The 233,910-nt window shown below is 46.3% G+C and overlaps 1 protein-coding gene across 1 annotated transcript; it reads right to left on the bottom strand.

Moving 5' to 3' along the window:
- Positions 1-35,790: 35,790 nt before the first annotated feature.
- On the bottom strand, positions 35,791-229,772 carry GALNT14 (polypeptide N-acetylgalactosaminyltransferase 14). Its single transcript, XM_054023906.1, has 15 exons — positions 229,528-229,772; positions 144,707-144,876; positions 102,278-102,376; positions 84,233-84,300; positions 81,168-81,233; positions 78,441-78,562; positions 70,805-70,892; positions 68,355-68,439; positions 66,243-66,346; positions 56,421-56,547; positions 53,738-53,830; positions 50,148-50,231; positions 48,891-49,035; positions 37,222-37,341; positions 35,791-36,530 (listed from the first exon to the last, which is right to left on the bottom strand). The coding sequence occupies exons 1-15, from the start codon at positions 229,651-229,653 to the stop codon at positions 36,372-36,374; spliced, it is 1,656 nt and encodes a 551-aa protein (XP_053879881.1). The 5' UTR covers positions 229,654-229,772; the 3' UTR covers positions 35,791-36,371.
- Positions 229,773-233,910: the final 4,138 nt, after the last annotated feature.

Here is a 233,910-nt window from a genome sequence, read left to right as displayed (position 1 = left end):
ATAGATAAGATTAGATAAATAATCAAGCCCTAAAAACAAGTGACTCGCCTTCAGGTGAAAAAAAATCCAGTGCACTCTCCAGAGGAGGTGCATACTGGCTTCTGCAGCTGAATCCCCAGCTCTCAGTAGAATAAACATTCTGCCTTTCGAACTAGTGCATCATTCCGGAGACGTTCTATAGGGACTGGAGGAAATAAATAAATAAATATACAGACACTCAAGAAAGGTGGGTTCAAATGCAGGTCTTTGCCTTGAGCCCTTTTCTAGGTGTAATTACCACCCCTTATTCAAGGTAACACGTTTAATCACCATGGCAAGTGCTTGTTACCAGTGATGAGTGATGTGTTCAGGAGTTGCTCGGGATGGTCAGCATTGGGGTTTGACATGGGAAAAAGTCACCCCAATATTCAGATCCTTATTTCCAAACTTATCCAAACTACCTGAAGTGCTTGGGTGTGGAAATCCCTTTGGGACAGGCTTCCTCTTGATTCTGGGTGGGTTGGAATCCCAGAAGCACAGAGGAAAGAGAAAATGAAGAACAGAGGGCATAGCGGGTGGAGCTAGGGGGTGCTGGGGTGCTGTAGCACCCCCTGGCTTAAAGTGGCTTCCATCATATGCAGGGTTTACAGTTTGGTTCAATGGCTCTCAGAATCCGCACTATACACATTGTTACAACACCCCTGACAGAGGGGGGAAAAAAAACATTAAGCAAATATTTCAGCCTCTTCCTCAACATTCAGTTCAGGTCTGGGTCATATAGGGGATCACTGTTCCTCTAAAAATGTTGCTCCTTCATAACTACTTCTTACCTTGTGAACATTTGGGGGGGGGGGGGGGGCAGGGGACACATTTCTGCATCAGAGTCCTGCTCTCTGATTTTGGTGGGAAGCGCATCTCTGTAACTGAGAGCAGAATTTACCCCTGAGTGCAAAACAGGTGCAGTTTTCCTTTAAGAGCAGTTTTGCACTCATCCCACATAAATAAAAGCTGATTGCATCAAAAACAGGAAGGAAAGTTCCTTTCATTTCAGGCAAGGAGCTCTGAGGTGATAAACACCACTGCTGCCAGCTCATCTGACAAGCACGCGTGGTCTGTTAATCACCTGCTCTCTGGGGAAACGGCAGGTATATTTCCCTCTAGGTATTGTGATTCATTGTCTGGAACCAATATCTCTGCTTAAATGGTGGATTAACAATGATTTAAGAAATATTCATTGCAAAGTTGATTAGAAAGCACCATCAGCCGCCTGGCAGGGGATTTCGGTTATTGCAGCATGACACCGTTCTGTGACTGTCAGCTTTTCTGTGGAGGGCTGTATTGATGTGTCCATTTAAGCCACAGTGGCTTAAAAGTACTCAAACCCAGGAAGCAGACAGACTTATTTGTGTTAATGAGTGAGTGGACTATTTGCTCTGTTAAGTGGTTGTGATATTTACAAGAAATCCATGAGATGAATAGACTAATGGCTGAAAAATACAGGACCATGAATCAGGAGACCTGTGTTCTGTTCTGCTATTGACATCCTGTGTGACCTTGGTCAAGTCACTTAAACCTCTCTGTGCTTCAGTTTCTCCTTTTGCAAAATGGAGAATACTTATCTACTTCAGAGGGGGTGTTGTGTGAATTAATTAATTAATTAATTGACTGCAAAGTGCTTTGGGATCTTGGGAGTGCAAAACACAGTAATTTCTGTGCTGTCAACTATTGTCTCTGGGTTATAAAAAAACCCAAGGATCAACAACTACTCAACCCTCATTCAGCTATAACTCCTATTGACATCAGTGGGCCAAAAGTGAGAGGTGATGGGAACCCGCAGCTCCCAATGAAGTTAATAGGTGCTCAGCACCTCAGGATTTGGCCAGATAGAAATTTTTAGTGAGCATGGACTAAGCAAAGTTGGAGTAAAGACCTCAGGATCTGGTCTAGCAGTTAGGGCAGGGAGCTAAGAGTTCTGGGTTTGAGTCCCAGCTTTGCCATTGAATCACTGTGCAATTGTGGATATGTCCCTTAACCTCGATGTGGTCTTAGATTGCCCATGTAAAATACCTGCATCAGAGGGGTGTCATGAGAATTAATTCAATAACCTTCATAAAGCACCTTGAACTCCTCAGATGGAAGGCAGTAGACATGCTCAGTGTGTTATTCTACAAGATAACAGTAATGAACTATCCTGCTTCAGGGTATACAGTCATTATTGCAAAGGCCTGATAGGACTACTCCCCTGACGTACCCCCCTCCCTCCACACACACACACTCTGCACCCCACCACACATTTGGCTTGACGTTTTGGTTGGCTGTTTTGGGGGCTGCACAAGGAAGAAGAGGATGGATTTGATGGGCCAGTAGCCTAAATCCAGTATGACAAGTTCTGTGCTTTTATCTGGAAATGCCATTTCTGCCCATTTACGATGAACGCCGCAGTAGTGCCATTTCTTTGGAGAGAAGGGTTTTTTCTTTCAGATTGTGCACGAGTGATGTTAGCCATCTCCTCTATCTGAAAAGTGAGATTCCAGGATGCAGTCTCATCTGCAGAGGAACAGAAAAGCATTATATAGGATTAGAGCCAGTTAAAAGTCTTCGGTCAGAACTTTTTTGATGGACAAGACCTTCTCGACCAACAGGAACATTTTCTGGAAAAATGTACATGACTAGAAAATGGTCACTTTTTTTTAGGCAAAAGTGTTTAAAATGAAAAATTGACTATTGTGGGGGGAAGTTTGTTTCATTCACACGGGTGGAAAAGAAATCCCTTACATTTCTTCCCTCCCCCCACTGGAAAAAAGTAAGAGAGAGTTGTGATGGGGGAAGAACCCACTTACTTTTTTAAAGACTCCCCCCCCCACATCACTGGAAAAAGGGAAGGACAATAAAAAGAAAGAGAAAGTTCAGGGGAAAATATTTCTTCGGACTCTTGTACCCTTCTCTCTCCTTTCTTTTTTTATTCTAGTGTGGACAAAAAATTAAAAGTGAGCAGTTATGCCCCCTCCTTTTCCTTTCTCTTCCCTGGTCCCTTTGTTCTTTTATTTATGGATGTCCTTTCCTCTTTTATTGCTTTTACCCCTACCTTAAGGGGTTATGCAGGGGGAGGGATAGCTCAGTGGTTTGAGTATTAACCCCCTAAACCCAGGATCGTGAGTTCAATCCTTGAAGGGGCCATTTAGGGATCTAAGGCAAAAAAATTGGTCCTGCTAGTGAAGAAAGACTGGACTTGCTGACCTTTCAAGGTTCCTTCCAGCTCTATGAGATAGGTGTATATCTCCATATATTATATTATGTCTATGTAGTGTTGTCTGGTCCTGCCGCTCTGATGAGTTGCAAAATTGCATAATTCTGCTGGAGAACCCTTGAAACATGCAGTATTTGGAAACTTATGTAAGCTGTAAGTCATTGACCTTTATGTACTTTTCATTGTTTAGGGTTGTTTTTTTTTTTTTTTTAATCTAAACCAAACATTTCCTTACAATTAATTTCTAAAGAAATCCAGGACTTTGAGAAAGCATCTGGATTTAAATTATGCCAAATCTGAAATGCTAGCTATAAATTTGCCAGACTGAACAGTCATTCTTCCAGAAAACATTTGGGTACAAATGGGAAACAAATTCTATAAGATAGCTGGGAATTTAAATCTCAAACAACCTAGAAGAGCTCTATGATTTAAATGTCAAGCCGCTACTTCAGCAAATGAACAAAGATCTGGAGTGCTGAGGGAAGTATGCAACTTCTTAATTGGGAAGAATAGCCGCAGTCAAAATGAATAGTCTGCCTAGGATATCGTTCTTGTTTCATAACCCTTCTGCGATGAACCCAGCTGAAACACCAGCAGGAACAGAGAGGATACTGTTAGAATGTACATGGAATGAGAAAAGACCAAAAGAGAGAACAGATACTTTGTACAGAGCCATTAAACAAGGTGGACGAGCTATTCCAAATACTCTATGGTACTAAAGTACCAGCTCAAAGCAGTGGACTGAGGGCACTCTAACCCAGCCAAACAGTGGGCCTTTATTGAACAAGAAAATTGTGACCGTGTAAACATTGCTAGGCTACCATGGATTAATAATAACTCATGTCTGCCAGAAATTTACCCACATCCTTTAGCAAAGGCTACTCTATGGGCAGGGCCGGCTCCAGGCACCAGCCCAGCAAGCAGGTGCTTGGGGCAGCCAAGGGGAAGGGGCAGCACGTAGGGCTGTCTGGCGGCAATTGGGCGGTGGGTCCCTCTCAGAGGGAAGCACGTGCCACCGAATTCCCGCCGAAGAAGAAAGTGGCGCGGTGGAGCTGCTGCCGGACACCGCTGATCGCAATTGCAATCACAGCTTTTTTTTTTTTTCCCCCTTTCCGCCGCTTGGGGCGGCAAAAACCCTGGAGCCGGTCCTGTCTATCGGTTTGGGACAGAACTACAGATAAGATCGGTTCTTTTTCCCTCATCAATGACACCAATTGCAAATAATCCAGATCTTAACTAAAATTACAAACCAGATTGCTTCAAAGATTGGGAGAGCCGTGGCATACACACGGTTGGCCAGATACTCAGTAAAGAAATTTTTCTAACTTATTTGGAGATCAAAACTGACTTTAACTGGTCCACTCTCCCTAGGTACCTGTACTTTCAAATCAGGCTTTATGTTTCTCAACTTTCTAGAAAACCTGTTTTATACAGACAGATAACTTTAATAGAAGTGATGGAATCTGGTCAACTATGGGGAAAAAAATTTCACTATAAATAATTTATAACATTCTTTGCAGGCGACTCTCCTAACCAAAAAGAAAAGAAAAGAAAATGCCATATATGTCCTGCTGGGAAAAGGACCTGGATAGGCAAATTATACCCAAAGGAATGGGATTTGATCTGGAAAAGAAGACCAGCAGTCTTGGCCTATAGAATAATCAAAGAAAATTTCTTTAAAATACTGTTTCCCACTCATGCCAGTCAGGTTAAAAACTATTTGTAAATTGAATGGGGATAAATGTTGGAGAAATTGTGGTGAAAGAGGAAATTTTATGCATATATGGTAGACATGTCTAGTCATTAGAGAGCATTGGGATACAATCTGTAACCAAATATCGGAAATTGTTGGGTATTTATTACCAAATGATCCTTTGGTAATCCTGCTGGGGCTTCCTAGAGGAAGTGGCTTTACAATAGAAAATGAAGAATTAATCTCTCATCCTCATCGTCTAGTAGAGACTCAGTTATTGGTAGCCTCTCATTAGAAAAAAAAAATAGCCCAACCACAGAGGATTGGTTCCAAAAAGTATGGGAGGTTATGGAACTATTAACACATCAATTATACATGCCCAGAAAAATAAACAGAGGACAGATAGATGCTTAGATCATAAAATCTTAGAATATTAGGGTTGGAAGAGACCTCAGGAGGTCATCTAGTCCAACCCCCTGCTCAAAGCAGGACCAACACCAACTAAATCATCCCAGCCAAGGCTTTGTCAAGCTGGGCCTTAAAAATCTCTAAGGATGGAGATTCCACCACTTCCCTAGGTAACCCATTCCAGTGCTTCACCACCCTCGTAGTGAAATAGTGTTTCCTAATATCCAACCTAGACCTCCCCCACTGCAACTTGAGACCATTGCTCCTTGTTCTGTCATCTGCCATCATTGAGACCAGCCTAGATCCATCCTCTTTGGAACCCCCCCTTCAGGTAATTGAGGACTGCTACCAAATCCCCCCTCACTCTTCTCTTCTGCAGACTAAATAACCCCAGTTCCCTGAGCCTCTCCTCATAAGTCATGTGCCCCAGCCACCTAATCATTTTTGTTGCTCTCTGCTGGACTCTCTCCAATTTGTCCACATCCCTTCTGTAGTGGGGGGACCAAAATTGGACGCAGGGCCGGCTCCAGCTTTTTTGCCGCCCCAAGCGACAAAGTCGGGAGGGGGGAGGGGGAGATAACACCATGATCGGCGGCAGCTCTACCGTGCCGCTTCATTCTTCGGCGGCAATTTGGCGATGGGTCCTTCGCTCCGAGAGGGACCGAGGGACCCGCCGCCAAATTGCCGCCGAAGACCCGGATGTGCCCTTTCCATTGGCCGCCCCAAGCACCTGCTTCCTTTGTTGGTGCCTGGAGCCAGCCCTGACTGAACACAATACTCGAGGTGTGGCCTCACCAGTGCCAAATAGAGGGGAACTATCACTTCTCTCAATCTGCTGGCAATGCTCCTACTAATACAGCCCAATATGCCGTTAGCCTTCTTGGCAATGAGGGCACACTGCTGACTCATATCCAGCTTCTCGTCCACGGTAATCCCCAGGTCCTTTTCTGCAGAACTGCTGCTTAGCCAGTCGGTCCCCAGCCTGTAGCGGTGCACGGGATTCTTCCTTCCTAAGTGCAGGACTCTGATATTTGATAGATATTTGGTTACCTTTTATTCAATACTCAAAGTACAGTCACCAGCAAAAAAACCAGCACACCCATCCAAATGTTTTGAATATTGACATTTGATAGACATGCCTGGTCTTCACTCAATGTAATAAAATCTCTAGAAACAATACTATCAGTGCGGTAATGATGCTCACCCTGTTATACGGTATCACCCTGTTAAATAGAAAAATCTGATGACCCTCTTCCTGTGTAATGTCTCTTTAAACAAAAACTAACCGTTGTAATGATTGTTTTGTTTCTGGTATTTACATGGCAAGGATTTGTAAACATGTTAAAACATTGTAAATAAATAGCTTTAAAAAAGTCAATTAAAAACTAGTCACAAAAAAGTGAGAGTGGCATTTTTTAAATGAAAAATTGCGGGGGGGGTTGGATAAAATGAAACATTTAATGTAAACACCCCTTTTTTGTTTGATAATTTTATGAAATATCCGTTTCCCCCCACAAACCGTCTCTATGTAGGACGGCCCAGTGGTTTGTCTTGGCCAATATACTTCCTCTAGCAATGGCCTGTTCATCATGCTTTGGAGGAGAAACATCATCATGCGGGGAACCAACAAATTCTGTATGTTTAAGCATCCTCATTCCACCCCCAGAGCTCATGTTCTGAGGTATTATGACTGTTATTCCTTGTGATATATTTCTGACTACATCTAAGTTTCTCATTTCCACTTTGTTTTATATCGATGTAAATCCACTTACATTATCAGAGTTGCACCTGATTTACATGGCTGTAAGTGAGAGGAAAATCAGGGCCAGTAATTTCCCAGGACGGTGAGCACAACCACATGCTGTGTAAAGAAAAAGAAGGAAAAACACACAACAAAACCATCCCTCTGCTTTTACGTTTGCCACCAGTCACTTTCATTGAGTGTCCCATTGCTCTAGTATTATGGGGCTGAATGAGAGAGAACTAACAATCAATTTTACTAACCTATTTGTTATTTTGTATACCTGTCTCATGTTACCAGTTCCTCTACTTGTTATTTATAGGCAAGAAACGATCTTCTTTGCTCTGCTTATAATCTTATATTTATATGAAAGCATCTTTCATTCTAAAACACAATCTTTTATTGACTGTATAAACTGGGGGGGAAATTATGAGGCCCTTAATCAGTGTTCACTCGTCATGAAGGAGTTTGCCTGAGTAAAAACAGATGAAGGACTTCAGCATTTGGCCTTAAGCACATGAGTCACTTTGCTGAGCAATTAGATGCAGCTACTTTTCACGTGAAATATGGCAACCATTTAACAGTACATAATGAAGGTGCACATCAGTTTTTGAGTAGGATCCAATTGCAACAATAGGGGGAATTTGTCATGAAAATGTAACTCTTTGCAGATATATCATGCCATCGGTGGATATTTATTCTTAGAAACTGGACTCTGAACTTCACTGGTCAGTTCTTACAAACCAAACAGCCTGGTCTGGCCTGAGTTGGAATTTGGTCACACACCAAGGTTAGCACTGGGTGGGAATTTGGTTTAGTGATAATTTTTTGATTTTGCTTTCTTCCAGAGTGAGGGGAACCCATTCAAACTCGTGGAGTTTCCCACAACACTGAAAATCTGGTTCCCACCCAGCTCTAGTTCACAATGAAACTTTCCATGAAAAGTGAGGGCCCTAAAGTATCCATTTCTGCAGAATTTCAGCTTTTGTTTCAAAAAACAAGTCCCAAGTCTTCCTGTTTGCAAAACCAACCATTCAAATATGAGCTGGCATGGTGCATCTTCCAGATGCTGCAGATAGGTCACTCCAGGGACTCCATTGTTACTCCCAGCTTTGAGTGAATAATTCAATTAGAAACAAATTCAAAATAGGCTTAATGTTTGCTTTTCATTAGCATCCATGATGGTAAAGCTCCAGGCTTGGAAGGCAATTTTTGGGACTGTGGGGCATCCACAGTCAGGGGTGGGTCCAATGTGGCTCTAAGGCTATGCACTTCCTCAGCTGCTGGAGGGCAGCTGGCCTGAAATAAGAGCGAGCTGTGGTGGGATGCAGCACCGTTCCAATGTCTGAATGGGCTTAGGCCCAGTGTCCTCTGCCGGCAGGGTGGTGCTAGGAGCTGTTCAGGAGACAGAGTGGTGATGTTGTGGATTGTAAGTGATCTAAGTTTTTACCAGATCTTTGACTCCTGCTTTGCACGTCACTGGAGTCCATGAGTTTCCTAGGCAGAGCTCTATGGTTGGGTTCTGTTTCCAGGTTGAACATAGAGAGAGAGAAAGAGAGGGAGCCTGTCCCTCAAGGAAGTGGAGACTGGACCATAATAAGGGCATGATAGTGACATCCTCAATGTATCCTCAAACCCTGAAGATTAGATACAGCTTACAACTATCTAACCTGGTAAGACTCGTGGGTCCTGAGGTTACCATGGTGGAAGTGAGGCTATGAGTCAGCCTGGGGTGGGTTGATCTACATGGCTGCTGGAGTCACTACAATAGCATTCTTGACACCAGCTCTGTTTAGTCTGGTGAAAGGCCCCGTGCAGAACTGGAGCTGCTCAGTAATAGTTTATGCCTGCTGGGTGTGGAATGGGGACGTTTACTCTATGAATATATTGGGCCGTAAGGACAAAAGCTGGAAAGGAAAGAATGGCTTTAGATAAGCCACACCTGAGAAAACACTAGTTGGCTCTGAGGACTCTGGTCCAATCTCCCACTGAGTCTGCAGGGCTGGTTTTGTCCAGAAGGGCCAAAGCCCCAGAACCCAGAAGAACAAAAGGATTATAGCAATTTAATGCAAGGGAGGTTGTGTTTGGGCGAATCTCACTGAGACAGAGGCATACTGGGGCACCTGAAGGAGTTAGGTTACTAGAGGGAATGGTAGGGCTTTAGTTTAAGATAGACCTGCATGTAGCTGTAGTTTTTAAAAATCTTGTTTTCTCTAAATGCTTTGATCCTCCCATGAAAGCAAACAATGCTTTGGTTTTAAGGAGGATATCTGGCCACTCTAGATAGCACCAGTCACATACTCCCAAAGGGAAGAACCACACATGTCCAAACCACCGGACAGGCTGGGTAAGCACAGCTGATGCACAGGGTATTGTAAGCCCAGGGTCTGGTCTGACAGTGGAAGCATTGCAGGATTCTGTCTCAAGATAAGTAAAAGGCACAAGGCCTGCCATGTGAGGGGGTGCACTCAGAGAGGAGATAGAAATGCAGCTAGCCTAGTAACAGTGACAGCCCTTACTGTGGGGATCCCCAGGTTGGAGTTCTGCTGCATTAACAAGGATTATACTTGTTCAAACTGCTTTGATGGGATGACTTTCAGCCCAAGTTCCACTGTCATTTACCATTACAGGTTTTACTACTGTGGAAAACGGTCACAATTTGCTCAGCACTAATGTTCTCTGCCTGTCTCTGAAAAAGGCAACTGGGCAATTGCCTTGCCAGCTACAATTAGAGAGACAAGTACCTATGACAACTGGATAAACTTTGTTTAAGTGGGACAAACTGAGTTCTCCCAAACCACTCTCAGACACACTGCGCAGAGCCCAAACTTCAGTAGCATAAAAATTAACAATAATACAACACAAAGTTCAACTGCTATTAGAATTCCTCCTCCAGAAGTGCTCAGCTCACACTCTCCATCCTCTCTCTCTGGACAGCCACTCAGCTTCCTCATATCCAAGTGGGTTAATGAGCCACTTGCCTCAGTGAGTCTGAAGACCCTGCTTTACCCTTTCTCAGCAGCATTAATGCCTGCCAACAAGACGGGGCACATCGGGCAAACAGTGCCAGCCTGTTACAGTCATCTTCTACTGTACAGATGGAATTTGTACCTAGAGGCCTTTGAGGGTACGTTTTTGTTCAGGCTTGCTCACCTGAGATGAGGAAAATAAACATACTGCATTGACAGCAGCAAAAGAATGGCCAAATTCTTCTCATGGTTACGTTTGGGCAACACCACTAACATTAATGGAGGTACATGCATCAGTATACCCAAGAAAATAATTTGATCCAAGATCTTTAATCATTAGATGTTGGAGGCGGATGGAGAAGGGAAGACTTTGTCATGGAGGAAAAACCTGAAGGAAGCCCCCAGAAGTGGATTTGACTAGCATATGTAATCTAGCCCCTCACATAATCTAGCTATTTGTGGTGCCAATGGCTGCAGTCAAGAAGGGGTTTGAAGCAATCAGTATCCAAATAGCCATGTGATTGACTTGGGATGAGGTGTCAAAATCAACAGCAGTTCAGGGAAGGAAAGAGAAATGTTGTACACAATGCAGTAAAGTGACTAGAACCGTAGCGCTACGGTCACCCAGCGGATACAGCTGGCTGGGCAGGGTGGCTGCAATCTGCCAGACTAGAACAAGGGAAAAGTTAAATCCTTCACAAGCAAATATGGAGTGAGGTTGTGTCCAGGCAACTTGTTGGTTAATACAAATGTTTATACATCCTTCAGAACTTCCTGAATTCTCACCTTGCCCATTTCACCTCTGCATCCAAATGTCTCCATCGTCCCCTGTTCACCACTCTCTACAGCACCTTTTTACTCATTTGTGGGGCATCATGCGACAGGCTCAATTAAAGGATTTCCCTCCTTCCTGTGTTTTTATGGCCAGCACGTTACCTGTCTTGTGGAGGCCTAAAATCAGGAAGATCCAAAGGACAGGAACTAATCTTCGGTATTCTAAACTAAGGCCCTTTCTGTGCTGGGATTTCAGCCATTGGTGCAGCACCACTGCAGCACCACTGCAAACCCCTGGGCTACGTCTACACTACAGACCAGTGCCAGCAGTGCGCAAGATCCCTGTCGCTACACACCGCAGTGAAAAAACAGGCTGGGTCCACACTCCGGCGTGCAGCTACACGTGTCAGTGAAAGGCTCTGGCGGAGGGGAGGAAACAGGGAAAGGCTTCGGCAGCAGGGAGGCAGCAGAGCAGATGGTGCGGCATGGCTTGGGTGAGTAGAGAGCGCCTGGGGCATGTACTCGCGTACATAGCCACACCCTTCAGGTGTGTCATTACTTGCCTAAACCATGCTTCACTGGCTACGCTGCTATATCCATGCGGGGGGGCCGGGGAGGCTGTGTGGAATGTACGCGTGTGGTGTAGATGTACCTTTAGCACAGACAGTCTTTACTCCACTGAAGTGCAGGTTACTCTGGACCCCACTACCCCAGTAGCTGAAACCCCCGGTGTACACAAGGCCTGAAACTGTAAATTCCGGGAACCAAAGCTCAATGGGACCAGCTGTCAATTGTGTGAAACCCTAATGACACGGGTAAATAAATCAACCCATGCCCATGCTGGGCCAATGAAAAGAAGCAGTATGTGTATTGGCTTTGATTTTCCAGCCTATTGTTGCATGTTCATGTATAACTAGTCTGGTTGCAATTCCAGTTCCTCACTCTCATTATTGTTGAGGGGGGAGGGGAGGGATTGTTCTTTGTTTTTCATATGTAACAGGGTTTCTCAGGTTACACACAGGAGCAATTTCAGTTCAATTCAAATGCTGGATTCTTTTCCTCTTAAAACAATATGGTAGATTTTGATAATACAGTATTGCTCTCTATGTACTATCAGTACTTAGATACTAGAATGACTGGTACTGGGTCTGCGTTAAATAGTTAAGTAGAGAGATAAACCAAATAACTTGGGTTCCATGCACGTAGAAAGAGCAGGATCTCAAATGCAGAGATCAGCATGTTGTCCCTAGTCAACATTTCTGACCCTCTTCACAGCCATTTCAACTAATTCTGTTTTTTCCTGGTAACTTGTACTTACAATGGATTAAGGAAACTCATCATCCTTTAAACCAAGCTGTTGATACATTCTTCTTTATCAGTGTAACTGCAGTACATACATTATATCACTGATTTCTCTACTGGAGAAAAAAAACTCTATAAACCTTTATTCTTTCATGATCAAGCATGCAGCACTGACTGTGACACTGCATGTAGCACTTACAAATAGAGAGGGCTGGAAAATGGTTTTCCTATCTGCAAGAATTTGAGATTTCAAAACAATTTTCCCATCCTGAATTGGGACAAAAAGTCAAATATTTGAACACAAGAACGGCCATACTGGGTCAGACCAAAGGTCCATCTAGCCCAGTATCCTGTCTTCTGACAGTGGCCAATGCCAGGTGCCTCAGAGGGAATGAACAGAACAGATAATCATCAAGTGATCCATCCCCTGTCGCCCATTCCCAGCTTCTGGAAAACAATTTTGCTAAATAAATTCTCCCCCAATTTTTTTTTAATTGGATCAATTCAAACATTTCTCTCTCTCTCTCTTTTTTTTTTTTTTTTACTATAAGTTAAGTTAAATTTCTAAATGAAAAGTTGTATCAAATAAAAAAATGAACCTTTTGTTTTAAAACTGGCAAATGGGACATTTTGACAATTGTGAAACCTTTTCAATTTTTTTTTTTCAAAAAACCAGGAAATTTGTCAAAACCAAGTCAACATTACCCATAAGAGCCACAGTAGTGTGAATTCATTGCTTCATTTACTATATGACTATACAGTAATATTTAAACGGTATGATGGGACATAGATCTCATTTTTATCCCCTTAGCAAAATGACTGACCGTGTATTGATTTTATCAACTACAATTGGTTAATAACATAGTAAAAGCATCCTGATTGGTTGATAAATAAATCACATGGTGTTTTAATATCATGTGCTGCAAAGAGCTGCAGGAGTCAGATTGAAGAGCCACTTGCAGCTCCCAAGCCTCAACCTGGGTCTCACTGGACTAGATGATCACCGCGGTCTCTTCTGTCACGATAATCTATTAATCTAAGGACATGGAGAGAGTGTGGGAAGTGACAAGGTGCAGCAAGAGAGACACAATAGGCAATAGTCACCGAAGGGTTAGAAAAGGTTGTCCTATATCTGGGTGAGTGGAATTTGGAAGGTGCCATGTTGGGAGGTAGGTGGAGATCTCGGTCAGATAACGCGGCAGATAACTTGACAGTGCCTTGGCACTGCCTTAGTCTTTCATGTTTGCAGCACTGACATTTTTAGTGGGGAAAATGAGACTTGGAGCCAAAAAGTTGACATCCGTGGCTTGAAAAATTTATCAGAACACCCTAAGAGGCTTTGTTTACTGCAAGAGGCAAAATTCTGCGTGTGCGCATGAGAGAGAAAGAGACACTCTCCCTCTCTCCGTTGAAGTGAAGACTAAGCAATTACTCTCCTACACCTGAATTTCAATTACTGTCTTCGTTACAGTGGACTAAACCAAACCCCCATAGCCATTAACTGAAGAATCAAACTGTAATGAGTTTGACCCGATGTGTATTCCTGTGAGTGACAGGAATGGTATTGAGGAGGAAATAACGCAGTGTGTGATGAATCAGATTCCAGGAACAAAGAATTGCCTTCCTCCTTTCTGATAGAGCTTTCTGCTCCCTTTAACCTACTAGCAAGGCAGTGGAGCTGTTCCTATTAACTATGAGCTGTGGAGAACATCGCAACTTAACCCACGAAAGGCAACAGGGCTGTGGTTTTATACTGAACAGCTGGGCTGTCACTCTGCTGCAAGGAGAGCGAGTGAGTGAGAGGGAGCACCAATATTGTCATAGATAGAAACTGAAAATGGTTAAATCTAAGTTCCTGCATCTGTAATTTCTTTGGGACAGTGTTGCTGATTTATTATTTGTGTACTGCACCTAGCTCAATAAGATCTTGATCCCCAACCAGGGCCTCTAGGAGCTACTTTAATATAAGTAGTAGAAGACAATTACTTCATGTCAAAATGATATGTGACTAAAAACATTTCAATTGTGTTTTAACAACTGCGTATAGAAAAAGCACAGGGTGGTCGCAGAGCTGTTAATCTTTGTTTTTTACTAACCAAACCGGCTTAATAAATCTCTGGGAGTTTGGTTCATGAGCATAGTAGTTATATGCTGTTAAAAAAAAAAGCCACAAGTGATCATCATTTAAAACAACACAAACAAACAAACCAGGTTTCGTCGGGTTTCCTTTTCTTTTGTTTTATTAAACATCTAGCTGATGAAACTGCCAGATTAGCAGCACTGGCGTCCTCTTTGCATCCACAGAACAGGGACACTACGTGCAGTTACGCATGGAAGTATGATTAAGGGAGAGTAGGCAGTTCATTCTCTATGGCCCGTTCACTTCTTAATTGCTGGGCTAAAAGTGCCAACAAAGATGACCTTTTGGTGTTTCTGTGATGAAGCTGGATCCTACCCACTCATTTGACACATCAGACTGCAATCAAATGTTAATGACTTTCTGACTCTACATGGCCTGGGCAAGATTCAAGCCAACACCGAGAGACTGGTGAATACAAGCTAAATGTTTCTCATGAATACTGATTTGAACTTTTGATGAATTTACTTGGACCATGTTTGTGTCCCTTTTGGGTTTGCGTCCCACAAAACTCCAGCAAGTGAATTTCCTGCAAGGAACACTCACACAATGAGAGAAATTTAAACAAATACTGGAAAATATTTAGCTGGAAAATTAATTTTGAGCTTATAACTGCAAAAATTTGAGGCAGAAACAGGACAGAGTTATGTTTGTCCAGTCAAAGAACAGAAACATACCATTCCGAACAGCTCATAGATTACTGAATACTCCTCCTGAACTTTCTTAGGTCCTATCCAAAGGCCACTGAAGCCAATGGAAAGACTGTCTTTGACATTAATGGGTTTTGGATTAAATCCTTTGGATGCAAGCTCTTTGTGGCAAGAATCTTGTCTCCCAATGTATTTATGTGGCACTTAGCGCAATGGGGGCCTGGTCCTGAGTGGGTGCTACTGCAATTCAAATAAGCATTAATGAGCTGTGGAGAAAGTCATTTTCTGAATTATCAAACAATAGATAAAAGGCAAGAATTTAGATGAGACAAATTTCATGAACAGAAATTGGTGAAATGTGTCCGAGAAGTTATTTGTCGCGAATTATTCACTCCGAAAGGTGAAAGAGTTTGCATTCAATGACCAGTCCCCAATCCATTTAGTCATGACACCCAGTGCCTTTGTCCTAGAGAACAAAGCTTAAAGAGTAACTGTTCTAAAGTAGCCCCCTTCCTTGTTGAATGGGAACAGGAAGAAACCAGCACCTCCCATCTGTCTGCCACTGCCAGAAGCGCTCTGTACGTGGAGCAATGATAAGGGATGCATATCCTGGGGTAATTTGTGAAAGCTGAAAATCATGGTGTTCCAAATCCACAGAACTCCATGGTAGATGCTCCTCCTACTCCAGCCTTCTCTGGGCAGTGGACCAGTTTTGTCAATGCAGTCTTGTATCATTAAAAATGATCTTTTACATTTACACTGCATCTTTCATCACAAAGGACCCCAAACTCTAATACATAAAAGAGTCAGACATATCCAACCACAAAACCTCGCATTAATGTGTTGGGTGGGGGGGGAGGGAGATAAGGGAGGCAGAGACAGGTTGACACCAGTCAGGTCAGGCAGAGAACTATGCTCAGCAAGTTGCACAATAATGGAGAAGTTTGGGAAAGGGTCTTAAGGAGCTTTTTGTCAGCTGGCCCTAGTGTCTTCTCTCAACAGGCCTGATGCAAGGGTCACATTAATACACGCGTGATCCTGCTGTTCATGTCTGACCATGGTCTTTACGCTGTATTTGTCAGTTCTGATGCTAATTCACCACAAGGCAGGTAGCTGTCCTGGTGTTCCTTTGTGTCTGATAGCCACCACCCTCCACTCCTCCAATCTCAGCTGTGCTCTCAGACTGTCTGGCAGCACCAGCTCCCCTCTATCACGAGCCGGTGAAGAGAAACCTCCTCCCCCACCAATGCAACCCACTTTTCAAGACAGAGCCATCTCTCACTTTTGCCACCCTCCTCACATGCTCCATCCTAGGCCTGTTCCTCCTTTCCCTTGGCCCTGTGTTTTGTACCCATGTAAAGCCATTCGCCAAAGCTTATGTCTAAACTTGTTGAAAAGTAAATATGTGCAAATGTTCAACAGCCTTAAACTTTCCCTTTGATCCAATTCGAGCCATCACTTAACCTGCCTGCTGTTATCACTTGTGCTCTCCCTGATGCACTGTGCGTCAGGTTTCTGAACCAGAGCACAAGCGAGTCAATGCCATGCTGCATTCGGCACATTTTGAAAGTAATGGAAACTGACCTGTGGCGCCCAGAAGGGGATTGTAGCTTCATTTTCATGTTGATACTAACTTACTGCACACTGAGTCTCACCAGCACAAATTCAAACCTTAGGCTTTAGCCTCAGTTCTGCCATGTTTTACACCGCTCTATTAACCCCTCACAGGAATGAGCCAGATAAAACCCCCCGAAGGCCCCTGGAACTGATCTGGTTATTCCCTATTCTCCATGAGCCAACGGAAGTTATGCCCATGTGAGATAGGTCAGAATTGGGCCTGTGGTTTCACTGAGTATTGTGTAAGCACCAAATTCTACCCTAGAATGCACCCATGGAGCTCTCATTGTCACTTCATGCTATGATAGGGAAGCCAAAGAAATCTAAGTTATCAAGAGATGACAGGGCCTGGGGTCGTCCCAAGACTTCACTTCACTCACAATCTGCAAGCCAACACTGAGGACAGCTCCACAAGGGGCACAAACTATGCTGGAGCCTGAAACAGCACTGTGACAGTATTTAATGGTGTTAGGTCGATACTAATTCTCTCATATTTTTCAGTGGATTCACTTTGGTTGTGTTCAGGCTGCCTTTGTGTTAGCTTTCCATGAACCTGCTTGCAAATGAGTTTCCTGGAAGGGATGTCTGCAGACACAGTGAACTGTAAGCAAACATTGCAGAATATTCAGAGAGCCAATTCTGAATATGTAATAGTGATTATCACAGCATAAAGCTGAGATGAGGAGTATTAAGACTTGGCAGGATGGCTCAGGCCAGTGGTCCTGTCTGAGACAGTCAGTAGCAGATGCTTAAAATTTTTTTTAAAAGTGCAAGGAACTCCACAATGGACATTTCGCAATAACCATCCCATAGAGGATTGTTTCTTCCTAACCCCAGGTTGTTGGCTTATACCCTGAACCATGCGGGTTTTAATGCCTTGTAATTATTTTAATATTACAAAATATTTAAAGACTTGCACTCATCAGGAAACACATCACGTGCCCTAATTCATTCAGCCAAGCTAATCAACACAGCTGAAATTTTGCATATTGAATAGTTGCACTGAGCTGCTCACAAACTAAAGAAATATCTATAGACCAAGAATTACTAGTTGATAGTATTCAGCAAATAATTCCAAATAATTTGAGAAAATCTCAATCTGTTCACAGGTAGGTCACCAATAACAACAAGAGGTGAAATTGTTCTTGGTCAAGTCTTTATCCATCTTTATTATATACGGATCCAATCATCTTGTTTCATTGACAGAATGACTTCATGAAACAAGACCCATTTCTTCGCAATATCTGAGGATACTAGCCGTCAGCAGATGGAGAATTCTCAGCTACCTTTCCATTTCAGCCATCGTCCTGGTTTGCCCCTAGATTCTCCACATCAGAGGGAGGTGATGGTTATTGTATTATGACTTTCTGACTACCACAAATACAGCTCAGTCCAACTCAGGGCTTTCTGCTCCAAACCCAGTCCCCTACGGAGACTTCATTAGCTGTAGCAATGCTAGGGTTTATAGGCTGTCAGCAAGACAGTCTCTAGGAGGAGTGTCGTATCTGGCTGCAGATTCTAACTTATTCATGCATTTTTTTTTTTTAAACAAAAGCGTAACACCAAGCTAGGCATGTTTTCTTTCCTGTAGGAGTGAGTCATTCCGCTCCTACTCAGTGGCTGGTTGATCTTTCAGAAGAATCAAATATACAGCAATAACAAAATCTCAGCCAATTTGCTGGGATTTTGAAATGAGGTTAAAAGAAGAGATTCAAAGCTATTGTTCTAAACTGACACATACCCAATAAAAGGTTAATCATCAGGCACTGTGACACAGGATTTCAGCTCTTCCAACTGCACTAATTGCGTACTAACAACAGGTTGTGCTTTAGTCAAACACAAGTTATTGGGCTCGGTGCAGTTGAAAGTTAAGCGTGCGTGACATACAGGAGGCATGGGATATACTACATGATCTAATGGTCCTGTCTGGCCGTCAACTCTACCAAATTATAAAATCCCCTGGCTGCAAAGGATTCCATGGTCAGCAGTGTGATGGAACTCAGGACCTTCTGCTCCAAGAGCCTGATCCAATGTCCATTGACGTCAAAGGTGAAGTAGGCCTCAAAAGCAATAGGCCACTCTCTTAATTAGCAATAGCAATATTAGGACTTGCAGACTCTGTAGGATAGCTGCTTGAGGGAGATGGTCACACAGGCTGGCCCAGACCTGACATGCTGCCCAATAGACTGCAAGTCTGCAAATACAGTGTGTCATGACCTGCCCCTTTGTAGACACACACCATGTTAAATATCAGTGTCTCTGGGTTGCTAGTACAGCCCTTTTACCCCTCTAAACTTCCTCTCAGGACGCTCCCCTGGAGTATCAGGTGATCCTGGCTGCTTTTCTTAATTTCTTTTTGAGGGCCGTGCAGATTTCTTCAAAACCCATCTATTGACTATGCCACTGACTTGTGGGTTTGAAAAACCACAAAGTGAACATAACAACGGCATTCAGTAACCTTCTACTTCTTACACCCAGAGGGAAAACTTAATCTTAACAAGGACTCTGGGCTTCTCTTCCCCATCACAATCTAGGTCCTTGACCTGCTCTGTGATCCCGCCCCCTGTCTCCTCAGGAGCCGAACAATGACCCTTCATGTTCAACCCACACACACATACTACAAGTTCCTGTTGAGCAGTCTGAGTGGAGCTTCCATCCAGGAGTACAAGACTCTGTGCACCGCACGGCCCCTGTTCTTTTTGGTCTTTGTCCCACACCATACAAGTTCATGGAACAGGTATCCTACAACACCTCCTATCGCACACTTCCAAATTAACATAGTCCCTGCTCCACAGCACATTTCTAAAAAACAATTTGAAAAAAACAACTCAAGGGAGAGCAATGAAACTTCAGAAGCCTGCCTCGATTTTTCAGCTCCCTTCATAGAGCGTGGCCATTCCACAGGCTATCGAATGGCCAATCACAGCTGCAAGAGAGTTAATTTTGGGCTAAATGGTGGTTCTGGTTCTTTCACTCTCAGCAACTCACCTCTTACTCCCCAAGTAGTCCCATTAACCTCATTGTGAGTAAGGGTGTCACAGGTGGCTTTTTATGCTAGCTCACAGAACGCTCAGTGCAGACATGACTCACTGGCCTAACCGCGTAGGTAAGAAAATGCTTCTGGACCTGCACTATGGGCTCTCTTCCTTTACGGTTCTTCTCTGCTGTCTGGTGGCCTGATTGCAGGGTATTGAACATTATTGGTGCTGGGAAACTGCAGTTGAGGAAACACTGGTTTCCTCCAGCATGGTCCTTCTAAGGCCCTTCATTTTCAGGAGTTGCCAACTTTCTCCAAAAAATGCCCAGGCTTTGACAAAGCCAGCATTCGGGATGACCGATTTTCACCCACATTTTGGTGGTTTTGGAACCCTGGAATTTTCAGATGGGGACATGCTGTGGGGCTGGGGAGAGGAGGGGAGTGGAAGGCTGTACCCTGTGTGCACGGGCAGCCCACCCTCCCCCCGCCCACTGCACCTGTGAGCAGTGGGCATCTCTCTTCCCCCTGCCCGCTGAATCTCTTGAGCACTGGCCACCCCTCTCTCCCCCGCCCGCTGAGCACCGGGTACTCACTGCCCTTTGGTTTTGTTTTTTACTGATTTTTACCAATTTTTAAAAGTTGTGAATAAATCCCTGTAAACTCCTAGGAAGCATTTAAAAATATTGAAATTGAAAGTAAAGGGCCTTGCCACTTCCTATGTTCTTCTGCCACTCACTCTCCCCTGCCAAGCCCTATCTTCCCCTTCCATGTTCTCTTCTGAATCCTGGGCTCCCCTCGGTGTTAAGGGAACTTGAGCCTCTGACAGGTGGATCAGCTCAGGAAGTCCTTTTCCCTGAGGCAGGGATATTCTCTCCTCCGTTTATCCTCGCTCACATTTTTAGCCAACACTTCAGAGAAACCCTCCTGCCAGCTGTAAAGAGAAGACAGCACTTCCAGGGCCCAGTCAGAAGGAGTCACTCAAGAGTAATGGAAGGTAGGGAGCCCAGTGCTTCCATCTCTCCACAGCACCTAGAAATCCTTTGTAGCAGGCTGTCAGACCCTAGGGATCTGGGCTATAATTGGAAACTTATCTGTGAATGTCAATTACTATGCATCATGTCATATTGGAATGAGGGACAGCAGTGTCTTGTTGTATAATGTGAGTTAAGTGCAGGTGTGACAGTGTGTGCTGCCATGTGCGTGTTTGTATACTTGTGTGTGAGCATGCGTGTGTGTGAGAGAGAGAGCACGCATGTACGTGTGCATGAAGTGAAGATATACTGCAATCTCTGAACTCCTTATTATGCTTCAGACCAAACCTGACAGCTCTGCCTCCCAAGCTCTGCCACTCCAAATCCCCTTACTGGTTTCCATGCAGACCTAATTAAAATGAGGAGAACCTGACACTCACCCGCAGGGGACTGGTCCATTCCAGCAGAAATGTTTGACACCCGATATGAATTACAGTCACCCACACTCTGATCAGCTGGGCTCTGTTTTACTGGCTCTTTGTTTTGTGCACTGCTTCCCTGTTCTAGCGGAGCTCTGCTGGCCTCCTCGGCAAATAACTCATGCTGTAGTCACTGCATGTCACAGACAGTGTTTTCACTGGGGTTCGGTGTAATTGCCTGCATTTATCACTTTAATAGCCTAATGAAGGTGAGATGTAATTAGAAAGGGTGTCAACTGGAGTATAGAGTTTGTTTTACAATTATCTATTCAGTGGGTATCCACTGGCACAGAACAGTGCCTTTTAAAAAGCTAGTAATACCTGGCATAAATGTTCATCATTGGATGACTTAAATGACCCCAACCCATGTTTCGTAATTGCTGGCTTTCTTCCTAACCACTTCAAAGCAAACATGCAAAGAATGAGCCTCTCCCAAGGCAGCTTTACAGTACTGTACTCTAAACGTGGTTCAGACCCATGCATTTGAGCCTTGCTAGTGCCACCTTATCATCACTCCCACTGGCACAGCGATCAGCAGTGATGTTGTCTGAATGACTTTTTGTCTGTGTAAGCAAGCTTAAATGAGTGGAACAAAAGCAATAACAGCTCCCAGTGGAGTGATTGCTAACATAAGGAAATCTCCAGATCTACATGTACAGCCTCATCAGTTGCAAAAAGCTTGAGGTTGAAATTTAGAAGAGATTTGGGTGGATGAATTTTTAAGATTTTAAATCATTTTTAGCACCCAGGGTGAAATCAGCTCTAGACAGTCTGCTGGATAGCTGACTGTTATTGAAGAGATAATGTCAGTGGAATAAAGAACATTGCCACTGGATAATGATCTCCTGCTGCTAGTAAATGCCAAGGTTTGTTGCCTGATGGATGTTGTGCAGGATTGTTGACACTGCTGTTATTGGATAGGTGTATGCTGATTGGGCTATAGGAGAGAGACTCAGACTGAGTGTTTTAGCCAATTGGAAACCAGCTGATCCATAAAAACACACTTCAAATTATTCCGTTGAAGGAAATAAATTGGTTTCAGACTGTTGTTTTAAGTTATGAAGTCTCTGGGAGCCCTCCAGCTTTCTAGAAAGTGGATTACTTCAACACACCAAGTTCGTTCTTCTGCAGAATGGAAGTGCTGCATCCTTAGATAAATCTGGGACAAAAAGTTTTCACTGGGGGTATTCTAGTAGCAGGCTGGTGGGGTGACATTATCGAACATGGAGTTTAATTCATTGCAAAAGACTAACTAGAATGAAATGCAGAGCTTGAAAATTTCAACTCACAGAATCAATACAGGAAGAGTTGAGGCCTGAAGCCATAACATCAGGGCTAAGTTCAGCCTCACTGTAGGAAGGTGCAAGTCAATGGAGTTGTGAATGCTTGTGCCAGGGCTAAATTTGGCCCCTCACGCTGCAATCCCATCCGCTCTCCCAAAATAAAGGTCAGATACTGCAGTCAAATCTGCATGGACCCACTCAGATGGACCTGGTAGCAGGTTCAGAGGTGGGTTAGTAGAAGGTAGACTCCCAAAGAACACCTAGATGGCACAAGAATGTTGGTAACGACTCAATACGTGTCACTCTTTTCTCTGAGCCACTACTCAGCCAGAGTCTCAGCACATCACAATGGTTCTCAAACTTTTTTTTCCACGGTCTACTTGAAAATTCCTGAGGGTCTCAGCGGACCACTTAATGATCTTTCCAAATGTTGTTTGTACCGTTAGCTAACTAAAAGCACTATATAAAAAAAAACCTTAATAATAATTAATTTTTTTTGTTCTACAAATAAAAGCACACAACTCATATTTTAATATCAGTAGTCTTATCTTTCTAATGCGATAAATGTGCCCTCTCTCCTCTGCTGCGGCAGCCCCCGGGCAGGGGCTGGGAAGGAGGTGGGGGGATGTCTCTCCCTCTCTCCTGCACTGCAGCAGCTCCCTAGCTGAGGCTGCGAAGGAGGGGTGGGGGTCTCTCTCCTGCCACTGCAGCCACAGAGCTGAGGCTGGGAAGGAGGGGGATCCTCTCTCTCTCCAGCCACAGCAGACACAGAGCTGAGGCTGGGAAGGAGGCCATCTCTCCCCGATAGCCGCAGCCCTTGAGCTGGGGAAAGTCACCTCTTTCGCTGACCGTCGCAGCCCTGCACATCCCAAATTCCCCCACCCCCTCTTCTCACCCCACTGCCCCCTCCCACCTATCCCTATTCCTCCCAAGGCCACCACCTCACCTTACATGGGCGTCGTCTCCAGTGTCCAGGCACCTAATTAATGGAGCCACGCCTGCACTGCACCATTAATTAGGTGGGTGGCCCTTCATTCTCTCATGTGCAGCCGCCCAGGGGTGCACCTTAGAGAGAACTATCCGCGAACCACCTGAATGGAGCTTAGCTGAACAGTCCACAGTTTAAGACCCTCTGGGCTAGAACACCAATCCACGTTCCTGGTCATTAAAGGTCTTGTTCCTATGAGTAGATGTGCCACGCCTGCTGTCTCTGACAAGTTCTGACTTAAGTACACCATATTCAGCCTACCTATTGTACTCCTCCCCCCAGCTATTCTTCACTTCCTGTCCTCAGTGGCTGTTATGATTATATGGTAGTTCATGGGTGGAAGCAATGGTCTCTGTGTTACATTTAGGCCGCTCTTTGGAATCCTGGAGGATGAAAGACTCTATATGCTCCAAACATAAGCTCTGGGGACTCAATTCTCCACCTCCCTGCATCTTGCATAGCCTTTTACATCTGTGCAAAGGAGGAGTGAAATATGACCAGCTCAGATGGTAGCATTTCACACCCACTTCACATGCACTATGAACAGATGTGAAAAGCTACACAAAACGGAGAATCAAGCCCAGCATTTTATCTCATTGTTAATTGAACTCTGCTCCCTTGAGAAGGTCTTTCATTATATGGGTACACTACAATAGACAATGTGATGTGCCGCTTGTTCATGTTACAGGTATGCATTTCTGTCTGGGGAATGGGAAAACATTGCCTCTGCTGGGCAGGGAGCTGGTGACATGAGTGATCATGTTTATTTGAACCGAAAGGCCACGTAATGACGGTGATGGTTTGAGAGAAAGCAATGTGAATAGTAATTGCAGCAATTAAACTGTAATGATATAATTAATGTAAAGATTATGCATGGCTCAACTCCAAGATATCAAAGTGCGAGAGGTGTTTATCATGACTCGATGAAAATTATTCCTCTTGAGATCATATCAGTTCTGCTTTTACCACTTGATCATGGATAACAGTTTGCAGGAATTCTGAGAATAGTAACCAGCGGTCATTGGTGATAACAACCAGGCTGCTGGGGACAGGGAGGAAACACAGCAGGATTGTGAACAGGAATGGACAAACTGGCCAGTGAAAATGAGAAGTCTGGGTACCATAAAATACCTTCCTTATCCACTCCCAAACCCCACACGACCGGTCGTACTACCACATACCAACCAAATCCAGCCTCTGCTCCTTCCTGAAATCCATTTCAGGGTCTCAGTCAATCTGGCAACCCAACACGCAGAATTTATGAGGGGAAACTGAGGCCCAGAGCAGTGAACTGAAATGCTCGAGCTTACACAGCAAGACTGGTGAAGAGATGAGGCTAAAGGCCAGAGCACCTGACTCCCACTCTGTGTTTTAATCACAATGCAAGCCGCCTTCTCCTCCCCCAAAGCTGCTAGGTGAGAAAAATGCATTGAAAAATGACCTGATCTCAGGATATTGCTGTTAAAGTGACATGGAACAGAATTCTCCATGTTTTGGAGAGCTACATATTTTTCAATGGCCAGCGAAGAAGGGCCCCTATTAAATCCTGTTCATTGTGTTTCCACTGTGTCTGCCCTGGCCCTGAGCCCCTCTCTAATGTGGCTTCTAAGTTCTCAAAAGCCAGCTTGTCATATTTCAAAAAATCTCCCAGCAGCTCAGTAGTGAAGACAGGTAAAAATTACGATAAGGTGTCGTAGATCACACAAAGAGACTTGTCAGTGTCAAAAGCCAGCTCTGACCGCCCAGTTCAATACAGTGCTCATGGATCCAACCAATCACGTCAATCAGGCATCCTAACTTGGGAAGCTGTGCACATTGTACACAGCAAAAGACTGTCTTTTTATTCACCAATTTGAACCTATGATGATGGGGGGAAACTCAAAGGGCTCAGAGCTTTGATTACGATAAGCATCCGGAAATTGGCAGCTTTTATGAACCATACAAACTGTTGGATCTGCAATACCCATTTCTCTCCCCCACAAGTCAGGCCTGAAATGCTATTAGAGCAGCTGTTCTCCTTGGGTTATGGTATTTCTGCTTCCAGACAGGGCGTCTTAATGCAGAGATGGGTGAAAACAAAATGACTGTTGCGTTCTTCCCTGGAGGCCAGGGCCGGCTCCAGGCAGCAGCCTACCAAGCATGTGCTTGGGGCGGCACCTGGAGGGGGGAGCGCTCCGGCCAGCCGGGGAGAGCGGGGCCGCCCTCCCACTGAGTTCCTAAACTCACTCGGCGCCTAAGTTTTCAGGGTATAAGTTCCCTCAATGCCTCTGTTTCTGTCTCTGAGCATGTGCATTGCTGCCGCCTTCTAGGCATATGGGTGCCTATCTGCCGCTTAAGCCCCAGAATGATGCACCTGTTCACCTGCCTAATCGCATGCGGGGCCCAGTCTGGTGGGCATGCTCAGAGGTTACTTACCGGATCAGGTCCCATTCAAAAAGCACTGTGGCAGCGCTTGCCTTATAGGCTAAGATTTTGTTATGGCTATTTTTAGTAAAAGTCACAGACAAGTCACAGGCAATAGAGAAAAATTCACAAAAGCCCGTGACCTGTCCCTGACTTTTCCCATTTTGTCATGGATATTTTTAGTAAGCCACTGGGCAGCTGCAGGGGCCAACTAGGAGCTCCAGGGGCCTCCACCACCCATGGGGGCTCAGAGCTCCAGGATCCCCCTCCACCCACGGCTCAAAGCTGCGGGGTCCCCCTGCCGCCCCTGGCTGCGGGACCCTGCAGTTCCCAGCCCTGTGAGCCAAAGTCACATAGCCTTACTTATAGCTTCTAGCCCAGCAGTTACAGTACTTGCATAGGATGTGGGAGACCCAAGTTCAATTTCCCGCTCTCTGCCTTTTTACAAAGCATGGCCCACATGCACGGTCTCTGTTGTACCCAGAATCCTTTGTTCTTTTTCTCATGGAGTCACTCTGGGAATTAGCTCAGTGGTTTATGGGTCACTCATGGGACCAAAATTAATACCTCTGCTGTATAGTTTTGTTCCTGAATAGCATAATTTTCAGTTTGATTTGCCTCTAGCCAAACACAGAAAGCCCAGAGGTCCTGTAAAATGGACCCTATATTTGCCTTCATGCAAGCAAGCAATACATTGGCCATTCAGCTTTAAAAATGCACCTTGTTCAGCATCTAAGGAAGAATAATGGTTTTCTATTTAGACTGTGTAGTGTACTGCTTAATAATAAATACATTCCTGACATTTTTCAATGATAGTCTGCTTCTAATAAACCCCGTGCTGATCCATGCATTGGCTAGAGTGGGTAATTCATCTTCCTGGGCTGCTAAAACTTTAGCTGAGATTATAAAGACAACATGAATCAGACGTGGCGGTCTCTAAAATAAGCTATTCCCCCTGCTGGTTTGCTCATTTTCACACCATAACAAAATATTGGCCAGTTTACCCTTGTTTTTTTGGCTCCCATTACTAATTTATCCCATTATTAGTCACTCATAAAGGAGGCAGTTTCAAGGCCTATCAATGAGGGACCTGTGGGATTTTTTCTTTTTGTTAAAAAAAACCCTCCCCCCTTCCCCCACTCCCAAATCTACCTATCAAGCTGTATCACATCCATGTTATTTAATAAAGAGCCTGTAGCCAAGCTCTGACTCCGCTGGAATGAATTGAGTGCTCTAATTTTTCCCTTGATTTGCTACGGAGTGCAGGGAAAAATCATATTATCGTCAAATCTAATTATGGCTCGAGTGGCTCCTGCGGAGTTGGCTTTACGAAGTGGCTCATAAAAGTCTTGCTTGTCATCATATCCAGGAATATCCTTTGGTCTCGTGAACTAACCAGAGTCTGAGTCATAGTCAGAGTGTACGGCCAGAACGGACCACCAGCCCAGCCAGCCTGTATATCACAGGTCACCAATACCACCCATCCCCCCCCACACTAAACCCAAAGTATCACAGCCCACATGAGACTAGACTCATACATGCCACAGGGAGAGGCTAGGATGGACCAAGGTGCACTGGTGCTCAAGACCCCTGCAGTGGAAGTCATTTCAAATTAGGTGATAAAAAGCCATTGGGTGGGCTGCAGGGTGTGTGAATCTAGTGTGCCCTGCAGCCTGTGACTGAAACATACAACTTCATTACCTGAACTGGATAGAGCAAAAATCTAGGCCTGATGCAGGGCTCCGTGGAACTCCCATTGATTTCAGTAGGGCATTAGATCAGGCCCCGGTGACTTATTTCTTCACCATTTTTTCCCTGGGTAGCACGTTACCAAGGGGGACTGGATAGTTCACGTGCTTGGTAACGGACTAGGATGCCTTTCACTGGCTCAAACAGGCTCCAGGCAGCAATGAGTGTGTAACCAAGTTATTTCCATCTGCGCTTAATCCACCCATTTCTAAGTGGATGGTTGTATAAAAATACATAGAAGTGCCACAAACATTGGTACCTTTGCTGACAGGCTCTGCAGAGAGGTCAGAGGTTGAATGGGTGCTGGAGACAGAACAAGCATAGGGGTGGTTCTTCCAGGTCATGTTTGAGGCATTATTAGCAGGGCACTGTGGGAAAGCTGGCTCGGCGGCTGATCAGTAGAGGAATTCTGTTCCTTGGGCAGTGGCTGTGAACAAATAAATGGATTTATATACCGGGGCTACCTTGAAAAACCATGGGCCAAATCCAAAGTCCTTACTCAGGCAAAACTCCCATTTGCCTGCCTAACATTCACAGTACACTCAAAAGCCGCTCACTGGGAGTAATTCTTTGTATGCCCCTGTGCTTTTACAGTTAATGAGTAGAGACTAGGCCTCAGTATGGAGGTTATGAACATAATAGCAATCTCACACACGACTGGGAGTCTGAAGACTCGGCTTTTAATCCCAGTTTTGCCTCAGACTGACTATGCAAGTTATGTAGGGCCCGTCTTTTAGCTCCCAGCCTGGATAGCTGTAGCTATCTACACCCTTCAGAACTGTACCAGCTATTATTTGCCAGTGCAGAAAGACATCAGGCTAAGGACCCTCTTTTCATCCAGTTGCTCCTAGCTAGGGTCCCTTGAACCACCATAAATGTTTCTTTCCCCTCCTGGGCACTAGACCTTTCAGATAGCTGTTGACAGAAACTATTATTTATTAAACATTTATGTGGGTTAGTAAATTTCAATTGAACTCTACAAACAGATATAAAACCACACATTCCTTGCCCTCAAAGACCTTACAGACAAACAAGACAAGATACAGGACAACAGGGCAGAAGAAGGAATCAGGAGAGGCCAGGTGGAGTTGCGATGGACTCAAGGGAGGAAGGCCTACTTGAAGATGAAGAAGGGATTGCTGGAGGAGGGGGTGTTCGCTTGGTGGATGAGGAGCGGGATCATTCTATGTATAGGAGATAGCTTTGTACCTTCTATCCTACTGAGAGGGAAAAGAAGAAAGCTGGAGGAGTGAGATAAGAGAATGGGAAGCGAGAGGTGAGAACAGAGATAGATGGGGCCAGGTTGTGCAGAGACTTGCGTGGACGAAGAGATTAAATCAGATATGTTAAAATCTAGGAGGCCAATGGAGGGATTCAAAAGGGGTGGGAGGAGGAAGAGAGGAAGATGGCTTTAGCAGCAGCCTTTTGGACAGACTGGAGGAGGGAAAAGGCAAAGGCAGATAGGAGATGATTGGAGTAGGAGAAAAGCAGGGTGTGCACATGCCCCTTCTTAGTTGCTGCTTATGGGAGTCTTTCTCAAATGATTTCTAGCAGTCTAGACCAAGCTTTTGGGACCCAGCCTCTGACCATGACAAGAGGTTACAGAGTTGCACTTGTCTCAATGGATTGCTATGGTTAAACCTCCACATCCTCTGGGTTGTGACACCAGACATCGGGAGTCTTTGTAACCAGATCAGGAAATATGACACACAAGTTCTGAATCAGAGCAAATAGACGCATCTCATTTCAGAGTTGGCTCACGGATGGGTAGAGATCAGATCGGCTGTAAGAAATTCCCTTTATTGTGCAACTTGTTATTCACGCTAAGGTGAAAACAGTCTCAAAGGTGATCCCGTGCACTCCGAGGGATATCTTCTTATAGCTAATGTACTTTATACAAACCAAATTGGTTTTTGCTTCAAACGTCTCTCCGCAAAGGAAAAATCAATTTCAGGTTACAATGGCTGTGATCTTTCAAGCTAAGGATCCATTGCAAATGTGCTAAGCGGTGGGGATGAGGCGTTGTGTAGCCTGAATGTGTAAAGGGCATGTCCATGCATGAGCTGTGCTCAGATCAAGGTTCGGGTTTTAACCCCCACAACGCTGGGGGTTAAAATACATAATTGAAAATACTGGAAACTGACCTCTGAACAGGCTTGGATCATTTCTGCAAAGCTGAGATGAGGAGCTGCATTACCGAGCTTCCTCTGCAGAGAGACACAAAGACACACTTGGGGGGCTTTCATTGTTCAAATCACGGTCTCATTGGCCACAGTCTGTTTGCAGCATGCTCAGTAATGCATGATTAAAGTGTGATGCAAACATACTGTACCTTTAAGAATGGAGGCATTGCAATGCAGACCAAAACCCCAAATCAAGTAGAATTGGAGTTTCGTTACAAACCTGGAACTTGGGCCAAGTTCATTTTGACCGTGGGAGGACTGAAACAGGACTGAATTTTGGCTTCAGGTGGAAGTGATTTCAATCCATAGCTACAGGGACAGATTGCAGCTTACCCTACCTAGGGGACTGAGGCAACATTTCTGTTGGTGTTAGGGTTTCAGAAAGCTATTAACTTGGGACCAGACCTGACCCAACACTGTCCTCCCTTTAAATACATGTTTCATATGACATTGTGTGCTTTTTGTTGTGCACAGCTAGATTCAGCAGAGATATATTTACATGAATTTTTCACATTAATCTACTACATGGCTGTGTATGTGTATTATATACAGGGGGAGACATCAGTTAACATGGCGACATATACAAAGAACAGGTGTGTGTTTGGTGGAGAGGAGGTTTGAAAGGGGGTTGAACAAACATATACGTGAATGTGGACCATATCTTTTGTCAATCACAAAACACTAATTTGGATTTCCTTAATTGGGCTAGCTGTTATTTAGCACCAAAGATGTAAAGAAGCTAGAGAGAAAAAGCAGCAGTCTTACCGGCAAACATCCCAGCAGCTCAAGCAGACCTCCGGCTTCAACCTAATCCAGATTTTCATTAGACTCAGTTAGAGAGCATGTGCAAACCATCAGCTGTGACAGTGTTTTACTCTGAAATGGTTCCTAGGCACTTCTAGCCAATAACACAGCAGACACTTGGAAATTCTAACTCCATTAAAGTTGGCCCCTTGGGCTTCACTTTAATCCAGTGATACTCAGGCCTCAGTGCTTCAGGAGCCAAATTAGTGACCGACATTACCCCAAACAGCCACAGTGGTGTCAATTCATTGTTTCATTTACTATTTAGATATGTATAATTCTCACAGCAAAATGACTGACCAAGTATTCTACAATTGGCTATTAACATAGTAAAAGCATCCTAATTGATTAATAATTAAATCACACAATGTTTTAATATCATGTGCTGAAAAGAGCCTATCACGGAGTGTGGGGGAGTCAGGGCTCTGCACTCCCCACTTCCTGAGATTCACCATGACTCTCAGCCAGCCAGTAAAACAGAAGGTTTATTAGGCGACAGGAACACAGTCCAAAAGAGAACTTGTAGGTACCGACAACAGGACCCCCTCAGTCAGGTCCATCGTGGGGGGCAGGGAGCTTAGACCCCAGCAATGGGGCACTCCCTCCATTTCCCCAGCCAGCTCCAAACTGAAACTCCCCAGCCTTTCCCTGGTCTTTGTCTCTTTCCCGGGCCAGGAGGTCACCTGATCCCTTTGTTCTTCAACACCTTCAGTTGGCACCAGGGTGTCGGCCATTCTCTGTGCAGACACCATCACACTGGCCCTCTCGAGCTCTGCAACAATCACACCCCCTTATACCACCACCCTAGATACTTAAGAAATGCATAGGGGAAACTGAGGCACCCACACAGTATTCAGTGAAAACATGAACATTCCCACTTCGTCACAGAGCCACTTGTGGCTCCCAAGCCTCTGTCAGAGTAATACTGGTTTAACCTACCTGCACATGTACCAGTATTATTTAACCCAACAGCTGATGGACTAAACATTGTGTAAAACTCTATGTAGATAACATTGAAACCAGAGCTGAGAATGTAATTAAGAATAATTTATCCATGTGAATTGACCCTTACCTTTAGCAGTTCATGATTCTCTTGAATTTGTTATTAGAATTGTTTTCTTTATAATGTCTATGAATAATTCTTGGTCTGTAGTTTGATGTCTGAATAGCCAATGTCCAAAATATGAATGGGGCAGGTTAAATTTGATAGGACACATGAGTCCTATTGTAACTAGGGTTAGTTCTAGGGGAAGGCAATGAGGGCAGCTGCGCTGGGTGGCAACTTCAGCCACCCAGCTGAAGTTGGCTTTTTTTTTTGTGTGTGTGTGCAAAACACCTAGGGTGGCTCCTCATTGTAACCCCTGTGGCCAGTGGTTTATCTGTCTGATCCATAAAGGATGCGAGTCTGTTACAGCAATAGAACCTGGTTCCTTAGCTCAAGCTATAGAGATTAGCATCCTTTAGCTCTGAAGGTTGCTCATATAGTGTGCTGGACAAGGGGGTGGCTGCCAACATATGGTATAATAAATAATAACACTTAGCATTTAGCTAGCACTCTACCTGTTCAAAGCACTTTACAATCATTAATACAGTAAGTCTCGCAAAACCTGTGTGAGATAGGTATATATTATTCTTATTTTACAGATGGGGGAACTTAGGCAGCACTGAAACCACTACTGCAATTAATAGAAGAAGCAGGATTAGAACTCAGTACATTGACACTTAGGCACTTTCCTCGGGACCGCATTCCCACTCCATGTTAAGTCTTTTCCATGACTGGATAATTATAAATCTTCAAATCAGAGTTCCTGTGTAGCCCTTTCATTTCTGAGTTATAAATTCACTTTCCATTTATTTTCCCCGACAACTGGGTAAAATTTGGTGTTTCAGCCACTGCTCTTGGCCTTAAACTCAATTGCTATGCTACTGACAGAAGGTGAAGGCAAAATAGGGTGACCAGCTAGCAAATGTACATCAGGACAGGGGTGGGGGGTAATAGGTGCCTATATAAGAAAAAGCCCCCAAAATAAGGACTGTCCCTATAAAATGGGGACATCTGGTCACCGTAAGGCAAAATGGCCTGAAATCAGGGGAACCAAATTATGATTTTGGGGAGGTGAGGAGTGTTTGTTTCCCCGCTTCACAACATCTTTCAGATTAGCTCTCATTAGGACATCAATCTATTTTATAATTATATTGTTAACATAACTTGTTCACCCAGGGTAGCTCATTTTAAAAGCAGCAGAAGGCTTTGTCCTTCTTTGAGTTTCCCGCTTTGGATCCAATTTTCCAGATGGCTTCCACTCAGGCACAAGGACAAGTGACTTACCCAAAGGTCACAAGCCCAGCCAGGATTAGAACCTTATCTTCTCTTCCTCGATCAGTGTAAAAAGCTGCCAAATAGCATTGCTGCTGAGAGCACAGAGGTATAAATATTAGAGCCTATTTAGACACCTTGTCAAAGGGCTCCCAGCTCCCGGTTTATGGCAGGTGGAATCATAATAAATATGAAGGGGAAAAAACAAACATAAAAAAAGCAAGTTAATCAGTAGCCAGAATATTTTAATAAGGTAATTAAACCTGTGGGGCTGAGTTGGATTTCACCAACACTTGCTTTTCTACTGCCACCCAAAGCAAGGCTTTTCATGAGAGAGAACATTCGCAAAGTGCTGGAGAGTGGCATGACTGCTCATACTGAGTTTCATGGGAGTCGTGCTGACATTGCTCTAAATATGCTGCTGATCAGAGGGCTGATCTCGCGCTCTGGGCCACGAAACAGGCTTCAGATAAAGGGCTGCATGGTGGATGTGGGGGATGGACTCATCCCTCCAGGCTGCTCTGTGGTAGCTTCTGCAGCCTCAGGACTTCAATATACTTTGCAGCTGCTGTGCCTACAGTAGGTGGGTGGAGGGCTGGCTGATGCATTGTTGCAATTCCACACCTACATCCAGCTTCTCTGTGCCAAGTCTCCTCACTGGTGCCTGATGGAGCACTTGTGTGGCACATAGGGTGACCAGACAGCAAATGTGAAAAATCGGGACAGGGGGTGGGGGATAATAGGAGCCTGTATAAGAAAAAGACCCAAAAATCGGGACTGTCCCTATAAAATCGGGACATCTGGTCACCCTAGTGGCACAGCTCCACAGTCACAGGGGATGCAGACCCTATCTTTATGCTCTCTGTCACCTGCCCCCCGCCATCTCACAGCAATTGCACTGCAATTAGAGCCTTCTACAGACCTGATTTGGCCCAGAGGGTTAGGCCCCTGGAATAGTATTCAGATCCACCTCACCATATCAGGGAAGTGAAGTGAATTTGAACCAAAAGCTTCTTCGAACGTACATCTACACACCTATACATAAATGCAAATGCACCTACACTTCACATCTATACACAAATGCAGATGCACACACACATATGTACCTACACATAAATGGACACACCTACACTAACACACACATATACACATACACAAATGCATGTGTACACACGTGCAGTGAGGTAGCGCTTTGATTTTCTGCTAAGGTGAAAAACAGGGTTTGTTGTCCAAAACACTGGTTTTGGCCATCAGCAACATGGATGTTTTGAACCCACGGTGGAAAATGATTTGTTAGCTGCACAATAGTTTCTTCACCCAGTTCTGGGCGGGAGCAAACCTGCTAAAGCAGAGAACTCCAGATTTAGAACCCAGAGCCAAGCTGTAAATCGATTGCCCGGAGAACGCTGGAGAGCAGCAGCAGTTCTTACCAAAAAAGGCAAAGGCAGCATTTTGTCTGCTTATTTTGCAGGGAGCAGAAACGATGCAGCATCCAGGTATCACAGTGCAAACACGACACAGGTGGGTTCAAGGTAAAACCCAAGCATTTGAGGGCTGCTTCGCCTCTTGGCCCCTCTCATCACTATTAGACGGTGAATTATTACAGCCTACCTGTCATTTGCAGCGGGAAAAGCAGTTACGATAGTCACTGGCTCAATTAAATAAGGTAACCAGCAAGGTCATTGACAGCTTTGTGAACTGGGTTTTCTTTTTTCCCCAGTTCTATTTTTAATTGTTTCGTTTCCCATCGGAAAGCTAAGCAATGAAAATGGTGCAATGCACTGCTGCGAAATGACGGCTTCCTTGAACCCTTTCACAATTCAAGTCCTTGAGGTTCACCCCATGATGGCATATTTGATTAGTAACCTAGTCTGCAGCAGATGGAAAAGCATATATACCCTGGGACCATGTGTAAATAACAAGAGCTATGCTGGTGCTGCGCTTGATGCTCAGGTGATTTACATGCATGACTCCCTCCATGCCGGGATGGGAGAAGCTAGTGCAGAGAAATCCTATCCCTAGTACTATATCCAAGAAGACGGGCTGGGCAAACTGGATAATGGGGTGCTTCACCTCCAGGTCACAGGTTTGAAGCCGGCACAGAGGATGGGACTTTTGTAGGAGCTTACATGATTCAGGAGCACAAATCTCATTGACTTTCAAGTCACTTAGACCTTTTTGAAAATCCCACCCAGCGTTTGTTCTCAGAAGACATCTGTGCGGGGCCCTATGTGGAATGACTTGGTGAGTCCTATGCTGTTGGAAAGTCCTACTCCCCCATCCCCTTTTACTATGCTGGGACCTAACCTGAAGACTGGCTCAGAAAGGACTGTTTCCCCTCAACTTCACATCCTGGGGTCTCCACTTCCCTCTCCCAATGAATCCCCTCACCCCACACAACCATTATGTTGGCATTTTACCTCTGGCCAATGCCTGCTTCCTGGAACCTAAACATGTCACCTCTACCATACCCGTGAGCACTAATGGCCACAGGGGAGAGAGAACCCTCAGGGATCTCCTGAGCTGTGGCTTCCTGCTCAGTGATGCAGCTGGGGGAATCCCAAATCCTTCCTTCAACACTCTCATTCTGGGAGGCAGCAACAGCATTGGGGTGGTTTTCCTCTCTCCTGCTCTCTACAAAAGCCCTCTGCGTGACTCCCACCTGCATCTGTACCATGCAGAAAGAAGCCCCATCCCCTCAGGCCCCAGGGTCTTATGCTAGCACCAGCTTTTGTATTAAGCAGATTGGAAAACGCAAATATGGCACAATTACCTTCGAATAGCAAAATATTACTTGGGTGATGTAGTGTGGACATTTGAGTTACGCCAGATGTGAAACACGAGACATGTATTGAGGTTAATGGGGAATACTCAATGATCTTGGCTTGCCCGGGCCATTCAGACAGGAGAAGTAACAGTGTTATTGCTCCCCTCATGTTGTCAGAAAGATTTGTAGATTTAGTGCGCTCAGATATTTGGCCCCCACAGCGTGGTTTGCTGGGTTCCATGCCTGGAGAGCAGTGCAATCCCCCTACCTCGTCATCTTAATTCTGGTGTCACGCATCAGATGACAGCATGGGCTCTCTGTACACCATGTGTACAGACTATATACAAACAGGAACGTGCAATATAGCTTCATTCTAGCTGCCTGCAGAAGTCAAGCTCATTCACATTCATGAAAAGTGCAAAGATTACTTGGCATTTTCCGCTCGTCTCCCAGGCAATCATTTTTGTCTCCCTTTAGCATCTCCTTCCCCCACCCACCAGCATCCCTGCCACCCATGCGGCCAACTAGACACGTGTCTCATTATGTCCAGGTCTCCACTTTCTCTCCAAGGCTCTTCCACCAAAGTTTCCATCTTTGCAGTAAAACAATAAATACTGTACACATCGTATTTCAGTAGGGCTGTCCTCAGGCCTCAGCTAGGACTCAGTGTTATTGAAAGACATTTAGGGATTGGTTGTGTGTACTCATTGACTCTATCACCCCAACTGGCCACTAACTGCAGGTCACAGCTGACATCCCTTCTTCAACCTGGAGCTCCCCCGCCTAACCCTTTTTTACTCCTGCTCCCACCTCACAATGAACAAGGGCGCCCAATGGTTTTGCTGTTGAGTTCCCAACAGCCTTTGCTGTGTGCCATGGCTGCTTCCGATGAAGCTCTCGTGGCTGGTTTTGCTCGATGACTGCCATAGGCGGTCAGGACATCACCATGTCCCAGCGCTGACTCATGGCCGTGCTCTCACAAGGGTTGATGACGAGCTCTCTGGTGCTCTCGTTGGTGTCCCCCATCATTTCAGTGTCCAGGCAGAAGCGCGAGGCCATGTGCTCAATATGAGAACCAACTTTACCCCATCGCTGTGCAGGAAGACATGGGAAGAGGGATATGAGTGAGGGCTCAGGGGTTGGCGCTAGCAGTATCAACAGCTGTATAACAATAATCACCCTTTAGATATACTGCTGGCTCAACCCAAGCTGCAGCAAATACCAGGAGATGGCAGAAGATATTTAAACAACGAAATCATTCGATTCTGCTTGCCCTGGTCCTAGGAGACGCTAAGCACCCACAGCTCCTACTGAAGTCACTGAGGACACTTCACAATCCTTGTCAGCAGTATTCATGTTAGGTGGTAGCTTCTTCCTAGCCTCCAGGCTTCAAAAAATAATACATCAACAAAGGTTTTCTCCTCTAGGTCAGTGGTTCAAACGCCACCCAGGACATTAACTCCTGAAACATGGTAGCATCTGATGGCTGGCAGGCAGCCTGTGTGCAGTGAGCTGCTGGTTTCAGTTGGGTTTCTAATGGGCTATGTCCTCATGGCCAGCGGCACTAAGAGCCATGCTCACTGACACACTCAACTGAGAGGCCAAGGATTGAACGGGCCATAGAGACTCCACTGCTGCTAGCGCAGTATCTCCAGGACCCAGAACGCACTGGTGGGATGATGTGGGGGAACCTTATACTGCCATCGCCAGTGCTCTACCTGCTCTGGGGATAAACAGGACTCCAGGGCTGTCAAAGACAGCAACAGATCAATCAAAGACTCACCTGTTTGCCATCACTTTCTTTGCAGGGTGACAGCAGCACTTGGGAGCCCGGGAAGAGGGTGTGCACTGACAAGCAGAGCTGCTGCTGGCGGACCTGATGGTTGTATGTGTACGTCCATTCCTGGAAGGAGAGAGAGGAGAAACCAGGACAAAATCAAACTCATTTTTTAGCATCCTTTCACCCTGAAAGGTGGAAACGAAACAGTCTCAAGACCTAGGGAGAGCTGCTGGGAAAAGGCCCTGTGAGGGGAGGGGCTCAAAGAGAATGAGGGGTGAGGGCAATAGCGGTAGAAAAGATGATCCCTTCTCTCCAGTAGAGGAAGAGAGACAGAAATGGTGCCCTTTCCTTTAAGTGGGATAGGATGCTTCCCCTATGGTGTGGCTGGGGTGAGGAGGAGGACATGAGGTGTAGCAGATTTTGCTAGTCACCTGGGTCTGATCCAGCTCCCATACAGTTCAATGGCCAAATTCCCCCTGATGCCAATGGTGCAGAAGGGAGCCCCAAAGGTTTAAAGCGGTCACACACATTATTAACTAATTATGGTGCGCTGCCACCATGTCATTCATGCTGATCAGTATCATCTTATCATTTCCCTGTGGTTCTCCCACCCCCTCTGCTTGTTGTAGACAACTGTGGTCTTTCATTTTCTACTTACGTTGTAAGTTATTTGGCGCAGGGACTGTCTCTTTGTTATGTTTGTACAGCGCCTGTTTCATGACCGCCAAATAGATAGTAATAGGAGCGTGAGATGCCTGGGTCGGGTGGTGCTCCCCCTCCCATTCAGGAGGAATTCCTGTTGGCTTCAATGGGACTTACTGCTATCCCTAGAGGGGAGGGTCGAGTGTGCTAGTAGTTATTGGCCCATTAATGCCCTCGCTGTTTTTGTGGCAAGCTTTCTCCCAGGAACGTTTCCCTCTCTGGGCAGGGTTCCTTTTATTCAGGTCTCATCCATTGCTTGCCTCTATGTATATGTTAACCAGGTGTACAAGACAGGAGAGGTGGGAGGGAGGCAACAAGACAGGAGAGGTGTGAGGGAGCTGATGCTGACTTAGAGAGAAGCAGGGAGGAGCCGCGGCTGTTTACAGATCACCCAGTATATGAGAAGCGCTAGACTGAAGTGGGTCAGTGGAGAAGCCTCCAGTGCTGGGAGCAGTGACTTCCAGGCTGGTATTGGAAGATGGAAAGGCTGCTTCATGAAGCCCTGCAACGCTTTGTTAATGCAAAGGGAATTAATGGAGAATGAATGCCCAGATTTTCAGAGGTGCTCAGCACCTGCAGCTCCCATTGACTTTGATTTGTAAAGGTTTCAGGCCGCATTAGTTTGCATTATTATAGAGAGAGAACACCTTCTTCCCTCAATATTGCAACACAATATGGTCAGCCGTTCTAACCCCTTTGATATGAAGATAGACAGCAACAGGTTTTTAGCTCCTGGGCATATAAATTCTGTTTGATCTCGGCATTTAGCCACCTAAAAAGAAAAACGTGCATGGTACAAAAGGCCCAAGCTTACAAAGACTTTACACTTTGCCTTACATTTTTGTGCTTCTTAGGACCAGTGTCCACCATCTTCTAACAGAAATCAAAGCTGGCTGCTTAAACAGGCTGCCCGCAGGCTTGTCGGAGAGAATTGCCCAGAATTTCAGCACAAGCAAGAAGCATGCATTTTGGAGACATATACTGCGCCCAAAGGGCCTTTTGGCAGCTCTTTTTTCTTTGTCAGACTTCACCTCATCCTACAGCTATTGAATTCCAAACATTCTACCGTACGTGCTGTCAGCTGCTGTGCAAGCTACCAGCCTGGGAAATTGTGTGCCAAATTAGTCCTGCATCTGTCAAGAATCAAGCCCCCGGGGCCAAATCCAACACCTGTTCTTGGCGTCTGTACCTCCCATAAACTGCTCTGAAAATTGACGTCACCCTCTTAACCAATTCTTCTTTGAAATGAAGGTGGGCCCAAGCCCAAACCATGGCTCTGAACATGCCTAACTTTGGGGGAAGTTAACTTTGCCCCTCCAAGTCATTGCTCTGGGCCCCCACTGATTCACAGAGTATTACCTTACTACACCAATAGCCCCATTGGCTTCAACTGGACTACTAGAAAAATGTACTATTCCAGTGAGTCTCAGCTTTCTCCACACCAGGAGCTCCTTTCTATACTGCAACCCCACCTCCTTACACACCTCCCCTCTAAACGGGACTAGCCTCCCATTTAGCAATATGGAACGGGTGACCCCCGTGATGAGACGCTCATCCACTACTCTTTGTAAAGCCATAGACATGAGCCCTTTATAAACAGGTTTATACAGCAGCAACACAATAGGGAATCCTCAACCGGTTTGAAACTGTGATGGGGGAAGGAGAGGGGCAATAAGAACAAGTTTCAAAGTCATCATGATCCAAGCCCCCTTTTTTAAGGATTGGATTGGTAATGAGAGAACATAAGAATGCTCATACTGGGTCAGACCAATGGTCCATCTAGCCCAATATCCTGTCTTCCAACAGTGGCTGGAGCCAGCTGCTTCAGAGGGAATGAACAGAACAGGGCAACTATTGCGTGATCCATCCCCTATTATCCAGTCCCAGCTCCTGGCAGTCAGATGTTTAGAGACACCCATAGCATGGGGTTGCATCCCTGATAGGGTGACCAGACAGCAAATGTGAAAAATTGGGACGGGGGTGGTGGGTAATAGGAGCCTATATAAGAAAAAGACCCAAAAATTGGGACTGTCCCTATAAAATCGGGACATCTGGTCACCCTAATTCCTGATCATCTTGGCTAACAGCCATTGATGGACTTATCCTCAATGAACTTATCTAATTCTTTTTTTGATCCCGGTTATTCTTTTGGCCTTCACAACATCCTCTGGGAATGAGTCCCACAGGTTGACTGTGTACTGCATGCAGAAGTACTTCCTTATGTTTGTTTTAAACCTGTTCCTATTAATTTCAGTAGGTGACCCCTGGTTCTTGAGTTATAGGAAAGCATAAATAACACTTCCTTATTCATTTTCTCCACACCATTCATGATTTTATAGACCTCTATCATATCCCCCCCTAGTAGTCTCTTTTCCAAGATCAACAGTCCCGGGTTTTTTAATCTCTCCTCATATGGAAGCTGTTCCATACCCCTAGTCATTTTGTTGCCCTTTTCCAATCCGAATGTATCTTTTTTGAGATGGGGTTACCAGAACTGCATGCAGTATTCAAGGTGTGGGCATATTATGGATTTATATATTTTCATTATAATATTTTGTCTTATCTATCCTTTTCCTAATGGTTCCTAACATCCTATTAGGTTTTTTCACCACTACTGCACTTTGAGCAGATGATTTCAGAAAACTATCCACAGTGGCTCTAAAAACTCTTTCTGAAGTGGCAACAGCTAATTTAGCTCCCATCATTTTGTATGTATAGTTGGGATTATGTTTTCCAATGTGCATTACTTTGCATTTATCAACATTGAATTTCATCTGCCATTTTATTGCCTAGTTACCCAGTACAGTGAAATACCTTTGTAACTCTTTGCAGTCAGCTTTGGATTTAACTATCTTGAATAATTTTGTATCATTTGCAAATGTTGCCAGCTCACTGTTTTCTCCTTTTTCCCCTCCAGATCATTTATGAATATGTTGAATAGCAGTGGTTCCAGTACAGATCCTTGGGGGATCCCACTATCTACCTCTCTCCACTGTGAAAACTGACCGTTTATTCCTATCCTTTGTTTTCTATCTTTAACCAGGTACTGAACCATGAGAGGACCCTCCTTCTTATCCCATGGCTGCTTATTTTGCTTAAAAGTCTTTGGGGAGGGACCTTGTCAAAGGCTTTCTGAAACTCCAAGTCCACTGTATCCAGTGGAACACCCTTCTCCACGTGTTTGTGGACCCCCTCAAAGAATTCTAATAGATTGGTGAGGCATGGTTTTTCTTTACAAACGCCATGTTGACTCTTCCCCAACATACGGTGTTCATCTATGTGTCTGATAATTCTGTTCTTTACTGTAGTTTCAACCAGTTTGCATGGTACTGAAGAGAGGCTTACCCGGACGTAATTGGCGGGATTGCCTCTGGAGCTATTTTTAAAAATCGGCATTGCATTAGCTATGCTTCAGTCATCGGGTATAGAGGCTGATTTGAGCTCACAGAAGGGCGTAAATGTTCAGAAGCCCCTCTGAACTATCTGAATATCAGGTGGGAAATCTCAAGACAACTCCATGGGCCTGACTTTTTAGACCTGATGATCTCCCACAGCCTGAGCTGAAGTCAACTAAAAAAAAAAAAAAAAAATCAGACTCTTTGAGAACCGCTTCTCTCGTGGCATTATGGCACTTTCACTTTCAGCCCTAGTGCTGAAAAGGTGCAAGAAAAGGAAAAATACTGGAAAAAATAAAGTGAACTGAACACTTTTGAACTTGCAATATGCTTTGCTTTGAAATATGGGTGTGGACAAAGGCCTATGTGGGTTCTTATTTTATCCCATCCTGTCCAACCCTTGTTTGGATCATTTCAGGTAAGTATACCTACTTCTTCTTCACAATAGACCATTTTATCTTTCCCTCAGGTTCTTAATGGATCAGGTAAAGGTAGGTACACAGTAGGGCTGAGTACAAGCTTCAACTCTCATATGACCTAGGGCTGGAGGTGCGCAGAGCATTCTGGGATAGCTCTGAACAGGGGAGTCCCCATAGAATGTACCAGATGTAAAGGCAGCAGATTGTCCAGAAGAGGCCACTCTGCAGGCTGAGGGCCTACCACGGATGGGATGTGATAGTAGACATGAGCTGATGCAGAGACTACAGTTACAGCTTTTCAAAGACAAGCCAGCCTCTTGTTACAAGATGGTGGAATTGTGTTTGTTAGTGGGGGGGAGAGGGGGCTGGATAGAGCAGAGAGGGTCACAAGCTGGTCACAATAAATGGTGATGCACCCCATGTGCTAAATGCTTTCCTCCGAAATCCCAGCTATACTAACTCCAGCTGAGATGTGGGACTGTTTTTCAAAGCTTTAACATCATTCAAGGAGGCATCTGTCACTGCTACTCAGCGTCGTTATGAATTAACAACATGATTTTAAATCGTCACCTTCGGCTTAGTGTAGGCTGGCTGACATATAAAAAGAACGCCTCTCAGCCAATCAGAGAGCAGCCAGCTGGAAGCCCTAGATAATGCGGGAAGCCTAGAGAGGGTCTACCATTGAGATACAAGAGCGCAGCTGTGCCCTGAGGCTGGAGAAGGAACAAGGTAAGGAAGGGTTAAAGCAAATCATTCGTGGAGAAGCCTGAGATGATCTCAGTTTATTATCTTATTAATATGAATAATTAATAACTCAATGTAACATTATAATTAGCATTCTATAGGCCCATCCATCCAAGGCTCTCCACATGCCTCACTGCTATTAGTCGATCAGCTTTTCTCATGCCCCAGTGAGGTAGGTATTATAATCTCCATCTTACAAAGAGGGAAGCTGAGGTACAGAGAGGTGACATGTCTCAACTAATATCACTTAGGGCACCAACACTGGAGCAGGGGTGAGAACTCCCAGGGTCGGCTGACTTCCAGTCACCTACTCTAACTATTACATTACACTGTCTCCCAGTACAGCGAGCAGCTTGGTTTTTAATTTGTTTTAAAAAGTTCACATGGCCAGAGCAGGGGCAGTGCAATAGTATACTTAATAAATTGCCCAGGGAGGTTGTGGAATCTCCATCACTGGAGACTTTTAAGAGCAGGTTAGACAAATACCTGTCAGGGACGGTCTAGATAATATTTAGTCCTGCCATGAGTGCAGGGGACTGGACTAGATGACGTCTCAAGGTCCCTTCCAGTTCTATGATTCTATGAATCCTTTGTGTGCTACCCTCTACCAAGTCCATCTAAGGCCACAATTTTAAAGTACTAGCCTTTATTTGCAGTCCCCCGGGAAGGCTGATATTAAATGCCAAGAGCCTCACAGGGGCCACTTTAGAAGATGTGTTGAACATGCCAATGCAGTCAAGTGAGGTGAAAGGAGAGCTGCTCTCAACACTTCCATTAGCTCTCCAGTCCCTATTTTGCCACATAAGCCACAGCATGTGTTTTCAATAAGTAGATGTTGCCTTAATTCTCCACATCTATTGGCCCCAATTCTGGACTAGGCTGCTGCCTCTCTGCTGTGACTGATCCACCATCAAGTCACAGCTAAGTTGGCCTAACAGTGAATATACCAGGTGTAGGGCCCTTCCCTGGGAAGTGTGTGACTCAGTGGCCCTGCACTACCCCTGTCGCAGTATCCAGTGTAGGGGAATGCCAGGGAAGCAGCAAGAGTGGGAGATGGCATGCTGGGAAAGGGAGGCGCTATGAGCAGAGTGCTCTGCTCTCAGCTATTCATTCAAAATTGCAATAAGTTAGAGCACCCCTTTGGGCAAACACTGAGGTCTTAAAGTCATCTTTGCTCCCCCCACTTGCACCCTGAGAGGCACAGCTCAGAGTTGGGACCACTGCATTTAGCAGGATTACAGTAGGATCCTGGGGACCTGGATTCAGTGGTCCAAGAAGGTCCTAAGTCCTAAGTACGAGGGAGTCTCTTCACTACCGGCCGGTCTATCCAGGAGGGGTCAATGGGGAAGATCAAAAATTCTAATCAGGTGAGGTTGGATTGAGCAAGGAGGCAGAGTTCATTGGGGCGCGGGCAAGGAAGATCAAGGAGCTCATTCAGGAGGGACAGAGAGAGGAAGAGTCTGAGAGGCAGAGCAAAGATTTAGGAGGAAAACTCTGTGAGGGGGGATGGTTCTGATGTTTTTCAGACCCTGAAAGTTTTGGTGGATCCACAGTTTTTGTAGTACTAGTCCTCCCCTCAGATGGCTAGCAGTGAACCACGAACTTTGGGACAAAGCTGCCACGTCAGGTCACCATTCTGTAGTTCCCTCGCATTTGGACGCAATGACGCAGCATCACACTGTTCTGTCGGAGAATGGCAGCTTCCCTCTCCTAACGCACAGTCATCTTGCTGCTGCCGATGACGTGCTCAAGTGTATCGAGGCCTAAGAGGCTTCTGATTTTTGTTCTCAAGCATGTCAGGCTGCCGGGAACTGCTAATGATTAATGGGTTTATTAAATGAATCCCAGAGTCAGAAATCTATTCCAAAAAGGTTCCTGCACAGCCTAATATCAACTGATGCTCCATTACAACAGAAAACAAATGCACAAGCCAACCAGTGACATCTTCATTAGATGATCCAGGGCAAAATTATGATCAATTATTTACTCCCTAATGCATTTTACTGGTGAAGAGCTAAATCAATCAATTCCTTTAATAAATGAGACACAAGATGGAAAAATACCAAGCTTCTGGCCGGGAGCACTGTAGAGACAGCACACTCAGCCCTGGGAAATCAGCATCTAGTCCTACTCCACAGAACTCCCTCCACACAGCTGAATTAAGGTCTGGCATCCTTGGACTCAGCAGGGAGTGATGCTACACCTTCCTCACCAGAGGGGAGAACGCCACAATGCAGGGTGGGAGGGATGGGACCCAAGAGGGAGGCGGCCTGGACTCTCCTGGCTCTGCCACTGATTCACTGTGACAAATCAACACATGGTTATCATCATTTTCAAAGGGGCTTAATTATCACGTGACAAATTTGTCCGTGCCTCAGTTTCTCCACCTCTAAAATAGGCATTATACTACACTACATCAGAAGGGTGTTGTGTGAATTAAGGTTAGATCCTCAAAGGTGTAACTCTGCCTAGCTCCTAGATCCACTGAAGTCAATGGAGCTTCATCAGTTTATACCACCTGAGGATCTGGCTTTTAATTCATTAATGTTTGCAAAGGCCTTTGAGAGCATAGTATGGAAGGAGCCATGGAAGTGCAAATTAGTAACCAATATACTACTACTAAGGCTTGGTCTACACTAAACCCCCAAATCGAACTAAGGTACGCAACTTCAGCTACGTGAATAACGTAGCTGAAGTCGACATACCTTAGTTCGAACTTACCCCCGTCCAGACCCGGCAGGCAGGCTCCCCCGTCGACTCCGCGTACTCCTCGCGGCGAGCAGGATTACCGGAGTCGACGGGGAGCACTTCTGAGTTCGATTTATCGCGTCCAGACTAGACGTGATAAATCGAACCCAGAAGTTCGATTGCCTGCCGCCGAACCAGCGCGGTAAGTATAGACAAGCCCTAATACTCATGGGGAAAGGTCTTGGACAGACAGGAGCCTTGCAATGGATTTGGTGCACATTGAGAAACACACCCTTGTTTTGGGTAAACCCATTTTCCAAATAATCAAGCTTTGATTAAACAAGATTGGATTCAACTATGATAGGATATAATTGACAGGAACCGCACTGTTTTCTACAGCCATCAATGCACATAAGCAGGATTTTGAATTACTGCCTAGTCTATATTTTGCGATCTGTTAATGGCAGTCCCAACGGCAATGCACACAGTTAGGCTTTACCTACACTAGCACTTTTGTCGGTCAGGGGCGTGAAAAACACACCCCTGACTGACACAAGTTTCTCCTACAAAAGTGCTGGTGTGGACAGCACTATGTTGGCAGGAGATGTTCTCTTGCCGACATAGCTAACGCTGCTCATTGGGGTGGTTTAATTATGCTGGCAGGAGAGCTCTCCCCTGCTGGCAAAGAGTGGCTACATGGGAGATCTTATAGCAACACAGTTGTAACAGTACAGACAGTGCCACTGTCAGGATCCGTAGTGTACAGATAGCCTTAAGGGACAGAATACGGTAATTTCCAACTTTTTGTGATATCTAAACTATGAAGGAACACTGTCAACTTCACAAAGCATATTTTTGTGTCTACCTACTTTAGTTACAAATAATACCTAAGATCACTGCAACTGCCAGAGATTGGAAATCATTTTTTTTTCTATTTTTGTCTGTTTGCTTTGTGCATTTGTTACTATTTTGTGTATCATCCGTTTCACTGTTTTCTGCAGAGTTAGTCCTAGAGCTAGACAAAAAAATGGAATTTTCATCCCACAGGAAAATTTGACATTTTGAAACTATTTGGCACCTTGAATCAGAGCGGGAAGTCAAAATGTCAAAAAATGTTGTGGAACAAAAAATTCTGAAAAGTATCTAATCGGAAATGTTAAAACAAAAATGTTTCCTTTTGATCAAAAATGTTAATTTGATATGATGAAATCGTCATTTTTCATTCAAAATATCATGACATTGCAAATGGTGTTTCATTTTGAAATGTTGGCTTAAAGCAACATTTTTCATTCTGATTTTCCCAACTGGAAAAATTTGAAAATGGCATCAAAATGCATTGAAAATTCCAGGTTTGACTAGACCGCATTTTCTGAGAGAATTTTTTCAGCCAGCTCTGGTTAAGCCTTTCCCTGCTGTTTGTGTGGAACTTCTACACAGCAGCAAACAAAAGAAAAATATTTTTAAAACCAGGATAATGTGACTGTTATACTATAAAAATTGTGACAGAAATTCTGGGGTAACACCTGGAATCCAACTTGCCATTGTCTATTTAACGGTACAGAAAAGTAGGCTTTTTGCATGTATTAGAGATGTAGAATGGTAGGTAAAATGCATATACAATGGCAGGCCTCGTTTGCACATGCAAATTAGGTAATTCTGCAGCAATATAGCCACTGTTGGTCACTTATGTGACTAATTACCCACTGTGCATGTGTAACCCCCACACACTTAGGCTATGTCTACACTACAAGCTAGAGGTGTGGTTCCCCTGCACATGTACACATACTCGCACCAGCTACCATAAATCGCAGTGTAGACATGGTAGCATGGGTACTGGCAGGTTAACTGTGCCTCCACTGCTGCTACCTGTGCTACTGTAGTTACACTTCTACTTAAGCTTGCCTGATGAGAGTTAGCATGAGTATGTGTACACAAGCAGGGGAATCCCACCATGCGGGCTGGTGCGTTGATGCAACAGTGCCTCCTTTGGCCACGTAGAGTGTTGCACCAGAGTTCACTCAGTCTGGCTGGAATATGTGGTTTTCTCTTTATCCTTGGTGGGGTTAGCTGGTCCTGGTATCCAAGGGGTCTGGATTCTCCCTCAGCTCTTAAGTCTCTCAGGGGCTAGTAGGGGAACCCAGGACTGCCCACTCCATGAGGTTGCAGCTCAGCACCGTTAAGCCAAACAGGAAGAATTGGGCCTCTACAACTCTTCCTGCTGCACCCTGAGCTCCTTCCTACCTTCCCATAGGCTTTTCAGCCTGTTGGTCCAGTTGTCCTTTCTCAGGATGTGGACTCTGCAAGGCTCCTCACCAGCTTGCTGGCAGGAGTTTCCTTCTCCAGTCTGCTCACTCCTCTGGCAGCAGCCCTGCCCCAATGCCTCCCAGTTCTTTTATTCCACAGCTGCTGTGAAGCAGCCAATCAGCCTGGGCCAGCAGTACTTAACCCCTTGGCTGCAGGGCCAGCATGGGGTATATACTCCCTATGACACACCCCTAGCTCACAGTGTAGACAGAGCTGCAATTATTGCATTTGTGTGCACAAATAAGTGTACAGCTGCATACTATCTATTTGTACAGCTCCCATAGGGTTGGAAGGGACCTCAGGAGGTCATCTACTCCAACCCCCTGCTCACAGCAGGACCAATCCCCAGGCAGATTTTTGCCCCAGATCCCTAAATGGCCCCCTCAAGGATTGAACTCTCAACGCTGGGTTTAGCAGGCCAATGCTCAAACCACCGAGCTATCCCTCCCCCTCCAGTCACTGGAGTATCTGAGCACCTCATAGACCTTAATGAACTTGTTTTCATAGCACCTCTGTGGAGTAGGGAAGTGTATTATCCCTGTTTAACAGAGGGGGAACTCAGCCTTGAAGAGATTAAATGACTTGCCTAAGGTCACACAGGAAGACAGTGGCACAGATGGGATTTAAACCCAGATCTTCTGAGTCCAAAGACCTCAGCAGAAGATCACCCTTTCTGTTCAAATGTATCTGAGAATCTGGAGCAGAGAACACATGCTGACTGATGTTGCATATTTCTTCTCTCAGTGAGAATTTGAAAAATAAATGAGGTCACGCTCATTAAGCTCTTGCTAGTTTAATGGGCAATTTAATATTGAATGAATGCAGACTATGAAGTTATAAATACCATCGCAATTCAGTACATTTTGAAATAGAAAGAGGAGTAAATAGGTCGGAAAGATGAGGGGAAATTATAGTTCTCATTTTCTTCCTCTGATCTCTGCATTTGAATTGCATGTGAAAAGCAGGGTGAGCTGAGCTGCCAATGAAGAGTGCTCAGTGCAGCTCAGGAAAGGCGGGTTAGGGCAAAGGTGGTCTTAGGTCATCTTTGCATTCACTTAAGTCTGGGGCTGTCTGGTTGCAGGGCTAGTCGCCTGGTGGCTGCGGCAATTGACAGGGACTGCCAATGGCCCCAAGTGATTTTGATTGATTGATTGATTGGCAACTGGGGATGATCAGGAGTCCCTCGTCACACCTCCACCCTCTTTTCCCAACCACTGGGAAGGGAAGTGGTACTCAGTGCCACTCAGAGATTGCCCTGCAGGGGGCAATCTTCCAGCAGCCGACTATGCGGGCAAATCTGCCCCCATAAACTGGAGGCTCAGGGCCCCTGACGGATCAGCTTTAAGATCCCAGGTGAACTCTGATGTGTAGCTCAGCTTTCCTTTCATCTGTATTAGAGGGGCAGGCCTAAAACAGTTACCTGTGCCACTGCTGCCACACCTTTGCTGCTGATGCAGGGATTTAAGCTGAGGACGGGGAACTCCTGATCCTCAGACTTCTGGGACTCCAGACACCTCTGTCTCTGCCGGATCATTCCAGACTGATACAGTGATTCCTCAGGAATCCTGGGAAAATAACCCAAGATGATGTTACAGTACCTGCTGTAGACATGCCTGGCATTCAGAGAAAGGTGAGGCTGTTCACCTAGTTGGATGGATTCGTTTCTGAAACGAAGAACTGCAAGGCCCATCACAGTGATGAGTCACTATGCGTATTACAGAGGACGGATATTTCCATTGCAGAACAGGTATCTCAGAATGGACTGAGCATTCCTATGTGGCATCACTACAGGAGATAGACTGAGAGCATGGCATACGGCAAATACAGCAGACAGAAATAAATTGGGTGCCTGTTAAAGGTCTGTCTTTGACTCACAAGTGTGAGAGAACCTCAAAGTCAGCTGCCCACTAGTCTCTCTCTCAGTGCAATGCCTCTTTGTATGAAGAAAGCTCTATCCAGTAAGAGCTCATCTACACGGGATGTGCTACAGCAGCACAGCTGCACCGCTTTAGCACTTCAGTGTAGACATTACCTAGGCTGATGGGTGGGGTTCTCTCATTGGCTTAGGTAATCCACCTCCCCGAGAGGTGGTAGCTAGGTCAACAGAAGAATTCTTCCATCAACCTAGTGCGTTCTACACCAGGGATTAGGTCGGTTTATCTACGTCACTCCGGGACGTAGAGTTTTCACATCCTTGAGCAACGTAGCTGGATCGACTGAACGTTTTAGTATAGATCAAGCCTAACTCTCAGTCTTTTTCCCTCTCCGACTCCACATTCAATCACTCCCAGCCGGTCCCTGTATGCATCTCCAGAATCCTTTGCACCATTTCCCAAGATGGCTGATGGTAGCCACTGAGGGAATTGCTGCAATGGCTTCTGGGGCACTTCTGGTGCCTGTGGGGGAGCCAGTTGAAAGTAGCTAAGAAAACAACTTTAGCAGAAAACCTGAGACACAGTGAGATGAGCTCTGGCTCAGCAGACCTCAGGCATCTGCTGTTGCCTACAGGCAGAGAACAACTTCCTGAAAAAAGGTTCTCAATGATGATTTCTGAGTTCTCCCCTCTCCCACAGAACATGAAAGCACTGGTGAAAATGGAGATCCGTGACGTATCGGTCACATACCAATCACCTGGTGATGAATCTTTATGAAGAAGAATATAATAACTGGCCAATACCTAAGTTCTGGATAAACATTTTCCAGGTACCACTTGAAGGTCTGGCATTTCAAGCTCTTCCTCAGTTCCAGTCTGCTCTGGATGCTGTGGGGGAAAAACATGACGTAGTTATAATAATTGCAGTGAACACATAGATGTTACATACGGAGGCAAATCTGAGTCACGAAGATCAGATCCAAGTCACAAGGGAGGAAGAAAAGGTTTGTATATGTACCAAGCCAATAACATGCAGGACTGGGAGTCAAGAGACCTGGCTTCTATTCCTGACTCTGCCACTAATATGCCGTATAAATAAATATATGGAGATATACCTGTCTAATAGAACTGGAAGGGACCCTGAAAAGTCATTAAGTCCAGCCCCCTGCCTTCACTAGCAAGACCAAGTACTGATTTATTGCCCCAGGATTGAACTCACAACCCTAGGTTTAGCAAGCCAATGCTCAAACCACTGAGCTATCCCTCCCCCAAATCATTTCACTTCTCTATACCTTGGTTTCCCTGTCTGTAATATGGAACTAATGATACTTCTCCACCTTTGTACAGTGCTTTGAGATTGAAGGACGAACAGGCTGCTATAAGAAGAAAATATTTAATATATGCTATTTAATGTACTAAATTAATATAGGAATTTTGAAATGAAATGAATATATATTTTATGCTAACAAAATAATAATAAAAAAATGTCCTAATTCAGCAAAACACTTCAATATGTGCTTAAATCCCTTTGAAGTCAGAAGGATTTAAGCACATGCTTAAGCACCTATTGAAGTCTGGGAGGCAGGTGGGCTCAAGCCTGAATGCTCCTCCCCCAGCCTAAAGGGAGGAGCTACTGAACCCGGGATTCAAATGAAGACAGGGACAATTCCCCCCCCCGCTCTAGTACTTTGCTGAATCAAAGCCAAATTTACCAGCTGGGGGAGCATATTGTACAGAATGGCTGTTTCCTGGTTCCAGCCCACTACCTGGGCAGGCCATGCTCCCTTTTAACCATCAAGCTGAGCAAGGGTCAAGCTAGCACATGTGGGCTGTTAGTAACTATGAAGCAGTAGGAAGCATCCCACATAGTTTGCTTTCCCCTTCCCAGAACCCTCTGTCCTCTCTGCAGTCCAGTTTGCCTAGTGTGACAGATCGTTTCCTTCCCTCCGTGCTGGTAGCAGAGAAGAGGATATGGCTGACTGTAAACAAGTCAGGCTGCACGGTATTTTAATAATCTAGATTCCCTGAAAATTGAAAAGCAGGAGAGAATTTGCTCCAGCAATTCACCTTTGGACTGAGACCCTGCATGCTCATTCTCAGCTTGAAAGGAGAATCTCTGGGAAAGCAAGGAGCATGTGAAACTAGGGGATTAGAATGCAAGGCTGGCTGTTATCTGAACTCAAGAGTTTGCTGCTTGTGAATACAGACCTTTTTTTAATAAGGAGGATTTCTGAGTAGCCACGATTATAAGGGAAAGAATCACAAGTGTCCTGGTGGAGTATAAAGCAGTAATTCAGCTTCCATAAATCCACATCTGCCAAGACGGGGTCCAGAACATGCTGATTATTTTTCTTGCCTGCTGGTTTCACTTCTAAACTATAATGTTAAAGCCCATCTCTAGGACTAGAGGTACTTGAAGTCAAGAGCAGGAATCTGGCTCGGGGGGTGGGGGGAGGAATTCCCCAGCCAGAATTCAGTCCTCTCCTTGGCATCACCTAACAGCTTCTAAATAGGGCTGTCAAGCGATTAAAAAAAATGAATCGCGCACTGTTAAATAATAATAGAATACCATTTATTTAAATATTTTTGGATGTTTTCTACATTTTCAAATATATTGATTACAATTACAACACAGAATACAAAGTGTACAGTGCTCAATTTATATTAATTTTTGATTACAAATATTTGGACTGTAAAAAACAAAAGAAATAGTATTTTTCAATTCACCTAATACAAGTACTGTAGTGCAGTCTCTGTATCGTGAAAGTTGAACTTACAAATGTAGAATTATGTACAAAATACCTGCATTCAAAAACAAAACAATGTAAAACTTTAGAGCCTACAAGTCCAATCAGTCCTACTTCTTGTTCAGCCAATTGCTCAAATAAGTTTGTTTACATTTGCAGGAGATAATGCTGCCCTCTTCTTGTTTACAACGTCACCTGAAAGTGAGAACAGGCATTTGCATGGCACTGTCGTAACCGGTGTCACAAGATATTTATGTGCCAGATGCGCAAAAGATTCATATGTCCCTTCATGCTTCAACCACCATTCCAGAGGACATGCTCCCATGGTGATGACAGGTTTTGCTTGATAATGAACCAAAGCAGTGAGAACTGATGCATGTTCATTTTCATTATCTGAGTCAGATGCCAACTGCAGAAGGCTGATTTTCTTTTTGGTGGTTCGGGTTCTGTAGTTTCCACATCAGAGTGTTGCTCTTTTAAGACTTTTGAAAACACGCTCCACACCCCGTCCCAATCAGATTTTGGATGGCACTTCAGATTCTTAAACCTTGATTCCAGTGCTGTAGCTATCTTTAGAAATCTCACATTGGTACCTTCTTTACATTTTGTCAAATCTGCAGTGAAAATGTTCCTAAAACGAACATGTGCTGGGTCATCATCTGAGACCGCTATAACATGAAATATATGGCAGAATGCGGGTAAAGCAGAATAAGAGACATACAATTTTCCCCAAGGAGTTCAGTCACTACGTAATTAACACATTCTTTTTTAAACAAGCATCATCAATATGGAATCACGCCCTCTGGAATGGTGGCCGAAGCATGAAGAGGCATATGAATGTTTAGCATATCTGGCACGTAAATACCTTGCAATACTGGCTACAAAAGTGCCATGCGAATGCCTGTTCTCACTTTCAGGTGACATTGTAAATAAGAAGTGGGCAGCATTATCTCCTGTAAATATAAACAAATTTGTTTCTCTGAGTGATTGGCTGAATAAGAAGCAAGACTGAGGGGACTTGTAGGCTCTAAAATTTTACATTGTTTTGTTTTTGAGTGCAGTATTGTAACAAAAAAAAATCTACATTTGTAAATTGCACTTTCACGATAAAGAGATTGTATTACAGTACTTGTATGAGGTTAACTGAAAAATACTATATCTTTTGTTTATCATTTTACAGTGCAAATATTTGTAATAAAAATAATATAAAGTGAGTACTGTACATTTTGTATTCTGTGTTGTAATTGTAGTCAATATATTTTAAAATGTAGAAAAACATCCAAAAATATTTAATACATTTAGATTGGTATTCTACTGATTAACAGTGTGATTAAAACTGAAATTAATCACGATTAATTTTTTAATTGCGATTATTTTTTATTTTAGCTAATTGCGTGAGTTAACTGCAATTAATTAACAGCCCTTCTAAACAAACTGGTTATATGCTGGGGAGCTGGGACTGTATCACCTTACATGTAGCATCTACCTATTATTAGCACTTAATTATCTGTTACCACAGAAACTATATGGCAACATCTCCACAGCTGCATACAATGCCCCTGTATCATCATCTTGAACTTTTAATTGCATCAGGCTCACTTCCCAGACCTCTTTGCGCTTCAACTAGCCACCAGAATCACCACTTACTCTCCGTAAGGTCTCCCTTGTGCTGCAGGCCGGGCAGCGTAGTAGTATTGTTTGAACTCATCCATCCACACTTCGGCTGTGCGCTTGGTATTTCTAGAGGAGCAACAAAGGGCTGAGGTGAAAACCTATGAAGCATATAAAGGGACTTCCAACATTCTATCAAGGGAGCCGGAAAAAAAAAAAACCTGCGGCGTGGCCAGAGGTGGCAAAGCAGGGAAAAAAAACCTGCAGGGCGGCCGGAGCAAAGGATGCAGGGGGACTCCCTGCGCTGCAGACGTGCCCTGGCTTAAGGGGGAGGGAGAGAGAGCGGGGGAGAGAGAGAAGGGGGACGGCCAGGGCTTCAGCGGGGAGCTCGCCATGCGGCCCCAACTGCCGCGTCGTCTGCCGGGAGGGATCCGCGCCGCTCCGGTCGGCGGGCAGGGAAGGACGCGGACTGCCCTGCCGGGCTTGCTACAGACCTTGCACCGGCAGGGGCAGACAGAGCGCGCAGCCCGCTTCCAGCAGGGCGCTCCCCTCCTCCTTGCCACCGCTCCCTACAGGGCGGCCGGATCGGCGAAAAAAAAACAAAAAACAAAAAAAACGGCTGTGCCGCCCTAGGATTGGGTGGAATGCCGCCCCGTAGAATCTGCCGCCCCAAGCACGAGCTTGCTTAGCTGGTGCCTGGAGCCGGCCCTGTTCCCTGTTTCTGTAATTGCTATACACAATCTAGGCGACAGCTTAGAAGGGGAGTTCCTCATCTTGGCTGGTGTAATAAGATCACTGGATGCTTTGCATCTGTTGTGCCTGGAAGCACAGCTAGTTCTCTTCACAGTAACATCCCAGACAGGCCTGCTTGGGGCTTGGTCTCACAGCCGGTGGGAGTCTCTAAAAGGCTGTATACAATTCGGCTGTTTTGGTTCTCAGGGTTGCCAGGCATGTCTACAGCAGGTACTGTAACATCATCTTGGGTTATTTTCCCAGAATTCCCCCTATGGTCAAGGGCATTCTGATCTGAGAGTTTGGTTTGGCCTATAATAGAAATGGGGGACAATGGCAAACCTGCAATCTGGATTTGGAGCCAACACTTCCCAAAGTTCAAGGGTGTCTGTACATGAGCTATCAGGTTGGGCTCCTCTCTTCTTGCATTCATTAAAGCTTCTCTTCTTTATTACAAACATTAGAGCCAGAACCTGTTTAAGTTCACCCTGTTCATCCCCAACAGGGACCAGTGCAGGTTTGTTCCCTATAGCACCTTATCAAATACTTTACCTATTCCAGGTTTAAATGACTCCAGTGATGGGGTTTTTGCCACTTCCTGTCCTTTAGTTTAAGGTCCAGACTTCTTGTAATTATTGAAGGCAAGGCCATTCCATCCATGATCAGCCTCAAAACTTGTCTCCTTTCTCCTTTATATTTACTAAACCTCTGTGTACACCGTTCCTTCACTGCTCCCTTCTTGAAGCTAGGTGATGTATTCATTTCTGGGCACCTATTTGTGAAGGCCCTTTCCTCACCCACTTTGCTTCATGCCAGAAAATCATACCTAACATGCTATAACTGAGATTGGAAATGAAAACATAACTGATTTGTAAGTCTCACCCTCTTCCAATGCCATTAGTCCACGATAAGCCTAAGTCAGATGTATAGTGGACACGTAAGAGGTGACCATGCCGCAGGCAACTGGGTATTCACATTTGTTGTTAGTTATTCTTATAACACAAAAAAGGGACTCACAAACACACAGCTTATCTGGGAAACTAACTGTTGATAAACACAACTCTTCTCATCTGTGGACAATGCTTTCCTTATTAACATATCAATGGACAGTCCTCAGCTTCGAAACTTGAAAGGGGAAAAAGCCCTTTTGACTCCATTGGCTCTTCTGCACTTTCTCCTTGGCTAACTATTTCCAACACCTTCCCAGACGGTGAATGGTGCCTTCATAGGGTAATAACTTGGCCATCTTGACTGTGCAATGGACTGCTTAGTTTTGCCCACATCAGCGTGTGTTTGAAAGGTTTACAAGAACTGGGGTCTATTGGCCTCTAATCAGGCATCCCAAGTCCTGATCTGTCACCCAGCATCCTATATCTTAAGCAGCCAACCACAGTGGAGCCAGTCACTTCCAGCTGTCAGAATTCCAAGCATTCCTGAGGGTCTGCTCTGGAGGCAGCCTCAACTGGGGAGAGGGAAGGGGGTCACACTGTTTGCACCATATCTCAATCTGACACACTGCTCTGACTTGGTCTCCATTATCGCGATGTTCTTGTATGCATTTGGCCCAGATTTTCTGGTCTGGAGGAGCTATCCTCAGCCCCAGGCCAGGATCAGTGGGGACAAGATAGCATTACAACACTTCTATGTTCCCCTGATTTCAGAACTGCTAGGTGCCAGCCTGGTGGCATCTGGGAATCAGCTAGGGGAAGAGGCATTTCCCACCACACCCCTGGTGCTAGGGGACAGGAAAGGTGGCACAGGAACTACTACCACTATGGTGAAGGAATCCCCTGCTCTGGGGAAATCTTGAGGGGCCCAAATGCACTAGGTTTATGTCAACAGTCTCCCAGCCCAAAACAGAAATGTTGACACGTCTAATCTTTCCCCCTTCATCCATTACTAATGTGGGCTGAGCTCTCCCAGTAACACCCAATTCCTTTTCACATCATTCAGCAGTACATGAAGAAGGCCAGAGCGCAATACCTACTTTATATAGGTGTTGGCGTTTCCCTCTGGAAAGACATAGGGGTGTTTCTTCCGGAACACGTGTCCAACCCGGCTGCAGGGGATAATTTCCAGGCTCCCTCCACACATCCACACACGGAAGGAGATTTCTGCAAGAGAATCAGCTTCAACCTTTTATTTCCTGACTCCCAGAGCAGGGTGGATCCTGGTTTTCTCTCTCACTTCACCCTCTGCCACATCAAATGCAGGTAAATCCATTATTGGAGGGGCTTTCCTAGGCTCAGCGTTCTTAAAAGTGCATTTCAAAGCTACTTACTCTCTGTTTGAAGTTAGCCCACTTGAAACCAGCCTATAGCACAGCGGGAAGAGCTAGACTGTAAGACATGCAGCACAGCTTACATCACAGAAGCATCTTGCTGTTTGTTCCTCTTGTAATTACTTCAGCACTGCATAATTCAGAGCCACATCCCTCCACGGGGGCTCACCAAGAAAGGGTATGAAGTCAGTTTGTTAATTATTGTAACATGCCTTTAGAAGGCCCACATTTTTATGAATCAGGGCCTGATCCTGAACTGAGCTGATCATGAAAGGTCCTGAGCACCCTTCAGCTCCCACTGGACTCAACTGGAGCTGAGGGTGTTTGATGCATCCCAGGAAGTGCTCAGCATCTTGTATGATGGGGCCCTTGGTGCCTGTGCTGCATGCACACGTACAACAAGGTGACTCAAACACACATTTGCCCGCGCAACTCCATGCAGGATCAGCCTGGAAAACAGAGCTACTGGTGTCAGGAAATTTAGTCCAAATTGCCCACAGCCAGTTTCTGAATGTCTGGGTGGGCCTTTTTGGAAGCATTTATACGGCCAGTGGATCAGTGATTCAATACTGGAGTAACTGGGTGAAATTCTATGGCTGTGTTATGCAGGAGATGAGACTAGATGATCTTATGATCCCTTCTGACCTTAAAATCTATAAATCTGACACCTCATTGCCAGATCATCACCTTTAGACAGAATAGGGATTCGCACACCCCTTGGGAAACAGCAAGAAAATAAGAAGAAACCAGTTTCACAGTTTCTTGTATCCTGGGTGATGATGGTGATTTTTGAAATTGTAGTGCAATATTAAGCACTCATCAAGCTTTACAAACATTGACTCGCTCCTCCCCTGGAAGACAGGAAAGTACTGTTTTCCCTGTTTTACTGCTGAATGACAGAAATGGGGCATGAAAGACGCCCATTAGATCATCCAGTCCATTGCCCTGTCTATGCAGGATTGTTCCTTACACTCCATTTTGCAGTGTTAGCACAATGGTGCTGCTCAGTGGCTACTTCAATACAAATAACAACCAATAACAACGGGGCAGATTTTTAAGGCACAGGTGGTGATTACGTGCCTAACTCCCATTGAGTCAGTGGGAGTTCGGCCCCTATCTGCCATCTGTACCTTTGAAATGTCCCCCAACTGGCCTAGTTTAAGAAGTCCTAAGAGATGGCTCTTCCACCTCTTCACTTAGAGATTATTCCTCAGCTTAATCCATCTCACTGTCAGGAGGTCTGACCTGACATTCAGCTTTCTTAATTCCACCCCATTACTCTCAGTTACACCTCATGCATCACTCTAATGGTTCTTCGCTCTCCCTGTGAACACCCTGCAAGTATATGTGGAGGGTTATGTCCCCACCTTTGTCACAGGGTGATCAAGCTCTCAAAACAATCTTTGGCTCTTAACATTTTCCCTGATAATTTCTGCTGCTCTCCTCAGAATGCTCAGTTCGTTAATAGCAGTTCGTTGGCGAAGCACTGGAATGGGTTACCTAGAGAGGTGGTGGAATCTCCTTCCTTAGAGGTTTTTAAGGTCAGGCTTGACAAAGCCTTGGCTGGGATGATTTAGTTGGGGATTGGTCCTGCTTTGAGCTGGGGGTTGGACTAGATGACCTCCTGAGGTCCCTTCCAACCCTGATATTCTATGATTCTTTGATCTGATGGGGGAAACTGAGGCACAGAGGTTAGGTGACTTCTCCAAGGCCACATAGAAAGTCAGTGACAGAGCCAGCACCAGATCTCGAGATGTCCCTGGGTCTCAGACCATCAGACAAGGCTTTCCCTCTTTCTCTCCATTTGAGGGTTGAGCTCCCTAATAGGGAGGGACTCCTCCTGTATGCCCTCTCACTTGGCATTGGGATGGTTACTGTACAATTTTTGTTCTAATTCATGGAAATGTATCAATCACTCAACTTTTGTAAAAGGTATTTTTTAATATATAAAACTCAAATTTGGCAGGCAAAATTGAGTGAGTATCCCTTTAAGTACGGTGATAATATTATCAGGTAGGGCAAAACAGCCAGTCATGATCATAGCACTCATGTGACAGCAATGAGCCGCATATGAACTGCTTTGGGGGTTGTCCAGACACAGCTGTTCCCAGCCCTCACCACACACCGCAGCTTCTCTCTGGGAAAACACAGGAGAAACTAAACTAGCTGCAAAGCCGTCTTGACTTTGGGATGCTTGACATCTGGATCCAAATTTCATGGCTTGAGCCCATCTCTAACGACAAGGCCCCAGCAGGCGGTGCTGCCATAGGTTGGAAGAGGAAGCACAGCAGGCGGAACAGATGCGAGTGCCTCCTTTCAGAGGTCCCATCCCTGCTGCCACTCCCCACACCCTTTCCCTTTTGCTGTGGCATTTATTGAGGAGAAAGTGCCAGTGAGGAGCGGAGCCTCACAACTCGCCCAAGGCGGGTATTAATGGGCCAATAAAATGTGCCCTTGTGCCATGTCTTAGTGCTATATTGGGAGCCACCTTCATCGGAAGAGAAAGGAAATTAGATCAGTGAGGGGTTTGGAGGCTCTAAGCTGTTACATTCAGCTCTCTTCACACTCGAGTGCTGTTCTTCATCTACCTCTGTGTCGCGTGCTGAGTATCGCTGCAATCGAAAGGGGGCACTGATGAATGCAGTTAGCCCAAGCAGCTGCACCATTCATCCCTCTTCCCTCCCCTTTCTGTTCAGCCCGCCACGGACTATGGTTCTCTGAAGGGTTTAGCGAGAAGGGGGCTGTATATTTCAACTCCCTGCTTGCTTGTGTCTTCAGGCACAATGAAGAGGAAGGACAATGTCATTTCAAAGCACGAAAGCATAGTACTCATGCTGCAGGAGACGCTCTGTAAGCAAAGAATCAACTTCCAAACATCTAGGAGCCTTGCAGATACCGGGCCTAATCCCAGCAGGGGCAATTCAAAGCCTTCATTTCTTCCCAGCTTACTGGGTATGGAAATAATACTTGGCGTTATCTATATCTCCTTCCCTCCAAGGATCTGAGAGTGCTACTGTAATAAGTAATGCTCACAACCCGCCCAAGGGAGGTGGTTTTATGCTCATTTAACAGATGGGGAAACTGAGGCACTGCAAGGTTAAAGCATGTATCCAAGTCACACAGAGCCAGGAATAGAAGCCAGATGCCCTGGTACCTAGATCTGTCCCTAAACCTAAAAAACATTTCTGGAGTTTAAAGCCAATCCCTGGTATATTGTTATTTTTGCCTCTGTTACTACTAAAATCCATCCATGTTCTGTTAAACACGTTTCAGGAAGCTGGTGTGTAACAGAAAGTGTCAGACTCTAAAGTATCTCCAGCTCAGCCACGCAGGGCTCTGTCCTGACAGGGGAACACTCTTCTGTTTGTACCACGACTCCCTCCTATTTTTCCTGTCACCGTTTGCCACCCTCTTGACGCAGCTACAACTCTGCACACCTGAGTTACATGGCACATGGAACCAAGGCCTGACAAGGGGAACTGCAATGTCTGCAGAGTGGGAAAGACGGCAGACAAAAGGAGATAGCAAAGCAGAGGGTGGACTGGGTGGTGGAAGGGATTGCTAATGGGCTACCAAGCCGTTCTTTGCTAGGTCTCCAGCCTGAATCCATTCAGGGTTGGTACTCAATGGACGTTACCACTATCCAAAGGATGTTCAGTGGTCTACATGAAATAAGTCTCACTGTAATACTACCAGTTAAGTGTCCACATCCCATTTAGCATCTCTGCTGGCACTCTCGGCACAGAAAGTGAATGGCCAGGGGGACTAACCACCCCTGCCACAGTCCTAGCCATGGTCCCTGCAGGTCAGGTTTGAGGTATGCTGGAGTGGGATGAAGCAACTTCAATCTGCAGGCTGACGCTCGGCAGCTTGGCACCAGCTGCGGTACATTCACTGACAAAGAGCTCAAGATGAAGTTTCAAACCAGTTTGGGCATTGACAACATCCCCAAAGCCCTCCCTCTAATCTGAATGCAGATTCCAACTTGCTTTTGTTTTCGATAGAGTCTGGCAGTCCCCTCTGGCTGGCAATCGCACTGCCATAAAGCAGTGGAGCTCAGTTGTTAATGTTGGGGGGAAAAAAACAAAAACAAAAAAACCCCCGCTGCAGTGCTACATCGGATTCCCAGTGGCCTATCTAATTAGGAAGAAGAGTAAATCACCAAAGGGCTGAAATGTATTTCACTGCAAATATAATGAAAGGAACAATCAGTCATTCCAGTCCTGCAGAATGCACCACAAGATCCTGATTTCCCAGTCACTTACCCTGAAGCCAATGGAGTTGCTCTGGCGCAAGTGAGAGCAAAATCCGGCCCCATGAGTGCTTGGCACAGGGGAGATTCTGCTCTGTCACAGCTGGAAGGTGAGCAGCTCTGTGACTAGGACACTGAGGGGCATGTTCTGACCTCCCTCAGTGGGACTGTGCCAAGGTGAGAGCAGGAGCTAACATCACGTAGCTTGAGGCACAAGTACACTGCTTTGCTGTCACTATGTTAACTGCTTTGGTCCATTTTGTGTCATATTGCTTTCCTTTTTACACACAAGCTGTCGTCCTGCTTCTCAGCTACCTTGTGTCGGAGTGCTCCCAGCTCGCTGAACGAGCAGTCATTGCCTGTTACGAAGGGTCAGTTACATCACCGTTGCCGCAGGGAGAAGCCAACTTTCCCTCTCTGGGCCAGGGAGACTCACTGTGGTCCAGGTGGCGTTTCCACCCTGCCTGCCCTCAGGAACTCTGCTGGTGGAGGATACCAAAGAGATGATTATTGCTGCTATTACACCAGTGCCCAGAAGCTGCAACCAAGATCAAGGCCCCTGTGTGCTAGGACCTGTATATACACACAGTCAGAGACATTCTCTGCCTCAAAGAGCTTACAGGAGGCCCAGCGAGATGAAGTGGCTTGTAATCCAAGGTCACGCTGCGGGTTGTGGTAGAATTGGGAACCAAACCCAGGTCTCCTGCCAGTCCAGGGCCTTCCAAAAAGAGTGTCTCCTCCAGCCTCAATAATCATAATCCAGGCTTGGCCAATGTCACTCGTTTTTGCACTTCATAGGACCCCTATAACTCTTGACTAGCTTATTCTAGCAATGGGATGGGCAAGCCCCATGGCTAGCAAAACTTGGGTCTATTACAGTTTGAACCTTGGTTAAATGCTGCCTGGGACTCCATGACCATGGCTGCCCTCTGATACTGGGAAGGTAAGAACACTACATGATCAGGGCCAGCCTCAAAGGGAACTTCGTTAATAATGAAAACAGCCAGCGACATAACATAGGTTAGAATAATGTATAAGGGGTATAAACCCTCATGCGTCAGGGTGTAAGCCAACTGCTAACTGATGGGTTAGAAAGAAACTTCTCCTATGGGCAGGCTATTCTATAACTGTCCATTTTGGTCCCTTCCTGGAATGAGGATACCGGACTAGATGGACCACATGTCTGATCCAGCATGGCACGTCCTACATTTATGCTTAGTTTTCTTTGCAAAGCCATGTTTTAGACGATTAATCCAAGAGGGAGAAAAAGGCTCACTGCGGCTTTTTGTGATGAATTTCTTCAGACAGCAGTGCAAACAAGAGCAGATGCTGCAGGTCAGACCACTGGCAAGAAATTCTCTCTCACGCACAAACTTTACATGGTGAGAAAGAAATAAAATACTTTAGAGAAATAGTGTATGGAAGACAACAATAGCACTAGACAATGGATGGGATTATTGTAAAACACGAGCATCTGTTCCTACGGATCCCTGACAACGTTGCTACATCTGCTAAGACAGGATTTTTTTTCGTTGCTAGCCACAGTCCCCAGAGGTGCTGAAGTATTAAAACCAGCTTAAGATCTGTCTCCCTTTCATCAAGTGCCTCATTCTTCTTTCACGACTGCAAGCCTACCCGATCCGATCTGCAGCATCGTTACAGCTGCAAACAGAAACAAGCCCAGCCTGATCTATCTGTCTGACATGGTGAACAGGGACAGTATATCACCTATTTAACCTCTCCATCGAGGCTCAGAGCTAGGAGCTCCCAAACGGACAGGTGTGAACACAGAGGGCAGAGGTGGATTTAGATGACTAGAAGCACAGGGCCCCAAATCCACTTGCCATCGAACTATATAGGGGAGGTGTGCTCAACCTTTTCCATGTTGGGACCTCTCTTCCATCTAGCCAAGGTCTAGCTGGGAACCTCTCTCCGATTTAGCAGTATAGGCATGGTAGGGTTGTCACAGCCTTCTGATGATTATTTTTTCATAGATTCATAGATTCCAAGGCCAGAAGGGACCACTGTGATCATCTAGTCTGACCTCCTGTATGACACGGGCCATAGAACTTCCCTGAAATAATTCCTAGAGCAGAGCTTTTAGACAAACATCCCATCTTGATTCAAAAGCTGGCAGTGATGGAGAATCCACCATGATGTTCAGTAAATTGTTCCATTGATTAGTTTAAAAGAGTACCTCTTATTTCCAGTTTGAATTGGTCTAGCTTCAACTTCCAGCCATTGGCTGACATTTTACATTTCTCTGCTAGACTGAGGAGCCCATTATTAAACATTTGTGCCCCATGTAGACACTGATAGCCTGTAATAAAGCAACCCCTTACCTTTTCTTTCTTAAAGTAAATAGATTGAGATTCTTGACTCTATCACTATATAGCATGTTTTCTAATCCTTTAATCATTCTTGTGGCTCTTCTTTGAACCCTCTCCAATTTATTAACATCCTTTTTGAATCGTGGACACAGAACTGGACACAGTATTCCTGCAGCGGTCACACCAATGCCAAATACAGAGGTAAAATAACCTCTCTGCTCCTACTCAAGATTCCCATTTATGCATCCCAGGATCGCTGTTTTGGGCACGGCATCGCACTGGGAGCTCATGTTCAGCTGAATCTCCACCATGACCCCTTAATCTTTTTCAGAGGCATTGCTTCCCAGGATAGAGTCCCCCATCCTGCAAGTATGGCCTAAAATCTTTGTTCCTAGATATACAGATTTACATTTAGCTCTATTAGAAACACACATTGTTTGCTTGCACCCAGTTTCCCAAGTGATCCAGATCACTATGAATCAATGACCTGTCCTCTTTGATTTTACCACTATCTCAAAGTTTGCCAATGACACAAAAATTATCAGTCATGATTTAATGTCTTTTTCCAGATCATTAATAAAAATGTTAAATAGTGCTAGGCCAAGAACTGATCCTTGTGGGACCTCACTAGAATAATGATTCCCCATTTACAATTATATTTTGAGACCTATCAGTTAGCCAGTTTTTAATCCATTTAATGTGTGCCATGTTAATTTTTTACTGTTCTAGATTTTTAAATCAAAATGTTGTGCAGTATCAAGTCAGTTACATCAACACTATTACCACTTTTATCAACAAAACTTGTAATCTCATTAAAAAAAAGATACCGATTTAGTTTGACAGGATCCATTTTCCATAAACCCACATTGATTTGAATTAATTATATTACCCTCCTTTAATTCTTTTAATTCTATTAATTAAGTCCTGTATCAGTTGCTTTATTATCTTGCCTGGGATGACTAACAGGCTTATAATTACCCAGGTCATCCCATTTACTCTTTTTAAAAATTGGCACAATGTTAGCTTTCTTTCAGTCTTCTAAAACTTTCACATTGCTCCAAGAGTTCTTGAAAATCAACATTAACAATCCAGCAAGCTTCTCAGCTAGCTCTTTTAAAACTCTTGAATAGAAATTAACTGGACTGATGATTTGCAAATGTCTAATTTTAGTAGCTGCTGTTAACATTCTCCAGAGACACTAATGGAATGGAAAGTGTGTGATCATCACTATATGATGAAACTATATCATCTGTTTTGCCTCAAATACAGAGCAGAAATAGTTATTGAATGATTCTGCCTTTTCTACATTATTATTGATAATTCTATCATTTCCATCTATTAGCAGACCAATACCATTGCCAGGATTCTTTTTGTTCTTAATATATTTAAAAATATCTCCTTATTGTCCTTAACTCCACTGGCCATATATGCCTCCTTGTACCCCTTGGCTTCCCTTATCAATTTTCTACAATGCTGAACTTCTGATTTGTATTCATTACTATCAACTTCCCCTTTCTTCAATTTGTTATATATTATTATTTTATTTTTGTACAGATGCCTTCACTTCCCCTCTAAACCAGTTTGGTCTTTTAACCAGTAAAACCTTCTTCCTTGATTGTGGCTTTTGGGGCCTCTGGGGGGGGGGGGATCATGTTCTTAAATGATTCCAAATTATCATTCACATTTTTCTGATAAATTCTTCATCCCAGCTGATTTGGCTCATAATTGTTTTCAGCTTTGTGAAACTGGCCTCATTAAAGCACTCTATATATATTACTGATCTGCACTTTATGCTGCTTGCACATTATAAATGTTATCAAGTCATGATCACTTGTACCTAAGCTGTTTGCAACACCCCTCACCCCCCCTTCGAGAATGCCTGAGCTACTATTTCAGGCACGCTGCAAATTCAGGCAGGTATTGATGCGTTCATTCACATTTTCAAGATTATGTCACATGCATCCGACGAAGTGGGCATGCACCCACGAAAGCTTATGCTCCGATACATCTTTTAGTCTTAAAGGTGCCACAGGACCCTCTGTTGCTTTTTACAGATCCAGACTAACACGACTACCTCTCTGTTACTTAAGATTATGTCTGAACGTAAGAGCTAGAAACGTAGTTGGATGTTTTATAGAAAAAAGTAAGAATGGGAGATTACTAGCAGTTCCCCAGTAACATGTTCACAATCACCAGATTGAGAATCTTTGGTTTAGCGTATTTAGCAACATTGTATCTATCACCATGGAGGAGATGGACTACTATAGACCAATAATGGCAGCCCTTTCAGTGTTGGAACACTTTGAGACATTGAAAGGCTCCCATACTTGCCCAGGATACAGATGAAAATAACTAGGGAAACCATTCAGAACATTTGGAGTGAACCCAGCATTAGTCAGACACTACTTGAGAGCATGGGTGGCACGTGGGAAACACCCCCCCGTCCCCATTCAGGGAAGCTAGCCCCAGGCCCTACCCCTTCCACTCGAGGTCCCGCCTCTACCTTGCCCCTTCTGCCCTCTTCCCCCACCAGAATCCCCCACCACAGCCAGGGGAGCCCCACCCCAACTCTGGAGCGCCGGCCCGCCCCAGCCCCACATGGCCCCAGCCCTGGAACACCAGCCGGCCCCAGCCCAGCCAGCCGGTCCGAGCACCTGCCCCAGATGCCCCAAGTCCTAGGCCACCAGCCAGCTTGCCCTAGCCCCAGCCCATTTCGGGGGAGAGGCTGAGCAAGGGCGGGAAGAGGAGCTGCCTGGTCTGGGGCCATGGAGGAAGACTGGGATGCAGAAGGGGCCTCAGGGTGGAGCATGGGTGGGCCATGCCTGGCTGTTTCGGGAGGCTTAGCCTCCCCTGGCCCATGATACCCGCCGGCCATACTTGAGAGGAAGAGCCAGCCCCATCTCTTGGGAGGATGAAGATCCACATGTCCCTGCAACAGAGACTCACCAAAGTTCTCCCCACCCCAGATATCCATGGCAGTGTCGTACTTCCCCAGGTGGTTGAACCAGGCTTTGTCGATCACAAAGAGCCCCCCTGCAATGATCGGAGTCCTGCAGAGATACAAAGGGAAGAGGGGACAAGCTCTTACTCAAACATTGGAGCAGAACCCGAGATGCACAATAAGCCACCTCCTTTCTCTCCCTATTCTGCTCTCAGATGGATATATCTGTGAATCTTCCTATTACCTCGAAACAAGGACACACGTCTCAACATGGCAGAGCCATTTAACTCGTTGGCTTGGTATTTTTCTGTCAATCATAAACTGCCTGGCACTTAAAATCAGGCTAATGCACCCATTAGCTCAACTCCTACAAGCCCAGAGTTCACAGCCTTAATTGTAGGCTTCAGAACCAAAAATGCACTTAGCACTTGGAGATTATTTACATGACATGACCTAAACGGCCTTTGTGACATATCTTATTAGGAGCACCATTGCAACAGGGAGAGGAAACCTCTGCCTATTCAACAGGGGATTTTTAAAAGCCATCCCTGTGAGTTTGATCCAGGGTTTCTCAAACTGGGGGTCCCAACCCAAAAGGGGGTCACAAGACTATTGTAGAGGAGGTTGCAAGAGCAGCGGCTGCTGGCTGGGTGCCCAGATATGAAGGCACCACCACTATCACCAGCGCAGAAGTAAGGGTGGCGTGGTGGGGGGGGCAGTTTGTCCCTTTTTGGGGTGGGGGTCATCACAGCTTGAAATATTTTCAAAGGGGGTCCCAGCAAAAAAAGTTTGAGAACCCCTGGTTTGATTTTTATTTCAAAACAGGGCTACTTTTTGCCTTCCAGATTAGCTGAGGGTATCAAAAAGAAGTCATGTGGAGGGGTTGGAGAGAAAGAGGAGAATCATTTTAGGAGTACCACCCATTTGATGGGGCAGGCCCCATTTCTACGAGCCTGTGCCAAGTCCTGCAAACATGTACTATTAAGATGCATTGGATTTGTCTCAGGTCTCATGGTCTTGCTGCACCGCGAGGGGGCTCCAATTGTTTTTGCAAGGCAGGACAATCACAGAAATGAGATGGGGCATGGGGAGATGAACATGAGCTCGTTACAAGAACCAAGGTAAGAAGTAACAAGATTTGGTTCCCCATGGTGTGTGTCCTCTGCATCATTTCTGGACCTCTGAGCTTTCACTACCACATTCCTTATTCCAAGCTGCACATCACAACAACAATACTTCTGTTCAAGGACCGGACAAAATACCAGCCAACACCATACCTCAGCCAGCAACAAAGGGTGATAATGAGTAAGGTGAGGCACTCCCTCCAGCCCAAGGGATGAGGACAGATTTTTTCTCTTCCTGGTTTGATTAACTCTCCTGAGATTCATCACTCACTTCCTATTACATTCAGACTTGCTGTCCACCCCTTAGGCAGCTTAGAGGGGCAAGGCTGGTTGGGAAGGCGTGATCTGGATCACCTGCTTTCATCAAGGGTTTCACCCTTTTTCAAGGATTCCTCTTGTTTTTGGGTAAAATATGGAGTTGTGAAAAGTAAAGTAAGAGTCTTGGTTGAGGGGAGAAGGCTGGATGAACTAGGAGCCTTCGCCTATTTTTACTTAGCCTTTTGGGGAGGAGGGAAACATGTGGAGCCCTTAAGCCCTACCTTATTACAATAATAATAATAATAATAATAGTGACCCTGTGTTGTAAAACCCAAAGTAAACTGGAACTCAGGACAGATCCATCACACTCAGGACTGTTATGGGACGGGTGGGAGTACCTATCCATCTCCTCCATGGTGGCCATATGTGTTAAACCAGGTCCCTAATTAGGTACTTAGATTTCCTTCTGGACCAGCTAAATAGAACCATGTGCTGTATCTACAGAATTGGGCAATATCTCCAGTCAGGGTCATATTCACAGCTGGTGAAGTCAATGGAAAGACTCCCGTAGACTTCAATGGTCTTTGAATCTACTCCTTAATGTGCAAATTTTCCTGCAAGTGAAAAGGGCAAAATCAGACAAGGCGCTGGATGGTGCCTAGCTGGCACCAACTTCCACAGGAGAAAGCCCTCCATTCACCCCAGTTTTCCCCCCTTCGCTGCCGTGCTACTTACTTAATGGGTTCTGTGGGGTCAATTCGTTTGGCTTTCTGCTCTGGGGAAAGCTGTTCCCATTTGAAATGTAGACTCCAATCAAACCCTACAAACAAAGTAGAGAAGGACCATGGTGAACTTGAAGATGGACACAAACTAGGAGACCACCAAACCCATCCCATAATCAGCACAGAATTGTTTCTGATTCTCCAGTTTCAAATGACTCAAACAATGGGGCTGCAGCCAGTTCTCTTAGGAGACGATTCCAGTGTCTAACACATTTAAATATTACAAACAATAAACTACATTAAAGGAAAGTTACATTGCAATATCCAGCACTCAAAAGTCAGGAAGTGCCAGAAGAAAGGTGGCCTATACAGCCTTAATTCAGCACCCTTATGCATATGCATTAGGATACAGTCTTTAACTACATGAGCACACACTATTGTCTTCACAGGAGCCCTGCCTCATTCAGTGAACAGAATGGACAGGGCTCAGTTGATGATCAGCAATTTAATATTTCATTTTACCACCATCGTTCAACATGTGGGCCCATGGCCTTATTTATTTATTATGAATTTCCTCATGGGCTTTTGTATGGTGCTCATTACTGTAATACTGGAGGGGTTCACAAGCATTAGCAAATTTACCTTCACGTCCCCCTATAGGATGATGGGGTGATACTATTAGGGAGGAGAGATAGCTCAGTGGTTTGAGCATTGGCCTGCTAAACCCAGGGTTGTGAGTTCAATCCTTGAGGAGGGTCATTTAGGGATCTGGGGCAAAAATGTGTCTGGGGATTAGCCCTGCTTTGAGCAGGGGGTTGGACTAGATGACCTTCCAACCCTGGTATTCTATGTTCTATCCTCATTTTACAGATGAGAAATGGAGGCACTAAGGTCCAAAGTGTACATTAACTCTGGGGGGCCAGTTGGAGAGACGTAGGGCCTGATTTTTCAGAGTACTCAGCATTACACCGCATTTTGAATGTTCAAAGCACAGATCTTATCAATTTCAGTTGAAGTTGTGAGTGCTCAACACATCTGCAAATCAAGACAGGCCCCAAAAATTGAGGAACACCCAAGTAGTGACCATCTCTGAGAAGTCTACTTTAAGTGTCTGGTGCAGCATCACACAGGAACTCTGTGGCGGGCATAGAACCCAATTCTTCTAGCAGCATTCAACTGCCTAAACCCCAAGACTCTCCCCTCCCTTTCTGCAGTCCCCTGCCTCATTCACTACCCACCTTTCAACTCTGCAACAAATGAAACAGAGGCTCTCAAACTACAGCCTCCTTCACTGCACAACCCTGGTTCATTCTCTACGCACGTAGGAAATGTTGCATGTTCTGGGGCTTCTAGACGGGAGGTGCAGAGCAGAAAGGGTCCCAGAGACAGGAAACTCAGAGAACCAGCAAGTTTGCAGTGAGGTCCAAACTAGAGGCTGCCTCATCTGCTGAGCCCCCATCTTGAGAAGAGGGATCAAAGATTGTAGCAAAGAGGCAATGAGCCAAGCCTGTCTGAACTTGAAGAATGGCTTTGGTTCTGTTTATAGAACTGTATAAATTGCCACACCAGAATACATTCATGGTTCATCTAGCCCAGTTACCCCTTTCTGCAGAGGCTATAGAGACTGGACTTCAGTACGGGCCACCTCTCCTCCCACACAAACCTGTTAATCTGTCATTAGTCTCATCATAGCTTCCATTTGTCTCTGTTAAAACCACCAGACAACAAAGCCTGGTAGATAGAGAGTCCCTGCACAGAGCACTAGCTGGCACTTTCTAGAGAAATCCAAGGACATGAATAAAAAACTCCAGGGGCGCATGCAGTGCAAAAACAAGGAGAGGAGCCACTCTCTCTCTCTCTCTCTCAGAGTAATCAGAGAACAGCATTCTCCAAGGAAGGACGAGTCATTTTGCCATTTAGCAGAGGGAAGTCATATTTCAGTGCCTGATTCTTCACTGTGTCACTTTGGTTTTACACTGACATATATCTGGCGTGACTCAGTGGGAAAATCAGGCAACCAGAAATGTGCAAAGCTCAGAAGGGAACTTCAGCTAACAAACCAAATTATAGCTGTGGAGATATGCATAGCAATACTATCCCTCTATATCCCTCCCCTTCAATGACACCTGGTTTTCTCTGCTACTAGGGGTTAGTTTAGATGGAATACTTCCCCAGCATGGCCACAGCACCCTAGTAAGGAACTTCATTCCCTCAAGTCAGTGGTACGAAGACCAATCTAGCCTTGCAAACCGATAGAGGGGGAAACGGTATTTTTAGCATGCCTTGCACAAACCAGCTGTGTATACAGAGCGTTATAAATAATCCTTACAGTAGGGAGCTCCGACTCAGTGCCTCCTTCACACTGAGTCACTCCTTCTCCACTTCCCTCCGCCAGTGTCTGCTGAGCATAGTGCCTGACAGATCAGCATCACCCAACAGAGAGTGAGCACAACACACACTCACCTCCTCTCAGGTCCGAGGAAGCGGCCACGTAGGCAAAAGTGTCCAAGTTGATGATGTCGATAACTGGACTGACCACGCGGGTTGGATCCTGAGAACAAGGAACAAAACAACCCATGACTTTTGACCTGGTGTAACTTCTCCTCAGAAGCCACCTCAGGAGCAGGGTGGTGGGAAATCCTGTATTATGGGCAAAGATATGAGGAAGCTGGTTTGCCACTGAGGTCTGGAGTCCTCTACTGATCCATAGGACAGACAAGTCAAGGGGAGGGCCAAATTCTTAGCTGTGTTCACTGGCTGGAACTCCTGATGTCAATCCAGTTTCTGGTGGACTGGTGTCCATATCACAAGAGCAAAACTCACCCTTGTTGGCTGTCTTTTCAGAAAGGCTAAGGGTTGAATGGAAGCATCCGCTCATCCCTGGAGGACAAGGTTGAGGGTACACTGCCAGCGTGGTGTGGGGGGAAGCTTATACTTCCCCTATTATGAACAGAGGACTTAGTCTCCAATGCGTCAAGCCAGCATCTTTCACTAGCTCTAAATTCCCTCACAAAGAAACCCGGACTGCATAGGCTGTGGGTGGGTTTTATACCGAACTTGGCTCAAGAATCTCTAGCTGAGTACAAAACTCCATCTTTCTTTTAGAAATTCATCAATTAATTTCCCCCACCTTTCCTCCTTTCAATTATTTTTATTGAATTTCAAAAGTTAAGCCACAAGCAAGCAGTTTAAAGAATAGACAAAACAAAGCCAGCCAGTTAAAACATACAGAAAAACACTACATATCATAAATCCGCAAAATTACCATTCAGCACTGCTTTTGTCAAAGGAGGGGTAGGGTTAAAAAAAGAATGAAATGATGTTTAATATTTGGTACTAGCGATTTAATTAACATCTTGTTATAGGAAAAGAGATTATACAAACAGTTAGGGACAAAAATATCTACAGGAGGATGAGATTTTGACAGCTTTGACTGGTCTCTTATCTTCCTTTTTCTTTTCAAAAATCCCAAACTCCAATTATAGCTCAAACTTCAAGCTTTTCCCCTCACCAGATCAAATCGCTCTTCACAGCCATGCAGACAAATGCGTCTTAGCACATGCAGGCTTGCTCTCTCACTCTGGGAAAAGATTTTGTTTTAGAAATCAGTCCTAACAAATAGGAGCTATGTTCTGGAGCAGTCACAGGACAAAGGAGCTGAGCACTGAAAGTCATGCTGCTCGGCCATATTGGGGACTCAGGCTTTATACATCGGAATGATAATTCTTGGCATTGCTATGACATTGTCTATCCGAAAATCTCAAAGCACTTGTATGGACATTGATGAATTAAGGATTATAACACCTATGTCAGGTCAGTAAATATTGTTATTCCCATATGGTAGATGGAAAAACTGAGGCACAAGAGATTAAAGACCGACAGACACTCTGTACCTCAAGGTAGCACTCTGGAACCCCCATATTCACCACTGCCATATAATCACGATATATTTTGTAATATACTTTTGAAAGTCTTGATTTGTTGCACATTAATATCCTGTTAGATTGTACATGCTATCATTGTATGTGAAGTTATGAAGTACTGCTAAATATGCTACTGAAATATGCTGTGAGGTTGGGAGATGCCCACAGCCAGCCTTTCAGTTGCAACAAAGGAGGGGCCAGACAGCATTAATGGCCCATCAAGAAGAATCAACTATCCCAGAGACTTCTCAGAGAAGGCACATATGCAGTGGAGCTGCCTGACCCCACCTCACAGCTAGGATCTTTCTAGCAACTGGAAGAAGGTATAAAGAGAGGCAGTGGCACTTGGCTTCTTCCCCTCCCCATCTCAACACCTGGAAAATCATCTGGAAAGAAAAAACTTGGAACTAAGAAGATTGGTCTCAGGCTGTAAGGGGGTCCAGTCTGTGTACTGAGGAACTATAAGCTAACTGTACCGTCTGTTAACATGGGACTGTTTGATTCAAATTGTCCATTGTCTGTTTAAGTTAGAATTAGACTGAGAATTTATTGTTGTTTCTTAAATAACCAATTTTGATCTCTATGCCTGCTACTTATAATAACTTAAACTCTCTCTTTCTGTAGTTAATAAATCTGTTTTATATTTTACCTTAAACCGTGTGTTTTGGTTGAAGTGCTTAGGAAATCTCAGCTCATGTTAACAGGGGCTGTTGCACGTGCATTACCCTTTTGTCGGAGTGGCAAACTAGGTAATGAATTTACATTGGCTAGGCTTCTGATCAGGGCAAGACGGTACGGTTCTGGGGCATAGGGCTGGAGCTGAAGGGAATCGTCTGGAGCTTCTCTATTGATAGTTCATGAGAGGCTGGGAGATCATTCATGTAACTCAGTTGGGCATGTCCCTGCCTGTGGATGGCTGTGTAAGTGCAGTGCCTATCAGAGGCTTGTACCTTGGCATCAGCACCACAGTGTGAGAGGCAGCCCAGGTTGGTGGGACAGAGAGCTTAGCGGTCCCACAGTCCAGGTTGCACCTTGGAGACCCCGTCACAAAGTCCCAGTCCTGCTCCTGATTAAGTCAATGGCAAAACTCTCAATCACTACAATGGGAGCAAGACTGATCCCTAAGTGGCTTGACCAAAGCCAGTGCACAGAGCTCTGACACCCAGACTGTGTATGAACCCCAAGATCACCCTTCCCCTCAAACAGCACACCTTTTTGCTGGAAGCTTTTCTACCTCCTCTTTTCCCAGCATGATGAACTTTTGAAACTGATTGAAAAATCCTTAATACAAGAATCCAACCAATACAGAACAGAAAGCCAAATAAGTGACCCCAGAGGTTAGTGCTCTGCACTAGGAATGGTCGGGAATTTTTTTTCCCTTCCCATGAATATTTTTTTTGAAGCATTCAACATTTTTCCTATCACAAATGAGGACGAAAAGTCAAAATCTGACAAATACAACCCCAAAAATGTTTTTTTCATTTGGGGTCAGTGGAAACATTTTGTCATATTTCATTTTGATTTCACCTTTTTCTTTTTGTTTAACCTTTTTTTTTTTTCAGTCTCTGTAGCTTACATTTCTAAACAAAATTTTTTTTTCAAACCAGAAACCTGGATGTTTTAATTTTGAAAATGTCAAAATGAAACATTTCGATGATTTTGAAACCTTTGGTCTGAACATTTTTCAAGTCAGGAGAGTCGCTGAACCTGCCCCTGTTTCACAAACCATTTTGGTTTTGATGAATTGGAGTTTTCAACCAAGAAAAAAAAAAAGTTAATGGAAAATGTCCCAACCAGCTCTACTCTGCACTATGAAATGAGAGATCTCTGTCCATTTCTCAGCTCTGATTTCTGGACAGCTGAACCAGCAAGAGGCTGAGGAGAGGGTGTCTCAAGGTTGCTTTCTAGTGACCCTTCTGGTTGACCCAAAGAATGGCACTGATGAGCTCACTGCAGGAAGGTGTCCACGAGACAGGGCAAAAGGATTTAAACCCAGGATGGAGAGGAAATCAGAGGATACTGTGTATGAAACTTATGTTGAGGAGGAATGATTATGTCTGGTCATTATGTTAACATTTTACCATGAGCAACTTGCTCATGAACACATTTAGAAAGCCATAATTCATGTCCAGATTGGATTCTCCTCATCCTCATTACAAAGCAAAGATTCTTACAAGAAAATCCCCATGAACATTCTCTGTGTTTCTCAGCAGAGAGAAATACTGCAGGGATTTTAGCTTTCAGTGACATACTTAGAATCTCTGTGCCCGAGTGGCCACATCTATACAGTAGGGATAATGATCTTACCCAGCGTGCACAAAGGGCTTTGAAATCCTGAAAAGAAAGGCACTTCTTAAAAGCATAGCTACTATTTGATTTATAGTCAACTTTTACTTTAGTCAGTTTCACCTTCTGGCTCTCACATGGCTAGCACAATGCTGCACTGTTGGGGTTGCAAAAATTTCAAGAGCATGTTTACCTCTAAACCTCCATATTCTAAACCACCTCCCCACCCCATATTCTCAAATTCTTAATTAGAATTTTCAAAAATTCATGAACGCATTTCTACTGATCTTGTTGTCACACAAACTAAATTATATCTGCAAGTCAATCATGCATTGTCCCTTTAGAATGTTCTTAAAAGTCAAATAAAATATTTCAATGGAAAAGGTTTCAGAGTAGCAGCCGTGTTAGTCTGTATCCGCAAAAAGAAGAACAGGAGTACTTGTGGCACCTTAGAGACTAACAAATTTATTAGAGCATAAGCTTTCGTGGACTACAGCCCACTATGCATCCGAAGAAGTGGGCTGTAGTCCACGAAAGCTTATGCTCTAATAAATTTGTTAGTCTCTAAGGTGCCACAAGTACTCCTGTTCTTCTTTTTTCAATGGAAAAGGAAACTTATTCCAGCTATTTGGGGCTACAACTACCAATGTTGACCTCTCATTAGTTTGAATGGTTAGCAAGAAGGCGGTGGACATCCTTCTCCCTTTGAGGTGGATTCATGCAAAGTTATAGCTTAACATCCCACCTTAGAGCTCTCTCCACAGCCTGGGAGAACATGCAAAACTGTCAGGGGCTTCAGATGGAAGCGGAACGTCGCCATCCGCTGGTTCATTATAGTGGCATTAGCAAAAGCCAATTTTCAGGTGAGCTGATTACGATTGATTCTTACTGTAAAAATGCCTTAGGCTTGATAATTACATTTTAAGAAAAGTAATTCAGTTGAAATAAATGGGTAATGGTTTTAGATATAGCTCTATAAGTAAAAACGAGAGACCGTGTGCTTACACATTTGTAGTCGTAAACACAGTCTTGTAACATGTGCATGCACTCTCTCTCTGACACACACACACACACACACACACACACACACAGCTCCTTTTATTTTGACATTTGCCGAACACCCAGAAACCTGCCTGAACAGCTGCTCTGCCCAGTGAAAAATGGGAAGTGACATGCAGAGTGGAATGGTGCTGGGAGCGAAGTCAGATTCATTTTGGGCCAGTCATTCTTAATTTGCTCGAGACTTACATTTTATTACCACAAAGACCATTCCTGCCAGTAACAAAGCAAGAAAAGACTTTTTATATAACATTACTTACCACTGTAAAAGAACATGGCAGGGAATTGGCCGATTGTCTTTCCAGCACCTGCCTGAAGGTGGCAGCAGTAACATTTCATACAGTTCCGTGATCAGTATCTTAACCCCAGTGTACAGGATGGAGGCAATGAGCCAGGTAACTAGGACACTAATGGACGGGGGTCACGGACCCCTTGGACCTTTAAAACATTTCTATCAAAGGGTCACATTTTTAAAAAGAAAAAAATATATTTTCAAAAAATACCCTCCAATCCTGGCCTGTAGTACTGCCCACCCCTCCACCCCCATCACCCCTCGGTATTCCAGAACTAGGTCCCCACCCAGCTCTGAGGTGCACCTCAATCCTCACTGAAGCACCACCTACAGTTCCATTTCTGCACACCCCAGACACCTTTCCTCTAATGCATCTCCATCCTGACCCACAGCAGTGCCTGCTGATCCAGCCCTGGGCTCCCCACACATAGCTCGGTCAATGCCCTTCACTCCTGACCTGCCATAACACCTGCTATTCCAATCTCAGAGACCACTGAGTGCATCGACCACGCCTATGTGGTGGCTTCGCAAGCTGGGGGAAATGCCCACTAGGAAGTAGGATGAACCCACCATGCTGTCTTTGTCCTAAAGTAGGATTTAAATCCAGGTCACTACAAGTGCGGACCTGTCAGTGGATTAAGCCACTGAGCCTTCTTCTAGCTCTTTAAAGTCCTACTTGACAGTGATCTCACTTGTCCCAAAATGTCAGCAACACCCTTCAACAAAGTCCCTGTCAACTTCTAGGGAGTGACTGAATCCAGGTCCTCTGCAGCATGACCAGCAGAGAGTGCTAACCACAGAGCCAGCTTCTACTTCAAGCCATGCACATATTTAAAATAGAATTACAAATCAGAAGTTAGCAGAGGTGATGTTTGGCTTTAATGCTACATTCAAACCATGCTCCTGCTGCTCGGTTGTAATGAAACTCCTCTGGCATTGCTGCCTCTGCCATCCACATTCATCCATCACATCGACTCTGAGCATGAGCTACGGTCCCTAGCGCTGCAAGGGAAATGCAGTCCTGACTGCCACCCTGCTCTCTTTCACTCTGCCAGAACACGTCAACGGGAAAAATGCTTTGCTTTTGAGTTAAAATGCAGGGAGGAGTTGGCTGGAGAAGGAAAACGTGGAGGGGGAGGAGTGTTAAAAGGCCATATCCAGGGTGAAAAACAATCAGTGAAATAAACATTAGTAGAAGACCCTGTAATGGGGCAGGTCAGAGGGGAGTCTTTATAATATGTAAGTGTCATTGTGATTACATCAGTATTTATTAGATGTATTTTAGTGCCACCTTCAGTCAGAGTTCGGGGCCCCATTGGGGTAGGCATTGCACAAACACAGTAAAAAGGCCTGACCCTGACAGCTCACAGGTTAGGAAATTAACCTGGACCTGTGCCCCCACCACGTCACCGAAGCTTCACATAGAACAACATAAGTTTGTGACAAGGGGCAAGGTAGGTTTGTGAGAAGATGCTGCAGGGTGATGAGCGAGACAAGGGGCAGGATTATGGCAAAACAAGCCCATTTTTACATAATATTGTGACCTTACACAAGGCATTTCACCCCTATATGCGCCAGTTCCCCAAAGATATGTTCATATATTTCATAATAAAATATACAAAGAACTGTTTTAATCATGAACAACAGTATTTACCAGGAGACACACATAATAGTAACAATAATGATCTTTCTAATGATCCATAAACACTCATCTTCCAAGCACAGTTAACCACCCAACTAATTAAAATCTGCATGCGATGGCCCTGTGAGGTGCATACGTATAATTATCCCCATTTTACAGAGGGGGAAATTCGGGCACCGTGAGGTCCAAGGTCACAGGAGTCAGTGGCAGATGTTCTCAGATGCTACACCGAACCCACAAGATCACGCCACCTTTTATTTGTGGCGGGCAGGGCGAGGAGAAAGGTGTTTCTAGTAGAAGGAGAACATCATTGTCTGCTGTGAAATCAGCAGAATTTAAACCTATTAAATCCATTTATTAAAGTTTAATTAGCATGAAATTAAATTCAACCCTTATTCAAACAGACCTAAATTATCAGTATTGGGCATTTTTTACATGAGCCTAATTGAAAAGTCCCTTGGAGCAATGCCCACCTATTCCCCTTTCACCACTCAGCATTTGCTTCTCAGCAATTGCAACCGGGACCCAGGGGTTCAGCTAACTTGATTTGCACACACACACACTGGCCAGTTCCTTGCCTCCTGTCTCTGCAACATACCCATCATCTGGTGGGACTGACTCACTATTGCACAGCCAGGGTAATCCTTCCGACTACAGTAGCAGTACATCAGGAATGAACTAGGCCAACTGGGATCACCAACGGAGCAGGAGAGAGAGAGAAAACTCTAGTGCATGCTAAAGAAAGGCTAGAGAGAGAAAACCTTGGCAGGTACCCCACTGAGGGTCAGCCCTGAACGTTCCGACACATGTCCACCACTGGCCATAAGAGAAGCTATTGGTGGATTTTGCCAAGACTTGTGCTAACTGAGTGGTGACCTGGTTTTCTGAGACACTTACCTCTTTGATCCTCTGCAGGAGAGGCAGCAGCCAATCTTTATTCACCTCACAGTGACTGTCTAGGAAGGTCAGGACTCCTGCCTGTGCCATGTCTGCCCCTCGGATTCGGGACCGGATCAAACCTGTTCAGATACACGCAAGCTCAGGTGCAGCACAGATTGCATGCATCTCTGTGCAGGGGCTTAGTGGACTCCCCAGAAGCACATTCTACACCCACAAAATCCTTGAGCCCCGACCCATCCTCCATCCCACATGTGCATACCTGGGGTTTGGTGTGAGCAAGCCACCTCCATTTTCCAAGGTCATTAAAATAAATAAAGGGGCCATTTAGATTACTGATTTATGGCATTTACACCAATTCTTAATTCATGCAATTATTTCTGCTGCCACTTTCCTGGGGAAAAAACAAGACTTAAAATGCTTCAGTAACCCCCATAGATACAATAATCTAATGTGAATTTAATTCAGCTTGGAATGTGTCTGTAACAGCAGTGACAAAGGAGAGGGGAATTTGAACAAATATTTTATCACACCACCACCAACAACCCCCATCCATCCTCCGCCACACACCAGAGTGAGTGAGTCTCCTTAGTAAGTCTGTGGTTTCGGTCTGTACGTTCACTGGATCCACCAGCGACGTTCCCACTGTCCATGGAAGCCGGGTGTAGGGATGGAGGACTGTCCATAACTGTAGTGCCAATCCATGAATAGGTCTCTCTCTCTAATCCCTAAAACTCATCTTGACTTCCTGCTGCTGGGTCCATCTCCTGCCCCGCTGATATCTTGCCCTCTGTGGCATCGAAGATCATCGGCTCAGGATGCTCAGCAGAAACATCTCTTTTATCAAGGAGGGGGACATCTCAAGTGCTGGTCCCAAGGAGCAACAAGCCTGCTGTGTCCATTATAATGCACTTACCCACACCTGGCTGTTGGCAGATGTAGGAGGTGGATATTTGTGTATGTGAGGAAGAGACAGAGGTAAATGCAGTGGGTATATCTAGCTGTGATACTACAGTTCATGGGGAGCTACTCAGACACACAGATTTAGGGCTGGATTGTTTGGTTAATTTTTGATCTCTAAAGATGAACACGAAGCCCTCCTTCCACCAGTTACATCTCTCCACTGTCTCTGTGTATGTGCTATCTACCATCTGTACTACAGTCAAATGGCTCCTCCCCGCTCATTCCTCCAGTACACTGCCCATTTGCCAATTAGCAGCAGCATTAACTAAATGGATGGACCCTCCACAAACGGAAGGACCTGCACCTAGACCAAGGATAGCTGAGAGCACTAAATGGGGACACAAGAATGGAGGAGGTGCTGGAATAGCACCGTCGGTGGTAGTAGTGGTGGGATGAAAGCAGTCAACAAGGAACTGAGGGACGCTGGGAAATAGAAGATCACAAACGCAAGAAGCAGCATTGCAGGGACAGGCAGAAGGAACCCATTGATAATGGGTACAAGAACCTAGAGGAAAGGGACTGAGACATACCCCAAGAATGGAGTCAGAGCAAGAGCGAGAGACAGACAGAAGGCCAAACCCTGGAACCTGGGGCAACCTGAGTGACTATGAGGTTTACTGGGGATATCCTTGTGGACTGGAGAATGGAGGATCCCCTCTGACTGCACTCTACAACTTCTATGGCAGCTCCAGGCTCTGTCATCTAGCTAGGGGCCTACCATCTCCACCACACCCTTGCCCCAACTGCCTACAGGCAGCGTGCAAAGAGCCTCGATGGAGTATAACTCTGTGGTGTACAAGTGGATGTGACCCGTCTGGGCTGGGTTCCCAAATGATGACTCCCTACAAACCTGCATCTGTAGCAGAACCCATTTCCACTGGGTCAGGGCATTCTGATGCCATGGAGGAGCATGTCTGTATGTGGAGTGCATGTGGTGGGGTGTCACAGTTTGGCTGGGAGAAAGACAGACAGAAATCCAGAGAGAGGGCCAGATTGTGACTCACTTACACCAGTGTCAATGCAGAGAACCTCTCTGACATCAAAGGTGCCACTCAAGCTTCACCCCCAGTTTAACATAGCAAATCCAGCCAAGCAGGAGAATACTCAGATAAACCCCCTCTACTCCCCATCCTCCCTATCTCCCCACTCCACAAAATCCCTATAGCTCATGCCTTTGGCTTGCCACTAAAAACATTTAGATTTTTTTTTAATACTGTAAAGCAGCATTAGAAAATATCCATTTAGATTCTGGGGCTGGGTGGCAAAGTGTATCTGGAGGTTGCCAGCAATAGCCCCCCAGGACATACGTTCATCTTCCTTACAGATCTTCTTAATCTTTAAAATATAATTAATTTACATTTTTTTTTAAATTCCCATGGAGGCAGCAGGAGCTGATCTCGTCTGTTTCATTAGAACAAACAGCTTTAAAAAGAAGTCCCCGGGCTTTGTTTTGTCTGTTCTAATTTTCTGGCTAATAAGCTGCAGCTGAGCCTCATTGGATATCTTAATAGGTCCAATCTCTTTGAGTGAGGGGGGAATCCATTTTGATTCCTGGCCCTTCTGAACATCTCTTTTTATTCGTGCTCTCGCTCCTCGGAGCCAAGAGTCACTGATATTTGCAGAAGTCCGGCAGACCTCCCTGTGACCACATCACCCCAACACAGTCACTCCTGCTAACTCAACTGGGCATCCATCTCTCTTCCCACCTCTAGGAACTTCCCTCTCTCTCACCACCCACCTGTGTCCTCACCAACAGGATCTTACCTTCTCGTTGCCTGTTGCGCAAGCATTTCACCTTGGGTAACTTGCCCAGTAAACGACAGTCGTCAGCTTTGGAAACACAAACAGAGGCACACGACACATCAGTGTTGAGGCTATAACTTTCACCAGACGTGGGCCTCACAGGGTAATTAAGAGGGCAGGAAGGATTATTTTTTTCCATGGGTGGCACCTCGGATAGAAACTGGGCTTGATGTTGATCGCACACCTGTGTAAATCATGAGTGACTCTGCTGAAGTAAATGGAACAGCTACCTAGTTGGTGTAAATCAGTCCATTTATTTCAATGGAGTTACATGGATTTACAAGGGCTGAGGATATGGTCCAATAGAATTACAATGTAAAATCGGTGGGCGAGGAGAATCAGGGCTTAGGTTGGATTCTGACCTCATTTATGCTAGTGTAAATCTAGATAACCAGCCACATGAGTAAACCTGAAGAAGAGCTTTGTGTAACTCAAACGCTTGTCTCTTTCACCAACAGAAATTAGTCTGATAAAAGAGATTACCTCACCCCCATGGTCTCTGTTCCCTCATAAGGCAAGAAAACCATTGGGTGGCCTAAAGGGCATGGCCAAGGTGAAAGGAAGGGATGAATGGAGCACTACTGCACTCTGGCAATCTCAGCTGTAGAATGGCTCCTTGGGGGCTGTTGCAGCTGGGTACAATGTAGAGCAGTCCTGAGGTTGCTCTAAGTTAGGCAGGCACCAAAGTGACCTCTGATACCTAAAGGACTAAGGTGAGTGCAAAGGTGACTGACAGCCACCTTTGCTCCCTCTCCCCATCCTGTCCCATGTGGAGCTCTGATGCAGATGAAGATCTAGCCCAACAACTTTCTGCTTTTAGGAAGGTAAGTGCCTTATATTTTTTAGCCAAATAGCTGTCATTTGTTTATTCTATCCCTCAAACATCACACCTATTCTCATCTCTTCCAGCAGACTCAAAAGCTCCAGGCCTGGTTCGTATCTCAGTCACAAAAGTTTCACATCAGTGTAACTCCACTGATTTCAGGGTAGTTGCTCTTGATATAGAATCTGACAAAGCCCAGGCTGGGATGATTTAGGTGGGGATTGGTCCTGCTTTGAGCAGGGGGTTGGACTAGATGACCTCCTGAGGTCCCTTCCAATCCTGATATGCTACGATTCTATGATCCAAAACTCACTGAATTCAACAGGAGTCTTTCCAGTGACTTCAGTGGGCTTTGGATCAGGCTCTTATGCCAGCGTGAGATCAGAATCGGACCCTTTGTGCTTAATATGCACTGCAACCAGCCCTATTTATAGCCTTTGAGTGTTGGCAGGTAGAGAGTAAATTGCTTGGAAAATGGGTATAAGTGTATTTTACATCCTCCTTTTAGTTGCTTTTCTGCTACACCTTGCAGCCCCTTGGTGTGCAAGTTAAAGTGATGCAATGAGCATTCATTGTATCAATTAAACCTGTTCTCTTATTCACTTCACTCTACAGCCCTGATTCTCCACTCAGTCACACCAGTGTAACATCACTGGGCCTGATCCTCAGCTGGGGTCAACCGGCGTAATTCTACTGAAGTCAATGGAGCTTTGCCTATTTACACCAGCTGAGATCTGGCCCACATCCTTCAACAGAGTGACACTGTGTAAAATGGGTGTAATGGAGGGAGAATCAGGTCCCATGTGTAATTTACAGCATCATTTTATGACACAGCTGTAGCTGGCTCACTATGCTACAAATGGTCACTAAACGGATCTGAATCCCTCTCCCTTACACCAGTGAAAATCAGGAGTTACTCCTTTGAAGTGAGATTCTCCTCTCAGGAACAATGGTGCAAATCCAGAATAGCTCCACTTAACTCAAAAGGTGTTCTGGACTTACAGCAGTGTAACTGAGAATTAGATCTACCACAGTAGACCACCACCAGTGTAAAATTGGTGTGGGATTAGAATCAGGCCTGCTGTGAACAGAAATGATTATTTGGTTTCAATTAAAACAGATCCTCTCTTTTGGAGTTTGAAATTCTCATGCAGCATTTGCAACCCCACCCTTTGTAGAAAGGGAAGTGTGAACTGTGGTTCAAAATTAAAAAAAAAAAAAAAAAAATTCCCTTCCTAACACCTTAGATTATTAAAACTGGTAGACTCTCACACAGCTGTATTGATTTTGTATCATACAAGCTACTTACATACTTTTTGCGCATGGAAAATGAAAACAGACATCAGTTTTACTTCTGATTTTAGACAGTGACTTTCAGAGTCTCATGCACCAGTATCATGTGGCAACATATGGGCTGCAAACTGAAGCTGGATGGGAATTTTTCAATGAAAGGTTTTTGGGTTGGAAAATGCTGATTCTTCAAAACCGAAACGTTTCAGGGGGAAAAGGTCACTTATGATGAATTTCCTGTTCCAAAATTTTTGGGGGGGAAAAATTTTTTTTTTTTTTTTTTGAAATTGTCCACACATCCTGCTTGGAATTGTTTTTTGAAATCTCAAAAATTTTCACAGGCTGGAAAAATGGATTTCCCATCCTGTTCTACTGCAAACTCTGCATGGCAATGTTTATTTGTTTAAATGAAAAAAACTATTTCCATTAGAGCTTTTTTAAGACAAAGACAACTTGCGGACGTGGCTCTACTGGCCATTGGGTTTTCTGAGAGCTTCCCAGTACACAGCCTAAATTTTAGCCAGATTTTCAACCAATGCCCTATAGTGAATGGAAACCAGAAAGTGAAACTGACTATAAACAGAAAATGAAGCTGACCAGCCTCGTTGTACTGTCTATCCTGAGTTAAAGCATAAAAATTAAACAGACAGCATAAGCAGGCAAATGAGATATATAAAGTTCCTCCAGCTTAAAGAATCTGTCTCTAGCTCCATGCCCAGCCCCACACCCTCGAATCCCAAACTCATTGCAAAGGGGGCTATATGTGAAAGGTAATACAGCTCCCATGTACTGCCATCACCCAACATAGGGCTGTGTACTCCCCATCCCTTCGCTTATTCTGTCATCCCAACCCAGCACAGCCCCCTTGTGTGCAGTCTGTCTCCTGGTGGTTAAGATATGGAGAGTCACTTACGATCATCGCTGAAGTCATCCACTAATATGATTTCATGGACCAGGTGCACAGGGGTGCGGTTTAAAACACTGAGGAATGAAAAGAGAAAGTCCATGATAGTACCTGAGCAGCTAAACAAGTTACGAGATGGGGAAAGGTGAGAGCTGACCTTTGACAAGAACCAAAAGAAAAAAAAAGGTCAGATTTCCAGTACAGAGGTAGACAATGGATGTCCCTGTGAAGCAATGTATAGGTAATCAGTCCCCAAGCATCAGATACCTGAAGTCACACCTAATTATTCTAAAGAGAACAGAGTTCCTATTCCCCTCTCTGGCCCAGCCCTGAAAAGCCTAGAAACGATTTGCCATTAACCTCAACGGGAAGGGGGGAAATGTATGTTTAACAACGTGCATATTGCAAGCTAAGTTTCACACGGGGTTGTACAACCCTCTTAAAATCCCTTCCCCTTCCCTGGAACTAATGTTGGATTACTGGCAAGGGGACCAACACAAAGCAAAATTACCTATCAAAAACCCATCTTTTCAAACCTCACAGACATGGGAGGAAAAGTCCTGTTTTCACTGTGAGCTGATTGTGATTCAAAGGCTGCAGAGAGGATAACAGCGGTTTTGTATCCTGCCTGTTTAATAAAAGAAAGAAGCTGGAGGTGATAGTTTAAACTCCCCTCCAGGAGTATAGTTATTGTGAAATGGGGATGAAAGCTACAATCTATTCTTAATTATACCATCTACATGTTCTGTCATTGGCAGGGCCTAATTCTCTCCTCGCTTATAGTAGTATAAATCAGTGAAGTCAATGGAATTATACTAATGTAAAACCTGCCTATAGGAAAGGAGTCAGGCTTGACTTTTTGAAGGGACATTCAACTGATGGATTGATTGTTCGTATACAACAGGTGTAAGTCGATTATTTTTTGTCAAGGTTCAAATTTCTTGGTCAAGGTATAGTTAAAGTCCAGACTCTAGAGAAAATAATAACAAAAAACCCAATCATAATATGTAAATAAAAAGATTTTGGGGTCCATTGGATATTGTAGGTAGGTTACAGTCTTAATACACAGGCTTTCCCTTTAAGCCTGGGACCAGTCTCCTCAGTTCAAGTCTTTGTCTTTCCAGCATTCTTGTTGCTTCCCGTGTAGGTGGGGGAGGAGAAAGGTAAAAGCACAATGCCACTGTCCCTTATTTGATACTCTTAGTCCACGTCCCTGGAAAGACACTAGCCCAGGCATGCCTGGAGTGCCTTGCTGAGTCACAGGGTTGAGCAACCCCGACTGTGTGATGCTTCTCTTACAGAATTGTAAATCCCTTTTTTTACAACTCCCCAGTGGATTAATGGTCGTTCAATGCCCTCTTGGGTATGGATCGCCTCCTTTGTTGTCAGTGGAGAACTAGCAATGGAAAATTCCCAAACTTATAACATATTTCAGTAACAACCATATAGCAAAATTCCATAACTTCATACACACTAATGATATGTATATTTTGACAGAACAACGGGTTTCAGCAGTTCATGTTTCCTATGATATCTTATATGGCACGCTTTGTATGAAATATATTATAATTACACGACAGGGTGAATATGGGTTCCAGAGTGCTGCTTTGAGGTACAGAGTGCCGCAGTAGGCTTGGCAGAATTTACTTTTTTAATTTTGAGAGGATAAAATGGATGTTTATTTGTAAGCATCTTTTTAGATTGTTATTGGTTTAAATGTTCAGTTATGCAAAATTATGGATTTTAAGCATCTTTTATTTTTATCCATTTAAATTTTCACAGTTGTGGGAAATTATTGGGGGGCTTAGACAATAATTATTTAACAACAATAGATATTGAGATTCAAAAAGTTCAGGCTTTAGAACCGTTAAAACACAAATTGTCAACATCACATATCAACATGTGCAAAGTAAATATCCTTAAATCAAAGTGTAATAAGTTGTCAAGCAGTGTTTTCTTCCTTTGCCTATTTGTAGATTTCAATTATCGATGGAAATATTTTTCTGTCAGTCTGTTTGTGTGTGGAGAAATTGACAATGAGATAAAAATCAGGCCCACTGTATTCATTACAATCTCCCTCTCACACACCACTCCTTTATTTCACACTCCCTATCATTTCTTTACTCTCTGTCCCTTTCTGCTCGGCTCCCATCTTGTCTGTTCACTACACTTTGCCTCTCTTTCTCTGAACCCTTTGCCGAGGTCTCTCCTACCTGATAAGCAATAAAGCATTTTTATTAAAAACAAACAAACAAAACTGTTCAAGCTGAATGTTCAAACCCACAGTGTTCAAGTGGGTTCAGAATAAGTTCACCCCCTCCTAGGTGGCACAACATTGTATGAGGAAGTGATGCCTTACCCCACCTTGTCCTTTACGGAGGGTCTGATACTGCAGGGTGCTGAGTACCCTCAAATCTCATTGAAATCAATGGGAGCTGGGGGTACTCAACCCTGCACAGGATCAGGCCTTTGAATTGCACACAGTGAGCTAAATTCTGCAATCACTGACACTAATGCCACTGAAAGCACCATGGGTATAAAATCAGAGCAACTCCATTGGTTTCAAAGGAGCTAGCCTGGATTTACACCAGTGAATGTGAGAGCAGAGCTGGTCTCAAGCCTTGTAGGGCCAGGTCTTTGCCTGGTGTAAATCAGTGTCGCTGCACTGACTTCAGTGGAAGGACGCCCGTTTGCACAAGCTAAGGACTGAGCCTGGAAATGTGATATTTGAGTGACACTAAAGCCTTGATCCCAGCCCTGGTGCACAGTAAGGTTATCAGGGAAATATTCCCACCCACTCTGTTGCACTAGCTCCTCCAGTGATAGCAAAGGTGGGAGCTGCACTAATGCGGACAAGGCCCCCAGGGCTGCTGGCCTTTTTAACACCCGGGGGTTAGACAACACAGAGTTCCAAACGCCCGCCGCCAACACAGCCACAGAGCATTAGCAAAAGTGTCTGGCCACCCCTCCTCCCTCCAGAGTCTGCATGCAGCCATTTCCATGTGCTGTTCCTGCCTGTCGAGTATCCTTTTTAACAATTATTATTATTAATAGGTTTGTCATAAAAATACTAAAAAAGCCCAAACGCAGGAGCTGAGTTCAGCAAATGACTGCAGCTGAGCGTCAGTACAGAGAGACAGGAGAGCAATAGCACACTCGGTGGAATAGTTAACGGGCGCTGATCGCCTGGAAACCAGACTTCGGGGACCCAGCAGGAAAAGAAGAATTGTAAAAGAGTCAGCAAAATAAAGAAATAGATAACTGAGCATGGGGGGGGGGGGAAGAGGGGGAATAGTGCAGCATAAGGCTGCCTAACCTGGTAGGAGGGAAACATTAGTGGGGCTAGTTCTGCTTTTACTTATACCAGCAAAACGTGGGAGTCACTTGACTGGAGTCAACGGAGTGGGTTGTATTCTCAGATCTGCCCCTTACTACCACTCCACCTGGGAACTGGCTGCAAGCCACCAGCAGAGAATTCCCCACCATCGCTAGAGGGAGGATGGCCCAGTGGTTAGAGCTCTAGCCGGAGACCTGGGTTCAAGTCCCTTCTTTGCCACAGACTCCTGGTGTGATCTTGCGCAAATCATTTGACCTCTCCGTGCCTCAGATCCCCCTCCGTTAAAATGGGGACACAGCGTTGCCCTATCTCACGGGGGTGTTGTGAGGATCAATACATTAAAGACTGTGAAGTGCTCAGATACTACAGTAACTAGTAGTAGCCTTAAGCTGGGTGTGCTCTTCCTTCTATGAGTAGGGAGCATGTTGTGGGCAGCAGGGGCTAGGGAGGGGTGGAGAGCAACACCAGTCTGGCTAGCCTCCATTGGAGTAGGGTCCATTAAGGATCCTGCATCAGTGCTAAAAATTAAAAGCAGCCTGGAAGCTGCTCTAACTGTTGGCTGCAGCTGGTCCTCAGTGTTAGGGAGACAGAACAGGGGAGAATCAGGCCCAATGGAGTTACACTGAAGTAAAACTGAAGGACACCAGAAGAAAGTTAGGTCTGAATCCCTGCTCACTGACACCAGTTTCCTCCCAGCGTAACTCTGTGGACGTCAAAGGAATTATCTTTATCCTGAGGGAAGCGGGAGCAGATTCCAAGGTACCAAACCGAGGGGAAATAAAGAGAGACTACGGGCCAGATTGTGTCCTGCTCTGGTGCTGGGGGCGGAAAGAGACACAGGCAAGAAGCACCCCCACCTCAGGCTGGCCTATGCAAGAGCACACTGCAGTAGCATCTAACGTGAGAAGGGACAGCTTAGCCCTCAGTCCATCTGTGAAACAAATGACTCAGAAAGGGGAGAGGAGAGGTGGGGCCATGAGCCCATCCCATCCCCTCCACACCAGCCATGGAGAAAGGCCAGCACCTTGGAGAACATAATCAGTCTATGCCATGTTAATGTGTGATGATGACCAATGTCACCTCTGTCCCCAACCTACACCTCCATGTGCACCAATCAGCCCTGGAACAGAAGAGATTGTGGCACAGTTCCCCCAAGTACTGCCTCCTACACCAGCTAACCCTAAGACAATGACAAGCAGCAAGCAAAGCAAAGCAAATTGATTATTACACTGAACATACGTAGCATAACCAAAAGCCATGGGATGCTCTCGGGACTGGGAATGTTTTTATGCCCAGTTGTTTTGGGAGGAGATTGTACCAGACCATGGAACTCTACAGGATTATTACATTACGCACACCATACAGGTATGGGCACCACAGATGGAAACAGTAACGTTAGAGGGAATTTTTCAACAAAACTTTTTTTTTTTTTTTTTCTGGAAAATACCAATTGGTCAAAGCCAAAGCTTGTCACTGGAAAAGGTCAGTTTAGACAAATTTCCCCAACTTCGAAAAAAAAAAGCAACCAAGAAATTTTGAAATTTTCAGAAGGTCCCCTTGACATTTTTGAAATGAAAAAAACAGTTTTTCAACTTTTTATTTAAAAATTAAGCTAATTTTAATTTAAGAAAAAAAGTTAAAGAAAAAAAGGTCAAAATCAAAACAAAATGTTTCAAAATTATCGAAACAAAAAACATTTTGATTGGCCTGAACTGAATTTTTTTTTTCTTCACGTTTTCACAAACATTTTTGAGACTTCGACATTTTGCCCTGATTTGGAATGGGAAATTTCTTCCAAATCTCCAAAAATTTCCACAGGCAAGGACATCCTTTCTCCCATCCCCCCAGCTTTAGTTTGGCCACCCTGAACGCAATCTGAAGAACCATGAGTGTCAGGCTTCCAAAAAAGGCACCTGACCCTTAGGCCTGCATTAAAATGATCAGGATTTCACCACCCGTTTAGCAGTGATTTGCTCTGTGTATTTCCTGAATGGGTGGGTGGTGGCAGTTGCACCGAGTCATGCATGAACATGTTACATGCCCCGAATGGCACTGCTTGCTACACTCAGAGCAGATCACATTAAACTATGAAGATTTTATGTATATATTTTCAGCCATCATTGAAATGCGGCAGCTGTTCTTCAACAGCATCACTATGCATCTGTTCAGGACAGTGCATGAAGAACACATTATCCCACTGAAAGCACCTGGGGAACTTTAGAGAAGCACTATGCAGGCTGGCCAGAACGAGTCTACTCTTGCCAAACATGCCCTAATATCACCTTATTTTTACCTCTTTATGAAAGACAGCACTTTCCAGCAGCACAGCATCCCCCTTGCACCCATCCACAGCACTATAACTCACAGAACCGGGCACCCCCACTGAATTACCCACATCAGTTCCTACAACACCTGGCCCTATCCTTGGAAGTTTCCCATCCAAGTCCCAAAACTGCTTAGCTAAAGACCTACATCATAGCCAAGGTGCTACAGGCCTGATTCTCCATTTGCCTGCACAAGTGTAAATCAGGAGAAATTCCTGAAAGTCAGCAGAGCTACACTGGTCTAAACCCACTGTGCGGGATGAATCAGAATCATATGCCTGCAGGCCCTAAACGTTACCGCATTGGAGTTCTTGGCTGCACTGCTAAAAACCTGCCCAGTAACAACCATCTGCCACTGGTATAAAGAGTTGTGCAACAAAGGCTGAATGTAATAGAAGAATAAGTTACTTCCCCAAGAGGCTGAGAGAAAATGCATTCACTTCCCAGCAAGGCCAAATTCACTATTCCTGACAGACATTTGCAACCCGAGTTGTATTAATCGGACAATAAGTTACCGAGACCACTGAAAACACAGCAGATTATACACTGCCCCAGTGTGACAATTTGCAAGAACGACTGGAAACAGAAACACTGAACACTTTAGCTTTTCGGTGTTACAGGGATTTCATCAGATACTCTATAAGGCACTCTTAAAAATTGAAAGCCAGCTTTTCTATTATTCAGACTTTCACTCAGCTTGCTTTCTTTTTTTGGTTCTTTTTCCTTTTGCTTTTTACACGTAAAAGCACTTGGTGATTTGCCTCTCTTTGAAGTACTACTTCTTTATAGAGACTTTTCTTTCTGAAATCAAATACAGGCAAATATATTGCAATGAAAAAAATCAAGACAAATCAAAATATTTTGGGTCAAATCCCAAGGTCTTTACTCATTCCTACAACACAAAAACACCCATTGCTATCAAAGGGAACGATCTCAGGATTTAGCCTAGTGAATTTCCCTAAAGTCAGTTATCGAATAAGGGCTAAATTATTTTCTGTTACTTTGAATTGACACTAATGTAGCTTCCTTGACTTCATTGGGTTTAATCAAGATTATGCTGGTGTAACCAAGCAGAATTTGACCCTAACTTTTCATCGTAGGAGAAGGTTCCATCTTTCTTTGTCACTTGCATTTTCTCGGGATTCTCTTCATTATGCCCAGGACAGTAGTAAGTGTTTGTAGAATCAGGTCTGAAATGCCACCTGTAAATAATTATCAGTGCAAAATTAACACTGATGCAGGCAAAATGTGGATGCAGACAAGAGAGGCCAGTATTTGCAGACCTGAGATTATGTCTTTTGCTGGTGTGTACTTTTGTCACCCCTTAATACTTGCTGGTTTATAAAAATGACTCCGGACCTTGATTTGTCTGTATTTAAGAACCCTTAATTCTCTCCATGGCAACATAATGGGGCCTGTGGGAAAAAAACCCAACAACATCATAAAGTGCCAGAGAGGCTGGAGGTGATGGTTATTGAAATCAGACAGAGCAAGAGAGAAGAGACAATGCCTGTTAAAACAAACTGCTCCAACAATCCAAACTGACTAATTATGTAGGAGATGGAGAGAGACATTACACCAAGAATAACCATAATGAGCTTTGATTACACTGCAGCTTCCGCATTTTATTCTTTCAAATACCCACTAGCTCTTTGTAATTCAAGAGTTCTCTTATGTTAACATCAAAAGGTAAAAGCGCATGCACAACTGTATATTTACTCACTGTGAGAGACAATTAGCAAATTGATAAAAATGGCTAGGGTTTTGGTAGGGGGGAGGGAAAAGAGAGAGAAAAAAATAGTCAGCACGAAGTGCTAATTATACAGTTTCAGAGTAATACCTGGCTTGTTTTTGCTCTTTTAATCAGAGTCATTTGAGCTATGACACAGCCTCTATACCAGACCTACATACTGCCTGGGGATTGGATGCATGGCTTCACCACTCAGTTGTCTCAGCAACTGTAGTCTACACACCAGATTACATGGAGAGGGGAGGTTGCAGGGCATTAACTGCCCAGACAGGGCCTGCTTCTACTTATGGGTATTGAAAAATGACATGATAGTCTACCCACTAATTAATTACCTAAATATTTGATCTGGGATGTGCAGTGCCCATATCAAGATCTTTGCCCAATGGTGTTTTTCGGGTTGTCAATAAGAGGTAAATAATTAAGCCTCCTGATTCCAACTCTGAAGATTCAGATTGCAGATGTAAAGAATAAATAATGACCACACAGCGGAGTAAAACTGCACATCTCCCAACACGAGGAGCCTATGTTTGGAAAGCATTCTCGACAGCATACCGCATTGGAGGTTAAAGGCTAAAGTGGGGCAGTTGTGAAATCATTGAAAATCTGGCTCTGGAAATGAAAAAAAAGAGAGCAAGATGGGACCTAAGCATTTAAATAAAGGAGAAGGAGCTGTGCTATGCAATGAGAAGAGACAGAGTCTAAGCCAGATGTTAGAAGTAGGAGGGATTAGATCCTCGGAAAAAGGTAAGATCCCACATACCACGATTGGGACCTATGTTACAGCATCATTAAAACTCTGATCAGACTGACACTATACATGGGACTGAGCCCTGTCCTGATTTGGTTACATACTTGGATGTTAACAGAGTTATAGAGTTAAGGGCCAAACTATCAGCTGGTGTAAGCGTATCTCCATTGAAGTTATTGGAACTGCATCAGTTTACACCACTTGTTTAAGATCATTTGGCTCACTCTTGGTCCAGCATGGTTAGGTGTCTCTCATTCAGATCCTTCCACAGAAGTATGAGGTGCTGGTTTCCCTTGTCATCTTAGGTGCCCCTCTCCTAATAGCCCAGTAAACCTCTTAAAAGCATCTCTCTTACAGTTCGTTGACCCTGCTTAAAGAAGCAGCAAGTCTTCCCAAGGGTGCAGTCTCCATCCTCGGTTGATAGATGAGTCATTACCTCTTCCCCTTGTTGGCTTGATGACTTTGTTTACCTTTTATGTAAATGCCTCTGCCTGATGTCCAGGTTGGTTAGACAAACACACACATGATCCTTTCTGACCCAGACATGTTGATTCCTCAATCACCTTGTGAGCTTTGATGGTTTTGTTTACCTCATGTGTAAATTGCAATTCCATAGTCACTGGTCACCCTGCTTCATTTGTATTCGAAACCTGGGGAGACCTCTTTTCTACTTTTTCAAATACAGACTTTAAAACACAATAGCAGAAGACATCTGTAATTCCACAGGCAGTCTTGTCACATATGTTCCACAATCATATAATTGACCAGTACGTTATTAGTTTTAAAATGATACCTCACAAGGCATATTTTGTACAACTATCATTGCAGTAGTGTGTAGGGCGTGAATAGCGGGGTGCTTAGGGTCACAGCCTCCCAGAACTGCTGGCTGGGACAGTGTCCATCAGCAGCTCCCCCAATGCAGACCTGTGTGTTAAAGGCATTACATGAATGGAATAACATTTTCAGCAATGTTAGTTTGGACAAATTAAGACTACCCAAAGGAATAGCAACCCTCGTGCTTCAAGACTTAAGCTGTGGAGGTCAGGAAGAAAATTTCCCTAGTGATAAAATGCCGCATAAAAGACACTGCGATGGTTACAGGCAGTGCTGAAATTTGTCCTGCAACATGACAAGACTGAGACTGAGGGGGAGTCCTCAGCAATGGGTGGACAGCCCATCCATTGGCTGGAGAATGCAGCCCAGCTAATGCCATGCTCTGGGGAGGTTAGAACAGGACAGAGCAGGGAGGTGGATGCAGAGATAATACCCCAGCATGCCCCTCCTTTCCTTCCTCACTTCAGGCTCTGGCGTAGCCTGCTGCATCCCTGCCTCTTTTCTTTCTGCCCAGTTTGGCATCTGCCTTGCCTGCAGCTCTGAGGACAGTAACTCCCCAGCGAGCTTGGGCGCTTTGCCTACCGTATCATACATTGCAGCAATTCCTTACCTGGCAGGCTGCCAGTCACTGGCACTTCACAATTCCTGTCCTACTGAGTTCTTACAAGAGTTTGGCTGATTCTAAAACTTCCCAGACTGCCCCAGCTATCTTTGGGATGAGACATAAAACAGAGGTCCTGATCACCTGGGTTCATTAAAGATGACATGTGACCCATTTTACAGGCATAGGCCCATCAACCCTGCTGTTCCGGTCAGATTCCAGTCTGGGGAATTCCACCGTGTCTCCCTAAAATCCCCCTCATTGTTTCAGGTGGATGCAGGATTTATCTTCAATTTTTTGTCTGGCAAGGTGCTGAGCAACCATTGACTTTTATGGGCTTGATCCTGAGAAGCATCCAACAAGCACAGAATGTTCCACCCCAGAGTTGGCTGCACTTCAGTAGGAGATGCAGGAGATATTCCCACATGCACTTGCAAAGCACCTTGGGGTCCTTCTGGATAGACAGGGTTACATGATGGTAAGATGTTACCAGTAATCACTGTTAAGAGCCTTTACGGTCAATCCAGGCCTTGTCGAGTCCAGTTCCTTCACTTCAGCATTGCTCTTTACCCTCCAATAACTGCTGTGCCACTATGGATGTCCTTCAGCTCTCCCTAGGGAGGAGCAGGGCAGCAGGGACAGGAAAATGACATGGAATTTTCTTTTTTAATTCAAGTTTGTAGGAGGCAGAGGGAGAGATCAGAAAGAAAAGATTATGGGAAAGGAAATAAAGGATGGCAAGTAGGGCAGACAGCTGAAAAGGGATTCCAATTTCTTTTCCACTCTCTGTTTTCAGGTATTTATATGGCCCCATCACCATAGTTTGTGAATGTCTCACAATCTTTAATGTATTTATCCTCCTCACACCTGCCCTGTGGGGTAGGGCAGTGCTATGTTACACCTGGGGAACTGAGACGCAAAGAGATTAAGTGACTTGCCCAAGGTCACATAGAAAATATGTGGCAGAGCCAGGAATTTAACCCAGGTCTCCTCATGCCCAGTGAAATATACCCTTAATGACAATGCCATCTTTCTTCCCATCTGCCCCTTTCTTCTCCCTTCCCATCCTCCTCCTTTTTTTGTTTTTGTTTTTTTGCTTTGGCCCTAAGAACCTACCTAGTCCCTGAGATGTTCACATATAGTAACGCTGATAAAATAATTCCCAGATTCATGGATTCAATGATTTTTTCCTTTTTTCCCTGCTGTTGGCAAATGGTGTGGGAACAGACCATGAGTTTCTTGAACCAAGTAATTATTCAACATAATCTTCTAATTTTTGTCAGTGACTAATTCTCGGGATGCAGATCGTTCACAAATGGTGCACTGCAGATGTTCAAAGTGTGACATCCACACGGAGTGTCACACTGAGTAGTGACGGAAGTCACACAACACTCATGCCACTGAAGACTGAGCAGGATGTGCAGATTTTACAATCCAATTCAAAGTTTGCTCACAGTGAATATTAAGTATTCAAGCTAAAACCCCACTTTAGATGAGGATTCAAACTAGTAGGATCTCAGATGTCTATGGAAAAGGCCACAAACAGGGTCAAATTGACCTTTACTTTTGAGTTCAAAAGATTATTAATGGTAAATTTCTCCCACTGTTTGCTCATCTTCAGTACATACATGCAACATGCTCCAATTGGTTGATGTGTCCAATTAGGACACTACAGCCTATCCCCACTCCTGTGAATTTTACAAGACTCAATTTGTCTTTCCTATTCTTGTTCCTCGTGTTTATGATGATGATGCCCATTGATTTGTTATGAAGACTCTTGGGAGTGGTCATTATCTTATTTCACTGCCAGGCAGCCAAACTCAGGGCCAAAGCAACACCACTCTGACCCCTAGCCAGGCACAAAATATTATTAATTATTATTTATATTACTATAGCACCTTGGAACCATAGTTCAAGACCAGGATTCCATTGTGCTAGGCACTGTACGGTGCTCAGGACTAACTTTGCAGGGAAGAAGAAATCCATGGTAGAGAGAAGATAAACAGTGAAACAAAGAGGCAGTGTTACCTAGTGATTAGAGTTCTCTCCCTGACTGCCATTCATTCTCTCTGTGACCTGAGACAAGTCAAACAACCTCTTTCTGCCCCACTTTATCCCCATTTATAAAAGGAGGATGGATAGTGCGTACTAATTTCACAGTGTTAGTGAGAGGCTTAATTCAAAAAGATAGTGGATGGAGCACTCAACTGGGACTCAAGACATCTGAGTTCTCTATTCCAGGCTCTACCACTGACCTGCTGGATGACCTGGGGCAAGTCAGGTCACCACTCTGTGCCTCAGTTTCCCCATCAGACAAATGGGGATAATGATACTTGCCAGCCTTTGCACTTTGAGATGTGCTGATGAAAAGTCCTATACAAGAGCTAGGTATGACTATTAGTGTTGTTGCACATAAAGTGCTTTGAGATCCTTCAATGGAAGCTGCTACAGAAGCATGAAGTAGTATTAAGACAGATTTCACGGTGACTGTCACATGAAAAAATGATCCAAGATGTTACCGATGTCATAGAACAGAGATTTGTAAGATTTAATTAAGCCAAGCATTTGCTGAGTGAGAAAAAACAGATCAGAAGGCTGGATAAATTAGCCTACAAAGGCTTAAGAGGAGACAAGATCTGAACAGGGTCCAAAGGCAGGCAGGAAATGGAGGTGTGTGCATGTTTGGAGCTGAACCAAGGTAGGGCAGGAATTGAGTCAGCAATCCTCTTTCCTAACAACAGCTGGAGCCCCCAGGGGCTGGTCTACGGCTGGGCAGCCTGTTCGGGATTGAATCCAGACTGAGTCTGCTGAACCCAACCTCAGCATCACAAGCCACATGAACAGACAGCACTGGCTCCAGGAGCCAATCCCAAGGGATAGCCAGTCAGCGCAGGATAGCTCTGGGAACCCACCCCAAGGAAGTGGGAGGTGGGGGAGTTTGGGGTTGGGTTTGCTTTACCTTTAATTTGCTTTATCTGTCCACATTTATCCAGCCCTGGTTTTGATCCAGTACAAATAGTAAAACTGACCATTCCAGGCCATTGCACTGTGGCTGGAAAGGAAATACCCACAGGTCCATGGTGACATTTCGAGGTTATTTTGTGGCAAGTAGGTGCTGTAATTAGAAGCAATCCTGGAGGTGCACATCACCAGATAAAACATGTGAGCCAGATTGGATAGAGAGATGTGGGAGGGGAGGAGGAGCTACAAGGACAGAAGCCGTGAGTGAAATCACAATGGTTCAAGAGTAGAATCAAAGTAATCTAATCAAACAAAACATCTCCATGAAGGAGAAAAAAAAAAAAAAAAGGATGGCTGAAAGGGCTGTTAATGACATGGAAATCAGGGACAATCCCATGGGAAATATATAACAGAGGAACAAGGAATAAGAGGGAAATCTACTTATTTTGCATTTCTAATCCAACCATAATTATAATAAACCAACTGTACCTGTCTACATGTGTATATACCCATCACCACAGTAGCTAGGCACAAGGAGTATATTGAGGAGTATATTGTGATCCTAACACTTTCACATGTCCTCATCACTCCTAGAGGTTGTCTCCCAGGAGTAACACTTCTGCATCATTCTGCTACTCCATTACTGGGGAAAGCCACTCCGAAGTGAGGAGCTCATCAACTGACCTTAGAAGTGGTAAGAGATTGGTTCATCTTGACCTTAGGAACCATGGAATTGCACAGTGCCTCCCCCTGGAGACTTCCTGTCATGCATGATAGTGGCAGGGAGGTGGTCTCGGAGAATTAAGCCTTGCCCATTGTTGGCTTTAAAGATGAAGGACTGGATCTTGGATCAGTCCAAACTCAGGTCAGAAACGTTGTGATAAATGAACCTACAAATTTACTCTAATTGTGAGCTCAGCTGTAAAAAATATGTGAGATGTCACAGTACCCTATAATGACAAATGTTGATGGGGAAAGGTACAAAAAAGAGACAGACTAAATTAGTCTAAACAAAAGGGCCTACTGATAGGGTTCAAGGAATATGTTAAAATCATGCTTGGTAAAAACAGAACATGTGGAATCAGGAATTTATGAACCAAAATTGGTGTCAGATAGTAGGCCTAAGTGGTGGACAAAATAATGAGGGGATGGGGCATTCCATCTATCAATCCCTTTGTGAGTCCTTAAAGAAATACTTTGGAGGAAAAATAAGGAAAGAACAAACAGAAGCTACTGAAGTGAGCATCACCATCATAGCTGCCACCCCCACTGTCTTCTGGGACTCCAGACCTTCTTCATCCTGATCCTGAGGAATGACCTGACCAGAGTGGGCTAGAGAGTGAGGGACCCAGATGACATCAGCACCCCTACCAACTCCAGTGGAATCCCAACTACCTGACATGAAACGGGACTGGACATTAACAGTGCCAGCCCTTCTCAACTAATTTCTCCTCTTTTCTCCCCAAGGACAGTTATTACCATCTTTGATACGCTCTAAGAAGCTATCAAACATGGGATATTTTCCCCTCCACAACTCTCCAGCTAAAGGGAAAGGTAACAGAAAATCATGTTAAAATTAACATTTTTCCTTCTTTTCTTTATCTATTTTGGTATCTGTAAAAGGGTAAAATGATTTTAATGGGACGTTCGCCATACTGTAAGGGACCTAGGCATAGGCAGTCTGACCTAGCAGTCACAGCTGGGCTGCTGTCACCAAGCCCAGGGCAGTCACGAGGCAGTAGTCAGTGTGGAGGGATCAGAGTAATTGCTAGAGCCAGGATTAGTAGGCAAAAGCCAGGATCAGAGTCAGGCCAGGTCAGAGACTGGAGATCAGCAAGCAAGGTGAGGTCTAGAGCTCCGCAAACCAGAAGTCTGCATGGCTGCTCAGACAACTTTCCTGGGGCTCCCTCCTGGGTTAAATAGTGAGCCTGGGCCCATCAGGTCACAGGCTGCTGTTGCTATGGTCCCTTTGAGCCGTTCTTCCTAACACACTTCATCTCCCCAGTGCTCCTTGCATATGGTTCTCTGAGGCCTCCTGGTGGGGATGTGGGAACATCAGCTGTGCCAGACTCTGCAGACCCAGCGTTCCAGTCCAGCAGCTCCTTACTGGTACTAAGGAGGCTGAGACCTCTGTATACCAAGCCCTGAGCCTTGTTTAACACTGTTTAATGTTGGACAGTAACTGGGTTATGCTAACACCTGTATTCCATCTAAATGAACACAACAGGAGTCAGTACAGAGTGAAGAGAGATGGTGCTGTGTGTCTATTAGATCCACCCAGACGAAGGGAGGTGGTGACACAGTATGAGGTGAGATGTGAAGGAGCTGGGATGGGGAGTGATGCCATAAAGGAAAGCAGGAATTCAGTTGCAGAACGGTCAAACTCGCTCCTAATATGCACGTGTCTTCCCGAGAAAGGGTTCTGCTCTCAGACAGATGAAGCCATCAGGGGCTCAAAGGGGTGAAGGAGATGTCTAGTAAGCAAAGACGAATCTGGCCCCCGGTCAGCAACCTATGTCTGATGGCAAAGGGCTCTTTAACATCCATGGCTCTCACCAGTGCAGGCCTGGGGCCAGGTCCTTAGCTGGTGTAAATCAATCTAGCTGTCTAGACGTTAGTGGAACTCTGCTGAGTTACAGCAGCTGGGGATGTGGCCTGAGTTGGAGTGGCCGCAAAGAAACATTTGCAGGTGTGTGTCATACTCTGTGGAAATTTGTCCATGTCACCAAGCCAGTACAATTAGTCACGTTTGGCAGACTCGGCTCCTGAGAGGCCCAGGACCGTGATAGCAGGAGGGGCTGCAGGCCACAATGACCAAGGCACAGGCCTGTCAGAAAGAAGTTTACGCAGCATCGGCCTGAAGTGCAGGCTCTATTGCCCATCAAAGGATGAACTGGAGTTGCATACGTGCATCGACTATTGCCTGGCTCCAGGCAGTGATATCAATCAATTCCCTGCCATTGCAAGGGTCTGAGGCATTGGTGCATTTCGATCCCTCCTGTTCTCTGCCTGGGGCACATAATAGTTTAGTCTCCTGAGGATTGTAATACTTTGGTCTAATTCCAGTTATTGGCTTGGGATGGGGGTGGCTGGATGGGATTGACCTCCTGTAATATATATATATACAGGAGGTCAAACTAGAAGCTTTGGTGGTCCCTTCTGGACTTAAACTTGATGAGTCTATCCCCTTCCCTTACTTACATGAGTGTGAAATCCACCTGTCAAATGTTTATTATAGAAACAGGACTGAATGCATCTGACCATTCCTATGGGATAAGCCACTGGAGAAAGTGCACAGATCTAACCCTCAGGACAGAAGGTGTGGATAGGTTACAAGAAATCTTTCCATTCTACAGCAAAGAGCTATGTAGATTCAAGACCCACACTGGAATTCAAAGCTGCTTTTAGAAAACCTGCAGTGAAAATGAAGCATATACTATATCCCCCTACAGTAAACCACAGCCAAGAACAAACCAACAAATGGAAAAATGGCCATGTGCCCAGACCTCTCTACAGCTCATTTAGAAGAGCTCAGAAACTGTCCTTGAAAATGCAGCCTCTTTGTGAGCCATCAGAGCTTCTCAGTTAACTCTCCTTGCTGGCATCCCATGTGGCCTTCAGGTGTCACTGGAGAAGCTCAAAAATGATACTAAAGCAGACCTCTGCAAAGCCACAGATATCCCTTGCTGACTATGGCAAAACACAGCTCAGCGTTGATAGTCAAACTAGTTAAAGGGGAGACTACAACGGGTCGTACTGAAAGGTGAACTGTCAGGCTGGAGGGAGGTTACTAGTGGAGTTCCTCATGGATCGGTTTTGGGACCAATCTTATTTAATCTTTTTATTACTGACCTTGGTACAAAAAGTGGGAATGTGCTAATAAAGTTTGTGGATAACACAAAGCTGGGAGGTATTGCTAATACAGAGAAGGACTGGGATATCATACAGGAAGATCTGGATGACCTTGTAAACTGGAGTAATAGTAATAGGATGAAATTTAATAGTGAAAAGTGCAAGGTCATGCATTTAGGGATTAATAAGAATTTTGGTTATAAATTGGGGACACATCAGTTGGAAGTAACAGAGGAGGAGAAGGACCTTGGAGTATTGATTGATCACAGGATGACTATGAGCCACCAATGTGATATGGTCATTAAAAAAGCTAATGCAGTCTTGGAATGCATCAGGCGAGGTATTTCCAGTAGAGATAAGGAGGTGTTAGTAGGGTTATACAAGGCACTGGTGAGACCTCATCTGGAATACTGTGTGCAGTTCTGGTCTCCCATGTTTAAGAAAGATGAATTCAAACTGAAACAGATACAGAGAAGGGCTACTAGGATGATCCGAGGAATGGAAAACCTGTCTTATGAAAGGAGACTCAAAGAGCTTGGCTTGTTTAGCTTAACCAAAAGAAGGCTGAGGGGAGATATGATTGCTCTCCATAAATATATCAGAGGGATAAATATCAGGGAGGGAGAGGAATTATTTAAGCTTAGAACCAATGTGGACTCAAGAACAAATGGATATAAACTGGACATTAGGAAGTTTAGACTTGAAATTAGACAAAGGTTTCTAACCATCAGAGGAGTGAAGTTCTGGAACAGCCTTCCAAGGGGAGCAGTGGGGGCAAAAGACATATCTGGCTTCAAGATTAAGCTTGATAAGTTTATGGAGGGGCTGGTATGATGGGATAGCCTAATTTTGGCAATTAATTGATCTTTGATTATTATCAGGTAAATATGCTCAATGGCCTGTGATAGGATGTTAGATGGGGTGGGATCTGAGTTATTACAGAGAATTCTTTCCTGGGTGCTGGCTGGTGAGTCTTGCCCACATGCTCAGGGTTTAACTGATCACCATATTTGGGGTCGGGAAGGAATTTTCCTCCAGGGCAGATTGGCAGAGGCCCTGGAGGTTTTTCGCCTTCCTCTGCAGTGTGGGGCATGGGTCACTTGCTGGAGGATTCTCTGCACCTTGAGGTCTTCAAACCATGATTTGAGGACTTCAATAACTCAGGCATAGGTTAGGGTTTGTTACAGGAGTGGGTGGGTGAGATTATGTGGCCTGCGTTGTGCAGGAGGTCAGACTAGATGATCATAATGGTCCTTTCTGACCTTTAAGTCTATGAGTCTATTAATATAAAAACTGCCATCCCAAGATCCATCTAGATTGGGGACCTGTTCCCGATAGTGACCATTGTCAGACACTGCAAAGGAAGCCACTCCATAATGCACCTCCTTGTGCAAAACTACTTACCAGGAGTCAGATCTCATGCTATCCTTAGCTACGGATCATCTTAGGACCTGGGTTAGTAGCCTTTGTAATTTTACCCTGGTAAGTGTAGCTGAAAATGCTATTATTCATGCAAACGTCTAACCTTTTTTGAAATGTGAAGGAGTATCTGTCATACTGTGAGGAAAGTGGCACACATGTTTTTGGAGCAGGAGCAAAAAAAAACCATGCTGCACACGCATATTCCTTTGCATGAGTCGGTCTTACCTTCTGATAGTTCTTAACAGGGTGGACCTGGCTTCATTATGGAAGGTGATGATGATACTTGTTGATGGCAGATCTGGACGATAGTGCAAAGTTGTACATCTGAGAAGTTAGAAAAGATACAGGTATCACTATAGTTCTGGAATGTAAAATGGCAGCTTATTTAATAGACACAAACATTAAAGGCACAGTGTAAAGGTAGATGTTCTCCTGACACTACTAAAATAGTGGTTTTCTGAACTATTCATTTCTGTTTGACCCAGAATCTATAACATTCTACTCTGTGGGATAAGTTGCCTGGGAATTCTACCATCCCCCTTTCATTCAGCTTTGTTTCTGGGTGTGGGTAACCCTACTGTGACTAGCAATGGACATCCCCAAAGAGGTTCAGCTTATATAGACACAGTGTTTGAGGAACCCAAACAGACTTTTGATGTGCATTCCTGGCACAGATATTGTTACATCACAACACAAACAGTATTATGCAGTGGGTCCAGCCCAGAAGAGTTCCCAACAGCCTGACTAGACCTATCCTTCTCCTGCACTTTGGGGATTGGGACCCAGGGCACAGGATTCTTCCCCCCTGTAGCTGGTCCCTTCCAGAAGGCTTGGGATGAGCTCCCAGATCTTGGGGCTCTTTTGACTGAGAAGTGATCACACCACACTGAAAACATCTGCTCATCCAGCCCTGAATGATGTATGAATAAATCCATAAAGAATATTTCTCAGATGCAGCTACAGTACAAGGGTCAGACTTTCTGCTTCTCTAGCACCCTTCATCTAGGGATCTAAAAGCACTTTATATACATTAATTATTAACCTCAGAAGACTGTACAGCTGGAATTATTCCTCCTACTTTACAGAAGAGTCAATTGAGACACAGAGAGGTTATGTGAAATGCCCAAAGCTACACATTGAGGTAGTGGCAGAGCCACAATTAGAACCTAGGTATCCTGGCCCCCAGTCCTTTGCTCTAACCACTAGACAATACTGAATAAGGCTCCACAGAATTTACAAAGGCCCCCCGGGGTATGACAGGAAGCTCACCCTGAGACAGATATAGCCTTAAAGCCTTTTTATTAAAATCAGTGAAATAATAATTAAATGGTAAAATAATCAGAGTTACAATTGCATGACTGCTATTCAAAAGATACATATGGTAATATAGGATTATATGCTACAAAGCTTTGGTTAATATACTCACACCCTTCCTTGATAACACAGGAACAGCCTTGCGGTTCAGGTTTCTCAATTCTTGAGTGAGGGATGCAGTGCTCACTGATTAGAAGAAACTAATGCTAAGAGCTATCAAAACTAACTTACGGTTTACTTGACTAACAAACTTAAAATCAAAAACTAATCAACAAACTAAGAATAAAAGCTTAGGGAAACCGAGCTTAGCCTAGTTCCCTTGAAATTTAGAAAGTTTAAGAAGAACAAGTACAGCCTAGTAATAGTCATAGCCATAGTAGGTAGATAGAATAGAAGAGGAAGAGGAAGAGGAAGAGGAAGAGGAATAGAGATAGCGTAGAAAAAGAATACTCTAGCGAGGTGGGTCACCTCTTTTATAGGGCACAAGTGCCAGAAATCCTTCCCCCTATGCTCAAATTTCATTCCTCAACCACAAAATGTTAGGGTACACTTACCCCATAGGATAGTATGTTTGTGCATGTTGATGACATGTACCTATGCTCATATATTATTTCTATTCTTTAGTCATTTCAGTTCTTTCCTTGTGGTGTACCTGTTAAGTCTGTGGGTACAAATTGTGGGCACCATGCCATTCTTCCATTGTCTATTAGCCTAGATAAATGGTCTTAGATATATGAGTGGGTGCTTATCTATTTAGTAACAAGTCTCAATATATAGGTCAACTTTGCTTTCTGGGTAAAAGGTCTTAATATAGATATGCTAATTTAGCTTAACATACAGGTTTTTGGCCTATAGGTCTCTTGCATCACAGCCAAACTTATTTTTAATATAAATCTGTAAACCTATTACAATAAACCAAATACTTAAACTATAAGAATATATATATATATATACACACACACACACACACACACACACACACACAGTAACTCCCCACTTAATGTCCTCTCGCTTAACTTTTTTTTGATCTTATGTCCCTGCTCAATTAGAGAACATGCTCCATTTAAAGGTGTGCAATGCTTCTCTATAACGTCGTTTGGCTGCCTACTTTGTCCACCGCTGGCCAACCCCCATCAGCTCCCCTACGCCCTACCCCCCCCACAGCACCTCCCACCTGCCAGCAGACCCTATGGATCAGCGCCTTCCCCCTCCTGCCCACGGCAATCAGCTGACTTGCCGCGCGCAGGAGGCAGGAGAGGAAAGGGGGAGCCTGCACGCCGAGTCCTCGCTCCTCCCCCCTGAACACTGCAAGCCAGCTGATTGCCGCGGGCAGAAGGCAGGGGAGGGAAGGGGGAGGAGCAAGGACGCGGCGTGCAGCATAAAGGGAGGGCAGAAGAGGAGGCGGGTTAAGGGTGGGGGTTTGGGGGAAGGGGTGGAGTGGGCAGGTCGAGGGTTGAACCCCCCGCCCCTGGTGCTTGCAGAGTAGGGGAAGCTGCCACTGCTGCTGCACAACCTGCTTCTCCTAGCCTACAGCACCTTCAGCCTCCTTGCCTGCCTCATTGTCTCCAGTGCCGGGCTGTGCCTGTGTGGGGTAAGGTGGGGGCACCTCCCAACTAGAGTACTGTACTGTATGGCAAAAAAAAAATTTCCCTGGAACCTAACCCCCCACTTTACATTCATTCTTATGGGGAAATTGGAGTTGCTTAACATCGCTTCATTTAAAGTCACATTTTTCAGGAACATAACTACGTTAAGTGAGGAGTTACTGTATATATATATGCAAGCAAGCAGGTTAGTCCTATAGGCTACATGGTTCAGTTTCTAACACGAGTGAGCCAAACCTACAAACAAGTGCACAGTATATAGCGTTTCACAGAACCAAACAGAGTTAAGGAAATTGGGATTTCAGTGATAACTGGGGAGAAAACTGTGGTCAATTGAAACTTTAGGTCCCCAAACTGTGGGGCATGCCCCCCTAGAGGGGCACAGAGGAATGTTTGGGGGAGGAATAAATGGGGGGGGGGGCCAAGCCTGCACAGAGGGCGGGGAGGGAGCACCACCCAGCCCCACCCTGCCCCCAGCTCTGCTCCGGCTCTGCCCCCAGACACAGCCCTGACTCCTGGCCCCGCGCCTGGCCCCGTCCCCAGCCTTGGTGCAGCTTCACTCCCAGCTCCACCCCCAGCCTCAGCCCCCTTACTCCTGTCTGTGTCCCCCCACCCATCTCCACTGGGGGGGTGAAGACAGGAGCAAGGAGGCACACAACCCTGAAAAGTTTGGGGACCACAGGTCTAGTAGCTATAACACTGCTCTGAAAATTAGGAGACCTGAGTTCTGTTCCTACATCTGTCCAGGGCCGTGGGCAAATCCCTTCACCACCCTTTATCTTGTCTACTTAGTTTGTAAGCATTCTGAGGCAGGGACTGCCTCTTTCTTGTTAATTTTTTTAATGCACAATGGGACCTCGATTTCATACACCCTGGGGCTCTGATGTGTCCATAATGTAACCAAAAATTCAGGCCACCTCATTGTTCCCATACATGAGTATCCCTTTGTTCTCGGCCTTTTGCGCTAGAAATAACCTAGTGCAGAAGTGGCACGTGAAGTTCTACGTCAGCCTAGAGCAGTGATTGGATGAATGGAGAACAATCTCCCAATGTTCATGGTGTGTAGAGGCCGAGCCCTCTCCAGCCCCCTGCACCGCACTGTGCTCACTCCTCTGATGTTTCACGCAGCCTGCATTGTAGTTAAATCCCCAAGACTTTGCCTTGCAGCACCATCAACGGGTTTCTCTGCGGAGCCTGAAAACTAATTGGTCTCTTACAACAAAAACAATTTTTAAAAGGCTCCTTTGACATATCTCATTGGCTTTTCTGCCACAGAAACTCCAGGACCTGATGCTGATCTGACTTACGGCAGCTTGGCACCATTGCCTTCCATGGAGTCATTCCCCATTGGCACCAGCACGAATGAGATCAAAGGCAGGTCCTCAGTGAAGATGCTGATGCACACACAAGCTTCTGGCATGAGGTCATCTGTGAGATTTTTATTCCGTGGGCCATTTTAGCAGCTTTGTGAGCATCATGTGGAATTCTCATTTCGTCTCGGTAGGCTTGCAGCATCACACTGATCTTTTTTTAATCCGAGTCCGCCCTTTCTGTCAATATTTACTCCAGCAGGATAGACGGAATCACTGATAGAGTATAAATCAAACAGAATAAACTATGTGGGGGTGGGGTTTAAAGCAGCAGAAAAAGGGAGATCTCAGAAGATATCTCTCTTCTTTTCCTTTACGGGTCTGAACTCCCACGCAGTTTTGTCTGTTGACTTTCTTGTCCTGTAAGTGCACAGACCAGCAGGATGATAAGTGAGAGTTAGAGAATAGACTAGAGAAGGGTCAAATCTACAAAGCAGAGATCCTAGTTGAACTTGCCTAATGTCTAGGGGCAAGTCCAACCCTGCAGTTTTTGTTCAGGCCTATCCCTAGGAAACACGCTGACTTCCTGGGGCAATGAATTCCATAGGTTCTAGATTGATTGTTTCTAAATTCACTGTTCTTTAATAACACAATGTGGCCACTGGGACAGGATAGAAAGGAGAGACTGTTTTCACTCCAGTCTTTAGACTATGGAGTCCAGGATCCAGAATCACAGCCCCCCTACTGGTCTCCTTCCCAAACTAAAACATCTGAGATCTTGGAATCATTGTGATCCTCAGCTGGGTTCAATGATTTCAATAGAGCAATACTGATTTACACCAGCTGAGTATCCAGCTCCGTAAATCCAGATAAACCTCTAACATCTTTGCTGCTCTTTTGGAGTCCTCAGATGAGTGTAGCCTTTACTGTAACCTTAAAGTGAAACAGCTGAACTGGAATGCAGTAGGATAGCCAATGTCCAACATCATGTCATCTATATCTCATTTTCCCTCAGGTTTTCTATCCCACCCAAGCAGCTTGTATGCTCTTTTATAACTGGCACTGCACATTGGCCAGACGCCTGTGCTGCGTTATCCAAAATAGACCATAGGTCCCTTCTCCGAGGATCCTGAAAGTGCAGAGCCCATCAGGCTATAGGAGAGGGGCTGATGACATTGGCCCATGTGCACCTGTAATGCCAACAGACCCCGGTTGTTGGCGGGCGGGATCAAATCTGGGACCTCTGGAACTTAGTGCCTGAGCCTCTACTGCATGAGCTAAAAGCCACCTGGCTCTTAGCTAAGGCTGTAGAGCAGACTCGTGCATCTCTCTCTAAGTGCCACTAGATGGGACAGACCACCACACCCATGTTACACAACACCTTTCGTTTATCAAAGTTACATTTCAGGGATGCGGAGAGCAGAGAGTTACCAAACAGCAACTCATCATATTGTGCCCTAAGTTACAATACCATGTCACTTTGGTCTCCTGTATCCTACAGTAATACACTCACACTCACAGTAGTTTTTTCTATTGGCTTATATGAGAACTAAAACAAGACAGGTCTTTGATCTGAATGCTGCTTGCTTGTTACAGACTGTATAATGACTCTCTCCACGTTACTTATAAACAGTTATCCCCTAACTGCTCCCAGATGTGTGTCCTTCCATCCATTTCGAACCTGGCACCAGCAAGGAGTTCTGTGTATCATACAAGGGATGCTATTTTTGGCAATGAAAAGAAAGGGTGTGGAAAGCACTTGCAAAATACATCACCCAGACAGTTTAGGAGATGCGCAGATTTATCAATTCCAACGAGACGTGATGCAGAGTCCTTGTATTTGGGTGTCATACACCTTTAAAATGCCAGCTGCAGTTACAGTACCGTCACTTATGTACAGTATCTGATTAGCAAGCAGCCAATGTTTTCTTCAGGCAGGAAGTTGATAGAACAGCCAAAACTCCAAATCCAAACACTTTCAAGATCTGCAAACTTGGGTCCTAACTCTGCATAATGGGCTGAATCAAAACCCCGGGGGCCTGATTCTCTACTGCCTTGCATCTGGGGGGCCTGATTCATAGCCTGCACCTATCAAATGGGTATGAAGTGCCACTGTTCTGACCTGGTTTTACACCCACGTTGCCCAGGTGTATATCACTGCACGAGATGCAGAGCAGTGGAGACTTGGACCAGAGGTCCAAGTGCACCATTACACTGGTAAAGTTCCCTTCTGGCTCTGAATTCTGTGGCTCAGGTCCAGCTGTAGTTGGGCATGGGATGGCTCCTGGAAGTAAGGTTTCAAGTCATGCTTTGTATATCTGACACCGAGCAAAACAGCGCCAGGTCTCCTTCCACACCAGTTTTGTACATGGGTAGCTCCAGTGGTGTTATTCCTGATTGACACCAGTCTGAGCAAGAGGAAACGCAGATGAATGGGGAAATTTGTCAGTCGGATAAAAAGGAATGAAACGTTCTAGCAAGGTTCTTCCTCCCAGCCCCCATGTTTGTTTCCCAATGTAACAGCAGCTAAGCCCCTGGCTCCTGAAGAGGCAGAGCACAGTTTAAGCTGTTGACTACAAGTGTTTTTTTGGCACTTGCTTGGGCAATAAAAACCACAGCTTGGAAAAGCATTAAATTCAGCATGGCCAGGCTTATTCTGTGTGACAATTACATCTGGGGTAATTTCAATTTAATACCTCCCCGCAAGTGAAAATTGCAGCATGCCGCCCTAAAATTGCTGTAATAATGAAAATAAACCCATTAAGAGCTGCCTGTGCTACCTCGGGCTGTCACTGGATAAATGCTTTCTGCTGCTTATGGTACCTCATAGGTCATCCAATTGCCAACAAGGAAAAAAAAACCCACAACATTTTTAGGAAACCAAGATTGTTCCTTAAAAATAAATGACTGCACTGCTTGTGTTTGCACTACCATGTAGCTCACAGTCTATGAGCTCTGTCCATGCTCTGAAATCCCGCAACAAGGCAGGGAAGAAGGACTAGTAGAACTATTGCTTATGCCAACCCCATGCCGAGCTTGGCTGACCATAGCGTGAGGTCTGTTCAGCCTCTGAGGTGCATGAAAGCCCACAGCAGCAAGACATGCCTGTGGATAGTGAGAATTAACAATCAGTTCTAACAACTTGCCAAAGAGAATTCTCCAGGGGATCCCAGGCTATGCTGATTAGCTTCAGACCAAAAGAACATTATGATTTTGTACTGCCATGATGGCCTTCCTTCGCAAGATTGCAAAGACTCCACATGCAGTCAAAAAAGCTAACAGAATGTTAGGAACCATTAGGAAAAGGATTGATAATAAGACAGTAAATATCATAATGCCACTATATAAATCCATGGTACGCCCACACCTTGAATACTGCATGCAGTTCTGGTCACCCCATCTCAAAAAAGATATATTAGAGGTGGAAAAGATATAGAGAAGGGCAACAAAAATGATTAGGGGTATGGAACAGCTTCCAAATGAGGAGAAATTTAAAAGATTGGGACTTTTCAGCGTGGAAAAGAGATGACTAAGGAGGGATATAATAGAGGTCTATAAAATCATGACTGGCGTGGAGAAAGCGAATTAGGAAATGTTATTTATCCCTTCACATAACACAAGAACCAGGGGTCATCCAACGAAATTAATAGGTTGCAGGTTTAAAACAAACATAAGGAAATCCGTCTTCACACAGTCAACCTATGGAACTCATTGCCAGGGGATATTGTGAAGGGCCAAAAGTATAACAGAGCTCAGAAAAGAATTAGATAAGTTCATGGAGGATAGATCCATCAATGGCTGTTAGCCATGGTGGTCAGGGATGCAACTCCATGCTCCGAGTGTCCCTAGCCTCTGGCTACAAGAAGCTGAGAGTGGACGACAGGGGATGGATCACTCGATGACTGCCTGTTCTGTTCATTTCCTCTGAAGCACCTGGCATTGGCCACTGTTGGAAGACAGGATATGGGGCTAGATGGAGCATTGGTCTGACCCAGTATGACCGTTCTTATGTTCTTGCTCATTAATGAATTGAGCCTTCCTGTCCCCCATGAGGTATGCTAACCCCATTTTTCAGCCTGGGAAATTGAGGTAAGGAGATATGAAAGGCTCAACTCTGCCTTACTCACACTGAGCAGTTCATTGCCCTGCAAGGAGTTCCATTTACATAAATGAGCCTCCACATGTCTTAACCACAGTGGCTCAGAATATCTGTTTTAGAGACTGGAATAGAACCCAGGTCTGCTGACTCCTGGATCTGCCCTTTAATTATTTGACTCTGCATCCCCTCTTTTGTAAATCCTCATTACAGAAATAAAAATTACATCCAAGCAGAGCTGGTGGGAACAATTTTGATGGAAGTTTTCCATTGAAAATGCCTTTTCATCAAAATCAAAACATTTTGCAGGAATACGCCGATTTCTACTAGATTTCATTTAAAAAAATCCAAATGAAGTGTTCTGATGATGTTGAAACTCTTCTCAAAGTTTTCGTTACATGGAAAATTTTGTAATTTGTTGGGTTTTGTTCCCATGCAGATCTACTTCCAAATAAAATTAATAGTTTTGTCAAAGCGTGAGAAGAACCAGTCTCACACACAATATGTCAGCCTATGGAGAAAGAGACAGAGCTGAACAGATCCCCAGCACTCCTCTCACCATTGAACAACAGCTCAAATGCCAGGCTCTGGTTTTACTCTTCAAAACCCTCAATGAGTTGGGCCCAGGGACCCTTGGGGGACCATTTCACTCTTCATGACCAGAACTATTGGACATCAGGGGTCTGTCAGCTACATGGGTCAAATCTGAGTGAGCAGAAGACAGCAGTTTCTCCAGGGCTGGCCCAGAGCTTGGGACCTCCCTTCCAGAAGAGATAAGGCTGGGGTTTTCAAAGGACCCTCAGGGTGTTCAGTGCCCAGCTCCCATTGAATTTCACTGGGAGCTGGGTGCTGTCTCCCATAGGTACCATTAAAAACCAAAGCCTGAAGTGACCACAAATCTTACTGCCTTCAGGACAAAATGCACAACTCATCTCATTAACATGGCTCTGCTGTATTGCCCACAACACTAATAACTAATGGTAAATGATTATGTACCCTTCTCTCCCACATGAGACGAGGGGGAGCAGAGAACCAGAGATCAGCATTGATCTGACCCACGTAGGTCTGTAAAATGCTCAGATATCCGTGATGATCATGGTATAAACTGCATGAGGAAGGGAGAGAGAGATTTTACATGTGTTAATGGGAGAGCTTCCAATGCTACGAAGCTTTACTAGCCTTCTATCTCTTCACTGTTTTTCTTTTCTTCTCCTCTATTGTGTAGTGTGTAAGCTCATCATGTTCTATGTTTTGAAAGCCACCAGCAACCAGTCAGAGCAGCAGTGTGTATATAGTTACACACTTTGCCTTGCATGTTCCTATATAGTTAGCAAACAGGGTTACTTGGGAACCAACTGTGCCTGTGTGGTTGCTTCATATGGTTGATTGTTGTGCAAAGAGCAAGCGACATAATACTCTCCCATAAAGCCTAGGCATTTCAACAGGTCTACATTTGTAGCCACTCATCTGAGAAGTCATTCCCTTTGAAGACACATCCTGGGATCAGTTAATCACCATTTCAACCCCAGTCCTCCCTATGTATGGAAAGGAACCAGGCATCACAACCCAGGACCTCCCAACGTGTTCACACCAATATTCCTGGAAGTCCTTGCAAAGAGGATGGAGGCAGGATCCATGGGTTCCCAATCCATTCCCACAGGTTTTATCATTAGAGAAGTAAACTTAAGGCTGGTGAAGGGTGCTAGACTGATAGCCCTGGAGACCGGAGACCCCTGTTCATCCACAGAAGTATGACACAGGCAGCAGTACTGCATCTTCCCATTGGATCCACCTGCCAACGTGCCTCAACCCTGAGCTGGAGGGACTGTGTCTTGGCATGGAGCACACTAGATCAGTCTCAATGCATATTTGATCCTTGCCTTCTCAATGAAAAATGATTTCATTGCCAGCCCCAGTGCTCAAATCAGGAATCCTTACAGACTATGGGGTTTTAACTATGCTATTTAGAGCAAAAAAAAAATCAACTCAGAGAGAGATCATTTGATTACTCCCCTCTATAGCTGTCTGTTGCTTCTAACCCAGGTGTGGGTCTGCTGTGGGCACTGCCCCACTCTGGGAGTGCAAACCATTGCAACTCTGTCTTTGGTTCAGGGACTTTATAGAGAATTGGGAATGCTAAAAGACGCAGCAGGGACCCTGGTAGGTCAGAAGAGGGAATAGAGGAGCTGATGATTAAAGCAGCTTCTCCTTTGAGTTACCATATACAATAGAGCTCTTTATTATGAACCAAACCATGACGCTGCATTAGAACTCCTCCTAAACCTTGTGGTGTTTAAAATCCAAAAGACGACTTACTGACCTGGGCCCAGCTATATAACAGAGTCCCTCTCCCTGGCCTACCCCCCACCTTAAACTGCAAGGGCTTATACTGGAAACACCAATGAGGCACTTGACCATGCTGGTGCCACTGGGGGGTCACCAGTGGTAACCACAGTGTATGTAACCTTTGTACCTAGTTCCTCAGAAGGTAGATTACTAGCCCAGTCAGCCAGGGTGTGGTTTCCAAATTGCTTCTTTCTCCCCGCTTTTCTGTGTGTGAGTGCTCTGCAATTGCAGCTTGCACTCATTTGTAGAGCAACAATGAAGTCTGCTTCTCTCGCACATTCTCTCTCTGTGCCTTGTTAACTTTCCTTAAGAGAGGACTATCCTTGTCCTTCTCCCCTCTCGCCCTCAGCCCCCACTTGCTATGTTTCTGCTCATTATTCCTTTCTGCTTCAACACCACTCAGTGGCCAGCAGCTCTGCTCTGAATTTTTAACATTCTCCCTGTGATCCTAATGCTCCCTCACTCAGCCAGCATCTCACAAAGTGTCCTCTGCATATTCATTCTTAACAGCTGGCCCTGTCTGCAGAGCTACACCATCTTTCAGCTCCCTGCAAATCCCCCTCCTCTCCTCTCCCTGCCACTCAGAAATACATGGAAAAGAGATTCAGCCACAGTTTGGCTCAAATCACTCAGCTTTTCCCTCACACTCCAAACCAGAGTTGTCCATAGAATGCCAAACTGCAGTACTATGTATCTCTCAGGTTCTCAGCTACACATGGGCAAACCTAAAAACATTTCCGGGTCGGGGGTTCAGATGAACAGCCCCCAGTCTGCACAAATATCCAAACTAAATAAACCTTTTTGAGCAGAGAGGTTGAGAGTGTTACATAGTGATCTGATGTGCATGAACTGGGAGCCATAGACTCCAATACTGAGTCAGAGGCAGAAAAAGATTCATGAGAAAAAAATATTGGAAAAGAAATATACTTATTTTAAGTTTAGGTCCCTGTGACAGGGTGCACAAACCCCGCACCAGTAAGGAAGGGGTTAAACAGCTGTTCTGAGGCCAAGCAGCCCCACCCTACCCCATCCACACCTACAGAGCATGCATGGCTTGTAGAAGGAACTCAAAAGGAGAACAGGCCAGTAGACACAGGAGGGGAACTGACTTATGTTCTGAGCTCCTGGCTGTAGTGATCCAAAGGGATGAGGCTTATGATTCGCAGAACGTCTGAGATTTTATCTTTGATTCCACTTATTTAACGTCTTGTCTGTTAGGAAAGAAGAGACTGGTAGGGAGTGATCCAGGGAGGCAGCAGGATAATACTTTAGGGTGCAGGATTTAGCTGCCTACGCTGTGTCCTGGATTAGAACCTGTGGAAGGGAGCTAGAATGTGTTCCCCTACCAATCTCTAGGGGGCGCTGAAGGCAGAAGCGTACCCCGATAGAGGGCGTATAGAAGAGAGAAGACACTCCGGACAGACGGGTCAAGATCCCAAGATGTCAATCCAGAGGGAGACCCAGAGCCGCCTCTGTGACGCTGGCAGACCAGCTCATGCCAAGTTCCTCATGTCTCAACTGAATGCAGACAAGTACATAGCTGGAATCAGTCTGGCTCACCCGTGTATTAGTATTGTTAAAACAGTTACTAGAATTCTAAGAATGTGTTTAGACTTTATTGAATGCTTGTGTGTTGCTGCATGCATTAATCTCATAACATCTGCATCCCATATTGTAAGGGGATATTTCAGCAGTTGCTCTGTGTGCCTCAGTGACTGGGTAAGTAACTAGACAGGAGTGAAATATTAATTAGTGTGAGAGCTGATCTTCAACAGGAGGTTTTACACCCTTCCCAAAAGGAAAGGTCCATCGATACCAGACAGACTACTGTGGGATGTTGCAACTAGAATTTCCCTACATAACATTAACAAGAGGGCAGAAGACTGTTGTTCTTCCCTCCTCCCCATGAAAATGAATCATGCAAGTGGATTTTTGCCATCAGCTGAGTTTGCAGCTCAGAGCACATGGCAGGAGAGGGATGGAATAGAAGGAACTGATTATTTCTATGTTGTTTGGACTCTCAGGGGGAAAAGGATTTTCTAAGCATAAGCAAGAGATCCTCAGGAGCTTAGCCTTGGTTAGCCCTAAAGGATATATAGAACTTGCTCAGCACAGACACTTCTATTATCTTTTGAAACTTAAGATTGTAACTCATTTGTGTATGTATGCTTACCTGCTCTAACCTTGTAAATAACTCTCTTCTTTCCCTTTCCTGTTTTATTAAATCTTCATATAGATTATTATAGGATTGGTTACAAGCATTTTCTTTAGTGTGAGGTCTAAGGTGCAATTAACCTGGGCTAAGTGAATAGTTCTTTGGAACAGGGAGAAACCTGAATATTGCTGTGATTCATGGTGTAAGGGACCGTCCATCATAAAGGTAAGCTCACCCACTAATGGGACTGTCTGTGACTCCATGTTAAGGCTGTTAGAGTGCCTGAGGAGTTTTCATTTGATAACACTAATCTACAATTTTTGAGAAGTCGTCTGCTTCAGAGATAAAATGTGCTATTTATTATGTATTTTGATGTGCTGAATTCAAATATGACAACTAAACAACTGATTGGCTACTGTTTCTAAGATATTTCAGTTTTTACATTTTATGTCTATGTATATTGTGTAGATAGTAGAGTTTTAATCATAAATTGTAAACCTAGGTCTTTTCATGTGTTTATGGTTGCTTTACATGATATTTCACCTGTCCTGTTTATGTAACACTTTAAAAATCAGCAAAAGGGTTATATAAATAAAATGTATTATGAAACAAAAGGCAAAAAACTATTATGTACATAGTTTAGTCCTATTCAGTGTCTACTCGGCGCTTCTTGGCTTGTCTCTTGTATTCATTAAATGGAGCATCTCTTGTCACTGTCCAGCAATAGTCTGCAAGCATTGATGGGCCCCATTTGCCCTGATAGCGTTTCTCCATTGTTGCAATGTCCTGGTGAAATCGCTCGCCGTGCTTGTCGCTCACGGCTCCGCAGTTCGGTGGAAAAAAAATCTAGATGAGAGTGCAAAAAATGTATCTTTAGTGACATGTTGCAACCAAGGCTTTTGTATGCCTTGAGGAGGTTTTCCACCAACCACCTGTAGTTGTCTGCCTTGTTGTTTCCGAGAAAATTTATTGCCACTAACTGGAAGGCTTTCCATGCCGTCTTTTCCTTGCCACGCAGTGCCTGGTCAAATGCATCATCTCGAAGAAGTTCACGAATCTGAGGACCAACCAAGACACCTTCCTTTATCTTAGTTTCACTTAACCTTGGAAATTTTCCACGGAGGTACTTGAAAGCTGCTTGTGTTTTGTCAATGGCCTTGACAAAGTTCTTCATCAGACCCAGCTTGATGTGTAAGGGTGGTAACAAAATCTTCCTTGATTCAACAAGTGGTGGATGCTGAACACTTTCCCTCCCAGGCTCCAATGACTGTCAGAGTGGCCAATCTTTCTTGATATAGTGGGAGTCTCTTGCACGACTATCCCATTCGTAGAGAAAATAGCAGTACTTTGTGTATCCAGTCTGCAGACCAAGCAAGAGAGCAACAACCTTCAAATCACCACAAAGCTGCCACTGATGTTGGTCATAGTTTATGCACCTCAAAAGTTGTTTCATGTTGTCAGAGGTTTCCTTCATATAGACTGCATGACCAACTGGAATTGAAGGCAAAACATTGCCATTATGCAGTAAAACAGCTTTAAGACTCGTCTTCGATGAATCAATGAACAGTCTCCACTCATCTGGATTGTGAACGATGTTGAGGGCTGCCATCACACCATCGATGTTGTTGCAGGCTACAAGATCACCTTCCATGAAGAAGAATGGGACAAGATCCTTTTGACGGTCACGGAACATGGAAACCCGAACATCACCTGCCAGGAGATTCCACTGCTGTAGTCTGGAGCCCAACAGCTCTGCCTTACTCTTGGGTAGTTCCAAATCCCTGACAAGGTCATTCAGTTCACCTTGTGTTATGAGGTGTGGTTCAGAGGAGGAGGATGGGAGAAAATGTGGGTCCTGTGACATTGATGGTTCAGGACCAGAAGTTTCATCCTCTTCCTCGTCTGACTCAAGTGAGAATGATTCTGGTGCATCAGGAACCGGCAGTCCTTCTCTGTGGGGTACTGAGCGTATAGCTGATGGAATGTTTGGATAATGCACAGTCCACTTTTTCTTCTTTGACACACCTTTCCCAACTGGAGACACCATGCAGAAGTAACAATTGCTGCTTTGATCTGTTGGCTCTCTCCAAATCATTGGCACTGCAAAAGGCATAGATTTCCCTTTCCTGTCCAACCACTGGCAAAGATGTGTTGCACAAGTGTTGCAGCATATGTGTGGGGCCCACCTCTTGTCCTGATCTCCAATTTTGCTGCCAAAATAAAGGTGATAGGCTTTCTTAACCATAGTGGTTATACTGCACTTTTGTGATGCAAAAGTCACTTCACCACAAACATAGCAGAAGTTATCTGCACTGTTCACACAAGTACGAGGCATCTCTGCTCACTTTGGCTAAACAGAAAATGTGTCCCTTTGCAAAATCAAACACTGACAAATAAGAGAACACGACACTGTATGATTTCTAGAGCTAATACAGGGCAATTTGTTCAGCAGAGTGATGTAAGCTTCGTTATGATTGCATCATCCATGACTTCTAGGAATAACATGATGCAATTCATATAATGTATGACGCAATACCAGCTTCAGATTGCATCATTCATTGTTTTGCCTAAAAAGCAAGTACTGTCCAAAGCCAGTCATAGATTTATTCATAGATCCAGTCAAAGATGTATTTTAGTCATTTCTGGTTTAAATTGAGATCCCTTCCCTTTAGAACTCACTTATCCTCCGCCATTCCCAAGTCAAGGGTCGTAAAACTAGAGCCAATCAACAATTTTAAGCATCATTTTCGTTCTCAGTGACCCAGAATTAGTAAAGTTTGACTACATTTATTTCAGAAGCATTTTGGCTGTAGAGCAGTGTAATAGGTTGCTGAAATCTAAGGACAGAACTCACAACCAATTTGGAGGTTGTGTCCTGGATCCTAACAGTCTACTCTCAGGTTGGTACTCACACTCGAGTCACTGCAGGCAGCGTTACAGCCTCACCTAACCCAGAGGGTTAGCTGTTTGCTGGACTCTTTATATACCCCAGAAAGAGTCATCATCAAACACGTAACGTGGCCAGAGGGCTGAGTTATGGAAGGGGCAGACCACTGCAAAACCACAGCAGCTGTCAACAGAGGGCACCAAGAAAGAGAGAACCTGCCCAGCCACTGTATGGTGCCTGCGGTGAGTGATCTCCTTCACAGTTCCATAGGAACTGAAATAACTTAAGTTACAAGAATTCCCATAGAAACATCATAAAAAGAGAGCTCCCGGCTAAAGCAAAAGCCACCCAACTCTTTGTCCAGCCTAAACAAAATCTTTTTGGACTGGCACAGACCTCTGAAAGGCTCCCAGGCTGAACTCAATCTTTCCAGGCCGAAACAGGCCTCTGCTCAACCCAAGCTCCCAGGAGAGACTGACTCTTCCAAAAGCTGAGAGAAGCTTTATAACCCCTGTACTCCCCCCACACTAAACTCCAGCCAATTGGCGATCGGGGTGGACCGCTCTGTCACAGTGAGAACAGCAGCATTCATGTTATTTTGGTTCTTGATCCATCAGGCATGCGGGGGGAGACGGGGGGGGGACTTTAATTTACAAAAAAGGCTGGTGCCAATTCAGTCCTGGATGAAGGGAGAGTTGTTTTTTGTGAATCAGTTCATCCCTCTCTAATCTCAATGGCTGAGTCCCAGCTACTGTAGCAGTGTGTCCTCTGTTATTTCATTGTAATTCTTCTCTCCGCAGACTTGACTACACTGTGAAAAAGTGAGCCAATCTCGATAGCAGGTGGTGGTGAAAATTACTGCTCTGTAGTAATTGTAGAGAAGGTCAGGTGAGTTCACCACCCATTGTTGCAAAGCATGCTAGACACCTGGTGTGTTGGGGAGAAGATTGGATTCCCCTATCCTTTGCTAGAACAGGTGCTGAACTTGACTGACCTCTCCATTCCTGCAGGACAGCCATTTTCAACACCACTTGGGATGAACCCACAGGACACCAATGGTCATAAAGGAAGTCATTGCCCTAGTGATAGACACTGCTAAAATCTCTCAATGTTGTTTGGCAACTGACCCAGCTGGAGCACAAAGGTGTGTGACGTATATTGGAATGCTGTAGATATTGGACTTCAGTGAGACATCATCTAGCAACTCATTTGCCAACTAGTTCAACAATTCATAGATTTTAAGTCCAACAGAGGACAATTTGATCATCTAGTCTGACCTCCTGTACATCACAGAGTATAGAATTAACCCAATTATTTGTGTATTGAACCCAATAGCTTGCGTCTCACTAAAATATATCTTCCAGAAAGGCATCCAGTCTTGATTAGAAGACTTCAACAGATGGACAGTCAAATGGCACTTTTCTTATTACAATCCGCATACACATGTAACACAATACAAATGACATACTATCTATGTAGACACAAGTGCTTCCCATATGAAGACATCTAGGCTGTTTTCTTCACACCACTCACTCCTGTGTTACCCGACTCTGACCTATAGACTCTCCCCAGGGTTATGTCCTCTTTCCTGTATATCCTCTCAGATTCCTCTGTCATGCAGCTCTGACAGACCTGCCATATCCAGCACCAACCAGTATTATTCTCCCTATCTTAAATGACTAGATTTCCAATCTCACTGTTCAGTAAGATTTATAGTGAACCTGTTAAGGAGACAGCCATGCATAGCCTGATACATCACCTAAATACTGGAAAGGAATCCACACAAAAAACAACCCACGAGCCAATATGAAAAGCACAACACCCACGGAGAGGAATCATACCGAGTGTCTTTAACATAGCTCAGTGCTACCCAAACTCAAATTAATTCAGAGCAGCTGTGAACAACAAAACCAGATGATCAATAAGTTAGATCACGGGCTCTCAACCTGGAGGTCATTGGCAAGTCCAGGTGATTGCCACATTGCTCTCTTCCTTTATAAAAAGTATTATGGGGTTCAACCCTTTTGTCTGTTGTAACATGGAGTCAGTATATGAAAAAGTTGAGGGGAAAGAGAAAGAAGAGAAGGTGTGGTTAACATGGGATTCTAAATTATGCAAAACACCAGAAGTCATGGCACAAGACTGTAACAGAGGGAGGGCAATTGGCACATCAGACCGAGTCCTTTGCAGCATGCTCATCTGGTGTTTCTGAAAGGCCGTACATTGTACTGCCGTAAATCTATTGTCTCAACACCTGGCAGCTGCACAGCCCTGACTGGCATGTAGTGCTGTGCAGCACTCTGGCTACTTGTCTGGCTGTTAGCAAGTTCTACACACAAGGTCAGGCACAGTTGCTGACCTGCCTTAACAGCCTTGTCAGAGCACGTCTTTGTAACCCAAAGGATTTGCAGCATGTAGGGTTCTGCTGCTTTGGTTACAATCATTTCCTTCTTTTATGGCTGCTGGGTGAGGCTACCGGGTACAGCTCAGAAATCTCCAGAGATTTCAGTGTAAATCAGAGAGCTATGACTTTGTACAAAACTGTAACATAACCAGAAGCAGACAGCAAAGTTCAATGACCCTGGCGTGTATGAGAACCTATACGGATCAAAGCTCAGCGGTTCCAGCTGAAGTGAACAGTTCCAGAGATTATTAGGATGTAAAACCTCTCATTTGTAGATTGTTTGTTCAGATCCACCTCAGGTTAGTAATGACTGAACAATGCGATATGAAATGAGCTGGTAACTTAGAGGATTAATACTAGATTGGGAGGAGTTGCAAATTCTAGTAAAGACAGAGAAATAAAGGACCTAGAAAGATCCGAGACAGAAAAGTAATTTGAAACAAATTCTTGATGTCACTGAGGAACCTGGAAAGCAGCAGTGCTGAAAGAGATTGATAATGGATAGCTAATCAGACATCAGATTGCAATATAATATGGTAGCAAAGAGAGCCAACTCAATTTCGGCCTGCATACCCACAGGCAAAACATTGTGGAGCAGGGAGGTAATCACCACTTCTCTGCATAGTTATAGTGCAACCACAATTGGAATATTACCCACAGTCCTGGATACCACATTACTAGAAGGAGAATGACAAATCAGAAGAAGTTCAAACAGGAGCAACAGAAACAATCAGGAGCTGGAAGGAATGAGGAAAATTAAAACAGCTAAATACGCATAGCTAGGCTAACAGATGACTGTGGGAGTGGGAAGGGGCTTGGGTGGGGGCGGGAAGACACATGATAACAATCTACAAATATTTGGAGGCTGTTAACACCAAGGATGGAGAGGAATTATTTAGCAGCATTTAACTAGAATTAATTGGATGAAACTGAGAAAGGGAAAAAAAGAATATCAGGAAGAATGCTTGGAGTGTAAGATCGATCTGGCTATGGAATAGACTCCCGAGAGAACTAGTAGAAGCCCCATTGCGTGAGATGGGACAAAACACTAGAAAATGGGATGTAGTGAACAATCCTACACTGGCAGGGAGATGGAACAGATGAGCGAGTAAGTCTTGGCCATTTCTGAGATTCTATCTAGCACATGTGGTGCTGAGTGCAGCTGATATGCTACTACAAGAAGCGTGCAGTACCCTAAGGGGGTCAGGGTCCCAGAGCTGAGTCACATAGGGAATAACACCCAGAAGATCATGAAATTATGAAGTGGAACTTTCTAGTACTTGGCTTGGCCGCAAGGGAAATTTCTAGGCTAAGATGTTGGAAGTGGGAGCCACGCTAAATTTAGACAGTGCAAAAGCAGTGGGGGGTGTGTGTGTGTGTGTGTGTGTGTGAGATCTAAAAAATTATTCAAACAGCTAAATTTCAAAAAGGGGGAAAATGCAGAAGGAAACAAAATAACCTTGTGTGTGTGATGTGCTGCCTGTGAACCTTGAGACTTGTCAGATGATGCATTTATTAAAAATTCACAGGATTCTTTGGAAAAGGAAAGAAGGGGGAGAGCCTATTAAAACTGAAGGAGAGAATAGCATGGCTGCATTTAAAAACAAGATTAACCAGATTGTGTGCCTTGATTTTCAAAGCAGCTTGTGAATAATTCAGACTTCCAGGGCCCTCCACACAGATTCAGGGTTTGTTTTGCTTGATTCCTTTCCACCCTACTTTTTTTTTTTTGGAGTGGGGGAAAAATTACTTCTCTGTTTTCAATAGGATCTAGAGTATTGGCCAGATTCAAATATCAGTTTCACCAGCATATAGCTGGAGAAACAACACTGACTTATGAATTTCATTTTGTGTAATTAAGAAAATAATCTAGCCACATGCCTCCACTTGGAAAGCTTCTGACCTTTTTGTCAGGATTTCAGATGCTAGGAACCCTTTGAAATTCCATTTGGGATGTTTAAAAACAACCCATGCAAAGACTCAGTAGGGGTAATAGTTTCTACCAAAGCTTTGTGATTCCACCTGTTAGGTTGAACCAGAGGCACTACATCATCCCTTTTGTTGAAAACCAATTAAAAACAAACTCAGAAGCACCCACCCCTGACCATTCAAATCCCTAAGCTAAAAGGGTTTCCCATTATACCACTAAACGCTAAAATGTGATACAGTAGTACAAAAATATTGCCAATGGCCACCCTATCTCTGTAACTGCAGGGTAGATTACAATAGGGCCTAGATACCTAGATAGACAGACGGACATACGAGTGAAAGGTGATGGTAATAACTATAGCTCAGACAGCCAGGTATTTTTCCTTGAGAAAATGCCAAATGACAGCTTAAGGGAAGAAAGTGTCTGATAGACTCAACTAGCAATAGCAGTGACGCTCAAGGAATTAGTTTTGCTATTTACTAATACTCAGGTTCGATTTTAGTCTAGGCAAATACCATTGGCCAACAGAGACACTGAGACAAAGCTTAAGTTAACAAATTTGCCTCAAATAATTCTGATGGAATAAAGTTATCAAAGTAATCGAAGACTCACAATAACGATATAACAAATGATCAATACATGAAAGTGGTTGGAGGCATAGAGTAATTCGAAGAAAGAGTGATCAATGACACTAAAAGAACTCAGCACACAGAGAGATGAAGCAATATGCCTTCTGTGAAATAATCAAAAGGCATCAATACAGTTTAGTTAACACACTGTGCCTGTTCTTTTGCTTTTGGTGAAGGACATCAAGACAATGCTTTGCCTTATTTAAAACGAGAATCCTCTCTTTCCACTTGAGGGACAAATGGAAGCAGTCTTAGCTTGTCCTTGTACGCTTTAGCTCAAAGAGGAGGCCGACTTCGCTAATTGTATCATCCTTCTCTGGGATAGTCCAAATAATGAAGGTGCTATGAAATTCAGTGTAACCTTGATGGGTAAGATCAAGCCTGCTTGCCTGCTTTATGCGGATGATCCAGAATGGGTAGGCTTTATGAATGGTATTATGGAAGTTATCTAGATTGTCAGTTGTGAATGCACTGGTATATATCTTTAACTTGACTGGGTTTCTCCTAGGAATCTGGCTGTGGTATCTGTGCAATTGTCTCCAACTGAACTAACTACTCAATAATATTAGCTCATTCTCTCTCTTTGTGTTTCTATTACGATAGCCACTTGTTCTCCCTTAGAAGATCAGTCTTCTTCCTATAGTCAAAGAGTTAATTTAAATTAGCCTCTTGACAAGTATCATCCCATTCAGCCTCAACGCCAGCCAGTCCGTAGAGTTGGCTGGAAAGTCAGAGGATTTCTTTTTCCTTGGAGCTGCTCTTCAGACTGCTGCTGCACCTTTTGGGAAAGAACACGGCCCTTTAAGAGATGAGGGGATGGCTTCCTTCCTAGGGGATGACTGGAAGCTGTCTTTTGAATGGCTGGCTGGTTTCTCGGCATGGATGCTCTCCACCTGTGAGCAATAGCCTTAGGCGTCACTCACTTTTTGTGCCTGTCAGCCCTTTCCATAAGCAACTGTCACTGGCTGTGAGCGATGACCAGACGACCAGATTCCCCTGAGATGAAGCCTGAGACATTGATTTCAGGTAGAAGAGCTAAGATACCATGACAGGGCCAACCTACAGGCCCCTCAAAGCTGGGAAGTGGGAAGGGACAACCCACAGCTGTTGGGAGTGGGGGACGGACTCATACCATTTCTAGTGCCCTCCCTTGCACCGCAATATTGTTCTTTTGAAACTTTCTGGAACTTCCTGTTATTTTGTCGCTTTAATTTTTCTAAAACCAGTGTGTTTTTCCAAAGGATATTTACAAACTCCATGATGCACCACTTTGCCCCACACAGGTGAACAAACCCATTGTCAAATCCCCACCCGCTGCAGGGCAGTTTATGGCACAGCAGCTGTCACCTGGCTAATCAGCTTTTTTCCCCCAAGCTTCAATCTCCCTTAATGAAGGCAGCAGTGACCATGCTGAATGTCATTCCTCTTGCAACAAAGCAGTTCATCCTTAGGTTACAGAAAGTGCCAGGTCAACATCTTATCCCCCTCCCTCCCCTCGACAGGGACATGACCAAAGATCCCGGTCACTCCAACAGATTTTCAGAGATTAACTTTATTCTCCAAGGGGATGTGTCACAGAAGTGCAGCTAATTAACTAGAGATCAGTTTCAAAAAATGGTTAATATTTTATCTCATGCCTTCTGTCCTGGGGAATAATTAGCTTTGGCAGCACTAGCTCTGTGACCTCCCACATGCCCAAATGAGACAGTAGAATGTGGAGAGTCACATGCAGTAATTGATGGAAAGTTGATCAGTGCTTGATCCTTGGGGCTAACTACGTATCCAGCCAGTGGTTACTTTTTAATACCAAAAAAACTTGCAGTAGGAAACTACCAGAAACAAAAATCTGCTCGCAGGTCCACCCAGCCAGCTCGGCTCAGATATTCTGCTCTGCCTATGTTAGAATCATCAGTTACAGGAGGTACCCAAAAATCAAGGCACTGAGACGCAACAGAGAGGCACCTAACCATGAGCTTCATTGTCCTCGTGTACCCCAAATCCTGCCTCAGCATGCAGTGAGCTGAGTATAAAACCTAGGGTGGATCCTCTGGACACAGTCTCTTCCCCAGTTGTTTCAAAGCCTGGGTCTGGATGACAGAAGAGATGACCCAAGTACTCCTCACCTACCCCAGTGGATCTCCCATTGATACCAAACAGGAGATCTGCACTGGTTAGGAGACTATGGAAGGAAAAATTGATGGGAGAGAAGAATGTTACCCTAAGTTATTGTGTGGTGATTCTTCAAAGAGCAGACGTAGGATCTGCATCCAAGCATGTGTTAAGAGGTGACAGGTCAGGAAATGCTCTCCTGCTCCTCAGGGAATCGAACCAAACTCTTCAGAAGAAAACGTTGCCTATTCTGCACAGAGGGACCCTTCCAACCCATAGAGGGACTGCAGAGCTGGGAGAAGCCAGCATGTGTGAAAAAACTATGGTCCCACTGTTACCTTTTACCAGCTGCAGAATTATCCTAATATGCAGTGAATTGTCCCTCCATCTGCCCCTCATCTCCCAATCATTCCACTGTTTGGCTCGCTTGTGTCCCATGGAAAAGTCACCAGGGAGCTGGCTATATGTATTAGATGAGTGCAACATTGCCCTGGGCCCTATATTGTGCAGAGCCTCACTGGCTTGTTAAAGGCACAAAATCCAACACAGCACAGTTCTCCAAGGCAGAACTCCATTTGGAGACCATTCCAGTTCCCACCCATCTGGCAACACATCCCTTTGCTAGCCTCCATTTGCCCACTACTCATGAATCACTCTGACCCAGTATCAGGATCCCCTCCCCCTGCATTCCTGGTCTTTTAAAATTCACTCTGTCCTGCAGGAAGGGGAATGTCTGGTTATTTTTTTGTTTTACGGGATCACAGTCAATTTTCCAGTAGAATTCACCCATAGGCCAGGAAATTCACTGCAGACTCAGAATAATTTTAAAAGGCTGAGACCTCATTTTAAACAGTCAGAATTCCTACAGAACATGCAAGTCACTCACCCCAACTTTACATGGTGAGCCCCTTTCTACTATACATACCTTGTAAGCTAGCTTGACCCCTGCATACCTACCAAGAACAGAGGCCAGGACTTTTGTTTTTTTGCTGTGCTAGCAGGTGCCATCACAGCAAAGCACTTTCCTGCACTTTCAAACGTAGTAGCTTTACCCTCCAGGAAGATGAATGACTCAACCACTTAACTAATGTGTTTTCATGCAGTCAAAACAATGGCCTATATATTTCCTTCAGATCTACCTATATGCTGGCTCATGCCTCAAACTCTTCCCAGAAGTCGCCACCTTCCCTGGATGATGTTTTCTCTTTTACTTGGGGGGGGGGGGGGGGGGGGGGAGATGAGGGGAAGATGGATCATTTTCGTGATTTTTTTTTTTTTTTGAAAGTCAGCTCCATCCCTGCAGACTCTGCGCTTCCACCACCATTTCCCTATGGCGCTCAGAGGTGAAAGGAACTGGGAACAGCTGATCCTGCCTATGAATACCATATCTCCGCAGACGAAGGGCTTAGCCCCAGTGCCCTGTGTACAAATAACCTGATCTCTAGAGACTCCCACGTCAATTCATTTCTCTCTCTCCAGCCCCCTTTCCGGACAACATTGTCCCAAGTTACTTTCCAGTCCTGCTCTCTCCTCTCTACCACTATAACCCTCTCACCACCACCCGCCTCCCCCACGCCAATCTTTTCCCTACAAGGAGCTCTCTGAGATAAAGCTGCTGTTGCAGCAGCTGAGAATGGGCCAGATCCTGTTCTCATTTACCCCACTGTAAGTCTGAAGTCCCCCCAACACACACACACACACAGGCTGATTTCACTGCACAATTTACAAGGTGGGTTATGTCCACCTATAATAAATAGATACCTTGGACCAAATTCACCGTTCGTACACAGTGGGTGCAGCTCCGTCGACAACAGTGTCACAGCCATTTTGCTGCAGGGAATTTAGCCCTCTAATAATTGTTATCCTTATCTGTTTCCCCGAGAGATGACTAGACATTGCTCATTGGCTGAATTCACCAGTCATGAAACCCTCTGCCCCTGCGGTTATAGGGAGAGGGCAGCCACAGGCTGGGTTTTAGGAGGCTGCAGACCAGACAGGAACCCCAGGCCAAACACAGGTGCTGTGACGTGTTCTAAACAGCACAGGGCCTGATTCTCCTCTCACAGGAGTTTGACCACAGTGTAACTCCATTGATTGTTGAGCAGGGGACTCTGCTGCAGTGGGAGCCCAGGGACCACCAACCACAGATGTTGCCTTCACTTTACAAAGGTGGTGACTGGCAATTGTGCAGCTACCAAAGAGGAGCTATACTTCTTTGACCCTCTGCCTAACTGCCTTCTCTGGCATCCATGCCGGGCAAGCCCTGAAGAGCCCATAATGATTACGGTGTGCTCCATTGTATACACTCCCTTTGTCACATCCTCCTCCCCATCAGTTGTATGAGTGTAACACCGACAGACCCCGTGATTGGCAAGCGGGATCGCACTTGAGACCTCTGAAGTTTAGCATCTGAGCCACTACTGCATGAGCTAAAAGCTAAGGCTGTAGTAGACTCGTAAATCTCTAGCTAGACTAGGTGCCACTAGAGGGGGACAGAGCACCACACCAAGCAGGCATGGGTTACATGGTTTTTTTTGCTTAACTGTACTAAAAATTAAAATGCTTCAAACAAACATACGAGTCTGGACATTTCTCTCTCCACATTTCCTGCAGCCCGTAGACTCCTGGCAAACTGCCAGTGTGGCCCACTGGCTTGCAAAGTCCAGGCACCCCTGAAATTAGTTTAGAACAGCTCAGCCTGCTGGAGTCACTCATTAGTCACTTCCAGGTAGCTTAGATATAGACATTGGCTTTAACCCATGTGTGTTTCCAAACCAGTTTGCAGCCCAGGAATCACGCCAGAGACTCCATTTTCCCGTAGGTACTTTCCCTAACACTGTGCCATGCACAATGGGTGAAGCTATCTGTCAGACAGATTGTATTAAAGCCTCTACCACGCCCCCTTTCAGCTGGTCAGCCCCATGTTCATGAGAACAACAGAATTTGGTTATAAGCACCAGGTATCTCAAAGAGCATGAACCAGGGAGTTAGATACCAAGCATATTAGATAGCAATCTAGCAGATAGCTACATAGTTTTCAACAAGATTGGGAGGCCTGAGGCCAGATTCTGATCTCTGTTACACTAGAGTAAATCTAGACAATCTCCACTCAATATCAATAAAATGACTCCAGATTTATACTGGTGTAAGTGAGATTAAAATTTGTCTCTTATTCAAGGCTGCAATTTACTGAATACTTTGTTGAACAGTGATCAGGGTTCATGATGTCTACTAAATAATTGGAGATAAATCCAAGATGAAAACTTAAATCCAAACTACAGAGGCACCTAGTCTAGTTCCATGTTTGGGGTCATCTCTTATTTTGCTAGCAATGACCATGATTCCCTACTCACTCACTCTGGCTTATTCCAGTGTAACTCCATTGTCCAGAGTGACGTTTCAGGCTAGGACCCCATCTCATCTATTAACATAGGAAAGGCAGGGCAGGACGGACCTGGATACCCGTTCTGTTCCAATCAATTCACCCAGTCCTAGTGGGAAACCAAGCCAGGCTATATACCCTGTTCTTCTCTGACGTAAATCCAGAGACTCTATCAAAGCCAATGACATTACTCTAGATTTGTACTGGTGTAACAGAGAAGACGGGGGCCTTCTGTATATACAGAGTTCCCATTGCATCTCCCAGTCTGTGCATTCTCTTTTATATTCAGCACCAATTGTTTGGTCTTGTATGGAAATTAGCTTGAACCAGGACTCCAGCTCTAAATACTCCTCTGATTTTTGGTCCCTTTTCTTGCAGGATCCGACCTTCAAAGGTGATAAGGACCTGCAGCTCCCACTGCCTTTAACTGGAACAGCGGGGGCTCAACAATTCTGAAAGCCAGACCCCTCAGGAGCTGAACCAACTCTCTGGATCTGAAACCCCTTGAAATGTGAGGAATATTGGCTCCAGATCTCAAAACTTCTGTATCCCAAGGGCGAGACTGTAGTGACACACAACATTGCTTGACTAAGAGAACAAGACGGGGGGAAAACAGGCTTTGGTGGTGAAGAGCAACTGCTTTTCCCCTGGGTCTCTTGACTTATGTTGCTTTCAGAAGTGCTGTCTGATGCTTCACAAGTTTTCCTGCTCTACACAAAGCAGGAGAGTAAATCCCCTAGAATTTGCTAGGGAGTGGTAAATAATTAAGATGACAGGTCACTGGTTCAGAGCAATCTAGATAACTTGGTAAACTGGGCACAAGCAAATAATGTGTTTTTACATGGCTCAATGCAAATATATACATATCTAAAAACAAAGAACATATGGATGGAGGACTCTATCCTGGAAAGCAGAGACTGAAAAAAAATGTAGGAGTCATGGTGGATAATCAGCTGAACACAAGCTCTGAATGTGACACTGTGGCCAACAGAGTGAATGTGATCCTGGGATGCATAAACAAGGGACTCTCGAGTAGGAATAGAGCTGTTATTTTCCCTCTGTATTTGGCCCTGGTGCGACCACTGCTGAAATACTGTGTCCATTTCTGGTGCCCACAATTCAAGAAGGATGTTTATAAATTGGAGCGAGTTCAGAGAAGAGCCACAAGAATGATCAGAAGATTAGAAAACATGTTTTATAGTGACAGACTGAGCTCCGTGAGTCTATTTAGCTTAAGAAAGAAGGTTATGGGGTGACTTGATTACAAACTATAAGTACCTACATAGGGAACAATTATTTAATACTGGGCTCTTTGATCTAGCAGAGAAAGGCATAACACAATCCAATGGCTAGAAGTTGAAGCTAGACAAATTCAGACAGGAAATGAGAAAAAAATGAAATGGCGAGAGTAATGAATCATTGGAACAAATTACCTGGGGTCGTGCTGGATTCTCCCTCACTGACAATTTAATTTTTAAATCAAGATTGGATGTTTTTCCTAAAAGCTCTGCTCTAGGAATTATTTCAGGGCAGTTCTATGGCCTGTGTAATACAGGAGGTCAGACCAGATGATCACAATGGTCCCTTCCAGCCTTGGAATCTATTAATCCCATTTACCCTTAGCCTTTCTGCTAGCTAAGATACCAGTTGCAGAGTGAGTTTTTTTAGACAGACTCCGGTCCCACCAAGAAGTGGACTAAAACCACCACCTGTTTTCACATCAGCCACCCAGCAGCAGGTAACAATTTTCATTCACTATTAACCTGGGCAGAGCCTAGAGATCTGAAAAGACGCAAGATCTCCCAGACCTTACCTGGTGAGAGACATCTAGTTCCTCCACCAGGGTGCTCCTTTATTAACACTACTGTGAAATGCTAAGACAAAGATCTGCTCATGGCAGAGCAGTGACAAGTTCAACAGGAGATGTCTTGAGGGCAACAGTGCTCAGAAGATTGCAGGATAAGGGAGCAAATGTAGAAGTGCTATATTCTGGGTCATCTAGCCTAGAGGCCACACCCAATCTCTCGGCTTGATTCTCTTCTCCTCCATACCAGTGCAAGTCAGGAGTAAACACAATGAAATCATGTGGAGTCACACTGGAGTGAAATAGCTGTAGGTGAGAAGAGAATCAAGCCCTCTGAGTAGGCGGAGGGTGAAGAAGGATGATCTTGTGGTTAACACACTGGATTGGGATTCAGGAGATAAATTCCAGACTTGGCCCAAACTCCCTTTGTGACCTTGGGCAAATCATTTCATTTCTGGGTCTCTGGAACCGATGTGTAAAATGGGAATAATAATAATTCCTCTCTCTCACTTTTTGTCTGCCCCCATCTATTTAGAGTGTAAGCTCTTTGGGGCAGGGACTGTCACTTATTCTGTACCTAGCACAATTGGACCCTGTTCTTGGCTATTGTAGAACAAATAAATGCTAACAATGAGAGGGACACATGGTATGCAGGGATGGCCATAGGCTTCCCGAAGACATTTTACCCTGATGTTGGTCTATTTCTCCTCTCTTTGAATCCAGTTTTACAATTCAGTGGAGTTTGATTTCATTGGCGTCACTCCTGATTTACAGCAGCATAAGTGAGAGAAGAATCAGGCCTATAGTGCCTGGAAAACTGAAATGAGATGGGTTTTGCAAGGACATCTATACAAACTCTGGTCACATAAATGTGAGCTGCTCAGAGAGAAGCACTACAAATCATGTGCACTACAAGCAAGTTTGTCAATTATGTTGACTGGTACAAAACTCTGCCTCAGAACTGGCTTTGGACCAAGAGTGACACGCAGAAGGTCTTGAGGCCTCAACAGACTCTGCAACAAGAACTAGTGTTTAGTTATGCATCTCAGATTGGTTCAGATTTAGCCACAGATAAATCCCAAAGCCAAACTCCTGGGTAGGGTTGTGTGAGCTCAGTGGTTCCTGTTCCCAGGGCTTCATGCAAACAAGTTCTCCAGGATTGACCCATGTGTGTGCACCCCCCTCTCCCCAAATTTCACTTTGAGTTTCAAGTTTAAAATAACCAAACCTCAATGTGAAATTCAGCTGAAAAGTGATTTTGATGCTAACCCAGACAGTGAACTATGTTTGTTCAGAACTAAAGGTGGAACGAAGCTAGAGAGACCAGAGTTCAGCTTTCCTAAGGTTTTGGATGTTCAGATCTATGGATTTGGATTTGGGCCCATCACAGGCAGGCCAGGGTCACCCAAAAGGTCCAGGAACCTTCTTGGAACTTTCTGCAAATTCAGTCTGAGTTTCAAATCTGTATCAAGACCCGGGAACCAGGTGAGTTTCGAGGGTGTCAGGCTTTGTTGGGAATGTTTGTGCAGTTCTGCTGCTGGCTTATTTCCTGGGCAGTTTTGACAATGAAAGGAGTACACCTCGGGTCACACAAGCAGTGTCAGTTCTGCTCTCTGAACAACAAAGGATATTCACAGTTGGCAAGACATCAGAGGAGTGCAGTCATGTGAGCAGGACTTATCCTTCCCCATCTAACACTAATGACACTGACGGATACAGCACCCTTTTTGCAAGATGGATCCCCAAGGGCTCTAGAAACAATAGATGAGATGGAGGAGTTCACTGCCCCTTCCACTGGTATACCACACCTGTGGGGTAACAGATCACAACTGTATCTGAACGCAGCAATGCCAACAACACTCCTTCGCAGCACGGAACCAATGTTGAGTTTCCCGTGTTCAAGCCACTGAAGGGGTTTTCCAGACTGGCCCCTTAGCTCATTGTTGGGGGAAGAAGCAAATTCTGGGTCAAACTCTGACCTGAGTTATAACTACTGAAGCCTTTGAGGTGAAAGTCGCGTCAGAATCTGACCCTCTCAGTCAGCTGATCCTAGAGCCCAGCATTGGGAGTAACAACAGGCATAAGCTATGGCATATTGTTTGTAGTTTCTTGTTACAGCTGGGAAGGGGTTTCCTGGCTGGAGGGTGAGTTCATCAGAACTCTTTTGTAGCATTTGGCTAGATCTCCCTGGCTAGTTAGTGAACTGGCTCTGTTAATTGTGAGCTTGCGGGTGGACTGCAGAGAGCTGGCTGGCCACATGGTGCTGCCACCCCAACTTGTTTTCAGCTTCATTAAAAGAAGCTAAAAATATATTATAGCCTTTCCTAATGTTAACGTTCCATGCAAGCGATTGCAGTGATTACCAAAGGGTCACAGTGTGATTGGTGGGCAGGTGCCAATGGGAAATCTCTCGGTTAAGATGTTGCCCACTCTATGAAAAAAAGTTTAAAAACCACTGATTTTGTTTAAATCTGTCACAGTCAAGTGTTGACTGGAGAAATGGAGCTGCATCCATTTGATCTGCTCACAATTCATCATCAAAGCACAAGCCAGTCCTCATCAATGCAGAGTCTGTGTTTCCAGAGTCCCCACTCCTCACTATCCAGCAGGTTCTGGAACAAGCACAAAGTTGCCAAGCAAAATCATGCTGTGCTCTCGGGGCACTAGCAACTGGGAAAAATAAGTGACTAAGCCATTTCCTGCAGGAAACATTTTTCCAGCTGTTCCTTGTCACAACCGTCCCTCAGAAAAGCACGTTTTGCTATGTCCTCGTGGATCAGCCACAAGCTGTGAGAGACAGTGTTGGGGAGGAGAAGTCCAGCTCAGGTTCCACTTGGCCAATCCAGCCTCAGGTCCTGCAGGCGAACATCCCCTGTTGTCCAGAGAGCTGGAGTGACGGTGCCCACACACACAGGAGCTGGATCAGATACTCGGCCCAAACATAATAAATCTTACTTGGGAACACAATCGATCTCCTGGGTTCACCCAGAGAGTCCACAAACGGCTGGAATTGCAGAGCAAGGGACAGGACAAACCTGGCTCTGGGGTGCGGGAATGGCAACAAATAATGAAACTATGGAGACAAAGAGGGAGCCAAATCCATAACGTTCAGTATCTTATGCATCAGGTGATCTGCTGACTGTTAGCCCAGTTATGCAGCTCTTACTCACAGTAAGTTACATTTACTCACATGTGTAATCCCTGTGAAGTCAATGGGAGTCTGCCTGCAGGAGGACCTCAGGATCTGACCCATGAATAATAACGTCAAAGTGGATGTAGCGCGCAGTACAGTGAGCGACTCACTGCCTTGAGTCAGCCTCAGTGGAGGCTGGCATTGTGCAAGCTTCCCACACACAGCTGTGCCAGCAGACCTCACCCTGGCCCTGTCGCCAAGCTTTGCCAACACGCCTGAGTCCTGATATGCAACATCTGCTCCTATTCCAGCACTGTCTCCCCCTCCGCCCCCATACACCCTCAAATCTGATTTGCAGCACTCCTACCATTCCTGGCCCCATGGCACAGCTTTGCCTATGCACCTGAGAGCGCCCTTTCATCAAACTCACTAATCACCATGCTATTATCATAGAATATCAGGGTTGGAAGGGACCTCAGGAGGTCATCTAGTTCCATCCCCTGCTCAAAGCAGGACCAACACCAACTAAAATCATCCCAGCCAGGGCTTTGTCAATCTTGGCCTTAAAAACTTCTAAGGATGGAGATTCCACCACCTCCCTAGGTAACCCTTTCCAGTGCTTCCCACCCTCCTAGTGAAATAATGTTTCCTAATATCCAACGAGACCTCTTCCACTGCAACTTGAGACCATTGCTTCTTGTTCTGTCTTGAGGAAGTGTTTGGGACCACCCCTGCACAATAGTGTGGCAACAGCTCCCTGCTTCCCCACCCTACAACTCAACCAATGTTCCTCAGTCCTGACTTACTGCCCAGCACCTCCTGCTCACACAGCACTGAGCCGCCTCAGAGCTCTGACAACACACCTGAATCCAGGCCTTAGTGCCCCTTGCTTTTCCAGTGCCCTCTTCCACCTTCAAACAGTGGAGGACACTGTGCCCCAATGCTGATCTGCAGCACACCCCACTATGACAGTGCAGGGGCCCAGTACAGCTTTGACACAGCGCTTCAGTCCCAAGCACTATTATTCCCATCCTGGGGGTTAACACATCTCTGCCATTGCCCCTCAGCCCTGATCTAGAACTCCCTGTTATTCCCAAGGCTAGGCGTCCCTTGAGCAAAAACTACACCAGTCACGTCAGATTGGGTAGGTATGGGTGTGTGTTTATGGAGGGCCATGTTCAGCATCAAAGTTAACGGGACTTCGCCTGAGTAAACACTGACCTCAAGACTTGGTCCACATGGCATAGGACATTGGCAGCTGCAGTGTAGCTGAGCTAGTTCAACCAAAAGAGAAAAACCACCTAGGGTCAGCAACAGGAAAGGCAGCAATTAAATCATGACAGCTTTAAAGTACGGGTCTCCTCTGAAATATACAGGGATTTATCTATCGGTTAGCCATGCAAACCTCACCTGGGATCCGAGAGGGCCCTTATTGTATTGCCAGTAATAAAGATATTGCAGGCTAAATACTGCCCTCACATACACATGCACAACCCCTTGTCCTGTCTTCAAATTCTGCCCTCAGTTTTACCCATGCAACCTCGGTAACTGAGGGTAGAGTTCAGCTCTACAGCTATGCGTCACCAATTGTCATGAGAATGTGAGAGTCAGGAGAGAGAGAGAGCCAAAGACAGGTGTTGGCTCTGAAAGGAGCAATGGAAGCATTTTTCTATCGCTAATGTAAGCAAGATATGAGACTCTGAATACACACAGGGCTCAGCGGAGTGAGAAGGGGTCATTTCTACACAGGTCACTCTGCAGACACTAATGATTCCAGGGGATCCTCTGGAGGGATAGCAGAGAACATTACAAAGAGCTCTGAGAAAGCCGAGCAAGGAAAAGACATAAAGCCAAAATTTCCTTTGGTGGTACAAAATATTGCAGTGTTGAAATTGTTTCTTGTTGTCAGGACAGATTGTTCATTTTGATTCATTTCTAAGCAGGTTTAGTGCAGCAGGCTTCAGGAAGGTAACTAGATTTGGAGAATGACAAGGCAATAGGAGAAATCAAACGGGGCTGGGGAGTCACAGAAAACTTTCAGGCAAGGGGATGTTGTCAAAATCTAATTGTTCCCATTTATGACTTTTGCTATTGTTGAGATAGTATATAATTATCAAGAGCGCTTGGATTGGGCACTGGATTGCATTCAAGTCTGGAATGTAATGATCCGGTGGCTCTTAACCTTTCCAGACTACTGTATCCCTTTCAAGAGTCTGATTTGTCTTGCGTACCCCCATTTATATCTCGCTTAAAAACTTACAAAATCAGACATAAAAATACAAAAAAGTGTCACAGTGCACTATTACTGAAACATTGCTTACTTTCTCATTTTGACCATATAATTATAAAATACATCGACTGGAATATAAATATTGTACTTACATTTCAGTGCATAGCATACAGCGCAGTATAAACAAACCAGCATCTATGAGCTTTTAGTTTGCACTGATTTTGCTAGTGCTTTGTATGTAGCCTGTTGTAAAGCTAGGCAAATATCTAAATGAGTTGATGTACCCCCTGGAAGTACCGCCAAGGGAACACGTACCCCTGGTTGAGAACCACTGCAATAATCAACTCAACAGGAAAATGTAACTCCAAAGCACGCAAGCAAACACAGACACTATACAACTGCCCCACTCATGCCCTGCAGCACACATTTGCACTGCACACTCACCTTTCAGATGCCACTCACACAAACGTTTGAACTACCGGCACACACACGTACCCAAATACACACATGCACAGATCCCCAACACCCCCACACACACCATGTGTACCACCACACAAAGGACAGATCAAAATAGCAGGGTGTTGTGCTCATGCTCCAGTCTGTGGAGCTCTGAAGGTGGAAGTCAGTATGACTAGCATATGGAACAGTAATACCATAAACACCGGAATGTCTGCACTCCTTGGGAGGTGCCTGCTACAGCTGGAAGAAACCGAGAAAGCCATCACTGAGAATTCTTAGGGCTTTGGGTACTAGATCCTACTCTGACCGTTTTCCAACTTGCTGAGCAATAGCACACACTTCTGCGCCACACCAAGCACAGACCCACAACCCTGACTCTCTGTAACCTTGGTTCCCATTTTATTACCACATTTGCTAGTGGGTATTTAAAGTGGGACATGACAGGTCTGCAATCCAACAGTGCATGTGTGGATCACAGCCCTCAGTGGATTAGCTAGCTTGCACGAAGAAGCTGTGCATTAGAGGCGCTCGTATAGTGCTACGGATTCAACCGGCTGGCAAAGGCCAGCCAGCCATGCTTTGGACTTGAAGCATTTTAAGAATGAGGAATTACTAACTTTGGGCAGAGCATGTGGAAATGCCTTTATTCTGTGGGAATGTAAAAGGTTTAATGTTCGAGGGTTGGGTAAATGAGGATGAAGGGGTTGGGATGCCATATGCCATCTACAAGTGCTTAAAGCAGGGAGAGGCATTGTTTAGAGGAGCGGTTTCAATCTTTTTTCATTTGCAGACCCCTAAAAAAATTTCAAATGGAGGTGCGGCCCCCTTTGGAAATCCTAGACACAGTCTGCAGACCCCCCAGGGGTCTGTGGACCACAGGTTGAAAGCCACTGGTTTAGAGTGATCCAAGGGGGTATAAAACTTTTAACCAGGAATGCAATTAAGCACAGGAATGGTTAGGCTGGTTACTCAACTGTGAGATCCTTTAGACTGTGGTCTCCCTGGAGAAGTGGTGGAAGCCCCATTGCTCAAGTCATTGTTCCCCGTGGGCTGCTTTTCAATTTGGCTTTGGGAGAGGCTGGATAAAATGACTTAATCGATCTTTTCCTGCTCTAATTCCACTGACTCTACAGTTCCTCATTGTCTGAGACAGGGCACCACCTCTGAGTCAGCAAAGGGAAAAAAAAACAACAAATATTAAAAAGCAATTGAGGTTGATGCCAGATTTCTCCCCCTAAACATTTGCCCCTTTTCTTTGACCCTTTAGCAGGAGTTTGCTGGTCTGAGCCTGCCAGGTTTTGCTGACAATTCCAGCTGCTTAGCTGGGCTGGGGCAAAAAGCAGGGAGATTTTCTAGAACCATCCCGGAGAAAGCATCACATTCAGAGTGGAAAAGCAGCAAACACAAGAGCTGGGAAGTTCTCCCGTTTCTTTTGGCAGGTGACACTGGCTGGGAATTACTGTGCTTTGGAGGTTTGCTAGTCCTGCTGCAGTCACACATGCCCTACAGTCAGGGGTGGGAGAAAAAGGTTGGAGAGGAAGCAACCTGAAACTCGGATCGAACAGAACCGTGTCCTAAATGTGGGCCCACAGCACCCCCACTATGACTCTCAACCCTGGATCTACCCCCACACCCTACAAATTTTGGGGAAGTTCAGATCCAGGAGTGAACTTCACAGCTGCTCCTCATCTCTTCAATGGGCTGACCCAGAACACCAGATTCAAAAACTCCCCCTGCCAGGTTTGGAAGGGAAAGGGGCCAGCAGATAGCAGAGGGACTGAGAGGAGCACATCTCCCGTTTCCACTCCTCCTGCCGCAGGCCCAGCTGGTGACCCATTTGTGGACCACTAGGGTGATAACATTGCTCTGAGAAACCACCTGTGGTTCATCACAGCCAACAATACAGCTGGAGGAGTTACAGAGCTGGAAAGGGGGGCGGGGGCATAAGCAGGGGCACGGCTGGGCGGGGGGAGGAAAGCACTTTGTCACAGGCAGCAATCCACAGCTGAATTACTGGCTGAGGACTTGCACTCCTGGGGATAGGGGCTTACTGGAGGGAACATGCAGAAAGGCCCCCAGCAAGGGGCAGAAGGGCCACTCTCCGCCAGCCTTCCGGTGATAGTTTGATCTCTCGCCTAAGACAACAGCGACTCCACCTGAATCAGCGTCATGCTGCCTGAGGGGGGAAGCGAAAAGGCAAACCTGACACTGCCTGGGGTCAGTAGCGTGGACACACTCCGTTGTCCTTCAGCCAGTGCGCTATAAATGAAATAAACTAGTTGCTCCCTCTGCGTGTGACCAGCACCTAGCACAAAGGGCCCCCACTCCTGACGGGAGCCTCTCGGTGCTACCCAGAATCTAACTAACACTAACAACAGTACTGTAACAGAGGGCTCTAGTGTAGACCCCCGGGGGGTCACTCTCGATTTACACCAGCCCGGCTGAGAGGAGAATCAGGTCCTGACAGGAGTGGAAAGCTCCCAAGAAAGCCTGTTCCCAAGGGATTCCGAGCCTGATCACTAGACCGAAGTTGTCCTTTGGCTGCTTGTCCGAACTGAGCCTTTTGCAGCTCACCTTCCATTAGTGACGGCCACGGTCGGTCTCCCATGTTTGTCGGGCAGGAGCTATCCAGCCCTATGGAGGCTCAACCCTTCCTGCCTGTGAGGAGGTACAGCGCCAGTTTCCAAAGTGTGCAACCCCAGCCTGACTCTCCTCTACGCTTTCCCTCATGCAGCTGTCAGCCGCTGAAAATCTCCCTGCTGCGAGAGTCTGATATGACAGTTTCCATTTACCCACCAGGCTGTGCTAAGAGATCAAACAAACCCTCCCCAGTGCCTCTATCCAATGAGACGTAGCAGCGAGGTCTGTTTACAAAGCGCACTGTAGTGCCAGGGCATATTGCTGCATCTCCCCAAACAGCTGCACAGTGAACAAAAACCTCCTTCCATGGAGGGCTGTTAGACGGGTCTTCCTGCAGCCCCCTCCTCCCAGCTGTCTAGTGCTCTTGAATCTCCAGGCAGCCCCAGTTCCTTAGTGGCTGCTCTAATGCTTGCACAATGCAGTGGATGATGCACCATTAGCCAGACATATTCAATAAATCAGAATCCAATTACCAGGTTAAGGAAATTGGAAGTAAATGTAATTAGCCCAGGCCCCTCCACATGCTGTGCCCTTGCTTCCTCCCTTAATGAGAGCTTTTCTTTTCCAAAGCACTCGACACCATGTCACGCACCCAGAAAAAAGCTGACACTTGGCTGCAGCAGCCAGACCACAACAGGGCCTGGAGAAAGGGTCAGTCTCGTTGATTTTCCCTTTAAAACTGGGCAGATGGTTAATATCCCCTGCATTCATTCTCTCCAGGAATAGCAAGCTCTCTGCTCAGCTATAGCATGTGTCCGTCAGGGCTGTCAGCTCTCCTTCACAGGGAAGAGCATCTGTCCTCAATAGGCAAGGGAGTGAAAAAATCACAACAGAAACTGTGCTAGAGAACTGGTGCAATTTTATCATTAGAGATGGGTTCAGGCCCTAGCCTTAGGAGCTGGATTGCTGGAAGTTTGGCTCCCACATTTTGGTTCTCCCTCTTTACCCAGAGGCAATTTAGGAATTTCAAATCCAGACCCAGGATCGGATTCTGATCCAGATTCAGACCAAGGGCTCTGGTGCAGGCCTAGCTCTACTTATCAGAGTACAGTAACTCCTCACTTAACGTTGTAGTTATGTTCCTGAAAAATGCGACTTTAAGCGAAACGATGTTAAGCAAATCCAATTTCCCCATAAGAATTAATGTAAATGAGGGGGTTAGGTTCCAGGGAAATGTTTAAACAAACAATTTAATACTGGTACACAGCGATGATGATTGTGAAACTTGGTTGAGGTGGAGGAGTCAGAGGGTGGGATATTTCCCTTACTGCTAAATGATGAACTAGCAATTGGCTGAGCCCTCAAGAGTTAACTCTCACTCTGCAAGGCAGCAGGAATGGAGGGAGATATGCGCATTTCCCCTTTAAGTACACTGCCTTGTTAATTAGATCAGCTTGCTGAGACCACAGCTGCTGCAAGCTCCCTCCATCCTGAGCCCTGGTGTGTCCCCCCCCCCGCTCTATGGAAGAGGGGGTAAGCGGAGTGCAGGGGAGGCGGACACCCTGACATTAGCCCCCCTCTTCCTTCCCTCCCCTGCACAGCAAGCAGGAATCTTGGGGAGCAGCTCCAAGGCAGAGGGTGGGAGCAGCACATGGCAGTGAGGAGAGGGACAGCTGCAATTGCTAGCCCGCTGGGCAGCTGCTGCACAGGGAACTTAGGGGAGCAGGGAGCTGATAGGGGGAGCTGATGGGGGGGCTGCCGGTCCACCCTGGTTCCAAGCCCCCACCAGCTAGCTGCAACAGGCTGCTCTTCCTGCAAGCAGTAGACAAGGCAGGCGGCTGCCAAACGATGTCAGAAGGGAGCATTACACATCTTTAAACGAGCACGTTCTCTAATGGATCAGCAACGTAACAAGGAAACAACATTAACTGGGACGACTTTAAGTGAGGAGTTACTGTACTAAGGATTCTGGCGGTTGGATGGGAACTACATTAGGAGCTGAAGGTTGGGCCATGTCCTTGGAAAGCAACTCAAACCAAATGAATTGCAGAGAGAGAAGCAGGACTGGGGAACACAAGGGAAAGGAGTTCTAATTTAGCTCTCGGAAGGAAGGGTTCAGATTGCCCCAGCTGCTCCAGGCAGGTCAGATCCCCTCCCCATACATCAAATCCACCCCTAAGTGATACCATCCAGGAGAAGATGCAGCTCCTTCACTGTGCTACCAAACCAACAAGCCTCTTCTGTCTCCTAGTGCAAACCCTTTAAATAATTCTTTGCACCATTTGTCATTGTCCTGCATGAAGAAGCACAGTGCTGGGGGCCAGGAAGTCCTGGTTTCTAATCCTGGATCTTCCCCTGGCTGTCTAGACAGCCTTGGGCAAGTCCCTCAGTGATTGTATTGCCCCATGTGTGAGTAAGGTACTTCACAAGGAGGTGAAGAATCAATTAGTGATTGTTTGTTCACTGCACTGAAAGGAATACTGCTTAGATTCATAGATTCTAGGACTGGAAGGGACCTTGAGAGATCATTGAGTCCAGTCCCCTGCCTACATGGCAGGACCAAATACTGTCTAGACCATCCCTGATCGATATTTATCTAACCTACTCTTAAATATCTCCAGAGATGGAGATTCCACAACCTCCCTAGGCAATTTATTCCAACCCTGCCTGCACCCCACCCCCCAACTCCCTGCCCTAAGCCCCCTGCCTGCACCTCAATTCCCTGCACTGAGCCCCCTCATACACTCCACACCTCTCCTGCACCCCAACCCCCTGCCATGAGCTCCCTTGTACACCCTGCACCCCTCATGCACTCCAACCCACTGCTGCACCCCGCACCCCTCATGCACCCCTTTCCTGAGCCCCCCATACACCCCGCACACCTCCTCTGCCCCAATCCCTTGCCCTGAGCCCCTTCCTGCACACTGCACCCCCTCCCACACCGCACACTCCCTCCTGCACCCCAACCCTCTGCCCTGCATACAATTTCCCCACCCAGATGTGGCCCTCAGCCCAAAAAGTTTGCCCACCCCAATTGTATATCCTAGATGTCCACTCATGGAGATCTTAGCTCTCCCCTGTAAAAGATGGGATGGCAACAGGATAGGTCTCCATAGGGCAGCATTCACTCCTTCCGCAGGACCCCAAGAAGGGTTCTCTGCAGGTCTGGGGATCCAGACATGGGGAGTGGGTGGGATGTGCCTCACCCTCCATCAGCAACATGGGATTAGGAGAAAGGTATTAGAGCTAGAGGCAGCGGGTAGTGTCACAGGGACTGCTGCTGGCCAAGAGAGCCCTATGAGTGTGGCCCCATTGGAATTGCACCGGCAAGAAGCTGGCTTGGATCACAGAGCCTTATGTATGGCCCTGGCCTCCCACTGAGTCCTTGAAATCTATGAGGATCCCAGGGCTCCAAGGGACTACAGGCAGGCCCCATAGAAAACGCTGCCCCTGCCCCATCAGAATGACCAGGGAGAACACTTTGCCAGAAGAACCTCAGGGAGATTCCCTACCATAAGTTTGCCCACAAGAGGGGACAATTGGGGCCGCTATTGCTACAAGCAGCTGACTGAAGAAGTGACAACATGCGCCGAGCAGGTAGGATATGGCCTATGGCAGCTTTTCCCCTGAAGAGCCTCATGGGGAAAATGGGGATTAAAACTGGGTGAGCTCTTGTAAAGGAAAGTGCTGGAACCCTTTGCCTAGCTATAGTGAAATCAGGCCCTTCTAGACCCTCCCCACCCCCCAGAGCTGAAAGCACTCAGCTGCTACCTGTCAGTTTTCCACTGTCATTAGGGGACTCCATCACCATTAAGTCAAGCAGCACTGTAATTATGAAAGAAGACAATCCCCCAGATCCACCTGCAAAGCACCATCCAAATGGCCCTCCAAAGCAGAGAGCGTGTTTCTTTGAGAGTGCCACTCAGGAACCCTTTCCTTTGGCTGATGGAGAACTAGCTGGATAAGTTCTTATATTTCTCTCCCCCCCACAACCCCTCCATTTTCACTCTGCAATAATCCCTTCCTCCCTTTATTAACTCCTTGTCCTGCTGAACAAAATAGCGAGCAGCTGTGCTGCACTTGGCACTTCATTTGATTGTTTCTTCCGCAGCGCAAGATCTCCGAGGGCCAGAGGGGTCAGTGCTGGTGGTATGCTCTCTCACACACACGGTCCTGTTCACTCAAAATTCTGCCTGTCTTGGAGGAAGGTGAGGTCTACTTTTCCTTGAGAATCTGAATGGAATTCAATGTCGTTCACCCTCCTGAGCAGATGAAGTTTTCAGTGGATAGGATGTCAGCGTCATACATGAGACTAGACAAACAAAAGGGGGAAGTCTCATCTTAAGAAAATACAGACCAAATCAGACCCCTTCCTCTTCATTTGTGGGTGGATCAGTGAATCTACTGTTTACTCAACACAAGCACCCAAAAACTAATGAAAGGGGCACTCAATAAATGTAGGCCTAACACTTAGGTTTGGTTTATATTGAATAAAGTGGGAGAGGTCACAAGCATCATAGAAATAGAATAAAATCACACAGTTGCTAGCTCTCAGGATTTTATTGTGTGTCTCATGATATTTGGTGCTTCTCTGAAAGCCCTGGCTTCAGGAGGTGATTAGGAGAGAATATCAGCTTTCAGTTTTAAAAAGTAAAGTTTCTAACCCTAATGGTTGCAGAGAAAAGCTTGAAAACAGGACTTGAATGCACCCTAAAGGAGCAGAAGCCAGAAGGGAAATAAAAGGCACTCAGCATTTATTTTAAGCCAATCTCATGATTTTGTGGACCCATCTCATGCTTTTGGAGGTCAGCATGAAAAAAATCAAGAAACATTTAAAGGTCAGACTTGACAAAGCCCTGGCTGGGATGATTTAGTTGGGGATTGGTCCTGCTTTGAGCAGGGGGTTGGACTAGATGACCTCCTGAGGTCCCTTCCAAACCTGATATTCTATGATTCTTTTTAAAATGTCAGTGCAATCAGTAGGGATTTTTGAGGATTTAAACATCCCCTTCCAATTTGGGAAAAAACTAAAACAGCATTAGTGTGTTTGCACAAGAGAACCAGGAGTAGAAACAGATTATAAACAAGAAGTAAAATTGACTAGTCTAGCTTCCCTGCCCTGGTGAAATGCAAACAACGTATCAAACAGCACAAAAGCTGTTTAAATTAATTGTCTAAGGTGATATTAGTAATGCATGTAATGAAATTATTTTTAAACCAACATGTCTTATCTCATCAGGGTATCTTTGAAGACAAAGATATCCCCTAGGTATGTTCCCAATCCAAGAACATAGTGTGCCACATCTCTGGCCCATTAATTTGTAGATATAAATCTGATAATTTTCATATGACTTTACATTGTGCCTCTTCATATAACCTTGTGGTGGGTCTACCCATGTGTGACCTCTGTTTTCATGGAACTTTGTATCAAAGCCTCATTTAGAAACTTTGCATTGCCCTTGGTATAATATTATAGCCCCTAAGGATAGAATAAGATAGAAGAAACATTTCTTTTTGCTAGCAGTAGAACAAGAGCTCTCCCCCCCCCACTCTTAATCAATTGCCCTATTGAATGAATGAGGTGTGAATGAGCAAGGCATGAAAGGCAGCACCTCCAGACAGCCTCAACTGTTGGAGCGGGGCTGGAAGCCAGACCCAAGGACAATAAAACGTGTCAAGTGGGCTCATTAAAGACAAGCAGACATACTGACGGCCTCGGGGGTTAGAAGCAAGCACCTTCTTTTGGAAACACCCTCTTTGCAGCATTGGGACAACACTCAAAAGAAAGCAGCATAAAGGACCAATGGACACAGACACAGAGTTTGAATCTGGTCTAGATTTGCATAAGAGGAAAGCTGCTATAAAAGTGAGGTGTCTTGCAGAGGACCCCGGGTCTCGTCTTGTCAACATGGGAGCATCGATCCGGATCGGCAGAAGCCCGGCTCCACCCCCTCCCCCATCTAACTCACCTGGCCAGTGAAGTTAAGGGGAGCAACTAATTGGTAACAACAAGACGGAATGGGTTTGTGTGTGTGTGTGTGTGTAAGTGTAATATATTATATGCATATAATACAGTGTTAATGAATACATGTATTACTAATAAATGTGGTGTTCTGCCTTATTCCTCTGAAAAGATCCTGTGCAGTACTTTAAGTACAACAAATTCCCCCCCTCAAGCATATGTTTTTTGTCTCCAGTGCACACCTTTAAAGAAGGACCAATCATGTCCCTTTTTGACTAGTGGTGCCTGATCAAGGAAGAGGATGGGAAGGATGCAAGAACCTGTAATGCCTGGTGTCGCGGATGGCACGGTCACTGGGAATCCTCTCGCTCTCCCGCTGGTTAAAGGCATAGAGGCGGTATGGGTCCTCTCCGCCCTTCCATTTCCGGGCACTCAGGTACCTTCTCTCTTCAAACTGATCCCAGAGGTCATCCCAGTCGACATCTGAGCCCTGCACACACAAACATTGAACCCCGTCAGAACATGGAGGCCTGCACATCACAGGTGTCTCTGGGTAGAGTGCAGTGACACCCAGCAAATGCTTAGCAGCTCCTCAGCATGTGTGCTCTCTCACACCCGCTCACAAATAGTAGTTGAAGTCAATGGAGGTGCACCAATTTACATCAGCTGAGGATCTCGCCCGCTACAGATCAAAAGGACACAACCACGGGAGACCCTTAGCATTGCCCTTTGGCAGCTAGCTCTTCAGGCAAACCTCAGCACCATCCAACAGCCATGACTCACTTGGTTAAATTATATTGTGTATTTTAATGTCTTCTCACACCTGTCAAATATTCAACTGCCTGGCAAGGGCACTTGGGCTCAATCTGCACTTCCTTTCAGATGGCTTGGTGCAACATCTGTCCTGAAACGCTGCCTGCTCACCTGGACGTAACTCCCCTGTAGGGTGACCAGACGTCCCGATTTTATCGGGACTGTCCCAATATTTGCTTATTTGTCCCGATATTTTGCCTCCGCTCACTGGATCCCTCCCCAAATCCCCGCCCTGGCCCCGCCTCTTCCCCAAGCATGCCGCATTCCTCCTCCTCCCCCCTCCCTCCCAGGCTTGCGCTGATCAGCTGTATGGCGGTGCAAGCGCTGGAGGGAGGTGGAGACGGAGCGGAGGCAAGCTGGTGTGTGGGGGGGTAGGGCATGGAGCTCCAGCAGCCGTTTTTTTTTTTTGCTCCGCCGCCAGCTTTTTTTTTTCCTCCGTCCTGCCCCGCTATTTCACCTGTGTGATCTGGTCACCCTACTCCCCTGCCTCCACATTATTGCAGACAGCAGGGGGTCCTGCAAAGCAAGGCATTTGGGGATAAATCATCCCCACTGTTTGCTCGGGTATAGAGGAGCAACAGGGCTATGATGTTGCTCGCTCAACTATACAAGAGTCAAAGTGTCCTTTCGTTAAGCAGCACACAATGGGTCTGGGCCGGCTCTGAGGTGGCGAACACAAGGTGCACTCGATAAAAATCACATCGTTAAGCAGCACAACCTCTTTGATCTCAGCCTATGTGTAAAACGGAGTGATTCAAACATGTACAGTAATTTCAGCACCAAAGAAAATTGTGATCTTATCGAATAATTGATCTTTTTTTTGTAACTCCATCTCACAGCCGCTCTCCCCTGCTAATGGCACAAAATGAAGCTTTTGAAACAGGCGATTTTTATCCCATAATTGATTTTATTCACATCGGACAGCACATTCTCCATGTTAATAGGAAGGGGGAGGGGAAAGTGATGGCTCTTGCAAATGAACAGCCTGTATCCCATACATCAGTTTAAGCAAAAAGGGCTGGATCGAGATTCCCCTCGAATGTCCCTTCTCCCACTGCAAGGCCGTTGGAGTGAAATTTAAGGGAACACAGGCCACCCCCAAAGTCATGGCACTGCTTCACAGCACAAAGACTCCCAGGTCCCTCAAGACCTCTATGGTTTTAACCAAAGGCGGCTTTATTTCTTGTCCTCCCTCCGGAGCACTCCCAATATTTCTTACTATTGCTCACCCTGTTGGGCCAAATTCTGATTTCAGTTATACCAGCGTAAATCAGGACCTAACTCGATGATCCTCAATGTTACTACTGAGCAGTGACACAGAGATCAGAGTCTGGGCTGTTGAATGGAAACTCTTCAGGGCAGAGACATCAAGGCTCATTCTGACCTTACACTGGTGTAACATCATTATTCTCCCTGGAGAATACTCTCTCTCTGTTCCCTGGGGGCCAGATTCACCCTGCTGTAACTCCAGCTGAGTCCACCTCCACCAGTGGAGTTACCCCAGAAAGAAATTTGGCCTTTGGGTTCCATCTGGTCAATTTACTAAGCAGAGGAAGCGATTCCCCTCTTGCACCCCCTAAGCCCATTCAACAACAGAGGAGCAAGCTCAATTCTATTCCAACCCTGATCCAAGCACATGATCAGGCCTGGTCTGATTGCAGAAGCTTTATTACCAGCCATGCGGCAATAGGCAAGACGGCCATGACTTTATTTTCATATCCCAAGGTGAGCATACAGTTGCTGAGAGTTATAAAAATCATCTTTTAACTTGCAGACGCAGCACATTCAGCAGAGGGAATAAATATGGTGCACCACAATGTCATTTCTTACAATTGCTTTTCTGCTTATAGCCACTCTACTGGGCTGGGCTGCCTCTGAGGACAATTACAGAACAGTCCACCTTACTGAACATCCGTCCAGCATCCCAGGCCATCAAGAACGAAGGAAAGTTATTAAAGCGTTAAGGCCACTCCAGTCCATCAGGAGGTTTATGAGCAGAAGGCTATCCATAAAAGTTTGTAGGCTCTTGGTAGGAATGCAGAATATTGTGCAATAAATATAGTTTATGTTTTTTTAAGGCATCTTGTAAAACATGATTTACCAGCACAGCGAAAGATCGGGGAAAAACTGAGCTGATTGCATCTCAGAACCACTGAAGCCCTGAAATTTATAAGGGTTGGAGAGGACCCTGAGATTCCAGCGCTGTTGAAGAAACAGTCAGCGGTTTAGATCCCAAGCTGAAGTTGTGTTTTTGAAAAAAAAAGTTGTATAAAACTTAATATGAATAGAAATGTTTCCATTTTAAAATGGCGATAAAAACAGGTCATTTAAAAAAAATGTATATGAAACAGTGTTATTGAATTAGACAGGAGACCCAGAAAAGGGAATGGACTACAAACAGGAAGTGAAACTGACCAGCCAAGTGAGGGTAGAGCAAAAATTAAACCATCTGCAAAATATTACAAATTTCTTTCTTTCAGCTTTATATAGAAGAGGTAATACAGTGTGGGCCTGATTCTCCATTGCCCTGCACCTTGTGTACTCCTTTACAGCAATGCTCAAGTGGATGTAGGGCAGAACAGTGGAGAATCAGACCCTGCATTGAGAGATTTGTCAGTACAGCATCCCTTTAAAAGCCTTGGCAGAATGGCAACCTATCCTGGGATGGTATGGCTAAGCGGCTTGGCCCTTTGATCTCTGAATAATTATGCTGCAAGGGAGTGTGGGCCAGTCTCTGCCAGCTTGAGCTTGACGCTTGCCAAGTTCACATGGCATAATGGACAGATGCAGTTCCAAGACAATGCAATTAGGCAACTGCTGTGACGTCAGCCATATGTTCTAGGCACCTCTGTTCGTACTTGCAGCATTACAGGGACACCAGCCATTTACATATGGTGGTGAGACTGCAACATTAAACTCGGAAGTTCTGAACAGCCTAGCCTGTGGGTACAGGGGTTGAGTGTGCTCCAGCTAGGATTGTGTGCTCAGCAGACAAGGCAAGGAAACAAGCTACTGTAGATGACTGAATAGGACTTTTCCATTTATAGATGCCGATCCTTGGATAGAAGGCATCTGATGTCTAGAAGCAGAGCTGGTTTATCAGACAGTGAATGCTTCCTGCAATTAAAATGGAATGTTCCCCCTTCAAGTTTGGGGCACTGTGCTGCTGGGAGGTGCATCTAGGGTGAACATCTGCATTTTAAGGAAATGCCACTAGGAAGACTATAGTCCAGCCCACCTTCACTTCCAGAAGCTCAGGCCACGCAGAGGCAAGGCAGCACTGCCTTTTGCCTGGCCTCTCCCTGGAGGCTGGGGAGACTAACAGACTGTCATTACCATGCTCCTCCTCCTCTTCCCCCCACCCCCAAGCTGTCTGCCTGCCCCTGAGCTGACTTTCTCTCCTTTTAAACTCTTCCTCCACTCCTGGCATACCTTGAAGGTGCTGCAGGGTAGGGCCACCTATGAGCCCAGAGTAACTCCTTAACCCCTTCCTGCACAGCGTGGGGCTTGCACACTCGTCCCATCTGTGTAGGGTGACACACATGTGGCAATCAGATGCAGAGCTTCAGCACTTGATTACATTCTGCAGAGTTTACCCCAGTGTCCTGGCCAAATTCCTATTGGATAATTACACTCTCTTTACTATCGCTAAATACCCCCTTGGAGTCTCATTGGGATGCAGTATTCTTTAACCTCCTCTCCTAAACTTCCTGTGAGGCTGCATGCAATTGGATGGGAATGTTTAGACAGCAAATCTGCACTGGATATCAGGAAGGATACATTGTATATATACACAAGTGTTTTACTGACAGACTGCTTCTCCAGCTTGCAGGTAGGATTTACCTGTTCCTGTACCACTGACAAAGGAAAGGAAAAGCCCTATCACAGATGCAGGGACCACACATCAGTTCTGGATTATTGGATAAGATCTTCATTATATTTCCACCATGTATTATCACCTCTTCCTCACACTAGAATTCTGTCTTGGGAGTTATTTAACCGATGTGCAGAAATCTAAATTTAATTTATTATGATCTAACTTACTTTAGAAGCCAAATTACCCTGCACTAGAGAAAGATCAAGTCAATATTCCACTTGCCTTTCTATTTATCTTCTGCAGGGCTCCTCTCTCTCTTTGTCTCATTCATTTTCTCCCATGTTCTGGTAATAAATTCTAATTTTTTTCCTACACAATTAGGCAATTTCTCTTTCAATGCTGCAGTTTAATGTTTGGTATTAATTATAGGAAACAGTCACTTCTTTTGGCAGAAGAGTTTGAGAGATTGAATAAGTCTACAGCAGAGGGAGAAAAATAACCATTCTCTGGTTTAAAAAAAAAGGGGGAGGGGCAGCCTACCACTTTAATGAAATAGGTTCTTCTCTCTTCCTCTCAATAGCACCAGGCAAACCACTCTGTTAGGAAACTTGCCTGTTACAGATTCACTTACAGTAGTTAATCAGGTTCACCAGCTGTGAAAAGCAAGCTCTGCTTTTGTGCTTTAGATGGGTGAATGACTCACAGAGTTTGAGATCAGTTTAGAAGAGTTGCATCTAAAGCCTTTCAGGACTATACAAACTGGCATCAATATTAGCCTGGATATACCATTAAATAGGCATAGTCGTGACATTTCTAGTAATTCCATGGGGCTGGAAACCAGCACAGTGAGCAAACATTTGTCCCTGGTAGCTACCACCTTGTGTATTAGAACTTACGCTTTTTTTAAGGAAGCCTCCAGCCTCTAAGATTGTGGAGAAAGCTATTCAAATGGGAGCAGGGTGTGAATGGATGCCAATAACTGCCATACATCAATGGAATGTTAATTCTGAAACTTACTGATGGCAATTTAGATTGCAGTAAAGATAACTATTTCACTGCTGGTCAAAGAAAGAAAAACAATCATGATCATGTCTGGCATGAGCCAAAGCCTATTGAAGACAGAGTCTTTAAATTGACTTCAGTGGGCTTTAGACTAGATTCATTATGAAGATTTGAACAAATGACCTTGAGTGCAAACACTTTGACAGCAGAAGTGAGTGAATCTTGAGCTGTGGGTGGAGCTTCCGACAGCACTGGAACCCACACTGGCTGAGAATGCATCTTTGTCCATCTTTAGCAGCTGAGCCGGATAAGAGCCTACTACAATTGGCAGCTGCCAATCCCTGTGTTCAGACCACTTGAGCAAAACTGTCCCTCAAAAGTGCCTTCAGATCCTTCAGGATTCGAGATTATTATTTATAATTTAAAATACCCAGTGAGTTCTAATGCTTCACTATACATGGACTGAACAGAACCGGATGTGGACAACTTTTAAATAGACCCTTTTCAGGTTTTTGAACCCCAATATTCCCCTACAAGTAGCTTTTCCTGTTCAGCTGGGAGGGCAAGGTTCTTTCCCTGCATTGCTTCCGTGAAGGGTGTGCAGCAAGGAGACACTGTTAGAAATGAACAAGTGTGGTGTTTGGTGCATCCCAAACAAACAAAAAACTAATTCGAGAGACATTAGACTAGTCCTCGCATAGAAGCGTCAGAGTGTGACCAGCTGACAAACAGCCCGAATGCATCAGGAATAACACACCTGGATAAGCCCTTGGGAATCAATTATAGTGCCAATGAGCGGGGGCAGGGAGAGAAACCGTGTACGCTCTAAAGGGAATTGGCTGAGTTTATCCCTGGTAGAAGTCAATGGCATTACACCAGGGATGAACTGGGTCTCATCAGCATAGTCTCCCAATCTCTGACCCCGACCTGCTTTCCCCAATCAAAACCCTGAGCTATCACCTCCCTGGGCACATTACAAGGAGAATAGAAAATGCTACAGGCAGGGCTAGAGACAAAATTCAATTCAAAGGGGATCTACCTTATTACACCAGATATTTGACACTTTCCCAGCTGAGAACACTCTGAACAGCCTCTTCCTTCTTTACCAGCTTGCTAAGTGGGCTTCTCCAAACCACCTGTAGCCCTATTAAAGCGAGAGAGAAGTCTCTCACTGTGACAGTACATTAAGAATTGAGAGTCTAAGCACAGAGATGTACTTCCTTGTCTGCCTCTTAAATCAAGGCTCAGAAAAGAAAGGGGGGAGAGTGCGCAAAGAGCAGGTCATTAGCAGTAAAGACTACAATTTTCCAGAGATTGTTAATGCTTTGTTTATGTGGATTTCTATGAATATGACATTTTAATGGCATAATAATTGTGTGATTACAGTGCAGCAGGGATTGCTGGAGCAGGAACAGAGAGTGAGTGGCTCAGACCGATGCAGCTGTGGGTTCTTCAGTTTCCCCTGGGAAGCTCAGGCTGCAGCCAGGTATCCACACCATCTCCATCCAGGGCGCATGGGTGAGCCAGCCACCACGCCATTGCATCCACACACTCCCACCACGAGGGTGGAAACCGCTTCAGTAACAGGTACTGTAAGTGGCAGGTCAAGGCTGCCATGGAAGGGAGAAGGCTGCAGTTACAAGAGCATGTCACCCAGCGAGCCTCACCCAGCTGGTTCGAGATGCCTCGCCTGCCGCTGGGCTTTACTCAGTGTGGTGCTGCATGCAACGATCAACGGTGCTTCAGGAGGATCAGGTTCATGTCACCCAACCTGCCCCTGGTGCATTGCCCACTGGGATGCTGCGCGCAGTAAGGAAGAGCTCAGTGGGCTGAGCTGATGCACGCTCCCCTGCCTGCTCCTCCCAGCCCCTTACCTAGAAAGGTGCTGTGTGCAAGAATGAGCCTTGCTGGGCCATTCTGCTTTTATTATTGGCCCCAGGGCTATGAGGGCCAGTATCCTGGAGATTAGTGTTTGCAAATGCGGCCATGCCAACCCAACAGAAACAGGTTGGGAAAAGTATAAACAGAGCTCAGGGGCTGAATCACCAGCAGGGGCAGCTGTAGCTTTTTTGCCGCCCCAAGCACGGCAGGCAGGCTGCCTTCGGCGGCATGCCTGCGGGAAGTGCGCCGGTCCCGCGGCTTCAGCGTACCCGCTGCCGAATTGCCACCGAATCTGCTGGACCAGCGGACCTCCCGCAGGCATGCCGCCGAAGGCTGCCTGACTGCCGTCCTCGCAGGGACCGGCAGGGTGCCACCCCAGGCACGCGCTTGGAGCGCTGGTGCCTGGAGCCGCCGCTGATCACCAGCACTACCTGCAACTCCTTGGGTTTTCCTTGGAGCTCTGCCATCCAACCTTGCTTAGCTTAAATAAATTTTAAAAAGACCATGGCACCAGAGGTGGTATCTGCAAATTGCAACTACATTTAGGGCAACAGAAGATTAATTCAAGGAGAGAAGGGGCATAAATTTCACCCTGGGAGTACAGGCCAACCCTTGTTTTATATACATCTCAAGGGACATCCAAGCCCTTTGTAAAGGCCAGTGAAAACCATAGACCAGGCAACAGTTCTTTGCCTCAGCAGATCAGACGAGGTGAAGTGGCAACACAAAAGCATACGGTGAGATCTGCAGTACAGTCTGGGATGTTTTTCAATCGCAGGCCTAACGACACCATTTGTCGAGGCCCAATGCAGGAGAACCAATCCAAGTTTTGTTTACAGAGGGCCACTCCCAACACCTAAGGCCAATGGGCATCCAACCCAGATATAACAAACACAGGCAAATGTGCCCTTATCCCTGGGTGAGTCTGACCCAAGGATCTATCCAAATTCAGAGAGAGAAAGCGACTCAACACACTCCTTTTTATAGTTCCTAAAGGAGCCATAGACCCCAGCTCAGCCCCCTCTTCGTTCCCCCTTGGCTGGGAATCTTGGCAATGCCTGCCGTGAGGGCAGCCATCTGCTGTAGATTAAAGGTTTTTAATTCTCTCTCTGCCAGCCATGAGGTACGGCCTCCGTTCTCTGCCATACACTCTCAGACCTCCCAACGGGCCCAGGATTATCCTGCTTTGAACCCCCAACCCTCTTGTCCTGGTCAAATAGCAGTTAGATCGAGGCCCGCCACTTGAGAGGACCCCCAAATCAAGTGGTGTTGCAACCTGTTGCATGGGATCACAGCATCACTCAGGTTTGGTCCCTCTGCTCCTCTATCTCAGTCTACGGAGGGAGAGATGGGCCAAACCTGAATGGTGCTGTGTCCTGCTTTAGCCACTTGTAATGTTAGAAGGTATGCACCTGGTTGCTTTCCTTCCACTGCCCATCCTGAGACATCTAACCCTCAAAGTGTACTAGGGTTCTCACTGCATTTCTTTCCTATACATTATCCCTAGGGTTTATATACCATCCACACAATTCACTCATTATGCATTTGCCGATCACAGCCACAACACACAGTCCCCACAACCAGCTGAGATCAGAGGCAACAAAAACAAGTGGTGTAAGAAACACACTGATGAGTATGGCTGTAGAGGTAGACCTGAATTGGGCAAGAACCAGAGGTTCTGTGAGCATGCAAACCACTGCCCTCTTCAGGATGGAATGAGACCTGCACAAAGTGCATGCAATTAAGTTGTGGGGTAGTAGCAGTCCTGCAAGGAGTAGAAAAAGCATGAATGCTAAGGGGGATTCTTCAGGAGCCTGTGTAACAACAGCCTGTGCTCTAGGAAAAGAGGGTCCCAAGTTCTAATGTATAATTTAACTGCTGACTATGTTCCCTACTTGTAGGCAGCCCAGAGACTTATACAGAATGCACAATCTGTGCGGCAACAATTATAAATACCGAGTCTGGGGGAAATGTTCTGAAACTGAAAATTAAAGATTCCAGTAAGGTGTGAAAGACATTAAGAAATAAAAAGGAACCCCTCAGTTTGGCACAGCCCGTTCTATTCACCAGTCTTCGACAAGTGTCACCACACTGCCAGTTGCAGCGTGAATGCCAGCTGTCTGCAAAATATGCTGCCTGTCACCTGTAAAGAGCATTAAAATTCTACTTCTGCTGGAGTATCCAGGAAAGCAAACACCTTGTCGTTCTTTAGAAAAAACTAATTATCAGGTAAAAGAAACGCATCAGATTGTATAACTGTCTGAGAAACACGAAAACAGGTTCTGGCTCCCCATCCTTCTCTTTCCTGCCTCATTTCCTGGGAGACAGCCCATCACCTCCTGCTGCCTTTTCCCAGGGCTCATCTGAAGATTAAGATCATATTTACATATCCCAAGGGTTGTTCATGCCAGTGACAGGCACTGGATCAATGTCCTCTATTTATTCTCAAGAAATAGAAATGAAATAGAAATTAATGGAGATATCCCATCTCCTACAACTGGAAGGGACCTTGAAAGGTCATCAAGTCCAGCCCCTGCCTTCACTAGCAGGACCAAGTACTGATTTTGCCCCAAATCCCCAAGTGGCCCCCTCAAGGATTGAACTCACAACCCTGGGTTTAGCAGGCCAATGCTCAAACCACTGAGCTATCCCTCCCACTCAAGAGAAAAAATGCAGCAGGGATAGCAGTGGGCCAAGCTGTCCCGAGCCACAAACACCTCCTAGAGGTGAAAGAGGAGGTCAGTTTCCATGGCTCACACAGTGCTGGCACTGAGAGGACTCATTGACCTGTGATGGCAGTTTGCACAATACAGATATCGGATTACTAAACGCTGAACTGAGACCACTAGGCTCATTACATGTAAGACACCAGGCAGCTGTTCTGTAGGAACCAGTTTTAGTCACCAAAAAACCTGAGCGCTTGGCTAATTCTCATTGCCACCAAGACTTTTTCACCCATGGTGACAGAGACAGTTGATGAGTTGTCCATTATGGGGCAGTATCTGGTGGCCAATCAGAGCCATCCACATTGCAGCATGCCAGCCTCTTACACTCCCATGCCTTGGGGTGCTGGCAGAAGAGGAAGAGTCTGAATGAGTTTGACAGACACAACCATGCAGGGAGAAGTCTGATGCCCCATCACTCTGGTATCAGGGTATTAGAAATGATAGAATGCACGTGGGAGAGAGAAGGACAAGTGGGCTTGCGGGGATTGGTGGGGGCAGATGGAGTGGGGGAAGAAGGATGCAACTGGAGAAACTTTGAGGCAGCAGGAATCTGGCCCAGGCCTTCCCAGTTCTATGCCTCATGCCCATCACATGTCTCCAGAACAAAGACGGGGGTCAAGAACCCAGCTTCCTCTCGGCCTGTCTCTTCTGCCATGCATCACAAAAAAACACTGCAGCACTGCACCATATTGTCTGGGATGCTGGGTCAAGGCCCAGGGCTCCACACAACAGGGGTTGTGGACTTACACTGGAGGTGGAGTATCTGTGACAGAAGACACCATAGCCTGGTACAGCAAGATGGCACCATAACCAGATGTCTGACAACTGGACCCAAGATGAAGGGGGAGCAACATGGCAAAGGGCTACTGCAGATCCCTGCTCAGGAAGCTTTGCCTGCCCTTAGTGTTTGACACCCAGGGGTTAGAGACTGAACAGCAGCTTTCGCTGTCAGTCTGAAGATCAATGGGCTTTGGAAATGGTCCTGCCCAGAGCCAGCACGTTCCTGGAAGGACAACGCTGTGTGTGTTACCCCTCCCTAGGAATGAAGCTCACATGGCACAGGGCTCTCCAAGCTCTGAACTCTTTCCCCTCTAACCACTGAGCTACAGAGTCACATTCTCCGTCACCCAATGGCTCTTTAAAAGAGTCTTAAACATCCTGCAGAGACCAGCTCGGGACAGAGCCAACCAATTGGAGCAGAGAACCTTGTCACACTGGTGCAAAAATCATAAAAGGGACTAAAACAACAGGTTTGAAAGAATGAGCCAGTGTAGCTGGCAGACATGTTAGAGACTGATAGTGCCACGCCTTGCACAAGTGTGCAAGGGAGTGGGGAGAAGTCCCTGTGCAAAGACCAGCCTGATTCTTTCTGGGTGCTTCTACAGTATCTCCATGGGGAGTCAGGGGTCTCTGTAACAGCCCCTGGAGTATACAGTATCATGTGCTTCTAATAGCCACATGGGGTGCTGTGTGCCTTTGTAATGCCCCCATGGGGTATTCTACCCTGTGCCTCTAACATCCTGTGTATTTGCCATGACTGAGGCATTACAGAATGAATATAATAATATACCAATGGCACCACAGCATCAGCAAACACCCAAGAACTCCTGGCCATCTAGCACAGCCTGCCTCTGGGGACCCTGCTGTCCTGTGCTCGTTAGAAGGGCAGTAACTCTCTTCCCCGCTTTTGGATGGCTTGAAGTTGTTTGTTTCCATTCAGGGGTACTGGAGGCGGACAGTAATCTCTCAGCAGGAATTGTAACCAGGCATTATACAAACGAGATTTAAATATCTGCTGCAGCATCGGGGGAGGCTCAATTATAGAGATGTTACCGTCCGAGGCACTAATGCCAGCTGAAAGGATTACATCACTTCACACAGAGAAAAGCTCATCCCACCTTCTCCTCTGGTGCCAGCGTGTGCTCTTAGGAAGGAGCGCAACCCCAGCAGGGGTAGCTGGTGGAAAGCAACAAGCTTGACATAACAGGTACCTCCCCCACACAGCACAGTTAACCCAAGGGGAGCTGAGAGGGGCATCCAGTGAGGGGAGGGGAAATTCTATGTACAATGTCAGCAAAATGGGCCAGCATCACAGCCTGACTCCTCTGTGTGGCTCAGAACAGCTATTACATATATTATGTTAGTATCCATAAGCCCCAGTTTAGATCAGGGCCCCAGGAGTGCTGTACATATACCGAGTAGAGATAGTCCTTTCCCCCAAATAGTTTATAATCTAAATAGACAAGAGAGCATGGGAGAAAGCATGTGTTATCCCCATTTAACAGGTGGGGAGCTGAGGCAGAGAGAGACTATGCAAATTTCCTGAAGTTACACAGGGTGTAGAATGCAAATCAGGTTTCCAGAGACAGTCTAGTGCCTTCACCACATGTGATTCTTCTCTGGAGCCTTTCCATGCCACCCTTGGCAATGTGTCTCCTCCCTAATCTGGATGGTGTGAGAAGGTAGTTCTGTCTCCACGGACCATTTAGGCCCTGAACCAGCAAAGCACTTAAGCGCACACTTAAACTTTAGGCACTAGGAGGGTCCCCTTGAAGTCAGTACTCACATGTTTTAAGTTAAGCACAGGCTTAAGTGCTTTGCTGAGTCAGAGTCTGAGTTGCTAGCCTCTGTACTGAGACTACTAGCTGTGGTGGTCATTTTGTGCGGGCACCAACAGTGCACCAGGAACTGGATGGTGTCAAGCCAGTCACAGAATAAAAGCCAGGGTCTGCCCATTTTTACTGAATTTCTTCTTGTGGCAAAGTTGCCACCCCAGCTCACCCCTCCAGACTGGCTATGGTGCTACAGCAACTTTTTCCTCAGTTCCTCCCCCACCAAAACTGTCTTTTGGCCTCCTGTAGCCATAGGCGCATCCTGGCCCTCCAGCCAGAGTCCTGCCCCTTCCAGTACCACAGAGTCCTTTACCCAAAGTACTAAAGTTTATATACAAAATCCAAACCTTCAGCCCAGGTGGCAGCCACCTCACCACAGGCATACCTCAGTTGCTCTGGATGGTCCTCCTGTTGCGCCATATACTTCTATGCCTCAATAAACCCTACAGCCCAGCAGCTGACGTGCTCTTTGGTTCAGACTGACTAGAGCTCCTCAGAGCCCCTAGCACCAAGGCAGGCTTTCAGCTCACCCCTGGCTCTGCTCACCTTCTTTCAGGGTGCATCCCAGAGAAAGGGAACTCTCCATCTCCCCTCTCCAACCCAGCTCCTTATGGAAACACGCCCTCCTCTGCCCCAGCTGGGCTTTATTTCTAAATTTCTCCAGGTGCTAGCAGGCTAGTTAACTGGCCTCTCTGGGCCATATTAACCCTTTCACAACATGGGCATGATGAACATCCCATCAGACTTCTGTTCTGAAAGAGTTTTAGGCAGCTTCTATGAGGTGCTGGCTTCAAGTTATCATTCACCTTTAAAGCAATCAGTCTTTTGACCCTGCTGGGACTTTTATAGGGGGCTGTTCGTTGGTTTTGTGGGCTGTGCGGTTCTTCTCTATATGTAGCAGGCCTGGATCCCAATGCAACTCACAGCCTAGCTTAGCAAGCGTGATGGATCAAAAGCGCTCATGACCCAGGTGGAATGAACAGTGGGCTAGGGCCTGCTGGAGACCTCACCAACACCCAGAGCGGGCATCTTTGATGCCAGAGGAGTTGCAAATCAGAAATTGATCTTGCCCCTGATGATGGGGACAGGGGAAACCCCTTTTAAAATAGAATATTCATACAGATGGCTAAATAAAGCAAAATGCTTCCCTGCAAAGTCTATCCTGCGGCTGGGCTCTCCAGAGAACCTCAAAGCATTTGCTCTAACGCTTTCGTCTTGCCAATGAGCATTGCATACTCCCAGAGAAGCATACGAGCTGCTCCATGTCCAAATAGAAAAAGGCTATACATCACCTCCCATTGTATCAGTGGGGCAGTGAGGTCTGTTTGGGTTCCTCAGTGAACTTGTCTCTTACTTATTCCAGAGGCAATAACCTCCTGTCCCCGCCCCCCGCGTGCTTTGGCTTCCTTCAATCCAGAATTATTCAGGTGCTAAATCTTCTCTCACCTGGGTCGGAGCCAAAAACCAATGGAAAGACATGCATCAGGCTCTATGTGGCCTCCTTCAGTCTCATCACTGCCTCCCAGTCTCTTCCCACCTGAAGTTTACACTCCTTGTCCTCCTTGTTAAGGCTCTGCTCCCACCTACACTCATCTCTCCCCCCCTCATTCCTGCACTCTGCCCTCTCTTCTCGCCATGTTGCTCCCACTGGGCTACATTCTGCCTTTTGCATGCCCATTAGAGGGGGTACCTCAGAGCAGTGCTACTCCCCAGCAGGAATTCTGGATGAATCGTTTCTTCCTGAGGGCTCACTGGGAGCCCCACCAGGGCAGCAGCACTACCACGGCAGGCCATTCCTCTGGTTTGAAGCCAGACAGTCCTCTTCCTATGGTTCTCTTCCCAGTCCGGTTTTGTCCAGTATCACAGACAGGGGATGCCATTTTGAAGAGTGCACCGCCTCGCCCCCACCGGCATAACCTCGCACATACAGCGTGAGTGAAGTCAGGCCACATGGATGACGCCATCGTCAGGAGTCTGCTGCCACCTCATACGCAGTGTGCCTGCAAGGTCACACTGGTGGGGGGCAGGGTGCTCTTCAGAATGTCATTCTCCGTGTTACGTGACCTTGCACACACCACGTGTGCCAGGTCATACGAGTGTTGGCGGGGCACTCTTCAAAATGAGTTCGTCCATGCAGCATGACTTCACTCACACCGAGCGTGCAAGGTCACACCAGTGGGGGCAAGGTGGCACACTCTTCAAAATGGCTCCATTTAATTTAATGGAGTGTGCAAGGTCACACCAGAGGGGGCGGGGTCATGCTGTTTCCAGAAGTACCGGAATGTCCAGTATTCTGGGGATGCGGCAGCTGCCGCCCTATTACCCATACTGTGGGTGCAACATGTGCTCATCTCTGCATGTCCTCCCTCTAACCTGCCCCCTCTCCACTGCAAGTGCCCTCGGGGAGCTAGCAGGGAGCAGGATCCGTGTCCCCCAACCAACATGTGTCTGGCTCCTGCTACCCCAGTTTCCTCCTCCCACACCCAGCCTTATGCTGCTCTCTCCCCCTGCAATGACATCCCCTTTTCTTTTGTCTCAGCCTGCCTTCTACTGTGACTTCCTCTCCAGAGCGGTCTGCTCTTTCTTCCTCTCTTGTCCTCCTTCAGCAGACACCTGTAGGAACTACTTCAGTGCCCATGGCCTGCTCAGTCTTTGGCCTCTGCTGAAACTGTCAGGAAAGGTGCCAGTTCTGACAATGATCAAAGCCAGCTTCTAGTGTAAGGAAAGCAAGCTAATGCTTGGCCATTGTTTTTCCAGGAATACCAAGCCACAAGCTAGCCCTCTCTCCATCCGCAGGATCAGCGGGCATGGCAAAAACTCACTGCCAGATCCCGCTCTTCATAACAAGACTGGAAGGGGACACAATGGCCTGATTTAAATGAAAGTTGTGGTTCCCGGCCAATGGGAGCTGCGGGGGGCAGCGCTTGCGGGCAGTGCGCAGAGCACTCTGCCCCCTCTGCCTAGGGGCCACAGGGACTTGCTGGCAGCTTCCAGGAGCAGCGCAGAGCCAGGGCAGGCAGGGAGCCTGCCTTAGCCCCGCTGCACTGCCAACTGGGAGTTGCCTGAGGTAAGCGCCGCCTGGGTGGAGCCCATGCTCCGATCCCCCTCCCGCATCCCAACCCCCTTCCCCAGGCCGGAACCCCCTCCCGCAACCTAACTCCCTTCCAGAGCCCGCACTCCTTCCCCAGCCCTGAGCCCCCGCCCGGAGCCTGCACCCCACACCCCCTCCCACAACCCAACCCTCTGCCCCAGCCCTGAGCCCCCTCCTGTACCGCAAATCCCTCATCCCTGGCCCCACCCCAGAGTCCACACCCCTAGCCAGAGCCCGCACCCCAACTCCCTGCCCCAGCCCTGAACCCACTCCCGCACTCTGAACCCCTCAGCCCCAGCCCAAAGCCCCCTCCTGCACCCTGAACCACTCATTTCTGGCCCCACCCCGGAGCCTGCACCCCCACTGGAGCCCGAACCCCCTCCCACACCCCAACCTCCTGCCCCAGCCCACTGAAAGTGAGTGAGGGTGGGCGAGACCGAGCGACAATGGGGGGGGGATGGAGTGAGTGGGGAGCAGGGCCTCGGAAAAGGGGCAGGGACAGGGCCTTGGGGGCGGGCCCTCAGGGAAGGGACGGGGCAGGAGTGTTCGGTTTTGTGCGATTAGAAAGTTGGCAACCCTAAGACATACCCATTCTAGCTTTGATTGAGCTAGCGCCAACAATAATAGCAGTGAAGCCATGGCAGCACAGGCTAGCCACCAGAGTACATGGCCAGATCCCAGGCAGGCTTGTACTTTGATAGCTAGCCCACGCCACCACAGCTTCACTGCTCTTTTTAAGCAAGCGAGCTTGGGGATTTTTTCATCTGCTGCAATCACAGTTCCTGATTGCAGTGGAGACATTCCCTGCTGATGACTCAAAAGGTGAGACCGTAGGAATTTAGGCACTGAAATACAGGTCTCCACCACTTGTGCTGAAGTAGTGGGAGGGGCACCGGGCATCCTTCACAGCCGTGTCCATTTGGCTCAGTGCATCCCACCCTGCTTGGAGCTGGAAGCGCTCCTTGGCCCGGCTCTCTGCTCACTCTGCCTAAAGCCAAGGCAATGCAGGCAGAGCACTCTGGTCCAGTTTCTCAGCAGCCTGGATAAGCGTGGGAGCTGCATGAGCAGCAATTTCATACTGTGAGGCATGAGCTCCCCAGATCCAAACATTCCTAAAACGTGTGCGCACGCACGCCTGAAATACACAACTATACCCTGATACGAATTGCCCTATCGCTGCAATGCCTCCCCCTGCTCACACCACCACAGAACATCCCTGGTATCGGCGGAGGGGGTCTTTGAATTCCAAAGGCACATAGGACCCAGCTCCATTTAGAATCACTCATGAGTGCCCAGCACCCGGTATCTAATTCCTTAAAACCATAAATTAGCCCAGAGGCTAGTCTGACACATGGAGACAAATCCTGTTTAATTATAAAGAAAAGGAAGGCGATTATATCCTCCTGGAGACCACTTCTGCCTGCTTCTGTTTTATTTATACATGATACTGTATAATGAGCTGAATATTTAGGAGGTCAGCATAAAGCAAGCTGTTGCCTGGAGAAAAAAATACCCAGCTCTGTATAGATTCACAGCCAGGCAGTGGGTATGGGAGGGTGGGGGGTTGCTCATTTCACTGCTGGCAAAGACCTCTTACATGGATCATCTCTTTCCCCCCCTACTCCAATCACACACTGGGAGATTGTTCCCTGTGGTACATTCTCCTGTCTAGCTCTAAAAGACCCATCTGTTGGGAGACTATTCCACACTCTACCCCCCATCAGAAATGTTTCCTAATACTCAACATATCATTTCCTATTGCTGAATTTCATCTCTTGCTCCTTGTTACCCTCCCCTTCCACCTCAATCCACGCCTCGCTCCTTGGGGTTTATGCCTTTCAAGGACCTGTGGACAGGCCTGTGCCCGCTTGGTCATTTAATCAAGCTATCTAAGATTTCACTCCTCATCTTTCTTTGTATGCCAACCCCTCCTGCCCTCTGATCATTGTTTGACTTCATTGTTGCTCTACACAGAGGTCCCTCCAGTTTGTTGATATCTTCCTGGCACTGACGTTCCCAGAGCTGGATACGTTCTGGGCTATGCTGCTATTCCGTGAGAAAGGATGGGATTTGGGAGACCTGGGTTAAGTCCTTGCTTTGTTACAGGCTTCTTGAGTGACCTAGGGCAACTCACTCGGGCCCAGATCCTCAGAAGATATTAAGGCCCCTAACCCTCATTGATTTAGGCTGGTCTACACCTAAGTTTTGCCAAAATAGCTGTCAATTAGAAGTGAGAGACCTATGTTTGCAAAAACCCTAGTACAGATACAGTTATATCAGCAAAGAATCCTTTGAGCAGCAGAGCCTATTGTGTTTGGGAATCTGGTTTAAAGTCTCTTGCCAATAGATCTATACCAGCAAACCCTTTCTAGTGTAGACAAGGCCTCAGTTTCTCTGTGTCTCAGAGTTCCCCATTAAACAGGTGGGAAATACTTCCTGCCTCACAGGTGTTGTGAAGATGAATACATTAAAAATTGTGCTGACTGTGGTCATGTATAATCAGCATCGTAGATCGCTCCCATGCCTATCAGAGAGACAGGAGCAGATCTTGAACACAGTGGAGATGAAAATGTGAAGATGGATGCTTGGAGTTACAATGATGAACCATGTTCAGAATGAACTAGTTAGGGGAAGCGTGAAGATGGTACCAATTACAGAAAAGTTGAAAGAGTCCAGGCTTAGATGGTTTGGGCATGTGAAGAGAAGATCAAAAGAATATACAGGAAACAGGTTGTTACTGTCCACTTCTCAGTGTAAGAGAAGGGTTGGAAGACTCAAAGCGAGATGGATGGATAGCACACAAGAGAGTTGTGGAGTTTCCAAAGAACTGCTTCAAGAAAGACTAGAATGGAGGAGGAAGAGTCAAAGCGCCCGCCCATATAGATGGGAGCAAAGCTAGAAGAAAACGACATTGGTTTCACAGCAGCTATGCGTGCCACTGAAAGGTTGCTTCTGAATGCACTAGGCTCTTCTCTCTCCCTCAGCAGGAGGAATTAGATTCAGCATAGGACTGTTGGAACACTATCTTCCCATGCTTTGCCAATGAGGCCCTTGTGGCTGATTCATGCCTGCTTTAAAGCAGACGAGGGTTCCCCAGTGACACCTCCGGAAGCAGAATGTAACTGAGCAGCATCTCACAACCTTCGAGAGTGTCTCGCCGATGCTAGCAAGGGCTATGTGCAGCAAGCCAGGTGTGATCAGGAGGTGCTTGCACTGTGTGTGCTTAGGAAGAGAGTTGGGATTAAAACTGAAGGGCTAGGAGAGGGAGCATTTCATGTAGTTGCCAGTGGCAAACTCTAGGAGGAAATTATTCTGGAGCAAGCTGAGTTTTGGTTGCGTCTCCTGAAATCCATAGTGCATATTCATTGCCCCTCTCTGCTCCCTCTGCACTGCCCGAGTCCCCAGTAGGCAGAGAGCAGGCACAGCCAGCCTCTTCCTCCTCTCCAGCCAGCATCTCCAGTGGCCGGGGCTGTGCTGGGGATGGGGAGCAGCAGGGAGAAAGCAGAGTAGGAGTGTGCCGTGCCCCAGTTGGCATTCAGTCCCCTGGGGGTTGCTCTAACCTACGCCAAAGCTGGGAAAAGAATCAGGGAGCCATTATCAGTTCCCTGACAGACACCCCCACCACACACATACTGGTACCCCAAGGAGAACTTGGCTGCAGCAGATAAATTAGCCCCCTAATTTTCCTGGGTCTGAAATATGCATGGCCCGGGATTTGTATGAATAAGTAAATATTATCTTATTATTGTATAGCACCTCCATCCCACTGGTACTTTGCTACCGGTATGTAGATCGCTATTAAATGCTCCCAAGCTGGAAGTTTACAGTAAAGCAACAAAAATGGATACGGGGCTGGAGAAATTGATGTCTGAGGAAAAATTGAAAGAGTTAAATTATATAGAACCTGGTTAAAAGGGGGTGCATGAGAACAGCCTACAAATATTGCAAGGGAGGGGAGAGAAAGGAATCATTCCCATAGAGTCGTATATGGCTATCACAGAGTAATCAAATGACATTCAGCGAGGCAGCATTTAAGCTATTGGAAGAATTAAATGGTTTTGTAAAATACAGTTTTTTTCCAGGGGCAGTATCTCAGAAACCCCTTTCTCAAAGAACCCCACATTTGTATCACTTCCACTACCTAGCGCTGCCACAAGGCACCACCAATTTCAAGATAATCTGTTTAAGCAGCCAGATTTTAGAGCACTTAGAAGAGTCAACCTTTAAACAGCAACAGAGGGTCCTGTGGCACCTTTAAGACTAACAGAAGTATTGGGAGCATAAGCTTTTGTTAGTCTTAAAGGTGCCACAGGACCCTCTGTTGCTTTTTACAGATTCAGACTAACATGGCTACCCCTCTGAACCTTTAAACAGAAAGCAATGCAACCCTAACTACAGCAGAGTGCAGGAGCGTTTCCTAGAAGTAGTAGGCTACAGACTAGCCTTCCTGGGGAAGCAGTGGAAACTAGCTGGGATTGCTAATACTGTACAGGACAAAGCACTTGCTGACTAACGAATGCAGGGAACAAGTCTGCATTGGCTGGAGGAGGGGCTGGGTGCTGCATTAGGCCTCTCCGGTCTCCAACTTCTGGGATTCACCTCTGGAGGCCAGGGCAAACTCTCCAGCACACAATGCAGTGCAGATAGGGTGACCAGATGTCCCGATTTTATAGGGACAGTTCCAATTATTGGGTCTTTTTCTTATACAGGCTCCTATTACCTCCGACCCCGTCCCGATTTTTCACATTTGCTGTCTGGTCACCCTAAGTGCAGAAGGGAAGGGTTGGTCAAAGACATTAGGCTTATGTGAGACTCACAACAGGACTTTAATTTCCCCTCAGATCAGATAGAGCCTTGGTTTCTATGATCCCCTCGGTGAGCCTGTATGGAACCCTTTTCTACTGGCCTGGGCTGCAAGCTTTACCCTTGCGACCTGTCTACATTCGCTGACTGCCTCTCACAAACAATGCCGACCTCTTGACACTCTCCTTGACACCCTCCCCTCTCTAGTGTCCTCCCTCCTGGTGAGCCAGCTCCTTGGAACAAAACTCCGGCTCTGCTCGGGCGGGCTTCCCAACGTGTCAGGAGAAGGCAGAGTGCGTCTCAGCTGCTGTCGAGCGCCTCATTAAGCGGAGCACCGCGGGCAGCTCCTCCACTGCCTAATGTGAGTGCTTAATGCCATCTTTAGCTGGCTTGCTGCACTCCTGCAAGGCAACCGAGCAGCAGGCAGGCAAGCCGGAGTCTCACTCCCCTGAAGGCTGGCAGCAATTAAGAGGCACAGAAATTGGAAACAGGAAGGCAGCGCTATCTCACCCGTGCCAGCCACGCTCGGCTTTTCCCCTGGATCTTCCGAGGTCAAGCACCTTTGGAAACAGCCCAGACCCCCATGGGCAGCAGAGGGAGCAAGAATCTGTGCAGCGAGACATGCTATTATTTGGTTTTGTCATAAGCTTTCCCACTGATTGTGCCTTTTCGGGATACACTGGAGGCACTTCACAGCCTTCAAGGTCAAACCAACCTCCCCAACGGCGTGTCGGTAGGAACAGGAGACGCTTTCTATTTCGGAGCCTGGCGCACTCAATCTCGAGCCAGGATTTGCTCCATCACTTGCTAAGCCCAAAGCCTCTGAATAAAAAAAGGTTCAGTAGCTCTGAGGTTGGAGCAGGTTAAGCCTGTCCCTGCAGAGACGCATGTTCCAGTCTCAGGAGGACAGTGGGAGGTGGACAGGTTTGTAAAGCGACCCTCTTGTCTTGAGAGGGGAGCAGAGGAAGAGACCCCCCAGGAAAATGCACTGCTCAGAGAGGAGTCTGTTAAAAGGAAGCACATAATCACCACTGCACTTCTGGAGCCCTCCAGCTGCAGCTCAGGCAAAGAGATCTTGAGGTTAATACACTTGGCATCCTCGAGCCGATGTGGCCTTTTCACAGCAGCGCAGCCAGCGGTAATACATCCGGTAATTGCTTCTGTGGGGATATTTACCTGGCTTTAGAGGCTACTGCTGCTATCATTCCCCTGGATGGCTGCCCTTCCAACCCAGCCTGGATTAGGGGGCAAATGACAACAGCAGTGTATTGACTTGAAACAGCACTCACTGAGCAGCCAGGCACTTGCTACTCGTCGCCTCGTCCCCTCAACTGAGGGAACTTTGGTTTTCTTTTTACCAGTCAACATTTTCAATGCACCTGAATTTCCCCTCAAAAGTGGCTCACGATAAAGATACTTGACAGTGTCCAACATGACAGGACAATTATCTTCCACTCTAGACTTTTCTGAGAAAGGTCCTTTTCCCTAGGCCCTTTGTCAGTTAAGAAGGTTTAAGAAATAGACATTTACAAAGCTAATGCTAAAACAAGAAGAGCAAGGCACACGTCATGGAGAAATAAGAATTAGTAGAGGAGAGGACTCTGGACTCCTGGGTTCTGTTTGCAGCTCTGCCACTGACCTTGAGGACCTTCCAGACCTCTGTGCCTCAGTTTCCCAATTATTTATGTACAGTAATGCTCACAAGGTACAAGGCACTCTCCAAACACTGATCCCTGCTCTGAGGAGTTCAGGGTGATAACTTTCACCGAGTGTGGTAAGATAATCAGGTGACAGGTGCTGTTTATAAACAGCACCTTTTACTAACCTGTACCAAAGAGCTCTAGGGCACTGCCTATACCATCTTCATATTTTCCAGCAGGCCCTGTTTAGAATAAAGGCAGCACTGCTGCTGTCCTAACAGCCCTTGGGAGAATCTGAGCCCTTCTGAGCCCCCCATGTGATATTTAAAGGCAATTGCACAATGCACTGTGTGGCTGTATCCTGCACTGGCAGAGGGAAGCTCACTGGACAGGCTAACTATAGCTTTTGCACTTTTAGGGCCAGATTTGGAAAATCTGGTCTCTATTTGCGGGCGCAATTTAGGCCACATAGATATGGAAGTCCCAATACATCCACCAATAACCTTGGTACATCAAAGGGGGATGGGAATCCAGATAGGGACAAGCAGAAAGTTATGCCCTTAGAATCCATTGCATCTTGTAATGAAAACAAACAAACAGCTTAAGGGCTCCAGCATACAGAACAATGCTGGCTCAACCTGGCTTTGCAAAGGGACAGATGTTTCCATGGCCCACGTTGAGGATGGGGCTCAAGTCACAGCTATAGTATTACAGAGCTCAGCTACGGAAGAGCCGCCAGCCCACACTCCTGTCAACTCTCCTGGAGAAGGAATTGGATGTAAAATGTTTGTGACAGCAGGAACTGTTCTAAATCTTTGATCGCGTGGTACCTGCTGCTGCAGTGTTCACTAGGTTCCAGGCCTGGAAGGGACATGACTGACAGCACAGAAAATACAGCAGGCATAATTTAGGGAATTGTGTCAGCCTATAGTTTCTCCTATCTCACCTCAGTAATGGAAAATAAACCAGCCTGTTCCAAAAGAGCCACATAATTCACTCTTGGCCCCATGTAATTCACAGGTAGCTCCTCAAAAAGGGCCCTAGACAGTGGGAAAGATGAGGGGCTTAGGGGAAGGTGGCTGTGGTGCAGCGGCCAGGCAGCTTGGGGAAAGGCGAAGGCCCAAGTAATTCATTCAGGCAGACTAAGAAGATGGGATCAGGCAAAGTACTTGGAGCAGTGTCTGCCCTCTCCATTGCAGAGAAAACTCAGGGGTCATGACAAGTGGAACGAGCTTTTACCACTAGAAATGTTTGTATTATCTGTGTAAATTCTGAGGCTTACCCAGTGGATGGGGGTAAGTTTCACTGATGAGAAACGCCAGGAGACCCTGGCTGGGGGGGGCCAGAGAACTCCTGGGGGAATTCTGCGCCACTGCATGGGTGCAGAATTCATGTCCCCCACAGATTTCTTTGCTTCCCCACAGAAAATGACAGGGAAGCAAAGGGAAGCCTCAAGAGCAGTCATACACCCGTCCCCAGCAGCACAGGTATGTTGTTTCCTGTGCCTAGAGCAGCCCGCAGAAAGGTAAATCACTGCTGGGGGCCATTGCCCCCCCCCCAGTGCTGAGGTGTAGGGAGAGACATGCGGGGTCACATGCCACTGCCTTTCCCCACATTTCTGTGAGCAAAGAGCTACCCAGGTGAGGGAGGCTGACTCTGCAGCTGGACGCCACCTCCTGGGTTCTAGTGCCGGTCATCTTCCCCTTCTACATGTGCTGGGCACCATGCATGGCTACTATCCTGTTTTCTGTAGAACAGTGAGTGCCTTCAGCGGGGCCGAGGCAGTGTGGAAGGAGGGGGATGGAATGGGGCAGGGGAAGGGGATGTGGGAGTGAGGGTGGGGTGGGGGATGGGGAAGCGAGAGCCTGGCATGCGGCGTCCCCTCAGCAGTAGCTGGGGCTTGCCCGATAAGCAGGGTAGGCCCATCAAACCCCCACCCCGACAAGCCCACTGCACCCAGACCCCCACCCCACCGAACCCCAACTAGCTGCACCAGGGACCCCACCCCACCAAGTCCCACTCCCCCAGAACCCAGACCCCTCCCCACAGAGCCCCACACACCCAGACTCTCCAATAGAGCCCTATTCTACCACACCCAGACCCTTCCCCCACTGAACCCCAACCACCCGGAACTCCCCAACAAGCCCCCTGCACCCAGTTCCCCCACCGAGCTGCCTGCACCCAGATTGCCCCACAGAGAACTCTCTCGCCCCATACCTGGATTCCCCCCCACAGACACACACTAAGCCCCTCCACACTCTGATCCTGCTGGGCTGGGCCTGCCTGTGCACACCTGTTGTCCCGGGCATGGAGGGGTCGGGTCCCGGGGAGTTTTTGGGCAGGCCTGGTCCTTGTGCTGTGTCAAGGTGCAGCCTCACCCCTGAGTCCCTGTCCTGGGGCGGGGGGAAGGTCTGCAAGTTGATCTCCCACCTCTGTGCAGCCAGTGGCCTGTGCTCCCCACTGCCATGCAGGAGCCTCCACATTTATTTATTGACAAATAAAATTTGCAGAATTTTAAAATATTGTGTGCAGAATTTTTGATTTGGGGGTGCAGAATTCCCTCAGGAGTAAGAGAAGTGATCCAGCGAGTAGCAGAGCCACGGCAGAGGAAACTCAGGAAAAAGAGGCTGAGGAGCCGGCTGATGGCAAAAGTTCGTACCACTGCAGTCCACATGCAAGACTTTAAGAGCCTGGCACAGAAAGCTGGCATGGCTGCCCGCAGCCCCAGTCACTTTCTTCTGAGGTCCTGCCCACCTCCACAGGCTCAGCCCTATTAGTAAATATTAAGGTCTCAATCCCCGGAACACTTGGGTACATCTAGACCACAAATTAAGGTGCAATTGCAGCACAGGAAGGCACACCCATGCCAGTGTTAATCTAGATAGTGCAGGTAACATCAGCAGTGAAGATGTGGCGGCACTGACTCCGCTGTGGGCTAGCAACCCAAGTATGTACCCAAGGTCCCTTGTGGGATTGCGCTGGGGCGCTCTGTGAGACAAATAACACACCTCCCTCCCTTCCTCGGCTTCAGAGCCCAATTGCAACATCTACAGAGCTCTTTTTAGTGCCACGGCGCAAGCCTGAGTCTGGCGACCTGGGCTCAGAGGCTCACTGCCACAGGGTTTGTTGACAAGTTTGAGGGTGTGGGGAGGCGTGGATCTTTGATCCTGCTTTCGGCCCACCTCCAAAATTCAAGAGCCACATTTGACATATTCAACCTTATAAATCTGAGGCGGTTCCTTGGGTGATGTAAGTCAGCCTAGGCCCACTGAAGTCAATGGCACAGTGCTAATTTACACCAGCTCCGGATCTGGCCCTGCGTTTGGAACCTAAGCCTGGATTCCTAATTCTTTAGGCTGCTGAATCCCCTGAGCAACAAACTTCTCAGGGTCCCCTCTAGAAGGGCCACTCCCTCTCCATAGGAAGCTCTCACCCCCTGCACCCCTGCCTCTCCAGAGGACATCTCCTTGCTTGCTTTAATCATGCAACTCACTGCAGCAACGTGAGGGAACTTGCCAAGTGAGAGAATGTCACCGGCTGACCTAACGACACTTGGCTGCCTTACAGAATTCTCTACAAGTGTAGAATCATCCCTGCGGGGAGGTAGGAGATCACGCTGGGAAAAATAACAGCAGCTGCTGTAGCAAAAAACCCCTCCGCCACCATAAGCAACACCTGCTTTCCTAGAGGGACAGAATTTACAGAGAGTTTTCTTCCTCAAAAGAACTAGACACCCCGCCACCGCCTCCACACTCACTTGAAGGAAGCGCCTACCGCAGCTCCCTGCATTTCTAGGAAGCTCACTGAGATGTGAAAGGAAAACAAGAAAAGCTTTAATTGGCGTTGTAGCAAATGACAATTACAATCCCGGCTGCTTCTCGGTGCGTTAACAATTTTATCGGAAGAGGAGGTTGGGATCTGGCAGGCCACCAGCTCGGCTCAGATGACTCAGTTCATCAGCACCACCAATTAAATGATGAATCCAAAGGAAAAAAACAGGAGGCTAAATGGCTTTGTAAGGCCGTTTCAGTATTTTTCAGGTCTGTCACACTTGCCCCCTTTTCCCTCTCCTCCTTGTCTGGAGTCTAATGGTTTCATGACATGTGGATGATGGGCAGAGTCACACTGGTCCTTATTGTGCACTGAGTAAAGCAGTAGTTTGTTTTCTCTCAGCCCAGCCACTCTACTGCTCCTTTGTGGGAGGGTTTCCCCAGGCAATAGGAGTGACAGGACGCTGAGCCTGGCAGCAGCAAATAGAGGAGTGGGAGAATGGTACACATAGAATATGGAGAGATCATTGGCCACTGCTCCGGAATGGACACACAGGAAGCGGTGTATATTTTGGGCCCCTCTGTCCCACAGTTACAACTTACTGGTTTTCAAAACCCTCCATTGCCCCAGCATTCCTCAGACCTTGTCTCACTCTGCTCCCCTCACTGTTCCATGTGTCCTCCTACCACCAGCCTTCCATCTGTCCCAGAATATATTTCAGGCCAGCACAGGAATCAACTCGGCTACATTCTCCAACACAAGATCATTATAACTTGGAACGCAGCTGCATTACCACCAAAGGCAAAACACTGGAGCTGTCGAATTCTTTTACCCTGGCTCAAATTCAGAAAGCATTTCAGTGTCAAAGACTGCAGCAGCAGCACCCTCCCTGAACACACACACACACACACACACACACACACACACACACTCAGGCATGTCTGGATGGGATCAATGTCGCTGCACATGCCTATAAACTTGGAGCAAAAAATAAACCAACCCAGCCACTTGATAGTCATCTGACAAGGCAACGGTGAAAGAGCCCCATGAAGCATGTGGTTCTGGATGAAGATGAAAACCCAGAGGTGGAAAATTTTTTGTTCTTGTTATTAAGTATTTTAATTTTACACTGATTACCCCCACACGTGTCGTTATCGATAAAGAAAAGAGGATTTTGCCGTTGTCAGTAACAAGAATGCAGCCTAGAAATCTTGATGTGCAGTTACTGCTCAGGCACAAATGAGTTCCCTTTGCTGACACAGGAATGAGTTTTCATTATAGCCAAAATATAAGGCTGCAACATGAGATGCAGCTTGTTTAATAACTCCCTGAATATTTCTGGTCCATTTCCAGTGCTATTCTAGCCACTTTGATTGACATGGAGCCTTTGTTGCAAAGCCTCCTTGAACCATGAAGGCAGGTGGGTTACAGCTTGGAAACTCTGCCAGGTGTCTCTCTGTTGCATTCCAGGGAAGCAGGCAAACAGGCACAGCTGGCCTGGTTTTGTTTTTTCCCCCCTGTAGGTTTTAAACATTGCTTGAGGGTACATTTTTATCGTTTGCATTTGGAGCTGGGAGACACTGGAAACTCAGACAGGCCAGTCTGGACTGTGCAGCAGTTTTGTGAGGTGCCCAAATATGGATGAAGAGGAGACCCAGCAAAGCTGTTGTCTCCTGAGACCTGACCCCAGACTTGACCCCAGAGGGAAGCTGCTGGGATTAGTAATAGTCTGGAATTCAAAGCATATCAATGCTCACACTCACCCTTAGTAAACAGTGACTGAAAGTTATCATTTGATGGACGTTCAGTGGCCTGTGTGAAGTGAATTGGTGGGTCTTCGTCAGCTTGCAACTGAGCAAGTATCTACATCAATGCAACTGGTTCTAATCAGCACTCACCATCAGCAGAGATGCCCAGGAGTGGAGTGGGTATGGAGACTCAGCTACCACCCCACACCTTGCACTGGGGTCCCTCCTGCTAGTTAGAGCTGAGGCTCACGGTTAGAGCGGTGGCCTTCAGATCGTCAGGGCTGCCAATCCAGCACCTTTTGCAAGCAGCAATTTCACATGAAGTATTTGCTTAGATATTTAAAAAAAAAAAAAAAACCCACAAAAGGTTGATGGCCTCAGAGCTCCCCAAGTGAAAGACTAGCACATCTGTGAACCACTGCAGGCAACAGGCAGGAAACAGAGGGGTCAGACACGCCCGTTTAGCTGTAGAAAAGAAAACCATGTAGGGTCAAGAGCAACCTAGCAGTGCAGCAAGGTAAGGACATAGCAGGTTCTAAAGACCTGAGTAGGAAGCAGAACTTCTGGGGACTCATCAGAACCTCAGATTATGCTTTCCCAAACATATCCATATTTAAAGTACATCTGAATGAAGAAACTGCTCACCAGCTTCGAACGTGTTTCTAGTTCCCAGGGCATTTTCCCCTCCCCATTTGCACTCTATCTTGCCATGTGGGCAGGAGACTCAAGTGTTTGGTTAGCTAATACACTTACTCCCCTCTTTTCCTGCTTCTTTGAATGCCTGCAGAATCATAGTAGAGGCAGAGAGCATCCTGGGATATCCCAGAGTCTATCCCAGAATGCTCTCTACTATGCCTGGTCACCCAAGCTGTTTACTCCCCTTCCCTTTGCCTTGTTGCCCTGCCAGTCTATAAACCAGTCACCTCTAGGACCCTCAGGCTGTCTTGTGGGCTTTAAAACTCCTGAAGTAGAAAACCATTCAAGTTCTCAGCTTCTAAACTAGAAGAGTCAGCACCATGGCAGCCGGCTGTTTTCCTTAACTAAGGGTTTTTTTCCGCTTTTCTTGCAGAGTAAACATGTTGGCTCCATTAGAAGCTATAAAATATTTACCAAGCACTAAGCACTTTGCTTTCAAAAACCCTCTTTGGGGATGGGAGGAAGACCCAGGGAGCATAGAGCAAGGGCTTGGACTTTGGTTTTAGTCAGTCACTCTGTAAGGTTAATTCATAGCCCTGTGTACATGCTTGATTCACCTCGGTTCTCAGGGGGATGGGTTCAAGTTGCTAGGAGTCTGTAGCATCCAGAAGCCAAGAAGATCAGACACAATACTGCAGATGAGATCAGAGACTGCTGCTAACTGGCTGCAAAGGAAGCCATGAACTTGCCCTCCCAGCCAAAGATAAAGATGCTATGTAAAGGGGGTGGGGAAAAGAGAGAGAGAGGAATATAGCGCATCTTAGTCTAATACAATCAAAACAATGTTTATCTTGTGCGGCATTCGCTGTACAAGCCATATTCCAAAACCACTTACAGAGCTAAGTAATGCAATTACATTCAACTACTAAGCAGCAGCAGAGGGCAGGGCCCAGTTCGGGAGAGACAGGAGAAAAAAGTTACATCTGCAGTTGAAATTTTAAAGGAGGTGGAAAGTAGATGAGGTGGAGAGACGGAGGCTGTTCTGCACAGCTGGAGCTGCAGAGGTGAAGGTTCTCGCACTGAGAATGAGAAGATTGTGGGGAGGTACAGGGAGGCGGCCAGTGTGAGATGAACAGAGGGAGTAGGAAGGACAGAGAGAGAGAGAATGAGTGTGCACAGCTGTGGAAGGAGCTTCCCTGTCTGAAAGAAGTCAGCTGGCATAGCCATACAGTGTAGTTTTACTGAGATCCCAGGATCAGGACACCCTTCCTACTAGGGATCTGTAAGCCGCAAAAACATTTTGAGTACCAGGCAAGAGCTGGGCAACCTGACCTCTGCCTTTATAGATCATTAACACAGCAAATACAGGTGCTAGAAACCAGGGACAGGCTAAATCCTGAATCCAAACACACCCCAAACTTTGCAAGAATTCAGATCTGGCTCCAAACTTTGCATTAGCCGTAGCATTGCCAAAATAATATTCTCACATTATTTCTGCCTCTGTTGGAACTAGGTAGCAAAGGAAGTCTCACAAGAAGTAAAGAGCTTTGGATAAGACTATCGTTTTGCATAGGTATGAATTACACCTTTGAATCTTCTGGAGTTTGCCTGTCACTAGTTATAGGAGACCATACTCTGAAGGCCCACTCCTGCAAGCCATCTGCAGTCAACGAGAGTTCTGTGCACAGATGCATTGGTTCCTCCGCTTGTTTTTTTACAGTATATATTACTGCCCAGATGAACAGAGAGGTCCAGAGAGACACAAACCTTTCCCCTTTGTCTCCCCAGAGCTAAAAATCCAACTCACTATGGTACAACTCAGCACTATCATACCTTTCTCCATTCACAGTGAAAGTAATCCTCCATCAGCTGAAAAGAAAAAGATCTCAGAAAATGTTCAGGCAAGAACATCAGGAGGCGGCAATGTGGTCTAGGGATAGTTAGGACGAAGGACTGAGAGCCTATAGACTCTAGAGAACTTTTCCCAGCTCTGCAATTGACCCCTTTGTGCCAGGTATAAAATGCAGATCATAATGCTCACTTACTCCCCGGGGTCATGGTGAATTAATACAGGTAAAGTGTGTTAAGATCCTCAGATGAAAGATACAAAGTGAGTGCAAGGTATTATCATCATTAAAAAAAAAATACCTGAGAGCCTAATAATCTAGTCCACACTATATAATCCAGATTAATATCTAACCCTAGCTGATGCCACTTGCGTCAAAGGAAGGGGCGATCCAACCCGACCTCACCTAACTGCGTTAGTTTAATTCCTTCCAGACCACAGTTGGCAATAGGTCCATGCCTTGAAGACTGAGAATTGACTTGCAGAAGGAGAGAAGCCTCAATGCATCCTCTGCCCCATCAGCCTGACAGTTTTTGCTTCCCCGACATGTCATCAAAACACATCGCATCTGCTGAGCTCCTGGCATTTTCATGCAGACCCTACTCCAGTTAGACACACAGCCTCTGCTGTTTTCCCAGGTCAGCCAACTACCTCTTTAAAACCCCTGAGTCGGGAACTGAGTGTTCAGAGGGATGGAAATAAAACATCTCTATTGATGCTAAAGGAAACATATCCAGGTTATTTTAAAAGCTTCCCTCTTCTCTGCCAATGCCCGACATCCCCCTTGGCTTTCTGTTTTGTGGTGGGGTGGCATTCCATGGCTTCAGATCTGGGCGGGACAGTGGGGAATGGACACAGCAGCTGCTGTCGAGGGGCTGGCATTTCCATTCAGAACAGCAGTGCAAAGACCCAGAGCAAAAGGCCTGAAAGTGTCCACACATTGTAGGGTGGAACCAGACAGCAGTGGAGGGAGATCAGACCAGAGTGAGGGATAAAAGGCAAAACTCAAAGGTTTCTGTCCCAAAAGGTAGTGTCCTCTGGGAGCAGTTCTCTCCCCACCAGACCCCCAATGAAAGAAGCCCTGCAGCTAACCTACATACAGCGCTGTCTCTGTTGCTAACTGTTCATTCCCAGAACTGTCCCTCTTTGGTGATTTACCACTGAATTACATGTCCTTCCGCAAGATATCCCTGCAGCCAACATATTTATCTAGTGTCTAATGTTTTCTTAAAGGGACATTCGTTGTTTTTTTTTAATGACAGTTTAATGGTTCTGTTTTTCACTCATGCTAGCAAGAACCATCTTAGAAAGATGAAAATGGTTTTCACCCCCTAGTGATTTCTGCCGTTCCCTCATACAGAGACAAACCCTCCCTCAGCCATAATATACCTGGAAAGTCTCCTTAGTTATTTATATTACAGTAGCAGTTAAAGGCCTCATTGAAGATCAGGACCTGACTGCGCTCAGTGCTGTACAATCACACAATAACAGACAGTCCCTGCTCCAAAGAACTTCTAAATTCACACAGCAAACAAAGGACAAGAGGGGAAATAGAGGCGACATGACTTGCCCAAGGCCACACAGCAGAGTCATCATTAGAACCTGGGTCTCCTGACTTCCAGTCCCATAATCTGTGACATTCACAGCTTCCAGACAGAGAAGTTGAATAAAAACAAATACACTTGCTGGAAAGTTGCAGTGTAACCCTACTTTATTTCTTAGAATTTAGTAAACCACCACACAGGAACCCAAAAACAGAGAGGAAAAAAAACAGGCTGCTCCCCTCAGGCAGTGAGGCACAAATCACCACACCTTGCTCTAGGCTGGCTCGTTGCAGAATGACTGATTGCATGCTTGCTTCCTTACAGAGATTCCCTTGCCTGCAGGCAGGACCAGGAAACCCCGTGCATTTAAAGTATTAGGTCTACAATTTTAATACAGTTTTCTATACATCCCACTATCCACTAATCAACATTGCCTCTATTAAACTGTACCCCCACTCCAAGCCACAGAACAGGCTCCATGATGATCATGCTCCCTCCAACTATGCAGGGAGGGGAACAGCTAGTGAACCTGTGAGGTGGCTGATCCACTTGTCCTGCCCCTCTCCTAAATTCTTGCGTTGGCACACAGGGAACCACCAAGGAGCTGTGCAGATTGCCGGGTGCACACCCCATGAGTGGTCTCTGCAAAAGTGCCCCAGCTCCACTCCAAAGGGGCCCTCTGCAGGTGCAGCAGAAGGAGGAGGATTTGGCCCTTAATCCACATTGCTTACGTCTGTTGGTTCCTGGTTGGCCTTCCTTGTGTCTCTAGCAAGCTGGTATACACACATCTGGTTTTCTGCTTGCTTTCTGGCTAGTGTCACCACCTACAGCTCTGAGAACGTTATTGGTTAGAGTCAGGATGGGGAAGCTCACAGCACAGCTTATTTTTGTTGTTGTCCCTCCCAATGGCAATTGGTTGTTGTTTGTTAATTTCTTGGCAACCCAATGGTGAACCATAAGAGAGGTGCAGAGATGTTTCGAATCCAGAGGACACTCCTCAGCAGCATGTTACATGTCAGACATAACGGAGAAGCTCCTTGATGCTCCTGTCATCTGTCTCAAAGGCAGAGAAGGATTTTTCAGAGAGTCTCATTATTCCAAAAAAAAAAAAAAAAAAAAAAAACAGGTGCAGGTCACTCAAATCTAGCAGAGCTGCTGGAAGCAGAGAACAGCAACTAGCAGTTCTGCTGAGCTGCGATCAGGGACAAGTCTGCAAGATGTTCAGCAGGGAGAGATGATTGCTATATTATTCCAGCAGGGCACAGTTCTTGTAAGCAAATAGGCTTGGTTTGGTTTATCCCTGGTCACGCTCAGCAACATGCAGTGAAACCTACTGATCCTGTCACTAGGAGTATGGTGATTTCTTAGCTTTCTGTTTTACTGCTGGGGAAAGGTAGAAAATTGACAGCACTGGAGATTGCTGTTTACCTGCACCAAACCAAACTTTGTTTGCCCCCAGTTCAGCTTGTTCAAGTGCAATCCCACCAACACAATCCCTAGAAACCAAGGAAATCCCCAGTTAAGGCAAGCATTAGTCACATGCCGTAACATCCAAACAGTGTCTGACTCCTCCCCGGAATAGCAAATCCCCTTGCACTTCCGTCACATAACCAACCTCGATGCAAACTCCTCAACAGTCTGACTAACAGCAGCTCGATTGACCCAGACACGAAGGTGGTGGTAACATCTATCATGTCATTTCTATATGAAAAAAGTAGGTCTGGGGAGTTAACAATGTGCACATATAACCCTATCCCCACTCAAGCCTCCTGGCCTCCCTAATTCCCACATACTCTCTCAGAGCTCCTCCACCCGCAGTGCCCCTCTAGAATCCCCCACCATGACCCCTGCTGCCCAGCCTACTCCCAAAGGTCAGAAGATGGCATTAGCCAGTGGAAGACAGTTCCATTGGCTTTTTCCTGCAGTGATAAAGGAGGCTAATACAGAACTAAGCGTATAACGCTTGTGTGTTTAAATTTAACATTTCCAAAGTGCCCTCAGTCCGAGGCAGGAATAAACATGTGGGGAAGGCTAGAGCTGGCAGCAACGGTGGTTCTGCAGCAGGAGGAGCCCGAAGAAACGTTACTGTTTTAGATATCTCCCAAAGGGCTCATTCTTAAATGTTTCCTCTGCCAATGTGGGTAAATATTTGAGCAAGAAAATACTACAGGCTCACGAAGAGTGAGTGTGTTAAATACGGAGAGTAAATTCAGTAATTAAATGAGGAGTTTTAGTCCTGCTTTAAGCTCAAATCTCACTGTAACCTTAAGCACAGAGCTACCAGGGCTCCTTTATAGAGCCTTGAAACCTGACCCGAATCTAGTGGGACCTGACTACAAGTGTCAGGTTCAGGTCAGGTTGGAAAACAAGCAGACTCGCTCCAGCTCGGGTCAGGTTGTCTCTGCTCACCTCCTCCTGCTCCTGAGATTGGGGTGGCTCAGTGCCCCTCTCCTGACGGCCACTGCCACCTGACTGCACGGTGTGCGCTGTGGAGCGAGCGCACTGAGGAGTTGCAGTGCCTCTCACACACAGCACAACTTGGGCAGCAGCTTGGGCACTTGCAGCTGCTGCTCCGCCAGCCCCAGAGGCAGGAGGCAATTACTCAGGGTTAGGGTTACTCAGGTTGAGGGGGAAGGGTTGGGTCAGTCCTCTTGGGCTCAGGTCAGGTGGGCTTGGGTCCAGTTCCAGCTTAAAAATTAGATCTGAGTCACGGAGAAGGTCTAACATGGACAGCAGGGCAAGCTTTCCCCAAACTGCCCTCAGCCCTGTTGTGGAGGGGCCATGTCCATGACTGGGGCTCCTTGGTGCTACAGCAATACACATTCTTATTAATAAATATTGAGTCCTGGGCCTCTCTGCTGAGACTAGTGTGGTGGCCTTGTCTCTCCAACCCTTGTCTACTTAGTAAGTGGACTAATATCCTCCAATTTGTTTCACAAAGGCCAAGGACCTTCTAGATGGGAATGCCTTTCCAGTAGTATTCAAACAGGCAAAATATTCACGGCAAACCCCCAAAACAGCTAGATGGGGCTGTGGGTTTGTGGTTCGATGTGAGCCCATCCTCAGGAAAGTGTGGCACATGTTTCCCAAAAGCCCGGCTGAGGTTTTTTTGCAAACCGCCCTTCCCTCAGCCAGCCCACTCTCCAAGACAAACCCTGGTTTACCCTTTCTCCTCAGTCCTTAGGTGAGAAGCAGGGGCCTGAGGACTCAAGGGGGGGGATTTCCCCTCGAGTTCATCAAATTCAAACTGCAGGGGCTGGTTTACTTCCCAAACCCAACAGCAGCTTTCAGTTTGCCAAAAGGTTCCCCACAGACCTAGTCACTACCAACATAAGCCAAATGAGAACGATTAACAGAGAGGAGACGGCAGCGCACGGCCATTCCCGAGCCAGCCAGTCCTCTTTGGTTTCTGTTTTTGTCAGATTGAAGCCAACAGAAGGCAGATGAATAGAACCCTTACATGCAGACACATCAGAGAACACACTGGAAAGGAAGCGGCTCTCTCAAAGACTAGCAAGTTAATGCACACACTTGAATCAGGATGATGATGATGAAATGCTTGTAAGAGTTTTAATTAAGGAATCTGTCACCTCCTCTGACTCAGCAAACTAAGACGAGAATTGCAAGGAAGGTGATTTTTTTTATTTACATAATAAAAGTAGCATTGTGGGGGGAAAAGTCACAAGCACAGCATGTGAGTCTTTACCATTCTAATAAGCGCTAAGTAGAAAAAATATAGTATCATAAATCAGCTTGGTTTGTATTGTTCTCTCCCCTCCCCCTGAAACATCATAATATTTTGAGATTACAAGAAGCTACGGCTTCACCTGTCTAGTCGCCCCCATTACCAAAGCATCTCACAATCTTTCATGCATTCAGTCTCAACTGTAAGGTAGGGCGGTACAAGAATTCCCATTTTACAGATGGTAACCAAGGGTATGTCTACACTTAAAACACTACAATGGCATAGCTGCAGCTGTACTTCAGTGTAGACACTACCTATGCCAATGCGAGGGTTTTTCTGTCACTGTCAGTTATCCACCACCCCAAGAGACAGTAGCTAGGTCAACAGATGAATTGTAGCACTGTCTACACCAGGGGTTAGTTCAGCATAGCTACATCTCTCAGGGGTGTGGTGGATTCCCAATGTAGACCAGCCTTCACTTGGCCAGGCCACACAAGTTTTGGGCAGAGCAGAGACTTGAATCTACACCTCCCAAGTCCTAGGCAAGTGCCCTAGCCACTGGACCCTCCTTCCTTCTGAGCACAAAAAGCAGTGCTGTACATACATGTAGTGAGACAGTCCTTGACAAAGGGCTCACAGTCCAATTCAAACTAGAAGTGACCCCATGCTAAATTCCTGGCTCCAAATACACTCAAAATTTGAGGTGAGGGTTGTAACCCAAACCTAGGTGAGAATTTTACAGCCCAAGCCTATCATTCTCAGGGGCCAAGCCTCCTGACTTGAACATGCTCAAACATTCATGTCTTCCAAACCCATCTCAGACTCAATCGCAGATAATACAGTTCAGTCACATATAATGCACAAGGTGAAGGTGCAAACTTGAAGCATCAGAGATGTCAGGGAGAGATCACCATTGATCTGGTTTATGAAGGTATGTATTGGTCCCAATCCAGACAGGGTTGGTAGCCTGGTGACTGTTTGCTGGGCTGCATGAAGTGAGGAGGTACTCTCAGTCCATTCCCTCATAGGCAGGTGCATCTAGGATAGTCAGGTGTGGGGCTGGTCAACCATTTTCCATGGAAAGTTGGATTTTAACACAATGACAATTTTCACTTAAAGTGTCTGCTGATTCCCTTGAAAGGAAAAACAATTCAGGAAATTTTCAGTGGAAAAATATAACATTTCCCAGCCACCTCCAGTCAGCAGTCTCTTATATAACTGCTCGTTATGGCCAAGACTTAACAAGACCCCCAGAAGAGGGGGTGGGCAGAGGACATCAGGCAGCACAGGCGGTAAGCAAGTCTGGGAACTAGAAAGACAGCAAAAACTACACTACTGTCTCTGCTCAGCAACCTCAATAAAAAACAAAATTGCAATTGAGTCCTGTCTCTTCTCTATTACAAGGGACACCACAGACTCCATAGGACAAAACCCAATTGGCATTAGCTGACGCACTTGTTGGATAGTCACAGCAGAGTCCAAGAACTGAGCAAGCCATAGGGACAGAACTACCCTTTCATGTCCAGATGTGGTTCCTCCAAGGTCAAGATCAAGCCACATCAGTAGTGTGTATGAGCTGATGACAGTTTGCCATGCCCCTGTCTAGGGTGACCAGACAGCAAGTGTGAAAAATCAGGACAGGGGGTAGGGGGTAATAGGAGCCTATATAAGAAAAAGACCCAAAAATCAGGACTGTCCCTATAAAATCGGGACATCTGGTCACCCTACCCCTGTCTGATGCTGTACATGTTCTGAAGCTAAGCAGAGGTCTCCGAAGTCTAGTGCTTTTCACCAGTACTCCATGGTCTTTCAAATCAAAACTTCCTCTCTGAGTCAGCACAAGCACAGTAAGGTAAAAAGCCTGGAGGTCAGTTTGGACTAGCCAGTACAGAACCGGGAACGAGCATGACTCTTGTTTTTAAATGATCGAGGGATGTGAGGAACTAGATTATTTCTCAGAGGCAGGAGAACACATAAATGCTGAAGTGGATTGTTATAGATCAAGTCTGCCAAAAACAGGGCAGAAATTAAGAGCTCTCCCCAGCAGAGCTATACAATGCCAGTCACCTTTGGTGTAGCTGTTTAAAACAAGTTGGGATTTCGGCCTAAGGCATGTTACAAAAATTACTGCCTTGACTGGCACTAACTGGGCTCATGGTGACCATCTCAACAGAGAGGCCAAGGATTGAATGGGCACTAAGGAGAAACTTGTTTCTCAGCCTCTGGAGACACCGAAGCACACTGGCAAGGAGGCCTGTAGGCAGTGCATGCTACCCAGCATTAACAGAACCCTTCAGTCTCCAGGGCTAGCAATGAGGCACAAGCACTACATTCACTTCGTCACTTTGTCAAGGTTTTGTAAGAGACAGTAGGTGAAAGAAGCTGGCAGTAAGGAAAGTGCCAAAAAGATGGGCTCTGAGCAGGCTTCATTCAAAGATGCAGCTTCCCCTTTCTCACTTCCAGGTCTGACACTCTCTCACACACACACGCCCCACTCCTCCCACACTACTGCATCTCTAAATGGGAAGAAGCTCATTAAGGGCCATATTCAGATCTTGTTTACACTGCTCCAATTCTTGAGTCACTCCACTGAAGTCAAGGGACATATGCTATTGCATATCCAGACTAGCAGTGGGTTAGATTCTCGGCAGCAACAAGCTTACATTCAGCGCAGCAGAGGCGTGGGAAGAAGAGGCAGATCTAAGCTACCTTTCTGTTCCTCTGACACTGGGGCCTACAACAGCTTCTGGCATAATAGACAGTAGCCTAAAGCCTGCTCCAAGTTATGCCAGCTGCTATAATTCCATATAGACTGTTCTGCTGGCCAAGAATCACTGTACGCTCTGGCCCTAACCCTGGCACTCCCACCTCTGCCAGCACTGCCTGAGTCCCCTCTGTGCCACTGGAACAGTGTGAAGGGATTTAGGCAGGGCAGAGGATCTGACCCAGTACCTGGTGCTAAGGTTGTTCCACCTTGGAACTATTTCCTTCCTACTGTAACTCTGACAACATCTCCATGGGCCAAAGATCTGCTTTCATCTCCTCAGTGAAACGTCACTAGTGGTGATGTAGAAGAGTTGACAGAGAAAAAACTGGCCCCAGATGTGGGTCATTCTGTAGAAGTTACCAGACCGGAACATACCAATGGTCAGTCTAAATCCAGTATCCTGTCTCCAGCAGTGGCCAACAACAGCTGCCTCAGAGGAATAGATGATGGAAGGAATGCCCCAGTTATGCCTCTTATGTATACTGGTATTATATAATATGTAGGGATTTTTTGTTCCAGACCACCACAGATGTTGTAAATTATAAAAGCAGATATTCCCTGCAATTTTATCCTAGCTAGTATAAGGAATCAGTGTCTGAATCCCAAAGTTTGCTTCATAATATCCTCCAGCAACAAGTTCCATAGGCTACATTACATTAAAGTGCTTCTGAGAGCTGTGTAAAGAATGGCAATTCTGTTTCATGGAGGATTTTGAGATTTGGCTTTGCTCCAAATTGGAACAAAACCCAAACATTTCAAAAATTCTCTGCGAAGGAAAAATTCCAAAATAGTTTCGTTTCAGGCTGATGGAAATGATTCAACAAAAATCAAACAATCAAAACATCTCATTTAAATTGGCCTTTTAAAATTTTGTATTATCATAATAGACTCACGTCTTCCGAGTCTCAGAACAGCACCCTTACTACTGGCCCTCTCTTCCTCCCATCATTATTCATGATCTATTATCCCATTCACTCGCCTTTAAGCTTTGTATTGTACTTGCTACAACTCCTCCTGTGACCACACCAATACTCCTGAACACGTCTGATAGATTAAACTGCTACATTACATTAACTGACAGAAATCAGAAATAGTATCAACCTAAGCATAACACCCAGTTCATTTTGTCACAATATAACTCGTAAGTGGCTACAACATGGAATTACACGTTTAAGGCTGATTGTCCATAAAAAGTGCATCAAAAGAGATGAGTATGAACTCAAGTCGCTGCTATTAAGAATCGTTAACAACAGGGCTTCAGTTAATGGTTAACAAATGCTTTATGAACTGGCTAAATTTCTCTCTGCGGAGGCTGATTCAATATATTTAAACTGCATTTGCCACCTGCAATTAAGGTCAGAAGTGTGTCAGTCAGCCCCTCTTTTCAGTGATGTCACCTTAAAACTGAACCTTGTACTTGTGGAAATGCCACATATTGAAGACTGGTGGGATCCAGGCCAATCATTAAAGGGGACATTGTCAGGAAGTTTAGGCTTAAAAATTAATATCGTGTTTTAAAGTTCAGTACCTAAAAATGACCCAGTTTTCAGAAGTGCAGAACCCCAACAGATGCCACAAACGAAACCAGAAGATGCAAGTGCAAGGTATTGCTGGAAATCACTCTTCGTTTATTGATCGTGCGTAACTTTAAGTGTCCAGATATACATAGTTTGTCCTATAAAGCTTTCACAAAACTCAATGTTAATAGAGATGTTTTCATGTTTCTTTCTTTCAGTGAGTAACATGCTTTTACTTTTAAAAGTCCCCTACCATGTCTGCAACTCAGACATGGCAACCTTAAGCTACTAGAATCAGACAGTGACCATACGCAGAGGTTGAAACAGACCGATCCAGTTTCACTGTCCAAGCTAAGGGAAATGCAGAAAGCAATCAGCATAGTAAATTAGATTTGTTACATACTTTCATTTTTAATAAACTAAGAGTTGACTGGTAGCAACACAAAGAGGGAGACAGCTCCAAGATCCCTGCATACGGATGCAGTGCTATTTGTAAAGCCATCTGGATGTCAGATGTTTGAACCCTGCATGAAGATACAGGGTAAATTACTGCTGACTCATATTAGCGGATGATCTTGTTAGCTGCAACAAGGTTAGAGTCTCTCTCTGGGCAGATGGGATTAAGGTCTGAAACAGAGTTATACAGGGGAAAAGCTAAGCACTGTTGATGTTAGGGAGAAAACTTAGGTAGAAGTTTGTTCATTTGTTATTTTATAGCTTTTATTTATTTAGGAAGTTAACAGATTTACAAATAATTGCCCTGTAAATGTCAGAAACAAAGTGACAATCATTACAACAGTGAGTTTATTTTTTGTTTAGAGAAACATTATTCAGTAATATAATCATCCAATCTCTAACAGGATGTTTACATAGAATCATAGGACCTCGAGAAGTCATCAAGACCAGCCCACTGTGCTGTGGCAGGACCAAATGAACCTAGACCATCCCTCACAGGGTCTGCCCAACCTGTTTGTCCTTGGAAGCGTATTCCAGAGCTCAACTACCCTTATAGTTGGCAAGTTTTTCCTAATATCTAGCCTAAATTTCCCTTGCTGCAGATTAAAAGCCCATCACTTTTTGTCCTATCTTCAGTGGACACCAAGAACAATTGATCACCATCCTCATAAAAGCCCTTAACATATCTGAAGACAGTTATCCCCCTCAATCTTATTGTCTGAAGACCAAACATACTTGGGTTTTTTAACCTTTCCTCATAGATCAGGGATGGGCAAACTTTTTGGCCTGAGGGCCACATCTGGGTGGAGAAATTGCATGCAGGGCCATGAATGTAGGGCTGTGGCAGGGGGTTGGGTTGCGGGAGGCAGTGTGGGGTGTGGGAGGGAGTGTGGTGTGCAGGAAGAGGCTCAGGGCAAGGGGTTGGGGCAGAGGAGGGGTGCGCGGTGTACGAGGGGGTTCAGGGAAGTGGCTGGGGTGCAGGAGGAGGTGTGGAGTGTGGAAGGGGACTCAGAGCAGAGGTGCAGGGAAGAGTGCAGGAGGGGGCTCAGGGCAGGGGATTGGGGTGCAGGAGGGGGTGGGGTGTGGCAGGGGGCTCAGGGCAGGGGGTTGGGGTGCAAGAGGGGTGCGGGGTGCAGCAGGGGGTTGGGGTGCAGGCAGGGTGTGGCAGGGGCTCAGGGCAGGGATTTGGGGTTTTCTCTTTTAAAAATAAAAAAGTCCCTGAGAAGATGTGTGGGGAAAGCCTATCTACAGAACAGGTGAGACATTTAATGAATGCTGCTAAGGCTAGTGGGGGTTTCTACATGATTTTTCTGTGGAGGAATCAAGTTTGAGAAAAGGAATCAAGTTTGAGAAAAAAGTTTTCCAAAAGGCAAAGAACAAATACTTCTTTTAAACCTCCCATGCTGTTCTAAGTCTCGTGAATCAGCACTATCTTGCTCAATCACATCAGCTTCCTGGGAGCGGGGAGCGAACAGAGGGCGGGACCTCAGGGGGAAGTGCCGGTGCGGGGCCTTGGGGGAAAAGCTGGGGTATGGCCTCAGGGAAAGAGGCGGGGCATCGGTGTCCGGTTTTCAGCAATTAGAAAGTTGACAACCCTACAATCCTCCAATTTGTTAGGGTCATTTTGAATCCCAATCCTGTCCTCCGGAGTGCTTGCAACTCCTCTCACGTTGGAGTCGTTGGCAAGTTTTATAAGCACACTCTCCATTCCATTATCCAAGTCATTAATGAAAATATTGACTAGTACTGGACACAGGAATTACTCCTGAAGGGCCACATTAGATACACTCTCTAACTTATTACATCTTACAGAGTGAGCCTCTTTACCCCCTCCAGGACATGTTGCCTCTGGTGATTTTATTAGCCAAACCCCAGGAAGGGGATACATTTAGACTATATACCCTGTATCTGTTTATTCTGTTCAGAAGAGGGTGGCAATTACATTTGTGTATAGACCGATAAGAAAATTAATGTAGGAGTCTTATCTTGACGCTGTCTCTTTAAAGAATGTTCTAGGGAATTTAATATGGCTGAAACTAATAGGATTCTATATTCTGTTTACTCTATAAATCTACAGAATGTAATAGTTAATGGTATCCTTCATACTGAATTGAACAGTGATCTCTTCTGTGAAATTCTATAAGCTAGTTTCAAAATCTCAGAGACAGCTTCCATAATTGTCCATTAAATTCAATAGGACTTTTCCTTTAATGTCACTATTTCACATAGATTATTAGCAACAAAGCTAAGTCATTAAAATAATGACACTTGTGGAATGGAATAAGTCTTGTTGACCTCTTGCTACTTCCGCACTTTGCATGCACAGACTCAGGGATATAATCATGCTTGTGCACTGTCTCAGAAGTCTAGATTCTAAGTAAATCTGGATCACCAGCTGCCCACAAATACAAGAAGTGGGCAGCAAAAGTTACATCTCCTCCAGGGATGATGCATGAGATTTATCTTCCTGTAAGGGGAATTTCAATTTTGGGGACTGAAGGGGGTTGACCTGATCTCAGAAAATGATATACATGCTTCAGGCTGTCAGCTGAGAGGTCAGGAGGATATCTGAATACAATATGTAGCACTGACCAGCTACATCAGGTGGGTTTATTTGTTTGTTTGCCTTCTCTGAGGGCTCCAGTATTGGTCATGGATGAAGACAGGACACTGTACTAGATTGACCAATGGTCTGATTGACAAGAGCAAGACCTAGAGTGTTTTTCCCACACAAGGACTGAAATCTCCCTCTCTGCAGAGGATTTCCAGGGTTGAATAGTGAATTGTGTTAACTAACCATGATCTCCTCCCGTCCAGCCCACATCTTTGGTGGGCCAAATCCAGTAGTCCTTGCTCAGAACAGTGCTCCACTAAAGTCAGTGGGAGGTTTGTTTGGGTTTTCTGTTGTTGGTTTTCATAAAGACTGCATGATCTGGTCCTAACTCCCTAAATGAAAAGTTAGAAAAGTTCTATGGTATTGGCCTTTTTGCCTCAGGAACTGTGTTTCTGAGGCTGATTCCCTTATAGATGTGTGAAAGTTTCTATCAAACAAGCAACAAGATTGGAACTAGCTTTCTACTCTACTGCTCAAAGTAACCCCTTCCTCCCTTCCCCCGCATCCTCTATACAGACCAGCAGCAATTGAGTCCTAGAGAAGAGACCACCGTAAACTCAGAAATACGATGGTGCTGGGCTAGGCTGAAGAGAGCACGTGCGCACACACAAAGCAAGACAACTTTTTAGAAAGTTTAAAGGAGACTTATGTCCTGCCCTTCCAAGTGACCACTTCCTCATAGTAATTCTTTGCTAATGCAGTCTTGATCTCAGTTTCTAGCTAAACTACTTATCAGGCCCCCCAGCACTATAACATCTGAGTATGTATCCTGTGAGGTAGGGCGGTGCTATTAAGTACAGAAAGACTAAATGACTTGCCCAGGGTCACACAGAAAGCCTGTGGCAGAGCAAGGAATTAGCTATGCATCTCCCACATCCCAAGCTAACCACAAGACCATCTTTCCTCCCTGGTTGGGGTCTCTAAGCGCTACCATAATACAAACAACAGAATCTTAGGGTGTGAGGAGTCTACCACTGGCTGACCGCCCCCTCTCTTCTGTTCTCCAATACTTTGGCCAAGTTAGTTTTAAATCAGGGGTGAGCAAACTATGGCCTGCGGGCTGGATGTGACCCACCAGCCATTTTAATCCAGCCCTTGAGCTCCCGCTGGGGAGTGGGGTCTGGGGCTTGCCCTGCTCCGGTGCTCCAGCCAGGGAGTAGGGTTGGGGGCTGCTCCACGCATCTTCCGGAAGCAGCGGCATGGCTCCCCTCCTGCTCCTATGCAAAGGGGCAGCCGGGGGCTGAACTCTGCACGCTACCCCGCCCCAAGCGCTGCCCCTGCACCTCCTATTGGCCAGGAACCACGGCCAATGGGAGCTCCAGGGATGATGCCTGTGGATGGGGCAGTGCGCAGAGCTGCCTGGTCGTGCCTCCATGTAGATATGCCACTGCTTCCGGGAGCCACTTGAGGTAAGTGCCGCCTGGAGCCTGCACCCCTGAGCCTCCCCCCATGCCCCAATCCCCTGCCCCAGCCCTGATCCCCCTTCCACCCTCTGAACCCCTTGATCCCAGCCCAGAGCACCCTCCTACACCCCAAACACCTCACCCCCAGCCCCACCCCAGAGCCCACACCCCCAGCCAGAGCCCTCACCCCACCCGTGCACCCCATCCCCGCGCCCCCTCCTGCACCCTGAACTCCTCATTTCTGGCCTCACCCCGGAGCCCTCGCCCCCAGACAGAGCCCTCACCCTTCCCGCACCCCAACCCCAATTGTGTGAGCATTCATGGCCTGCCATACAATTTCTATTCCCAGATGTGGCCCTCAGGCCAAAAAGTTTGCCCACTCCTGTTTTAAATGATTGGTGAACAGGGCTTCCACCACATCCTTAGACTATTCCTTACTCAAAATAGATCTCACAGTTGAACTTTTTTCTTATAGTTAGCCTACGTTCTTCTGACTGGCTCACTTCCATCCCACCAGGCCCAGCCATGGCCACTTTTCCCATTCAAAATAATTCCTCCCCTTAGTGCTTATGTAGCCCATTGGTGAGCGTGTGCTACAAGACCCCTTCTGTGCCAATCCAGAGAGGATATGAGCAGCACAGGCCCCAGCTAGAGAGCATTGCCTCTTTAGCTCAAGCTGCAGCAGCTACACTTACAGCGTTTCGATCTCTTGTGTGTTGGCCAAGATGGCAGCTGTCACATTTACATGCTTCAGATACTAGTCCCTAGTTAGCATGGTTCCCTATTAGTCACTGATTAACGATTTTCTCTGCCTTTCATTCTTCCTCCTCTGTCACACTATAACAAGGTAACCCCACCCACTCAGGCCACTCCGGCTACCACCACCCTGAGGCTTAACTTCATGTGTATTCACAGGCCATGAAGATTTACAGTGTAACAACCTCCCACTAACAACCTCACAGGACACAATGAGGAGCGAGAGGGCAAAAGATCCAGGCCATTCTGCAAAGGCAAAGCACTGGCAAGAGATGCCCAGACACAGTGCATTCTGGGAAATAAAAGCAAGGGCCTATTAGTGTCATGCATGCTAATGTGATTGATTAAACCATGCCAATGCCGTGCTATAATAGGTTACAAAGAGATGTTCTCCAGAAGTAGGATGACCAGACAGTAAGTCTGATAAATCAGGACAGGGGGTGGGGGGTAATAGGAGCCTATATAAGAAAAAGGCCCCAAAATCGGGACTGTCCCTATAAAATCGGGACATCTGGTCACCCTATCCAGGAGGCTCACGGTGCAGAAAATATTGCTGTCCATTTCCTTGCTGTATTCAACCGCCTTTGAGCTGAGCTTGACAAAACTCCCGGCTGCCAGGGACTGCCTCGTTTAATAAGGCCAGAAAGGTTCCTCACAAGTGACAGAGTGGGAGCCACATTCCACCATCTTCCAGGCATTTCACTATGTTGGTTGCCGCAGATTTGCAACGCATTGCCAGCATGTTACAGTGAGCCGTGGGCCAGGTTTGGATGAAATCACCAGCCCTCACAAACCCAGGGCTGTTTTGCAGGGCCTTACATGCAGCAGTGTGTGTTGGACCCCATCCAATTCCCTCCCTATGATGGGCTCTCACTATCACTGTGCACATGTAACACACATACCAGCCACCTCTGCCTGCCTATGACCCCAGTCACGCTCTGCCAGTGGCCTCCCTCATCCTGGTCTCGATGCCCTTCCCAGTCAGCCACATGGGCTGGCAAGCCAGGAAGTGGAGTTTAAGTACAGCTTTCCAAAAGGGAGGGCTCTTGGGAAACTGAGTCTCTGAAGTGGGTGCAGACAGGTGGAAATGCAGTCAAAGAATCTGGGGGCAGCAGGGGGGGGCGCAGGGAGAGTGGGTCTTAGAGGAAGGTGCAGATACGGAAAGAGGGTTTCCAATGCACCAGCTGGAATTTTGACCCAGAGCCACCACTACATACCTGGGATAGTTAGGAAATAACTCAATCAATCTGTCCACTGCCTGCTTTGAGCAGAGTGTGAGGCATTTGGTAAAGGGACGCTGATTAATAAACCATATGTTTTTAAAAAACAAGGGTCAGATCCTGAGCTGAGGCCAAGGAGCATGCAGCACAGTTGGGGGTGTTTTCAAAAGTGGCTTTGAAACATGTCCACAGCCCCCCAGTTTGGAGGTCTCTTTGCACCAAAGCCAAGGTGGGTGAGGTAATCTCTTTTATTGAGCCAACCTCTGTTGGTGAGAGAGAGAGAAGCTTTTGAGCTACACAGAGCTCCTCTTCAGATCTGGATGAGGTACTCAGTGTGTCACAGCTTAACACAAGATACAGAAAATGAAAATTAACAAAAGCAAGGCTATACCAGTTCCTGTGCTACCCAGGGGAATCCCCAAGTAGCTATTTATACAGGCTCGCTTTCCTCTTTGCACTTTCAAAACAGTGCCAAGGCCAGGGAGCAAGGCCAAGGATCAAGCCCAGTTTTCCTTGCTGGTTTTGACCACTAAAAAGAAGCCAGTTTGGCAAGTTTTAGCAACAATAGGCCTAATTATGATCTCATTTGCCCCATTCACCTGCAGTAACTCCACTGACTTCAATGAACTGAAATGGATTTACCCTGATACAAGAGAGACTTAAATCAAGAGTAGATCAATGGGACCTGATGTACTTTGGTGTACCAGATATCAGAATCTGGCCTTCTGAATGTACATGAGGATTACTGACCCCCGGCTGCCATCTGCACCACAAGGTTTGTGTTTTGCTTTGTTTTGGAGGAGACTGTGAAGAGTAACTTCGGCAACGGAACACCACAAGGATAGCCTTCTAGGTAGGTGTAATATAATTACGCAAATTGTAGTTTAGTCTGTTTGCCAGGATTAACATCCTGTTCCTCCACCAACATTGCTGGATCTTTAATGACCTAGAGTGCTCATGGCTTCAGCTTTAAATTCCACCCAAAACTTTCCTGATCTCTTTCTCTCTCCTTACTGCACTGGGAAAATAAGACCCTGCACTTCATCCGGCTATCAAAACGGTGCGAAGGCTAAACAAAACCTACGTCTCTGGTTCCTTCTTATAGATCAGAGACATTTGTGTTAATCTACAGATGAGAGCTAGACCCCAACAAAGGCTGTATAGTCATTGTAAGCTTCCCAGTTATGGCTAAACTGTAACTAACTATAAGTATTTGCTTGGGCCACTGAAAAGTCCAGCTAGAAGAGGCTGACTCCTAGAAAATGCAGTAGTTAGAGAAAATACCAATGTACAACCATTTCTCCCCTAGGAATAATGTTCCCCAGGCATGTTGCTCTCAAAAATAAAAGGGGATGAAAGAAGAAAGTGTGTCCTGCCCTCTGCAGTGATCTCTCTCTCTCTCCTCTGTGGTAGTTTAAAGGCTTCAGAGAGATGCCGTTATGTTGTAAGAAAACTAGGCCCTGACTCATTAAAACTCCCATGACATGTTGCACAAGCTTAGGTGCATTCGCCCCAGTGTCCTGGCCAAATTTCAACATAGGGACTTGCAGTGGCCCTACTGCAATCCCCTTGTGGTTTCAACAAGAGAGGCTTTTCTTCACTTCGCCTTCCTAAAAACCAGGGCTCAATTCAGAGGGAGTAGGGCAAGTGTAAGCCCCCTAGGAGACAGCCCAGGAGACCCTGATGCCAGCCACACAGCCAGATCTGCCACATCAGCTGTGCTTCTCCTCTCCTATCTTCCCAGGCCCAGGAGGTTTTCTGGGACAGGCCAAAACAAAGAGAAGTTATGCTGAGGGAGGAAAGATGTGGCTGTGGTCGTCCTGCGCCTCAGTAATTCTGAGCTGCTTCTGCTGGGAGCAGGACCAGTAAGGTTGCCAACTTTCTAATTGCATAAAACTGAACAGCCCTGCCCTGACCCTGCCCCAAGGCCCTGCCCTGTGCCTTCTCTAAGGCCCCGCCCCCTACTCACTCCAGCCCCCCTCCCACCATTGCTCACTCTCCCCCACCCTAACTCACTTTCACTGGGCTGGGGCAGGGGTGTGGGAGGGGGTGAGGGCTCCAGCTGGGGTTGCAGGCTCTGGGGTGGGGCCAGAAATGAGGGGTTCGGGGTGCGGGAGGAGACTCCAGGCTGGGGCAGGGGGTTGGGGTGCAGGAGGGGGTGAGGGCTCCGGCTGGGCGTGCAGGCCCTGGGGTGGCCGTTTGGAGTGCAGGAGGGGGCTCTGGGCTGGGGCCAAGGGGTTTGGAGTGCGGGAGGGAGCTCAGGGTTGAGGTAGGGGGTTGGAGTTCGGGGTGCAGACATCGGGAGGAAGTTTGGGTGCGGGAGAGGGTTCCGAGGGCACGGGGTTGGGGTGCAGGCTCCAGCTGGGCGGCGCTTACCACAGGCAGCTCCTGATCAGTGGCGGAGCGGGGTTAAGGCAGGCTCCCTACCTGCCGTGGCAATCGCACTGCTTCTGGAAGCAACCTAGGCAGAGGCATGGCCAGGCAGCTCTGTGCCTGCAGGCACTGTCCCCGCAGCTCCCATTGGCCACGGTTCCCAGCCAATGGCATCTGCGGATCCAGCGCTTGGGGCAGGGCCAGTGCATGGAGCCTCCCTGGCCCCTCACCTACGGGCTGCAGGGACATGATGTCGCTTCTGGGAGCTGCACAGAGCCAGGGCAGGCAGGGAGCCTGCCTAAACCCCACTGCACCACTGACCGGACTTTTAATGGCCCAATCAGTGGCCTTTTCAACCAGGTGTTCCAATCAAAACTGTGATAACCAGAAACTTCTACACTTAAACTGTGTACCATTCAATATTTTTTTAAACATCTTCTTAATAAAATTTATTTTAACTGCACTTAAAGAATTGCTTTAACAAATCACCACACAAACCAGGATCTGCACTTTGGTGCACAGGTGATACACAGGAGACATTAAAGCCTCCAATCCAACAATCACAGAACAACAAGGGCCTACTTTGTGCCCTAGCTAGCAAAGGTAAAACAAATGAGCAATTATAATCACAACTCTCCCTTCACTAAAGCTTTGAAAACTGACATGAAATCAGCACACAGGCATCACTGCCTGCCCCAAATCCCTTACATTTATATACTTCCTCTTGAATGATCCAAAAGCCCTGGCACAGAAATCACTTTACGCACAAGTAGAATGCAACCACCTCTGGGATAGAACCCAGCAACTGTTTAACAGGGCACAGCAACTCTACATACCGATTTAGCAAAAAGAATGAAGAATACTGTATCCAACCGAATCTGCATTGGACAGAATGATTACCCTAAGTGTTCCTGTAGTAGAAATAATCATTTCAAATGAGCACAGGACTGGGTATTTGAAACATCTGAGCTCCACTCCATGCTCTGCCACTAATTCGGGGAGGCTTTAAGCAAGCCATTCAGGAGTATAGGAACTTCCATACCAGATCAGTCCAATGGTCATTCTAGTCCAGTATCCTGGCTCTGATGGTGGCCAGTACCAGATGCTCTGAAGGGTGCAAAAAGATCCATAATGGGAAGTTTTGTAATAAGCTGTCCATAGGTGAAGTTTCTTCCTAACTCCTGTCCATGACAGACTGATTTATACCCTGAAGCATGAGGGTATATCCTCTCAAATGTAACCATGTATGCATTTAGCATACCAATGCTTAGTGAGTCTTTTTTTTTATTCCTACTTAGCTCCTGATCCAAAGGCTATCTTGTGGCAATGAGTTCCGCAGGTTAGCTACATAATGAGCATTATGTCCTGCTATCAGTTGTGCACTTGTTGCCTTTCCAGTTCATTGTCCATCCCCTTGTTCTTGTATCATGTGATGATAAACTGGAGCATCCAGATGTCTTTTCCTATATATCTACCATGTACCCTCTATTCATTCTAATTTTAATTCTATCTCTCCTGCTATAGACATCTTTCCATTTACATGTCCATCTCAATCCCGCATTTCATAAGTCCCTTCCAGATGAGGTGCCCAGCACGGAACACAGTATTCAAGATGAGAGCATACCATCAATTTCGATCATGGCTTTACAACATTATCAACATTATTTCCTTTTGCATTACCCTACCATACTGGTTGCTTTTTGATCACCCCTGATGTTTTCATCGATCTGTCCACTATAGCACCCCATCCCTGAGCAATTACAGCTAATTTAGAATCCAGCCCCATTAACAAACTGTGTCTCAATTTCTCCCATCTGTAAAATAGAGCTAATCATCATCACTGGTTTGTATCCAGGATGACAGTGGCTGTAAATCATTGTCAACTGACAGCTATTGTGTGATTAATGAGAAGTGCTGGTTTCCATTCAGTTCTGATTGGATAATTGTCCACACAGCAAAGAAGCCAGTGACTGAACTCCAAACTCTCTTCCCCACCCAGAGGCATGCCAGGTCTGGAGCACACTGGCAGGGTAATGGGGGGAAACTGACACTGTCACTTATCAGGGGGTAGCCGTGTTAGTCTGTATCTACAAAAACAACAAGGAGTCTGGTGGCACCTTAAAGACTAACAGATTTATTTGGGCATAAGCTTTCGTGATGCATCCGAAGAAGTGAGGTTTTTACTCACGAAAGCTTATGCCCAAATAAATCTGTTAGTCTTTAAGGTGCCACCAGACTCCTTGTTGTTTTTGACACGGTCACTGCCTCTTCTGTAAATAAATACAGGGCTTCAGTCTTAAGGGCTGTCAGGCTTTTCCCAGTACTGAATCCACTTAAAGTCATTAAAAAACCCAGCTAAGCCAGGTAGCAAATGGAAAGGTTGCAACCTTCCGAGTTGTAGAGGCATCTGAACAATGGTATCTCAGATCAAACCTCTCCAGCAGCCACAGACAGTGAGAGTGTAAATTGGGCTGTGATTTAGCTCCATTTAGTGGCCTTTCTTCAATCCCTCCTTTCATCACACACTGTGGGAAGACTCATATCCTTCATCTTTTACAGCTGTTGCCTGGAAATGGAAAGTGAAGAACTTAGGGTGAAAAGAACAGGAGTACTTGTGGCACCTTAGAGACTAACAAATTTTTTAGAGCATAAGCTTTCGTGGACTACAGCCCACTTCTTCGGATGCATGCATGAAGAAGTGGGCTGTAGTCCACGACAGCTTATGCTCTAATAAATTTGTTAGTCTCTAAGGTGCCACAAGTACTCCTGTTCTTTTTGCGGATACAGACTAACACGGCTGCTACTCTGAAACTTAGGGTGAGTGTGTGTTCGGGTGCTTTCCTGAGTATGTGACAGTATACGTGTGTGCATGGGATGTGTGTGTGTAGCAGAAGGAATAAAACGGGGTGCTAGTGCACATATGTCTGCCCGGGGCACATGGAAGCAGAAGCATGTCGGAGAGTGTGTGTGTGTGTGTGTGTGTGTGTGTGAACAAGCATATAGCATGATAGATGCAGGCATATTTCCTGCCAGTGGGGCTCCAATCCCAGAACTTCATGAGAAAAGTCCAGTGCTCTCCTACCCTGGCCTCAATTCCTCCCCATTCTGCTAAGGGCCCTTGATCAAGATGGATTTTTCTTGGGTATGATCGTTCTAGGGTTTTTATCGGATTCCCCCTCAGTTCACATTACAGCTGCCATTTGTCTCCATGGTGCCCACGTTGATTTACTGCCTCTATCAGCGCAGCTCTGGCACAAGCTGTATGAAAAAGGGATGGATCAAAGCTGGCATGAAACAAGGGTCTGGGCACATAAGAGTGCAGGGAATGGAATGTGGGGCCGGGCTGGGGGGAGGAATAGAAAATTATTTCATAAACAAATCAAAAGAGGGCAATTTTATTCCCTATCATGTCCATAAACAACCATGAGCTCATCTTAAGACCTCCAGGCTAAAAAGAAGAGACAAACCCATCAGAAGGCGCCAGTCCCACATCCCACTGGCAAAAAGCAGCAGCAGTTCAGAGAGGATTATTTTAGTGCAAGGTATTTTTTTTTTTTTTTGGTACACTGGATTAAGGCTCCTGTGACGTGTGGCATCTAATACACAGGGACATCTTGTCAGAAGGCAACATGAGCTGGAGTGCTTTTTTGTTGGTTCTCCCCCCTCCCCCTTTTTAAAGCCAGAAACTAAAGGATTCAGGAAAAAATAAATCAACTTAAGCTTTTGTGTAGGGAATACATTGGAATAAAGAACCAGGCCTGCTGGAGGAGATAAGGGAACTGACAGTAATAACGCCAGGGGTCAGGAGGACAGATATCAACGCCAGGCAGCCACTGCAGTAGGGGTGGATTTCTTGTGGCATTTGATCAGTCTGATTAAATCAGGACAATTAAAAAGGAGCACATGTCAACTGCTGGGTTTTAAAATAGTCTGTGATAGCTATATTTCCACCCACACACAAACTCTCCACTGTTTGTGATGATGACAATACTGAGAACTTCTTAAAGTGCTTTCCATCCATAGTCCCCACAGCTGCATACAAACGGTGTGTGTGCATTGCCCCCTCCCCCATCTTGCCAATTTGGAAACTGAGGCACGGAGAAGTGACTTGCCCAAAGTCAGGTGGCTAGTCAATGGCACAGAACTCCACCCCCTTGATTCCCCTGCCGGATGTCTAGCCACAGGGGCTAATTGCCTCCCTCTTATGGGAAAGATGGGGATGGGCCAGAACCGGAGCCTGATAGCCAGTCTCCCGGGGGATAAAATAAGCTTCTGGATCTGAGCCAGTCTCTGGTTTTGGTTTTGCAAGCCCAGCTGTGGCTGGGCTGGTAGAGGCCCATGTGGTTACAACAAAGGTAAGTGCTTTATTGATGGCAAGCCTTAGTGACACAGCAGTCAGCAGCACTACTTCCCAGTTTAGCAAGACCTCTGCCAACGTTAACTCCTTCAGTGCCTACCAGTACCCCAACACCATGCCCTGATTTTACCCTTCTCTCTTGAGTAAGCACTGATTCCACCCACCTGTCCCTTCCTGTATTTCTAATGAAGCAGAAAGCAACCGAGGAACTCCATTTAACTTTCTTCCTTTATGGAAAAGTCCAAATTAACAGAAATTTTTAACTTCTCTACAGGATTTAATAGAAAATTATATCCCAGCGGTAGAATTCTATCGGATGGCTCAAGACAGCTACAGAAAGCATCTCCTTTTATTACATTCTAAAGGTTAAGCATGCCTAGCCCACCGAGTCTCCTTCACCAGTATAGAATTATTCCTTCCAATGCTTTGTCTAATCTAATTTCTAGTGACTCAAATGATGAGTTTCTGCCACTTCCCTTGGGACACCAGTCCCACCACCCAATAAATCGCAGTGGGATAAATGGTGCATCCTCAACAAGGGGTAGTGCATAAGCTGCACAACTGCAGCAGTTGCCCCAGGAGGCATTGTGACTCAGACACAGTTCTGAATTACAATTACTCCCCTGCTTCCCTCTCACTCCATGGGATAGCCCATACCAGCAGTAAGTTACTACCCACTGTCTGCTGAGTCAGCTGTGCAGAGCTGTGAGGGGGTAGCAGTGGAACCCCTTGTTCCCCATCTGCTCCACCCCTACCTGCTCTAGGGAGTGAGTAAATAGGCACATAACCCTGCTTACTCCTGTGTGCCAACATCCAGGTAGCCCTTATAGGGGTATGTGGGTGGGGAGCTTCTTATTCCCTTGCACAGGTAAATAACCCAAGTCACCATCTACCCCACTAAGATATCCTACAGTTTCCTGTGCTCAATTTTATCCCATTATTCAAGGAGCATAGACTTTTTGGGTCACCCTAAGTAATTCCTCTCCCTCCTTGATGTTTGCAGCTTTCAGGTGGCTGTAGATGGTTATCACCTCCCCTTTTTTAGCCCTGGCTGGATAGCTTCGCACCTGACGGATGAGCACTGATATCCCTCCAAGAATGAGGCTGATCAGGTGACAGTTGTTGTGGGGGATGTTTGGGTTTTTGACTTGTCAGCAGAGAAATTCCTAGTATGCTGATGAACTTGGTGTACTTTTACTGCCGAAGAGATCCAGCCTCAATATACTTATGAGCAGCGCGACAGAATGACTTGCTCAAGATCAATTGAAATTCACTGAACCTTGAGAAGGGCCTTCTGCTGCAGCCTAACTTTCTGCCTCTCCCACTACTCCCACCTGGGTGTTCTTTCTAACTGAAACTGACAGGCCAATGATTAGCTGACAAGTTCATTAACGTTCACCTCACTGGAATTCTCTCCCTCAGATCCCTTAGAAGAAAATAAACAGCATTTAAAAAACTGGTTCGAGGGGGTTCTCCTGGCTTGAGAGTAGCAGCTCAGAAAGAGTGGAAAGAGAGAGACGCTGCAGAGGGATATACTGGCTGTCCCCAGTCCACCTCACATGGTTATCTCAGGTAGTCATCATCACTAGGAAACCTGCCGACATTCATTCAAATGTAGGAATTAAGGTTGCTGGGTTTGGGTTCTCTTCCCCACCACCTAAAGGGGCCTAATGGAGGTAGGTGTCCAAGTCTCACTGAAATTCAACAGGATTTAGGTGCCTAACTTACTTAGCTGCCTTTGAAAATCCCCAACTTTACTACATTCTGGGACGGCAGAGCTAAACTGAAGCTGTCAGCTGGATGAGGTAATACATCCCATCTGAGATCCCCCACCCTTTTTTTTTTAAATATAAAACTAGAGCAACATCAAGTCAACTCCTCTGCAGCAAGCCATTCCTGATGGCCAGAAGGAAGCGATGTTTATCGACGGTGGAAGCCACCACACAGTATGAAGGAATGGAGAAAATGGTTTAGCCTGATAGATAGAGGTGTAACTAGAAGTAATGGGGCGAAACTGAGCAAATGAAGGGGCAATTTTCCCATGGGTTCTGTAGAGCGCTTGACACATTTTAGGCCTTATGCATAGGGACACAAGCTGGGTATTAGGGACAAGCTCCCGCACAATGAGATCTGTTAGATTGCTAAGTGTCCCCACAAGGGAAGTGATGGGAACCTCAACTCTTGAGTCAGTTAAATGTAGACTGGAGGGTATACTCTAGGGACAGTCCTCCATGGGCTAGGAGAGAGGGCTTTGATGACCAGATCAATCTTTCTTAACTCTCAAATCTATGACTCTGTGCAGCCTGTGCACTATACAAAGCAGTAACACTTGGGAGCGTTTCCCTCCTTAAGACCCAGGGAACCCAGTGAAGATCTACTGTGGTTACAACCCAGATATGTGAACAGGGACCAGGTCCAGCCCTAGCCATCACATCCGTACCCCTTGGTGCTACCATTGTTGAAGCACAGTTGTGCCCTGTAACGTGACTATATAAAAATGGCCCCTTCTTACTCAGCAAGCTTGCTCCCCAGGAGTATTCAGGGTCACATATGCTGACTTCAGAGACAAGAATAAGCATTTACTGCTTTTAGCTTATGTTGCCCCTGCACTGTTGATTCTAATGGGGATTTGTGCTTATAAAAAAAAGCCACCCACCAATGACAAACTGTATTATCATTATTGTAAACTCACTGGTCACCATCAGTGGTGTTAATTCTGGAACCCTGGTGTTTCCCCACTGCACATATCATCCGATAGGCTTGAGTAGACTCATATGGGCTCTGGATGTGAGCTGTAGGTGGGTTCCAGGTTTGACCATGAGCATTTCTAGTGACAAGGCAGCTTCCCCTGGCAACTTGTTCTGTTGCCACGTCCTTTGGAGACCGTCTGAATTCTCCCTGCTGCAGCTTAACCCCATGACTTCTTGTCCTGTCCTGGCTGACTAATGAAAATAATTGGTCCTTGTACTCTAGATACAGTAACATCGCTTTTCATATTCATAGACTGTTACCTTAACTCCCTCGGGGTTCTTTCCCTTACACTGAACATGCCCACTTCTCTTAACCTCTCCTCAAAGACCCTTCCCCCCCGATCCCTTGTTGTTTTTATTGCTCTCCTCTGAACTCTTTCCAATTTGTCTTTTGAAACCCCCTTACCCTCACTTAGGTGGCCAGAGCCCCTGGAAAAATGTGGTGGGCATCAGACAGAGCTTTAATTTTACCTCTCTGTCTCCCAGCCACTAGGGCTTTGCATGTTATTTCAGTGTAGTATTTGTGACTTAATCATCAATTTAACGCTATTGCAGACAGCAGCAGACCCTGCAGGAGTAAATAGTCTCTGAAACAGCATGAATATTAGGGGCTCTTAATTGCCCTTGTAATCACATTGTGGCTTCTAAGTAGGAACCTTTGCCAGGCAAAGCTACTGCTGGCACTAAACTGAGATGCCAGCTTTTACATTTTGCAGAACCTGCTAAGGCATCAGAAATCAGCCCCAGATGCAAAAAAATGAAGTGACCTCACAACTAAGATAAACACCATTCTTACTAGTTTCTTACAGACACCATACTAGGCCCTGATTCAGCAAAGCACTTAAGCAAGCGCTTAACTCTGAGCACATGCGTAAGTCTAGTCTCTTCGGCAAAGCACTTAAGCATAGGTTTAAGTCCCATTGAAGATCCATACTGTCCATATCTGAGCAGTCCATTCTTTTAGGCTGTCCCAGAACGTGCATACCATCAGGTCAGTAAAAGCAGCAAAGAGTCCTGTGGCACCTTATAGACTAACAGACATATTGGAGCATGAGCTTTCGTGGGTGAATACCCACTTCGTCGGATTCATCAGGTCAGTGGTATTTATGGCAAGTGAGGCTTGTCCATGCAAGAAAGTTGCACAGGTTTAACTTAAATTGGTTTAAACTGATTTAATTAGATTAATACAAAACCCTGCATAGACACTCTTATTTTAGTTTAAGAAAGGCTTATTTTGGTTTGGTTTAAGGGTACGTCTACAGGTGTGGCGCTGTAGCCATTTACTCCAGCAATGGAAGAAATTTCTCCCCCACTCTCCAAGAGGCAGTCATTAGGTTGACAGACGATTTCTGTCAGCCTAGCTGTATCTAGAATGGAGGTTAGGTTGACTAACTACATTGCACAGAGCATGACATTTTTCATAGCCCTGAGCGATATAGCTAGGTCAACCTAAGGCTTTAGGTTGAGATGATGCCTAAATCAGCGAAGAATCGGCTTAGGACTTGTCTACACATTAATGAAGATATCCCATCTCCTAGAACTGGAAGGGACCTTGAAAGGTCATCAAGTCCAGCCCCCTGCCTTCACTAGCAGGACCAAGTACTGATTTTGCCTCAGATCCCCAAGTGGCCCCCTCAAGGATTGAACTCACAACCCTGGGTTTAGCAGGCCAATGCTCAAACCATTGAGCTATCCCTCCCCCCAAAAAATCTAAGACAGCACAAAACAGCTTCTATAATTCCTTACTGGTTACCCAGAAGCCAAAACACCTTTAATTGGTACTGAAATAGCTATATGGGTTTTAATTCACACCTGTAGTAATTGCAGAGCAAAAACCATGTGTCGATATTGTTTCCCCAATTAAAATAGTCCTATTTTGATTTAACTTAAATCAATAGTAAATTAGATTGAATTAGGACACTCAATATGAAATAAGTGTCCACACAGACTTGTATAGAAAAAAAGATCAGGCTTAATTAACACCTTCTGTTGTTATTTTGGTTCCGGTTTGTGTGAAGGCTAAATCCACATATACCACTCAAACTGAAAGAAGAGTGTCTAATGCACAGTTCAGCACCAGTTTAACTAAATTAGTTTGAAATCACACCTTTAGTTAAACTGGGACAAGATTGTGTGTAAACAAGGCCTAGATTTACAAGTAGTAAATACGTTTTACTACTTTGAGCAGCATATAACCAACCTGTGGATTTCACCGCTGCAGGAGGAGGTCATGGAGCGGAGTCAAAGGGTTTGATTTACCACTAGGTTACTCCTTTTTATCATAATGCAGTTCCAGTGGTGAATTAGGCCCAGTGATATACACCTCTACCCCGATATAACGCTGTCCTCAGGAGCCAAAAAATCTCACCACGTTATAGGTGAAACCGCGTTATATTGAACTTTCTTTGACCCGCCGGAGCGCAGCGTTATATCCAAATTCGTGTTATATTGGGTCGCATTATATCGGGGTAGAGATATCGGGGTAGAGGTGTCGATTAAAAAACAACAACACCTATCTCAGCAGGAATTTTTCAATTAAGTGGCATGTTTCATTGCAGCATTGGGATTTGGCCATGGCATGCAGGCCTGATACCAACCCTGATGGAATGAGGGTCTGATGAGGTCTGGAAAACAGGATTTCTCCATGTGCCATAACACCAGTTCTGATTATTCAGGTATATGGACCAAATTTCATCTTTCAAAAACCAACACTCTTGAGTGCTAATAATTTTTACCCTTTGCTTCTACAGACCAGCATGGCATCTGGTCGGAAAAGCCAAATTGAAAGTTCCTTGTTTCTTGGATTCATTGGCTGTATCATGGAGATCCTTCTTTCGGAATTCCTTAATGTGTACATGCATTACGATAGGCAAGGATTGTGGCACTGTCTATTAAGGTTGCCCAATACTTCCCATTATAGGATCTTGTTCTCAAATGCTTTAATATTTTTGCCAAACTTTAACTATTGGGCTGAAATTTCCCATGCTGAGTGTCTGCCTCAGGCAGAATTTTGGGGGGAAATTTCAGCCAACACAGTTCAGCAGTTTCCAAGAGCAAGGCCAGGGAGAAATAACATTGATTTGCCGATGTTCTGGTGATCTGTTGTTTGAGACGCTCTAGCAGAGGCTTGAAATTTGGCAGAAGGATGATGTGTGTGTCAGGGATATGCCTTGTGCTGGTCTTGTGAAAATCTGCACAAATTTGGCCATGTTACAAGCCCTTGAAAAAAAAAATCTCAGTTCTCACATACTCAGTAGGAACGTCTTATAGTTTAGCACCATAGAAAAGCCTATGAGGAAATTAATTCTATCTTCAAAGCAGGGTTTGAATAGTGTGAAGTAAATAAGGCCTGGGACCACACATTAAACAACGGGGATAAAAGCAAACATTAAATAGCTGCTCATTCTATGACTGCCATCCATCTCGTGCATTGAATGACACAGGGGTCTAGCGGAAAAGTAGTATGTGATCATGTAATTAAAGACTGTGATATAATGCATACGCACAAGGGGGCTGAATTAGGTTGCACGGGGAACCTTAATACTGGCATTTCCTATTTCTGAGTGCTTGACTTTGCAACCTTAATAATGTTCTTTTAATGTAGTTTTATGTGTGTGTAATAAAATATATCAGTTACTACAAAAAAATGACATGGCTAATTCAGTCATCCTCTGACTATTGGTAGATTTCCGTTCAGCTTAACTATGGAGTGGCTATTAATGCCTCTACATTAGAGACCTGGATCATACCTTCATTCCCTGCAGAAAACCCACAGGAAGAGTCAGACAACATTTTTGTGAGATTCATCCCATGGAGGGGGGGAGGAGCAAAGCAGTTTCAAGTAGTAGCCAGCTGCACCAGCACAAGTCACAATTCATAGCAGTTTATATTGTCTACACTAGGAGGTTGCTCCAGTTCAGCTACACCAGTGACTTGCTACCAACAGTTGAAATTGGGATAAATCCCCAGTGTAGACAAGGCCTAATACTTTAAACAAATCTAAACCAGACGATCCTTCTGTAGAGTATGGCAGTGTTTTACGAACCATTTCACGTGACTGATGCTAGGAATGGGCCATATGCAATCTACATGCTGTATGCATTTTAACTCTTATTGTTATTTGGAAATTCATCCATTTGCTTTGATTTTAGCCACAGGAAATCAGATGGCTGGTTAATTTGTGTTTCAGGCTGTTTTCCCCTTATCCTCCTCACAGGCTGCACTGCATTAAAACGCAAGAAGATTGCTGAGGGCATTAAAATACCACCACTGCCACTCTACTCCCTCGCAAATGCATGCTCCTGCAAAATGACCAAATCCTTTGGTTCTCTGGCTTCAGTGCCAAAACATCCAGTCAGACAGCTCTCTTGGATCTAAGCACTGTCCGCTCAGCTGAGAGAATACTCTGCGTTCCTTAGCTAGTATGCGGGATCATGAAAATCTCAACACATGCAGAGCCTAAATTTAGGTCACTGACCAAACTTGAACTCTGGGTTTCAAACTGCAGCTGTCAAAGCCCAAAGCATAAGGGGCTACAGTGGCTTAGCACCATGTCACAGGGTGCACTTACCAGGGGCACCTCCTCATGGTTGTGCTAGGGATTAGCTCCTCCCAGGTGCTGCACCCTCCTCTGGTGGTCTCTCCACCCATTTTCCTCTCTTTCTCACCCTGTGGCCCCTCTCACTCCAGGAGCTGCAGCTTCCCTTGGCCCTCCAGCCACCTCACTAGGGTCTTCCCCTCCCAGGGTATCAAAGGATTTCAAGGCAAACTGTTTCAAGCAGTCCAGCCTGTGCCACTTCCCCAGTGGCCAGTAGAGGAATGCAGACCCACCCTCTACTTTGGGTTCTAGATCAGGGGTCTTCTAGTCAGCAGCTAAGGTCTGCACCCTCCTGAACCTTGCTGCCTTTTCCCCTGAGCCTTACATTACCTTCTGGCTCTCCCCCGCTCTAGGTTTACCAGCCCAAACTCCCTGCAAGCAAATGTATACTATTCTGTGTAGTCCCAAGCATGCTTTTCACCCAGGGAGTGGCTACACACTGCTTCGCTGCAGCCCCAGCTGTCCTAAGATACTGGGCTTCATACAGGCCCCTCCTGTTCCTGTCCAGTTGAGCCTCCTCTCTGATTAATCCCTGCTCCCTGGCTCCTCCTCCAGGGGCAGCCTGGGCACTTAACTGGCCGGCCTAGCCACCTTAACTACTTCAGGTCTTGTGTGGAGTGGACACGCATCTCATGTCATCACACACCCCCACAAATATAACTCTTGGGAACTTAAGTGGCAGATCCAAACATAAATTCTTCAAAAGCTGCTGCATTGCCAAAGACTAAGAAACATACGAATTAAGTGTGAACAGTACATTTTTCCAAGTTTTAGAAGCTGGAAGTACAGGGAACTATAGCTTTGCAAACATCCTCAGGAAGGAGCGGGCCTGGTTTTCCATCTGGAATTGCAATGTCTGCTTTCTTGAAAGGAAAGGACAAGGACATTTTGCTTTTTCACTGCTCAGTGGAAGCTTAGAATTGAATGGCTGAAACTCCAGAAAGATTATGCTCATTGGAAAAAGCTTCCCTCAGTCTGTCCCTGGGAAAAGAAAGGCCCCATTTGATAGCTTGCATTTCATATAATCATATTTTAAATGAGCTTACAATTTATACAGCACCTTCCATCCTATAAAATCCCAAAGCAATTTACCAACTATAGGCTATGTTCTGACTCCATAGGAAAATATGCCCAAGTGGCCAAATTAATATGGTAGTAAAAAAGCTGGACACCATCAGAGATTCATCTGCCCTCGGGTTCTCAACCAGTGACAGCAGCAGTGGGGATTTTACAAAAACCACCAATCATTCCTGGTATAGACACAGCTTAGAAGAGAATGCGATGAGAAAATGACAGGGCTACAAAAAGGGGCCACATTCTTTTCTCAGTGACACCTGTGTACATCTGGAAGCACTCCATTAAAGTCAGCAGAATCTCTCCAGATTTCCTTGAGAGAGTAATTTGGCTCAACGAGTTCAAATGAGCCCATCGTCATCTAAGATTCTGTTCTCACCTTGATTTTGCTCAATTATGTCCAATTATAATTAAGCAAAAATGAAATGTGCACCCATAAAAATGGCACCTCTACAAAACCCTGCAGTGTAAAGAGGCTGTAACTGCCACTATGCACCATGACCATTAAACATCTTTTTGTCTTATCTGTGAGCCGTGCGTCTCTATAATGTGTTATGAGGTGTGTTTGTAATTGTCTGATGCTGGCACTGGTCCTTGAAAAGGAAATGGTGTGTGTCTAAATGCAGACAAAGCTCCTTAGGAAGCCACGACAAAGCAGCTTTCCCCCTCTTGCATGGGCCAAATTACAGCCTTTGAACTTACTCCTTCCATGGCTTTAAAAGAAAAGAAAGAATCTATCTCAATTGCCTTGGCTCTGGAAACAATAGTTAGAGGATAGAAGGTGATTTCAGAGCTCATTTGTTTTTGCAGTGCACAAGGCCCTTTCTCCTCACATCATTTTCTAATATTGTATTGTCAGCCTCTCGGACTATAAAACTGACGAGTAAAAGCCTCAGTTCCACTTGAAATAGTAAATAAATAATAATAATAATACAATCTTTTCCTTTTCTTTTAGCCTGATCTTCAAATGAACCAATTTTGTTTCTTCTGACACCGTATTTCCTGCTGTTGCTGCAGTTCTTTTTAAAACGAGAGGCAATGATTAGCTCACTTGCTCCCACAAATAGTATTAGGTTTGGAGCTCAACTTTGTTTATGGTAAATTCCCAGCTTCAACCTATATACCGAAGGAAGGGGAAGGGGTGGGATCTAGTGGTCAGAATGTAGGGCTAGGCCCAGAGTCAGGAGTGCTGGGTTCTATTCCAGCCTCTGCTGCTGACTTTGTACATAAGGTGGAGCAAGTAATTGAACCGCTCTGTACCTCAGTTTGCCCAGCTGTAAAATGGGATGACATCATGACAATGTTGTTGTGTACTTGTGAATCACAAGCAGCCCCTTGGATTTCCTCAACAAAATGCTTCACTGTGATAAAACAACAAAAACAGAGTCCAAAGAGTGAGTGAACAAACCAGCAGGGTAACCAGATTCCAGACAGCTCGGTCTGCTTTGAAGTATCCTCCAAGCTCCTGCCCTATACAACTACCTCTGTCTACTTAGAGACAGCTGCAGACTAACACATTATGACAGCTAATGTGTCACCAATTTTTGCTGTTCCAAAGATCATTTTTGCTTACAACACAGTAACTCAGACTTTGAGGGGCCCAATTCTCTCAGCACCGGGCTCAGATCCAGCACCCCATATTGCCCCAACTTAGATCATATTCATGTACTCTGAGGCAAGTCAACCCATTAATTTCTGAACTAAAAGTTAACAGTGAAAAGCACAGAACTCTGTATTTACCTTCCTCTTGAGGGTACTGTAAGGGTTAATTAAGGCTTATAAGGAGCTTTGATATATTTGGATGAAAGGCAAATGATTAGTATTACAAATAGCGCCTTGATAAATAAACCAGTGGATGCCTGATGAAACTGTCATCACCGCTCATTTTCTGAATGCAAATGTTAACCATGATCGATCCCTGCTCCCAGCGCATACGCTCAGCACATACCATATGAAAACAAAGAAAAGAGCTCAATGGAGCCATTCTGGAGCCTGGATACCCAGACAAACGAAGCTCCAGGAGCCACACGTATATACTGGGCCATTAGTGGCACAGTCTTTTATTGCCTTCAATTGAATAAGCTGCCTAAGAAAATAGCAACCCCACTGCCATAGTCTGTTATCCACAGCTGAGCAGCTGACATGGAGGTACATCTCCTCTTGTCTAATGTGTCCAGATACAGACCCAGTGCAGGGCTATCTTCATTAGTCTGGAGACAGACAGTCTTAGGGTCTGTCTACATTATAATCAGGAGGTGTGATTGCAGCATGTGTAGACATACCCAAACCAGCCTTGATCTAGCTAGCTCAAATTACAATGGCAGTGCAGCCGCATGCGAGCTGCCAGAGTACAGACCCAGTGGCCCAGGCAGCTTGTACTCGTTTGACTAACAGTAGCTAGCCACCTTAGCTAGAGCAAAGCTCTCTCAGGTCTGTCTACATGCTGCTAGCATACCTCCCCATTGCTGTGAAGAAATACCCTGAAACAGCCATTCTGGGAAGAGCGAACAGTCCATCAGCTCAGTGGCATATTGACTCTGGAACTTATGATGCCAATTGGAATTTCAACGTTTTAAGCAGCCTCGTGGACAACAGTTCACAGAAATATTAGATGATTAAGAGACCTTGTGTGAGATATGCCACCCAGATCACAGCTTGATCCAAGAATCAGAAAACCTACTGTATATGTTGTTAATGCCACCACCACAGATTATTTGTCCTGAAATAAGTTATCCTTTGTTTACATTCTGCCCTTCCACTAGATTGGTCAGCTTCACTTATTGTTTCAAAATAATATGCTACAGCTGCAAGTGTACTGCTGGCAGAGTGTGCATCCCCTCCTAGTGGCTGACCTAGTAGTGGATAATAGCCCACAATTGCTACTAGCTAATGGAGTAATTCCTTTCATTTAAGTGATAGAGATCTGTGCTTTGGTGTTGAAGGTCCTGGTTTCAAGTCCTACTGATGACCCATGTGGGAACTCATTAGACAAGCCATGAAAAAAGTCAAACTAAGTAGCCTGGTTTGGAAAGGCCAGAAGAAAGGGAGAAATAGATTATGAAGAGCTGGGACCTAAAGTGTTCCTCAACAGCTAACAATGATGGAGGTAGTATCTGTGCTGCGCCCCACCTTGAAGGGACTCGCCCACCTCTTGTGACTTACATTCACAGCTTGGGGTCATGTCTGATCCGTGGTTGCTTCTGGCTATTCAGATCACAGCAGTGGCCAAGAGTAATTCCCAACCATCATCTGCTTATAGCAAGGAGAATGGAATCCATTTTCTCAGATGGGAGACCTCAGCAGAGTGATCTGTGCATTGGTTTCCTCTAGACCGGTTCACTGTACCACACTCTGTCTAGGGCTGCATTCTCACGCAACTTGGAAACAGCAATATAGAATGAGACTGCCTGGTTACTTGGCCACACTTCTGCAAGGAGCACCTTACACCTGGGCTGAAGTGGCTCCACTGGCTTCTACTTAGTTACGGGGTGCAACTCAAGATGGTATGTGTGACCTAGGAAACCCTCTATCAGAGTTTGGGACATGCATATCTTAGAGACCTGCTTTTCTTCTTGAGCTTTAACCCAGCAGGCATTATGAGCCTGGATGCTCAAGCAAGGTAGGAGACTCAATGGAGAGCTCTCAACTGCCACCCAACCAAACAGCACTCGAGCTGGCTTTCAGGGCACATTGTAAGATCCCTTGATCCAGGCTTAAGGGACCCTGCACTGCAAACTTTGCTCAGGTGAGTAGGCTTTACACACATGCACAGTCCTATAGAAGTCAATAGGAGTACTCCTGTGAGTAAGAATTACTCACATGAGCAGGGCTGACAGGATCAGGCCCAGCCCGAGGGGAGGGGCTAAACAGGCGAGCAGGCAGGTACTGCAGGAAGGTCACTGATTCCGCTTTGGATTGCTCTGAGAGACGTTTTTTAAATACTGACTTGTGCATGTGCTTGGAATCTAATGATAAGTGTCTGGAACACAGCAAAATACATGTAAACAGACAGGCAATCAGCAATCACACGAGCCCCATTGGGAGGGAGACGGCTGCCGTCTCCATTCTTAACCAATGGAATTGGACAGAAGTCAGATGTAAAACATTCTCAGCTACATCCCATTCATCTCCCATAGCAAAGGCAGTTTAGTGGCATCACCGCACATGCACTTTGACAATGCTGTTCAGAAGAGACCTTATAAATCCCTTTATAAATTAATGAGGGGACAGATTCACAACCGATGGAATTCAGCACAGCTCCACTAAAGGCAATGGAACAAGGCCAATTTATACCAGCTGAGGATCTGGCCCAGGGTCTCTTTCCCAGCTGATCTTCCTGTTACATTGACTCCCGCAGCGGCTTTGGAACCAAGAAGAGGAAGAGGGAGAGAAAAATCAATTTAATTGCAGCTTAGTAAGCAAATGTGCTAAGTGTTGCTGGCAAAATGTGAGCACTTTATTGTGAGGGGAGGGGGGAATGGCTCTTTTCATTGCATGGGAAAGTGGGGTGATGACAAATCTACCAGGCTGTCATCTGGTTTTCACCCCTTCCCCTTCTTTAAACAGGAGGAAGCCTCCAAGAGGCACACAGTTAGTGGTAGATATTTTGTGCTTGTACTATTCCATTTAATAGTCAATCCACTGCACCCTTTGTTGTTATCCGACACGTAATTACCCTTTCATGCAAAGCGTCTCTCTTTAGCAGATCCCAGTTTTGCTTTCTCCGCAGATACATCCCAGTGATTGGTTTTATTGCACCAAATGCTGGGCTGTCCTCGTGGAAGGGGAATGGCTCTAACTACATTTCTCTTGCACAGCTGCAGCACGTTGCCTGTGCATTTTTTATTATTTCTCCCATGTTTTCTTTTCCATCCGCACAGAGACTCGAGCTAAGAAAAAGTACCAAATTGGCATCCTCCAGGGGCGTGTGCGCTGCCAACCCTAATACCATCTGCAGAGCTTGCGTATAAAGCAACATGCGTGCTCCCAGGGACTGTGTTTTAAAAAGAGCTTGTTCAGTCGTGTGCAAAATACCGCACCCGCCACGGGGATTACGACATCGAGCTGAGAGGTAACACCACTTCTAGGGGCTGATCCTGCTCCGCTGAAGTCACTTCAAAACTCCCATTGATCTCAGTGGGCCAGGCTCAGCCCCTGAATGACTAAAGGGCTGACTGTAATGGGGCTGCTCACAGGTCTTGGTGCTAGAGGAAAGCAGGGCTCTTCGCTCCGGAGCTGAAATCCAACACTCATTACAGCCAGTGCCTTCTGCCAAGCTTTGTGGTTCTTTGGTCACAAAAGCTGCCCAGGCAGCTCCTTCCAAACAGCTGTCCTATATCTGGAAAGTTGTCATTCCCTTATTTATATCCTGAGTAAACAACGTGCGTCCTTCCCAAAGAACAACAACGCTGCACCAAGTACACCTTTGTATAAAATCTCTACTCAGCGTATCAGGATAGAACAATGATGTCCCAAATACATTGTATATACTTCACTGTATGGTGCTGTTATGCAGAACAACACTGCTCCAGGTATTAGACCTAAAATTTGTATACATACCTGTGCCTTATACATGCATATTTACCCGGGTATTGGCCTGTAAATATCACTATAAAGCACTGACAGTTTTTTTTAAATGGTTCAATAGACTGTACCTTATATTTTCTGCAAAAAGATCTTATTCCTGTGACAAATTACTGTGGTAGGGGAGGAAAACAGGGACTTCAGTTGATGGTGATCACCCTCACTCTTTGATATGGAAACTGGTGTGAAGATCTTCCCACAGAGATGATGCTTATGAAAGGCATGAAGCCACTGCACCAAATTACAACGTATACATTATATATGTAGGCACCCTCCAGACATGCAGATAGATACAGTTGTGTCCCAAAGGGTTTATAAGCTGAAAGCAATTTGGGGACAGATTTTCAGAAGAGCTCACTCAGCAGGTTGGGTTCTTCAGAGCTCTTAGGGCAATCTGGTCATCAGGGTCACAATGGGAGCTGCTGAGCAGCAAGCACGTTAGACAGATTTGGGGCCTAAGTGACAGCTGAGCCCCAGTTGCGCGTGCTGAGCACTTGAAAAACTGGCCCTAAGGTCTTTGGAATAAAACGAACAGTCACTTCTCCTGCCACCTCCGAGATGGAACAGAGCAGCTGTTTAGCTGCACACATTGCCGTGCAATAGTGCAGGCCAAGAAATGGAGAGTACTATTTCCACCTGGAACTTGAGGGGGAAGTTTAGGTAGGCGGGATGCATTTCTCGGAATTTTACCAGGATACCAGGGTTGCAAAGATGCCAGGAGATTTTGCAGGACAGCACCCCTAGTACTCGGGTCAGATACAAGGCTCAGCACTGAATCAAAGAGGACAATGCCTCCTACTAAACTGCCACCAGCACTTCCTGCAGCATCTAGGTCAGTGGTGCTCACTGCATCCCTCATGGCTCTAAATCAGGGATGTCCAAGGCCAACTGTGTTAAGAAGAAAATCTATATTTGATTATAAACCGAATGTGTGTTCCTTGAGCTTCACCCTGTGATTTTTTAGCTGACATGTCTGCATCCCTCTGAGGAGGAAGTAGAGGGCCCTGCCTCCCTAGCTACCTCCAAGAGCTTCCTCTGCTGCTCTAGTAGGAGCCAAGCCAGGAGTGCTTCCAGCACCAGCTGCAGCTGCTCACCAGCCCCCCTGTTGGCCCCCTTCTGCCTGGCCGGGGAAGGAGAAGAGTAGCTCTTGCTGCACTGGAATCAGCGCTGGAATATGGAAGTCCCAAGAAGATGAGAATAGGAGCTCTCCTGGTTCTGCTAGAGCTTAGGGGAATGCCTGACAAAGGTCCTCTCCCCAACACAGCCACTCGGGTTACCCTAGAAAAGAAGAAGCTGAGAACCAACACCAGACAGATGAAAGGGAGCAGAAACCATCTGCAACTCCACTCCCAGTGTTTCTCACAGCATTGGGGAGTCCTTAGCAGGCACAGAGCCAGCACCTACACCTCTCTCTCTCTCCACAGCCCCTCGTGCAAAGGTAGAGAGGCAGGAGCATGTTGCATTAGGACTATCCCCGGTTGCCATATGACCCCTAATGGACTGTTGCCAGCTGGCACAGGTTACAGCAACCCCTGAAATATCAGCATTCTGGCTGCGTAGCACAAAGAGAGCAGAACAGGCCAGACACTGCCCCACAGTGCTGATTGTAACTACCTGACCTTTCTGAAAGAGCATTTGGCCCTCAGACTGGCCACTGCCGATCCAGGTGTTTCAGGAAGGTCTCCCATCCACATACTGCTCTAGTTCAGAGCTACTTAGATTAGGAATTCTGACAGGATTAACCCAGAAGAGCAGACAACTGCATAGCCCTGAAGGAATAAAGATAAAAAGAAACACGGGAGGAAGTGACATAAATCTAACCCTCCTGCCACTGAATATATAGAAGTTCTTTTAAATAGTTCAACTGCCTTCTTCCCAATGATCAGAACCATATCTTCAGAGTATCTCTACCAGGGTCCTGACAAGGGCAGTCAGGACCAAAAGTCAGAGCAGGGTCAAACCTAAGGCTGAGAGTAGCAGGGAAGCTTGCAGTCAAGTTCCAAGCCAGGGTCAATAGCAAGGATCAGAGTATGAGTCAGGTTTCAGGTTCCGGGGCTGGAGGCAAGGTCCAAACTGAGCTGAGGTCAAAGCCAGGAGTTCAGGATCAAGAATAGTCATGGTAGTTATAGCAGATTCACACTGTTGCCTGGAACCTTCTTGGAACGACCCTTAGGTTTGTATAGGGCAGGGAGCCAATCAGGAGCCATGAGGCTTCTGCCTGTCAGACCCCTTGAGGTGGGACTTCCCATGGTCTGTGTCCACAGAAGCTAATGGGTAGTGAGACACAAATTACCATAGTTACAGCCATTGCTGGGTGGCCGCCTGGAGGTGTTCATTAGCAGCTCTGTAGGTCTGTGTTTGAGATTCAGTGGGCCTTCCAATCTCAGTCCAAGAGTGAATGGCTTTGAATTTTCTTGGCAGTGTTGGGACTTCTCAAAATCTTTGTGCATTCTCTCAGAGAAAGAAGAAAATTTTCTTCTCCTTCCTCTAAAATGTCAAACAAAAGGTTTTAACCGCATCCAAGATTTATTGGGCTTCTTCTGAGTAAACAGCCAGCAATTTTTTACCTTTTTAAAATTTTTCTTGTTTTGCAAGTACAAAGCAATGGAAGGTTCCTGGATGCCCTGATGCTCATCACTTCATAAAGCAAACAGGCCTTGTTCAATCAATATTTATGCCCCTATCACTCACAGCTGCCCCATGAAGCTGTAATGGAATGGAATGGGGGTAAATTCATTCATTGTAATTACCAGTAGAAAATTAACAAGGTTTTCATTTACTGACTATTGTTTTTCAGATATCTCAGAGAGACCGCTCATGTGCAGTCAATAGATTAATTAAACAATACAGATAATATAAGCCTGACACCATTTGTCCATGACAGTTTTATGATTCTTATAGCTAGCTGAGTTTTGCCTGACCACTTGGATTGCTAAATTCTGATGGAACTTTGTGTCCCGCTCAATGTTCAACAAAGACACAATTGTTAGCAACCCGGGTGGATACTGTGGAGGAAAACTATTTTCAAAGCCTAGCTACAGTTAGGAAAATGACTGAGAAAACAGCTCCTTCTTATTCAGCAGGTCTGCTCCTTGGCTCTGCCTAAGTCACACGAACACAAAAATGAGTGTGTTGTTTTTTATCACTGTTAGACATGCAGTTGAAATACAGGTATGGGAGCGCAAACTAGATTCGATTCTGGCTCACGCATCACCAGTTTGTTAGTGTTCTAGCTAGTCCTGCCTTTACTCCTGGACATTTCAGGGAGGGCATTCATTGACAAGTGTCATTATAGGTCCCATCCTGTGATCATCAAAGTCAGTGCCAAATCCCCCACTGGCTTCAACAGGCACAGGATCAAGCCCTCTATTATGTTAAATTGGCAGGCTAGTGTTCATGTTGGAATAGGCAGTTCAGTTAATTAATGTGTTAAGATCTTAATTTTGGCAGTGTACATTGTTGTTTTAATCTATGTTAAACACCTCCAGGAGACTGGTGCTGTAAAACCTGGAGAAATTAAAGGAAGAAAGATTATCAGCTGAACTCTGGATGCAGAATCTTTCCAGCTGGTGCTGATGCAGAAAGAATGCAATGTGCTATTCAGATCCCAAATGCAGAACTGGCAACCGCCTTTCTGACTATGGGCCCAACCTTGCAGGGTGCAGAGCAAGGGTGCTGGAACCTTTGTAGAAGTGTGTGTGGGGGGTGCACAGCACCCTCACCCACCCCAGTTGCTTCCAGAAGGAATTGTGGATCCTCCACAGCTTATAGGACGCTCTGATCACTTCACAGGATCAGCTCCCCACACACACTGCATTTTAACATTAACCACTCCCTTTTGTTGAACAAACTATATCTACAATAATAGTAACAGGACATGTCATGTCATATATTTTGTGGTTTATTTTTCTATACTCTCCAGTGTTTGTAACTCCTCCTTGGAAACTTGAAAATAACATTTGTTTCTCCAGGAGGTTTTTAATTCCATGTTTCTTACCATAACATTAACAAGGCCTTGTTATTTTTGATAGTTGGAGAGTCTTCTGGAATGTCCAGATGGTTCAGCGCCACTCATAAAGGTCCTGATCTCCTCCAGAATCCATCAGCTATGCTTCATCCATACACCAGCAGGAGTAACAGGGGGCTTCTTTCCCTTTTAAAGCCCTCCCAAGCCTTGCCTGCCCCAGAAAGTGAGAGGCCAACCAAGCTGGAAACCTGACCACTGCCAGCATCAGCACAAGCACTGGGAATTGGTTTGCCAGCTCAGTGCCACTAAGCAGAGCCCACTGCATGTATTCCTCACAAACCAATCTGGGAATTTACTTGTAATTAATCCAGCATTTCAATTCCTCTCATTATTTCTTAATCTAATTAAGTTATTAATTTCTGTGTGTTTTTTTTAAATGAGAGAAAGACAAAACTCCTGTATAAAACACAGGGAGGCAGTGCTGTCTAGTGGTTAGAACAGGGGCAGGGACTCAGAATTCCTGGATTCTGCTCCAAGCTCTGACACTGACACACTAGGCGATTTTAGGTAAGTCATGGATGACCTGATTTTCCAAGGTGCTGAGCCACTCTCTCTCCCTTGAGTCAATGGGTGCTGGACATGTTTAGCGCCTTTGAAGGCCTCAGTTTGCTCCTCTGGAAAACAGAAGGGGCAGGGGGGATTGACTGGCACTGATTAATGCTTGTGAAGTGCTTGGAGATCCTGAAATGAAAGGCTCTGTAAGTAAAGAATATAATCACTGAACCTCAGCTGATCAGAAACACAGAACTGCTGTACAGTTGCTCCCTCGTAAACCATCCAGCAGACAGAATTAATTTTACTAATCCCTTGCTTGCTAACTGGCTCACCTGATTAGGTGCCTGCTAGACAGCAGATACTAGAAGACAGTCACACCATTCCAGCGGGGCTCGCCGCACCCACCTTCCTTCACAGCTTGATGGGACTCCAAAAAGAACAGAAGAGAAGCACAAGAACGTTTTCCTTAGCCAGGCAAATAAGATTCAAACTGTCCTTTGCAAATGCAAGTGGCAACAGTAATAACAGCCTGGATGGACTCGGGACTTCATTCAATAACCAGCTAGGCGAGGCATCGCTTATAACTTTGAGTGGGACACATTTTTAATTCCGTGCCCCATTGTTACTATGAGGTTATTGCTTAAAATAAAGGCCTCAGCAAGAAGTCCCCTGCTTGAGTAAAGCACGGCTGGCCTTCCTTGGATGGAGGAAATGTTCCATGGCAGCTCCTGAATGTGATAAAGGGCTGGCTTGATGCAGCCATTAGCCAGTGACGCTCTGAATTAGGAAGGAATGAAGAAAGTGACTAGAAGAAAAGTGGGCAAGGCTAGGAAAGAAGCAGAGAGAGGATCAATAAGGTAATAGTTACGTTTACACTGCAGCTTGGACCATGCTTCCCAGTGTGGCTAGACAGATACGCTAGCTCTGCTTGAGCTAGTGCCCTAAAAATACGCATTGTAGCCAGGGGTAGCAAAGGCGGTGCCTCATACTAGCCACCCAAGTACATACATAGGGACTCCACGGGTTTGTACTCAGGTGACTAGCCCGAGCTGCGGCCCATGCTTCGCCAGCTACGCTGCTATTTTTAGCGCACTAGCTCAATCAGAGCTAGCGCGTGTCTGTTTACCCATACTGGGAAGTCTGGCCCCAGCTGCAGCGTAGATGGAGCCTCAGAGTGTGGTGTAGGGAGATAAAAGTAAGAAAGAAAGAGGCGGTGAAACCAGGTAAAATAAAACAAGCATGCTCTTATCCATTCAGCCAATAGAATATCAGCATAGGGAAAGCCTAGCCACTGAGATAATGTCCTGGACTCCCACGTAAGAGACTCGGTTAGATTCCTTAGGATGCTTGTCACAGGGTCGGTAGCTCACCACTGTGGCGCCTCCTCCTGGCCGCTTCGGGGAATTAGTTTTGTGCCAGTAGAGCGCCCTCCCTGGGTGGCGTTCCGCCTGTCGTCGCGCCTCTGTGGGGGGCACGGACTTGCGTTGCTCCCGACGTCGGCGTCCTCTTCCGGAGCACTGCCCTCCGACAGTGTCCCTCTGTCCAATCACACCCCCTTCCAAAGGGGGGGGGGGTGTTAAACAACAGTGCCACACCCTCAAGTCCGATCCTCGCAGTCCAGGACCTGGTGTGGTTCTGACCGGCCGCTCCCTGCGGCCTGTGGCTGTGCGCGGGGTAGCACAGCAAACAAAGGGGGAAAAAGGGGGGGGGGGGACTCAGGCCCACCCACTACTCTGAGTCCCGGTCCAGAGGCCCTCGTGTGACAGTCTCACTGTCCTCCTACTCCTTACTCCTCTAACTACCCCTCTGGACCGCTTCCCCAACAGCCCTTCACTACGGTAGGCCTCCTCCTCCCAGGCCTGCCGCCTAGCAGGCTATGGAGTAGGGCCTTCTCCCACTCTCTCAGGCAGGCCTGCACTGCGCTGTCCGTGGTGCTGGCCTCCCAGCTCCGGAGACAGACCTTCCCCTCTGAAGGCCTGGGACAGACTGACTGCTCCTGCTCTGGGCAGCCTTTTATATGGCTAAGCCGGGCTCTGATTGGCTGGCTCCAATCTGTCTTCCTATTGGCTCCCAGTAAGCCCTCTCCTGATTGGCCGCGCGTCTACGCAGGCGCCTAGGCCTGCCGCAGCCCAGTCTCTCTAGGTGTGGGGTAATCGCCCCACCACACACCCTCCCCCTTAAGAACCCTCCGGGGGGGGGGGGGGTTATCCTAACCGGCCTAATGGCCTAGAGCACGGAAAGCAATCTTTGTCCCGCAGCGGCTCAGCTTACCGGCTCAAAGTCTAGAAACTTAGCCCTTGTCACTGGGCCTTATGGCCTACTGGCCCCAAAGTTCCGGAAATTAGTCTTTGCCTATGGGCAACCCGGCTTATCCACCGTCTCAGCGGGGGGGTCCCACCGAAACACGCTGAGGCTTACCGGGTCCAATGTACCAGTCCGTCTCGTCCCTTAAGCTGCCTCCTATCTGCTCCACTGCTGGAGTGTCCCACGGGTCTCCTGATTCTCCACAGGTCTCGTGGTTCACCGCCTCGGCTGGTCCCCCCCAGAGTGAGGCTCCCTCTTGACCTGGAGAAGTCGCAGTCCTCGGCGGTTCCAGGAGTGTGGGCTGGTCCTCCACCAGGGCTTCCCGCAAGGGTTCTCCTCCCACGGCCATCTGCCTAGGCTGGGGTATGTTCCCTCCTCTCGCACTCTCTGTGCATTTGAGACACACCCCGTACAAGCGTGACGGATCCTCTGCCGTCAGGGCTAACTGTTTAAGGCCTCGGCAGTTGGGGGGGAGCCTGACAGCCCCCTCACGGACCACCCCCTGCGCTAAGGATCCCCCTCCTTGATCCGATTCTTCGCCCTCCTCCCCTAGCCTGGAGAAGAAATCGGCGTTAGTATGGGCCTTACCCGGTCGGTGGAGCACCTGGAAGTTGTAAGGCTGGAGGGCGAGGTACCACCGCATAATTCTAGCATTCGTGTCTTTCATGCTGTGGATCCATCGCAAAGGGGCGTGATCCGTGATTAATTTAAAACTATTCCCTAACAGATAGTAACGGAGGGCGTCGATAGCCCACCGTACCGCCAAGGCCTCTTTCTCTATTGTTGAGAAGTGTCTTTCTCGGGGGAACAGCTTCCGACTTAAATACAGTACAGGATGTTCCTCCCCGTCTACTTCCTGGGAGAGTACTGCGCCCAGGCCGACTTCCAAAGCGTCTGTTTGGAGTATAAACTCTTTCGTGAAGTCGGGGTGCCGTAGTACTGGTTCTTGAGTGAGCCGTTCCTTGAGTGTGTTAAAGGCTCGCTCGCATTGTGTAGTCCACTGTACCTGTCGAGGCTGGGAGTTCTTCGTTAGATCTGACAGGGGGGCGGCTATGGATGCGAAGTCTGGTACAAAACGACGATAGTACCCAGCTAATCCCAAGAACTGACGCACTTGTTTCTTCGTTGTGGGAGTGGGTACATCTCTGAGGGCTTGTACCTTGCTAATCAGGGGTGTTAGTTTCCCCCCTCCTACCGTGTATCCCAGGTAGGTCACCTCTTCTTGGCCTAAGTGACATTTCGCCGGGTTAGCTGTTAGGCCGGCCGCCCTGAGGGCTTGTAGCACTGCTGCCAGGTGGTGTAAATGGCTCTCCCAGTCAAGGCTATAAACCACGATATCGTCGATGTACGCCGCCGCGTATTGGTCGTGGGGCTGGAGGACCTTGTTCATCAGGCGTTGGAACGTGGCTGCGGCTCCGTGCAAGCCGAACGGCATGGTTACGAACTGGAAGAGGCCGAAAGGCGTAGGGAAGGCCGTCTTTGCTCGGGAGTTTGGCGTCAGTGGGATCTGCCAATATCCTTTAGTTAAATCTAAAGTTGACAGGTACTTGGCTCCTCCGAGGCGCTCTAACAGTTCATCCACTCTCGGCATTGGATAGGCATCAAAACGAGAGATAGCGTTGACTTTTCTGAAGTCGATACAAAACCGGGTCGCCCCATCTGGCTTCGGTACTAAGACGATAGGGCTTCGCCACTCGCTCGTCGATTCTTCTACCACTCCCATCTCCAACATCGTCTCCACCTCCCGCCGGATGGTGTCCCACATTTTCTTGGGTAACGGTCGATGGTTGTCCGTCACTCTCTTCCCGGGGTCTGTGGCAATATGATGACTCATTAGGGTCGTCCGGCCTGGGCGGGCCGATAATACATCTGAGAACTTCTCCACCATCTGTTGCAGTTGTCCTCTCTGTCTGGGGTCGAGGCCTGACCCCACTACAGCCGGTCCGGGGTCGGGAAGATCTCCTGCTAGGGGTCCAAGTTCCGCCTCTGGGGTGGACGGGCCGATGAACATGGCTTCCCGGGTCTTCCAGGCCTTTAAGAGATTAATATGGTAAATACGGGTCTCTTTGCGTCGACCAGGTAGTCTGACCTCGTAATCGACTGGTCCCACTCGTCGGATCACTTCGTAGGGACCCTGCCATTTGGCCAGGAGCTTCGACTCGGAAGAGGGCAGCAACAGCAACACCCTATCGCCTGGGGCGAACTTCCTCCCTCTTGCCCTTCGATTATAGAGGCGCTCCTGACCTGCCTGGGCCCGTTCCAGGTTTTCACGGGCGAAGGCCCCTAACGTTTGGAGTCGCTCCCGGAGCTGTAGCACGTATTGTGTGGTCCCAAGGACCCGTGTCTCCTGTGCTTCCCACTCCTCTTTCAGGAGGTCCAGTATTCCTCTGGGCTGCCTGCCGTATAGGAGCTCGAAGGGCGAGAACCCCGTCGAGGCCTGTGGTACCTCTCTTATCGCAAACAAGAGGGCCGGCAACAAGGTGTCCCAATGTGAGAGGTCCTCCTCCACAAACTTCCGCAACATGGCTTTTAGTGTACCGTTGAACCGCTCTACCAAGCCATCGGTCTGCGGGTGGTACACCGATGTCCGGAGGGTCCGGATATGGAGGAGGCGACATAGCTCAGCTATTAACTTGGAGGACACATTGGTGCCCTGGTCCGTCAATATTTCACCGGGTATCCCCACCCGGGCAAAAATCTTTACTAGTTCACCCGCAATGGTCGGTGCCGTCGCTGTCTTTAGGGGCACGGCTTCGGGATAGCGTGTGGCGTAGTCCACGACTACTAGTATAAAGCGGTTCCCTGTCTTGCTTCGCTCAAGGGGGCCGACGAGGTCCATCCCGATCCGTTCAAAGGGTACCCCCACGACTGGCATGGGTACCAGGGGTGCAGGAGCTACCCCTTTCGGTCCGGCTCGCTGGCATTCTGGGCACGAGGCGCAAAAGTCTGCCACTTCCCGGTGGATGCCTGGCCAGAAAAACCGGCGGGCCACCCTTTGTAGGGTCTTCTCGCGTCCCAGGTGTCCAGCCCAAGGGTTCGCGTGGGCTAAGTGGAGGAGGCCGGCTCGCAGTCTCCGGGGGACCAACAGCTGGCGGAACGTCTCACGGGTCTGGGGTTCCTGCGCTATTCGGTACAGGCGGTCCTGCCATACCTCAAAGCGGGGGCCCTGCAGAGTCCGTACCGTCCCGTCCCCCTCAACAGCAGGGTTGGTGGCTTGTTCCCAGGCTCGGCTTAGGGTTGGGTCTTCCCGTTGCTCACGTAAGAAGTCCCCGTCGCGCTCTAACTCTACCCGGGCGTCCTCCACCGAACGGGGTCTGTCTCCCGGACAACTCGCAGGGGTCTCTGCCGTCGAGGAGGTCCCCTCGCCGGGGTCATCCCTTAGCCTGCTCCCCAGCAGCCCCGTTCCCGGTACTATAGTCCTGTCTGGTCGGGGCTTGGGTGGCTGATATCTTAGGAGGACCTCTCCGAAGCCGGGCCAATCTCGTCCCAACACCACCGGGTAAGCCAGCCTAGGGGCCACTCCTACTCGGAGACCCTCCTCTCGGCCGCCTACTCGCATCTTGACCCAGGCTGTGGGATACTGGCGGATGTCTCCATGCACACACTGCAGGTAGATCGGGGGCCCCGAAAGATTGAGGTTCGGGACCAGCCCCTCTCGTATGAGGGTCTGACTACACCCCGAATCTACAAGGGCATTGGTGTGGTTCCCTTCAACCTGGACCGGGACTATCAATTTTCCTACCCCTTTCTGCCGTGCCCGTTGTCCGGCCATCCAGGCCTGCCCGTAGCTGCAGTACAAAAAAGGGCAATCTCGCCGGAAATGTCCCTCTTGACCGCAGCCCCAGCACCTCTCTCGGGTTTCGGCCGGGCTTGGGCGTCCTCCGGGGGGGCCTGTTCGCTCCGGGGGCTGTTGCTCCCTTCGAGTCGCCACCGGCAATAACTTGGGTCGGGGTTCAGGGTTGGAAGGTCTCGGGTGGCGATGGCTGTTGCCTGCCAGTGGTCCAGAGGCTCCCGCCCCATGAGGATTCCCCTTCTCTGCACCGCCCTTGCGACCAAGGCTCTCGGCTGCTTGGGGTGGTGCCTCTGCCCCCTCGGCGGATAAGTAGTCCTCCATTAAGGCCACTGCTGCGGAGAGGGTGGCCGGTCGATGCCGTCGCACCCAGGCCCTCCCTCCCGGGGGTAGGATCTGGGTGAACTGCTCTAAGGCTACCAGCTCCGCCACCTGGGGTCCCGTCAGGCCCTCTGGGTCCAACCATCTCCAGCAGTGGTCCCGGATGCGTTGGGCCACGGCGCGGGGTCGGGCCCCCGGGGGATACTGTTCTTTACGGAGACGCTGTCGGTAGGTCTCTGGGCTAATGCCGGTATGATCTAGGATGGCCGCCTTGACTCGGGCGTACTCGAGTGCTTCCCGGGGGTCGAGGCTCCGATATGCGGCCTGAGCCTGCCCCGTCAAATAAGGGGCTAGTAACGTGGCCCAATGTTCTGAGGGCCACCGGGCAGCAGTCGCCACCCGTTCAAATGTGACCAGATAGGCCTCTGGGTCATCCTCGGGCCCCATCTTGGTGAGGCGTATCGGTAGGGTCCCTGGGGTATCCCCCAGTCCGGTTCCCATGGGGGCGGCAGGGGTGCCTCCTGCCGGCCGTAACAGTGCGGCCATCTGTTGCACCAAATGTTCCTGCTGCACCCGCTGCTGGGTGGCCAACTCTCGGAGGAGCTGCTGCTGATTCTCTTGGTGCTGAGTCATCAGCAGCTGCTGCTGAGTGGTCATTTGCTGCAGCATTTGCATCTGCTGCTGGTGCTGCTGGGCCGACTGCTCTTGCTGCTTCTCTAGCAGCCATTTTAGTAACTTCTCAGCCTCCATGTTGGGGTTCAGCGGGTTACTCCCGGTTCAATCCCCTCAATCTGGACCCCTTTGGTGGGTCCGGGTCTGTACCCACAATCCGGGTCGACCGTCTGTCTGCGCAAGACACTGTTCTGGGCAATAGTCCGCAGTCTTGGCGCTGACCCCTCGTCTCAGGGGCGGACCGCTATGCCCGCATTCTCCACCACGTGTCACAGGGTCGGTAGCTCACCGCTGTGGCGCCTCCTCCTGGCCGCTTCGGGGAATTAGTTTTGTGCCAGTAGAGCGCCCTCCCTGGGTGGCGTTCCGCCTGTCGTCGCGCCTCTGTGGGGGGCACGGACTTGCGTTGCTCCCGACATCGGCGTCCTCTTCCGGAGCACTGCCCTCCGACAGTGTCCCTCTGTCCAATCACACCCCCTTCCAAAGGGGGGGGGGGTGTTAAACAACAGTGCCACACCCTCAAGTCCGATCCTCGCAGTCCAGGACCTGGTGTGGTTCTGACCGGCCGCTCCCTGCGGCCTGTGGCTGTGCGCGGGGTAGCACAGCAAACAAAGGGGGAAAAAGGGGGGGGGGACTCAGGCCCACCCACTACTCTGAGTCCCGGTCCAGAGGCCCTCGTGTGACAGTCTCACTGTCCTCCTACTCCTTACTCCTCTAACTACCCCTCTGGACCGCTTCCCCAACAGCCCTTCACTACGGTAGGCCTCCTCCTCCCAGGCCTGCCGCCTAGCAGGCTATGGAGTAGGGCCTTCTCCCACTCTCTCAGGCAGGCCTGCACTGCGCTGTCCGTGGTGCTGGCCTCCCAGCTCCAGAGACAGACCTTCCCCTCTGAAGGCCTGGGACAGACTGACTGCTCCTGCTCTGGGCAGCCTTTTATATGGCTAAGCCGGGCTCTGATTGGCTGGCTCCAATCTGTCTTCCTATTGGCTCCCAGTAAGCCCTCTCCTGATTGGCCGCGCGTCTACGCAGGCGCCTAGGCCTGCCGCAGCCCAGTCTCTCTAGGTGTGGGGTAATCGCCCCACCACAATGCTCTTCTCACCAGTGTAGATCAGGAATGCTTTGCCATGGAGGTTGATGAATGGAAACACCTCATTTCTCCATTAGGAGTGGCACATCCAGTTTATCCCATTATTTTACAAATGATGTTTCTGCCATTACAATATGAGCTCCTTCTAGGAAGTTGGAGAGGGTAAGGAGGAACTATCTGCATATTTCAAAAGTATTGCTTGCTACTGGGTTAGCAGCTAGCCAGAATCCAAAGTACATAACCTCGTGGCCAGAGGATTGTACTGTCCTATGCCCAATCACCTGTTCTCCCTTTATTGCTGCTTCACTGGCTTTGATGCATATATATGAAACCAGATTTGGATCCCTTAAGAGGGGTTAAATGAAGTGACATCATGTTCCTTTTCTCACAACTAGCTCATATTTCATATTACTCAAAAGTAGTTTCCGAAGCCAAAAATGTAATGCACTAAAAAATGAATCTGTACTCTATGAATCTCAGGGGGATGCAACTGTTTTGATGGAAAATTCAGAGGAAATGAAGGAGAGGCAATTTCAGCTGTCAGATTTCTGGAGTTATGGCAACTTGGCAGGTGTAACTTAGAAATGTAGGGCCTGATCCTGTAGTCATGAGGAAATTACCCTTGACTTCAATAGGAACAGGATCAGGCCAGTAACAAGGTTAGCCGTCCAAAGAGCAGGGGAGAACTACATCTGTATGTGTTCTGTGGATATTCAAAGTGGGCTGTAAAATGAAGAATCAATTCTATTGCAACTGTTGTTAGGTAAAAAGGTTCATTTGAAGGAGAATACAGTACATCATGGCTGACAAGTGAGTTTTTATTTTGCAGTTTTGAAGAGTGCATTTTCAATACAAGCCTATTTACCCAAAGGGATAGTTATGGTTAAGAGAGCACTTTCATTCTAAACCTCTGTTTCCAGTGACTTATTACCTTCCCCCACAAAAATGATCTTTGGGCCTGAAATTGCACAAGCTCATTCTCCCATCCTAGATAGGTGAGATTATGGAAAGCCTGAAAAAATCCATTCAGTCATTTTTGTTTGAAAAAAAGCATGAAAAACCAGTGACTTTTGCCACATGAAAACCAATGTATTTTTACCAATTTAAGAATTTTGTAATCAGTGATTTGGATTTAAAGTTCCAGAGTTAGCATATACATAGCCATTTGTGAGGAATAGCTTACACAGACACAGCTCATATAAAAATCATGGGCCAGATGCCAATCTCAGTTACACTGGTGTAAATCTGGAGTGAAGGCCTGATCCAAAGCCCTTTAAGATCCCCGTTAACGTTATTGGCTTTGGATTTCGACCAAGTCACTCTAGATGTACAGTGGTATAATTAAAATCAGAATCTGGTCCCATGTATTTCAAACAGTCAGTTCTTTACCAATGTTAGTACCACCATAGGTTATTAAAATGGAAAGAATTTTGAAAAAGTTCCTGGTTTATGCAGCTTGTGTACTTTTTGCATTTCATGAAGTTTGGACTGTGAAACTAAACTGGTCAGTTTCAGTTTCTGTTTAAAGTAAGTTGCAGGTTGCAGTCTCATGTACTGTACAGTGCTGTTCTTTGGGCTCAGACACTGCAAGGGAATGCTCAAGTCCAACCGGAAACTGCTTTCTCTGGGGTGACCAGATGTCCTGGTTTTATAGGGACAGTCCCGATATTCTTCTATAGGCTCCTATTACCCCCGATTTTTCACACTTGCTATCTGGTCACCCTAGCTTTCACTGAGACAAAAACCAATTTCATTGAAATATTTATATTCATATTAGGATCCCGACTTTTTTGTTTAACTACATAAGTGTAGTGATTTAAACCAGTTGATGGCATCTGCGGCTCTGCCACGGACTCACCATGATGGACAAGTCCATTAAATTCTCTCTGTGTACTTCTCTGTCTTTAAAATGGGTATAGTCATGCCTACCTCAGAGGAGGGTTGTGAGGATCATTCACTTATTGTTTATCAAGTGCTTAGAAATCCACAGATGAAAACTGACAGTGTAAACAGCTCTCCTTGTGTGCTACATGTCCCCCTTTGTGCCTGATCCACAGAAGACACAGGTCTGCTATAATAGCCTGCTAGGGGACTTGGCCCGGATTCAGCAGCCCATCTGTACTCCACATAAACACATGCCCGAAGTTAAGTATGTGCTAAGTCCCAGTGCGCTTTGCTGAATAGGGGTGGATTTAAGCACATGCTGAAATGCTTTGCTGAATTGGGGCCTTAGCTCATTTCACACTAGAGAGACTCATGCTTTTAGCTCTGGAGCTCCAGTCATTAGTGATGACGACCATTACAAGTGTGCAAAGTTGTATTCATTACTATGCTGAGTGCATCATTTTCTTACCAATTTAGTTATACACCAAGCACAGAGCTATCCAGAGCATTCAATTCAATTACTATTTTAAATTTAGAGTACAAGGTAGTGTGCTCACAGCAAACCAAATAACAAGAAAAGTCTATATACCTCTAACAGGCAAATATTAAACTTGAGACTGATATAGGGAAAAGGGAGTGGATAGAGACGTTAAAACTTTTGGCACAGATCGTATAAGCAGAAAACTAGAGCATGATAAAACTATCTAGCCGTGGTAAGGCCTGGTGAGGTCATATTTGGAACACCGAGCGCAGTTACAGTCAGCATATAAAAACAAGTAGCATAGGAATGAAGATGACACAGCAGACAGAAAAAATTATACATGGACTTGAGAATCTTGGTTAGTCAAAAAGATCATAGAAACATAGGCTGGCATTCTGAGAGAATACTTTAATTCCCAAGGCCAACAGAACAGCTAAGGGCTACAAGGCTGAGTACAGTGGTTTCAGACACTGACAAGGTGGCATGAACTTCAGAGAAGGCATCCAACCAATAACAGGAATTGAAGCAAGAATGCAGTTGATCTAATTTACCTCGATTTCAGTAAGGCATTTGATACAGTTCCACATGGGGAATTATTAGCTAAATTGGAAAAGATAGGGATCAATATGAAAATTGAAAGGTGGATAAGGAACTGGTTAAAGGGGAGACTACAACGGGTCATACTGAAAGGTGAACTGTCAGGCTGGAGGGAGGTTACTAGTGGAGTTCCTCAGGGATCGGTTTTGGGACCAATCTTATTTAATCTTTTTATTACTGACCTTGGCACAAAAAGTGGGAATGTGCTAATGACACAAAGCTGGGAGGTATTGCCAATACAGAGAAGGACCGGGATATGATACAGGAAGATCTGGATGACTTTGTAAACTGGAGTAATAGTAACAAGATGAAATTTAATAGTGAAAAGTGCAAGGTCATGCACTTAGGGATTAATAACAAGAATTTTTATTATAAACTGAGGACGCATCAGTTGGAAGTAACAGAGGAGGAGAAGAACCTCGGAGTATTGGTTGATCACAGGATGACTATGAGCTGCAAATGAGATATGGCCACGAAAAAACCTAATCTGGTCTTGGGATGCATCAGGCGAGGTATTTCCAGTAGCGATAAGGAGGTGTTAGTATCGTTATACAAGGCACTGGGGAGACCTCATCTGGAATACTGTGTGCAATTCTGGTCTCCCATGTTTAAGAAGGATGAATTCAAACTGGAACAGGTACATCTACTAAGATGATCCGAGGAATGGAAAACCTGTCTTATGAAAGGAGACTCAAAGAGCTTGGCTTGTTTAGCTTAACCAAAAGAAGGCTAAGGGGAGATGTGATTGCTCTCCATAATATCAGAGGGATAAATACCAGGGAGGGAGAGGAATTATTTAAGCTCAGTACCAATGTGGACACAAGAACAAATGTATACAACTGGCCATCAGGAAGTTTAGACTTGAAATTAGATGAAGGTTTCTAACCATCAGAGGAGTGAAGTTCTGGAACAGCCTTCCAAGGGGAGCAGTGGGGGCAAAAGACATATCTGGCTTCAAGACTAAGCTTGATAAATTTATGGAGGGGATGGTATGATGGGATAGCCTAATTTTGGCAATTAATTGGTCTTTGACTATTAGGGGTAAATATGCCCAATAGCCTGTGATGGGATGTTAGATGGGGTGGGATCTGAGTTACTACAGAGAATTCTTTCCTAGGTGTCTGGCTGGTGAGTCTTGCCCACGTGCTCAGGGTTTAGCTGATCGCCATATTTGGGGTCGGGAAGGAATTTTCCTCCAGGGCAGATTGGCAGAGGCCCTGGTGTGTGGTTTTTTTTTTTTTTTTTTTACTTCCTCTGTAGGGTGGGGCAAGGGTCACTTGCTGGAGGATTCTCGGCACCTTGAAGTCTTTAAACCAGGATTTGAGGACTTCAGTAGTTCAGACATAGGTTAGGGGTTTGATACATGAGTGGGTGGGAGAGATTCTGTGGCCTGCCTTGTGCAGGAGGTCAGACTAGACGATCATAATGGTCCCTTCTGACCTTAAAGTCTATGATTCTATGAATGTGGGGCAGGATTCTGATCTGACTCACACACATTGGTATAAATCAGGAGTAATTTCATCGAGAGCAATGAAGTTACACTGATATAAAGCTAGCTAGGGTAAGCAAGAGGAGAATCGGGTCCATCCTGAGCAGACAATACACAGATTAAAAACTCTCAGAGGCAGCAATAGGCGCCACTAATCTGACTCGGAGAAAGGAATTAAGCAAATAGCGAAGACGAGAAAATACTTGCTGTATGTACTTTATACAACTGCAAAACCTCTGGAGAGGGAGCAATCTGGGAGGGGCTTTCTGGCGCCCACCCCGCTCCCAAACATGTCTTACGGGGTCCTTATCTCAGCGTTCACAAATGCCCGAATGCTCAGGTCGGGTCATATCCTCCAGGTTTTACACGGGCAAAAGTCCCGCAGATTGCAAGGAAACCAGCGAGCTAATCTCCAGTCCCATCACAGCAAACGCTGCTTGCCTTTGGGCTATCGCTAGGCTGCCGTACAATCCTGTTCGTTCCTCCAGCCCTACACACATTCAAACCCCTTGGGGGAGCAGGAAGAGATGGTGGCAGGGGCTTAATGGACAAATGTAAGCCACTGGTGATGGTGCTCTCAGTGCATCACGCCCTGGTTTGGTTGCCTTCTCTAAGGGAAGTAAGAGCCTAAAGGACTTGACTGTGAAACTGTTGCAAAGAAGTTGGCACCCAGTTCCCCAAGCCTGGCGTACAGCATGAGCACAGGGGCAGGACGGGCACCGAACCAAGCGGTTCTCCCACATGTGACTGTTCCCAAAGCTGCACGTGTGCTCGGGGCATTTCCCCGCGGCCACTTGCTGGGGCTGTAGCCCGCGGGACAGCGGGGCACACCACACTGCTCTTGCAAAGCCCCCTCGCGCCGATCCGGGCTGGACCCCAGCCACCAGTCCCCGAAGAGAAGCGGGTGCTCGTTACCTTTGGCGTCTGCCCTTCGGGTCCTGCCACCTCCAGTCTCCTCCTCGCCCCCAAGAAGAAGAGGAGAGCAGCGATCCACAGGATCCCCAAGAGAGACAAAGCCAGCCGGCGACTCGGCCGTCTCATCGCTCAAAAGTCCCGCCTGGCGGCGAGGCGCGGGGCAGAGGGGCTGGCACCCTCGCGGCGGGCGGGCGGGGGGAGCACTACCAGCGGGCTGCTTCCCCTGCGCGGGGCATGGCTGGAGCGGGGGCTGCTCCGAGCCTGGGCGGAGACAGAGAGCGGCGAGCCCCGGGCTGGGCGCTGCGCGGGGCGGGGGAGGAGGAGGTACCGGGGGTGGAGAGGGCTGGGGAGCGGGGAGGGAGAGGCTGGCTCAAAGCGGCAGCGGCTCACCCAGGGAGCTGCGGCGCCAGACAGTGTCAGGCTCCCCGGGAGGCAGGAAGGTGTCGGTGTGTCTCTGACGGTGTCACCCTGGCTGGCAGCCCCGCGGGAGCAGGGGGAGGCGCTGCCGCTGCCAGCCACGGCTCCTTCCCCCAGCGCCGCCGGGATCACACCGGCTCAGCCCTCCGGGTTCTGCGGCCGCTGGGCCGGGCCCTGCGGCTCGGGGCGAGCGCTCGGCTCTGGGGCAAGGCTCCGCTGCGGAGCGGGGCGGGTCCGGGGAGATCGGGGATAGGAAAAGCTCCGAGCCCACCGGCCGCGGGAGCTGCTGGCGAACCGGGCTGCGGGGCGGGGGCCCTGCAACTTTCCAGCACTTCCGAGCTGAGCGGGAAGCCTCCAGGTTTGGCTCAAGTCTCCGGGGCAGGGGCAACCTGCAGCCAGGCAGCCTCTCACTGCAAGCTTGAGCTGACCGGCTCGTGCCAGGCCGCCCGGCCAGTGCTGTGCACGGCGCTGCTCGCAGCCCACCATGGGAAAGGGGCTACTTCCAGGGGCAGGAGATTTACACTCCAGCAGGGTCACTCTGCCCATTACAGTGCGCCCGATTCTCCGCTTCCTGCACCCGGGTAACTCCAGGAAAGGCGGTGGAGCTACCGCCTGCCTGAGGTTGGTGTGCTGAATAAGAGGAGAATCAGGTTGTCTGTGTGCGAGTAGCCTTCTCGTTCATGGGTGATAGCCTGTGGCCACCCTCCTGCCTAGGGTGATTTAGGGTTTTTAAAGGGGGGGGGTATTTCAATGGTGGGGAGGGGGGCGTGTTTCCTTGAAGATTACAGCACTAAAGTCAACAGCTTGTGAGAATCAGAATGTTTCCTAAAAGTTACCAACCTGGAACCAGAGGTTCTTTTACTGAGCTCTCATTAACAACGTCAGGTGCATAAGTGTGGTGGGCAGGGCAGATCTGCTGTTGTTAAACCACCAGCCCTGGTCCCTGGTACCTGCAAGTGAGCAGTTGAAAGACACTAGCAGGGTAGGTTGTGGTCAGTGGGGGTAGGTCACTTCACATTGATGGAGCATGTTTCAGGCTGAACAAGCCCAAGGCTAAGGCCCTGCTCCTGCAAGTGGTTCCCTGGTATAGGATATCTGCACTCAGCCAGAGTCCCAATGACTTCAATAGGGCTCTGTGTAGAGATAAAGGGGGTTACCTGCAGTGAACAATTTACAGAGTAAGGGCTTAAGATAGAATATTGGAATTGGAGCTCAGTTGGGATCACACACACTACTAGAAAGACAATAGTAAACACAACAAAGTCACATTTCAGAACCATTTTTCCATTACTAACCTTGGCCAGAAGTGAGTAAGCCGACCCTTCCCCTGCCAGAGAAGATGGAATAAATTAGACATCAGAGCAGATGTGAAGCACTTGTGTTAGTATAAAAGCTATAGAACAAAACCCTATAAAAACAGGAACCCATGCATAAAGCAACATATGGAAGGAATCAGAGATAAGCTGTCAGAAAGCTGGGCAGTCCACTGCACATGTTGCAAACACTCTCTCCGGTGCATTTTTCCCACTTCTTCTGTTTTTATGATTTCCTGCAGTTGTTTGTGTCACTTATTAAATTTACTGTTTCCATTCTCCATCCTTTGTCCTCTTTTGATTTATTCCAAGGCTCACTGACTCCTCTCTTTCTCTTAATGTAATCCGTGCCTCTTAGGCCTGATATGCTTAGAAAGATGCCCAGATAAAAAAATCATTAACAACAACAAAGAGACATTTAATCTTTTCTTTGTTTTAAGGTTGTGAGACTTTTCTGTCCAGGGGGTTTGTGGAAGGATAAAGTGATGAAATCCATATCCATATGCAGAAGTCTTTAACAACGACAGAAGCAGTTGGTGCTAATGTAGAGAAGACTGTCTTTGCAGCTAAGCAAGCTTGAGCTTAGGAAAGGAAAACACAGGTGCTGCAAGAAGTGGGGTTAGTAAATGTGATTCTACCACTCTTCTTACTGAGTCATTCTCCTAGCAGGCTGTAAGCAGGTGAAGAGGCCCATTTTTTTTCCAGGAGACAATACAGAGATTCTTTCCCCCTTGTGAAACATAAATTAATATTCTTCTGCCAGTTAACATGGTTAAAGAGTCCAATGTTCTAGCAAGATTTCAGTTGGGGCGATTCTGTTTACTTATAAACTTCCCCCTAGTTTCAAAAACAGAGTATTCTCAGGTTCCCATCTTACACTGTTAGGTACTATTTAATAGAGTGGAGAACATGCTTATAAAAGTTGCAGACAACACCATTGGGGGAGAGGGGTTGTCAGCATCTTGAAGGATTGGATTTGAGTTCAAAATGACGATGACAAATTGGAGACTTGATCTGAAAACAACAAAAATGAAATTCAGTAAAGATAAAGTACTGCATGTAGGAAGGAGAAAAAAAATCAAATGCACATATACAAAATGTGGAATAACTGGCTAGGTGGTAGTATTGCCAAAAAGCCTCTGGGGGTTAGAGAGGATCACACACTGAATAGGAGTCACTCTGATGCAGCTGCAAGAAAGGCTAATATTCTGGGGTGTATGAGTAGGAGTGTAATATGGGAAATAATTGTCCTGCTCCAGGCAGCACTGGTGCTACCTCAACTGGAGCACTGTGCCCAATTCTGCTTGCCACGATTTAGGCAAGATGTAGATAAATTGGAGAGAGAGTCCAGAGGAGATCAACAAAGGTGATAAAAAGGTTTGGAAAACCTGGCCGATGAGGAAAGGTTTAAAAAAAAGGACTCGAGCTGTTTAGTTTTGAGAACCAAAGACTGAGGAAAGACCTGATAAAGTCTTCAAATATATTAAGGGCTGTTATAAAGAGGATGCGATCAATTCTTCTCCATATCCACTGAGGGTAAGACATCTTACCTTAATCTGCAGAGAGATAGTAGGGAAAAGTTTAACTATAAGGGTAGTTAGTCTCTGGAATAGGCTTCCAAGGGAGGTTGTGGAATCCGCATCACTAAAGCTTTTTAAGAACAGATTAGACAGACACCTGTCAGGGATGGTCAAGGTTTACTTGGACCTGCCTCAGCAGAGGGTGCTGGACTTTGACTTCTTGAGGCCTACAGATATATGATTCTATTCATATTCTTCTCACTTACAAGAAGTAGATGGGGGAGCACAATGTATCCAATGACTGTCACACACTTTGTTTATAAGCCTTTTATGGCAGGGACCATCTCTTTATTAGATCAGGGTACAGGGTCTGGCACATTGGAGCTCTGATACAGTATTACCATACCAACCACCGTTTACTTTGGTATGGGCATAGATCCTGTGGTGCTGTCAATGCAACACAGCTATTGCAGTTTCTAATTGAAGTTAATAATTTTGTTCCCACCTGGTCATCACCATTTTTCTAGAAGACTTCACAGTGGGTCAAAAGGTTACAAAATATGCAGAAGGAACTTGAGCAGGACAACTCACTTGTGGATTAAAATCTTGTCCTTTTTACAGTACAAACTTCAATAAAAAGTTTATAACAATATAGAATGGCAAAGGAAATACAGTACAAATTAGATTACAGGTAAAGGTAATAAATAAGACAATCCTGACAAAAAATGCAATCAGATGATGCTCTCTCATTATGTTGAGAAACAACTCCCTCTACTGAGGGAAAGAGTTATTGACAGGGCCCAGTTAATGCAATAAATAGCCACTGATTTATGTAGGACAGGGGTCTCAAACTCAAATGACCACAAGGGCCACATGAGGACAAGTACATTGGCCCAAGGGCCGCATTTACTGACACCTCCGCCCTGCCGCCCTCAGCCCCGACCCACTCCACCCCTTCCATGATGCCCCGCCCCTGCCCCGCCTTTTCCCACACCTTCCCTGCCCCCATTCCAACCCCTTCCCTGAAATCCCCACCCCAACTCCACCTCCTCCCTGCCCCCAGGGGGGAAGGAGGGGTGTGGGGTGTGGCGGGGGCTCAGGGCGGGAAGATGGGGTGTGGGGTGCAGGAGGGG

Source organism: Malaclemys terrapin, chromosome 3, assembly GCF_027887155.1.
Source record: "Malaclemys terrapin pileata isolate rMalTer1 chromosome 3, rMalTer1.hap1, whole genome shotgun sequence".
Taxonomy (NCBI): Eukaryota; Metazoa; Chordata; order Testudines; family Emydidae; genus Malaclemys; species Malaclemys terrapin.
This window is presented reverse-complemented; position numbering and strand designations above follow the sequence as displayed.

Bases quoted from the DNA above. Each gene is read 5' to 3' on its own strand.
- GALNT14 (XM_054023906.1), bottom strand. From the start codon at position 229,653: ATGAGACGGCCGAGTCGCCGGCTGGCTTTGTCTCTCTTGGGGATCCTG. The intron at 102,377-144,706 runs GTTCTTGCATCC...CTAACTTCTCAG, and splicing joins CGCGACACCAGGCATTACAG to ATGTACAACTTTGCACTATC. The intron at 56,548-66,242 runs GTGAGTCTCTGT...ATTCTCTTGCAG, and splicing joins CTGGGGTGGGGAGAACTTTG to AAATCTCCTTCCGTGTGTGG.